This window comes from Haliotis cracherodii, unplaced genomic scaffold (assembly GCF_022045235.1).
Source record: "Haliotis cracherodii isolate W230 unplaced genomic scaffold, xgHalCrac1.p SCAF_21, whole genome shotgun sequence".
NCBI classification, from domain to species: Eukaryota; Metazoa; Mollusca; class Gastropoda; order Lepetellida; family Haliotidae; genus Haliotis; species Haliotis cracherodii.
Window position 1 is genome coordinate 13,645,088 of NW_027266277.1, and position 263,390 is coordinate 13,908,477.

The 263,390-nt window shown below is 40.5% G+C and overlaps 2 protein-coding genes and 1 long non-coding RNA gene across 3 annotated transcripts; 1 reads left to right on the forward strand and 2 right to left on the reverse strand.

Moving 5' to 3' along the window:
• The first annotated feature begins 928 nt into the window (after window positions 1-928).
• Window positions 929-234,631, forward strand: LOC139470730 (nucleolar complex protein 2 homolog). The gene is made up of 18 exons (XM_071253004.1): window positions 929-966; window positions 1,162-1,299; window positions 2,130-2,499; window positions 4,263-4,376; window positions 4,536-4,650; window positions 5,850-6,016; window positions 7,047-7,157; window positions 8,309-8,422; window positions 9,919-10,107; window positions 10,706-10,845; window positions 12,346-12,457; window positions 228,207-228,320; window positions 228,660-228,761; window positions 229,075-229,218; window positions 230,039-230,152; window positions 231,862-231,992; window positions 232,942-233,019; window positions 233,987-234,631. Exons 1-18 carry the CDS (start codon window positions 929-931, stop codon window positions 234,243-234,245), a joined length of 2,550 nt encoding a protein of 849 aa, XP_071109105.1. The 3' UTR covers window positions 234,246-234,631.
• LOC139470704 (uncharacterized) lies at window positions 26,079-27,582 on the reverse strand. The gene is made up of 2 exons (XR_011653780.1): window positions 27,365-27,582; window positions 26,079-26,125 (listed from the first exon to the last, which is right to left on the reverse strand). It is a non-coding gene; the product is annotated as an uncharacterized lncRNA (long non-coding RNA).
• Window positions 108,363-110,834, reverse strand: LOC139470843 (uncharacterized). Its single transcript, XM_071253157.1, has one exon. It carries the CDS (start codon window positions 110,698-110,700, stop codon window positions 110,107-110,109), a length of 594 nt encoding a protein of 197 aa, XP_071109258.1. The 5' UTR covers window positions 110,701-110,834; the 3' UTR covers window positions 108,363-110,106.
• Window positions 234,632-263,390: the final 28,759 nt, after the last annotated feature.

The following is a 263,390-nucleotide window of genomic DNA, read 5'->3' on the forward strand; positions in this document are numbered from 1 at the left end:
ATGTGAGGTATTATCGATGACACAATTTTCATATCGATAATCATTGATATTTCTTCCCGTCGAAGATAATTCCTATTATCGTTCTTTTTTGCCAGCCCCAAACAAAACTGACTCTTGTGAGGAAATATGTAAAAATAATCATAATTGCCTTGCTCAAATACATCTATTGAAAAGACACGCGGGCAGTGTCACGTGACTATTTCATGCGTAAACAAAAATCCAACAACACGATAATGCACATTCAACTCTGTCATTGGTTACTCTCTGTCTGTCATTTCTAAATACAAATTCTAAAACCTAATTGAACTATTTTACAAAAAAGATTATAACCTGAATATCTCGCGAAATCCAGATATATATGGATATAAGACTGTACAAATTTACGTACGAATTTGGGGGATATTGGTTTACGTCAGTTTTCAGACGACAAAGTGACAAAACCATTGCATATTAATTTGAATGAATATACATATTGATTGCGATACCAGTGAAAATTAAAAAAATGTAAATTTGTATAACTGAAGCTGTGCTCGCGATCACGTGGCACGTGGTGTTGAGACGATGTCGGTATATTCCAGTTGGTCGAGGGAAACTTCTGTTTCCGCTGTTTTTATTCCCTACAGTCCCGTTATAACTGAAATCTAGTGAAACTTTTTCAACGGACAGAAATAAGCGCATTTAATCAAAGTTATTGACACAGTCAACTTTGTACACGGAATATTACAGAAGTAACATGAAAAAAATGGCGATAACTGGTCGGTGTTTAGTATGCAAGGTTAGAACTTTGAAGAAGTGTGTGTCAGAATGCTGTTGACTTCTGATCTTAATCAGTGTTATTTTGGAAACCCCGCCATTTGGAAACGAAAGCAAGGGAAATCCCAATCCTGTCAGCGAGCCAATCAAATTTCAGCGGACGTCACTTCCGGTAATGACGACCTCCTCTACAAGCATGGCAACTACGAAAAGGTAAGAATTTTACAGATACTATTACATTACTTGTGAACATTTGTTAAGACCAATTTCTTGCTCATTTATCTATTCCTTATGTTAATGGCCGATCTGAGTAGAAATAAGTGAGCTATCCATTCCATCTTGCCGTGTTGTAGTATTTTCTTGATCGGGCAGTCGATGTCAACATTGACCACGTGGTTTGTTTTTCAGGAAATTGGCAGATTTGAGCGTGGATGAATTCATGTCTGGTGACTTTGACAGCGATGACTCGTCGTCTTTAGAGCCAATATCTGTTCCTGATATTAAAGGAAAGAAGAACAAGAAGAAAAAGAAAGCAAAGACCCCGACGTAAGTTCGCGAACACATCCTGCGTGTCATGGAATGAATTTACAGAACGAAACATGGAGGCCTATGACAGATAGCCTCTGTCACAAATATATGTGTCACTTGTCGTCATGGTCGATAAATACCTTTGGAGACGGAAGGTGATTTTGACATTGACTTGAAAACAGTTTACGTTCCATCCATTTGTGTCGTAAACTTTCTGTTTTTATTAGGCAATGGTCAAATCAAGTGTCAAATCAGGCATTAGAAGTGATACGCATAAGGATATCCAAAAGGGGGTAATTAGCACTGATTGGTAACAGCCCATTGCTATTCCTTTACCTGTCAGTGCTAATTACCCCTGGCATCTTGTTTACCTATCAGTGCTCTTTAATTACCCCTGGCGCCCCAATTGCCCATTGCCAGTTACCTATCAGTGATAATTTAGTCCTGGCTTCCAGTTGTCCATACTATCAGTGCGAATTACTGTAAAGTGTTGGATTCCATTGTCTATTGCTAATTGCCTATCAACGCCAATCATCGGTTGGCTTCCCTCGTTAAGTTTCCACCTTTTGTTATCTTGTTACTTTTGTTCTCCTTACATGTACATATATATGCTCTCTGCCTCATATCATTCATTCACCTGATGAAGGAGTAAGCATATACTCCAAAACATTATATTCCTCATAATAAAGAAGTTGACATCCATAAATTTTCTTCACAAATGTCAAATGTTAATGAATACCATTGAAAATATTCAGCATGAAAATTCAGAGACCATAAAATAAATTTATATGAATGAAAAAAAAAAAGAATCAGTCACTATGAAAACTGAACAGATATTTTGATTACAGAGAAAATACTGCCAGTGTTAAGAAACAGGAGAAACCCTCTGAGAAGAGCATGAAAACTTTAACTCCAAAAAGTAGTGCTCCCAAGTCTGCAAAATCCAAACAGAGTCTGGCCGAAAAGCTCAAGGAAGCAGATCCAGAGTTTTATAAGTTTCTTGAAACTGAGGACAAGAAGTTGCTGGAGTTTGATGAGGATGTTGATGATGAAGATGATGAGGACGACGACGCAGATTTAGAGGAGGATGATAGTGAAGAGGATGATGATGGGAAGGATCTGGAGAAAGTACTTCTCGCGCAGTCAAGCGAGGAAAGTTCCGACGATGATGAAGAAGAGGGTGGAGGAAAGTTTCACAAACTTCCTGATAAACTTGAGGTAGGACATTTTGACTGATTTGATTGATTTGTAATTGACATATGATGGACTGATAGCTGTGTTTTGTTTTTCAGAGATCCAATCAAGCAATAGACACTTAATTAGTATCAATCCTGGCTTCCAGTTGTCCATACTATCAGTGCGAATTACTGTAAAGTGTACAAGCTTGCAACAACATCTTTACATCTTTATCCGGAATCCTTACTGTACATGTGACTTCATCCAATTATCTGTGTGCTATTTAAAAACAACCCAGACCACTTTATGGATAACAAGTTCTGGTTTACTGCATTTAGCAGTGGAGGCATCTGTATCAAAAGATCTGTAAATGCAATAAGCCAGAAGTTGTTATCCATTAAGCTCTATGTTTTCTTATTTACTCACCAATTTCTAGAATGCCGGGGACACGGGTGGCCCAGTCGTCCAAGGTGCCGCCATTCGCTTTCCAGAGTTGCGTCCCTTGGGCACGCCAGAAACCTATGATCGTGGGTTCGAATACCGGTTCGCCTCGATTATGTTTCTAGGTTTGTCAGTGCCATACCCATGCTCATGGGTTTCACCAAAGTGGTAAATGTCTGATACCTGCATCACTTCGGGCTTTCCTCCCACATTAAGCTGACACGCCACGATATAACTGGAATACTCTTAAAACAGCGTTAAACCAAACTCACTCACTCACTCTAGAATGCCAATTGTGTGCAACAGTTGTGTGCTGTTTGCTATCAAGTACCTGTTGGTAATGTTAGTCTGTTGCTTGTCATGTACACATCATTGCTCCCATCAGTTGCTGACTGCCTCTGTGGTCTAGTGGTATAGCGTCTGCCTGGAGAGTGGAAGGTCCAGGGTTTGATTCCCAAAAGACATTAAAAGATGGTACTTGTTGTTACCCTGTCTGGCGCTCAGCATTAAGGGGCTTAAACAAGGACTGGTTGGCTGGGACTCAGTCTACTGTGTCTGAGTTGGGTATTCATGTTAAACTGCGGCATGGTATCTCTGTGTGCTAGCACTGTAAATCGGTATAGTCCGGATTAGTACAAGCAGCTTGAGAACAGTTTAAGAATCTATATCAAACCACTGCTAATGTAAAAAAACAAAAGTTGTTACTCCTAATTGATAAAATTGTTCACTATACAGCAATTGTGGCTGAAAAAGAATAAATACTGCCTAAAATGCTTCTTTTACCTGGAAACCCGGTTTCCAAATCTGGACAGTGAATTTAAATTACGAACTGTGTAGAACATAATCACAAATGTTGCATAAGGAGAATTTCAACCTCAAAAGGTTCATTAATGATAAATATGTTTGTAGATAACATTTTTTACACATGAATGAGTTCAACTAAATATAATTAATATACATAAGCTTTCATCTCACAGAGCTAGACACGGCTATCATTAATGTTAATGTGTGGCAGGTTGTCCTGACCTCTCCGTCACAACTGTATACAACATTTACAAAACAATAAATCCTCCCACTGCCATTCATTTCATATACCTCGGTAGAATTTGGGCAGTGGGGGTAATTCTGATCAGTTAACAAGGGATTCAGATACATGGAAACCCTTTCATCCCGAAAATATTTGAGTAAAGGCAAGTGTCTGGATAAGCGAGGTTGGACTGTTATGTCTTTGAGTGGCATTTCTTGATGAAAGAATATACCACAATTTGGATGACTGCTTTGAAAATCCAGTTGAATCCCTGATAAATGCTCTGACTTCAGTTTTGTTTTTGAAAAGTTTGCATTAACATGCCAATCAATTTCAGGTTGCCAGTGACGACAGCGATGCTGAGGATGACGAAGAGGAAGTGAAGGTCAGCGGTGATAAACAGACCAAGGTCACGATGAAGATGGTGAAGAAATGGTCCGATTCAATTGAGGTGAGATATAAACTGCGTGAGATTGAAACCTAAATATTTCAGTGACAGGTTTAAATGGTACCGATGGTCTTGTGACTCTGTGACTCCGCAAGCCTATCGTTATAACTTTAAGTTAAAATAGGTAAACATCATTCTGAAGAATTTCTTGTCCTGTTTCAGTCAAGCCCAAACATTGCAGTTTTGCGAGAAGCTATCTCGGCCTTCAAAGCTGCGGTAAAGAAAGCCAGTGAGAAGCAAGGGGAGACAATCAAGTACAAGGTCGTAGGAAGCACTGGTGGGTAGAGAATGACAACAACGTAAATGTTGTTTTTTTCCCCTACTTTTTTGTGGTTTAACGTCACACTGAGCAACATGCCAGGACAACGACTGCAGTCTTTGAATCAACAAGTCTGGACCAGACAAACCAGTGGTTGATATTATGAGCACTGGTGGGATTATGTAAGCATGGTATCAACAAGGTCTGACCACCGATTCATTAAGTCTCTCACAGCCTGCATAGGTTGTTGGGGACCTATTCAAACACAGAATCCCTATGGGGTATAGCCTTGTGAATTTGTCCATGTACTCCTGACTACTTAGTGTGACAGGGGGCATGGGTGGCCCAGTCGTCTAAGGCACCGCTATATGCTGTGCAGAGTTGCGTCCCTTGGGCATGCCAGGAACCTATGATTGTGGGTTCGAATCCCGGTTCGCCCCGATTATGTTTCTGGATTTGTCAGCATCATACCAGTGCTCATGGGTTTCACTGAAGTTGTAAACGTCTGACATCTGCATCACTTCGGGCTTTCCTCCCACATTAAGCTGACACGCCACGATATAACTGGAATACTGTTAAAAGAGGCATTAAACTCAACTCACTCACTCACTTAGTGTCACACATTGATGGAATGTTGCTCAATGTGAAGTAACACTCAGCTTGTCCGATTCAGGCAGGCCCCGTGAAGATGCGGGGTAGAATATGTCTTCATGCTTGCTGTAAAAGGCGACAATGCTTATCATAAGAGGCGTTAACAGGATTGGGTGGTCAGGCTCACTGACTTGGTTGATGCATGTCATCGTATCCCACTTGCGTGGATCGATGCCAATCACTGGATTGTCCAGTCCAGACTCAATTATTTGGGGACATTGTTCAGAGTAGGTCCCTAGCACTTTTACTACATTGTGTGTCAGACTCTTGGACTTGATTGAGTAGGTTACCTAGACAACCTTGTTTAACCGGCCCAATCACAAGCTTAACTGGCCCAGACTCAATTATTCATAGATGGGAATTAAATCACTCATATTGGATATCTGTGAAAACTGCGGCATGGTATCTCAGTGAGCTAGCACTATAAATCGGCATCAGTCCGGACTAGTACAAGCAGTCACACACATACATACACGTGCATGCATGTCGCTATATAAGTGCAATAATCTTGGATGCGACATTAAACCCCATTTCACCTCACCTGATGTACACCATGTCTGTTGCAGTGTTCAACGGTGTTGTTCGTCTGTGTCTGATGGAGGTGGTCCCAGCACTGCAGAGCATCCTCAAAGTTCCCGACCTGACTCAACAGCAGACGCCATTCTCGGCCCAGAACGCCAAGTGGAAGAAGCTGCGTGTTGACATGAAGAGCTACATGACCGACCTGCTCACTGTAAGTTTGGACCCATGAAGATCTGGGGTAGAATAGACCGCATCCGTGGTCTAGTGGTAGAGCGTCCGCCCGGAGAGCGGAAGGTCCGGGGTTCGATCCCCGGCCGCGTCATACCAAAAGACGTTAAAAGATGGTACTTGTTGTTACCTTGTCGGGCGCTCGACATTAAGGGTCTAAAACAAGGACTGGTCGGCTCGGAGTCAGTACACTGTGTCTGAGTGGGGTATTCATGTTAAACTGCGGCATGGTATCTTAGTGAGCTAGCACTGTAAATCGGCATCAGTCCGGACTAGTACAAGCAGCCACACAAAAACACACACATACATGCACGTCCCTATATATGTGCAATAATCTTGGACGCGACGTTAAATCCCATTTCACCTCACCTCACCTTGGGTAGAATAGGTTTTCAGCAACCAAAGGTTGCCATAAAAGGCGACTTTACTTATTGTAAGAGGCGATTAACGGGTGGTCAGTCTCGCTGACTTGGTTGATGCATGTCATCGATCCCAATTGCGTGGATCGATGCTCATGATGTCAGTCACTGGATTGTCTGGTCCAGGCTCGATTATTTACAGCGTCATATAGCTGGAATATTGCTGAGTGCGGTGTTAAACAACAAACCAACCAACCCTTGTACAAGTAGGGTTCTGTAGTCTCCGATCTCAAGCCCCCTGTTTTCAGACTTTACAATCCCCTTGGCATATCAAATGGTGTCAGTGCTATCATGAGGATTTATTCACTTTATGACATGAATTGTGTGCACCCCTAATTTTCAAAATACTTGATCTGCCTCTTTGAATATGGCCTTAGAAATTCTTCACTTTCAAAGACTAGTCCAGAAGAATTGGTAAGTCCTCAGAGTTTGTAGCTTGTCATGCTTGAACGAGACCAACATGTTCACATGTTATGTTTTCTGTGAGTTTTATGCAGATCCAATTTGAAGCAAAATTGAAGAATTTACATCTGGTTCAGAATTATAGTCCTCCAGTGCTACCAGTGAATGAATATGACATCTTTTCTGTTGAAGCTGTTGTCTGCCCTCTCGGATGCCGCCATGTTGAATGTGATCCTGAAACACATCCACAAGCTTGTCTCCATGTACGCCACATTCCCCAAAGTGGCCCGGCTATTGCTGAAGGTGGGTAGACAGGACGGGTTGCAGACAGGTATGGTGGCACTCAGCGGGTTTGATGCCCCTGTTCTGGGTGTCTAAAGTATGTTCGTTTCGACTTTGTGGCAGTACACCATTGTCTAAACCTACTGGGCAATGGGTAGCCTATAGGTTAAAGGATGCACTTGTCACCGTGTTCAGTTCCCCACATGGGTAAAATGTGAAGCCCGTTTCTGGTGTCCCCTGCTGTGATGATGCTGGAATGTTGCTAATACCGTTGTAAAACCATACTCGTTCTCTAACTCTCAATACTCTTGAAGGACTGTAACTGTCCTTCACTATTTCAAACTCAGCCATGAGATAACAATTATATGCTTCAGTGTATAGATACATATTGCCCCTGACGATTACTGGTTATAACAGTCCGCAAGCAACCTTTGCTTACTGAAAGAGGTCTATAAATGAACTGGTTGGACAGGTGACATGGTAACTCTGGACTTGGAACAATGCTCATAATATCAACCACTGAATATTTACAGGCTGGTGTGACATAGCTGGAAAATGGCTGACTGAGAAGTAGAAGAAGCAAAACAGAGATGTGTATTGTTTCAGAATTGTTTTAATCATCATCATTGCATGATTCACTGATTTACATTCAAGCTTTGTTATCCCCACAACTCGTTTCGCGGGGGTATTAAAATGAACACAGCCAGTCCATCCATCTGTCCATGCAAGATGTCAAGGAATGTCGTTTCTGATCCTTTGAGAAAAGAAATCTGAGCTAAGGCTAAAAAAAATAAAAGTCTTGGTTCACAGGCACCGCCTGCATCATCATAAAGTCTGCCGCACATTTCGTTTTTATTTCCATTTAAATTTTTTTAAACAAATCCTAATATTTAATAACGATGCGATCCAATTAGCACACAGTTACTTCCCTTTAATGCGCACTGCTTTACTGCACATCTCGCGTAATGGTAATGATGGCAATAAGAGTTTGTATGCTTGTTTATGTAGGGAAGCCCTTCCCCGGGTTGATGGTACACAACTGTTTATTTGGTTATATTCTAGTTTGAACAAGCTAAAAAAAGAAAAACCATGGCCCGCCCGCACTATATTTTCAAAAGTCATTGCCTGTGAACCGATTCTTTTTTTTTAAGCCTAATGTCTTGTTGTTTCAGAAAATGATCCTGTTGTGGAGTACAGGGGAGGAGACGACGAGGGTGTTGGCGTTCCTGTGCATCAACAAGCTGGTGCGGATGTTGCAGGATGCCATGCTGGAGCCGTGCATGAAGGTGAGCGGGACAGAGACTCAAGTGGCTGGTTGTTAACCTCGGTCAATGCTCCACAATTCAGTTGCTTCCCTTAACTGCCTACCAGTTCACTGTGCAGAGTTGCTTCCCTTAACTGCCGAGTTCACAAGCCCCCTCCCATTCGGTGTAGAATAGGTCTTCAGCAACCCATGCTTGTCTCCCCACATGAAGATGCGGGGTAGAATAGGTCTTCAGCAACCCATGCTTGCCGTTAAAGGCGACTATGCTTGTCATAAGAGGCGACTAATGGGATCGGGTGGTCAGTCTCGCTGACTTGGTTGATGCATGTCATCCATCCCAATTATGTGTTATCGATGCTCATGATGTCAATCACTGGATTGTCTGGTCTAGACTCGATTATTTACATACCACCCCTTCCCAGCGTGTGACACCTACGTTACACTCTCGGTATCATCGTTGCCACCAGTGTGGGTGTGGCCATTACAAGAATCTTGAACTTTACCCTCTAACCCCAATTTTAGTAACGTTTATACGTTTGTTTGTCTTTGGGAATGCCATCACAGTTATATTGAAAAAATTTACATCTGACCATATCCTAGATAAATTAACCATTTTGTTTGTTTGATTGGTTTGGTGCGAGATTGCAGACAAATGGAAAACCAACCAATTTCTCCCTTTCATTCATACTATACCAATTCTCTACATAAACAATTATAATTGTGCAGCTATGGTAATGGCGGCAATAGGAGTTGGTATGCTTGTTTATGTAGAGAAGCCCTTTCCCAGGTTGATGGTACACAACTGTTAATTGGTTACATACCAAAAAACAAGCAAAAAAAAAAACAACACTCACTATATTTTCAAAAGTTATTGCCTGAGAACCATTTCTTTTATTTTTTAAGCCTAATATGGAACAAAGGGTGTTATTTCAGTCACTGGTCATTGGTCAGAACATTGTCAAAAATAAAGATATTATGTTTTATTCCTGTAATTAGTCTCCCTTGAAGATATTGTGCTGTACCTTATTTTCTTGATATATATAGAAAATACACATGGTAATCTTAATCCCTGGATATAAAACAATGCCTAGCTTAACAAAAAATACAATTTAAACGGTAAATAAACATGTCTGGGGATTTTTTTTCTTAAATTTTGAATTTGTACTGACGAAGTTTCTCATCACCCGTTCGTTTGCCGGATTTCGCTGAAGGGGTACGGTGTAATTTTTTTCAGCACATAATATTCAAATTTTTTTTTTCCAAGATATTGAACCCACTAGAGGGGGGTGCGCATTATACATGGGTGCGCACTATACTCAAGAAATTACGGTATTCCTGCTAAGTAGGGAAAAACCATATGTTAAGTATGAGCTGGTCATCACAAATAAAAATATCAACATTGTAAACAATATAAATCTGTTTTAAAAATATGGCAGACTACTATAAAGTGAAATGCCGTTTATTTACTTTGTCAAATAAACAAGGTGGAAATCACTGACATCATTAAATGTTTTCCAGCAAATGTACATGGCATATGTGAAGAACGTGAAGTTCACATCCCCGACGACGTTGCCGCTGATCAACTTCATGCAGCGCTCCCTGGTGGAGATTTTCCTGCTTGACTCTGTGCTCGCCTACCAGTACGCCTTCATCTACATTCGTCAGCTCGCCATACATCTCCGTAACGCCATCACCGTCAAGAAGAAGGTGACATTACCAGCTTCTTTGTATTCGATGCAGTTTCTATCCAAAATACTCGAGGCATCGGGGCAATCAGGTAGCCTAGTGGTTACAGCGTTTGCTCGTCATGCCTAAGACCCGGATCGATTTCGGACATGGGTACATTATGTGAAGCCAATGTTCTGGTTTCTGCGCCATGATATTGGCTCACTCATTCACTCACTCACTCAAGGCATACTGTCCATCCTGCACAGTTGCCTCCCTCAGGCTTGCCCACGGCTCCTTTTTTCATCTGTCTCCCAGACCCTTGAGAATAAATTATAAAAGGAGTGCAACTCAAGTCCAGAAGCGAAGGATAAAACACATTCCAAGGTTATGGTTGAAAATTTAAACCTGCCTGGGAGGGAAGATCCTAAGGGCCGAAGTGTTTACTATTCAGTCTAGTAAAAGACTATATGATAACACTGAAATGTATCAAACGTGATGATACAACTCATCTTCATCTTGTTTTTTTGAGTCTGATTAGCAATGATTAGGTTTTGTTTGTCTTTAAAAGTAATACAAGTCACTACAAGCCCAGTGCTGACATTCGATCTCATGTTCTTTCCTCTGATTCTTATTCCAGGATACGTGTCAGGCGGTGTATAACTGGCAGTTTGTCCACTGTGTGGAGCTGTGGGCGTGTCTACTCGGCGCCTCCCAGTCTGACGATGTCCTCCACCCACTCATCTACCCGCTCACCCAGACCATCATCGGCACCATCAAGTGAGTCACAGTTGATTGAAGCTACCATAAAATCTCTTGTACCCCAGTTACACAGGATCACACAGGCTTGGATAATCAAAATGTTCTGTCTCTCCTTTAGTGAGTGAGTGAGTGAGTTGGGTTAAACGCCGCTTTAAAAAGGGTTCCAGCATGTCGGCTTAATGTGGGAGGAAAGCTCGAAGTGATGCAGGTCTCAGACGTTTACCACTTCGGTGAAACCCACGAGCACGGGTATGGTGCTGACAAACCTATGTCTGTCCTTGAAGAGGGCTAAGTTTGAATCTTCCTTGAAAAGGCTTAAAATATATTATACTGTCAAGAAAGGGTCTAACTATAACCACTCCCCCTAAAATACAACTCAATCACACAAAAACAAAACCAACCTGCCTAAAACCCCGAAAACAATTTCTTTCACAAGAAGAAATAAATGATTCAGTTGAAGTGTTTTTTGAGAACCAATGAGGTTTCTGGTGCATGGTTTCACTATAATAGGTGAGGTGAGGTGAGGTGAAATTGGGTTTTACGTCGCATCCAAGATTATTGCACTTATATAGCAACGTATATGCATGTGTGTGTGTGTGTGTGGCTGCTTGTACTAGTCCGGACTGATGCTGATTTTTAGTGCTAGCCCACTGAGATACCATGCCGCAGTTTAACATGAATACCCCACTCAGACACAGTATACTGACTCCGAGCCGACCAGTCCTTGTTTTAGCCCCTTAATGCCGAGCGCCAGACAGGGTAACAACAAGTACCATCTTTTAATTTGGTATGACGCGGCCGGGGATCGAACCCCGGACCTTCTGCGCAAAATAGTGCTTAACGTAATCAATCTCCGTAACCAAATCCCAGATGTTCGACCTGTGTATTGTAAGTGTGATGATGGGTTGTTAAGTAGAAATTATTACACGAGTGTCTGTCAGACACCATTTATGTTACAAATTATTTCCAAACGTCTCTAACAAGCAAAAGCTCTACTTGTTGTACCAGGTGACAAAGTGGATTGGGTGGTTATTCTTGGTGATTTTGTTGACTGCGTGTCATCGGTACCCAGATCACTGGTTCATCAGGCCCAGACTTAGTTATTACAAGGCGCTCATATTAGGGCTGGCTAAAAAAAATGATAGTCGGAATTATCATTGATGAGAAGAATTATTAACAATAATCGATATGAAAATTGTGTCATGGATAAAATCTTACATAAACTATTGTGATGAAATAGGTTGCCAAAGATGGAAACAAGTGATGTTGTTATACCCTTAATGTCCAAAAAGTTATCTATGCATAACTCAGTGACGTGAAATATGCTGTTTTGTCTCTGAGCTTTTTGTATATTTGCTAAAAGTTACGTCCAAAATTTGTCGATAATTGATCAATATTTAGTTCACGATTATGGATCTCTAAGACCTATATTGATAGCCAGCGCTAGCTGATACAGCTGGAATATTGCTGACTGTGGCTTTAAACAAACAAACAAACAATTCTGTAATTTGAATACAGACTGCTCCCCTCACCGAGATATTTCCCGCTGCGGTTCCACTGTGTACGATGTCTGAACACGCTGAGTAAATCTACCGGAACATTCATCCCTGTCTTGCCTTTCCTGCTGGAGGTAAGTGTTATTGTGGTTGCTACAATGACCGATATTTATTTTACAAAAAATGCTTTTACCAGTTTACATCCAAATGAGAACAGGACCAGACACTCCAAACTATGTTTCCCAGGGACGACTAGGTAAATGTTTCATCACAGATTCATAGGTCAAAATAGAGCAGATCACCACAAAGTATTCTATCCCGTTTCTGACATGGGACCTCGCCCTGTGAAGCGCGATGTTTATTTTAAAAATAAAAATTCTCTGCTGCCATTTTTGGAGGGAAGAGGTGGTTTGGAAGTGGCAGGTAAAACGAATTAAGTTGGTCCAGCCTTAATGGGATTCTCACCTGCCCTATAACCAATTGTTTTGTGGGTTGTTTTTTTTCAAATCTAAATTATTGTATCACTTCCATTTCCTGATAAAATATTGAAAATATATTTAGAATAGGCTACAATTCCAATTCTGCATAGTATGGTTGGGTTGTATTTACAGAAAGGGAAGTTAATAAATGCTTTGAAATGACAGAAACTTTGAGAACATACATTGCCATTCCATTCACCCAATTCAGTTTGTTTATTATTGACATGTAGGTCAGTGTGCACTGTGTTGTAAATATGTTGTTAGAGTGTGGATGTATTTACTGGCAGTGTTGTCTTGTTCCTCGTGGTACGGAGAGCGGTACAACTGTGTTGATGGACTTTTGATCATCAACGGTTGAAGTGAACCACATGTAAATATATGAAAACTTAACCATTAGCCATCCATATTCTTTTGTGTGTTTCTCCACCTCTTTTGTGGTCTAGTGGATACAGGGGGCGGTCAGGTAGCCTAGTGGTTAAAGCGTTCTCTCGTCACAACGAAGAACCAGGTTTGATTCACGACATATGGTGCTGATAAACCCAGAAACATAATCGGAGTGAACCGTGATTCGAACCCACAATCATAGGTTTCTGTTCAACAAATTGTCACGCCTAAGACGTCTGGGCCATCCACGGCCTCACATCATGGAAAGAGTCAGTGTTGGTATTGTCAGGTATTGTGACGGGATGGGATTAATGTTTAATGCTCTCTTGACGTGCATGGCTGTTGAAAGAGTTTACAATCAACACAACAGTGGAGTTAGTAAGTATAGAAGTGTCAAAACTGTTTATTTAGGGCAGTTAAGTACTTGGGAGTGCAAGTGTGTCATTACACAATGGAAATTGTAAACATGCTGGCTTCATAATGCACTTCATGCTATCAGGAAAAGACAACTCTGTATTGACTGTAAACAAAGCTGGGTTGGTTGTATGTATTGTATCTAATTACACATATTTCACATGCAGCAGCTTCTACACAAGGTTAGGTATTATTTTCATTGTTGTTTTCATTTTTTCAGAGATTAAACATTCCAGGTGTTCTAGACATTAAAAGTTGAAGTTTGTTTTATAAACATGGTAAGCTGACTCCCTCAATTTTTGGAGAAAAAAACATCATTATGTTTTTATTTATTACAAAACCTGTATTAATTTACATAAAACTTGTGAACCTGCTACAAATGCTGAAATAACAATTTGCAAAGTCCCCTTTAAACATAGGTTTAAATTTTATATTTCTTTTCTTTTCTCAATTTCAGACATGTTAATTTTTGTTTTTCGTTGAGGACGCAACTATATTTTTTAAATGGATTTTATTTGACTCAAAGGCTTGGTATACCAAAAATGTCAATACATGTACAAAGAAGTACTTTATATAATTGAGGACGTCAACACCCATATTGTGATACATGTAAAGAAAATTTCAGATCACTTTGCAGATTGTTTTACTTTAAAAAAAACCCATCCAACCCTATATTTTAATCAGGAATATGTGCAAAATACAAAAATGAAAACTCTTCGACAGTCCTGTCAAATACATAATGAATCAGATTTCAACACGGCCATCAGTCCGTAAGTCCATCACTATTGACAATCTAGAGAACTTGTTTTCTTCTAAACTCTAGTTATTTACATTAACTGCTAGTCTTATGAACTGCACTTGTGAGGTATGTGGCCCCAGTTGTAACCGAAATTACATTAACTGGAAGCTACTTTGAAACTACTAATTTCTTAGATTTGTAGCTTGATGTGGAATACCTGGAATGTTTAATCTCTGGATGTTGTCTTTCAGTGGAACGAAGGTAGGTCATTGAATGAATGTTTGTTTTTGTGGAGTCGCCAAACATCTGCCACACTGAGAAGACACTCGCCACTACAGAAAGAGAACTTAATTATTCTTCGATTCAAGTGACAACGAACAAGAAATGCTTGCTTGAATGTTTGGAAATGTGTTCTTTTCTCAACAAATGGTCAACATATGTTTGCACCACTTAGCATACTTCAATCAGATCTCCTCTTGCATTACAAGATAACCTATGAAGAGTTACCTCCCTTACATCATATGATGCAGAGACACTCAAACTGTTTGAAGCGACCATAAAATATATGCATTAACCTTTTAGTTTGGTCTGCCATGATGAGGCAGATTTTTTATGAATATTATTTATGATTATATTATTAATATTTGCAAACCAAATGATCTAAAATACTGCACACATTAAATGTACATCATTGTTTTTTGGTTCTTTAGATCAAGACTAACTACTCAGCTTAAACTATTTTTCTAAAATCATTTCATGGAAAATGTGTGTATTAATTAATATTGATTATTATGATTATTGGAGGAATGGTGTTTAAGCCTATCTGAGTCAGAGATAATCAGTCAAATGGTTGTAGCAAACCACTAACTTAATCATTCTGTTTCACAGTTATAAAAAACATTTTACTCATTCAGGAAAGAGCTGAATAATTGTTTTGCATCCTTCGTGACATCCAATATTCTACCCAGTTCTGACAAAACATTGAGTCATCTGAGAATAAGATAGTAATTGAGTCATATATACTCCAAGGTTGATCCACGATCAGAGGACTTTGACTCACAGGTGTTTAGTCACAGTGTGTACACTGTTCAGTAGGTAGTTACAGAGTTGTCTCCCTTGGACTGTGCATTGAGAAATGTCGGGGAAGAATTGCATCATCCCCTGTCGAGACAGACATGTTTTTGGCATCTTTCCAGCTTGTATTTCCTTCAGATCCGTTATCCCTATTGTCGCGGGTGTTGTTCCCTTTATTGGATTTGAACCATCACATTTGATTTTTATTTTCTCGTATTTTGAAATATTTAAACTGACATTTTATACCCCGGCCATTGTATATTCAGTTGAGGACCAGAAGGTGTTTTGACCTGAGAGAGTAGATATTGTTTCACTGATTAGCATATATAAGCAGCAATTTTTAAACTGCTACTGGGAGTTGTGTCAATTTATTCATTGCTAAAGTAATAGACACAGTTTCACTTTGTTGGTTCAAAAAACACAGGAATTGAATTATTAATTAGGGAGGAAGGTGATTGATATTTATTATGATTATGTTTGAGTGTTATTATTGTGCTGGTATTCAGTGTTATTCTTGTCTTTTGAAGGGATTGTGAGTGTAGACTGACAAGAGATTTGGTATCAAGCATGGCATGGTTAAATGTTAGCAGTACAATGTTCCCACAGGCTTGAATAGGCCTTAAATTCATCAGTCTGGCCTTGAAAAGGCCATAAGTTTGAATCTGCCTTGTAGTGGCCTTATCATTTGATAGGAGATATTGCCTTGAAAGGCCTTTAGGTTTGGCAGCCATGGTTAACTCATTTGTATAAATTATTTTATCACATAGCGTAAGATTAGTCAGTGACTGCCTTAAAATTCATTAAAACACTCCATTATGGATGTGAATGATTTAAGACTGTGCTTGGATGCATAATGGACACAATATGGTGATTAAATAAAGTAAGAATGTTCTAATCAATATGTTACACACTTGGGTCTTACTATTTTACCTTGCCATACGTGATCATTGCCTTGACAAGATTTTGAACTGGTGACACCACAAAATAGTACATTGTTTTAAAATATTGTTTTTTTGCAGTTTGTTTAACACCCCAATCATCAATGTTCCAACTATATGATGGCACCCTGTCAATTATCAGTCTGAACAAGACGATCCAGTGACTGAAAAAACAATATGAAAAAAAACAACACTCAACCAGCAGAACCATTTTACAAAAATGATATATTCAGCCTAGTCTACATTACAATATGAGTGAGTATAGAATAACGATGGGCAACTGGGATGACACTGATTTAGAAAAATATAAATCTAATTAAATATAAATATAAATTTAATTGCCCAAAGGATGATAGTCTATCCTCTCTATGTGACTTTTACCTGTCTGTCCACAGCAGAGGTTAGACTTGCACAAGTCTTTCAGGCAATAATTTTAAGTTTTGATCATAATTTCTAGAGTATGTAAATTATCAGAACAAGTTGTCCTTATGAGAGACTGGAGTCCTTACTGTCCATATATCTAGACTTGCCTATTGGGAGGATAGTATTACAACACATCCATGCACTTATCGTTCAGTACAGCCTTGGAGCAAGGCTTAGCAGAGACAAAACATCTTGTAAATTCTGGTGAGATGCAAGTGGTCCGATTTCTTGGTTTGGTTGCACCACACATATTTGTCACAAATGTTGTAAAATCTAAGATGTCCGCCCTGTTGGTTTTCCTACCTAATTCACCCGTGAAGATCCGGGGTAGAATAGGTCTTCAACAACCCATGCTTGCCGTAAAAGGCGACTATGCTTGTCATAAGAGGCGACAAACGGGATCGGGTGGTCAGGCTCGCTGACTTGGTTGATGCATGTCATCGTATCCCTATTGCGTGGATCAATGCTCACGATGTCAATCACTGGATTGTCTGGTCCAGACTCGATTATTTACAGCCCGCCGTCATATAGCTGGAATATTGCTGAGTGCGTCGTTAAACAACAAACAGACAATCAACAATCACTCCTACCTAATTATGCTAACTAACTGAAATACTGTTAAAATTGCCCCAAACACAACACACGAACTTGGAGTGGGGATTGGAAGAATTGGGATTTACCTTATAGCACCAAACAGTAATGTGCACTCAGTTCCAGAAACTTCCAATATGAGGTCGTTGTAAAACCCTTTATTCAATTATTGTTTCGATTTGTAAAACATGGGCGTGAAAAGAAACTGGCTGAAAGAGACATATGTATGGTCGATATGTCAAGTACTTCTAATGTTTGGGTGTGGAGTGAGCGTGCGTTAATCAATGAGTTGTGGAATATAACCACGTACAGAGAATGTAGGTGTCTCGGTGTGTGTGAATGAAAGCAGTCATTCAAATGGAGCATGATGAAGCGTCTTATGAGATTTTCGCTATCTTACCACAACATATGTTAGACTTGATCAGGCTCTGTGTTGCCATAATCGATCATTATGTTATGTGCTATAAAGTGATCACTGTAGTTTGGTTGTTGTTTTTAAACTCTGGATTATTTTCGTCTCTGTGTGTGGTGGGAGAGGGGTATTGCCAAATTGTCCACGATGTTTAGAGAGGGGATTTCATTCATTGAGCTGATATTGGGAAGACCCAAATATTGTTAAACCCTACTCACTCACTCACTCACTCACTCACCCTGCTCTCACTCACTCACTCACTCACTCACTCACTCACTCACTCACTCACTCACTCACTCACTCACTCACTCACCCACCCACCCACCCACCCTGCTCTCAATCACTCACCCTGCTCTCACTCACTCACTCACTCACTCACTTACTCACCCACCCACCCACCCACCCTGCTCTCACTCACTCACCCTGCTCTCACTCACTCACTCATTCACTCACTCACTCATTCACTCACTCACCCTGCTCTCACTCACTCATTCACTCTCACCCTGCTCTCACTCACTCACTCACTCATTCACTCACTCACTCACCCTGCTCTCACTCACTCACTCACTCACTCACCCTGCTCTCACTCACTCACCCTGCTCTCACTCACTCACTCACTCACTCACCCTGCTCTCACTCACTCTCACTCACTCACTCTGCTGTCACTCACATTCCAATCATTAATCCAAATCACTGTACATTTTGTCCAAAAAAACACATCAATTACTATACTTCAATTTTATGTTTTTGTAAACATCTAGACGTCAGTATACCATGTCATGTCCCTTGGGTGTGTGACAATTGACTCTTTGACAGAACAGAAAGTAGAGAAAGGTTAAAATTTACATTGAGTTAATCGTAACACGCAATACCCTCTATTCCCAGGACGCACGAAGTCCCTAACTGCATGACAACACCTGAATATCAGCTTTCACTACCTGGAAACATTGCTTTGTATACAATTCATTGTACAGTCTGAACGACCCGGCCACGAGATCCTTGTCCCTTTCATACGGGCGAAATAAGCAGATAAAAATCACTCATATGTTAACACACTTATATCTATTGAACTCATATCGAAATGCAATGCGTGACTAGTGACGTGTCAGGCATTGGGTCACGATGTGTTGTACGTCTTGACGTAAACGTAGGCTGGGGTTACGTGTTTGTGTTCCAAGAAGTCAGGCATTGGGTCACGATGTGTTGTACGTCTTGACGTAAACGTAGGCTGGGGTTACGTGTTTGTCCTTCATAGTGAGGACTTGGCTTTAGTTGCGCCGAGATCCGTACACGTTGATAAGGCTGTTTCTATTTTTTTTCTGTTTTATCTGAAAATAGAATGAAAGAAACACTGCATAACTGGCATTCTGTTGATTAAGTTAGCAGTGTTGGCTTTCAAAGGTTCTTGGTTTATTGACTTGCATCATGAAATATGGATAACCTCTTGTTATGAATCTCATAAAAAGTACTTGTGCACCTAGAGTAATGTTTAGCATGTATTAAGAGGAATGTTGTGTACCAATTCATGGACATGTATCGAGTTACTAGTTGTGCATGTGAATGAGTGTATGCAGGGATGCAACTTGGCGCTGTGGTCAGTTTGTCCAATGTTCAAGGAATCCCGAAGTCTAATGGAATTTCAGGCAATGTGTTATATGTTATCAATACTAGATCAAAATATTTGAAATTGATAATTGTTTTTAATATTATTTCAGACCTAGATACCGTATTTAATCCTGTATAATATACTTTTTTCATAAGTTTAAGACTAAAAAATTTGGATGCATAATATGCACAAGAACAAAATAATACCCCATTTTCCCCAGCCAAGTGGGTTGAAAATTTTAAAAAAAGGAAATGATTTTTTTATCAATTTAATTTAAACTATTCACATCAAGTGTTCATGTTGAACTTCTTTTGGGTGGAAGTTTGTGATAACACTTTCCTGAGGATGGAAACAAACCTCATATTAGTGAACCCAAGCAGCATTATTTTAAGTTTTGTACCCTTAAATCTTCGAATATTTGACAAACAAATTAAGATATAAATGAGAACAGAAGTTGGCTTCACCAGTGCATGAATTGGCTTGACCAATGCATACACTGGCTTGACCAATGCATACACTGGCTTGACCAATGCATACACTGGCTTGACTTGGCTTAATGTCTGAGGGAACCCTGAAGTGATGCAGGTCTTAGACGTTTACCACTTCAGTGAAACCCACGAGCACGGGTATGGTGCTTACAAACCTAGAAACATAATTGGGGTGAACTCGGTTTCGAACCCACACTCATAGGTTTCTGGTGTGCCCAAGGGACACAACTCTTCACAGTGAATCGCAGCGCCTTAGACAGCTGGGCCACCCGTGCCCCCTTGACCAATACATAACTATAGGCACTGTAGAAACAGAAACAAAATATACATATTACTGTAAGAAATACTCCAAATTTCATACTTTAAACAGTATGAATGTATATACGCCCCACTGAACCAACCCGTTCCTAAAATTTGATGCCAAATGAAAAAATTAAAAATGGAGCTATTTTTTTTAAATTTTTATGTTTGATGATCGAAACTAATTTGATAGAAAAAATGTGTCACCGATAAAATAAAAACAGGGGTATGCCAGTGGCAGTTGGCTATGGAGAGTTATGTCCCTTTGCCTCCAGGATCTGCTTTTCATGAGTTTGAATGTTAGATTCAAGCCACTTGTTACCTTTGGTCAGACCATATTCTTGTTCATTGAGGTAGACGACCTTTGACGCAGTTGGCTTCCTCCCAGAGTTAGCCAACATTCTTGGATTTCAAAATGACATTAAACTCTTTATGTAATTCTGTATTGATAGTTGCTTGGACTCCGGCCATTTGTAAGTATCAATCGGTCAAATGAGTCATACCCTGACTTCGCCCAGTGACCTTGAACTGTGTCAGTGACAAGTTTCACGCTATGGTTTTCACGCTGACTGGTTTAACGTGTGTGGGTCAGTAGGTCATGTCTATCTACAGTATCTTCGTCTTGAAAAGATGTAATAAATCTTTCGACTAAACTGTAAATGACGGTTATGTCCGACGTGTATTATGATACAGTGAATGAATGCAAATTTGTACGTGAGAGTTGAATGAACGCTTAACTATACCAAGCCTTTGAGAAAAGTGGAAGACAGATGGTATTGTTCAGATTCTTGAAGTTGTGTAGGAGCCCTCACAGGTCTCAGCGATGGTGATTTAGTGGACTTGCTTTATACCAATACAAGTAACTGTGCAGGAACGTCATTTTGAAAGAATAAAAGTTGACCTCCATAAATCAACTGTGTATTCATTGATCTCTTCAGATAATCTTTGTCCTGTTATGGAAAAACTTGCAAAGTATTTTTTGCAGCTGATTCTATTCTGTTGAGCTTTATGGAATTGTAACTGAAAGTTTTCAGACAGAAATTAATTCATCTTGCAAAAAATAATATTTACCAGTTTTCTCTGGTTAGCCATAGATTTGATTCAAGTTGGTCAAAAAGGTCCTGCCCTTCTGTCATAAGACAAGATCCAGTGATGGTGTCCTTCAAGGCAACATGATGTGTGGAAGGATTAAAGGGGTGGTGGTCACTCTGAATGCCTGGGTTCGATTCTCCACGTGGCTATACAAGTATGAAGCCCATGTCTGGTGTCTCCTGCCATGGTATGAATGGACTCTTACTAAAGTGATGTAAATCCATCCTTAGTACCCTCGTGTTTGGTATAGGCCCGTGGGGAGTACCCTGGTGTGTGGGTATAGGCCCAGGGGGAGTACCCTAGTGTGTGGGTATAGGCCCATGGGGAGTACCCTGGTATGTGGGTATAGGCCCGTGGGGAGTACCCTGGTGTGTGGTTATAGGCCCATGGGGAGTACCCTGGTATGTGGGTATAGGCCCATGGGGAGTACCCTGGTGTGTGGTTATAGGCCCATGGGGAGTACCCTGGTATGTGGGTATAGGCCCATGGGGAGTACCCTGGTGTGTGGTTATAGGCCCATGGGGAGTACCCTAGTGTGTGGTTATAGGCCCATGGGGAGAACCCTGGTGTGTGGTTATCGGCCCATGGGGAGTACCCTTGTGTGTGGTTATAGGCCCATGGGGAGTACCCTAGTGTTTGGTATAGGCCCATGTGGAGTACCCTAGTGTTTAGTATAGGCCCATGGGGAGTACCCTGGTGTGGGGGTATAAGCCCATGGGGAGTACCCTAGTGTTTGGTATAGGCCCATGGGGAGTACCCTAGTGTTTGGTATAGGCCCATGGGGAGTACCCTGGTGTTGGGGTATAGGCCCTTGGGGACTATCTGATGCATATATCACGTTTCAAGTGGGCTGTTTAATTCAAGTGATCCCAGAGTGAAAATACCGGAGGTGTCAACCAGAATCAGAAGGTAAAATACGAGAGGTAATTAAAATTCCGATTGCTATGTTTTGTGCCTGACACTGACATTTTCAATTTAAGTATCTCACGGACCTCCTTATTTCACCACTTCCTCATTTCTCCATGTTAAATCGGGAACTTCTGAATGATTTATTTTCATGTACTTATGTTGATGTAAGCCAAGCCTGGAGGGCTCGTCTGTTCGGAATGTGACACTTCGAGCGTGACACTTCTGTCAAAATGTGCATGAAATGTTACAAGTTTTAAAAACAAATATATACAGGTTGTCAGGGATGGTATCTGTAGGTGACCGGCAAGTCGTTTGTTTCGCACTGTTCAACAATGACTTTTGTAGCATGAGTTTCAGCTGAACTGTGCTTGTTTCATGGTGGGTAGTTCATCGTGCGGTTGTCCATCCGTCGTTACCTTTGTCACCATCCCTGATACTACAAGGTATATAACGTTTAGGCTCATAGCAATAAAATGTGCCATGGCAGACATTTCGTAAATATCATTTTGGCCGCCATCTGCATGTTCCAGTGGGAAGTTAGGCCTACAGTATGTGGTATACCATTACATACAAGTTTTTGGTATATTTTGATCCACAAACTTGAGTTTCACGTACCCTAGAAAAGCATTTTTTTGTCACATTAAAGGTGTGGGTTCAATTCCTCACATGAGTACTGTCTCTGAAGCCCATTGCTCGTGTCTTCACTTCAGAAAAACACCTTCAGGGACTTCTGTCCATTTTTGGTCGCTTGTCATATTCCGACTTTTGCACTAAGCATCAAATTCTTATTTCTTTGTTGTTTTGACGTTACATTTTACAATAAAAATTAAAACTGAACTTCCACATCATACTGTCTGTGAGTATATATATATACCAAACAGTAACTCCATCAGGACATCAGATGGTCGACGCCTAACAAGGGCTGGGACGAGTCCAAATTTACTACCCAGGTACCCGACCCTACACGGGTACCCACTGTAGGTCTCAAGAGTTGGGAACAAGATGCCTGATTGAGACTGTGTTACCACAGCGCTGGCTGAAGCTATCTAGATACATGTATCAAACTCTCAGATCATGCATACCCTTAAGTTGACTGAAGCTTTATCTTTACTCAAACATTTACAAGTCAAAAGAAACGTGTGCAACTTCAGAAAGAAATGCGAACATTAGCGACTAGTAGTGAGCGTTAGTGAATTTTTGTAATTAAACAATACATCACGTGACTAACCACAAGTCTGGGTCGTACTGTGGGTACCCGCGTCCTACTCAGTAACCACCTGTCTTGAGTACTCGAGTACCCGAGTATCCCGAGTATCCCGTCCCAGCCTTACACGTAACCCAATTAAGAAGTTATAATTTCGTATTTGATGTTCACTGGTCTGTGACTTCAGCCCTTTTTTTACCTCTGTAAATAAACATCCATGAGAAACTATTATTCAAGCATTTCAAGTCAGACCAAACAGTCATACTACATCGGCAAGACCTGTGACATTTAATCAGATTTTCGGAAATAAAAACATATGCCATTACGTCAGGCAGCTCTTGGCAAGAAGACAAATATGTCAGACAGACCATAAATTCTGCTTGACATTTCCCCGACCAGCTTGGACCAGGAGTAGCTTACACAGGTTGAGGAATGTAGTCCTTTAATGAAATCTCGGTCTCAAGGTCGTTTTTGTTTATACTCTAATGACCTTCAGTTTGCACAAGGCTTTGTGTTACATAGGTGTTTGATAACAGGTATTGGTTCACAAGGTGCTGAGATTGTTTTGTTAAGCTCGCCCTAAATTATATATTATGTCAATAATAATCTCATTTAGATTTGTAGATTTGTAATGTGTATGCATGATATTGTTCATGTTGTTTTCATATGGCTTTCCTCCATTTTGGAAGTTATTGTTTTGCAATTTGTTTCTTAACATTTGATATAACGTTATATTATTATATATTCCATAATTAAACGGGTTTGTTCGTTGGTGTTTGCTTTTGGGAAATTTTTTTCTCAAATAATCCTTTTTTAATGTATCTGTGGACATCTGTTTTCTTTAACTTCTTTTGAGTAGTATTATACAGTGCTTTTTCATTACAAATTTTCTTAAGAACAAGTCCTGTTACAAAGCCACCATCTTATGATAAATGTTAAGACATCAATTTCCTGTTCATTTTGAAACAATCTGTCTTTAAGAGGGCGGTCGGGTAGCCTAGTGGTTAAAGCGTTCACTCGTCACGCCGAAGACCCGGGTTCTATTCCTGACATGGGTACAATGTGTGAAGCCCGTTTGTGGTGTCCCCCACAGTGATATTGCTGGAATATTGCTAAAAATGGCGTAAAACCTCACTTGCTTACTATGTCTCTAGGTAATAGGGTGCCAATCTGGGGGGTTAAGAAATATTGTCATTATTTACAAAGGCCATGAGATTTTGCAATGGATGAAAGGATCTATACAGTAGGGCATCAGGGTGGTATCAAGTGGGGTAATGTTCGTAATCCCCGATGATGGGGCAATAATCAGTATAATGACACAACAGTGAGCTCTATTGTACGGACTGTAGCTCAGATCTTGTACCTGTAATAGGTGGCTTTGTGGGGCTTTGACTCACTGAACTGTGTCCAATTTATTAAGTTGTTTCCAAATACCTTGTAAAAGGTACAATGAAAAAATACCTCGTTAACTTATCCTTGGTTGGGTTGCAATGAGTTCACTGACTGTGATGAAAAGAACTAGAATCTTGATATCTCATCTGTTGTTTCATGTGATGGATCATGGGATACCATCTCTCGCTTCTGATTGGCTGAAATAGGGGCACACGGTCATTGCACTATTGTTACCGTGGTTACTGGGTGCCACTGACCTGTTCCGGTCTGGAGAACAAGTCCCGTGAGGAGGAAGTCCTATCTCTTGTATGTAATTTTGACATAAGTGCTGGTTTAAAAGTCAGAAGACGCGGAACAATTCATTGACATAAAAATTAAATGTGGCGGAAAATTGTTAACAAGCAGACTTGAGCAACTGACAAAGTTTGACAAGTAAGGTGTCTAATAACAACAACCCAACACACCTAGTTCCCCCTTTTTCCCACCCTCCCCAACACACAGACGCACATGCAGACACCAGACCACACCACACCACACCACACCACACCACAACACAACACAACACAACACAACACAACACAACACAACACACCCAATACACACCACTACCCACCACACCACACCACACCACACCACACCACACCACACCACACCACTACACACCACTACACACCACACCACACCACACCACACCACACCCAATACACACCACTACACACCACTACACTACACACCACACCACACCACACCACACCACACCACACCACACCCAATACACACCAATACACACCACTACACACCACTACACTACACACCACACCACTACACACCACACCACACCACACCACACCCAATACACACCACTACACACCACTACACACCACTACACACCACACCACACCCAATACACACCACTACACACCACACCATCACACCACATCACACCACATCACACCCAACACACACACACACACACAACACACCCAACACACACACACACACATATCACACACACACACATTTACACATTGTTCTCACTGTGTTTTCTGTCCCAAATGTTGATACAATATATGCTCAACTTTTGGCCTCAACCAAAAAAATCACACCTGAAAATTCTGTTCCACTGCTGTTGTTAATGTTTTTTACTTGTCTCCAAAATGTTACTCCTGTGAACATAATGAACAAGAGAAAAGTGCTGTACATTGAGTTACATCACAACGTCCACTATATCTGCCATTAAAGCTCGAGTAGACTCCAGTAGTTTTTATTTGTACATAGAGTATGAACAACAGTCGTGTACTATGGTTTACTTACTTGGATGAATAAACCAGGCTGGTCTCCAGTCTTTGCCGACGGGCTGTAAAAGTGAAAATAATTGATGTGGGTATTTTTGTATTATTCTCGTAAATGTCAGCGCGATCAGACTTGTAAGATATAGCATTGTGGCACGTTGCCATGGTAATGGTGTTCAGATGACGTAAGGGGTTGCCTAATTTAGTCTCATCACCGCTGTCACCACGAGGAGCTGTAGTCTGCAAGACAAGTCCACAGAGATTCGCCTAAATAGATTGACTCCTTTGCTGTTTGTTGAAGTTTAAATTTTCCAGTAATGAAAATGCATAACCGATTAGGGAAAGTGCATTTCGCTAGATTTAGGGACTTTGTAAAGATAACTTTTCAACAAGAACCTTGTTTCCTCTAAACTTCAGATTGATTTAAATACATGTATTCAGTGAGTCTCTATTCATTATGTTCGCGGTAGGATAAAGCTGTGGAAAAGGATGTGAAGTTTTCAATAAGGCTCATTTAGAATTTTTCAGGACTCTTAGAGCCCCAAGCAGTCTGAAAAATTGGCCAGTACATCTTCCTTGTTGCATAAGCTTACCAAACTTGGGATTGCGGGGATGAACGCTCAACTGGCGATGTGAAGTTGTGTTTCCAAATGTGCCTCTATGAATCACATTTTTCTATGCAAACTATCTGAATCTTTTCCTTAACACTGGATGCGTGTTACCTGTTGCTCACTCACTCACTCACTCACTCACTCACTCACTCATTCACTCACACAGTGTTTTGCTTGATTACATCCAATCACATTGACTGTCTGTCACCAAGTCTTTGGCAATTATATTTCCTCATCAATAAGTTTAATTACCCAAATGCAAAAGTAAAAATTCCTCAGCAAAGATGATCTCCTGTCAAGTGCTTTTTTCAGCAATTGGGCGGTCAGTTAGCCCAGTGGTTAAAGCATTCGCTTGTCACGCCGAAGACCTGGGTTTGATTCCCAACATGGGTACAATGTGTGAAGCCCATTTCTGGTTTCCCCCGCCGTGATATTGCTGGAATATTGCTAAAAGCGGCGTAAAACCATACTCGCTCACTCTTTGGGCAATTATTGACACAAGGATTAATTAGGGAGTGGTTTATACAAAGACAATTAATACTTTGTATTTTACATGGTTCTAATAATACCACTTATTTAAATTCTGAGATGCTGTGACAGCTTTTTCAATAAAAGTCCAGACTTTTAGAATTTGTTTGTTGATGGTTAATTAAACACTCAGCAGGAAACTAAGACAGAAAGATTTAAAATGGCCTCAAAGGAAGAGAGGGCATAGTGTTCACAGACTGGCCAGGACACGGTAGTAAATCCATCTACAAGTCACACATTCCGTCACGTCATGACCTGCCGTCGTCATACACGGAAAAGTTTCATTCCATATTCTAACCTACAAACACCAATCGCATTTCAGCAGACATGTACGCTTTGACTTCATCTTCTGTTTTACCCAAACAGCGTCTGCTTACTGACCGACTTTCTCAACCGTCAAACCCCAACATAGCACGCCCAAAGAAGATATGAGAACAGTACGCCATCTCTGCAAATATTTGCTGGTCAGATATCCAGGGACCTTTCTGACCAACCCTTGACCGAGATGCAGCCTCGATTTGAGGCACGAGGTTTTGCGTCCAAGTGGGTGTAGGTAAACATGCCCGTCTGCTCCACATGCATGCGTGGGTCCTTCTGGGGGCAGACGGCTCGATCGAAACCCATCTGCTAGATATTGAGCCATTGTTGTATATTTACACGCCTTACTTTCCGTGCTGAACACTTACGAACAGCTTGATGTGTGTTTATCTTGTATATGTGGATATGGATTTCTAAATGTATGCGTTGGAGAAAAACAAAAAGTTAATTGCGTAGGAAGCTCTTTTCGGCTGTCTCTCTGATGCAATCACCGTGGGAGTATTTGGAAGAAAGTCGGGCAGCGCGTGGCTGATTATTGGGAGCTTTGATGAAAAGATCTGGATCAATGCAAGATTTTCGTGTATTGGTGATGACGTCTGTCACCGTCTTTCCTGTACTTCAAGGACAATGTTTTGTCCTTACAATCATATTATTGTTATATTTAGACCCTGGATGATTGCTACCACTATTTTGGGATAGGCCCTGATACATAAGACCCGCGGAAGCAATGCAATCATTTATTTGCCGCCTTCCATGCCAAATCTTGTTTCCTCTTTTTTGGTAAATTTGTACTGATATTGTTTCTATCGATAAATTTTATTTTATATTTTTTTATATCATCTTTATAAAATACAAATAATAAAAAATAAATCTGCTCTTGATTAAACTTGAGCTGGATAATTTTATATTTCTTTCATTTTATATTATTTTGTGTTTATTTGATCATTTGCAATGTGAAAAACAAGAAAGTAACGTGTTCAATATCCATCAATATAAGCATTCTTTTAGAGTGTAGGTGGAAAAACTACATGAGATAATTTCATTTGCATCTGAAAAATCAACTTGAGTGTTTGTAAACAAAACCATGTGGAAATGGTACGACGCAATATCCAGTTATCGATTCGGAATCAATGACATCGTGGCCGAAGCTGCTTGAGCTGGTTTAAACATCTTTACTGGTTAGCTTGCCACGTCACACAAGTGTTCTTGTTTTGTTTCGACGAGGTTTAAATCGCTTTTTCCATATCATAAATTACACCAGTGCAAGTGCAATCTAGTTTCACCTGTATTGGCAGGATGCCAGTGTTTAAGTTTGTCCTTCAAACCTTCTTCGCTCTTCATTTGTGCCGAAATTACCTAACTCGGCTAGACAGGAATATCAGTCATGCTTAGTGCTTTCTCTTCGAGAAGGCTGATTTGTGTTGGCTGTAGACAAGCTGGTGTGTTCCTGGGGAGATGGTTGGGGTGTAGATCTATCTTGAAAACCAAAGCAGCTTTGTGTACTCAGGGCCCGCTAGGCAGTCAATACTGAGATTTATTTGGAAGGGTGGGGGAACATGAGGAATGCCAAGTTTATGCTGACAAATTTGACTTTGGTATTTAATAAATGACATAAAAACCTGAAAATTTATTAAATGTGTTGAATAAAGAAAATAAAAAAAGAACCTGAAAAGTATATAAGCATATGAAAGGTATGAAATCAGGTATTGAATACAGTAAAACAGTAAAAATAAAAGCATATGAAAGGCATGAAATCAGGTATTGAATACAGTAAATATAAAAGCATATGAAAGGTATGAAATCCGGTATTGAATTAAGTAAAGTCAAAGCATATGAAAGGTATGAAATCCGGTATTGAATTAAGTAAAGTCAAAGCATGTGAAATGTTTGAAATCTGTTATTGAATTAAGTAAAGTCAAAGCATATGAAAGGTATGAAATCCGGTATTGAATTAAGTAAAGTCAAAGCATATGAAAGGTATGAAATCCGGTATTGAATTAAGTAAAGTCAAAAAGAAATAGGGGGCTCTTATTAGAATATAATTTGGGTGAAAGAGTTGAAAGATCATAAATTTTGTGGTTTATGCTGATTGCCTGAAATGATACAAAAGAAATGTCAGTGCGTATTATATACACGACAGATATATTTTTCCAGAATTTAATTGCCATTAATTAAGGGTGCATATAACACACAAGGGTGTATTATACAGGAATAAATAAGTCTTGTGTACATTGATCAAGCAGAAGGGTGCTAATTGGGATTGTTCACTAGCCAGTATATAAGCAAATATCGCCGTGGGCGCTTTTTAGAGCAGGGCGCTTATCACATCAAATATGGTAAGTGGGATTGTTTGGTTGTTTAAATTCTGAAATTTGGTTGTGTAATATCCAACATAACTACTATATATATTGATAGAAATACCTTTGTTACTCCAATATTGCATTCAGGAGAAAATCTGACTGGATTATAATGGCTATTCCAACCTCTCTGAAATGTCAATGCCAATATTAAATAAACAAAACTTTGATACTTTATTAATAGGAATTGAGCAGCATTTTTTAGCTTAGTTTGTAAAGGTTGATGTTTGTGTTGTGTGCCAGACAGTGGCAGACATTGGATGTGCTTTGGATGAACAAGGATGGAAATATCCTCAGTGCCGATGATGATAGGTTGGATGAAAATGTCAAAAGTCGTTCGTCTTCTGAAGTGAGGAGAACCTAGACCTGATCATTGATTAAGGGAGACACATGAATCAGCATTCAGATGTCACTCTTTGTTTCACAAATCACTGGGCAATATGGACAATTTGGTGATGATGATGATGATGATGATGATGATGATGATGATGATGATGCAATTTGAGATGATGATGAAAGTAATGAGATTTGAGATGATGATGATGATGATGATGAAAATGATGAGATTTGAGATGATGATGATGAAAATGATGAGATTTGAGATGATGATGATGAAAATGATGAGATTTGAGATGATGATGAAAACCATGAGATTTGAGATGATGATGATGATGGTGATGCAATTTCAGATGATGAAAATGATGTGATTTGAGATGATAATGAAAGTAATGAGATTTGAGATGATGATGAAAATAATGAGATTTGAGATGATGATGATGATGATGCGATTTGATATGATGAAAACAAGGAGAATTAAGATGATGATGATGATGATGAAAATGATGAGATTTGAGATGATGACTAGGGTGGTGGTGATGATGATGATGATGATGATGATGATGATGATGATGAAAATGATGAGATTTGAGCTGATCATGATTATGCCAATTATGGTGAATGGGGGTTCACTCTTACTCTCTCTGTCACTCACTCACTCTCTCAAGCACAAACACCACACCACACCACACCACACCACACCACACCACACCAAAGGGTTTGGACTTAATTAATTAATTCAGTCAGCTTGTTATTTATTCTGTAAGTCCACCTCCCTGACAACCAATCAGGTCACTGGCACGCATTCCACACTGGCATGTGTATCTTCATATTTGTGAAGGAAAATGTACATACGACATCATGATGTGAAAGAGTGTAACAGCGTTTTTTATCTGTCTGAAGCAAAGATCTATAAGCCTACCTCTATTTGAAATGAAATGTTTCATTGTTCGGTAATTGTAATTAATTTCCATGGTGTCAAGACTTCTGTGCGTGTTGTCAAGAAAGACGCAGTTTGTTTTATCAAGGATGCCTACATAACCTTTCCAGATGCTTTTAGCCTGCAGTGTTTTCAAGCCTTGTTGAGCTTTATCTGATAAGAACTGAGTTAGACTGATAGATGACATTTTGAAAGCCTTGATGGTATTTTTAGCCTTCCCTTAATTAGAATTTTTAATATCCGTTTCATCTGGTGTTTTAAATTCAGTGTGTCAGATGTTTGATAAACGATGCTTACGGCCATGTGTGTTTTACTGTTAGTTTTCATATAGAGTTTGACAGACCTGATTTGACCCGGAGGTCTTCGTTGATGTCGAGTTGATATCAAGTTTGAACATGATTCTTATGTTAAATTCATGTTGGAGTTCTGTACAGACTATGACTGCCTCCGTGGTCTAGTGGTAGAGCGTCCGCCCAGAGAGCGGAAGGTCCTGGGTTCGATCCCTGGCCGCGTCATACCAAAAGACGTTAAAAGATGGTACTTGTTGTTACCCTGTCGGGTGCTCGACATTAAGGGTCGAAAACAAGGACTGGTCGGCTCGGAGTCAGTATACTGTGTCTGAGTAGGGTATTAATGTTAAACTGCAGCATGGTATCTCAGTGAGCTAGCACTGTAAATTGGCATCAGTCCGGACTAGTACAAGCAGCCATACAAACACACACACATACATGCACGTCGCTATATAAGTGCAATAATCTTGGACGCGACGTTAAACCCCATTTCACCTCACCTCACCTCACCTCACCTCACCTCACCTCACCTCACCTCACCTCACCTCACCTCACCTCTACAGACTAGGACCAGTAAATTAAGTTTTTTAACTGTATTTAGTGAGTTGTGATATAGAGAAGCTCACCCAAGTGTGTTTTGATATCAAATATATCAACCCAAGTTTTTTGTGTTTTTTTTTGGTTTTTTTATTCAGTCATATACACAGGATACAGATACAGTAAAAAAACAGTACAGATTCATGTATAAAGGTAGTTCGCAAAAGGATGTGGTACAGAGGAGGCCTAAGGCATAATCCACAGCATAGTACATATACACAGGCCTATTTATGTATACAATTGAGAAGATGCAGTATTTATGGTGCATCAAATTATATTGCAAGCATCAAGTGAATAAGTTATTTTGCAGTTTGAGTAAACAAAGCCCATTTCCTAGCAAAAGCAGAGAAGTAGTTATTTCTACATGCAATATGATATTCATCGTCATAGATACTTCTTATTGTGTTCTTAAAAGCAACAAAGTCAACATTTTCATTCTTAATACACTGGACAAAGATAAATCTTTTCGATATCAACACAAGCTGATAAAAGTGGCAAAACTCCAAGGCTTTTTCACATATGTCAATGAGTGTTGATATATTTAATATCAAAAGACACAAGGGTGAGATTTTATTTATCATCCAACATCAGTCTTCCAACTTTTTCAGTTTGTAGACAGTAATAAACAGTGTCTTAAGTTTAGAAAGTACTTCTAACAGCTTCAGTAGCAGAGCCATTAGTGATGTCATTTGATTGTGACATTGAAACCAATGACGTCTCAATGGTCTGCAAAGCATTGTGAAGCAAAAGCATTGTGATCCAGAACTGGCTCCAACAGGAGTTAGTGCAAGGGTGAGATCAAGCGATATTCTAAGTTGTCTCAGACATTAACCACTTTGGTGAAACCCATGAGCATGGGTATGGTGCTGACAAACCTAGAAACATAATTGGGGCGAACCGGGATCCAAACCCACAATCATAGGTTTCTTGCGTGCCCAAGGGACGTAACTCTGCACAGCGAATCGTGGCCCCTTAGACGTCTGGGCATGTCATCATATCCCAATTGCGTGGATCGATGCTCATGTTTTCAATAACTGGATGGTCTAGTCTAGACTTGCTTATTTACTGACCGCTGTCTTATAGCTGGAATGTTGCTGAGTGCGGGGTTAAACAACAAACAGACAATAACAATAAGACTGATCCTATATGTAGTACAGGATGTCAAAGGTTAATGCTACAAAACAAAATGAGTGAAACTGCATGAATAATCAGATCACATCCTCGGTAACTTTGCCTTAATATGATAATATTATCACGTTCTGTAACAATTTTGTTCCCTTCCTCTTTCTCATTCGCTTTCTCTTCCTCTCCCTCCCTGTTTACCTTTGACCCCATCCCCCACCCCACAGCTCTGCCCCTCCCTCCCCTCTATGGGGACAATAAATGATTGCAGAGCCAACATGTATACATGTATACAGGCACATGCAATCAAACATGGAGCCCGGATTTTAACCTTGTCATTGAAGAAACAGCAAATTATTGGTGCCCCTTGCTGATATATTGCCTGAATAATGCCCCTTGCTGAAACATTGCCCGAATAATGCCCCTTGCTGAAACATTACCCGAATAATGCCTCTTGCTGGAACATTGCCCGAATAATGCCCCTTGCTGATATATTGCTGGAAAAATGCCCCTTGCTGAAATATTGCTGGAATAATGGCCCTTGCTGAAACATTGCCAGAATAATTATCCTTGCTGAAATATTGCCAGAATAATGCCCCTTGCTGAAATATTGCTGGAATAATGGCCCTTGCTGAAACATTGCCAGAATAATGCCCCTTGCTGAAATATTGCTGGAATAATGCCCCTTGCTGATACATTGCTAGAATAATGCTAGTCGTAAGAGGCGACTAACGGGATCGGGTGGTCAGGCTCGCTGACTTGGTTGATGCATGTCATCGTATCCCAATTGGGTAGATGTCAATCACTGGATTGTCTGGTCCAGACTCGATTATTTACAGACCATCATCATACACCTGGAATATCAAAAATAAGCTACAAATTACAAACAACAAAAGTTCAGAAAATGTACGTCAAATTACTCAACCCGTATACAGGGGAGATAAGCTGATTTGTCTCACTGTGCCAGTAGGTGGCGGGATTATCCCTGTATGTGTAATAGCATTAAGGGATTTCTCATTTCGCTTGGCAAATTCGTCATATGATCCCTTGATCAAGGCAAAGTGGTATTAATGTGGTATAGGTCAAGGAAATGTACGTATTTCACAATTATAGATTAACAATGGAATACTTCTTTAGATTCTTCTGGTATGTCTTTGAAGTGTGTCAAATCTCAGATTATTCCATGGAATGGAGGGGAAATATGGTGAGGTGGTAGACAGTCCATATATGGCCTTATACCTTATATGGCAACATTGATGGCCCAATTTTCTCAGAGCGCCTTTTTGATAGCTGTAATAATATTAATATATACTATATAAGCTGCAAGGAAAGATATGTTTGCATCTTTACATTATCTTAGCAATTATGGTAAGCTGAGTCACATCTTCAACAAGAAATATATTTATCGTAAATTTAGAATTTCATGTTGTAATTTTGATGTAAATTTGAAATAATAGCAAGGTGAGTTCGATTTTACGCCGCTTTTAGCAAAATTTCAGCAATATCACGGCGGGGAACACCAGAAATGGGCTTCACATATTGTACCTGTGTTGCGTATCGAACCTGGGTCTTTGGTGTGACAAGCGTACGCTTCAACCAATATTATCTCAAAGTTAACTGACCGAGACGAAAACTTCCCACCTGGGGCAGTCGGGAAGACAGGTCTTTCCAATGCTGCTTTCACATATCAGTGCGACCGCCTCGGTGGTCTTTTGGTAGAGCGTCTGCCCGGAGAGAGGAAGGTCCGGGTTTCGATCCCCGGCTGCGTCATACCAAAAGACGTTAAAAGATGGTACTTGTTTTTACCCTGTCTGGCGCTCGGCATGAAGGGGCTAAAACAAGGACTGGTCGGTTCGGAGTCAGTATACTGTGTCTGAGTAGGGTATTCATGTTAAAACTGCGGCAAGGTATCTCGGTGTGCTAGCACTATGAATCGGCATCAGTCTGGACTAGTACAAGCAGCCACACACACACACACACACACACACACACACGGGTATGCACATCGCTATATAAGTGCAATAATCTTGGACGCAACGTTAAACCAAATTTCACCTCACCTCACCTCACCTCACCTCACTTCACCTCATCTCACATGTCAGTGCAGTTGCTCCAGCTATATAGTATAACTATCCAAAACAGATTAAAATAAAAAAATAAGTGTTTCAAAAGGCCCACAACAGTTTGTTATTTAATCCTGTTCAGAAACATGAAATACTAAATTGAATAAAATACACGTCGGTCCATTTGTAGGGCAGAGCAAGGGCAAGTATGTGAGATAGATTTCTTAAAGTACAAGGTAGTTGTTATCTGGAGACTGCAGTGACTGTAGCTAGTCTGTGGGATATACCTATGTATATAGCTGACGGGTAGAAGCCAGGTCACGCGGGGTCACTAACACATAAGGGGCGTGTGCCCTCTGAGTAAATTTCCACCATGCATAGCATTATTGGCATCAGAGATTGTCTATGGAGAAACCGTATTTAACAAATTTAAAGAGCTGGGGCCCAGTCCCTCAATGCGATCATAGCGATACGACAGTCATAAGTCAATGATAAAATGGGAGTTACAATGACTTCAGCGCGACGATAGCTTGTGGAAAGGATTTTTTAAGTCATTTTTTGTGCCCACTCCACTTATATAGAAGGAGTATTAAGACACTGTCAAGTACAAAGTCATCTTTGGACCAGTTCTTCTCTATCTGAATCACAGATACAGAATCATCAAATTGTTCCTATACATTGGAACGGGTGGTCAATCCCAATTGCGCGGATCGATGCTCATGATGTTAATCACTGGTCCAAACTTGATTATATACAGACGGCCATCATATAGCTGGAATATTGCTGAGTGCGGCATTAAACTACTTGTACTTCTACTAATAATACTAATTGACCACAGTCAATAATAATAATGAATTAAGAGCAGGATACTAAGTTCGTTCACTATGGTATGTATATATGATATATCGCTCAAATGAAACTGGGACACTTGGAAGTGTAATCTGTTTATTCAATAGCTGGGAATATTGGTTTAGTCAGACAAACCACATGGTGTGAAAGACGATTATAGTCATGTCACCCTGACATGCTGCAAGGTTAGAATAACCTTTTGATATTTGATTTTTGTGAAAACAATTCTTTGATCGGTTGTATTTGATGAGTTGGCACAATAAACTGAAGTTTGACCTGAGAATTAAATGATACTGTTTTAAAAGAACAGGTTTTTAAATTTTTTTATGAATTGATTCTTTTGACTGGGGAAAATTGTACATTGCTTATTGACTTTGCAACCATGTGTGATGACTGCAGTTTTAGAACCCAACAAGTCGGCAACGGCCAGCGTTTGATTAAAGTTGACACATGATGTCAATCACTGGATTGTCTGGTCTAACAAACAAACAGGTCCAGACTCAAATGTTTCCAGGCTGCTTTGGAATAGCTGGAATATTGCTGACTGTGGTGTAAACTTCTCACTCACTCACTCACTCACTCACTCACTCACTCACTCACTCACTCCAAGATTATGATCGTCTCAGTCTCGTTTTGGTCCCCCCCAAAAAGCTGACACGTCATATCACTCACTCACTCACTCACTCACTCACTCACTCACTCACTCACTCACTCTCACCCATTTGGGGAATTAAACTCAGGCTTTATCAACTTGGCCACATGACCCCCCTCCCACACACACTGATGATGATGCTGTTTATCCATCCTTCAGAAACAGCTGTCATGATATATCCTGCGTTGACACAGAATCCATAACCTACGGTGTATGAATTTCATTATTTGCATCCCTGCTGTGATAGTGTTGGATTATTGCTGGGATATTGCTGGAATATTGCAGGAATGTTGCTGAAATATTGCTGAAATACTACTAAAATATGACTGGAATATTGCTGGAACATTGCTGGGATATTGCTGAAATATTGCTGGAATATTGCTGGAATAATGCTGGATATTGCTGGAACATTGCTGGAATATTGCTGGATATTGCTGGAATATTGCTGGAATATTGCTGGATATTGCTGGAATATTGCTGGAATATTGCTGGAACATAGCTGAAACATAGCTGGAATATTGCTGCAACATTGCTTAAAGCAACATATAACTCACTAACCATAAAACAGATTTTCAAAAAAAAAATATATGAAAATTTTGTGTCTTTATTCTTTTAAAAGTCTGGGAGTACAGGTGGCCCAGTCGTCTAAGGCGCCCCGATTCGCTGTGCAGAGTTGCGTCCCTTGGGAACGCCAGAAACCTATGATTGTGGGATCGAATCCCGGTTCGCCCCGATTATGTTTCTAGGTTTGTCAGCACCATACCCGTGCTCGTGGGTTTCACCGAAGTGGTAAACATCTGAGACCTGCATCACTTCGGGCTTTCCTCCCACATTAAGCTGACACGCCGTGATACAACTGGAATAGTGTTAAAAGCGGCGTTTAACCAAACTCACTCACTCACTCTTTTAAAAGCCACTAAAACTGAAACACAGATGTTTTGTCCTTCTTATTGAGGTTGTTTAAACACGTCCTGGAGAGTCTACACAATATTTAGTCTGTCAGAGGACAATATGCAGACTGTACATGCGTGTGTTGGAAGATCGGGCTGAGTGTTTGTATAGAATATATTTTGAAGATGCGTGACACTAGAATCCTTGATGAGACGAAGATAGTCTGAGGAGTGTTTACTCGGGGTGGGGATCAGTTTGTTTGACTGATATTACTGCACAGCCTGATCAGAGAAGCCAGAATAAACCCAGACCATGAAGAGCATTGACTACTGTCCTATCACTCTGACACTCTGTGTCCAATGCCCCCTGAAGATCTGGGTTAGAATAAGTCTTCAGCTACCTATGCAGCGGACTAACGGGATTGGCAGGTCATTCTTGGTTGATGCATGTCATTGTATCCCAATTGCTTAGATTGATGCACATGATGTCCATCACTGGATTGTCTGGTCAAGACGTATGTATTTCCAGACTGCCGTCATATAGCTGGAATATTGCTGAGTATGGCCTGAAACAACAAACAAACAAACAAAGTCAGGGATTATGATGTAGCACAGTAGTTAAAGCGTTTTCTTGTCATGCCTAAGACCTGGGTTCAGTTCTCCAATACAGGGGTAGGCTAGTGGTTAAAGTGTTAACTCATTATGCAAAAAGATTGGACGAGAGTTGTGTAAGGAATAATCAGATCGAAATATTGCTGACTTCAGCATTAAACAACAAATGCAAAAACACTGAAGATCATGGTAGATCTGACAATATATATTTGATTATGTCCGATAATGTGGGATTCAAAAGGATGTGTTATCTTTAGAATATTGAATTATTTTATAATTATTTTTTTGTGTTCTTCAAAATCATAATAAAACATTTAAACTATTCATTAACTTCAAACAATATTCATCATCTGTTGAGTGAAAGGATAAACAAAATTATTTTGCCATGAGGACTTTTTAAAATACATTGTTAGCTTTCCATCATAATTTGTATGTTAAGTTTTCAATTATTTACCAAATCAACAGAGATGTGAGGACAGGTGTCCTGGAAACAAAGGACAAGACAGCATGTGTGGAAACATTTAAACAATTCCGCCCGAGGACATGTGTCCTAGAATGGCATAATTTCAAAGCGGTACCCCATCCTTCCTGGCTACGTGCCAGCCATTGGAAGCAGGCTGTTTTTGTGTAGAGTTTATTTTGGAGGCATTCTTGTGTGAACACTCACCTCAATCCTCGTGTTCCTCATACCAGAAATTACGCTGGAGAGGATTCAGCAGCAGCCTCCTCATCACCTATATGGGCTTGGTACTATCTGACTCTCCAGACTGGTTCCTTCTGGCGAATGTTTTGGTTTTGGTTACCGCCACATCAAAACAGATTCTTGTTTGACTGATAAACCTTTGTGACTTTTTTCAAAGTGAAAATATTTAATCTAAACATTCTGTATTTTGTTGAAGCCATCCTTTGTTTGAAATTATTTGTTTTTAATTATTTGAGTTTACAAGTTTTTGTCTTGATAGGAGTTAGCTTGAAATTAATAAGGTTAATTTCAAATAAGCCTGTGCAACATTTTATTCAGTTTTTTTACCCAGAATATGAATAGGCAAAAAATAAAATAGCTCTGTTTAGTGCTCTTCTCTGCTCTGATGTTGCAGTCTCTCGAGGGGTTGAAACGTTACTGCTTCTGTAGGTTGGGTTTGTTTATGTGGGAATATTGTGTTTTGTTGTATTTTGGTTTTCGTCATGGTAACATGGCATCCTAAGAGGAAGTTCTATTAATAGTTTTTGTGGTTTGTGATGAATTTGATGCTTGGGTATAACAGGGATCTTTGTCTTCTATATATGGACTTGTTAGCTCACCTGATCACTGAAAAAATTGTCATGATGATGATAAATATCTGGTGCATTAAGTTCTTGTGGACAGTTGTGAAGTAAATAGGTAGTTTGCTTCTAATTTACATACAAGGTGTGTTTGGAAAATACTGTATGTTTCTGATGTTTAATCAAACTCATTGAAAGATATTAACGGTGTCATTTCAACCGATATTGTTATATACTTTTGTCAATGTGTGTCGAGGGGGCTGGGAATTGAGTTCGGGTGCAAACTGCACAAAGTGCCCTCTTGTGGAAGATTGAAACGCGTATCGTGTGTACCCCGTCAATCCTCTCCGCTTACCCTCAAGTTTAAAAATAGTTTCATAATCCATTGAAAGTTTAGATATTGTTTTTAAATACAGGTTAAAAAAAAGAAAAAGAACATTGTCAAATGTCCCATATTTTCTGCAGGTGCTGTCATATAACTGTCATGGCTACTTTAAGCTACTGAAAAACTGGCACTTGGAGTACCCACAGTTAATGTCCGGGTAGATAACAGGATTTATGAACTGGTGGCTGCATAACTTGTTTATCACCTAGGTCATCATGATCTCATGAAGTTTTTTCTCTGACATAGTGACTGAGTTTTGGCCAACCCGTGTTTCATGTACACTGCTTTGGGTGACAGTAAGATATTAACATGCATAAGACTGGTACTTATTTTCTATGTTACATTTATTCCAAGAATCCAGAAACTAGACTCAAAATAATCCAAAAGATTGAATTAGAACCATGTTTTGCAGGACTTTATAGGATCTTGGAAATCCTTCTGGTTCACTGCTAAATGTTAGAATTTATCTTCTACATGAATATCTTTCTTCTTCCAAAACACACCTTCTGAGCATGACAGGAAGTTGTTAAAACCTAAATGTTTGTTTGTTTGTTTGTTTGTTGTTTAACGCTGCACTCAGCTATATGATGGTGGTCTGTAAATAATCAAGTCTGGACCAGACAATCCAGACATCATGAGCATCAATCCACACAATTTCGGATCGATGACATGCATCAACCAAGTCAGCGAGCCTGACTACCCGATGCCATTAGTCGCCTCTCACGACAAGCATAGTCGCGTTTTTTCGGCAAGCATGAAGACCTATTCTACCCCGGATCTTCACAGGTCTCACATACATGTACACATAACCCTGTGATTATAAATCATTCTGTCCACCACAGCGCATGTGACACACTCACATGTCTCACAGAATACCCACGCCCAGGTCATAACGGATATATTACACACCTACACACTCACACAGACCAAAGGTTGGTTTGATAAAGAAGACATTACTAAGTAATAAACTTAGGTGGAGCCCATTCTTTTAAGATTCCAGATAAGATTTTCAGATTTACATTCCAGGGCCCTGTGCCATTTGCGATTTTAGCGCTAAGGTGAGGGTAGTACCCATACTAGCAATAGACTTGTGATAGTCACAGCGTTAAGATCTGTTCATAGAACGGGCCCCAGAAGAAATCTGAACTTCTTTATCTAGATTTTTTATTCCTGGGTATTTGTCACATAATTTTTGCATGGGTGGTGGGTGGACTGTATAAAGCGCTAGATTTCATTGTAGAGTTGCTTCCCTTAGCTGTTCCAGGATTTGAAGACGTGGATTCAAGTTTCACCTCTTCAGCCTTCATCGCTTCAGCTTTTCCTCCCTAGTTAGTCTGACATTCTGTTAGATAATTTAAGAACCGTTCTGAGTCGAGTTCACCTCAACTCCCTCACTTGTAGATGACATGCGTAATTAGTGAATAAACAAGATATTAACAAGGTTTAGAATAGGTGAAGGAAACAATATTGGTTTAAAAACCAATATATTTGTTGAAATATATCAACTGAAAAAATGCTTGAAATTGCAACATAGGCGAGAGAGACGCTGTAGGTGGCAGGTCAGTTCGACAAGTAGGACAGCTCAATGTCAGGAATATCTAATGGTAGTTAGGTCAGTCCACAAAAAAGTAATGACGTGATTTATTATTTTTGTGCACTTAATATTATGCTTATCTGGTGCAGTAGGACATGGTGTGTCTTGTTTCTAGCTCATAGCGCAGTTGGAAAAGATTTAAATCAATTTGATTTAGTATTGCATGACAACAGTGAACATGAAACACTGGTTTTTACAAATATGCCAAACCATTTTTTTAAAATGGTACTTGTTGTTTCCCTGGCAGGCCCTTAGCATTAGGAGATAAAACACAGAAAGATTTGCATAAAAATGGTATTGCATCACAACAGTGTATGGTCAAACATGAGAGACACTGTTTTTTGCAAACATACCAAACCACGCACGCAGGCAGACATTATTATTTACAGAACGAGACCTCCTCCGTGGTCTAGTGGTAGAGCGTCTGCCCGGAAAGCGGAAAGTCCAGGGTTTCAATCCCCGGCCCCATCATACCAAAAGACGTTAAAAAAGGGTATTTGTTGTTACCCTGTCCCTCATTAAGGGCCTAAAATAAGGACTGGTTTGCTCGGAGTCAGTATACTGTGTCTGAGTGGGGTATTCATGTTAAACTGCGGCATGGTATCTCAGTGGGCTAGCACTATAAAAATTGGCATCAGTCGGGACTAGTACAAGCAGTATCACACACACATCACACATCACACATCACACACACACATTGCATGCACGTCGCTATATAAGTGCAATAATCATGGATGCGACGTTAAACCCCCATTTCACCTCAACATTTACACACTGCTGTCATATAGCTGGATTATTGCTTAAAGAACAAACAGCATGCCCGATGCTATATATTCAATAACCTTAACCCCATTTCACCTCACCTCTATCACAAAGATAGGAAAATATAAAAGAAATATGTTTTTCCGCAGTAATATTGCCAAATAAGTAAAATCTCCATCTCAAATATGAATATTATGAAAGTAAAAAGTTTTGGTATGTCAAGTTGATCACTCAATAAAGTAATCAACTGTCCCTGTCCTGAATTCACACAATTACAAAACACAGCGTGACAATGTCGGAAGCCCATTCACAAATATAAGGGGAAGAAACTTTTAAGTTTAAACATTTTTTAAATGATAGATGAACCAATTACGTTGATGTCACGTGTCTGTATCGTGATTTCACTCAATAAAAAATCTTATCACATAAGAGCATGACCCTCGACATGAGGCCGCCACATCTGGAGGGTCACATGGTATACAACCTTGTGTCAGGCGGTGGGAACATCCAAATATGGGCATTTTCCCTCTGGTCACAAAACATGCAGTTCCAATTTTTTGCATTTTTGTTATTCAGTCTGTCAATTTAACATGTCAGCAAAGTAAAGCTTCGGCAATATTGACATATGATTATTTTAAGACATAACTGTTTTGTTACATTTAATACCAATAGACATTAAAAGATGTTGTAACCCCATCTGGCGCTCGGCATTAAGGGGCCACAACAAGGACTGATCGGATGGAAGTGATATTGTGAACACTGTTTGTCCAAACTGTTCATCTGGAGAAGTAGAGGATGAATATTCCTATCTAAGGTATGAATTTCTCCCCATGTTGCAAGGTACTTTTAAAGACCGTCAGTTAATGATATGATCCATGCTGTTTCTGTATTCTTAAAACATGTCTTTAAAAGGAGGAATGTGTAACTTGATTTTAAATCTAATCATGTACATCACGTGACAATGTTAATATCCAATCTGCTTTGTACTATGGGCCTTGATGCCTGAAATACTGAATAAACTGTCTGTCTGTCAGTATACTGTAATCATGTAAAACTGCAACATGGTATCTCATATGGACTAGCACTTTAAAATCGGCATAAGTCTGGACTTGTAGAAGCCGGGCAGTAGGGTAGTCTTGTGGTTAATGCGTTTGCTCATCATGCCAAAGGTCCGGGTTTGATTCCCCATATGGGTACAGCGTGTGAAGTCCCTGCCCTTATATTGCTGCAATATTGCTAAAATCAGTATCAGACACCACTCACACACTCAGACTGAAAAGATTGAAAATTTGTGAACAATATGTTTTGATATGGTTGTGCTTTGTTTGTTTAACTCAGCAATATTCCATCTATATGACAGTGGTCTGTAAATAATCAATTCTTATTTATACCAGACAATCCAGTTGTTGAAAAAATGAGCATCGATCCACGCAATTCGGATATGATGACATGCATCAACCAAGTCAGAGAGCCTGACCACCCGATCACGTTTGTCGCCTCTTACGACAAGCATATCGTCTTTTACGACAAGCATGGGTTGCTGAAGACCTATTCTACCCCGGATCTTTGCGGTTGAGATCTTGACGAGTATGTTGTGCTTTGGTGTCGATTTTGGTACAACAGAAGATGGTATCACTTTGTCTCTTTTAAAACATGCACATGCTTTGAACTTTCGGAGAAAAATAGGTCATTACGTCAATAATAAACTACATTTGATAAAGACAACATTTGGTGCAGTTCAAGTTCAGTAGGCTGTCACATGTGCTGATAATGAAACACACAATCAGTGACACAATACATATTGATAAAATATCATCACAATTGTATTAAATTGTTGAGTTTGATATGGCCCTGTATTGACGTCAGTTATGATATCACAAAATATGGTAGTCAATCTAAACTTCTCATCAAAACTGTTATCAACGTCCATATTTGGGCATCCACATGTAGCGGAACATGTGACTATAGATTGTGATATGACCTTGACCTCTAGTGTCAAATTTATGGTCCGACATGTTAAGATAAATTCGAAAAGATAATTGAAATATGAGTCATATGTGAAATATTAATTATTGTGTTTGCGTTAATATATTTGGGAGTGAAATTAACGTTGATTAACGTATGCCAAAAAACTATACTTTTCCATACTAGATTCTGACGCCAGTGCCCCAGAGATATTCCTGTATACATGGTGCGAACACGCCAAGTGGGATCCGGCACAATATAAATGGACATATTATAATGTATTATTACTGGATCTGTGGACTTCCTGGAAATGAAAATATCAACATGTCTTTGCAGTTTCTTTTCACATAGAGTACTGCCACCAAAACTGACCTTCTTCGTTCAAATTATAATTATCACATCTTGAAAATATTTTAAGTCGAAAACGTTGACAATATTTTAATTTAGTCGAAAACGTTTATTATTTATTATTATTGTCAACAATGGTGTTAATTAAGCTTAAGCTTTTACTTCAGACAACAGGATTGTTTTAACCTAAGTAATCTAATCGAAAGTGGGGCGCTCGTCACGCCGAAGACCCAGGTTCGATTCACGACATGGGTACAATGTGTGAAGCCCATTTCTGGTGACACCCGCCGTGATATTGCTGGAATATTGCTAAAATCGGCGTAAAACCATACTCACTCACTCACTCACTCACTCACTCACTCACTCACTCACTCACTCTCTCTCATCAAAAGTATTTAAATGCCCCTGAATTCCACCGATTAAACAACCCTTTAATGATTTATATAATTTTTTATATTTTGTTTGAATAAATTGCAAATTCTTCCAGGTTTTCATTGATAGAAGGGAACATATGTTCTGGAAAATTTTCCCAAGAACTAAATATGAAATATGGGTCATTTGTCTTGTCACGTTTTGAGTGACACATTGTTATTTCAGGTTGTCTTTTATTGTGTATATCAAACAGATATCCTACTGAAATAGAAACGTGTAAAATTTTATTATCCCTGGCTTGGGCAAGGAGACCTAGCATGTGTTTGTTCTCAGGGTTTTGAGTGCAGACTTCATTCATAGACCCTTGGGAACGACCCACTCCTTTTTTCTATATAGAGAATCTGTCCACAACTTTTCCTGTCTAGTCAAGGTGTCGTGTCTTATCAATTGGTGTACACAGTGACCTCACAGGGTCATTTTTCTATAAAATTATTTATTATTGAAAAAAAATATATAAACTCAGCAGACATGGTTGGTCTTCCAAGAGGGAGACAATCTCATTAAAATCAGATCTTAGTTCTCGCTACCGCTAAACAAAGATCTGAGGACATCCTATTAGGGGTCACGTCAGAACGACCTTTCATCCGACCAATCACAGCGTGGCTTACCAGATCAAGGAAGTGACAGTCGGAATGTGATTTCTAATCATGCATCCTCAAAAAACTTTACACGGGGTAAACAAACGATAGTTACAGGGATAACGACTGAATCCATACAATCTAAGCCATCTATTAGCCATTCCAGAATGTTCATTTGTTCAGGTTTCAAATTTGTAATCAAGAATTTGTTAAAATATGTTTCGCAGCATAGTCACCAATTTGAAATTAGTGCTGTAAAGCACGAGTAAGCTGCCTTCTGATTAGCTAATGTCGACTTCTTGTCAGACATTCCATTGGTCGATCAAAGTTCGCACAAGGTCATTGTGACATGACCCGTAATGGGATGTCCTCAGATCTTTGTTTAGCGGTAGCGAGAACTTAGATCTGATTTTTATGATATTGATCTTGAAATAAAAGTAAAAATGAAGGTGTTTGGAAAGACATATTTTCTAATTAAATAGCTTTTTTTTTGTAAAAGGATTTAAGGGAAGGTTTGCCCTTAAGACCTGTGGGGTGGTGGGGTAGTGTTGTGGTTAAAGTGTTTGCTGATCATGCCAAAGACACAGGTTCGATTCCCCACATAGGTACAATGTGTGAAGCCCTTTTCTGGTGTCCACTGCCATGATTTTGCAGGAATATGGCTAAAAGTGGTGTCATACTCAAATCATACTCACTCACCAGTTCTGACATGACCTGTAATGGGATGTCCTGAGATCTTAGATTTGTGGTAAATGGTATTAAGATCTGATATGAATGATTGGACCTTTCTTAATGTTATGACTCAATGTATACTTAACCAATACTGTTCATATTTACAAGGTGTGTGTAGTAAGAATATGAGGAAGGCTTAATGATGCACAAGAGTGGGATCTGAATGTCAGGGTGTGTTTGTTGTTTAACGCTACACTCACCAATATTCCAGCTACATGACGGTGGTCTGTAAGTAATAAACTCAGGACCAGACAATCCAGTGATTGACATCATGAGCATCGATCCACACAATTGGAATACGATGATGTGCATCAGCCAAGTCAGCGAGCCTGACCACCCAATCCCGTTAGCCGCCTCTTACGACTAGCATTATTTCAGCAATATTTCAGCAAGGGCCATTATTTCAGCACTATTTCAGCAAGGGCCATTATTTCAGCAATATTCCAGCAAGGGGCATTATTTCAGCAATATATCAGCAAGGGCCATTATTTCAGCAATATTCCAGCAAGGGGCATTATTTCAGCAATATATCAGCAAGGGGCATTATTTCAGCAATATTCCAGCAAGGCCATTATTTCAGCAATATATCAGCAAGGGGCATTATTTCAGCAATATATCAGCAAGGGCCATTATTTCAGCAATATATCAGCAAGGGGCATTATTTCAGCAATATTGCAGCAAGGGGCATTATTTCAGCAATATTCCAGCAAGGGGCATTATTTCAGCAATATTCCAGCAAGGGGCATTATTCGGGCAATGTTCCAGCAAGGGGCATTATTTCAGCAATATATCAGCAAGGGGCATTATTTCAGCAATATATCAGCAAGGGGCATTATTTCAGCAATATTCCAGCAAGGGGCATTATTTCAGCAATATTCCAGCAAGGGGCATTATTTCAGCAATATTCCAGCAAGGGGCATTATTTCAGCAATATTCCAGCAAGGGGCATTATTTCAGCAATATTCCAGCAAGGGGCATTATTCGGGCAATGTTCCAGCAAGGGGCATTATTTCAGCAATATATCAGCAAGGGGCATTATTTCAGCAATATATCAGCAAGGGGCATTATTTCAGCAATATTCCAGCAAGGGGCATTATTTCAGCAATATTCCAGCAAGGGGCATTATTTCAGCAATATATCAGCAAGGGGCATTATTTCAGCAATATTGCAGCAAGGGGCATTATTTCAGCAATATATCAGCAAGGGGCATTATTTCAGCAATATTCCAGCAAGGGGCATTATTTCAGCAATATTCCAGCAAGGGGCATTATTCGGGCAATGTTCCAGCAAGGGGCATTATTTCAGCAATATATCAGCAAGGGGCATTAGTTCAGCAATATATCAGCAAGGGGCATTATTTCAGCAATATTCCAGCAAGGGGCATTATTTCAGCAATATATCAGCAAGGGACACCAATAATTTGCTTCAAATATTCTCCCAACATACTATGGAATACTGATCTTATTTTCTCTCTTTTTCCTATTTTTTTTAATTTAACTATCTTTTAGGTATATAAAATATACAAGTATTTATCTGATCTTTATATATTTCTTTTTTGCTTTTTCTTAAGATTATTCCTCACAAAGTCTTTTCAGATTCCTTATCTCCTGCACCCTGTTAAACCATTGGCCACCTAACTGTCGGAGATACGAGAAATACAGGTGAAGAAAACATGCCTGTGTACATACGGGCCCACGTCATATGACTACGCCTAGACTGGCACAAGTCTCTACAGCAATAATTATTAGTTTTAATGGTAATTTCTAGATTATGTGAAAAAAGAACAAATTGTCCTTCTAAGCAACTGGAGTCCTTGGACTCTATATCTAGACTTGCCTGTCAGGAGGATAGAATTACTACACATCCATGGACTTTTCTTTCTGTGCAGCCTTGCAGCAAGGCTATGCCCCTTATCACTGTTTACCTGGCTCCTTGTGAGGGTAGGAAGGCCATTGTACCTGGTATCCCGCGATTAGCCGATTGCCTCGCCCATGATAACAACCTGCTCAATAACAAAAGCCAGATGTCCACAGCTTGTTTGTCTCATTGATGTCAATTGATTTATTCCCTTTTGTTTATTACTTTGCTTGGTAAACTTTGTCAACAAAGGCGACATTATTAATCCAGGTCACTCCAAACGAAAGGTCACCTTTACCAGTTTGAGGACATTGTTTTGACAATATGACGATGCATGGTCGCGTGTCGAGGTGCCATACTGTTTGTTTTGTGAGTACTTGACTAGATCCCATGGGATTCCGGGTTAGAATATAGGTCCCCACAACCGATGCTTGTTGGACGAGGTGACTTAGTGGATTGGGTGGCCGTGTCAGGTGACTTGGTTGTTTGCGTGTCACTGTACTCTGGGGGGCACAGGTGGCCCAGTCATCTAAGGCGCCGCGATTCGCTGTGCAGAGTTGCGTCCTTTTGGCACGCCAGAAACCTATGATTGTGGGTTCGAATCCCAGTTGCTCTGATTATGTTTCTAGGTTTGTCAGCACCATACCAGTGCTTGTGGGTTTCACCGAAGTGGTAAACGTCCGAGACCTGCATCACTTCGGGCTTTCCTCCCATATTAAGCTGACACGCAGTGATATAACTGGAATAATGTTAAAACCGACGTTAAACTCACTCACTCACTCACTCACTGTACTCTGACGACATTGGACATTGCTCATAATATCAACTGTTTTTTCGTTCATTTAACTCTGACTCAGAAGACTCGTTGTTGAAGCCTTCGCTCGTCACGCTAAAGGCCTGGGTTGGAATTTGACATGGGTACAATGTGTGAAGCCCGTTTCTGGTGTCTGCCGCCATGATGTTGCTGGAATATAGCTGAACACAGTATAAATTACTACTTACTTGTTGTAAATAATCAGGTCAGGATTAGATAGTCGTAAAGTTATCAATTATTCTCTTAGCATAATGAAATTTCCGTATCTTAATTTGTCGTAAGCTATCAATGTCAATGTCATGTCAGTATCGTGAGAGGCGACAAACCAGATGGTCAGGCTGACTTGGTTGATGCATGCCTTCATATTAAAATTGCGTAAAGCAATGCTCATGGTGTTAATCACTGGATTTTCTGCGCCAGACTTGATTATTTATAAGCCGCTGTCAAAAAGCTAGACTCTGAAGGCCGAAAGCGGCGTTAGACAAGCAAAAAAACATACCTTTAATCCTTGCCCTCCTTGATTCTGGTTGTATTCCGAGATTGTTTATTTTAACTCAAATGACCTTCAACTCTGATTATCATGACGTAGATCTGGATAGTTGGGACATATCAGTTTTGATTGCTCAGATAACCTGTTGTAGAGGGTCTGAGTGCAAAAACAATCACACAGTGAACTTTTTTTCTTTGGAGGGATCAGGTCAGAATTCAGGCCCTGGAGGGTAAATCAGACAGACGCGTGTTCTTGATACACAGCGGTGTTCATCAGAAACACACATAGAACGTCATGCACTGGAACACATTGTCTCCAAACAGCCAGCGAGAGAAAATAAAATGGCTGCCGTAAAGTCATTCCCAAGGCCCCATGTTTCTTATTTGAGGGGGGGCATGTTGGCCTAGTCGTCTAAGGCGCTGCGTTTCGCTGTGCAGAGTTGCGTCCCTTGGGCACGCCAGAAACCCTGATTATGTTTCTAGGTTTGTCAGCACCATACCTGTGCTCATGGTAAATTTACATCACTTCGGGCTTTCCTCCCACATTAAGCTGACATGCCGTGATATAACTGGAATACTGTTAAAAGCGGTGTTAAACCCAACTCCCTCACTCACTTACTTATTCGAGGGGGGTTTTGTATCCACATACACCTGATACAGTAAACTACGGCCATAATGAACTCGTTGGGCCCTCTCATTTTAGTTCGTTACGACCATAGTTCGTTTTTCGCATATATTCAGCAAATGTCTGTGACAAAAGAACTGTTTGTTTTATCTGTCTGTTCATTGAAAGCGTGTTCGTTCTAAACGTAGTTTATTATATCAAATATCATGTTCCCAAGGCAAGCGTGTCCACTAGCCTACATCAAAGCCTATTTTCTACCCTTGCCACATCAAGGCCACTTTTCTTGGCTCGACCATGGCGCCATCTGGTGTAATTCATGAGTTGTGCCCCTTGTAATGAAAACGCGATTATCTAATCATATCGCTGTTCTTATCTCGTATAGCTTCACAAAGGTGGCGACTACCATAGGCGACGACCTTGTCGATCAGATAATGAAAACATTTGCGTTTTATTCCCAGACAAAAACATAGGTCAAGTGTTGGGGGTTATAAAAGATGAAAAGGACATATTCGTGTTAACAACGACAGGCAGCCTTAAATCACTTTCATACGAAGGTGTACCAGTCGTGGATGGTTTTGTAAAACATTCTCTGATTGGACTATTGATATGTGTGATAGTCCAATCATATTTAGCACAAGAAAGTGGGCTTGATGTGGAAACAAGACTTTGATAAAAAGGCTTGTGGATGCTCTTGCCTTGGGAGGAGGATTAACGTCATGAAGGCAGTAATTTGAATCCTTTTGGGGAATAGGAACTGAAGTACCTGTTTCTTGTTGTAGAGTGACTGAAGTTGGTTTTGGATGGAAAAATGGTAGTTGGATTCAGAACAAGATCAATGAACCATGAAGTGCAATTGTGTCTGTCATCTTTGACCTTCTGATCCAAGGGGCCATCTAGGGCGCTGCAGTTGTGTCCCTTAGATGTGCCAGGAACCTATGATCCGGAGTCCAAATTCCAGATTTGCCCTGATTATGATTCTTGGTTTGTCAGCACCATTCTCATGCTCAGACGGATCAAGGTCCAGGGGATCCAGAACCCCTTTTGAAAACTAAATGTACTATGTTTTTGGCAGTAAAATTGACTGAGGGAGGATTTTGATATTCAATGCAATAATGTATAACCAAGCATAATGCTTCTTTGAGTGAAACACAAGTCGCCTCTGCTATGCCGCAGCATTAATCATTATTACTATAACAGGAATTTTAAAATTTGAAATTCCAATTGGGGAATTTTAACTGACATTTGCTGCAGACTTGGGTCCAAATGTTGGTCTCCAAGCGTACTAATTATAACCCTGTTCTCTCCATCTTTAGTGGGGGTTTCTCACCCACTCAAGGTCAAAGCATGATAAAGCCATTTCATTCTACAAATACCTACGCCCCGTATAAATTTTAAAAAATCGTCTGACTCAAGGTCAATGTACACGCATCCCCCAGAGCCCCCATTCCGGGGTTGTTGGGCTGTTTCTGTCCCCAAACAAGTCCTGTCACAATGTAGTTCTCTTGGTGGTGTAGGTGACTTGAGATTAGTGGCATCTTGTGAACATCTGGACATTCACCTGTACCAGGTAACAGACCTATTTCAGCTTACTTGACTCGGGAAGGTCAAAAATGGGTGGGGGTGTAGCCTGGTGGTTGAAGTGTTGACTGGTCTTATCTGAGACCTGGGTTTGATTCCCCTCTAGACCCTAAGAAACAAACTGTGTGATGATATGTGAATATGTGTTCAGTATTGAAACTGTAGTCTGGCTCACAGTCCCTGGGCCATATTACAGTAGATTATGTTTTTACAAACACGCTTATAACGAACTGACCGATATAACAAACATATTTTTCAGTCCCGTCCATTTGTTGTATATATGCTATATATGCTTATAACGAACTACGGTTAATACGGACTAAATTTAGTGGTCCCTTTGAGTTTGTTATAACCGTAGTGGTCCCTTTGAGTTTGTTATAACCGTAGTGGTCCCTTTGAGTTCGTTATAACCGTAGTGGTCCCTTTAAGTTCATTATAACCATAGTTGTCTCTTTGAGTTCATTATAACCGTAGTGGTCCCTTTGAGTTCGTTATAACCGTAGTGGTCCCTTTGAGTTCGTTATAACCGTAGTGGTCCCTTTGAGTTCGTTATAACCGTAGTGGTCCCTTTGAGTTCTTATAACTGTAGTGGTCTCTTTGAGTTCATTATAACCGTAGTGGTCCCTTTGAGTTCGTTATAACCGTAGTGGTCCCTTTGAGATCTTCCCTTCCGCCCAGCTATTTCTGGAATGCAAAAGCCGTTAATGAAGCAAGTCTAGATTTTCCTCAAGTTCTGAATCTCCCATCTTGGAGATTCTTTGTTTCTATCAAAATTATATATTTTCAGAGACTAAGCGTTAGTCTGTTGATACTGTAATAACAGCCCTCAAGACCTCATTAGATTACCGTATATCGCTGTGTATAAGGCAGGTTTTTTGTACCGAGAATGAGGGGGCTTGCAAATGTACAGATTGTGTATGCGCTGGTGACGTGCTTCATTCCGATTCGCTTTGAAGACGGTGTATATGAATTAGCAGCGACTTTGAAGGCCGTCTTATACATGGGGTCGCTTTATAGACGGTGATGTACGGTACAAGTGGCTTCGTCTCAGAGAACAGGGGGGCACGGGTGGCCCAGTCGTCTAAGGCGCTGCAATTCGCTATGCAGAATTACGTCCCTGGGGCACGCCAGAAACCTATGATTGTGGGTTCGAATCCTGGTTCGCCCAGTTTATGTTTCTAGGTTTGTCAGCACCATACCCATGCTCGTGGGTTTCACCGAAGTGGTAAACGTCTAAGACCTGCATCACTTCAGGCTTTCCTCCCACTTTACGCTGACACGTCGTGATATGACTGGAATAATGTTAAAAGCGGCGTTAAACACAACTCACTCACTCACTCACTCTCAGAGGACAGGTACAATTTCTGACTGATACTGTTGAACCAAGTTGTGCACAGCTGTGCATGTTACTAGGATTGTTATCAGAAGTAAACAAGGCAGCTTGTCCACATTGTCAACATGTAACAAGGCCAGTGACAGGTCACGAAGATCACTGACTGATTTCTTGGGACCATATTTGATCTCAAAGGAGAATTCGCTCCCTGGCTTGGTGCCAGCCGAAGACCCAACCTTGTATGTATGTGAACCTTTGGTTGGTGGGTTTTATGTTGATATAATATAATAACTCATGAAGGTTTCCACTCTAATCTTGAGAAGTTTTGATGTGGAAGCCATTATTATTTTATCATGACGATCCGGGTGAGAATAGATCTTCAGCAACCCATGCTTCTTATAAGAAGCAACTAACGGGATCGGGTGGTCAGGCTCACTGACTTGGTTTGATGCATGTCATTGTATCCCAATTGCATGGATCGATGCTCATGATATTAATCACTGGATTGTCTGACCCAGACTCTATTATTTCCAAACCACTGTCATATAGCTGGAATATTGCTGAGTGCAGCGTTAAACAACAAACAGACAAACAAAACTTCCCGAGGGGCATTAAAGGTGTGTTATTGACATAATGGCAGACAGTTACATCCGATTGGTAACCAATCTCTTTAAGTTCAGATCTGGTGTTTTTATTTTTATTTAAACATATTTTATTGTGGGAATCAAATGGATTAGGCACAAGTGCCACACTTACGAGGCCTTCTCCTATATACATTTCTTTACAATGTAAATATGTGAGTAATTATAGTGCAGAAAAAATGTACAGTGCATAGGAATTACAAGTAATGAGAAAATATAATAACCCACACATATTCATATATATACAGTATTACACACAAACACATATACCTACATACACTCACACATACATATACATATGATGAATTTACATTTTTGGTATACAACGGTACATGATATATTTATAAATTAACACAGTAGTTATTAAACTAATAGACATTATAAATTTTTGTGAAGGGCGGTAAATATAGAATGTAACTAAGCTGTGATAATTTCATGGAATGCTATTGTTTTACATCAAAATAAAAGTCATATTCAAGATCTGTTACTGGTACTCTGATACAATGTGTCTCTGTGTGAGTGAGTGAGTAAGTGAGTGAGTGAGTGCGTGAGTGGGTGAGTGCGTGAGTGGGTGGGTGAGTGAGTGAGTGAGTGAGTGAGTGAGTGAGTGAGTGGGTGGGTGGGTGGGTGAGTGAGTGAGTGAGTGAGTGAAAAAGGATGAGACAAGTGTTTGCACGTAATATATTTTACATTTGGTCTTCTGTTTTAAAATTTTGACAAGTAACAGACACATTTCTATATTTTTTAACACATCATAGTTTTTTCCTTGCTTAAAGCCTAAGCCTATTCGTATTATGTTTTATGACTTAGGCTGTTTTTGTCCAATTAGTCACATCATTTAGAATTTCTACTGACACATATAAAATACAGAATATATGTTAATATGTTGTATAAAAACACAAACTTTTCTCAGTCGATAAGGTATGTTGAAATCATACTTGTTTACAATCACAAATACAGGCTGCATTACTTGTTTACAATCACAAATATAGGCTACAATACTTGTTTACAATCACAAATTCGGGCTACAGTACTTGTTCACAATCACAAATACAGACTACAATACTTGTTTACAATCACAAATACAGGCTACAGTACTTGTTTACAATCACAAATACAAACAACAATACTTGTTTACAATCACAAATACAGACTACAATATTTGTTTATAATCACAAACAGAAAGAAGACTACAATACTTGTTTACAATCACAAACAGAAAGAAGACTACAATATTTGTTTACAATCACAAACAGAAAGAAGACTACAATATTTGTTTACAATCACAAACAGAAAGAAGACTATAATATTTGTGTACAATCACAAACAGAAAGAAGACTACAATATTTGTTTACAATCACAAACAGAAAGAAGACTACAATACTTGTTTACAATCACAAACAGAAAGAAGACTACAATATTTGTTTACAATCACAAACAGAAAGAAGACTACAATATTTGTTTACAATCACAAACAGAAAGAAGACTACGATATTTGTTTACAATCACAAACAGAAAGAAGACTACGATATTTGTTTACAATCACAAACAGAAAGAAGACTATAATATTTGTTTACAATCACAAACAGAAAGAAGACTACAATACTTGTTTACAATCACAAACAGAAAGAAGACTATAATATTTGTTTACAATCACAAACAGAAAGAAGACTACAATATTTGTTTACAATCACAAACAGAAAGAAGACTACAATATTTGTTTACAATCACAAACAGAAAGAAGACTACAATATTTGTTTACAATCACAAACAGAAAGAAGACTACAGTATTTGTTTACAATCACAAACAGAAAGAAGACTACAATATTTGTTTACAATCACAAACAGAAAGAAGACTACAATATTTGTTTACAATCACAAACAAAAGGAGGCTTCAATATTTGTTTACAATCACAAACAGAAAGAAGACTACAATATTTGTTTACAATCACAAACAGAAAGAAGACTACAATATGTGTTTACAATCACAAACAGAAAGAAGACTACAATATTTGTTTATAATCACAAACAGAAAGAAGACTACAATATTTGTTTACAATCACAAACAGAAAGAAGACTACAATATTTGTTTACAATCACAAACAGAAAGAAGACTACAATATTTGTTTACAATCACAAACAGAAAGAAGACTACAATATTTGTTTACAATCACAAACAGAAAGAAGACTACAATATTTGTTTACAATCACAAACAGAAAGAAGACTACAATATTTGTTTACAATCACAAACAGAAAGAAGACTACAATACTTGTTTACAATCACAAACAGAAAGAAGACTACAATATTTGTTTACAATCACAAACAGAAAGAAGACTACAATACTTGTTTACAATCACAAACAGAAAGAAGACTACAATACTTGTTTACAATCACAAACAGAAAGAAGACTACAATATTTGTTTACAATCACAAACAGAAAGAAGACTACAATATGGTGCATCCTAAAGGAGTTGATCCATCATCGTAAACACATTATTTACAAGTAATTGAGCTAATTCTGCCTCCCAACCGACATTATGGTCAATGGCAAAATGACTTGTCACAATGATATATCATCGAGTTGTTTTAAAGACTGGCCTCGAATTGCTCATTTGTATTGTTAGCAACCAACCAATTAACCAAATATTGTATAACCAGGCAAACATTGTTATGTCATAAAGATCATATTACTTGAAAAAAACCATTTGTTGTAAACAAACATGACCATATAAGGCGTGTTTACAAATAGCAACTGCATATAAGACAGGGTTTTACACAACACAGAAATGTACATTCAGATTGCATAAATGTATAGAATGGATGCCAAACAATTCATATCTTTTCTCAATAATATTTATTGTACCAAATTCTTATTATTCAAATTCTCATTATTACATTTTGCAGTACAGAACACAACACCACTGAATAACTTTACAGGACCCTCATATTTCCTGTACAAACCGGGGGCACATCTCTTTGGCACGCCAGTAACCTATGATTGTGGGTTCGAATCCTGATTGACTCCAATTATGTTTGTAGGTTTTTTAGCACCATACCCATGCTCGTGGGTTTCAACGAAGTTGTAAACATCTGAGACCTGCATCACTTCGGGCTTACCTCCGACATTAAGCTGACATGCCATGATATAACTGGAATACTGTTAAAAGCGGAGTTAAATCCAACTCACCTACTAGTGAAATTAATTATTAGGGGTCAGTTTTTGTAAGTCAGTGTAAAACCCTGTACTAATGAACTTGCGATTTGCATGCTTGTTTTATTCCATCACACAGTAAACTTATCATCTGGCTGCATCATACCAAAAGACGGTACTTGTTGTTGGCCTGCCTGCCGCTTGGCATGATCTGCCCGCACAGCTGGAGGTCGGTGTTTCGATCCCTGGCTGCGTCATGCCAACAGATGGTACTTGTTGTTACCCTGCCTGCCGCTCGGTATTAGGGCATCTTCCCGAGGCAAGAGAGTTAACTGACTATAAAAGTCCAGTTTCCACCCTTGCCGAACTAGGCTGGTATTATGGAGTTACATTTTGGCTGGACTAATGAGTCTATGCAAGAAATCCAAAATCGAAATCTGGTTTGTAAACTGTCGTCCAGATTCGGTCAATTGCAGGATTTGCAAAGCATGTCCACCGCCAACTCGTTGTCAGCAGATATTTCCAAATCGTTTCATGTTTTTAATCAAGGTGCTCATGTGATCTGATGCATTTCGTGATGTAAGACCCGTTTTGTCGCAATATAGATCTTGATTATCTATCCGATCGTCCTGACTGGGTCCACCATTTTGTGTGAAGCAAACACGAGTGATACGAGAGGTGGAATCTGATTGGTCCATAGGAGAGGCTGAGAAGGGACATAGCTGGTAATAACCACTGGTGGCACTACGGTCGAGCCCAGTAATTCCAGCTTAGTTCGTTCGGCAAGGGTGGAAACTGGACTTTTAAAGTCAGTTAACTCTCTTGCCTCGGGAAGATGTATTAGGGGGGAAAATCCAAGACTGGTCAGTTCGGAGTCATCATGCTTTGTCTGAATGGGGTATCCATGTTAAAACTGTTCCATGGTATCTCATTGGGCTGGCTGTATAAAACCGGCATTAGTCTCAACAAGATCATCCAGTGACTGACATCATTAGCGTAAATCATTGCTCATAATATCAATCACTACTTTGTCTGGCCTACAGCTGACTTTTTACAGGCCTCAATCAAATAGCTGGAATATTGCTGTGTGCCTTGTTAAATGACAAACCTATAATCATGTTACACAGGTTAGGTGAGACCAAATAGCTTCAGTTAGGACCCCTGAAGAAAGGTGTGAGGATTGGATGGGCACAATGTCTGACCTAGCTGGTTGTGAGTCACTGTGCCCAGACTGTGTGCATCAATGTTCATGCTATCAACCACTGGTTTGTCTGGTCCAGATTCAATCATATACAGCTGGAATAGTGCATGCTGCAGTGTAAAACGATCACACACTATAATCCAACTAAACAAATTTGATTTCATATAGGAAGGCGATAAAACATGAAGTTTGCAGTTTCCTCAAAAAAACTCATGAAATCAAGTCGCTGTATGGGTTAAATAATGCTGATGCGACTTTAAAGTTTAACTCACTCATGAAATAAAATTACATACTATGTGTTCAAAATCATCATATTTACACTGACATTTGTACTTTAATTTTTATTTTGTGTGCCAAATTTAGGTCAGCAATAAAAATGATGACCCATTCTGAAAAATATGAAACCTCAGACTTTTTTTCTTTTTTTATTTTGACCTGAGCAGCTGACGTCCACCATTTCTTCTCCATATTGGTAACTGATATGGAACCTTTATTACTTTTGTGAATTAAGTTTGCAATATCCATAAAAGGAACAATAATGAACGTTCTTTGCAAATGTCAACAATTTGTTCAAATTTGCTGGACATGTGAAATGATGTGTTAAATTGTAATTATCATGCTGCAATTAATTTGAACAAATATTTTTGTGGCCTGGTCTGCATCAGATGTCTCAGGTTAGTGTGACAGGTCTGTTTATTTCTGATTGTACCTAGCAAGTCAGCCCAATAATTAATGAAATTAATTTTGGTTGAATCTTTGGAAATTTTAGAAGAGGTTGTTGACCCAGTGGCATTGTGGGTATTTCCATAAATATAACAGAATTGAAATAGGATATATTATTACAGACAAACAGCTTTTTTTAAAGTATTGGCTACAGGTGTTCCATTTCCAGCTCACACTATTGAACTGTATTTCTATGTTAATTTCATAATTTATGAGTTATTAATGCCTCTGTCACATTTGCACTACAGCTAGGATATGGCAGCCGTAGTCCCCCGAAATTGGGAGATACCTGCGGCGGCCGCATGGGATCTGCGGTGGCTTCATGGTCGCCCTAGGGCGTACCCCTATCTTTTACTGGCCGTAGGGGACGCTGTGGGATTATAGCAAGGAGTTATAACTTTTTTAATTTCTAGGTTCACCATAGCAATTAGATAATTAGAAACGCTGTAGAGCGGTTCCACAGTGACCATACGTCAGGCGGACGGTGGCCTTGCGTTTGCCGCGTGGATGTCCTGTATGGCGGTAGCGTCAGTCTGGCCACACGTATGGCCCCCTTATGATTGAGTAGCGATAAAGCCAAAGTCAACTTTAGTGTATGCATGATCTGATCGTTTGATACATGTATCTAAATAGTTTTTGCCAGGGCTGCGGTAAAACAATTCTCAATGAGATATTTTGTTCCCAACTCATGAGACCTACAGTAGGGTCGGGTAATAGGGGGTCGGGTACCCGGGTGGTAAATTTGCACTTGTCCCAGCCCTAGTATGTGTTTTTGTTTAGGCGCCTGGAACATATTTAAACTGTGTCGTTATGATTCTACCCATTTGATACTGAAATATTAATTTTTTTATGTGCATAAACTAGGTGTCTCATACCTCATCCTTTGAATATATATAGCCTATATAGCCCACGCAATAAGCTTGTCTCGACCCCTGCTAAAATACCTACCTACCTACCTACTTCACACACACACACTCTTCAGACAGACGGACAGACAATTCAAGGACTTTCCCATGCCAAATATTAATTGTAAGCAATGGGTTCATCCTTGAGGTGTCTTTATCAACCTCCATTTAATACTATTATTTTTTATTGGTGTTGTCTCTGATGATTGGGTTGGCCCAAACTGGTTTGAACCTGTTAACCTATTCCTGCCAAACAAAAATAAGGCACTGGTTTATGTACACGACAAGAGGTTTGACTTTGCACCGAGACATAGATAAACACCCCACGAAAGTCATAAACTGGGAATATGAGATGGGTAGGATTAATGATCACACGTCTGTGTACTTCTGTACTTCCAGATAGGAGAGTCACTGACCCTAGTGACCGCATATCGTTTCTGAATAGTTTGACGTCATACTCGGTCTAATTTATGTACAGTCGTATAAGAACAAAGACTACTTATTCAGAAACATGTAGGCCCTTGGACAAATATGTTGTGTGATGCTTGGAATTGGGGGACCCACGTGGGGATTCTGGTTTAGACCTGATCCCCAGCAGTCTGTGATTGTCATGTGAGGCACATGAATGATTTATAGACTTGGTGACTTGCTAATATGTCATCATAGCCCAGTGGTGTAGATCATTGCTCACAATATTAATCACAACATGTCTGTGTGGAGCTTGTATGTGGATGTGTGGAGCTTGTATGTGGGTGTGTTGTGTGGAGCTTGTATGTGGGTGTGTGGAGCTTGTATGTGGAGCTTGCATGTGGGTGTGTGGAGCTTGTATGTAGCTGTGTGGCGCTTGTATGTGGGTGTGTGGAGCCTGTATGTGGAGCTTGCATGTGGGTGGGTGGAGCTTGTATGTAGGTGTGTGGAGCTTGTATGTGGGTGTGTGGAGCCTGTATGTGGGTAGGTGGAGCTTATATGTGGGTGGATGGAGCTTGTATGTGGGTGTGTGGAGCTTGTATGTGGGTGTGTGGAGCTTGTATGTGGGTGGGTGGAGCCTGTATGTGGGTGGGTGGAGCCTGTATGTGGGTGGGTGGGGCTTGTATGTGGGTGGGTGGAGCCTGTATGTGGGTGGGTGGAGCCTGTATGTAGGTGTGTGGACCCTGTATGTGGGTGTGTGGAGCCTGTATGTGGGTAGGTGGAGCTTATATGTGGGTGGGTGGAGCTTGTATGTGGGTGGGTGGAGCTTTATGTGGGTGGGTGGAGCTTGTATGTGGGTGGTTGGAGCTTGTATGTGGGTGGGTGGAGCTTGTATGTGGGTGGGTGGCAATGTGTAAAGGCCTAATCACTCATCTCTTCCGCAATTACCAACATTCACATTTGTTTGTCATGGTACAATGGTGACGTGAGGTGAATGTAGTTTAACATCACATTCAGGGTAATTGTGTTTATGTAGCAGCATTCATGTGAATATGTCAAAAGTAATATTTGAATCTAGTGCAGTTTGAATAACTGGCAATGTTTTGCTGAGTCAGGAGAATACAGGGCGTGGAATAAATGGAACAGTCACAGGATTGTTTGAGCTCAACAATTGTGTGCTTGATCTTTGATGAGGAGAACCATCCTGCTAAACCCAGCTAATGACACATGTATCTTGTACAAGCACTGATGCACTTTCAAGTGCACTCATTCATGCATTCTTGGGCTGGGACGGGTAACTCAGGTACCTGGGTCGGGTGGGTACTGAGTAGGACCCAGGTACCCAGAGGACTACCGAGACCTGTGGTTAGTCATGTGATATATTGTTTAATGACAAAAATGATCTTGAACTCAATGGTTACCCTACAAGGCACTAATTTTCGAATTTCTTTCTGACTATGCACCCATTACTTCTGTCTTTTCACATGGTTGAATAAAGATATAACCTAAAGTCAACTTCAGTAAAAGGGTGACCAGATTGTTTAATACGTGTATCTAAATATGTTTTACCAGGGCTATGGTAAAAGAATTCCAGTCAGACATTTTGTATCTCTAGAGACCTCCGGGGGCACGGGTGGCACAGTCGTCTAAGGCGCCGTTATTTGCACTGCAGAGTTGCGTTCCTTGGGCACGCCAGAAACCTATGATTGTGGGTTCGAATCCCGGTTTGCCCTGATTATGTTTCTAGGTTTGTCAGCACCATACCCGTGCTCATGGGTTTCACCGAAGTGGTAAACGTCTGAGACCTGCATCACTTCGGGACTTCGTGATTTATATCACGGCTGACACGCCGTGATATAAATGGATGACTGTTAAAAGGGGCGTTAAACCCAATTCACTCACTCACTCTTGAGACCTCCACTGGGTACCCGAGTAGGGTCGGGTCGGGTCGGGTCGGGTCGGGTCGGGTCGGGTAATAGGGTGGTGGATACCCGGGTAGTAAATTTGGACTCGTCCCACCGCTAATGCATTCATACAAAACATTTTTGTTCCCAATACATAGATATCAACGAAACATTGGAATATGATGTACAGATATGATACACTATCCCATGGCTAATACATGTGAAATAACGATGAAAGAAATGTTTGTAACAAGAAGCGAAGGACAATGTACAAAGCATAATTGCCCATTTCGGAACAGACATACAGCTGTGTAAATTTGTAAGTCTTGTACATTTCCATCGCCACTTATTGTTGCGTTATGGACAAGTTATTGAAATACTGTATTGCTGAACACCTGTTCCACAGTGACGGAACTGAATGTCCTGTGAAGCCAGCTTGCACAACGTGGGCGGGAGCATATAAAGGCTGACCCGCCAGTTGGCATTCATAGGGACAATGGTAAATTGGGAATATATTTTTTTGATGATTTTATAATGTAAAAAAAACATTCTGTCTTTTCTAAAATGGAATTGGGTGCAGTGCATGTTTCAACATTAACATCAGATTAATAATGATGATATGCACAGCAGTTAAGGCACATGGCTACCTTTCTTTGATTTATACCGAATATTATATCTGAATGTTTGGCTTTTGTAAACACTGTTGCTATGTCTCTAATTATACATATAAATAAATCGTCATTATTCTGTGTTTAAAATAAATCTTGTTCGTTTGTCCATTTCAATTTGGTTTATGAAGTTCATTGTTTCAGCATGCGGTTCTTGTAAACTTATTTAGACAAATCAGTTTTACATGTACTTATATTAAAGCAAAGATGCAGTCAAAAACATGTGTTATGATTGGTGCTATGACGGTAGTGTCGAGACATCACCGCAACACCGGAAGATGTCGCTGCTGTAGCGAGGCTGACTTGTAGATGCCGCTGCTGTAGCGAGGCTGACTTGTAGATGCCGTATGTTTGTTGTGATGATGCAAGTCCGTCTGTGTCACGGCGCCCTCTGGTGGCTGGCTGTTAGTGGTCTCCTCAATGCTTGACCACAATTGTGTACGCCCATCAGACTAACGTGTTTCAATGCAGAATCATTGTTTTGTGATAAAATTGTACATATGGGCTAATAGTTCAGTATAGACCATCAGCTGAAAGAATATGAACCTTCTGTAATATTAACGAGATAGAAGATGAGGAACACCCTCTGTTGCAGTGCCCCCTCTACGAAGATTTTAGACAGGAACCAATATGACCTGCCTAGCCATCACCCAATATCACTTAAAATACTACTAAATCCACCAGTGCCTTCTGCAAAAAATATCTCATATTTCATTCACAACATGTTCATGCATAGAAAATCTGTAGCTCCCCACTACTCAATATTTGTATTCCATTTTGTTTATTAATGTTTATAACATTTCATTATAATTAGTCATGTGCATGTTTTGTACTCTGCCCCCTGTGGTTGTTTATGTACAAAAATATTCTTTACAAACACTTTTTAGAATATTTTTTGGTCAAAATGCTGATTTGTACAAGAAGTCCCTTCTATCAATTTGCATGATTATTCCAGAATATTGATATCCAAGTAACATTCTAAACAAATATTGTCACTAATTTATCATGCTGAAGGTCATATATTGTTTCAAATTAACAGCTTACAGTAAAATATGTTTTTGACCCCCCCCCAAAAAAATGATTTTTCAAATTTGCATATTACTTTGTATGTAATATTTCTATAAGGAAGACGTTCAAATTTGAAATGGCATTATTGTTGTGGTTATGTAGTCTGTGTGAAATGAATTTAATATTTATTTTACAAGATGAAAATATAACATGGTTATATTAACCCTGGCCAAGGCACGAAAACAGATGGGTTCTAGACACTGAGGCACGCTGAGATAAACACTGCGCAGTAGCGCGGCTTGAGTATTGATTATTGTAACCAGTAGACATCGAGACACATAGCCAAGGTCACCGTGACTCGCGACTGGTGCATACAGCCTCAAAATGACAACCGATTGTTTATGTGTATGAAAATAGAGGAATTTTTAAAAGTCAATACGTATAGTTGATGCTAAAGAAACAACACTGAAAGTGCATTTGTCGTTTAGTGTTGTTTACATTGTGCCAGGTCGCCATGTGACCGCAATGTTGTGATGATGCAAGGCCTGGCCAGCTAGGCTCTTCGTCTCTGCAGAGGCTGCGTGTTTACATTTGAAACAAACTGAGAATGTGGGCTGGACCACCGCCTGGCATTTAGAGTTGAATTATTTGGAGATTGCATTTTAGGAGAATTTGAATAAACACAGAGAAAGTATTTTCAACCCACAGTGTAATGATTGTGCAAGTGTTGTTTTGTGATGGGAGGGACGCAGGTGCTTGTTGTTGTGATGCTGTTAGCTGCAACGCTGGAGCATGATGCTGTAGCTGCTGTTGTTGTTGCAGATAGGTGAAAATGTTAGGTCTTGGAATTATCTAGACCTGTTTAGAGGTCGATATTCAACCCAGCAAATGTCAGTAAATACTCCCAAATTGGAATTTAGTTTTCACAATTCATGTTTGTGACTACTGTAGAGGATTTTCAAACATGACGTATGTTTCACTGATATGTGAACCAGTAAAGAGGACAAATCTTTATTGCTTAGTCTTATTAAAATACAGTGTTAAACATGTTATGATACTTCTGAAAATATCTTTTTAGAAATCCCAATTTTGAAGAAAATATTATTTTTGTTCCCAATATGACTGCCTTAGTTATGAGCTGACGAGGACTGTCTGGTAATGCTGTCAGTACAGGCGACATACACAGGTGTTCTCCTATTGATTCGTGAAATCTATCTGTACCTCGCTATCTGTATTTCCATGTAGGAACTGGATGGTTTTGTGCGAAGCGCTTCTTTACAAAAGGAGGGGTCAGGTTGACTGCAGTTTTCAAACAATATTATCCTGGGTAGAAGGGGCGTGAAAAATAATCTCAACACAAAACTTGAAGTTTTTGTTGGTTTAGAAAATATGCTAACTGTTTGCATCAGTTGATATCATTTTTTATTCCTGATTTAGAAAATAATGCATATTTTATGTAATATGAATAGTGAATATCTGGTAATATCAATCTACCTGGAGATTGCACAGTGTTTAAAATACCAGCCTGACTGACAGTCCGAGATGGTCAATGTTGCTGATAGACGGTCAGTTTTGAAAAGTTGCACGCCCAATGGTAGGGGAATAAAGTTGACAGTCTACAGGTTTGTTGTTATATTCTGAGAACTAACATTAAATGTAGTATGCTTATGTGTAACCTTTTGTTACTATTTTTTGTCAGTCTAGAAAATTCAGGACTGGCAACATTTTATCTGGTCTGGTAACTTTGCAGTGTTGCCAGTCCAGTTGTCTGACTGAAGGTTTGGGGAATTTAATATACAGGTTTTAATGTATTTTGTGACTAAGGTATTGATCAACAATCAAGTGAGTGTGGGTGGGGGAAGAAAGGGAGGGAGGGGTGAATATGAAGGGGGATGGGGGTGGTAGTGGGGGGAAGGGAGGGGTGACTGTGGGGTTCGGGAGTGGTAGTGGGGGGAAGGGAAGAGTGAATATGTGGGGTGGGAGTGGTAGTGGGGGGAAGGTAGGGATGGGGGTGGTAGTGGGGGGAAGGGAAGGGTGACTATGTGGGGTGGGGGTGGTAGTGGGGGGAAGGTAGGGGATGTCTCTAGACTCATGAAGATCCGGGGTAGAATAGGTCTTCAGCAACCCATGCTTGCCATAATAGGCGACTATGCGTGATTTGATTCACAATCAGGAATTGCAATTCACTCTGAAAAGTCAGCCTAACCTCAGTGGTATGTGGTTCACAGCGTGTGTTGAATTGCACCTGTGCAGGACATAGATACTTAGCAGAAAACAGGTTTCACGTTTAACTAAAAGTAGAATCTTCAGTTCAGTCACTGGTTTGCCAGTTAGGATTTGTGTAGCAGCCATTAAAGTTCTGTGATGGGATTCGAACCTCGGGCCTGATCAGAGGTCGGACTCCTTGTCCAGATGACCAAAGAGGTTAAACTGCATCAGCAAGCTGACAGAGTAAGGATGTCATCTGTGGGATGACTCCACGCCCTGCTTCCTACTCCCCCGTCAACAGGAGGCATGTCCCCGGCCTCATAGGAGGCTGAGACTTATTTTGCTCAAATTTAATATGAACATGCTCTGCCCCACGTTGAGCACTAATGTAGCTAATGTAGCGGCCATAAAATGTATGGGATCGGATTCGAACCTCAGACCGTCGGATTTGTGGAAGCACTTGGTTGATGCATGCCATGGTATCCCAATTGCGTGGATCACAGGTGGATCATTGGTGCTCATGATGTCAATCACTGGATGGTCTGGTCCAGAATCGATTATGTACAGACTGCTGTCATATGGTAGAATAGTGCTGAGTGAGGTGTTAAACTACAAACAAAACAAAGCTAGTAATGCCAAGTCAGGTACCAAAACATATGGCAATAGGTCATTTCAGCATGCTGGCCCATTGCTACCAAAATATATATTTAAACTGTATAAAATTCTGTCATCGAAGGACAGTATAATGACTAGTGTATCACAGAGTCAGTCAAACTAAAATAAATCAACATTCTACAACACAATAAAAACGGGCTATAGATCACCACCAACTGAAGGTACATCACCTTACCAGGGACCATCGGGACTTACAGTACTTTTGCTACCCGCATGGACCCCAGCAGGATTTACATCAGCCCTTCTGCTGTTGGCGATGTCTGACAAATTTAGCCAAACATTAAAACAACACATATGTTACGATTTAAAAAACATGGCAGAATTAAATGTACTTTGAAGGATGCAGTCTTGCGTTGATCATTGGAAAAATGCGCTATACAAATTCGTAAATTCGAAAGTATTTTTATTTCAGTATAAAAATCAGTGTCCTTGCTTAAGACATGTTCACTACAAGTGTGATCAACACTGACATTTATCTTCACTTACAAACTGCGAAACACTGTGCGATCGCGGACTTAATCACATTGTGTATCGTCAGGTGAGAGGTGATGATCGTCACACCTCCCTGATTGTGACGTCAAGGATGTGCCAGCTGGTGTACTGTAAAGTTTATAGTTCATAGAGAAGTGAAACTCTCTTGCTTCATGAAACTGTTACATTTCAGCATTAGAAATTAGCACTAGTCCTTGTCTCAAACTGCCTGATAGTCAAGGTATCTTAAGGACGAGTATAAGGATGCCCTTTTTAAGGGTTTCGCTATATGTTATCATTTTAAGGACAAGTGGACTGAAGCTGTTAGTTTCTATGTTGCATTTCAGCATTGACGGCACGAACCATACAGTTTATATGAAATCGTGCTAAGTGCTGCCATTATAAATGGTGGAGTTTGTGTGATCTGCAGTGTATAGATCATGAAATTCAAATATTACTTTTGACATACACACATGAATGTTGCTACATTAATGCAATTACTGTATTTGACGTAATAAGCACCCTGGGTGCTCTCAAAATAAGAAATAAGAGGCTCTTATTAGAATATTATTATGGTGAAAAAAAAGCAGTGTTGAAAGAGCATAAATTTTGTGGTTTATGCTGACAGCCTGAAATGATACAAAAGAAAAGTCTGTGCGTATAATACATGACAGATATATTTTTCCAAAATTTAATTGCCTATAATTAAGGGTGCATTCTGTTATACTAGAATAAATATGGTATTTGCCTGTGCTCTGAGATAGTTTTTTAATACCTTCAACACGCAGTACTGCCCCCCTGTCTAACTTGTGTTGAGGTATATGTAGTTACATAATAACCATGTCGTGATTCGGCCACTCACTCACTCACAAACTCACTTACTCACTCACTCTCAAACTCATTCACTCACAATCTCACTCACAAACTCACTTACTCTCAAACTGACTCAATCACTCACTCAATCACTCACTCACTCACAAACTCACTCATTCACAAACTCACTCTCAAACTCACTCACTCTCAAACTCACTCACTCACTCTCTCACAAACTCACTTCCAAACTCACTCACCCTGTGCAAGTAACCATGTCGTGATTTGGGCGGCTCGATCACTCTCACAAACTGACTCACTCACTCATTCACACACTCACTCACTCACTCACTCACCCACAAACTGACTCACTCACAAACTGACTCACTCTCAAACTCATTCACTCACTCACTCTCTCTCACAAACTCACTCACTCATTCACACTCACTCACTCGCTCTCAAACTCATTCACTCACTCTCTCACAAACTCACTCACAAACTCACTCACTCACTCTCTCACACTCACTCACAAACTCATTCACCCACTCACTCACTCACTCTCTCACAAACTCACTCACAAACTCACAAACTCTGTGCAAGTAGCATTCATAGACAACAGTGATTATCAGTGTTGACCCTGATCTCAAGTTGTTTATTTCCCTTCTGGTGAGAAAAGTGGGTTCATGGGAATTCACCCTGTACTATAATTTCCATTGGAGATGAATGTGATTCCCTTCTTTCAGATAACTCATTTTCCTTCTAGGTAGATCCCCATTAGAAACAGGTTCTAACGGACCCATGCTTCACTCATCATCAGCATATCGAAAGCTTTTGGTTTTAAGCCTCTAACATTAACTATGGTCACTTGAGGCTGCAGATGAAGATCAAGAACCAAGCCTTGTCATCATGATGTCATTATCTTGTCACATTTATTGGTCTACAGGGCTCATTAAATGTTTTTAAAAGTTTAAACATCATATTTACATAATATGCAAGTATAATGAAAAAATATGGGTCTCATGAGACTTTTGAAATATTTGTAAAAAAAATAATAAGTTCAAATTCAGTGCAGAGATATGAAATTTCGTGAGGCAGACAGTGTCACACTTGGGCAAGTAAAAGCGCCTACAGCAGAGCAGTGAATGAGAAGATTTCATGAAAGGAATGTTGGAGATAGAGGTCTGGTGGGGATAAAGCGATCAGTCTATGGCGTAAGTCATGCAGAACAGGATGTTTCGAAAGGACTAAAATAGATCAGGTTTATGAGACCGACATTCTTGTTGAGCTCTTTTGACACACCCTAGTTCATAAATTGTTGTACTTTTGTATCAGCTTCATGTTACCTGTACTATAATTCAATTCAGTGTTGGTTTAGATTCTGAAGGTTACTTGTTTGAAATACAAGTTTGTGTCAGTCCTACCTTGCAGGTACAAGAGCCAAGCAATTTTTTTTTTTTTTCATTTTTATCTTATTTCTGTTAGATATTGGAAAACAAATCCCAAAGTATGACACTTTTTCGCACATTTGTGCAACTATATAAGCCAATGTAAAAGGCTATGCCAAGCACGATCCATGACGATGCCAATAATTATAAACTTGCATGGGCTGTATTGTTTGTTGGTTTGTTGTTTAACGCCTCACTCAGCAATATTCAAGCTGTATGACAGCGGTCTGTAAATAATCGAGTCTGGGCCAGACAGTCCAGTGATTGACATCATGAGCATCGATCCACACAATTGGGATACGATGACATGCATCAACCAAGTCAGCGAGCCTGACCACCCGATCCCATTAGTCACCTCTTACAACAAGCATGGTCGCCTTTTAGAGCAAGCATGGGTTGCTGAAGAGCTATTCTACCCTGGATCTTCACGGGTCACGATCATTGGTACAAAAGTGGTGACAGACAACGTGTCAGTCTGGATGTATGTGTACTCACTGAAAGTGGTCATATGTAACAAATGTTACATTCACCTCTCATCACTTGGTTGTAGTCACTCTAGCTTGATAACGGTGTAAGAATCTACATCGAAACGTCGCTATAAGCAATAAACCAGAAGTTGTTATCCATAAAGCTGTACGTTTTTCTTACTTATTTGCCAACTTCTTTAACGCCAATCAAACAGTTAAAATGGACGAAATTAGCAACTGCGTTGTCATCAACTGAAAGGGCGAACTCTAACAGTCAATTTTTGGGAATGATGCTTCTTCCTTTTCCCATGGGGGCACATGGGTGGCCCAGTCATCAAAGGCGCCGTGGTTCGCTGTGCAGAGATGCGTCCCTTGGGCATGCCAGAAACCTATGATTGTGGGTTCGAATCCTGGTTCGCCCTGATTATGGCATCAAAATGCAAATGGTGATGATGTCATTCTGTGGTGGAGGACTTTCCACATCCCCAGAAGGAAACCTTCTACTCCAGTGACACCCAGTGAGAGGGCATTATGTTGAAAACTCCATCGACACAGTCCAGAGTTAGGCTCAGGACATTTCAGCTACCCCTCATGTATCCATCGGAATATAAATCATGAAAAAAATATTATCTCTCCATAAACTATTTGCAAGCAATGACAGCCATGATCCAGTCTGTACAAGAAGACACCAGTTGCATCCTGGGAATACACTGATTATACACCAAGTTCTGACAATGTATTCGGCCTTCGACCATGAGGCCACACAAATTAAAATAGAGAGTGATTTTGGACACTACTTTTAGCAATGTTCCAGAAACAGGGGTGAGGATTGAAAATAACTTCCCACATTGAACCCATGTTAGGTTCAAACCTGCATCTTTGCCTTGTTGAACAAAGGCATCCTCACAAGGCTACCTAGATATATTTTCTGTGGAACACTATACAGATCACAGCCAATCCTCCCATTGAGGTACTTGTTTTGGAGGCGGGTCGGGTAGCCTGGTGGTTAAAAAAACACTTGTCATTCACTCTAAAGATCTGGTTCGATTCTGTGTTACAATGTGTGAAGCCCATTGGTGTCCTGGGTCATGATATTGCTGGAACATTGCTGGAACATTGCTGGAAGCCACTCACTCACCTCTAACATTGGTCTGAAATGATAAAATCATTTGATTCAATCACACTGGACTTAACATCTAGTCTCTGAAATGAAACTATGTTGCAGAAAAGTCAGCCTGACCACCCTAGTTGCTTCTTAGGACAAGCATAGTCGCCTTTTAGGGAAAGCATGGGTTGCTGGAGACATATTCTACCCAGGGTCGCATGGTCTCTGATGGATATATTTGTTTCAGGGTCATATGATGGACAAGAATTACACATAAATATTACCAACGCCTGGTGACAATGCATGAACACTTAAACAACCGACAGAATAGCACTCATACTGATTTTACCACTTACAGTGAAATGTGTGCTTGAGGGGTAAAACGAAAAGTCCGATTTATGTTTTGTAAACAAAAATAAACGCGTCATTGTTGTTATAGGATAGACCATATATCGCAGTATGGTTTAATGGGTGTTGCTGAAGGAGACATGCTGTATGTATACTGGGTAGTACGACAAAGGAGACCCACCCGCCGTGTTTGTTGGTCACATGGGAAGTGCCCCTCCCCCCACACACAGTGCCGCTCCATCACGCGTCCACCAACACGTGGTGCGGCTCACCTGTCTCAGGTGGAACTCGTCTCCCGTGGATCGGGTTACCATCACGTGCGTCATCAGCACACGGACGCTGCGATAGGAAATATCGCCTCTCCTCGTCCAGAGTAGATCGCACAATACAGGCCCAAATGCTGGCTTCAATAGAGCTATATCCTACTGTGTATTTTTGGTATGGCATGCGTCAGTGTGTGTGCTATGTCTGGGAGAAGTGCGTCGTCTTGGCTTGGAATCAAAGGCGCTGACGAATTCATCCCTGTGAATTTAATCGTGGAATGATGGTTATACTGGACAGTTTGGCCAGCCAGTGACGTAATACAGCACACTTTCACAACACCAGAATACTTGTTTAGCTAGGATCACGAGGAATGTATTTCTAGCCATGGTTAGACGAATGCGTATGTTTGTTATAGGCCGGCGCTGCTGAATTGGATTCTGTAGAGGTAAAAGACGGATGCAAAATGATCTCAAACTGGCTTTAGAAATTCAAAGAGAGAAAGTTTGTTAAAGGACATCTGTACTCCGAAATAATGTTATGTACAAGGGTTTAAAAATATTCTATAAAGGAACACTACAAGCACAGAGCAGACAAAATGATAAGAATAGGTTTCTAGAGCTGGAAGGGGATGGGAATGGGGATGGGGGTGAAGGATTGTCATCTCAAATATAATGTTAGACACGTTAGGATTGAACCTGTCACAATCCAGTCACAATCCAGTGATCAATATCAATATCACGCAATTGGGATCGATGACATGCATCAACCAAGTCTGCGAGCCTGACCACCCGATCCCGTTAGTCGCCTTTTACTACAAGCATAGTCACTTCTGTTAAATGGACTTGAAGTTGGGTGTGAATTGTTTCCCGGTATCTCCATGTGTATTGTGTGCTTGGAATATTATTTGTTTGTTTGTTTTTTAAGGCGGCACTGGTAATGACGTGGTAATAATTTATTTTTTTTGTAGTTGTTTAACGCCGCACTCAGTATTCCAGCTATATTACGACTGTCTGTAAATAATCGAGTCTGGACCAGACAATCCAGTGAGTGGTACCATGGGCAATTGGGATAACATGACATGCATCAACAAAGTCAGCGAGCCTGACCACCCGATCCCGTTAGTCGCCTCTTACAAGCATGTGTTTCGCCATTTACACGCTCATGACATCGGTGTCTGGTCCAGGCACGATCATGTCATATAGATCTAATAGAGTACATGGGTAAACAACAAACACAATCTTAATGCTGCGGCGGTCTGGCCATCCTGTCGCTTCCTGGTGCACGATAAACTCTCTTGCAATGATATGACAGCCCGACATATATACCAAGATTACAGTGTAAATACTAGTACACTGATGGACACGAATAAGGGAACATTGACAAATATAGGTAAATAAGCCTTTCTATCAGTACATTTGACTAAGCGCGCATACAAATTCAACAAGTGTCAGAATCAATTGTTGAGATGTGTTTGTGTGCATTGTTTCAATCTCATTAAAATCCGTTCTTAGTTCTCGCTATCGCTATCGCGAGATCTGAGGACATCCCATTAAGGGTCACTCAGACCGACCTTGCGCGAATTTTGACCGACCAATGGAAGGACCGACAAGAAGTCGACATTAGCCAATCAGAAGGCAGCTCTCTCGTGCTTTACGACACTGATTTCAAATTGGCGACAACGCTTCGAAACATATTTTGACAAATTCTCGACTAAAAATTTGAAATCTGAAAAAAAGAACATTCCGGGATGGCAAATATATGGTCTAGATTGTATGGATTCAGTCGTTAAATCCGTAACTATCGTTCGGAATACCTCGTGTTAAAGTTTACGAGATTGCATGATTAGAAATCACATTCCGACTGTCACTTTGATGACCTGGTAAGCGACGCTCTGATTGGTCAGATGAAAGGTCGTTCTGACGTGACAACTCATGGGATGTCCTCAGATCTTTGTTTAGCGATAGCGAGAACCAAGATCTGATTTTAATGAGATTTGCATTGTTTCCAACGCGTATTTGGTAGAGAAGACTGTGAACCCATGCTAGCATATCATTTTACTGTGTCTAAACTAAGTGTTTCCTTATTCGTTTATATCAGTATACAGTAAACTACGGATATAACGAACTCAAAAGGGACCACTAATATTAGTTCGTTATAACCGTAGTTCGTTATAAGCATATATACAGCATAACAACAGCAAATAGTCGGGACAAAAAAGTAAGTTCGCTATATCCATCAGTTCGTTATAAGCGTGTTCGTTATAAACGTAGTTTACTGTATATGGTTTTGACTGTTTCGGAGGGACATCGTCATTCAGCTTGGATGGATCGGATAGTCAGCGTCGGGGATTTGGTTGATGGCGTGTCATTGAACCCCGATGACGGTGATCGTTGCTCATTATATATATCACCAGTCCAAGGCCCAAGCTCGATTATTAACCGTCATGTACCGCACTTCCTCAATTAGAGGCCCGGCTTCTATTAATACCCCCATTTCACTATGACCACGAATGTCCCGAATCGTCACGAAATGGAAATATTTTGTGTTCGTAGATAGCATCAATTCTCGAAGTCCGTCTATTAGAGGCCCGGCTTCTATTTTTTGCACTGAACAATTGACCCGGTTTCTATAAGAGGCCGGCGTCTATTAGAGTCCCGGCGCCTATTAGAGACCCAGCGTCTAGTAGAGACCCGGCGTCTAATAGAGGAAATACGGTATCTGGAATATGTTATAAAACCAACCATAGTTATCAAACGCACACTGTAGGAAGACGTTTTGTTTTGTTTTCTATGCTTGTCGTAAGAGGCAACTAACGGGATCGGGTGGTCAAGCTCGCAGACTTGGTTGAAGCATGTCATTGATACCTATTACGTGGATCGATGCTCATGATATCAATCACTGGATTGTCTGGTCCAGACTCGATTATTTACAGACCGCCGGCATATAGCTGGAATATTGCTGACTGCGGGGGTAAAACAACAAACCAACCAACTATTGTGAAATTTGGGTTAACAGATTATTAACCAATTAATTAACAAACCCTAACTATTCATATGACAATGACGGAGCTAATTGGTTCATCGTAACGCTTTTGATCCGGGTTCGAATTACACTATTTGGCTGCAACATTGTTGAAACGCCCCAAACGCCATGTGATCTCCGATATATGTGTTGTGATACAGATACATGCTTATGGATCTTTGTATTGCCCCGGTCATGGTCACCCACACATCAGTCAGTCTTCATCAAGCGTGGGTTCATGTGTCCGCGTGACATCGCGTCCCACCCAAACGAACCGAGTCATGCCGATCGGTCATTAAACGGTTGTATTGTAGTCGGCTATTGGCGTTTGCTGTTTGGACAGATATCGCCAGCTTGTACCTGACCAGACAATACAAGATTCGGTTTCTGATTATTTAATGACTTACAAAATGACAAAGATCTCTTTGTATATTGATGACTTGAGATACCGGTGTTGAATTTACGTGAAAAGCTGTTGTCCATTGAACTTTGAACATCCATTCAGAATCTATTAAAAATCCATTGAAAATCTGTGACAAGGCCAACCATAAGGACACTGCATGTGAAATCACGCGAGAGTCTCGTGCACGTGCGTTACCCGTGTTGGGTCACAGACAAAACTTAAAGGGGGGGAGGGGGGGGGGGGGCGTCTGAAAGTATGACAGGAACAGCCTTGATGTGATAGACTTTGACAATGTCGCCTTTATGTGGTTATGTTTCAAATGTTGTATAAGTGGTATTGATAAGGTATATGCATATGTGACGCACAGATACTACCAATCTAATTCTGACCCGTGAAGATCCGGGGTAGAATAGGTCTTCAGCAACCCATACTTGCCGGGAAAGGCGACTAACGGGATCGGGTGGTCAGGCTCGCTGACTTGGTTGATACATGTCGTCGATCCCAATTGCGTGGATCGATGCTCATTATGTCAATCACTGGATTGTCTGGTCCAGACTCGATTATTTTACAGACCACCGTCATATAGCTGGAATATTGCTGAGTGCGGCATTAAACAACAAACAAACAAAAAACAACAACATAGTTTTAATTAAAAAATATCTGTGTTGCTGTCGATGACATAATAGAAACAATATTGCAAACGACCATCCCCACTCACACCCACACCCACACCCACACCCACACCCACACCCACACCCACACCCCGAATATGGAACGAGGGTGTTTCATCATGTAACTTCTCTATGCTGTATGGAAGGGTTATTACCTACCAACATGGTGGTGACCGCCACAAGACCTCTCATCACACCGTGATATGAACCACTCAAGGGTTACAGTGACATTGAAATCATGTGACTGAAGTTACGCTGACCTGAAGTTGAACTTTGGAAAAAGGGCAATAAATCTGAATATTGACAGCTGTGTCAGCTAGGTCCACGAAATATGGTAATTTCAGATCTCTTCATGAAAAAAAGAAAAGGTCTGAGGACAATAACAGACAGAATCCGGTTTTCAATAACAAACAAGATCATGTAGAAGGACAGTAACACCCGAATCAGGTATACAATAACAACAAAAACAGGAAAGAAATGACAAAACAAAACCAAGTCTAAGGACAATATCAAACAAACTCAGGAACGAATAACAAACTAAATCAGGTATACAACAAACAAAATAAGGTGTGAGGACAATAACAAACAAAATAAGGTTTTCAGTAATAAACAAGATCAACTATACAATATCAAACAAACTCAGGAACGAATAACAAACTAAATCAGGTATACAACAAACAAAATAAGGTGTGAGGACAATAACAAACAAAATAAGGTTTTCAGTAATAAACAAGATCAACTATACAATATCAAACAAACTCAGGAACGAATAACAAACTAAATCAGGTATACAACAAACAAAATAAGGTGTGAGGACAATAACAAACAAAATAAGGTTTTCAGTAATAAACAAGATCAACTATACAATATCAAACAAACTCAGGAACGAATAACAAACTAAATCAGGTATACAACAAACAAAATAAGGTGTGAGGACAATAACAAACAAAATAAGGTTTTCAGTAATAAACAAGATCAACTATACAATATCAAACAAACTCAGGAACGAATAACAAACTAAATCAGGTATACAACAAACAAAATAAGGTGTGAGGACAATAACAAACAAAATAAGGTTTTCAGTAATAAACAAGATCAACTATACAATATCAAACAAACTCAGGTACGAATAACAAACTAAATCAGGTATACAACAAACAAAATAAGGTGTGAGGACAATAACAAACAAAATAAGGTTTTCAGTAATAAACAAGATCAACTATACAATAACAAACTAAATCAGGTATGAGGGCAATAACACCCGAATCAGATGTACAATAACACCCGAATCAGATTACAATAACACCCGAATCAGATGTACAATTACACCCGAATCAGGTATACAATAACACCCGAATCAGATGTACAATAACACCCGAATCAGGTATACAATAACACCCGAATCAGATGTACAATAACACCCGAATCAGGTATACAATAACACCCGAATCAGATGAAAAATAACACCCGAATCAGGTATACAATAACACACGAATCTGGTGTATAATAACAAACAAAACAAGGTATGCAATAACACCCGAATCTGGTGTATAATAACAAACAAAACAAGGTATGCAATAACACGCAAATCAGATGTACAATAACAAACAAAACCAGGTATACAATAACACCCGAATCAGGTGTACAATAACAAACAAAACAAGGTATGCAATAACAAGTAAATCATATGTACTATAATAAACAAATCAGGTTTAAGGACAATATCTATCAAACTCAGGTATACAATAACAACCGGAATGAGGTATACAATAAAAAACTCAGGTATAAGGACAATAAGAAATGGAATCATTTATGCCATAACGAAGAAAATCAGATTAAACGGTAATGTCAAAAAATTACTGATTCCCAAACTGAACTGTAGTGTCGAAAATATTACTATTTTCAAGATTGAACGGCAGTGTCAAAGTATTTCTGAGTTTTAGATTGAAGGGTAAAGTTGAAAATATTAATGAGTTTTATTTTGATGTAATAAAGATCACATTTCAAGACCCATGCTGCTATCCAGAAATATCCAGACCATCACGCCAAGTAGATATCATCCAGCCGGTGACATTTCATTGGTGATGTAAATTACCCCTTCACGTTCTGGATATTAATGTTGCACGATTGATCGATGTCATTTTATTTCTCTGGTCAGTGTATTATGACTGCAGAAGAGACGTTTAAACCCATTAGGTGGTATCTCACAACAGACACTCAAAGATTAATCTGAAATGGGTCGCTCTTTGAGGGTCTGTATCCAACGTAATTCATCTTGTAGTGGCGTCTGGGGATTTCGTTGACCATCAGGGGAGGGGGAGGGACGTCCCCCTTCATTAAGACACAGTACATCTGTATTCAGTCATTCCCCCTGATAGTAATCACTTCAGAGAGGAAACCGCCCGCATAACACAGTGTCCGTCATTTGACCTCTAATTACGCTGAAGGTCATTTGTTCATGGCCATTCGAACCCGTATGTCGCATTCAGTTCGTTGTTTTGTTCAACGACCGGAACATTTTATTAGTTCATGATTTGATAGTCCATTCGCTTTGTTATAGACAGATTGTGTTTTGTTTTGTTAACATCCTATTTATTTTAATTAAAAAACAAATTAAAGAAAGTAGTTGTTATTTCCCAGCTATGTGTAAAGGTAACATGCGTTAATCTATAGGAATATTCTAACAAGGCTATGGGCTAAATATAATTCAAGGGAATAAATTGCGAAAAGAATAATGTTTGCACATATTATTTCGAATGGGATAGACAGTATACTTGAATCAGCTCCTAATTTCAAAATAAATGTAATGGGAGCCATATAAATTCACCATGAGCATTTCTTTCCTTGTTGCTGGGGTGGTGCGTGCGTGCGTGCGTGCGTGCGTGCGTGTTGCTAAGTGATTAAAAAATTCGTCACGCCGAAGTCCAAGGTTCGTTTCCCACATGGATACAATGTGTGAAGCTCATTCTAGCGTTCCCGCCATAATGTTCCTGAAATATTGCTGAAAGTCACGTAAAAGACATCTCACTCCTAGTTTCTAGCAGTTCGCAAATAGTCATTTTTTAAACGATCTGGAAACATTGTTTCAATTTGTTTTTGGTGCATTTTTGTCGTTTGAGTGCATAAGGTGATGTCAGACATTAATTACATTTTAACAAAATCGGAACCAGAATCAACCTCCTGTCGAGTCAGTCACAATACAGCTCCATTGTAGCGTCATTCATATACCCGCTCTCGAAGACTAACATCTAGTCTCTGAAATAAACATATTTCACAGTAAAAAAGTTAAATTATAGTTATGAAATAATAAAAAGGAGCCCAGTGACCTTCATTTTCATAGCACTGATAACTGCAGTAATCTAGACTTGCCAAACATTATAAACATGCATGGGCTGTATTAGATATATTTGTTTCATGGTCTGTATGACAGACTACCGCTCTCGGTAAGATATGATGTATCGCTGCGCGGAGAATCTGATACACCACTAATTTGGGGGCGTGGCTCATCGACCGAGGCTAAGTTTCAAAGGGTTGTCGTTTTGTGAGTACTTTCCTGGCCATCAGAGGCAGAGATCAAATGACGTGCAAGGTGCCCTCTGGTGACAGAACGTCTTCACCACCCCTTTCCCTCCAGTAAGCTGACATGCTGCGATGTTACTGGAACACTGCTCAAAGTGGCGCTAAAACATCCTCAGTCGCCATTTGGGAATGAATTTTATGTTTCCGAAGTAATGCGACGGCCGGAAATATATTGGCAAGTTAAATATTAATCCAAATGCCTTAAGAATTCCTTTTAACATTACTCATTCGACGACAGCCTGCTAAATTTGATTGCACACATTCCTGCGCAGCAGAGACATAATATATTATGAACTGAGTCAGTGACTGAAGAAATTTTGAGTGAGTGACCCGGGTTCGATTCCCCACATGGGTTCAATGTGTGAAGCCCGTTTCTGGTGTCCCCGCCGTGATATTGCTGGAATATTCCTAAAAGCGGCGTAAAACCGTACTCACTCACTCACTGAAAATAGCTTCAGTCCTGTACATATGTCTCTGCTGCGCAGGAATGTGTGCGATCAAATTAAGCCAGGTTGTCTCCAATGTATAATGCTGAAGGTAATAATTGTGATTATGCTACCAATGCTGAGCCTTGTTCTTGTCGGTGGGAGGGTCTGCAGTGGGAATTGCGAATCTCAGATCTCAGACTACAGTAATTGTTGAATCGTTTTTGCATTAAGTAATGCTGTTCCATGTACTTTTTAAAGGAGGGAGGGGTCACGGGTGGCCCAGTTGTCTAAGGCGCTGCGATTCGCTGTGCAGAGTTGTGTCCCTTGGGCACGCCAGAAACCTATTATTGTGGGTTCGAATCCCGGTTCGCCCCGATTATATTTCCAGGTTTGCCAGCACCATACCCGTGCTCGTGGGTTTCACCGAAATTGTAAACGTCTGAGACCTGCATCACTTCGGGCTTTTTGACACGCCGTGATATAACTGTAATACTGTTCAAAGCGGCGTTAAACCCAACTCACTCACTCACTGTAAAGGAGGGAATAATTGTCCATATGTTATCTATTCACGTGCAGCTTTGAAGTTGGAGTCTCTTTAATCTTTGACGTCATCTGTCGTCTGCTACCTGGCGGCCGCCATCTGCCGATCACGTGGACACACCTTGCTCCAAACCTTGACAGCTGGCGCAGTTTGTGTGAAGTTGTATCAATATGAATTAAAATATGGGTCTTTTGAGTACGATAACCTTGGACAATACGCTCTGAACGATATGAACAATATCACGCGGCTAGGTGAATAGGCGAGGGTTGACTGCGTGAGAAAGGGGGTAGGGGTGGATGGTTACAGTCGAATCTTGTTACGTCATACAAGTAAGAATTTGTATGGTTTCACAAATGTACATTTAGTTCACTTAATAGATGTTCCTGGTGATCTTTGCTGTCACTCTTCTGGAGACCCGTGAAGATCATGAACCCATGCTTGCCGTAAAAGGCGACTATGCTTGTAAGAGGCGACTAACGGGATGTTGGCCAGGCTCGCTGACTTGTATATCAATCACTGGAATGTCTGGTCCAGACTCGATTATTTACAGACCGCCGTCATATAGCTGGAATATTGCTGAGTGCGGCGTTAAACAACAAACCAACCACGAGCGACAGCCAATCCGTAACTCCGAGTTTCGGGTAGGTTATTCCGTAATTACTCATTTTCCATTTTCAGAGAGAGATGATGTAAAATCAGATGAAATGTCATCTTCGCTGATCACAGATGACGTCATGTAATGCATTTGTGGCGTCATGAACTATGGTTGACGTCCTTTCGTTTCTCTCAACAATGAAGCACTGTGACGTCACAGAACTTCATTTGACGGATCAAAATTGAGAATCGCTAAAATGCACATGTGCAGATATCGGAAAGTTATGACACACGATCATTTTACCCTTCATAAGATTGTAATGAAAACTGCAATCCTTTTGACGTGATTAAAAACTGGTAACGCTGTTGCAAATGCGTCATCAAGCGCAGTAGGATGGTCAGAGAACTGTAGACAGGAATCTAGATCTACTCTTGCAATACATAACATAAGCGTTATGTCTATCTTGAGCCATAACAATGTTAAACAATTCGTTTCACGGCGCTTTAAAGTAAAGTCTCTCTCTCCCCATCCCGTTTCAGTTTCGACTGTTTATGTATGGTCGTCCAAAGATCACGCAGCCTCGTTCTTACATCACATATCTGCGGGGTCAGCGTGACTTCGTCAGAACTAAGTCAGTGTGCCGTCGAGCAAAACCAAGCCTTTCTCTTTCTAGTGTGCCAAATTATATAATGATAATGCGGCTCTATCAGTCATCAGCTAATTCTTGTCCACATTGACTTTGCTTCAGAAGGTCGTGCCGTATCCATCATTCAAACAGCAATCTTAATGTCATGTCCACCATACATCAATATCAAGTACTTGTTTCGCGGAAATTACGATTTTCGTCATATACATTTCTGTAGCTATTTATAAATTTCATAGGCGTATTTTATGGGAAATAATAGGAATCTGCCTTCTCCTTGATTTCAAGATCGATTTGCTGTGACTGGGAATAACATAAAGATTTTCGTCATGCTATTTAGACATATTTCAAGTTCATGTTACGTATTTAAATGGCCCTGAACGTTGTTTGTTTGTTCATAATAAGAATAATAATGCTATATGACGGCGGTCTGTAAATTATCGGAGTCTGGACCAGACAATCCAGTGATTGGCTTCATGAGCATTGATCCACGCAATTGGGATACGATGTCATGCATAAATGAACCAAAATCGGCGAGCCTGACTACCCGATTCTGTCAATCGCCTCTTACGGCAATCATCGGTTGCTGAAGATATGTTATAACCCGGATGTTCACGGCGTTAGGCAACCAATACTTGCCGTAAAAGGTGACTGCTTGTCGTAAAAGGTGACTGCTTGTCGTAAAAGGCGACTGCTTGTCGTTAAAGGCGACTAATGGAATCGGTGGTCAGGTTCGGTGACTTGGTTGATACAATCGAGTGGATCGATGCTCATGATGTAAATCACTGGATTTTCTGGTCCAGACCGATTATTTTACAGACCGCCGTAATATAGTTGGAATATTGCTGAGTGCGGCGTCAAACAACAAACAAGCAAACAAATAGACACACAGATTGGAAATCTGTCCTTTCAGTTGTGATAAAGCTGTGACTGTAGTGTACAGTGTCATGGTTGAAAGGCGCCTTGTTGTTCACCAGACATCACATGCATTTCTCTGATCCGAAATTTGAGGCTCAAATCAGCGTTAGAAATTGGCACTAGTTCTGTTGTTTTTGCCAAACTGCCCAATAGTTAATTCCAGAGTTCCTGAGAACTAGTAGAACTTTGACCTTTTTGGTTTTTTTCTATAAGTTATCATTATAAGGGCTAGTGGGAATCTTTGTTTCCCGGTACTAGACCGGTGAGGGGCGTACTGTAACTTTGGGCGCTGCTCACACGGAACGTCCGGGTTCGAGTCGCCAATGGGGTATAATATACCAAAACCATTTCTGGTGTCCCTTGCCGTGATGTTGCTAATATTGCTAAAAACGTCGTAAAGACGCTTTGTATGGCCGAGGACCGTCTCCATGGTCTAGAGGTAGAACGTCCGCCGGGAGAGAGGAAGGCCCCGGGTTCGATCCCCGGCCGCGTCGTACCAATTACGTTAAAAAATGGTTCTTGTTGTTACCCTGTCTGGCGCCCGGCAGTAAGGAGCTAAACACGCACTGGTCGGCTCGGAGTCAGTATACTGTGTCTGAGTGGGGTACTTATGTTAAACTGCGGCATGGTATCTCATTGAGCAAGCACTATAAATCGGCATTAGTCTGGACTAGTACAAGCAGCCACACACACACACGTGCATGCACGTCGCTATATAAGTGCAATAATCTTGGACGCGACGTTAAACCCCATTTCACCTCACCTTGTATGGCCGAGTAGCCTTCGTTATCAGGCATAGCTTCGTTTCAGCTTCGTTTACAATAAATTCCTATGGGGCTGAGAAGAAGCCGTCGGTCTGACGATTTGCACTTGTGTTCCAAGTTGCTGAGTCGATGGAATTAGTTTCCATGTAAACTGGTCTCGACAGACACAGGCAAAGGAAGTTCTCAATCACAAGTCCTCCTTTCATGCAGGGGTACGTATAGTCGCCATTAGTGTGTGTGTGCGTGTGTGTGTGTGTGTGTGTGTGTGTGGGGGGGGGGGGGGGGGGGGGGGGGGGTTAAGCTCATCCTCGTCACGTGCTTTGTTTGTCACGTGTGTGGAGAGAGCGAGAGAGTTAGTTGTCACCCGGAAACAGAGGAGACCTGGTCACGTGTGCTTAGCCTGTACTGAATGATGATCCATGAGTGTATGGTAATTCTATCCTTATAATCGTCTTCCCGAGGCAAGAGCGTTAACTAGGTATAAAAGTCCAGTTCTCACCCTTTCCGAACTTGGTTGTAATTGCAGAGTTACATTTGGGCTGGACGTACGAGTCTAAGCATTGTCAAATCAAAATCGCGTAACGAACTGAACAACATGGATTTCAACGTGCAGATTTCGGGCGACTGCTGGATTTGCAAAGCATGTGTACCGCCCACTTGGCGTCGACAATGATTTTGCAAATCTATGCATGTTTTTAATCAAGATGCTCAAGTGATTTGATGCACTTCGAGACGTAAGAATCGTTTTATTACAACATAGATCTTGATTATCGGTCAGATCGCCTTGACTGAACGACACCATTTTGCTTGAAGCAAATACAAGTCATATGAGAGATGGAATCTGATTGGTCAATAGGTGGGACATAGAAGGGACATAACTCGTAATAGCCACTGTTCCACAAAGCGATGTTAGCGCAATGACGTGACAGGTCCAAACCTTCGTCAGTCGTAGGACTACTTTCGCTCCGTGAAAACGAGGCCCTGATTAACAAACTGCCTCATATTCTTCATTAAAGGGTTTGAGAAATACACAATCCACTGTACTTGCGACCTTACAAGGCGAAGTGTAGTGCCGAAAGTGTTCGATGTACACAGTGTATTCGAGATGACCTTTACTAGTTCGTGGAAGTTAATACACCCATTTCATCCACGGTAGAATAGGTCTTCAGCAACACATACTTGCCGTAAAAGGCGACTATGCTTGTCGTAAAAGGCGACTAACCGGATCGGGTGGTCAGGTTCGCTGACTTGGTTGATGCATGTCATCGTTTCCCAATTGCGTGGATCGATGTTCATGATGTAAATCACTGGATTGTCTGGTCCAGACTCGATTATTTACAGACCGCCGTCATATAGCTGTAATAATGCAGAGTGCGGCGTTAAACAACAAACAATCAATAATACATGTATTTCAATTAATTTATGAAAAATACAGAACCCATTTCACTCGCGACTTCAAAAGACGAAGTCCGCGTGTGGTACCGAAAGTGTTCGATATACACAGTGTATTCGAGATAACCATTAACTGAATTCTTCAGGGATTGAGAAATACACAACCCACTTGCTCGCGAACAGACGAAGTGTACTTGATTGAGCTTAAGACCACGAGTAGTTTAACCTTATGAAATGTTTTCTTCATTCGTGTGGCTGGTCGTCTGCTTGACCGAGCAACTGGCCCGCCAGACATCTCGACCTACGCCATCTTGACACTTCTTGTTATGGGAGTCTGGTACCTCTGGACGTTGACCGGAAGTTGTCTGTATTGAACAATCAGAAAGGCAGACGATATCGATCTGGAAGTTGCAGACTCGTGATCAATCTCGCCCTGACCAGACGATACTTTAAGCTGGTCGTATTTACAACCAGGGTTAAGGGTACATCTCAAAGCGTAAAAATACTATTTTTTATACAACCTACTGGGGGACTGACGCACGGCGGTTCAGTATCGTTATGGAAACAATTCATAATGAAAATCAATATATGTCGAGTTTCCTAATCAGCCCCCTTTCACACGTTTGTGGTCTCTTCATCAGCATCAGGCAATTTTTGTTGCCAAGCAACTTAACAGATGTTGCATGATAGGAATCGTTGTGATTTTCAAATTTAAAAAATGAAGAACACGTGTATTCCTTCGCCTCCATCACTAATTAATATATACTCACCGACATGAAACGCAAATAACATACAGGTTGGTGAATATATGAAGAAATAATCATATTCAAGAGAAATTAGATTGGTTTAAAGCACAAATGAACATACTGTTATAGCATGACATGCAATAACCAAGTCAGCGACCCGTAAAGATCCGGGGTAGAATAGGTCTTCAGCAACCAAAGCTTGCCGTAACAGGCGACTAACGGAATCGGGTGGTCACGTTCGCTGTCATCGATCCCAATTGCGTGGAACGATGCTCATGATGTCAATCACTGGAGTGTCTGGTCCAGACTCAATTATTTACAGACCGCCGTCGTATAGCTGGAATATTGCTGAGTGCGGCGTTACACAACAAACAAACGAGCCGGACACCCGATCCTGTTAGTCGCCTGTTACAACAAGCATGGGTTGCTACAGACCTACTATAACCGGAATTTTCACGGTCTCACAGCGAGCGTGACGTAGGTAGGACGCTAAGCGTTCAGTATTTTATGGAACAAGAAACACATTATATTTATAAAATACTCCCAAGAAATGGCCAGACTCAAAGTTGGCAGCATATTTGGTTACCCTTGATGTTATTTGCCAAGTCATGCTGCGGGCTGAGGCAATATCTAACAGACCGAGGAATTGTCACTTGGAAATTCTGCCATGTCACAGTGACTGTGTCTTATCCCTTCGGCGTCGTTACCTTGCGGTTATGTCTAGTCATTGAATTACGCGTGTAGCAGACTAAACAGACTCAGTGGTTGCTGTGCTCACATCAAAGTGAGTGAGTGAGGTTTCACGCCGCTTTTCCACGGCGGGGGACATCAGAGATGGACTTCACACGCTTCAAACCACGAGGCTACCCCGCCGCCCCTTGAATTAACCGCCCCTAACCGGTTAAATACCTTGGGAAAAAATATTTGAACCACCAATTCCCCAGATCTATGTTAAAATAAAACGAGTCTTACCTCTCGAAGTACATCAAATCACCTGAGCATCTTGATTAGAAACATGCATAGATTTGCAAAATATCTGTCGACTCCCAGTTGACGGTATATATGCTTTGCAAATCCTGCAGTCCACCGAAATCTGCAGATTGAAATCCATGTTGACCTCCATATTAATAACCAAGAGAAATCAATGATTACACTACGATAACAATAACATAAGTGATCATCTAACACAATCAGGGCCCTTGCTAGTGCATGTGCTTAGAAACATTAACATCACTTAGAAACTGACGTCCGAGAGATTGGTTCCTATACTGATCTGGTCCAGATGTTAGGTTTCTGGTCGGAATTGAGTGAGTGAGTTGGGTTTAACACCGATTTTAACATTATTCCAGTTATATCACTGCGTGTCAGCTTAATGTGGGTCGGAATCGGATCTCGAACACCTATCACGACCGAATCGCGATTATGGGGATGTTAGTTTTGAAGTGTTGCGTTCATAACGTTTCGTGACAAAAATACCCATTGACACCTTTCAAGGGGTTCGTGTTTGAAACAAACAAGACCCAGCCAGTTCTTCCAGGGGGAAACACATTTTGAGGTGTCAAACATTTTTTTTAACCCACAACAAATTCTTTTTTCAGAACATCCAGCTTGGCTAGTGGGTGAATGTTCAGATCATTTTTTAGGTGGTGGATTTCGACTCCAACGTGACAAGCCAAAGGAAGACTTCATATTTAGGGGCCGGTCATTTATTACAGGGTTGGGTGGGTCAGAAGTTTTTGATGCACGAAAGTACCAAAAATTATGACCCTCCTCTAATGCTTGTCATATTTTTGGATAACCCTCCCCATGTCCTTGTACATTCATTATGTCTCGGAAAAGACAAAACATATATGCCCCTCCCTTTGATTGTCTTGTAAATGATCGGTCCCTTAAGGTCGGATTCCGGGGTAGAATAGGTCTTCAACAACCCATGCTTGCCGTAAAAGGTGACTATGCTTGTCGTAAAAGGCGACTAACGGGATCGGGTGGTCAGGCTCGCTGACTTAGTTGATGCATGTCATTGATCCCAAATGTGTGGATCGATGCTCATGATGTCAATCACTGGATTGTCTGGTCCAGACTCGATTATATACAGACCGCTGGAATATTGCTGAGTGCGGCGTTAAACAACAAACCAACCAAATAAGGTTGGTCACGTGGTAAACGTTTTCACCGATTCTCAAGGGTAAAGCTAACCACCTGTTTCGGTCAAACTCCGACGAAGATCAAACTGTCCTTCTGCACGTGATTGCTTGATGTCAGGTGTGTAACCTGATGCATTGGCAACAGAGACATGACGTACGTATGTATGCGTGCCTTGCAGGGTCGGTCAAATATTCAACAGTGAGCAGATTAACCGACATGTCACGGGATTACCACGATCACCCTGCATGTCATTTAGGAGATGGTTACTATCTGGACGCTGGCATCTTGAACGACGTCCTGTGACGGCAGGCAGTGACAGCTTCGTTTTCGCGACCATACTTCACTGCGCATGGCACGCGCGACACCAGGAAGTGGAGCCCGGAAATGATACTGATTGGTCGGCGTGTGTTCGGGCAAGTATGGGATCTGTCATATGTTGGCGGATTTCTGACTGCTTGTCCCCCCGTTCTGAGCTTGTCTAGGCGGGAAGTGGTGATAGCAGCAGCCGGTGTGTTGGCTATTATTGACATTACACCTTTCAGATTGCTATCAAATGGCTGTGTTGTTTTGCTTCATGTTATAAGACTTCGTGAACTCGCAGTATCGTTTATGACGCCAATACATAATACTCATCTACAATGGTCTATGATCGGCAAATTATCGCATCTCGGATGATGGTCAACAGTAAACTACGGATATAACGAACTCAAAGGGACTACTAAATTTAGTTCGTTTTAACCGTAGTTCGTAATAAGCATATATACAGCATAACTACAGCAAATAGTCGGGACCAAAAAAGTAAGTTTGTTATATCAGTTAGTTCGTTATAAGCGTGTTCGTTATAACCGTAGTTTACAGTATTTAGGGTGGGGAGGTTTGCAAAAATGCTGCATTCATTTTAGTGGCTCCCCGTCTACCTTCATTGTTTATCCCTTGGGGGATTCAGGGTTGGAATTGGTCTCCATCAACTTATGCTTGTTATATATGTAGGATCGCTGGGTGACTTGCTCGATGTCGTGTGATCTCTATCTCGACGGCATGTGCAGATCATTGTTCAAAATATCAATCACTGGATTGCCTGGTCCAGACTCTTATTTCAAGACTGCCATCAATCTGAAGAAGAGAGGTATCGTATCAGAGTTAAAGATTTTGATGATATTGAGACCGCCGTCAAATAGCTGGAATATGCACACAGACACGTAATATTGAACCGGGTGTGGTCAGATGTGGTGTGGCTGATGACCTATCAATGTAGCTAGATGGCTGGACTCGTAGTTCATCAAGGACTAGTTTACCATGTTAACACGACCGGAGTGCCGAAGGTCGTACCCAAAGATGTTAAAAGATGGTACTTGTTGTTGTTGGCGATCGGCATTTAGGGGCTCAGACAAGGACTGGTCGGCTCTGGGTAGGATATTCATGTTAATCTGCTATCTCAGTGGGCTAGCACTATAAACTCAACATTAGTCCGGACTAGTACAAGAGCACACACACACACACACACACACACACACACACACACACACACACACACACCCTCCCTCCCTCCCTCCCTCCCTCACCTCACCTCACCTCACCTCACCTCACCTCACCTCACTTATTTACAGGTGATAAAAATAACAGTACTGTATGGGGCGTTAAGCGACACAGTATTATGTTCACAAACTGCTTGCGACATCTAGGCTTGTATTGTATCAGCAAAAAGACTTTCTTTTAATGATTGTTCTTTTTATAGTTGCATTTCACAAATATTTCTTCTAATCAAACCGGATATGTTTATATTTACTACAAATCCGTATCCGCATGTTACCGTTTAAGACGAGTTCCTCCTCGTCTTTGTGTTACTGAGACGGATTTTGAATGACGTCTCTGTCCTGTCATTCTTTACTGTGATTGGTCAACTCTCTGTCATGTTTCCTGCGACCTTGGTTGCGAGGTCAACAAGAGGTTGTTTTGATCGTCAAGAATTCTCGATGTCGTCTTCCGCAAATACGGACCGGTATACGTAGTTGTGTATCGACCTCATTGGTTGCTTACATTGGAAGAGTTTAATCACGGGTGAGGATTTCAATTAGTGTACGCACAAGCGAGACAAACATTTTGTTTTGTTGTGCATCCTGATTCGGTGACATCGTGAAGCTAACTGACATATTTAGAGTAAACGGAGTACCAATGTCACCTGTTTGTGGGGATAGACAATAAGCGTGTGTTTGTTTGTTTAACGCCGCACTCATCAATATTCCAGCTATATGACAGCGGTCTGTAAATAATCGAGTCTGCAACAGACAATCCGGTGATTAACATCATGAGCATCGATAGGGATACGCAATTGGGATACGATGACATTCATCAACCAAGTCAGCGAGCCTGACCACCCGATCCCATTGGTCGCCTCTTAGGATAAGACCCGTGAAGATCCGGGGTAGAATAGGTCTTCAGCAACCTATGCTTGCTGTATAAGGCGACTATGCTTGTCGTAAGACTCTTGCTGAAGATCTATTCTGACCCGAAATCTTCACGGGACTGGGGGCACGGGTGGCCCAGTCGTCAAAGGCGCCGCGATTCTCTGTGCAGAGTTGCGTCCCTTGGGCACGCCAGAAACCTATGATTGTGGGTTCGAATCCCGGTTCGCCCCAATTATGTTTCTAGGTTTGTCAGCACCATACCCGTGCTCGTGGGTTTCTCCTAAGTGGTAAATGTCTGAGACCTGCATCACTTCGGACTTTCCTCCCACATTAAGCTGACACGCCGTGATATAACTGGAATACTGTTAAAAGCGGCTTTAAACACAACTCACTCACTTCACGGGACTGTAATACTGTGTCTTGGGGAGAGAACGTGCCGAGCCAACACTTCCAACTCATCACCGATGTACGTGTAGCTTGTGTAACTCCCTGAAGACTACCCCACCCCCTCTCCACAGGCTGGTGTAGTGTAGATATGCGATATGTCCACACATGAGTGTTGTTCAATATATCGAGCTCTCTGTGTTGCATTAGGTTGTTGAGGCACTCTTTGCGTCTTTGTGGCGTCTGTCGTGAATACACGCGTCCACGCATAGATCAGCAGTGACGCCGCGCGCACACCATGCGTGAGAACACGGACTTTTTCATACAAAGTCAAAACCGTGGCGTCGGAAAACAAGAATGTGGTTTTGTAATCTGCCCTTATTTCTGTCATATTTCGAGGGCATAAAGTATGTCTGAATATAATAACGGTTATGTAAATTAAAATTAGAGGCACTGTTAATCTCACTGCGTGATTATTAATTTGACTTTGGCGATTTAATGCCCATATTCCGATGTAGTGTGTGTTGGGTGTAACTCGTTCAGGAAAATCAGTTTGACGTGTATATATTATGTATTGCCACATTCGAGTAAATATTGATAATCGTACACGAGTGTAATCCAAGATTATATTATTTTTTTCATATCAAGAAGATTTGATAAAAGTTGCAAATACCCGAGGATTGCCGGGGATATTTTCACTCTTATCTACGTGACTTGATATATTTGAGCTGGGAAGACACTAGGATCAGATTCCATTAATTTTATCTTTTGAAATGCATCCGACTTTTTCTGTTTGTAACCAGTCATAACCAGTCATAACCAGTGTCTTGAGTGTAACTAGTTCAAATACCGCTTCTTGTGCAGAGAGATTAGTAATGCCATTTGTTTGTGACCGTGACGTCACAATGGTCTGCAAAGCATTGTGATGCAATTTCATTGTAGCGATATCTCCATGTAGGTATTGCTTGATCTCATCCTGGCTGTATCTCCTGTGGACGCCAGTTTGGGATGATAAGTTAGAGATCAGTTATCTGAACGTATAGTTTTAGTAATGAAATGTGTATCCGTTCAGATCCTGGTTTGAATAGATCCCAGCACTCTAATGTTTATCGTATTGCATCAGATGGTCAGGATGACCAACTGGTGTACTTGATTACGTGTCTTCCGGGATAGAATAGGTCTTCAGCAGCCCGTGATTGCTGTAAAAGACGAGTATGCTAGTCGTAAGAGGCGACCAACGGGATCGGGTGGCTAGGTTCGCTGAATTGGTTGATATATGTCATCGTATCCCAATTGCGCGGATCGATGCTCATGATATCAATCACTGGATTGTCTGTTCCAGACTCGATTATTTACAGACCGACGTCATATTGCTTGAATATTGATGACTGTGCCGCTACACATGGTTTATTTAGTTTTGAAGCAAATGAACAGAAGGCATTGTTTCCCTATAAACAGGCGGCGGCCCAGTGGCCTGGGTTCGAGTCCCCACATGCAGTGTTCGAAATAGACATCGAACACTGCATGTGGGGAGTCGAACCCAGGCAACTGGGCCGCCGCCTGTTTATAGGGAAAAACAATGCCTTCTTTTCATGCTATGACAGATAAACTATCCTAATGTTTATGTGAGAAGTATATTGTATGACCGTTTTCAACACAATCAACCACTTTACAATGACTGTTCAAATGGCCGTTGCATACCAAAGGGTTATGGAGTGTACGTTGAATATTTCTTTTCACACTCATCATGGGATGGCCTTATGGTTAAAGCTTCACGCCGAATACCCGAGTTTGATTGCCCACAATGTACAATGTGTGAAGCCCATTACTGGTCCCCCGCCTCGGTGTAGCTGGATTTAGTGCTTAAAGCGGCGTAAAACCATACTCACTCACTCCTATTCTCCAATGTCGTTCTGCGTAACGTTCAGCTTGGGTTGGTTGATTTGATTAAGTTATGCGTTCGGGAGCAATAGTCCTCCTTTTGATAAAAACAACCCCCAAAACAACAACAAAACAAACAAACCAAACACACATAGACACAAAAAAAAACAAATGAAAAAATGAAATGGCGCCGCATCATGGTAGTCACGACAAAAGCTACCTCAACCTCTAGGTTCTACCTCTGATGTCTATAGTTATATTTATTCCCATATGTAGATAGTTTGCACCCTGCCCTACAAGGGTGTTTTGTACAATAAACATTCTTGACTCTAAGCTAGACTGAGGCTTAAATCAAGGACATATTATATATACGTCTTCGCTTAAATCTATGAAAACATTTCTTCACCTTTTCGCGAACCCCTGGTAATATCACTATTTAATAGTGATCACTAAACACATGATCATGATATAGTAGGGGCGGTCGGGAAGCCTAGTGTTTAAAGCGTTCGCTCATCACGCCGAAGACCCGGGTTCGATTCCCGACAGGGGTACAATGTGTGAAGCCCATTTCTGGTGTCCCCCGCCGTGATATCGCTGGAATATTGCTAAAAGCGGCGTAAAACATACTCACTCACTCACTCATGATATAGTCGGAACCATACAATCGACTCTCTTTTGGATATTGAAAGTGCTTTGTCGCTGTATTTAAAACAATTGTAATTCTTTCTTCTCCTCTTCTGCTGTTTGTGTGGAATCTAGGAAACTGGGCGAGGTGGGGTTTGATTAGACTTGCTTAGGCTTTATATATTTCAGTCATGGCGCAGGACCAGATATAAGCTACTTCGGGAGGAATAAGAGTTTGCGTGCCAAGTATTATTAGCTACTGCTTGTATTTATCTTAAATAAAGAACGATCCCTAATGACCTTCGATTGCATAATCGTTTTAAGCCAGGCTTCCATAACTAATGCCACTAGCGAACATGTCACCTCCGCCTTATTTCGCCCCTTTGTCACTGCGACGTGATTGGCTGTTGCCTGGGAAATGACGTTATGTAATCAGTAACTGGCGTTATTGACGGACGAAATGACATTACGTATGCGCTTTGCTCAGAGAGTGACGTCATCGACTCGAGATCATGTGATAATTGGCTGAAACGTGATAGGTCATGTGTGATGGTAGTACTACGTTGTAGCTAGCTGTACGACCTTGACTGAGTCACGGCCACGAATAGACTGCTGGTCAAGTCGGGGACACGACCTGGCCGTGCGAGTCCAATTAACAAGGAGAAGCTAATTAACCCGACGTTCTTAGTAAAGTAGAGACAATACCCGTGTCACATGTACCAATACAGTCCACAAAGTAGGTTGCAACAACCGGGGGCACGCGTGGCGCAGTCGTCTAAGGCGCAGCGATTCGCTGTGCAGAGTTGCATCCCTTGGGCACGCCAGAAACCTATGATTGTCAGTTCGAATCCCAGTTCGCCCCGATTATGTTTCTAGGTTTGTCAGCACCATACCAGTGCTCGTGGGTTTCACCGAAGTAGTAAACGTCTGGGACCTCCATCACTTGTGGCTTTCCTCCCACATTAAGCTGACACGCCGTGATGAAACTGTAATACTGTTAAAAGCGGCGTTAAATCCAACTCACTCCCACAACAAAGATAGTGCAAAGAGTTGTTTTTTTTAAAATAAAACAGAAAAGAGAGGGATCAATTTAATGTCAAATATTTTAATATCCAAACATCCCCTTCTCTCCTCAACCATGTTTAAACTCTAGTCTAGTCACTCAGCAATATTCCAGCTATATGACGGCGGTCTGTAAATAATCGAGTCTGGACCAGACAATCCAGTGATTAATATCATCAGCATCGATCCACGCAATTGGGATCGATGACATGCATCAACCAAATCAGCGAGCCTGACCACCCGATCCCGTTAGTCGCCTTTTACGACAAGTATGGGTTGCTGAAGACCTATTCCACCCCGGAAACTTCACGGGTCCGCGGCGCCTTAGACGACTGGACCCGTGGCCCCTGTGGGATATCGAACCCAGCCCTCCGTCTGGACGAGCCAGAGCTTCAACCACTGGGCTACATTACATTCTTCTAGTAAGTGCAACTAGAGGTAACCTCCTATGCTGGGTAGACGTGTACTGATTGTAAGTTTCCACTGTCCATGCCCCGAGCGTATTTCGGCGCATAACGTCGCCCCCAGGGGTCTCACGCTGGGCTTCATGTTTCTGCTGAGTGGGACAAAAACATATTCGTGGATGGGGTACATACTTTTGAAAAGACAATTTAGCAGCTGTGATGTGGTTTATTTCTTGTAATCGAGTTCCAACTGGGTAGATCGTGGGTTCGAATCCCAGACTCGCCCAGACCTTTGTTCATTTGCATTGAGCCAACGCTATAACCCCCGCACATCTAAGTGGGTAAAGTAAGTCGTACAAAAACAAAGAAACTCATCTTGGCATGTTGATCTCTCTATCTCCTGTCTATCAACTACAGTCAAACCCCAACACACACTTAATTCCACCCGTCACGGGAGGTGGAGGAATGGCTGTTCTGTGAAGCGAAATCTGGGACTTCATTTATGTTTCAGGTCACGATATGGGACAATTCAGAACGATGTTCCAGTCGTCTGACGCTGGCGTGCGAGAATACGACATGGGCGGCACGCTCCGGTCATATAAAGCTCGTGCACGATGGTTGAATTGTATAGTTTACTGTTCATAGTTCAGAGTACAAGCATAGTACATCTGATACATATTCGGCACAATGCTACATTAGATGTGCGAGCATACGTCTGTTTAGTGTATATATAGACTGACGAAGATTATTAACACTTGAATTTCTCCTCATACAGTAGATATCTTGGTCCAAAGTTGATCCATACGTCTTTAAAAGACGCACTCTACTCAGGTCAGAAAGTTATCAAAAACGCATAGAGTCCGATGTCTCTCTTTTAGGCCCAAGAATATTCATTTTATAAAACATTCACCCTTTTCCATTCTTAACCCTTCTCAACTCTTGCAGCTTGTATTCCTTTCCCATTTTCAGATGAGACGTGACTGTTCATTTTATAAAATATTTTACCTTACACATAACTTTATTTCGGGGACTATATCTTGGTCTAAGTTGACATCGTTTGATCAAACAAGAGGAGGAGTCGCACCCTCTCGGTCTTGGTGACTCCTGAGGTGTTCAGTTATTTCAAAATAACCACGCAGACCGGATGTTAAATTATTTACATCATTAAACACGGGAATATGCACACACACACACACACACACACACACACACACACACACACACACATGCGCGCGTACATTTTCAGGCTAACAATCGGTAATTAGTTCGCTGACATCAATCTGGATCATTATTTTTTCACTAACACTAAGATACGGATAATCTTACGGAAAAAAACAGTATCTGTTGCTGATGGTCTTAATGGGCACTTTTGACTTTGGGTGTCTCAGGTTTCAGAATCCAACACTTTGTAACGGACATGGAATACATTTAACACTTTAGCATCCATTTGCAAATGGAATTATTCACATTCTGGAACATATGCCCCATCAAAGGCAAAAGCTCCCCCAGCATATATGTGAACATCTCCTTCCTGTGGATGTTTTCAAAGATAAAAGGTCACTCCATTGGCGGTATGCTCATCCAAAGTACATCGCCTTCTCATTAGCATAATGGCGGGAATATGATCCCAACATGCCGTCTGCTCTTCTCCATGTCAAGCGCCACGCGTAGGCTGTGAGCAGATGGTTTACTATGTTTCGCTACGTAGTAGGAATTTGGCGGGAAGCTGCAGTCGCCGTATCGATTACCCTCATGCCTTTCCGCGAACGCTAGCGAGCTGGGGGTCTTCGCGAGGAGGATGGGGAGGGGGCGGAGGAGAGGGGGCGTTTGAAGATAGACAGAACGTCGTATTGTTTATACAGCTCGAGGTACAAGATGGCGGCCGCATGCCCTAGTGGCCTTCTTCTGACCTGGTGGGATCGTCCGGCCGCCCTGCCGTGTGAACTAAGGCACGAGCTTTTGCCTCGTTTAGGATGAGTTGGTTGCTGAAACAACTTGTTGCCATCAATCACAATTTGGAGGTTGTTCACCTGTAATGTTGACATGTTGTCGCTCGTTATTGAGTCGCACGGCATGGCAAACACTGTGTAAAGTAAGGTGAATGTGATTAGGAGGAGGGGATATGTGAGGGTGTCCCCCCACCCCAAAACTCTCACCCCCATCCCTGAATCCCAAACACCATCTACTTTTTCGCTCTGAGTATCATTGCTCATCTCTGAATCCCTAATACTACTCAACACAAATCACAACACAACATTGAGAAAGGGGTGCAATATGAAGTTTATATTACTGAAAACAACCCATCGAAATGATATATGTACAGGAAATTTTCACGTAGATATCTACAATTTATCATTGTTTTATATATAATGTTGAATCTGCGTACCAAATACGATTTTTATATGAGTTCCTAGTCTGTCTTACAGACCCTGATACCAATATATATCAAATACAGCCCATGCAAGTCTATAGTGTTTGGCAAGTCTAGATCACTGCAGTATCTGAAAATGAAGAGAGTCACTGGGCTCCTTTTTATTATATTTTTATTAAGATAACTGAGCAACTGTTTTTATGTACGATATGTTCATTTCAGAGACTAGAATTTAGTCTAATGAGTTCCAAATACCTTCCCTTCCGACCCGTGCAGATCCGAGTAAGAATAGGTCTTCAGCAACCCATGCTTGCCGTAAAAGGCGACATTGCTTAACGGGATCTGGTGGTCAGGCTCGCTGACTTGGTAAATGCATGTCATCGATCCCAATTGCGTGGATCGATGCTCATGATATCAGTCACTGGATTTTCTAGTCCAGACTCGATCAATTAAAGGCCGCCGTCATATAGCTTGAATATTGCTGAGTACGGCGTTAAACAAGAAACAAACCAAACGTTGTCAGCCTCCTATATATTTCCCATGCCGGTTACACGTGCACCACCCCATCTGTTCCCCGTTACACGTGTTGTGTCCCGGAATTCCCTGATGGGGCTTAGCAAAGGTTGTACCTTGGACTTAGACCCATGCTTGCCATATATTAACGGGATCGGGTGGTCAGTCTCGATGACTTTGTTGATGCATGTCATCTATCCCAATTGCGTGCTCATGATATCAATCACTGGATTGTCTAGTCCAGACTCGATTTTTTACAGACCGCCGTCATATAGCTGGACTATTGTTGAGTGCGGCGAACAAGCAAACAAACAAACAAACAAACATGAATAGGACTTCGTATATTGTGACTTGCATATTGTAAAATACCAGATAGTACTTTCAGATTCTCAGTTCAGACTTGGTACTTTCTAAATATTAATATTATGCAAAACCAGAGACCATATATATGAATATAATCTCCACCAAAACTATGGTTTTTTTTATTGAACATATCTTGCATCTCCAAAACATTTTGTGTAAATTCAAACGGAAAGCATTGGTGCAGCACATTCCTCCAGTAAAGATCATTTTTAACCCGATAATTTTCTAACACTGATGCAAGGTTGCTCTGAAGGACTCGACATGTTCTCTGTGATCACGTGTCAGCTGTCGTTTCCAAGGTTTCCGTCTTGGAATCGGCCTCAGCTAGAAGGTCGTACACCTACGCATATCCTCGCAACAATGCTGAAGTATTAGCTCGTTCTATATTAAGGTAACCTTTGAGTGAATGTGGACGGTACACGTGGAGCTGCAAGCGGCTCTTGTAATTATTGTACGGAAATAGTGCCTACATTTTCGATCTGATGAAATACCGTTGAAAGAAAAGAGACACTGAACACCACCCAGTCACACTCCTTACGAAAAGGGACTCGTGAAGATCGAGGGTAGAATAGATCTTCAGCAACCCATGCTTGCCGTAAAAGGCGACTAACGGGATCGGGTGGTCAGGCTCGCTGACTTGGTTGATGCATGTCATCGATCCCAATTGCGTGGATCGATGCTCATGATATTAATCACTGGATTGTCTGGTCCAGACTCGATTATATACAGACCGCCGTCATATAGCTTGAATATTGCTGAGTGCGGCGTTAAACAACAAACCTACCAACCAACCTTACGAAAAGGTGTCATCTTGATCCGGATTAGTTGTAAATTGTTTTTTAAACCTTGAACCTGAAGGTAGGTGGTTTGATCCCCGGCCGCGTCATACCAAAAGACGTTGAAATATGGTATTTGTTGTTACTCTGCCTGGCGCTCGGCAGTAAGGGGCTAAAATAAGGACTAGTCGGCTCGGAGTCAGTATACTGTGTCTGATTATAATAGGGTATCAGTATTAATTAATACGCGCCTTCAGTAGGCTAGCACTATAAAACCAGCTTTAGTCTAGAACAAGCAGCCACGCACGCTCACACACGTGCTTCGTTATTTGATGGTAATGATCTTAAACCCCATTTCACCTGACCTGACCTGACCTGACCTGACCTGACCTGACCTGACCTCATCTGACAACGTCACCTCACCTTAAACCTAAAAAAACCAATCATTTAAATAATGAAATATTGGTACTTCGTGTATGTTTTGTTTGTTTGTTGTTTAACGCCGCACTCAACAATATCCCAGTTACATGACGGCGGTCTGTAAATAATCGACTCTTAGCCAGACAATCCAGTGATTGACATCATGAGCATCCATCCACGCAATTGGGATAGATGACATTCATCAAGTCAGCGAGCCTGGCCACACGATCCCAATAGTCTTACGGCAAGCATAGTCGCCATTTACGACAAGAATGGGTTGCTGAAGACCTATTCTACTCGGATCTGCACGGGTCTCTTCGTGTATGCATACATTCAATATGTCCACGGATGGGGCATGACTCGCTATTTAGTTCGTAGCGGTGTGGCTAATCATACCAACAGACGCACGACAATCAGTATCTGACAATCAGTATCTGACAACAGGATTGGAAGCAAAATTAATCATCATAGCATTGGCGTGGACCTATTCTCAGCAGAATGCTAAGCCTCTAATACTACACGCCACATGATCTCAATATAATCACGGTAAAGCATTAATTACTGGATAAGATCATTGGTTTCTATTCCACTCATGTTTATGACGGAAATAGCTTTGACAGGCATCTTTGATCTGAAGAAGCCATGAAATCAAGGTTTGTTAACTATATACTTCCAGTACACGAAACAACTCTAATTCAACACAGCTTCAGATGTTGAGACGTATTGCGGTATAAACTGTGTGAGCTGGGTTTAACGCCGCTTTTAACAGTATTCCAGTTATATCACGGCGTGTCAGCTTGATGTCGGAGGAAAGCCCGAAGTGATGGAGGTCTCATACGTTTACCACTTCGGTGAAACCCACGAGCACGGGTACGGTGCTGACAAACCTAGAAACATAATTGGGGTGAACCGGGATTCGAACCCACAAACATAGGTTTTTGGTGTGTTCAAGGGACGCAACTCTGCACAGCGAATCGCGGCGCCTTAGACGACTTGGCCACCCGTGCCCCCGTATAAACTGTGTCGATCTGCACCATTTATGTTGACCCCAGAGACTGGTCTCCAATACCAATGCCTATCATTGAGATGTCAATATCTTAAACAGGGGAACAGATGGTTGTAGACCCGTGAAGATTTGGTCTCCAGCAACCTATGCTTGCCGTAAGAGGAGACTAACGGGATCGGGTGGTCAGGATTTCTGACTTTGTTGATGCATGGCATCGTATCCCAATTGCGTGGGTCGATGCTCATGATGTCAGTCCCTGGATTGTCTGGTCCAGACTCGATTATTTACAGACCGTCGTCATATAGCTGGAATATTGCTGAGTGCGGCGTTAAACAAGAAATAGTAGAATTAGTTTCAGGTATTATTAGGTAATGGACCTTATCCTTGTTTATTTTTCCACTGTCTTTACAAGAACAAAATGACCAGAATATGACTGCATCCTACAGTGAGAAGTACTCTTGTGAATAAAACACTTATGAGACATAAGGTGACGTGATGGTATGTTTTACTTCTGTTACCAAAAACGTAAACATCGGGTGTATCACTGAATTTATCGATTATGCCACTCAGATATAATCGATATGAGTTATAGCACCACGTTGTTAATGTCCTACGTCATAATCGCGTGCGTAGAAGACATGCGTCGTTTGTCACATGACACGTTCCCAGAGGGCGTTCCGCGAGACTGATCACAAGTCACTGAGATTTAGAAGACAATTGAAGCTACAAGTGATCAATAGTACAGGTGCAATCCAAGTACATTCAGGGGTCAGCCCAGTGTGACCCAGGTGCCGCACGGACAGATGCTTCCTCTCTGCATGAGGCGTTGACACACGGCGTTATCGACCACGTGTTACCGAAGCAGCTTTTCGAGTGATTGCGTCGCAATAAACACGCAGAGTGGTGCCGTTTATGTAGTATGTATGAACTTAAACATAAAACTGTAATACTTCCTACGGTCCTACCAGGTACTGCTGCTACTACTACCACCTCTACTACTACTACTACTACTACTACTACTACTACTACTACTACTACTACTACTACTACTACTACTACTACCACTTCTACTACCACCACCTCCACTACCACTACTACTACCTCTACCACAACTACTACTACTACTACCACTGCTGCTACTACCTCCACTACTACTACTACTACTACTACCACTTGTACTACCACCACCACCACTACCTCCACCACTACTACTACTACCTCTACCACAACTACTACTACTACTACCACTGCTGCTACTACCTCCACTACTACTACTACTACTACTACTACTACTGCTGCTACTACCATTACCACAACTTCTACCACCACCACTACCACTACGACCACGACAGCCACTACTACCCCCACTACTACTACTACTCGCGTGGCTTCTATTAAGTCCCCAGAATGTCGTGCCTGTCAAGTGCCGGTGGAGTGGTCGTTGCTCATGCTATCAACCACTAATCTACTCGTAGGACATCAAATTTAAGCGAGTCTGTACTCATATTCCCGGCATGTCTTTGCCGTGCTTTTGTAGCTCTCTTACACAACTGGTGCTCGCTCACTTGGTTGATGCATGTCATCGACCCCAATTGCGTGGATAGATGCTCATGATGTCAATCAGTGGATTGTCTGGTCCAGTCTCGATTATTTACAGACCGCCGTTATGTAGCTGGAATATTGCTGAGTGCGGCGTTAAACAACAAACAACAAACAAACAAACAAACACAACCGGTACCGGCACGCTCCTGGTTGAAATCAATTTTGAGTTTCTCACAATTATCCGAAAAGTGGAGTGTCCGGATTAGCAAGATTTCGTTGAAGACTGTAATACCAAGGGGGATTTGTAAAGATGGTGATGCAAGAACGAAATGGTGACCCTGAACAGATCAATACGCCTGCATCTCATGAATAATTAAGCGGCAACTGCATAACGCGTACCGTTCAAACGAGGGAGAGTGCACCTGCATTAAGTTCGCAGACTGGCACTAGATGGAAGTGCATGGGACTTTTCCGTTATCACAGACCAGGTCAGCTTGCCTGGGAATTTTCCGCGCTTCTGATAGCGAGAAGCCAGGATACTCAAGTCTAGACAAAAATTGATTTTCTAATAAGACATTCGGAACCATTAATATATAGCGTGTGTGGAATTATTGCAGTACTGGCGTTTGGAACGCTTGCAGGGGACCAATGACCAATGAAGATCAAGTGCAAGTGTAATTAGCATATTAAGATTTAAGAAATTTGGGCCCGTTTGAAATTCTCATTTTGTCTGTTGACATTGACAACATCAGGTTAATGAAAGAACCATTTCAACTGATGCTGTTTAGAATATTTCTGCAGCAGTTTATGCAAATATGCAAATCATAATCCGTCAATACCCGAGCAGACGACATTATAACGCAAGAAGAATAGAAGCCCCCACCCTAACTCAAAATACCCATGGGCGCTAACATGGTTCAACGGTTAAACATGAACCTTCTCATACAGAGGTACCATGCAACCGCCATGAAAATCCGGATTGGAACCCCCAACACTCACCCACCCACCTCACACACACCTTGCCACCCCCTGGGTCCGTCAGTGCACGTGGTGTGTGATGCAGCAGTCAATGAGTGAGCCTTTTCATTTTAGTCACGTCAAGCTCAGACGACTCTTGTTCTGTGTGTATGCCATCTTGTTGGCTGAAGAGCCATCGTGGGAATAATGTCGTCTGCTCGGGTACTTGACTTCTTCTACAACAGGTGCTTACAAAGTCCCCAGTTTGAAGCGGGTGCATTTTAGGTGCATTTTACCGAATGTCTCTTGGTATTGTCGTCTGCTCGGGTGACCTACTTCCACAACAGGTGCTTACAAAGTGCCCAGTATGACGGGGGTGTAGTTTGGGTGCATGCTAAACGAATTTCTCTTGAAATGTCATTGAGGAATGTCGCCCAAAGGACTTTTGATCAATGTACTGCACCGAATGATAGTGAAACGGGTTGCTGATTTCAAAGGGAACCGAGTTCAAACTCCATGAAGAGCGGCGCCGCTTTGCTGTGTACATTTGAATTTAGTCAGTGGATTATTTGACATATTTGACATGTATATGATTGTTGCTTCCATTCAGATATGTATTCGGTTGCATGACCCGTATTATGATAAGACCTTCGTCTGCTTCCGTAATTCCGAAGATAGATAGATAGATAGATAGATAGATAGATAGATAGGTGGTTTGCTCTCCGGTCGCGTCATACGTAAAGGCGTTAAAAGATGGTAATTGTTGTTTCCCTGTCTGGCGCTCGGCATTAAGGGGCTAATATAAGTACTGGACGGCTCGGAATCAGTATACGGTGTCTGAGTGGGGTATTCATGTTAAACTGCTGCATGGTATTCTAGCGGGCTAGCACTTTACGAACGACATTAGTCCGGACTAGCATTTGAGTGAGTGAGTATGGTTTTACGCCGCCTCAAGCAATATTCTAGCAATATCACGGCGGGGTTCACCAAAAATGGGGTTCACACATAGTACCCATGTCGGGAATCGAACCCGGATCTTCGGCGTGACGAGCATGTATGCACGTCGTTATGTAAGTGCAATAATCTTGAACGCGACGTATGATTCAGCATTCAAGCTTCTGATAATCAAGCCTCAGCTCCCCCCCCCCCCCCCCCCCCCCCATAAAACTGGCGGGTCATGATATAACTGGAACCCTGTTAAATGCGGCGTTGAACCCAACTCACTCACTCACTCATAAACGGTAGTTTAATTGTAACCGAAAAATAAGCCTAATTCAAGGCCTGAGCGCCTGTGTCCAGATTATTCCTCTGACAACCTACGCAGTCACCTTTGCTACGAAGGACGTGATCATCGACGACCACCACATCCGCCCTCGGCTTTCAATCAATAGGTATACCAACAGTACAACGTTTGTACTTTTGTTTTGAAGTACAGTCTGCCTAGCCGCCCTGCCCACTAAATGGTACCGTACATATGTAAGACCAAAGGGCGCGTCGCCGTCCAAAGTAATCATATTATGCATGGTATTGACTGCGGTAGGCGAATGACAACGCCAAATTGGATTAGACGTGAGGACGGAAGAGATGAAAGACTCAAGACCTGGCGTGATTTAGTATTATTGACAGTCTTGTACTTTTAGGCCCCTGTTATTGAATCTGGTTGTTCATTAGTGTACTGTGTACTAAGTGAACGCGCCTCTTTAGAACCATGCGGGGTATCAAGTGACTAGTGAAAATCACCACAGGTTGGTTTGTTGTTTAACGCCGCACTATTCCAGCTTTATGACGGCGGTCTGTAAATAATCGAGTTTGGACCAGACAATCCAGGGACTGACATCATGAGCATCGATCCACGCATTTGGGATTGATGACATTCATCAACCAAGTCGGCGAGACTGATCATCCGATCCCGTTATAGTCGCCTCTTATACGACACGCATGGTCGCCGTTTACGGCAAGCATGGGTTGCTGAAGACCTATTCCATCCCCGATCTTCATGGGTCGAGTGCATTTTTCATCCCGTTTTAGCGAAGGGTGGCAACTTAGTCACGTGACCGAGATCTCACGGGATGCCTGAAGGTGTCAGCTGGTCAAATCAGTGGGATGAGTTGTCGGGAGAGTACTGATGTTTGTGGCTATAAATAGATAAGCACGCAGGGTGCAGAGCTCGTGATTTCCAGCACGTAGCAATGTTTTGGGCGTTTGTTTACAAACACGAACATATTTCATCACGCTCCATGTGATCTATTTAATTAAACCAACTCCAAAAAAACAGCTACATGTGATGACATGAAATTTACACACACGTCTACATATTTTTTTTAATAACAGTAATTGTCAACCGGTCTATATAGCTTCAACTCATTCGCTGTGGACACGTGTGGGCTTGTTGACGATGTTAGTGGTTGTTGTATTGTTATTCAATATCTGATGAATAATAACGTTTAGATTCACACATCTTGATGCGGTGGTACCAGTTTTACACACAAGGACACTTAACCATGTCTAAAATAAAACGGTTTCCATTTTCACGCGCATCTTGTCAAGGAATGTGTTTACAAACAGATTGTTGTGGTCAGTTCAGCAAGGGTCACGTGCAAGGTCAGCGAGGTCACACTACGGCCAACAGCGATGAAGTTTCCCGCCACGGATTCAGGAAATTATCTCGACAAGCGAGGCTGGTAGTGACACTTCATGAACACTTGGCTGGTGAGAGTGAAGTCTTACTGCGTTGTTGTGAATGTGTGGGGCGAGATTCAAGGCGTTCCGAGTTAAGCGTTTTCCAAGAATAAAGCTTCAAAATTGTTTTTGTTTACGATACACCCGGATGAAAACAACCCCAAGAATAGCTAAGGGTTGTTTTCATACTGGTGTACTGACGTTGTGCTGAGATGGTATACCTTTGTTTAGGTGGTAATAATTTATTTTTTGTTTGTTTGTTGTTTAACGCCGCACTCAGGAGTATTCCAGCTATATGACGGCGGTCTGTAAATAATTGAGTCTGGACCAGATAATCCAGTGATTGATATCATGAGCATCGATTTACGCAATTGGGATACAATGACAAGCATCAACCAAGTCAGCTGTTACTCCGTAGGTTGAATGTCGTTAGGTGTTGTCAAGTTATGTCTTCATATTGATACAGGGGCGGTCGGGTAGCCTAGTGGTTAAAGTGTTCGCTCGTCACGCTGAAGACCCGGGTTCGATTCCCAACATGGGTACAATGTGTGAAGCCCATTTCTGGTGTCCCCCGACGTGATATTGCTGGAATGTTGCTAAAGGCGGTCTAAAACCCTACTCACTCACTCACTCATATTGATACCCTCATGGAGAATTGGCCCCCCAGCTATTAGATCGTGCTGTCAGTCTCGGTGACGTTGTTGAATGCGTGTCATCGTACCAAGACAACACGGGGCGTTGCTCTTAATATCAACCACTGGTTTTTGGTTCAGACTCGATTATTTGCTGGTCGCTTTCGTGAAGCTGGAATATTGATACGTGCGGCGTCAAACAACAAACAAACAGGTTGATGCGTCACGCTTCCTCGTGACAGACTAACGTATCACTAGAGACCTCTGACCCACTTTCATAACTGATGCTGACTATGTGCTAACAGTATAACCAATGACTAATGTCCCGTTTACCAAGAACATGCATGTACCTTGTACCACGTTACTGCGTGCCTTGTGTTTACCCTACATACAAACAACTCATGTCATCGACACACATATACTGATTGTTTACATACACGTGACCTGGATATCTATATGCAATCATAAACAGTGTATAATACATTGTGTTCGTGAATAGCATCCACATCACCTCATGGTTTGGTTTGGTTTGGTTTGTTGTTTAACGCTGCACTCCGCAATATTCCAGCTTTATGACGGCGGTCTATAAGTAATCGAGTCTGGACCAGACAATCCAGTGATTGAAATCATGAGCATCGATCCACGCAATTGGGATACGATGACATGCTTCAACCAAGTCACCACCTCATGTTGACAAGTTCCTATTGTCTGATTATTCAAGTATTACGTGTTGTTAAATAGGGGTGACGGATTGTTACATTCTACAAGGAAATGTCGATCAACCTTTTCAACAACAAAAAAGAATTCCCCGAGATTTCCGGGGTGTAACATACAACAGCGATTTTGTCACTTATCCTTACATATGAAATGCCTTGGATCCTGGGTCGAAGCCTGCGTCCATTGTCAGCGTGTTTGTTTGTTGTTATACGCCACACATCTGCATAACGGTGCATGGTCTGTAAATAATCGCGTCTGGACCATTCAGTCAATGCTGTTGGCAACGATCAACGCCGTCGGGGGTACGATGACACGCAACAAAACATCACATAACTGGGCAAGCCGAGCTGAACTAGGACTCTACCCCCTTATCTACACAGTATTAATCAAAATAGCAATTTTTTATCACCATGTCTGTTCTTCCAAAAACATAATACTTCAGAACGCTTTTACAGAAAGTACATATTTGGTGAAAAAACGATTAGGATGGGTTTACCAGCTAAATCTATTCTTAGGAAAACACAATTTGAGCATTTCAGCTTTCCTATCACCGATATTTAAAGAGACAATCAAATCTAAATTCAACTCCCTCTTCAAGGAATCTCTCCAAGATGTAAATACAACAAGAGGCACAGGAAACAAACTTAGGACATATAGGATAGTTTAAAATGAAATAAAATTAGAACCTTATCTCAGTCACTGTAAAGTAAAAAAAATATCGAGTTCACTTTTCTAAACTAAGATAGGGTAACCACAAATTAAATATTGAACTTGGAAGACACACAAAGCCACCAACCCCACTACATCAGAGGCTATGCTCTACATGTTCAATCATTGATAACGAAAAACACTACTTACTTCACTGTATTAAACACACTCAAGAAAGAAATATACTCTGAAAAATTATCTAGATAAAATGTAAATGTCCACAGTCATGAAGATAAATTATTTCAATACATCCTGTCAAATAATGAAGCAGTCAATATCAACTGCATTTGTTTCAACATCTATAATTTCAAACAATAAATACCCCTCCATAATCAACCGTTGACATTTTATGTATAAAAAAATATCATCACATATATAATATTGATTATTTTGTTTGTGTCTACAGGAATGTAAATTATGTGTGTCTGTATATATGTTTATATGGATCATAATGTCTTGTCTTTTAAAATTGCATCTGTCCCGTAATGGAACTATTCTGCAATAAATATTATCTTATCTTATCATATCTTATCTTATCTCCCCTAAGTTTAAGGTTAGAAGTTTAAAAAATATAGTGAAAGCTGGACATCGATTTGAGATGAAATATGAGCTCCATATAATGTACCACCTGCATCATAGTAGGTTTACTTTATGTTCGGTGTTTATCGATTTTTTTGTTATTCAATGACTCGGTGTTTACAACCTGTCTTACCCCGGGACATTGACGTAGGATGTCATGAGAATTTCAAATACAACGAAAGTGATCAAGGAAGTGGCAGCGTTTTGATAACGCGATAGTTGGACTTTTAAAGGGGAATTTCGATAGGAAGTTTCTACTGATAATAATAAGTTGTGGGGAAGCCACACCTCACCGAAGAGAGCGAAACAAGTCATGAGTGTAAAAGCACCCTGTCACGTGGTTGAGGTTATTCAATGGCAGGTGAAGACATTTTGTTCTATCAAAGGAAAAACAAGATTTCCGACAGTTTGTGGATAAAGAAACCCATGGGCGTCCCCAATCCCCTACACCCATGAAGATAATATTATATATGAAGTATTTGTTATCAAAATGTGACATGTTTGGATGGGCTTTTCGATACCACTTTCTACTTAATACATTAATGAGTTGTGGGAAAGTGGGGTTTCCTGAAGGACGTTGTTTTTTGGTGAACGGGTTTGGTTTTGGTGATCTACCAATTAATCAGTGGGTTGTGGGAATTGTTAAAAAATGCAAGTCTGGCTGTTAGTGAACCTGTGTTGTAAGCGGGTGTTGCCTGCCATGTTTTTTAATCGGATCCCAGTTGATGTGTACTTGTTTGTTTGTTGTTTAACGCCGCACTCGGCAATAATCCAGCTATATGACGGCGGTCTGTAAAATAATCGAGTCTGGACCAGACAATCCAGTGATTGCCATCATCAGCATCGATCTACGAAATTGGGATCGATGACATGTATCAACCAAGTCAGCGAGCCTGATGTGTATTTGTAAACTCCACGGCTGTGAATACTGCAATATGTTTCAAAATACATCTGAGTTGCCCTTTTAAACAAAAAAAACCCAATGGGGCAAATTAATTTAAATATGTTTTCTGTTTAAATACTTCAGATGTATTTTTCAAACATATTTAGTCCGTCTCCGATGAGATAAATTAGTCCATGGTATGATGAGTTGTCAACAAAAACAAATATTTTTTTTGAGTTTCATAAATTTATTTTTGGTCATTGTCTTTTTTTCGTACAAATCTCTTTTATGAAAGTCAAACATTGCACAAAAAATAACAATTTCATGACAAAATATAACACATTTGCATTGGTTGTGCATTGATAATGCTCAAAGTAGTTTGGTAGCCATACAACATAGGAACGTTGGCAGTCCGCCATTCTCACTGGGTCAGACTTCTACACATGTTTGTTGTCGTACTCATCGCCTTGCCGTGTACGGGAAGAACGCTGCGATTGGTCATTGACTGGTGTACCAACCAATCAACGCAGTGCAAACCTGCCGCCAAATTGACGTAGGCACTATCGATCCCGTGACCCAGCTAAATATAGTCCGCGGTGATGGAAAATTTTCAATGGGCGATTTCGGAACAATAGCGACAAGACTGGACACGTTGGTTGCTCTAGCAACTGATTAGATTCGGAATGTTATCAATCACCACTTAAATCCGATTTGAAAACATTTTAGAAGAACCAAAGTATTTCAATCAGGATAACATGGCAGAATATGGTAAACAGTTGTAGAAGTCTGACCCAGTTATTTGGAACAATATGGAATATTGACTTTGTCAAATTAACACCCACGCCTCCTTTCATACCCGTAAATAATACACACAACAATTGTCACTTGACCATAAAGGCAACTTAACAATGGAACAATGAATTTGAAACAAGACTGAGCAGTGTAATGCATTTCCAATGTATTACAATGTATGCCCAGACGGTCCATGCGCGCCCCGCCCACTCACGCTCTCAATCGGCCACGTTGCCATCTTTCGTCCTCTCCATGTTTACAAACACAAACACACTGATAACTTTGTATTCTGAATACAATGCATTGCTTATTGGTAACAAAATAAATTATTTCTCTGGCAGATAAATAAATATACAGGCACGTTGATATTTCACAAGAAAGTTTAACTTAGGAATAAATTAGCATTTCAAGGCAAATTGGAATATGTGTCTCTCATCTGTGATGAAACACGCTCGGAATACTGGCTACGGGAGACAGGATACAGAACAGTCAGATAATTAAAGATACAGAACTATCAATAACTACAACAGACAATACTTTCACGGACAAACCTGGGCGGACAAAAAAGTCCTTAAAATAACCGATCCTTTATAAGGAAGCACATTGATATATTTCCGTTTTCACATCGTTTTACATAATTTGCATAGTCTTATAAAAGTCCAGGTAAAAAGCACATTTTTAGAGTTCGTTAACCCAGATTCGGGCGGCAGCACAGATAAAGTCTTTGGTGTGAAAAAGCAGGAGGCTATGAAAGTCGTTTGAGGGTCTCAATTCCCTCCAATCAGTTCAGCATTGTCTCCCAGGCAACAACCCTCCCCAGAACACTCTCGGTATGTGGTGGCTCGCGCCGAGAGACCGAGTCCGAAGCGATTCACGTGCTCTCGACCGTACAGTCAGCCCTGTTAACGCAATAGCGTTCAAACTTCAGAAGTGAAGCGTACATCGTTAGTTCAATATCACAATGTGTATTGTCCACAGAATAGTTCACTTTGTCAGCTCACAGGCGTTCCTTTTGGCAAGAAACAGACCTAGTCATATCACGTTTTCTCCTTCACCTCGTGTTCATGACGTACACGCCTTGTGTGACATGCAGCAGGCGATGTTGCTGTCGGCGATGTAGTCCCACGGGAGCCAGTCGCCGCGGTTGAAGCGTTTCCCCTTCACGTGGATGTAGCGTCTCATGGTTCGGGCTCTTCTAGACTGCTTGTGTCGCTGCTTGTGGACACTGAATCGTGACTGTAGGACTCGGCATCCTCTTCACTGTCTTCTTCAGGAGACTCCTGGATGGGATCCAGGTTGGACATTGTTGAGATGGTCCTCTGGCGTTTCCTTTGAACCATAGGTTTCGGCTTCCGTTTTGATTTAGATTTTGAGGAGCTCAACTTCGTCCTTCCCCGAATGTACTGAATCAAGGATGTAAAAAATCCGTTCTTTGACCCTTCTTCTTTAGCCTCCTCTTTGGGCATCTGAAGACGTTTGCCCGTCAAAGCAGCTTCAGCCAGGTTAGGTAGGGAACTAGAGAAACCATTTGGTCCTGTGACTTTGGACTCACACAAAACTGGCAGGGATTTGGTTCCGTCAGCTTGGATAATGTAGGTGTAGGTGAAGCCATTCCTGTCCCTCAGAGTCACTCGGTATGTCTTCGTTTCGGGCCCCGCCTTGGACTTCATTGAAGCGGCATGCTTACAGTGTTTTGAATGCTTCGCACTACGCTTGTTAGCTGGGGTGACGAATGGCATATAACCTCTCGTAGCGTTCGGATACATGGCCATAGAAGTTGTAGAGCACTCTCAGATGTAAATATCAACAAACTAGTTGTGATGTTGTCGCTCTGAAAGTCAGCGTGGTTCTGGTGTGTGCTCGTCGCTAGTCGTGCTTTTACAACCGCTACTCACAAACTGGGCCAATAGACGACCGTTGGCTAAGTTTCAATTGACGTCTGTCTGGTTTACGGGCGAATCCACTTTTTACCGGGATAACAACACGTGACTCAAGCGTTTGTTTACATTCGAAATTACAAGATTGTTAAATTTGAACACACCTATCTTATTCGATACATTTTACATGGGACTTTAGCGTATTTTGACAAGGATTCCTTTCAAAGCTGATTTTTCACAATATAAAACATGTTTTCATGTTTGAGTCTGATCCCCAGGTAATGGGCTCGTCCACTATGATAATAAAGCTGGCAGCTTGCCAGCGCGGGCTACGTTCAGGTCACATGGTTTCGATTCACAGCAGTCATGGGCGAGTCTATTCTGATGTGTTCGGGAACCTACTGGAATGTGTATACCAATAAACAATATGTTTTTCATCTGTTTTGTGTTGACTATTTTCAAACTATCAACGAAATCGGAACGCTACAACGTGATATGAGCAGGTGTATTAATTCTTGACAATATATTCTCAAATCAGTCGAGTACGAAGCAAAACATATTTTATTTCACAACCTTACACCCCTTGGACTTGTTGGTTGGTATTTGGCCATGAATGGCAAGCTGAAACCGCGCCAACAGAGTCAATCGATAGAACTCACTAATGGAATACGAGAACGCAGCGAACGTTACTATGTGTGCCTAAATCGATTTGTTTGATAATAACGTCAAGGGGTGTGACTGGCTTGGAGATTCTGGATCTCTCGGTCCCCTCACAACGATAGCATGATCAATCGAGACGCGCGCACCGCGTGACTTTGTCAAATTTCGTGGTATGTCTGCCCCGTGGGAGATTTTTATGTCTGGGTAACAGGGCGAGTGGGTGAATCGCTGCCGAGGTGACTGTGTCAGGACGAGACACGCCGCACTCACCCCAAAAGAATTCACATTCTTCACGATTCAAATGAAATTTAAGAAAATTTCATATGATTCTATTTTACGCTTTGTGGGACATAATTTCACCGTGTACATAATTTGTTTGCAAATACCGTTAAGACTTGACCAAATAAAATTCGAAATGTATCTTTTTGAAACATGTCTAACTTGTTATATACTTTTTTGAACACGAAGTTATCCATTATCGAAATGTATGTCTGCTTGGCTTGTTTATGCTTCTGTTATCGACGTGCGCAATTTGTAAACATTCAGATACAAAACTGCGCCTGTAACAATGGGTCTCGTCATCACCACGTGGAACCCCATGTGTCCGGTTCAAACAGTCTAGGTTATGAAATATGATCACATGGTGTTTTACATGTCATTAATAATTGAATGTTAATGTGAAAGGGAATATACATTCTGTCGTGAGTGGAAATAATAGCTACATTATTCATTTGGATTTCTTGAAATGAATCAAATCACAATGACTGGCGAAATGTCAACTTCGCGGAAAGGGTGATGCAATTGTATTATAACCCCATGTAGATCTCTTCGTGAGATAAGCCTTGATGTTGTGTTAGAGCGTGTTTATATGATCAATACCCAGAGCCTTATAAACGTATACATTTATCGATTTGAATTAAGATGATGCAATTCTTGTAACCTTGGCAACACCATGCTTCACTTGAAAACAATATTTTTTGTTATTCCTTTGCGGAAAATGTGTGATAAACCCGATGATTGTGTTGACCTTTACTCGAAATCTCTGTATACGTGGCTTGTTGATAAAGTAGCAAGGATGGGAACCAGAAACATGACCTGTCTTTGGTCCAAGCGCGAACTGAGGGACCCCATTTTCCCGCCTTTTGCCCGAGGGTAACGTTCGATACACTGGGGCACTAGGTCATTGCCTTGGGGAAGGCATAATTCCACCCGTCACGGGAGGTGGAGGAATGGCTGTTCTGTGAAGCGAAATCTGGGACTTCATTTATGTTTCAGGTCACGATATGGGACAATTCAGAACGATGTTCCAGTCGTCTGACGCTGGCGTGCGAGAATACGACATGGGCGGCACGCTCCGGTCATATGAAGCTCGTGCACGATGGTTGAATTGTATAGTTTACTGTTCAGAGGTTCCTCATAGTTCAGAGTACAAGCATAGTACATCTGATATATATTTGGCACAATGCTACATTAGATGTGCGAGCATACGTCTGTTTAGTGTATATATAGACTGACGAAGATTATTAACACTTGAATTTCTCCTCATACAGTAGATATTTTGGTCCAAAGTTGATCCATACGTCTTTAAAAGACGCACTCTACTCAGGTCACAAAGTTATCAAAAACGCATAGAGTCCGATGTCTCTCTTTTAGGCCCAAGAATATTCATTTTATAAAACATTCACCCTTTTCCATTCTTAACCCCTCTCAACTCTTGCAGCTTGTATTCCTTTCCCATTTTCAGATGAGACGTGACTGTTCATTCTATGAAATATTTTACCTTACACATAACTTTATTTCGGGGACTATATCTTGGTCTAAGTTGACATCGTTTGATCAAACAAGAGGAGGAGTCGCACCCTCTCGGTCTTGGTGTCTCCTGAGGTGTTCAGTCATTTCAAAATAACCACGCAGACCGGATGTTAAATTATTTACATCATTAAACACGGGAATATGCACACACACACACACACACACACACACACACACACACACACATTTATATCGACCCATGTATCCAACGAGGTCACGTATATATTTTGTTTGTGTACATCTACCTATTCCTGTGCTTCAAATCTAGTTTGATTTTTTAGATATATTACTTTAAATAGTCAAAGATATACTCGACACAATTCACAATATATCAAAAGGAAACTTCGAGGCCTTTAAGACGTTTTGGGATAACTTCATGTTGGTAACAATCAAAACGGATTCACTTATTCAAATATAGATAATTTCAAAATTTATTGATTTGAAAATGATTTATTTCCTAACTCAGATGTAGACAGAAGACAACAAAATGATGAATGATGTGATGAAAGATCCGCTACAATACTTCATATGTTTCTAAGAACAATGGCCATGACAGACTTGCCACGTGGTGGTTTTGAAAACATTACGCACAACATACGTATATCTTAATCTTTGCACAGCTATTTCAGGAATTGTGACGCTATCTGCTTGAGTGCGTGTATAACATTTCCATGGACAAAAATTACCACTCCTGTATCTCTTATCACGATATGTTAAATCTGGCCAGGCGAGCAAAATGAATGGTTTGCTTATCAAGGAAAGGTGTAGCCTAAGGTTATTCTGGAATCATTCATACCCGTTACAAAGCGCCAGTGCATGCAGGTGCCTCGAGGCGCTCAACCATAATATTGACAACGGAAAGTTTGTATACATCCGGCTTTGTTTACCAACAATCGTATCTAGGTAGGCATATACAAAGCCACTCCCCCTAACACCCGTTCCCCGCCATTCCGGGGTTTCACCGTTGACAGTTTGTTTGAATCTGATTGGTCAGTCGGCCAAAGGACTTCCTTGAATGGGCGCTTAATTCCGCGAATCTGAGCTGTTTCCTTTCAGGGTTATGAACCCGGTTGTAAATACGGGTTTGATCGTTAAACCAGGTTATTTATTAAATGGATTTTGGAAAGCCATGACAAGTGATTTGCTTTTATCTGGATACAGGTCGAAATGATGATGTCATGATTGAATTAAAGACCCAAGGGACACGTTACTTAGAACGGTGTGAACACGGATGTTATTTAAACATCAAATGGTTACAAGCTTTGTTTGTAAACATGTACGTTGTAAATAAATGTGGCGAGAAATGTAAGGGATATCATGTACATACGTCTGTATTAGGATGTTTATGAGACTGTGCCATACCTTGTGCTTACTGAACACAACCAGACTTAATTATCGTGACGACTTTAAAGAGATTATGTTTTCACCACAGGGACGTCATAATTGGTTAGTCACGACTCTATTTATACACGAACGAATCGGGATGTCATGCCATACCTTTTTGTGTATATAAGGATACAAATGGTGACACGATTTTGACATCTCCGTCAAATCTATTCAATGAATGTACTAGTTGCACTCATAAGTGTTGACATTTGGTTTTCATCTCAATGTATCATAGAGGGTAGTTTTGATGGAAGAGCGGTTAGGGGTTCATCACTCCGTCAAATCGGGTTCGAATCTCAACATAGGAATAACATGTCTCGCTTTTTTCTGGTATTTTTTAATTAGAAGGTAAAACCACTCACAGTTTAGATTGCTGGCTTAATATACCAGACCAAGAAGTGTTTGTTGGTATCATATTGATTGGTTTTTGTGTCTACAGGAATGTATGTATGTCTGTATATATTTAGAGTAAACTACGGTTATAACGAACACGCTTATAAATAACGAACTGACGGATATAACGAACTTATTTTTTTTGTCCCGACTATTTGCTGTAGTTATGCTGTATATATGCTATAACGAACTGCGGTTATAACGAGCTATAATTAGTAGTCCCCTTGAGTTCGTTATAACCGTTCTTTACTGTATATAGAAGAAGAAGAAGAATATTTTTTGTACATAAACACCCACAGGGGGCAGGGTACAAAACATGAACATGACTAATTAAAACATTGACATACACAACAGAATACAAATGTTGCGATGATTATTTTGTTAGGGAGGAGATGCAGATTTTCTTTGCCTGAACATTTTGTGAATGAAATTAGAGATAATTTATATATGTATATATGAATCATAATATTTTGTCATTTAAAAACATAGCATCGGTCCCGCAATAGAATTTCTCTGCAATAAATATTTTCTCAACTTATTGCAATATTCTTAACATTTCGCTTATGACCGTTATGTAATGCCCTGTCTTGACATCACAATACGGAAATATTCTTATTTTCTAAAATGACATGCGAGGTGTTGGGTTGAGTTATGGCCTCTCTTGTGCATACATAAGGATCCCCAACAATCTGAATCCAATCTATTTTTGTACCGAATCTCATCTAATCTGTGAAAATTCTATCCTTAAGTAATAGGCAAGTCTAGATAAGCGGACAGTAATTATGGACGCCAGTCATTTACTAGTCTTGTCTTACAGACCCTGATACAAATATATATAAAAAATTAGCCCATGCAAGTCTATAATGTTTGGCAAGTCTAGATTACTGCAGTCTGAAAATGAAGAGAGTCACTGGGCTCCCTTTTATTATATTTGTATTAAGATAACAGAACAACTTTTTTTCTGTACGATATGTTCGTTTCAGACACTAGATGTTAGTCTAGTCATTTACAGGAACAGCTTGTTCTTATTATTTCTATCATCTTGGAAGTGTGATTTAAACCAATAGTTATTGCCCTGGAGACTTGTGCAAGTCTATTGACGTATCTACCTAGGACATTATACACGTTTGAAATAAATGCTACTGTTTTAATCTGTAATCGATTGAGGTATTCTCAGCACGAGTAACACAGTATTGTTCCTTTTGTATTCAGATAAGGAATGATGGATGTACACCTGATTGGCCTGGTCATGGCCATTAAATGGGTTGGATACTTTATGGCGCATAAATATTTATGTTGTAGTGGGCCAAAGGAGGATTGTTGGTGATCGATGGACGATACGTTTATGTGACGTTGCATTTATTCTGACGGTGTTGGTCGGTACAGGAAGAACTCAGTTGACCGCGAGACATTTTGGGAAGATACCTTACTCCGAAGTGTTATATAAACATTAAGAAAACTGTGATACTGATTATCATAATAAGTGAGTGAGTATGGTTTTACGCCGCTTTTAGCAATATTCCAGCAATATCACGGCGGAGGACACCAGAAATGGGCTTCACACATTGTACCCATGTCGGGAATGTCACAATAATGTATTTCCAGGAGTGGATGGGTGAGTTTTTCGCCTGCTGCGCGTTACAGTCATGTTAATACATGTAAGTTTAATTTTGAGGATACCCTGATGTGACTTGATGCAGATTTTGACCCAAGGAATCCCACTGACCGGATCGTCACAAAGACACAGAGTGCCTCAACAACCTAATGCCACACAGAGAGCTCGATATATTGAACAACACTCATGTGTGGACATATCGCATATCTACACTACACCAGCCTGTGGAGAGGGGGTGGGGTGTCTTCAGGGAGTTACACAAGCTACACGTACATCGGTGATGAGTTGGAAGTGTTCACTCGCCGCGTTCGCTCAAAACCTCCCAACGACACAGAATTACTGTCCCGTGAAGATTCCGAGTCAGAATAGGTCTTCGGCAACCCAAGAGGCGATTAATGGGATTGGGTGGTCAGACACGCTGATTTGGTTGATGCATGTCATCGTATCCCAATTGCCTAGATCGGGGCTCATGATGTCAATCCCTGATTGTCTGGTCCCTACTCGATTATTTTCACACCGCTGTCATACAGCTTGAATATTGCTGAGTGTGACGTTAAACAACAAACAAATAAACAAACAAACAGATTCATGTCATCCTAGATATATTTCAGCAAGTGACCATATTACTAACCATATAACCAGAGCATCATGGTATCGTGGTAGATTTTGATGAGACACCTCATTCAATTCAATAAAATAAATTTGAAATACATTTGAAACTTATAATACACATGGCAAAGCATATCACCAAATTTTTTTTTAAGTTCTGTTTACAACACATACATTTTATGTTGCGTGACGGGATATACATTGTCTGTGACGTGGCAATGAGTCTATATATTAGGGACATATTTTGAGGCGGTAAACAAGTTGCTACGTAATCTGTGTTTGTGACCTCAAGTTTCAACTGGTACGGGTGTTAAAATGCGTTGTCGCCTAGCCTCCCATATCTGCGTTGACTGGCAGACAGGAACTCGTCTCCTAACCACGTGGGAATGTTCCCAGTTTGTGACATGACGGGTTCAGTTACGTGGCCAGAAGGAATTTGAAAACTTAGCCCGTTGTTGAATGTTTCATAATATAAAGGAGGTATTCTTCTGCGAGTCTAAACAATTACATCAGTCGACGCCCTCAGTGGAGAAGGACTTGTTCATAGGCCTGAGAAAAGAGCTTGTTTTATAAGAAAACGTGTTTAACATGTATCACAAGACGCAAAGTCTTTGCAACATAAGTGACTTAAAAAATGGCATCTGCAATAGTGCAGCCAGATTCCACTGCACAGTTTGAGGCATCCGACTGTATAGACCAGCTAATAATCTTCAACACTGTATTAAATCCCTTTTTACATCACTTGACCTTACTAATGTTTAGGGCCGGTCGGGTAGCCTAGTGGTTAAAGCGTTCGCTCCTCACGCGGAAGACCCGGTTCGATTCTGACATAGGTACAATGTGTGAAGCCAATTTCTGGTGTCTCCCACAGTGATATTGCTGGAATATTGCTAAAAGCTGCATAAAACTATACTCACTCACTCACTACTAATGTTTATATAAATCCAGTTTAGAGAAACAAAAAGATGAAGAGAATGGAATGTGCCATATGGAGGCTCGTCCTGACACTGAATATGCAACTTCAAAAAATATTTTTCTATTTGGCAGATACCAACTTGACAGACACTTATACACAAAGGTGTCAGTTTAAAATAAATATGCCCTTGTTGAAATCCTGTTGACTGACAATATGATATATGCAACCTGTTAGAGGACTAATGTGAGGGACCCAATCTCATTAAAATCAGATCTTAGTTCTCGGCTGTCACTAAACAAAGCTTTAAGATCTGATTTTAATGAGATTGGTGAGGCACCAGTCATTTGGGGGTTGGTCATCAGTAATCAGGGTACCCTCACCAAAACATATGACAGTCGATAGGGAAGGGTCATAAAAAATAATACACATATTTGGTGAGGGTCATGAAAACATGGACATAAATATAATTTTTTTTTGCATTTGGTCTTTTCTGGGAGGGTCATGGAAAACAATGTAAGAGATCATGGGGAGGGTCATCCAAAATATGACACGCATTGGGGGTGGGGGGTGGTCATTATTTTCACTACATGTGTGCATCCAAAACATCTGCCACCCCGCCAAGGTATCCACAGCCCCCTGGTTTGTTCAGACAAGTACTTGACAAGGAGGGAGGATAACCACACTCTGACACACAATTTTTATTTTTGTTCTTTCTTTCTTTTTTCTTTCTTTTTTTGGTACTTTCTGTTTGTGATTTTAAAAATTCTCAGCTACATGTTACTTTCCAGCAGTTAAGAGGACTGATAAACACTCCTTGTCATTTTGTCTCGAAAAGCACAGTCACACGATGTTCCACAGGTATATTTTCAGTACATTCATGCATCAAAAACCTCTGATCTAATGACCAGTCCCCAATAACAGGTCAAAAGGTAGTCTGTTACTAAAAGTAGCCTAATCTGTTAGTTTTTTTGGCTTAAATAATGTATTTATAGAATCGTATTTATAGAATCTGAGATATAGGTTTATGGTTATGTGCATCATATATCATACTGCATGGTGGTTGTAGGTGGACTATGAATCTTGTTGGAGAGAATATGATCATGTTGTGTGTTTGTATTCCATCCAGTGTGAACTGGTTTTAACAGGCTTTAGACATTGAACCTGATTTTTTAAAAGTTACATTTCCCTACCATGAGATCAGTACTTCAGATTAACAGCTGTGCAGACAGCAGTACTTACATAAGATGTTTCAGAATTATTATTTTTTTAAATTTAAATTTTATTTTTTAAATATTAAAAGTATAGAGCTACGAATTTACATTAAGTAGGAGGGACACTCCTGAATGGGGGGATTATTACATGTTTTAAATGAATGAGTGAGAGAAAGAACTTAGAGTGAGTGAGGATGGTTTTATGTTGCCTTTAGCAATATTCCAGCAATAACACTGCGAGGGGGGGACACCAGAAATAGGCTTCACACATTGTGCCCATGTCGGAAACGATCCCGGGTCTTTGGTGTGACGAGTGAACGCTTTAACCGCCGCCCCTGGAAAGAACTTGGAACAGAATGTATAGGTGAAAGGCAAGAGAGAAAGAGGTGAGGGGAAATGGGAATTAATGCTACCTCCAAGATTATTGCACTTATATAGCGACATGCATGCATGGGGGGGGTGGGGCTGCTTGTACAAGTCCCGACTTATACCCATGTAATAGGGCAAGCCCACTGAGATACCATGCAACAGTTTAACATGAATGCCCCACTCAGACACAGTATACTTACTCCAACCGATCAGTCCTTGTATTAGCCCCTTAATGCCAAGCGCCAGGCAGGGTAACAAGAAATACCTTCTTTTAACGTCTTTTGGTATGACGCGGCAGGGTTTGATCCCTGGACCTTCCACTCTCCAGGCAGACGCTCTACCTCTAGACCATGGATGCGGTCAACAGAGAAAAGGCAACAAGAAGAATTTACAGGAGTATTATAAAGGGTGAATAGTAGCCAAGTAGCCAGCCGGCTACCAGTAGGAGAGATGATCCCTCTTAATGTCACATTACAAACATTCCTCAGCAACTGAAATAAGATACACATTTTAGGAAAGATATTTCAAAACTTAGCAGAAATGAAGTGTCATTCCACTCTCAAAGTAGCCAAAAAGAAGTTTTGAAATTCATATTGTTTTACAATAACTCAAACAGGAACCTATTCAAAATCAATGATGTCTGTTAGTTTGTTTGTTGTGTAACGCTGCACTCAGCAATATTCCAGCTATATGACGGTGGCCTGTAGTAAATGATGGAGTCTGGACCAGACAATCTAGTGATTGACATCATGAGCATCAATCCACGCAATGGGGATATGATGACATGCATCAACCAAGTGCGGCATTAAACAACAAACCAACCTACCAACCACTGAAATGTCCCATTTGGGAATAGACAATATTGTACTATTTTGTCCTTATGCAAATGATAGTGTTTCAACAAGCAGAAAATGACAACAATGACAATCAAATGAAATATTGTATACAAATTCCACACACGTTCTTAACCTATTAATCTCATATGTGACATCACATCAACCAGTGAGTTTCAGTGTCGCATACAAGATACTGTATCCAACATCAATCAACTGTTTTGGCTTCCTGATTAAGAGAAATTAGATATGCCATTTCTAGTTCATATTCCACCTCCGCCCACTCTAAGTGGGAATAAATGCTGTTATTAGCATAGTTTTGTAGGTATGATTCATGCTTAATAAGAGTAGTCACTGTGGCATGCAGCAATGTTAATGATACCTTGAGGATATAATGTAAAATGTTTTTTCAGTAATATTTTTCTTACTCTTGTATACAGAATTTAGATTGCTACAATTAGGCTGCAACTAATCATTTATTTATTCTTTGTAATTTCCTTGGAGCAGTCATCTGTGATGCTTGAGTCATTGTTTCTAAATACCATGTTGAATTGTAGCTATGGTAATGAGTTTTCTCGGGTATATAAACAGATTAACTGGTGTTTATTGCACATAGTATTATCCGTCATGTGTGCATGACGTAGGTTGGTTTGTCTTTTAATGTTAATGTTAATGCCACGCTCAACAATATTTCCGCTTATCAGGGCAGTCTGTAAATAATGGAGTCTGGCCCAGAAAATCCAGTGATTGATATTGTGAGCATTTGGGAATGATTCATGTAATCATCCAATTCACTGGGCCTGATCACCTGGGCCCACTTGCACAAAGCGATCTTAGCGCCAAGATGATCGTAACTCCCATACTTTAACATAGGCTTACAATATTCGTAGCGCTAAGATCGCTTTGTGCAAGTGGGCCCTGATGTATTTGGTGGCCTCTTAAGACCAGCATAGGTTGCTGGGGATCTGAATGTGTGTTTTTCATGTGTTGTAGCCATTCATTAGATGTCACTGATTGGTGTGTGTGTGTGTGTGTGTGTGTGTGTGTGTATGGTTCATGTGTTGTAGCCATTCATAAGTGTTACTGATTGGTGTGTGTATGTGTGTGCGTGTGCGTGTGTTTTTCATGTGTTGTAGCCATTCATAAGTGTTGCTGATTGGTGTGTGTGTGTTTGTGTGTGTGTTGTGGCCATTCATAAGATGTCACTGATTGGTGTGTGTGTGTGTGCGCTTGGTGTGTGCGTGTGTGTGTGTGTGTGTTTCATGTGTTGTAGCTATTCATAAGATGTCACTGATTGGTGTGTGTGTGTATGGTTCATGTGTTGTAGCCATTCATTAGATATCACTGATTGGTGTGTGTGTGTATGGTTCGTGTGTTGTAGCCATTCATTAGATATCACTGATTGGTGTATGTGTGTGTTTCATGTGTTGTAGCCATTCATAAGTGTTACTGATTGGTGTGTGTGTGTGCGTGTGTGTGTGTGTTTCATGTGTTGTAGCCATTGATAAGTGTTACTGATTGGTGTGTGTGTGTGTGCGTGTGCGTGTGCGTGTGTGGTTCATGTGTTGTAGCCATTCATAAGTGTTACTGATTGGTGTGTTTGTGTGTGTGTTGTGGCCATTCATAAGATGTCACTGATTGGTGTGTGTGTGTGTGTGTGCGTGTGCGTGTGCGTGTGTGGTTCATGTGTTGTAGCCATTCATAAGTGTTACTGATTGGTGTGTTTGTGTGTGTGTTGTGGCCATTCATAAGATGTCACTGATTGGTGTGTGTGTGCGTGCGTGCGTGCGTGCGTGCGTGCGTGGGTGCGTGCGTGCGTGCGTGCGTGAGTGTGCGCGTGCGTGTGCGTGTGTGCGTGTTTCATGTGTTGTAGCTATTCATAAGATGTCACTGATTGGTGTGCGTGAGTGTGTATGTGTGTGTGTGTGTGTTTCATGTGTTGTAGCTATTCATAAGATGTCACTGATTGGTGTGCATGTGTGTGTGTGTGTGTGTTTCATGTGTTGTAGCTATTCATAAGATGTCACTGATTGGTGTGCATGTGTGTGTGTGTGTGTTGTAGGCATTCATTGGAAGTCAGTGATTGTTTTTTGTTTGTTTCATCAGGTGAGCCTGTTTTTATATTTGTAAAAAGAAATATTAATATTGTTTTTTTGTCAGTCATGTTATTTTAATGTAATGCAAAATGCTGTTATTTGGAAATGTATACAATTACAAACAGTGTTTCTAGGAAACGTGTTGTATCTAGTGTTTATACAATTTTATGAAAAAATCTAAATAAAACGGGTCTTTGACAGGCATTTAGACGTGATATACACAAGGAAGAGAATATATGGATGTCAACTTCTTTATTATGAAGAACACAATATGTCAGAGTATATGCTTACTCCTTTATCAGGTGAATGAAGGAGTAAGGATATACTCCGAAACGTTGTGTTCCTCATAACAAAGAAGTTGACATCCATATATTCTCTTCCTTGTGTATTTCACGTCTAAATGCCTGTCAAAGACCCGTTTTATTTAGATTTTTTCATAAAATTGTATAAACACTAGATACAACATAAATTTTCTTCCTTAATAAAACAGTTGAAAATTGAATGATTGTGCAAAACATCTGTACCAAACGGTTTCAGGAGCGTGTTGTCAATGAAACACAGTATTTTTTGTCATATTTGTTTAAATTTGTATAGGCCCTCCCATGAAATAAGACCTGAATACACTTTGATGTAAGATATTCATTTCATAGACCTGCTAGACAACTTCAGGGAAAGAAAACGTGAAAAAGGGATAGGTGATGTGATGGATTGTTTTCAAGGAGTGTTTACACAGAGGGAGGCCTGCTTTAAGGCTAGCTATTTCCTGCATTCCCCTCCTTCTTGGGAATTAGTCACATGGAAGATAGTAGCAGAGGTGGGTCAGGGACCAGTCATTAATTATAAAGAAGGATTCGGGAGGGTCCCCAAAAATATGACAGCCTCTAGTGGAGGGTCATAAAGAATGACACACATATTTGGTGAGGGTCATGAGAGCATGGACATTTTATAATAAAATATAAAGTATTTTCATAGTTTGTCTTTTCAAAAAGGGTCATTCAAAAATGTACAAGGCGTGGGGAGGGTCATTCAAAAATATGACACGCATTAGGGATGGGGGGGGGGCATTATTTTCAGTACATGTGTGCATCCAAAATGTCTGCCACCCCGCCAAGGTATCCACAGCCCCATGTTTTGTTCAGACAAGTACATGACAAGGAGGGAGGATAACCACACTCTGACAGAATTTTATTTTTTGTCCTTTCTCTATTTTTTCTTCTTTTTTTTTGTACTTTCTGTTTGTGATTTTTAAAATTCTCAGCTACCATGTGACTTTGCAGCAGTTAAGAGGACTGATAAACACTCCTTGTCATTTTATCTCTAAGAGATCACACGATGTTCCACAGGTATATTTTGATGGTCTATGTACGAGGTAAACCACTCATTGTCAGGAGAAATGCAGCAGTTATCATTAAGTTATCAAACATGCCACAGGGGACATCTCAGGCTGATAGTGATGTATGCCATTATCTCCAGTGTTGTTATCTGCCTGGAGAACAATTGGTGTCTTATGTTAAGGGATGGGGCATTTATTGGGGTGGGGGGGATGACGGAGATGAAGAAGACGGAGGAGTTTCATGAAAATATGACACAGCAAAAAGTGGGGGGGCCAAAATGTATGAACTATATTAGTGAGTGAGTTGGGTTTAAACAGCCACTTTTAACATTATTCCAGTTATATCAGCTAATGTGGCAGGAAAGCCTGAAGTGATGTAGGTCTCAGACATTTCAAACCAAACATTTCAGGGATTCAAACCCACAATCATAGGTTTCTGGCGTTCCCAAGGGACACAACTCTGCACAGTGTATCGCAGCGCCTGAGACAACTGGGCCACCTGTTCCCCCTATGAACAATGTTTTTGGGGGGAGGGGGGATTGTGATAACTTGAAACATTTTTTAGGGACTTGTCATTGATTAAAGGGAGTTGGGAATCATGAGGGAGGGAGTATAGGCTTACGCCGCTTTTAGCAATATTCCAGACGTTTCACGGCCGGGGACACCAGAAATAAGCTTCACACATTGTACCCATAGATTCGAACCCAGGTCTTTGGTGTGGCAAGCGAATGCTTTAACCTCTATGTTACCCCAACACCCGGGGTATCATTAAAAAATGTTACATATATGTCGGGGTTGTCAGCAAAATATCACACAGTCCGAAGACCCGTCCCCCCCCATAATAAATGATCGCTCCCTTATGTATATTTATATAGCTATATATGTGCTATTGTTATGATGTTGTTATTGACAATCATGACCACGTGAGTTTATACCAGCATATATGTACATGTGTGTAAACTGATAACACTTGTCAAGTGATCCTGATTGCACCTTGTCTGATAACTGACATATATATTGTGCAATGTCGAGTCACGTTTGTTTACCAACACAGCCATGTGTGGGAGTGGGTGCACATTATTTATATCTGCATCCTCGTTTCACTGAGCCTTGAAATAAAGTTAATCTCACGTTGATCGGAAAAAGATTTGTTGACAATATGATGCTGATTATCATTGTGTTGAACTCGGCCATGTTGAATTCTTGGTTGTGTCAAATTGATGATCCAGTCCCTGTAATTTCAATTCTTACCTCACCTGACTAAAAAGTCAATTAGGCTTATGTTGTGTGTTGTTAATCATCCACCATATTTATGTCTCCCCCAGAATGGAGGGAGACATATTGTTTTTGGCACGGTTCCCGTCGGCGTTCCCACCGTTTCCGGAACATAACTCAGAAACCGTTTAATATTTTTTCGCGAAACTTTGTATACACATTAACCCAGCACTGAAGTGGTGCCTTTTGCTATTTAGAGATTTTTGACATTTTTATTTTTTCTTGTTTCCATGGAGATAACTTGAACATAGGCTCTGAATGGGGGTAAGCTTTGTTTCCGGACCATAACTCAGAAACCGTTTAATATTTTTTCGCGAAACTTTGTATACACATTAACCCAGCACTGAAGTGGTGCCTTTTGCTATTTAGAGATTTTTGACATTTTTATTTTTTCTCGTTTCCATGGAGATAACTTAAACATAGACTCTGAATGGGGGTAAGCTTTGTTTCCGGACCATAACTCAGAAACTGTTCAATATTATTTCATGAAGTTGTAACATATTAACCAAGTCCTGAAGTGGTGCCCATTAGTTGTTTGAAATTTCTAGGAGTTCTATTTTTGTCTCTGTTATTTAGTAATGGAGGGTGGGAATGAAGAGATGGGGTTTAACGTGAAGTAAACGAATGAATGGGGGTTAGGGGAGTGGGGGGAGACATATGTTTTTACAAGTAAAAACACTTTCTAGTTAACATCTCTAAAACTTCAAGGCCCTGAAACTTGGTATGATAAATCCCAGATATGGTGTGTGAAAAATGCACACAGAACTCCAATCCAACTTTATTTTCATTATTTCTTTATAATTCAGGTGAGCTATCATATCTTGTGGCTCTATTTCTGCCATTATTTAATCTCTCGTAAGTGGATTTGGACATGTCAAATTTCGGCTGCCTCAAATTTGGTTGCAAAATCACTTTATAATGTGTAGAAACATTTACTTGTCATTATCCGTTCTAAATTTGTTATATCCAAAAGCCTTATCAGATATTATCTTTGTTTAATGTCCCATGGCTTTATACAGGACAGTTAATAAAAAAAAATCAAATTTGTTTTCCATCTAAAGTCAAAATTTGATATTGAAACTCTGATCTTGTACCATTGGTTGTCCAACTAAACCTGTAACATTCAGAAGCCTCGCCTCCAGAGTGAACCATCACCATTTTGATTTGAACAGTTGGGATTTGACATGTGCTGATAGTTCCAAAAGGATTATCTGATTCTTCGTACTGTTGTCTGGTTAATGGAATCTAGTTGGCGCTATTCGTTCATAGACGTCTTGAGAAGGAAAACAACGTGTTTGGTGTATTTGATTCATCAAAGAACCATTTCCATCCAGTTCTCGGAGGAAGTCATGGCATGCTGCCAAACTAACAATCCAATTGGAATGTCAAGGTCACAGTGATGTTTATGTTGTGTATGTTTGTGTCTGTACGCATTTGAGTGAGTGAGTGAGTTAGTATGGCAATTTTCCAGCAATATCACCGCGGGGGACACCAGAAATGGGCTTCGCACATTGTACCCATGTCGGGAATCGAACCCGGGTCTTCAGCGTAACGAGGGAAAATGTGTAACCACTCAGCTACCCAGCTGCACCCAGTACACATTTGACTGAGCTGATCATGTAATATTGGTTGTAACATATCCAGGAAACATTTTAGTCCTCTGGACATCATTTGGTGCATTTGTCTTGTCAGCTTAAGGGGTGGTGGCGTAGCCTAGTGGTTAAAGTGTTTGCCCGTCATGCCAAGGACCGGGTTCTATTCCCAAAGGGATACACTGTGTGAAGCCCATTTCTGGTGTCCCCTGCCGTGATATTGCTGGAATGTTACGAGAGGCATTAAACCTACCCACTCACTCACTTGTCAGTTTAAACAGAAATACTGTGTGACATAGGAATTAGAATTTCCAATATTAATGTGACATTTGTCTGACATTATGAGTGAAGACTTTTTGACATGCTAGTTTTATAAAGTTCCCACTTACTAGTTAAGCAATGACCACTCTGCAGGGGTATGTACCGTGGGTAATGGTCATGCCATATAAAAATTATTATTTCTGAGTCCTTGATAACACATATATGAAACACTAATACATCTTTATTTTTCATTTCAAAACAAAAATAATAATGTGTTTTTGAAAGTGTTACAAAGCACAATTTGTACAATTTCTCTCAAATGAGGGAAATGAGTTTTTCAAATAATTAAAACCATTGAAACTTATATTGCCTTTTAGAAATTAAATTATTGATATTTTTTTTAAAATGAATGCAATCTTGGATACAAGGTTTTTGTCCAATATATTTGTATTTTGTTTTACATGAATATTTGAAATCTATGCAAGTGAAAATAATCAAATTTTAAACAGTGGTGTGGTGTGCTGTAACGCTATTAACCTGTTTACGAGCTGGTACGATTGTCCTGCTTATAACAAAGGTCGTAGGTTACGTATTTCATCATTTTCTGGCTTGTGACAAGACTCTTTTTTAGGAGATTAGCCCTGATACTATGTAAAGACATGATGAAATGTTACGAAATGCTCTTCCGTTCTGTCTAGCCATGAGGTTTATATACACTACATGCTTACTGTGATGATCTGTAAACAGGTGGTATACATACGTTCATTGCCGTTCATTTAAAAAACATTATAAGTCCTTTGTTATCCACACTTGAGAAGTGTTGAATATCATCAAGGCTTATATTTCGTTCGATGAGTATTGTAACCATAAAGGTATTATGTTGTAAGTAATAGTTATATAATCCCAGAAAAGAAATCGGCGGAATTTCTGTTCTGCAATATTTTGTAATATTTACTTACCATGTGTTTCATTCTGTTGAAACATGTTTCAAGTTGGTGGGGAAAATCTAACATAACAGAAAGATGTTTTTTCAGTAAATGATTTTGAGGGATCAAAGTTCAGTTCAGACAAAACATAAGTCAGTTGTATGCCACTAGAATATAGTCACGAATAGCAACAAGGATATTCTGATATTCTTTGAAGTGGATATTTAAATATTAATTTAAATTTGACTAAAATGTTTCACACAAAATATATGTCTGAAGTTTTAGACATACAGTGTATAGGTATAATGGGTCCAAACAAATTTTTTTCCTTAACATTTTTTTAATGTGAGACATATGTAATACTTGTTTTAAACATATGTTTCATGTCTCTCAATGTGTTTTAGGGCTGTAATTATGATTATATTGCTGAGTGCAGCATTAAATAACAAATAAATAAAAAAATTATTATGATTGTTTTAACTTTTAGAAGTTGGACTCCTAAGTAAGGATAAGATATTAGGATGAACAACTTCTTTATTACTCTTGACCCGTGAAGATTCCGGGGTAGAATAGGTCTTCAGCAACCCATGCTTGCCATAAAAGGCGACTATGCTTGTCGTAAGAGGCAACTAACGGGATCGGGTGGTCAGGCTTGCTAACTTGTTTTGTGTATGTCATCGATCCCAATTTTGTGGATCGAAGCTCATAATATTAATCACTGGATTGTCTGGTCCAGACTTGATTATTTACAGACCGCCGTCATATAGCTGGAATATTGCTGAGTGCGGCGTTAAACAACAAACAAACAAACAAACAGACATAATTGATTTTGAGTTGGTTATTGTTTGAAAATATTTTTTTCCTATTTTTCAGTGTTTTTGTAAAGCAATGTGAATTTCAAGACTTCTTTTTTGCTACTTTAAGAGTTCATCTCATTTAGGTTAAACAACAATAAACAAACTTTATTACTCTTAGAGCAACGCTTTGGTTTCATTACTTGCTTGATAATAGTCTTAGAACCAACAATGAAAGGTAATCGTAATAAAAAAAGTTGTTGGATCTTATCCTTGGATTATTATCTGGGTAAAATCAACATAAATAAACTGATGCTATCAAGTGACAGCCAATAGGGGTAGCCCACGTGATAACGATGTCGGGGAACGTCGCCGTATGTGTCGGAGGGTGGTACATAGGTTATGATAATAGTTACAGGAATGTCGTACAGTGTAACACACACTATCACAAGGTTGAAAGTGCATGGTATGTAATATACGGTAATAAATCCTGGGCCATGTGACCACATCTCACGTGGCATAAGAACCTCTTAGCTCTTTACAGAAGTGCTTGTCATGAACTATAAATAGCTCTTGGACATGTGACCACACTGTACCCAGTTTGTTTTCTGAAAGGGATATTTGTACTTACTTGTGTCATTAGGAAGTCCTGAAAAATTGATACCTTAAAGGCCAGAACTATTTATTTGTTTGTTTCATTGGTTAACACACCTAAATTTAAAAATTCATTTATTTTAAAAAAAATTAAGTGGTGTATTTGCATGAAAGTCTGCTTTGTTATGTAGTCTTTTATGCATATTTTGTTAAAACTGTCATCTCAAGAGATTTTTTTAAAGGAAAATTAACATCAAATTAACTACAGCTATTTAAAATCACTTAGTTCCAAATTAAAATATGAGGTACCTAATCTCCATTGAGGCTAACTCAAATTATAAAACAGAGTCTCCTACTTGGGGGCACGTGTGGCCCAGTCGTCTAAGGTGTCGCAATTTGCTGTGCAGAGTTGTGTCCCTTTGGCATGCCAGAAACCTTTGATTGTGGGTTAGAATCCCGGTTCGCCCCGATTATGTTTCTAGGTTTGTCAGCACCATACCAGTGCTTGTGGGTTTCACCGAAGTGGTAAACGTCTGAGACCTACATCACTTTGGGCTTTCCTCCCACATTAAGCTGACACGCCGCGATGTAACAAGAATACTGTTAAGAGCGGCAATAAACCAAACTCACTCACTCACTCGCTGTCTCCTACTTGGCTTACATGACCCCCCATGATATTAAGTGGAGTTATGGCTATCCATAGTCAATGACACTGTGATATACGGTAACTGGAATATGTTCAAAGCAGCTTAAAACCCAACACACTCCCTCACTCATATTCAATGTCTTTCATTTGTACTTGCCATTCATAAGATAAACATTTGTTGTTTAGATTTTGCATGCCATATTTCTGACTGAATGAGATGTCAGTATTTGTAGTACATGAATTATGTTATCTTGTACTTGCTGCCCTTGAAATCTGATTGGTCACATTCAATCAGGTGACCCAAAATGACCAATCAAAACATAGCTCTCTGAAGACATTCTTATTACATTCATGAACTCCAAGATGTACACTAAAAGAGGGCACAAGACCTTTGACTAGATCAATCATGGTCTAAGCGCATTTGAGCAGTTGTTAATTGGAAAATGTGCTATACAAATTCTTAATTTGATTTAATAGAATTAGTGCCAAGCTTCCTTCCAGCTTGCTTCATTAGCAATGAGTCTGTTCCTTCATCACCTTGTGGGAGTGGGGTTATGGATGTAGTTTCAGGGTACAGTGGTTAAGGTTTCGCTTGTAGTGCCGAAGAACTGGGTTCGAATCCCAAAGCCCATTTTCGGAGTCTGGCCCTACCATGATATATCAGGAATGTTTAAAAGACCTGTATGAAATCTTGAACTCACTTATCACATGGTGTAAAGATTCTTGGCTCAATTGATTCAGAGACCAAAACATGCCTTATCTTTAGTTTGATACACTGTTTGAAAAATTTCATGAAGGTATTTTTAGAGGAACAGATGTAACAGTATTATTTAAACATTTTGTGAGGCAGTGTTGTCAAGAAGAAGAGGAAAATATGTCCATGAAAAGGCTACAATGGCTTATATTGCAGGTGTTTGTTAAGACCTGTTTGTTTGATCACATGACTGGTAGGTCTGAATGACGTCACAATCTGACCCCTGTACCATCTCGTGAAGTCACGCCCTCTAGTGGTGACCTCTACCCGATCCTCCCACATCGTACACTGATGAATGAAAGCATTCCTTGTTTGTTTACTCTCTCTGGGATGGGTAGCACGTTTACCAGGGAGGTCACAGAGAAAGGTCATGGACTAGATCCTGAAGTAAGGGGACCTTTGTGAAGACACAACACACACCCTATGGTAGACATTGCCGTTGATCTCCAGTGTATATTTGTTTAATTGGGTTTTTGTGTAAAGAAGGTGATCTTTGAAAGGATATTGTGTAGTTTCCGGAGTGGAAAGTTTTACACCCTTGTTGGGTGCACTTGTAGACAGTCCACGTGGTCTCATGGGTAGAGCGTCAGCAGGGAGATTGGAAGTTCTGTGTTTCGATCCCCTGCCACGATAGTCTATGAGTTGTTACAAGATGGTACTTGTTGTAACCCTGTCTGGCGCTCGGTTTTGAGGTTATAAAACAAGGACGGGTCCGCTCTGAGTCAGTAGACTATATCATGTTAAACTTTGCATGGCATCCCAGTGGGTAAGCACTAAATTAAAACGGCCTTAGTCGGGACAAATTCAAGCCCATGCATGCACGCAATGCTATATAAGTGCTATAGTGAGTGAGTGAGTGATTTTACACCGCTTTTAGCAATATTTCAGCAATATCACAGCATGGGACACCAGAAATAGGCACACATTGTACCCATGTGGGGAATCGAACCCAGGTCTTCGGCGTGACATGCTCACACATTTACCACTAGGCTACCCGACTGCCCCTGTAAGTACAATCATCTTGAATGCATTTGAGAGAGATATGGTCCAAACAGACTGAGGCACTGGAATTTAGATAAATTCTTAAAACTTATCCATTTCCAGTATTTGATCTTGGATAATCTCAGATTAGCACTGATTAGGATTAGGATTATCGGCATATGCTCCGTGCTGTTTTTACCCGACTTGGTCATCGTCTACGACCTGAGTCACACTGGGTTTCTTCTCAGTTAAAACTGATTCATTGGTTGATGCATTTATCACTGTTATATAGCTGAAATATTGCTGAGTGTGGCATTAAACAACAAACAAACAAACAAACAAACAAAACCTTGATATCATGATCACTATTACCTTAAACCCATTCAGCCATCCTGGAAGAATATTGAAAGAGAAACCTCATGAGCTACAATCAATTAACACCCAGCCCCAAACATCATTCCATCTAAAGTAGCATTTCACCATCAGGAGCAATGATATAAATATTCATTATGCCCTAGGTCAGGTGAGCTGTTGGATAAATGTTTGTTATCAGCTTCAAGTCTCGTGCAGCTTATTCAGTGACACGTGAGAACATCAATTCACATTCCTTATACATCATTCATACAAGTCACATGATCACCTTTTTAATAAACAGACCGCCTCCGTGTTCTAGTGGTAGAGCGTCCGGCCGGAGAGCCGGAAGGTCCGGGGTTGGATCCCTGACCGCGTCAAACCAAAAGACGTTAAAAGATGGTACTTGTTGTTATCCTGTCTGGCGCTCGGCATTAAGGGGCTAAAACAAGGACTGGTCGGCTCGGAGTCAGTATTCTGTGTCTGAGTGGGGTATTCATGTTAAACTGCGGCATGGTATCTCTGTGAGCTAGCACTATAAATCGGCATCAGTCCAGACTAGTACAAGCAGCCACACAAACACACACACGTACATGCACGTCCCTATATAAGTGCAATGATCTTGGACGCGATGTTAAACCCCACCTCACCTCACCTCACCTCACCTCACCTCAACTCAACTCAACTCAACTCAACTCAACTCAACTCAACTCAACTCAACTCAACTCAACTCAACTCAACTCAACTCAACTCAACTCAACTCAACTCAACTCAACTCAACTCAACTCAACTCAACTCAACTCAACTCAACTCACCTCACCTCACCTCACCTCACCTCACCTCACCTCATCTCACCTCAACTCACCTTTTAATTTTCAAAATTGTGTAATTGTTTTGTCTCGGTGCTTCCAGTACAATCTGTGAAACAAACGAGCAAAACATTTTCAGGACTTTTAACTAAAATAAAAATGTTAATCATTATCCTTGCAATATGTAATATGGCTTTTTAATATACTGATGGAAAAAAATTAACGCAACATCGATGAGCAAGAAACTTTTTCTGTCTGGTCAGTTTATGTACGCGTCAACACTTCCGAATAAGTGTGTAATGTTTATATTCGATGTGTTCACTTCAGGGCCACACAATCTGTTATCTTCAGGTCAAACTGTCAGTTGTTACCAGGTCACATGATCACTCTTATTGTGTCCCCTTATTTCTTCCTATCAGTATATATATAATACATATAGCAGTGGGGCTAAAAAAACTTTATTGTTTTCTTTGTTTGTTGTCATGGAAACATATATGAGGTAATACAAATACCATTCAATGCTGCATTACAATTGTTGCATTTTCATCTTTTTTTTTCAGTTTATCGATTAATGCTCAACCATTTCTGTGTCTGTCATACACCAGAACTTTGTATACATCTCCATTATTTCCTGAATTAAATGGGGGCACGACAGCGCCCCGATTAGCTGTGCAGAGTTGCGTCCCTTGGGTGTGCCAGAACCTATGATTGTGGGTTCAAATCCTGGTTCGCCCTGACTATGTTTCTAGGTTTGTCAGCACCATACCCGTGCTTGTGGGTTTCCTCGAAGTGGTAAACGTCTGAGACCTCCATCACTTCGGGATTTCCTCCCACATTAAGCTGACACGCTGTGATATAACTGGAATACTGTTAAAAGCGGCGTTAAACCCAACTCACTCACTCACTCACTCATGAATTAAATCAGATTATTACAACATATTGCCATATCCATTTTTAGTCTTGTGAAAGGGTTATTTTCTATAGTGTATTTACTTACTTTAATTCAAAGCCAAGCAATGTTCTACTGATTTAGTTCTCAATGACGTTATAAGGTCACTATTTGATTGCACGATTATAGTTTTGTGTTGTCATGCTTGGTATTTACACAAGATTACATTGCCTTGCGTAATATCAGTACGACTGCCGTTTAATGCTGACTTTCAATTTTAACACACTCATGACAGACTGAAATAGTTCTTATCCATGAACACAGCTTTTATACTTAGAAGTTAGAGTCAAGTGTCATTTTATAACGTAAATATCCTGTACTAGGAATACAAGTTGTATTGTGCAAGCCTCTGTAGAGTATAATACATATTTTTTATTCCTTATACATATATATGATATTATGATACGGAAACACATGAGTTATGATAATACATATTTTTTATTCCTTATACATATATATATGATATTATGATACGGAAACACATGAGTTATGATAATACATATTTTTTATTCCTTTTACATATATATGATATTATGATATGGAAACACATAAGTATAGTACATATTTTTTATTCCTAATACATTTTTATACATATTTTCATTCACAAAAGAAACTTTAAAATAGCATAGGAATACAATGCCCAAGTAAACAGCCCCATTTAGTATTTAGTGCCAAAGGGGCGGTCGGATAGCCTAATGGTTAAAGCATTTGCTCGTCACGCCAAAGACCCGGGTTCGATTCCCGACATGGGTACAATGTGTGAAGCCCATTTCTGGTGTCCCCCACCGTGATATTGGTGGAATATTGCTAAGCGGCGTAAAACCATAGTCACTCACTATATAGTGCCAAGCAACTTGTAGCCATGATTGTTTTTTAGCTCTCACACATCGGGAAACCTAAACTAACTTTTGTGGAATGTTATGCAAAGGTTTTGAAGCAAGTTCGTATCACAAATATATGTATAGATATATTATAAGTAATTACAGGTTAAAAGGGGGACATGCGTGACCCAGTTGGCACCGAATGTTTCCGTGGACTCATGATTGAAGGGAAGGCAGATTGTTGTCATGGATACATGAGTTATGGAGTCAGAATGTTATCATGGATTCATGAGCATAGGGAGTCAGAATGCTGTCATGGATTCATGAGTTAGGGAGTCATTTGTTGTCATGGATACATGATTTAAGGGAGTCAAATGTTGTCATGGATACGTGATATAAGGCTATCTGATGTTGTCATGGATTCATGAGTTAGGGAGTCAATTGTTGTCATGGATACATGATTTAAGGGAGTCAAATGTTGTCATGGATACGTGATATAAGGGAGTTGAATGTTGTCATGGATACATGATTTAAGGGATGTCAGAATGTTATGGTAACAGAATTATTGCATTTTCACCTTCATTTTTACTTAATCAATAAAAGCTCAACTCCATGCTATCAGCCATTTTTGTGACTTATCTTTAAATTCTGGTACTTCATATACATCTCCATCTCTACTGGATGGCAAGGCACCCCCATTTCAGTTGTGTCTCTTGGGCAAATCATTGTGATTATGTTTATGGGTTTGTCAGCACCATACCCATGCTCGTGGGTTTCTCAAAAGCGTTAAATGTCTAAGACCTGCATCACGTCGGGCTTTCCTCCCACATTAAACTGACATGCCGTGATATAACTGGAATACTGTTAAAAGTTCACTCACTCACATGCTCACCCAAAACACACACTCACTCACTCACTCACTCACTCACTCACTCACTCACTCACTCACTCACTCACTCACTCACTCACTCACTCACTCACTCACACACACACACACCCACCCACCCACTCACTCACTCACTCACTCACTCACTCACTCACTCACTCACTCACACACACACACACACACCCACTCACTCACTCACTCACTCACTCACTATGCAGTGGATACACATAGACTTTGAACATGGAACTAGATCAGTTGTAAACAGGTATCATGTTCAAACATTAAAATATTATCTGTTATTATCAGTTGTCAAGCATGTCTCATCTCACCTTCCTGCTTCAATTCAAACACAGGAACTCTTCCTCATGTCATATCATTGCATGTACAGTATGCCATACTTGGTCTCATGCTTCTACATGCAGATTGTCTATGTGTGTTTCCTCCCACACAAGGCTCCATATCATTTAATGCCTGGGGAATATAATGGTTCTCGTGTGCAGTTTAAATTCATTCCAGGAAACAGGGAGTTCATTGAGTCATTTCCTCATCCATAAATACACTGGGTTACTTATTTTTAGTAAATTAGGAAATCCAGATTTCTATACGATGTGAAATACATGTGCCCTACATTGCTTTTTGTAAAAGGCAAGCTGGTCCAGAAAGATATCCATGTGTTCCCTATGACCTGAAGTAAATGTCCCTGTTGTCTATATGACCTGAAGTAAATGTCCCTGTGTTCTCTAGGACCTGAAGTAAATGTCCCTGTGTTCCCTAGGACCTGAAGTAAATGTCCCTGTGTTTCCAATGACCTGAAATTAAATGTCTCTGTCTTCTCTATGACCTGAAGTAAATGTCCCTGGGTTCTCTAGGACCTGAAGTAAATGCCCCTGTGTTCCCTAGGACCTGAAGTAAATGTCCCTGTGTTCTCTAGGACCTGAAGTAAATGTCCCTGTGTTCTCTAGGACCTGAAGTAAATGTCCTTGTGTTCTCTAGGACCTGAAGTAAATGTCCCTGTGATGTACATAACTGGAATTAAATATGTCATTGTGTTCCATGACCTGAAATAGAGGTCCTTTTCAGAGTAAATGATTAAAAGATAGAAGTTCTCTGGTCTGAGTGAGTGAGCTGGGTTTAACGCCACTTTAAACAGTATTCAAATTATATCACGTTGCATCAGCTTAATGTGGGAGGAAAGCCCGAAATGATGCAGGTCTCAGATGTTTACCACTTTGGTGAAACCCACGAGACAGGTATGGTGCTGAAAAAACAGGTGACATAATCGGGGCGATACGCGATTTAAACCCAGAATCATGGGTATCATGCACAATGAATTTCAACGCCTAAGACGACTTGGCAACCAATGACCCATTCTGCAGTCAGATTAGATCCCTCATGCATACCAAGCTTCATTGTAACTGCTATTCTACTTCATGATAAATATGGCACATATTCGGCGAAGGATTATTTTTGTGTAAGCTTTAATAAACAATGGTCGTTATTTCTGTTGTTTTTTATTCATATTTCTGCCTTTGTTTTCAGTGCTAGCAATTGAGGATCCCCTTCATGTAAAGGAAGAAACTTTCCTAAACCATAAATAAAGGAAGCAAAATAGTGTCACAACTTTAAGGGGAAGTCCCTTGCAATTCTTTCCTTTCTCCGTTACAACACAAATATTTTATGCAGGTAATTATATAACTGCATAAATATGTATTTTCCATTTTGGATGAAAAATGAAAAGACTAAACAGAAGATTTAGTTTCTAATTTTGGAGATTATGAAATATTTCTTGAGAAATTATATGTAATCTCGGCGATTTATTTTTGTGGGCAATTTTTCTTGTAAATACAAGCTCTATGGTTTGCTATGAAACTATGAGTAATACAGTGTTGTCTTGCTACAGAGTTTTATCAATGTTTAGACCATGTGATAACTTCCTTATTTCCGTGCCCATTGTCAATGTCAAGTGGTTACAGGACAACAGCCTTCCTCTAGGATTCCTCGGGAGCCTCATGAAATAAGGGACCATATCAAACTTTTATGAATGATTTTTAAAAAATAAAAAGAACATTAATGCAATATTTTCTAGTGCAGAACCCTGGTTCAAGTTACAGTCATGATTATATCATGTTTGTTTATGGGGCGGTCGGGTAGCCTTGTGGTTAAAGCGGTCGCTCGTCACGCCGAAGACCTAGGTTCGATTCCAGACATGGGTACAATGTTGTAAGCCAATTTCTGGTGTCCCCCGTCGTGATATTGCTGGAATATTGCTAAATGCGGGATAAAACCTCATTCACTCATGTTTGTTTACAATTCTTCTCATCACCAATTCTTGATTACAAAATATTATTTTGGTATTTTGATACGGTCCACCATATCCGTTACTGTGTATTCGTCTGCCGTTTACATTTCCCAAGAAATATTTATTTGAATGGTAAATACTGCATGCATTAGTTATATGTTATCAACAGGAAATTGAGAATGGATTATGTGTCGTCAATAAATTAACCTTTATTCCTGCTGCTTCAGAGTAAGCTATGTATTTGTTGTTCATTATTTGTTTGTTTTTTAATAAGCTATGTATTAACATGTAAATCAGATATTGATTTGTGTGTTTTTCGCTTTGAGCAATAGCTGGCATTATAAATTAAGTTGTGTCCCTAGGGGGTATTATGTTTCTGAAAAGATGCAATCTGTTATCTTCAGTTGAAGTTTGAAGAGTGAGTGAGTGAGTTGGGTTTAATGCTGCTTTTAACAGTATTCCAGTTATATCACAGCGTGTCAGCTTATGCGGGAGGAAAGCCCGAAGTGATGCAGGTCTCAGACATTTACCACTTCGGTCAAACCCACGAGCATGGATATGGTGCTGACAAACCTAGAAACATAATCAGGGCAAACCCGGGATTCGAACCCACAATCATAAGTTTCTGGCGTGCCCTAGGGATGCAACACTGCATATCGAATCGCAGCTTCTTAGACGACTGGGCCATCCGTGCCCCCTGAAGTCTGAAGAAAATAGTTTGATTACATATAGTGTAATTATCAGAATAACTGTAAACTCTATGACTAATACGAGTGATACGAGAGGTTGAATCTGATTGGTCAGTAGGAGAGGCATTGAAAGGACATAACTTGCAATAGCCACTGGTGGCGCTACGATCGAGCCCAGGAATTCCAGCTTAGTTCGGCAAGGGTGGAAACTGGACTTTTAAAGTCAGTTAACTCTCTTGCCTCGGGAAGATGGAGTCTCCACAAAGTACATGTTGATCAATAGCAGAGGCCGGCCGGTTGGCACCAGCATACGTCCATTGATGTTGTTGTAATTGCCAATCTGTACATCTCCCACACAAGTTATTGGTGATAACTGGGCTGCAACAGATGGGTTGCCGACACAAACACCATCATTCTTCTATTGCACCACATGTCTCACCGCATCTTGGACACAAACAACACATGTCACACTGCATGCATCATAGTTGTCGTCTGGTCGGTTAAAGTACCGCAAAAAGAAGCGGCCTTGACCTTGACCTTGAGAGAGGTGCAATGAAGTGTTTGTTTGTGTAATTTTAGACAGAATGTTATTAATTGAAGTGGAGTAGTTATGTTTCTCATACTTATGATGGATCCCTAGGACAGATTCTTCTTTAAACACTTTAGTTAAGCTGCATGGGATTGGGTTAGCCCAGTAGTTCAGGTGCTTGCTCATATTACCACAGACCATGGTTTTAGTCAGACACATGTGCACAATCCGGGAATCACATTCTTCACCTGGGATATTGCTGGGGTATTGTGGACTATTGCTGGGGTATTGTGGACTATTGCTGGGGTATTGTGGACTATTGCTGGGGTATTGCTGGGGTATTGTGGACTATTGCCTGGGTATTGTGGACTATTGCTGGGGTATTGTGGACTTTAGCTGGGGTATTGTTGAGGTATTATGGACTTTTGCTGGGGTATTGTAGACTATTGCGGGTTTTATCTGGGATATTGCTGGGGTATTTTGGGGGTATTGTTGACTTTTGTTGATTTTTGCTGGGATATTGTTGGGGTATTGTGGACTATTGTGGACTTTTGCAGGGGTATTGCTGAATATTTCTTAAATATTGCTTTTAATCATTCTATTGCTTACCCTTGCACTCACTAAAACACTGATGTATTTGAGCATTTAAGTGAGAGTGGTAGTGAGCATATTAATAATCATTGCATAAATATGGTATAAGATCAGAAGTTCATGTTCAAGACATATTTCAGACCTTCTATTTACGGCGATATTGTCATAACAGTATTTTCAGATGTTCAGATGATGTCCTGTATTCTAGTCCTGCCTAACTGATGCCTTTCAGACCTTGTCCTGCCTAACTGATGCCTTTCAGACCTTTTCCTGCCTAACTTATGTCTTTCAGACCCTGTCCTGCCTAACTGATATGGCTTTCAGAGCTTTTCCTGCCTAACTTATATCTTTCAGACCCTGTCCTGCCTAACTGATGCCTTTCAGACCATGTCCTGCCTAACTTATGCCTTTCAGACCCTGTCCTGCCTAACTGATGCCTTTCAGACCCTGTCCTGCCTAACTGATGCCTTTCAGACTTTGTCCTGCCTAACTAATGACCTTGCCCTGTCGAACTGTGTCATGACAGTTCAAGAGATAATCATTGGCTTACCCAGTCAGTCTATCTGGAAACTCCCGTCAGTGACCTTGAGATGCTGTCATTACATAAGTTGTGTAACACCTGTGGCGCCTTTAACCATTTTCCTCCAAATATTGTACTTTTTTGTAAGTTTCACCAACAAGGCTTAATTAGTACTCTATTTGGACCTCAATTCAGAGTCACTCACTCAATGAACAAACTCACAGAAGGATAGTTTACACATTAATGCAAGAGGTGCAGACAGCATCTGTCATGAATTATGGAAATCTTTCAAAGGGTTAATGCAAAGGTAATTGGATGCTGCAACAGCAGAGTGGGCATTACCTGGGGAAAAAAAAGTAATAATTCTATGTCATGGTGTCTCTGAGGTAGTCCTTGACAATACCTGGGCAAGTATTTTGTTACCTCACTGCTTTGCATAATTATCTTCCATAATATTCCAGTAAAAATTCAGAAAAATATGTAATATATATAATTATGTAATATTATGTTGCGGGAGTCATGAAGATCTGGGTTAGAATAGGCCTTCAGCATCCCATGTTTGACGTAGAAGGCGACTATGCTTGTCGTAATAGGCAACTAACGGGATCGGGTGGTCAGGCTCGCTGACTTGGCTGATGCATGTCATCGTATCCGAGTTGTGTGGATGGATGCTCTTGATGTCAATCACTGGATTATCTCGTCCGGATTCGACTATTTACAGACCGCCATCCTATAGCTGCAATATTGCTGAGTTCAGCATTAAGCAACAAACAAACAAACAAACAAACAAACAAACCATATGTGTGAGCGTGATGGCGTAACCCAGTTGTTAAAGTGTTCCGTCATCACGCCAAATGCCAAGGTTCAGTTTCCCACTTTTACAATGGGTTAAGCCATTTCCATAGTCTTACCACTGTGATATTGCTGGAATATTGCAAAAAGCAGTGTAATACCATATTCATTCAGTAATTACCTATGTGTATGACATCTGGTGTATATAACAATTAATAACCAATGGGATTACAAGGACAAGTTTTAGCTGTGGATGTACTTATACTATAATAAAAAAGTTGAATTTATATTTTTATACCATTCATCAATATAATAGTTATTTCCTGTGAGTCTGTTAGGAATTTTGCGAACATCCAACAAATGCTGGACAGTAATATGATGAGGGATGAAGGGTAGGATGATATCATCATATTTCCCTGTTGTATTCATACTCCGTATCCACATGATGCAGAGTTTTTATCCTGATGTGTTGATTGGTGCTTAAATCGCTGGTGTTGCTGGTTACTCTGTGCGGCTGTTATGGAGTCGAAGGCTTCAGATTTGGGATCTAAACCCTAATTAAACTTGGCTTATGTGCAGTTGCATCCCTTTGTCTCTCCAGGATCTAATGATGGGTTTGAATCCCAGATTTGCCACGTTTATGATCCTGATCCTGTTTGTTGGTTTCACTACAGTGGTAGAGGTCTACAACCTTCGTCACGATGGGGTGGCCCAGTCTAAAGCACTGCAAATTGCTCCGCAGAGTTGTGTCCCTTGGGCAAGCCAAAAACCTTTGATCAGGGGTTCGAATCCTGGTTCGCCCCAATCATGTTTCTAGGTTTGTCAGCACCATACCCATGCTTGTGAGTTTCACGTAAGTGGTAAACATCTAAGACCTGCATCACTTGGGTCTTTCCTCCCACAATAAGCTGCCATGCTGAGATAATGGAATAATGTTCAAAACAGCATGAAACCATAGTCACTCACTAACTCAACATGATCAAGCAATTGTAGAGTTTAAAGTATGCATAAGAAAATTGAACTATTACTACGTTGAATTTAAACTTGTTTATACTCACTCCCCGTTAAAGCTACACCAAAGACCATTCGATTTTCCAGGGATATTGAAAACCAATCTCATTAAAATCAGATCTTAGTTTTTGCTACCGCTAAACAAAAATCTGAGGACACCCCATAACGGGTCACATCAGAACGGCCTTTTGCGAATTTTGACCAACCAATGAAATGACTGACAAGAAATCAACATTTGCCAATCAGAAGGCAGCTTTCTCAAGCTTTACGACACTAGTTTCAAACTGGCGACTACGCTTCGAAACATATTTGGACGTATTCGCGATTCAAAATTTTAAAACAGAATAACATTATGGAATGGCTTATAGATGGCACAGATTGTATGGATATGATCATAAAATCTGTAACTGTCGTTAAATATATCGTGGTTACATGATTAGAAAACACATTGTCACTGTCACTTTCATGATCTGGTAAGCGACTCTCTGATTGGTTGGATGAAAGGTCGTTCTGACGTGACCCCTAATGGGATGTCCTCAGATCTTTGTTTAGCGATGGCGAGAACTAAGATCTGATTTAAATGAGATTGTATTGAAAACCAATAACAAAGCTGTGTAAAACCGAACTCACTCACTCACTCACTCACTCACTCACTCACTCACTCGCCATGGGTTAGAATTATCGCCAGCAATCATGCTGGTCGAAAGTGTCAAGTGAAGGGTTCGGGTAGTCTGTTTTGGTGACTTAGATGATAACACATTATCGTACCCCAATGGCATGAATCGTTGCTCACAATATCAATCACTAGAATGTCTGGTCCAGACCAAATCGAAACAAAAACGTTAGACAAAAAAAAAACAATCCACACTGTTGTTGTATGTATCTAGTAATGGATATGTTCAATATTTACAAGCATATGTTGTATCGATCAATGCCAAGGGCATATTTTCTCTGTGTTTGTCTTTAAATTGCTTTGTAATATTGAGGTTAAATCTCCTAATCCATTATGTAAAAAATGTTGCAAAGTCTATTTTCTGTGTCATTCTGATAATGGCAATCTGAATCCCCATAAGTGTTTACATTGGCTGAAGAGTATCAAGGTTGGGTCATGCCACAGTGTTATGTAATAATCCTGTCCGAAGGCCGGCACGGATCAGTATAACAATATAGGCCATGTTGTGGATGTTGCTGTGGCAGCGTTGAGCTATGGTGCTGTTGTACACACATAGTTACAGTGACGCTGTACCAGTATCTAGCATGTTAAGATGACAAGGTCGTGCGCATGCCATGGGAAGGGGGGGAGGGGGGGCTTCAAGTCTAAAGCACCCCCATAAGGATTGCAGGTTAGAATTGGTTCCCAGAACCTTTGTTGGACGTAAGACGAAATGGTTTGGGCGGTCGGGTAGCCTAGTGGTTAAAGCGTTCGCTCGTCATGCCGAAGACCCGTGTTCGAATCCCGACATGGGTACAATGTGTGAAGCCCATTTCTGGTGTCCCCCGCCGTGATATTGCTGGAATATTGCTAAAAGCGGCGTAAAACCAAACTCACTCACTCACTCATGGCATGGATCGATGGTCATAATATCAATCACTGGGTCTCTAGTCCAGGCTTGATTATTTACAGTCTACACTACAGTCAATATTGCAGAGTGTAGCGTTAAACAAACACTCAAGTATAAAGAAACTTCGAGACAGCTAAAGTTTAGCTGTCTCGAAGTTTCTTTATACTTGAGTGTTTGTTTAGCTGCTAAACACATATTTTTTGGTTTCCGTATATTTGACAACCAGGTCTTTTAATTCAACAGCAAGTTGGTTTAATGATAACTATATATTTGCAGGACAAAATGAAAAGGTAATGCTTGGACTATATTTGTATTTATTTTCATCAAACCATCTATGTTTCCAACCATTCATCATCCATACATCCATTCATCCATGTCTCCCTTTATCATTCATCCATCCACCCATCTCCCCATACATTCATTCATCCACCTTCCATTTATCCATCCATCTCCTCATCCATTCATTCATCCATCCATCCATCCATCTCCTCATCAGTTCATTCATCCACCTTCCATTTATCCATCCATCTCCTCATCCATTCATTCATCCACCTTCCATTTATCCATCCATCTCCTCATCCATTCATTCATCCACCTTCCATTTATCCATCCATCTCCTCATCCATTCATTCATCCACCTTCCATTTATCCATCCATCTCCTTCCATTCATTCATCCACCTTCCATTCATCCATCCATCTCCTCATCCATTCATTCATCCACCTTCCATTCATCCATCTTCCCATCCATCTATTCATTCATCTCTCCATCCATGCAACTCTTATCCATCCATCTCCCCATCAATTCATTCATCCACCTTCCATTCATCCATCTATTCATTCATCTCTCCATCCATGCAACTCTTATCCATCCATCTCCCCATCAATTCATTCATCCATCCATCTCTTCATTCATTCATTTACTTACACTTTCATCTAATCACTTTGTTACTTATTCCTTATCACATTCACCTCTGTACTGCTTATATTAAGACCACTATAACTGAATATCATCGCTGCTCCATATTTTCATTTACTTCACAGCAATAGTCACAGCCGTGGCTGTCCACTTGCCCGACTTCTAGCCAATGGGATTGCGCGGTTGTTGTTTTGGTGAATCACAGCCGGTCCACCCTCTGGCTACTCTGGCTGGGATTGTCTGGCCCCAACACAGTGCTGGGAGGGTCACCATGTGTGGCTGGGTGGGGACACGGGGAGGGTGTGGAATACACCGGGGAGTGGAGAAGAACAGATGTGTACGAGAATAACACAGTCACCGTTGCTGTATAACTCTAACATGAAGGTGAACAAGTGTTCCAAATTTTGATAAGCTATTCACTCTGGCATGCCATTCTCACCCCCTTCTGAGATCTAGCATCCTATTGTGGTCACCCCCTTCTGAGATCTAGCATCCCATTGTGGTCACCCCCTTCTGAGATCTAGCATCCCATTGTGGTCACCCCCTTCTGAGATCTAGCATCCTATTGTGGTCACCCCCTTCTCAGCTCTAGCATCCCATTGTGGTCACCCCCTTCTGAGATCTAGCATCCCATTGTGGTCACCCCCTTCTGAGATCTAGCATCCCATTGTGGTCACCCCCTTCTGAGATCTAGCATCCCATTGTGGTCACCCCCTTCTGAGATCTAGCATCCCATTGTGGTCACCCCCTTCTGAGATCTAGCATCCTATTGTGGTCACCCCCTTCTCAGCTCTAGCATCCCATTCTCACCCCTTCTCAGCTCTAGCATCCCATTCTCACCCCTTCTCAGCTCTAGTATCCCATTCTCACCCCTTCTCAGCTCTAGCATCCCATTCTCACCCCTTCCCAGCTCTAGCATCCTATTCTCACCCCTTCCCAGCTCTAGCATCCCATTCTCACCCCTTCTCAGCTCTAGTATCCCATTCTCACCCCTTCTCAGCTCTAGCATCCCATTCTCACCCCTTCCCAGCTCTAGCATCCCATTCTCACCCCTTCTCAGCTCTAGCATCCCATTCTCACCCCTTCTCAGCTCTAGCATCCCATTCTCACCCCTTCTCAGCTCTAGCATCCCATTCTCACCCCTTCCCAGCTCTAGCATCCTATTCTCACCCCTTCCCAGCTCTAGCATCCCATTCTCACCCCTTCTCAGCTCTAGCATCCCATTCTCACCCCTTCCCAGCTCTAGCATCCCATTCTCACCCCTTCCCAGCTCTAGCATCCCATTCTCACCCCCTTCTCATCTCTAGCATCTCATTCTCACCCCTTCCCAGCTCTAGTATCCCATTCTCACCCCCTTCTCATCTCTAGTATCTCATTCTCACTCCTTCTCAGCTCTAGTATCCCATTCTCACCCTTTCTCAGCTCTAGCATCCCATTCTCACCCCTTCTCAGCTCTAGCATCCCATTCTCACCCCTTCTCAGCTCTAGCATCCTATTCTCACCCCCTTCTCAGCTCTAGTATCCCATTCTCACCCCTTATCAGCTCTAGTATCCCATTCTCACCCCCTTCTCAGCTCTAGTATCCCATTCTCACCCCTTCTCAGCTCTAGTATCCCATTCTCACCCCTTCTCAGCTCTAGCATCCCATTCTCACCCCTTCTCAGCTCTAACATCCCATTCTCACCCCCTCCTCAGCTCTAGCATCCCATTCTCACCCCCTTCTGAGATCTAGCATCACTTTCTCACTTCAAGCATTGCATTCTCAGCTCCAGCATCCTATTCTTTTTCCGTTCTAAGTAGAAATAGCATGACAGATTAAACAGGACTGAAAGCCAGCATGGTGAGGTAGGTTTGTGTTGCAGTGAGAGGGTACAACAGCATCTCCAGACAATGAATAAATAGCTCCATATAGACATTTGTTTAAAGTCCTTTCCATTCACAGGGTTAGTGGGGCAGACTAAAGAATCCTCCAAAGTAGGCCGCTCAGTGTCAAAATCCACATTGTGTTGACAAATGCCTCCCAAAAAAGACATTTCCAGTCAAAAAGTCCACAGATATCAGACATTCTAAGGGAGGAATGTGTCGATTTGTTTGTGTCTTGAAAACTTCCGTCAATAAACACTGTGTTAGAAAGATTGATTCGATCAAAGCTGAAGGTCATTCAGAAGGTCATGTATTTTTGTCTGAATAACTGTCTTCATAGAGAACAAAGTTAAACATTTTACTTTAGTAAAAACATAACATCCCTTTTTGTTTGATAGTAGCTAACTTAAAATGAAAGAATATTTGATTTGGAATTGTATAATGGTTAGATGTTTAGAGTTTTGATAGGGATAATGACATAAGCCATTCCATTTTAATATACATGTACTCTTGACATATTATGAGAGTTTTATGTATCAAGGACAGATAGAAATATCCCTATCAAAATAGTTTGGAGTAGTATGAGTGAAGATGGTTGGGTGTTATTATAAGGGTTACGCTATTTTTCAGGGCATTATCATTTGCAGAAGCCTGGTACCTTCTAAAGATCATGCTTTGCAGACCATTGTGATGTGATCAGTTGCCCTGAATCGCTTGTCTCCACTTCAGTTCAAAACATCACCTGAAAAAGTAGAAAGAATGATTTTGGATGATAAATGGATTCTCTGCCTCGTGTCTTCCATTCAAGCTCAGGTATATCCAGACTCTTTGATATTTTAAACCGTATTCCGAAATTCAGATAAGCTTTTGGTGTTGTGGGTATTTTACAGATTCATTTTAAAATCATTGGGTATCAGTAATTCTATCTGGGTATTAAAATTTCTGTTACCCACTAGTTTTTATGCATGTGGGTATTTAAGTTAAATATTTAAAAACACTGGATATTTGTTAATATATTGGCTGGTGAACAATCCCAATTAGCACCTCTTTCGATTGGTCAATGTACACAGGACTTATTTATTCGTGTATAATACGCACTCGTGTGTTATATGCATCCTTGATTATGGGCAATTAAATTCTGGAAATATATATCTGTCGTGTATAATACGCACAGACTTTTCTTTTGTATCATTTCAGGTACATAAACCTAGAAATTTACAATCTTTCAACTCTGTTTTTTTTTCACCAAAATTATATATTCCCCCCTATTTCTAAGTTTGAGAGCGCCCTGGGAACTTATTATGTGTAATACGGTAAGTGAAAATATGCCCAGCATGTCTCAGATATTTGCAAAAATTTATCAACTTGTGTTCATAGATTAGAGTTTGGAAAACACTTCGATTCGTTACTGATATTAATTTTTAAATTTTATTTATAAAGGTTGTGTTGATCTTCAGAAACAGAAGAACTTTTTTGTATTTTGATCAATGAAGAGGTGTGTATAAAAAAAATCACCATAAAAATTCAGAATCTTTAGCCCATCCTAACTTTTGCTGGCCACAGACTAGTGGGCAGGCAGCTATTTCCTACACTGATCTGGAATTTACCCAATCACAGTCTGTCATACACACCCTGAAACAGTGGATTGTCTGGCCCAGACTTGATTATTTACAGACCGCCATCATATAGCTGGAATATTGCTGAGTGCGGCGTTAAACAACAAACAAACAATCACCTTGAAACAAATATATCCAATACAGCCCATGGAAGTCTATAATAGTGGGCAAGTCTAGATTACGGAAGGGCAGTTTTAAATGAAAATGAGAGTCTCTGGGCTCTTATTTTTTATATTTTATTGAGATAATTTAATAACTTCTGTATAATATGTTTATTTCAGAGGCTATGAATACATGACACTTTTTTAGGTATTTAGAAGTCGTGAAAACGTGCCATGTATTCATGTTCTCCGAACTTCTAAATGTAGACTAGATGTTAGTCTACCCGTCACAGTGAGTGGTTGTGTTTTATAGCAATACTCAAAGCTGGAGCTGTGAATGAGTAAAGGTTATGGCTTGTGTTCAACAGGAAGTCAGTTTAAATGACTCTCGGACTGGCCCGTTGAGAAAAACTTTCCCTACCTTTAGGATGTGTGTGTACACACTACCTGACTGGTGGAATGTCAGCCTGTCTGGACAAGTCGGAGAACTCATCGAGTGTACCTTGTGACATAGCAGTTCCGACCTGTTCAAACAGGGTTACGCAATGTGTCTGTTGTCTGTCGGCAGGTTTACCATGTTGTTTTTGTGGTTCTGTTGAGGTCAGCTGGGGCTAGTACTGCCTGTTTATGTAAAGCCGTCTTTATCAACTAAACCTTCCATCTATTACAAGAGATAATACAGTGTTTTAAACATTGATTAGATTTTGGCATGGCATTGCCTTATCGCAGGGAATGATAAAGTGTTGGTGATATGCTGTAGAAAGTCACCCACTTACTTATTGAAAGCCTATTAATTCACCCCTCTGTTTGTGTGCACAACTCCCCCCCCCCCCAACACACAACCATCTATTATATCAACCCCTACCCGCCACACACCCAAACCCCCACCCCCCACACACATACACCAATAATATCTCTCTCTCACACACACACACACGCACGCACGCACGCTCGCTCGCTCACTCACTCACTCACACCCCTATAATATCAACCCACACACACTCAAACCTCCACCCCACACACAAAAACACCTATGATATCACCCCACAAACACACACCCACCCCACCCCCATACACACACAAAAACGCCTATGATATCACCCCACAAACACACACCAACCCCACCCTCATACACACACAAAAATGCCTATGATATCACCCCACAAACACACACCCACCCCACCCCCATACACACACAAAAACACCTATGATATCACCCCACAAACACCCACCCACCCCACCCCCATACACACACAAAAACACCTATGATATCACCCCACAAACACCCACCCACCCCACCCCCATACACACACAAAAACACCTATGATATCACCCCACAAACACACACCCACCCCACCCCCATACACACACAAAAACACCTATGATATCACCCCACAAACACCCACCCACCCCACCCCCATACACACACAAAAACACCTATGATATCAACCCACAAACACCCACCCACCCCACCCCCATACACACACAAAAACACCTATGATATCACCCCACAAACACCCACCCACCCCACCCCCATACACACACAAAAACACCTATGATATCACCCCACAAACACCCACCCACCCCACCCCCATACACACACAAAAACACCTATGATATCACCCCACAAACACACACCCACCCCACCCCCATACACACACAAAAACACCTATGATATCACCCCACAAACACCCACCCACCCCACCCCCATACACACACAAAAACACCTATGATATCACCCCACAAACACCCACCCACCCCACCCCCATACACACACAAAAACACCTATGATATCACCCCACAAACACCCACCCACCCCACCCCCATACACACACAAAAACACCTATGATATCACCCCACAAACACCCACCCACCCCACCCCCATACACACACAAAAACACCTATGATATCACCCCACAAACACCCACCCACCCCACCCCCATACACACACAAAAACACCTATGATATCACCCCACAAACACCCACCCACCCCACCCCCATACACACACAAAAACACCTATGATATCACCCCACAAACACCCACCCACCCCACCCCCATACACACACAAAAACACCTATGATATCACCCCACAAACACCCACCCACCCCACCCCCATACACACACAAAAACACCTATGATATCACCCCACAAACACCCACCCACCCCACCCCCATACACACACAAAAACACCTATGATATCACCCCACAAACACCCACCCATCCCACCCCCATACACACACAAAAACACCTATGATATCACCCCACAAACACCCACCCACCCCACCCCCATACCCACACAAAAACACCTATGATATCAATCAACCCTACACACCCTACCCCACTCCCCATACCCCACCTCAACCCTATCTTAAAATCCTCCAACTGATAAACTAAAACACTTCCCCTAACATAAGCAATGTCCAACTCCCACCCAGGCAGTATCAATCCGTATTCCCCACCCCAAATTCCTGAGGAACCTGTCAAAGTGGGTCAAGTCACATCCTCTTCAATGACCCTACGGCATATTTCTTATTCAACAATCCCCTTTCACCATTCTCACCTGTTCTCACCTGTTCTCACCTCAGCAGCCTTTCAACCCCTTTGAAATTAAGAGACTAAATTTTCCTTTCTTTAAATATTTTATTTCACCTTATAGAGATACAAGGTTTTTGGTAAGGAACAACCTCATAGGACAGAGTACAAACTAGCTCCATTTGGGAGTAAAATAAATTGCAAACATGAAAGGTTAATATACATAAGATAAGATAAGATATATTACTGCAAAAATATTTCATTTCGGAACAGGCTTATACAATATAATGTACATTATACATAACATTTTTTATTTTTTATAAAGACGTTATCTATGAATTGTTTCTACTTTATTACAGTGTATGTAAATCTCATCCCCACCCCTGATTTAAAGACTATATGTAAGTCTAGACTCACCCCTTACCCTTCATGGCCAGAACACTTAGTCTAGACTCAAATCCCCCACCCTACCCAACCCCTCCCCGACAAGCAGCTCTACCAGTTCTCTGACCCGCATATCCCTGCAGAGACCCTGACATGTTGACCCCAGGAAGCCTCCCCCGCCCTGTGTCCCCATGTCCCCTCAGACACCCCTCCCCTCTGACCCCCCTCCCGTGACCTCGTCTGGTATGCAGGAGGGGCCTCATTCATTCACCATGCTGTGACCTCTACTGAGGTCATGTGATCCACTTCTTATCAAAGTTTGCTAGATGAAAGCCTCACACCATGTTTGAACTAGTTTAATGAGCTGTGAAGTTTCATGGGGATATACCCTCAGGTTTGAGGTTGACATTTTAAGATCATGATCATGGCATGTACTGGGTGCTTGAATTGCACTGACGACATGTCTTCTGTCGATATGATTAAATGTCAGCAAGTTTAGGATACTGGTAAAAAATGGCTTTAGATTTCATAGCCAGATGTTGTAATGACACATTTGTATTTGACACATATTGATTGAAAAAGAATAAATGTTTTGTAAATGAAATCAATACATGATCTGTGGTTTATAAGGCATCACATTATGCTTTGCAGAGTTGCATCCCTTAGCCGTGCCAGGATCTGCTCACTGTGGCTTTGGATCCCAGACCTCCGGCTTTCCTGGCTCACTCCCTCACTCACTCATTCACTCACTCCGCTTGTTGTAAAAGGCGACTAACGGGATCGGGTGGTCAGGCTCGCTGACTTGGTTGATGCATGTAATCAATCCCAATTGCGTGGATCGATGCTCATGATATTAATCACTGAATTGTCTGGTCCAGACTCGATTATTTACAGACCACCGTCATATAGCTGGAATATTGCTGAGTGCGGCGTTAAACAATAAACCAACCTATCAAACCATGCATGTGTCACCACCATACATATTTGAAAAACAACCATGGGTGATTGGGTAGACTAACATATAGTCTATGAAATCTTTTATTACACAATACATTTCTCTCCTCTAAAGCTAAAACCAATATTTTGTCCTGATGCTGATTTAATATGTGGAATAGAAGTGGCTAGAGCTGGCTAGACTTGCTTTTATGTATATTTAGATTGGTTTTGTTTTCACAAAATAAATCTATTCCACAGTCTTGAGGTTGGGTTACTTAGCCTTGTGGTTAATGTGTTCACTTGTCATGCCACGGACCTGGGTTTCCGTTCACCACAAGGGGCAGTGGGGTAGCCTAGTGGTTAAAGCGTTCGCTCGTCACACAGAAGATCCGGGTTTGATTCCCGACATGGGTACAATGTGTGAAGCCCATTTCTTGTGTCCTTCGCCGTCATATTGCTGGAATATTGCTAAAAGCGGCGTAAAACCATACTCACTAATTCTATTCACCACACAGATACAGTATGTGACATGCTGTATTCACTATTGTGCTATCGCCTGAATGCTGTTAAAATGGCACTAAACTTTGTAAAAAACACAGTATGATTTTCCATAGGTTTTCTATTTCATATTGCCCAAAGGACGGAAGGCTTGACGTCATGTGAGTTGAGTGAGTTGGGTTTAATGCCACTTTTAACAGTATATTAACCACTTTATCACAGCGTGTCAGCTTAATGTGGGACTCGTCACTATATGGCTGAAATATTGCCGATGTGACGTTAACTTTTAACTCACTCACATAATGTGGGAGTAAAGCCTGAAGTGATGCAGGTCTTAGACGTTTACCACTTCGGTGAAACCCACGAGCACGGGTATGGTGCTGACAAACCTTGAAAAATAATCAGGGGAACCAGGATTTGAACTCACAATCATAGGTTTCTGGCGTGCCCAAGGGATGCAACTCTGCATAGGCGACTGGGCCACCCGTGCCCCCATACCAAAAGAGGTTAAAAGGTGTACTTGTTACCCTGCCTGGTACTCAGTGTTGAGGGTAGCATACAAGGCCTGATCAGCTTGCTGAGCTTGGTATACTGTGTCTGGGTGGGGTATCAATGTCAAAATGTGGCATGGTATGTCAGTGGGGTAGCACTATAAATCAGCATTTGTCCGGAATAGTACATGCAAACACACACACACACACACACATGAATGTCGCTCTATAATTGCAATAATTTTGAATGCAAGATTGAACCCATTTCAACCTGAAAATCAATATAAGTGAACTTTTGGATGAATAGAATCTGTATATCAAAAAGGAATTAAATTTCAATATTTTTTTAGTCATCTCATAGATCACCAATATTGTGGAATTTACATTTGTAATGAGTTCAGTGTTTGGTGCATATCCAGCACCTAGTCACACAGGACAAGGTTTTACTGTCAATTCCGTGCTGCATTAAGAACAAACATTGCCTGTTTCTATACAAAACAACCTGTGAAGATCCGGGTAGACAATTTGTCTTCAGCAACAATGTTTGCCGTAAGAGGTGACTATGCTTGTCGTAAGAGGTGACTATGCTTGTCGTAAGAGGTGACTATGCTTGTCATAAGAGGTGACTATGCTTGTCGTAAGAGGTGACCATGCTTGTCGTAAGAGGTGACTATGCTTGTCATAAGAGGTAACTATGCTTGTCGTAAGAGATGACTATGCTTGTCATAAGAGGTGACTATGCTTGTCATAAGAGGTAACTATGCTTGTCGTAAGAGGTGACTATGCTTGTGTTAAGAGGTGACTATGCTTGTCGTAAGAGGTGACTATGCTTGTCATAAGAGGTGACTATGCTTGTCTTAAGAGGTGACTATGCTTGTCGTAAGAGATGACTATGTTTGTCATAAGAGGTGACTATGCTTGTCATAAGAGGTGACTATGCTTGTCGTAAGAGGTGACTATGCTTGTTATAAGAGGTGACTATGCTTGTCGTAAGAGGTGACTATGCTTGTCTTAAGAGGTGACTATGCTTGTCGTAAGAGATGACTATGTTTGTCATAAGAGGTGACTATGTTTGTCGTAAGAGGTGACTATGCTTGTCGTAAGAGGTGACTATGCTTGTCGTAAGAGGTAACTATGCTTGTCGTAAGAGGTGACTATGCTTGTCGTAAGAGGTGACTATGCTTGTCGTAAGAGGTGACTATGCTTGTCGTAAGAGGTGACTATGCTTGTCGTAAGAGATGACTCTGCTTGTCATAAGACGTGACTATGCTTGTGTTAAGAGGTGACTATGCTTGTCGTAAGAGATGACTGTGCTTATCATAAGAGGTGACTATGCTTGGTGTAAGATCAATGCTCATGATGTTAGTCACTGGATTGTCTGTTCCAGACTCGATTATTTACATACCACCTGGAATATTTCTGAGTGTGGCGTTAAACAACAAACAACAAAATCTATAGGAAACTATTGCCCTTGTGTACAAACATATTGATCCACACCTGCAGTGCATTTGTTTGTGTTACGACATTGTAACAACAGCTGCGGACTGTGGCGTAAACAAGGTTGTTCCTACAGTTGAAGGACTTTCACTATATAAAGCTCTTGAAGGTTATTGACGTTCCTATTTCTATATATGTTGACAAGGACATGTTGCACTTTTATGTAAATATAAGCAACAAAATCCTTTCCATAATCATAAGAAATCTCTGCTAAAAGCAAAATCGGACTATATCATAAGTGTTTATGAATCACTGTCAAATAATGATGACACCAGGTGTTTGTGAAAAGGTGAGCGTTTCTGAGCCAGACACAAGGTTGTTGGTTTCTTAGCCAGACACAAGGTTGTTGGTTTCTTATCCCGACACAAGGTTGTTGGTTTCTAAGCCAGACAGAAGGTTGTTGGTTTCTTATCCAGACACAAGGTTGTTGGTTTCTTATCCAGACACAAGGTTGTTGGTTTCTTATCCAGACACTAGGTTGTTGGTTTCTTATCCAGACACAAGGTTGTTGGTTTCTTAGCCAGTCACAAGGTTGTTGGTTTCTAAGCCAGTCACAAGGTTGTTGGTTTCTGAGCCAGACACAAGGTTGTTGGTTTCTGAGCCAGACACAAGGTTGTTGGTTTCTGAGCCAGTCACAAGGTTGTTGGTTTCTAAGCCAGTCACAAGGTTGTTGGTTTCTGAGCCAGGCACAAGGTTGTTGGTTTCTGAGCCAGACACAAGGTTGTTGGTTTCTAAGCCAGACACAAGGTTGTTGGTTTCTGAGCCAGACACAAGGTTGTTGGTTTCTGAGCCAGACACAAGGTTGTTGGTTTCTAAGCCGGACACAAGGTTGTTGGTTTCTTAGCCAGACACAAGGTTGTTGGTTTCTTAGCCAGTCACAAGGTTGTTGGCTTCTGAGCAAGACACAAGGTTGTTGGTTTCTGAGCCAGACACAAGGTTGTTGGTTTCTGAGCCGGACACAAGGTTGTTGGCTTCTGAGCAAGACACAAGGTTGTTGGTTTCTAAGCCAGACACAAGGTTGTTGGCTTCTGAGCAAGACACAAGGTTGTTGGTTTCTAAGCCAGACACTAGGTTGTTGGTTTCTTATCCAGACACAAGGTTGTTGGTTTCTGAGCCGGACACAAGGTTGTTGGCTTCTGAGCAAGACACAAGGTTGTTGGTTTCTAAGCCAGTCACAAGGTTGTCGGTTTCTAAGCCAGACACAAGGTTGTTGGCTTCTGAGCCAGACACAAGGTTGTTGGCTTCTGAGCCAGACACAAGGTTGTTGGCTTCTGAGCAAGACACAAGGTTGTTGGTTTCTAAGCCAGACACAAGGTTGTTGGCTTCTGAGCAAGACACAAGGTTGTTGGTTTCTAAGCCAGACATGACCCAGTAACTGAGATACTGGTAACGTTGATCTGTTAAACACATTGTACTCATCCAACTTTCCTAATTTGCTCTTCAAGATCAATTGCTTGATAAACGATGGATTGTAAAGGCTTGTCCGTTATCTCTGGAACAAAACACAAAGGTTCTTAGTGGTGACACATCCACGGTCCTCAACGTCCACGGTCATAACGATCTGCTGAAAGGTTAATAGTTCCCCTTTGAACAAATATTTAATTCATTTCCAGCATATATGTAGGGCAGTAGGGTTGCCTAGTTGTTAAAGCTTTCACTTGTCATGATGAAGACCAAGGTTCTATTCCACAAATGGGTGCAATATGTGAAGCCTTTCGTTGGTGTCCTCCGCAGGGATATTGCTGGAATATTGCAAAAAGTGGTGTAAAACCAAACTCACTCACCTTGAGTCTGGCAGAGAAATAAATATATACCCGAACACAGAACTAGGTCATAAAGTTTTTTTATTGCTGGATTTGTTTAAAGATGTACTCTACATTATAAAACTGACTGATGACACTATGTCATCAATGGTTATTTTGAAATATTCAAGATGGCCGACAAGATGGCTGCCAAAACATGAAAATATTGCTACCTATATTTAGGATATATGGACAATGAAGTGAAGATGCATGTAAATAAATATATATAATGTGTATCCCCGAATGTGTTTCCCCTGAAAGATATTTATCAAGCAAATAAAATATTGTGAGTGAGTGATTACAATTTAATAAGGCATGAGTATTAGAAAACACAACATTGAACTTTAAACAAAATCAATAAAGGCAGTATCCTGTCACTGGATGGTCTGGTCAAAATTTGATGTCTACAGGAGTCTGCTGTGTGGCGCTAGGCAACAAACACATACCCTTTTATGCAAATTGTGTGAGTTCTGGGTTCTGCCGGTAGGGCAGGACATGCTTACCCTTTTTGCAAACACCAGGTGGATTTTCAGCGATCCATTCATGTAATAATCACCATTGCTTTACCTTTTGTTCCTAATGGAATGTGTTTTGTCAGGAAATCAGGACTGAATAAAGAATAGATAAAAAGATATTGAAAAATATCAATTTAGAAATATGAATCACGATGTGTGATGTAATTTGTTTGCAGTTAATGAAATCAATTAAGTCACTCCTGCTCTGCTGGTAGCACCTGGCGCTCACACAATTTTCATCAAAATGTATTCCTGTAAAGGATGTAAAATTGTTTTGGATCTTTTAGGATAATTTAATTTTGTTTGTGTTCAAAGAGACTGAACATTTTAAAAACAGTAATTGAAAATTTGAAAAATTAATCACTCCTTTGACATTACTGATATGACAACATATGTCATCATACATGCAGAGACAAGGATTGTCAAGCTTTCAAAAGTGGAAAAAAATTCTGCTTCAGTACCCTCCTTGATCAACCATCATGTTGGCATTGCCGAAACACAGGCCGACGGCGTGGAAATTTCCAGGGATTGGCAAATGTTTCCCCGTTAGAAAGCAAATACTCCCAGAATATCCACAAGTGACAACAATGTCGCCCTGAAAAGAATGGACGACATTCCCATGATCCTGACATTGACCCAAATTGGGACATTCCATCGATGACGACCAGTTTGGGACGCCAGACAACAAATACAACATGGCTACTCCATATTGACATGATTGTGGCTTGATTCTTAGCCTAGTCCAGACTGTCTGAACAGTCAACTGTCTTTAACAACACAGATTTAGACTATTTAAAACTGTATTTTCAAAGGAGAGTGAAATCATGTGTTATTTGGTTTTAAAAACAAACGAAATATACCTTATCGCAGAAGATGATTATTATCATTGTCAGTCTGTTGTTTCAATTTTGTGTTGAAAATATAATGCCTATCACTAGTTTTATATTTCGTAATTTTTTTAATTTCATATTTTATTGAAAGTTTCAATGCTAAAAGTTGTCTTGGTAAAGTTCTGGACTGGCCATTTGATATTCTTGGTGGGCGAGGGGTTGTATGGAGACAAGATATTCTTTCAGCAACGGCTGCAAAACCAGATATTTTTTCAATAAAAACTTGTCTAGATATTTTCTTTCAAAAAACATCTTGCAACAATGTATATTTTGTGCCAGGCAAATGCTTGTTATTTCAACAGCCTGAAGTATAATTATTTCTATATATTTTCTGCGTCAATTTAGTTTTGTCAATAACATCCCACACTCCCCCACCCACGAACTTTGCGTCTGATAGACATAGCCAAATGAGTTCAACGTAAATCAACCTCTTTGTACGATCTAGTATTTATGGAATATGCTACTATAAACAGCTACCAGATGTTCAAACACAGCCATGTTTGAAGATCCTCTGCACAGGTGTGACAAAACTTGTTAATCATTGCAAATATGATGCATAAATATCAATATGATTGTCGTTGTTGTTAGATATTCTATGAAGCATTATCGGATGAGGAATTGTCAGTGGTCATTCCTGAATTCTGCTTGTCTCAGACTCTCAGACTTGTGTTCATTTCAAAATCTCTTTATTCATGTTGCCACTTGTTCCCGAGGAGACTGGAACTAGGTCACTTCCACAGCAAGATTTTCAATGTCTATGTTCTCAGATAATGTGCTCTGATCCTCTAAGGTAATGTGCTTTAGTCTGTGTAGATAATGTGCTCTGGTCTTCTCGGGTAATGTGCTTTAGTCTTCGTAGATAATGTGCTTTAGTCTGTGTAGATAATGTGCTCTGGTCTTCTCGGGTAATGTGCTTTAGTCTTCGTAGATAATGTGCTTTAGTCTCTGTAGATAATGTGCTCTGGTCTTCTCGGGTAATGTGCTTTAGTCTTCGTAGATAATGTAATTTGGTCTTCTAAGGTCTTCGAAGGTGATGTGCTCTAGTCTTAGATGATATGCTAAAGTCTTCCTAGGTAATGTACTTTAGTCTGTGTAGATAATGTGCTTCAGTCTTTTAAGTGATGTGCTTAAGTCTTCTAAGGTAATGTGCTTAAGTCCTCTTAGGTAATGTGCTTTAGTCTTCTTAGGTAATGTCATTTAGTCTTCGGAGGTGATGTGCTTTAGTCTTCTTAGGTAATGTACTTAAACTGAAAACAGAAACACCATTCATTAATGCATCCCCAACATATTGAATTAATTTCTATCCACCTACGTACAGCGGTTGATTGTGATGACAACATTGTCAATATTGTTATTACAAGAGTCATCTGTTGCACACAGTACACTGACAGCTTAAGCGTACCCACGTCAGCGCAGGCGGTGTATATGCACTGTATACCACAGCAGGCAGTAGGTTCACGCCAGCCTAGTTGAAATAATATCGCTGTATGCAATCACCTTTTGGTCACATCTTGCAGCCCTGTAATGCACACACACATGCCTGTAGTGTGGGCGGAAGCTTGTCTGTTACGGCATACACAGTCTAATGGAATTGTTTGTGTATGTCATATAAGCCTGGTATTATTCAAGATGAATGGGGACTTTATCCAAGGTCGAAATTAGTCCCTCAAGGACAAAAATAACCCCCTGTCAACAGATGTCACACATTTAGGATTTGATAATGGTGTGTGTGTGGGCACGTGCGTGCGTGCGTGTTTGTGTGCGTCTGCATCTCTGTGTGTCCGTCTGTGTGTGTGTGTGTCTGCATCTCTGTCTGCATGTGTGTCTGTGTGTGTGTCTGCATCTCTGCATGTCTGTCTGTGTGTTTGTCTGCATGTGTCTGTGTGTGTGTCTGCATCTCAGCGTGTCTGTGTGTGTGTGTCTGCATCTCTGTCTGCATGTGTGTCTGTCTGTGTGTGTGTGTGTTTGTGTGTGTCTGCATCTCTGTCTGCATGTGTGTCTGTGTGTGTGTCTGCATCTCTGTCTGCATGTGTGTCTGTGTGTGTCTGCATCTCTGCGTGTCTGTCTGTGTGTGTGTGTGTGTCTGCATCTCTGCGTGTCTGTGTCTGTCTGTGTGTGTGTCTGCATGTGTGTCTGTGTGTGTCCGCGTCTCAGCATGTCTGTGTCTGTCTGTCTGTGTGTGTCTGCATCTCTGTGTGTCTGTGTCTGTCTGCATGTGTGTCTGTGTGTGTCTGCATCTCACGTGTCTGTGTCTGTCTGTCTGTGTGTCTGCATCTCACGTGTCTGTGTCTGTCTGTCTGTGTGTCTGCATCTCTCTCTGTGTGTCTCTGTCTGTTTGTGTGTGTCTGTGTGTGTGTCTGCATCTCTCTCTGTCTCTGTCTGTTTGTGTGTGTCTGTGTGTGTCTGCATCTCTCTCTGTCTCTGTCTGTGTGTGTCAGTGTGTGTTGTCTGCATCTCCATCTGTGTGTCTGTCTGTCTCTGTCTGTCAGCATCTCTGTCTCTGTCTGTGAGTCAGCATCTCTGTCTGTATCTGTGTGTCTGTGTAGATTTACAATGCATGATGGTGATGACACGTTTTCGAAATTGATGTAACATTAATACCGCCTATTTTGAAATAAATATATTTTAGCACTTTGTGATCCTTTGTATATATTTTATGAAAAATACAGAATTAATTAACTGTATTTGACAAAATATATTGCTTTTGACCAGTGCATCATCAGCTGTTTCATACTGTGGACACGAAGTACAAACTGGACAAACACAGACAGCCTCCATTGTTTTTTACAGGTCAACCTTTACTCATATTAAAATAATCTATCAATTCTCAAATAGCATGGAATGCATATCTGTTCTTTTCTTCCACTTGATGAAAGGAAAAGCTACACTGGCGCCAGATGGTGACTTTTCTTGTTTAATGGGGACCAGGTCAAAAGTTTGTATGATACATTTTTGAAATTTTATGTTTGTTCACTTCAGTCAAATCAGTTCAGTTTAACTGAACATGTATGTTGAAATATGAAGAAGAAAGCCATGTGTTTGCTGACATATGTAAATCTGATGACAAAATCTGGAATCTCTTCCAGTTTGGGATCTCGGGTGTGAAATATCAGAGACATGTTTTTGAGACAGCCCTGAAGAAGACTGTGATGCTTGTTTTGAGTTTCCATTTGCTGCAGGACCACCAGGGGGTCATTGACCTCAACATTGTTGTGTGGTAGCGTAGTGGTTAAAGCGTTTGCCATTTCATGTTGAAGTCCTGGGTTTGATTTCTCAACCTGGCTACGAGGTGTGAAGGTCATATCTGTCCCCCCACCTTAATGTTGCTGGAATGTTGCTGGATTGTTGCTGGATTGTTGCTGGAATGTTGCTGGAATGTTGCTGGATTGTTGCTGGAATGTTGCTGGATTGTTGCTGGAATGTTGCTGGATTGTTGCTGGAATGTTGCTGAATCATGGAACAGGTGCAATATTTAAATAACATTACGGACTCATCGCCAAAACAAACGTGAACCATGGAAACATATAGAGAAAGACATGTGTCCAATGTGTACCACGTATTGACAAAACTAACAATCAGTCAAGTGACTTCCACACTAATCCTGCATGAGAAAAATGGTGCTTCTTGATCTATGACGTCTGGATCTATGACATCACATGTGATACGTTCATGAACATTGGTTCACACAACATACGAGTATGTTCGTTTGTGCATCGAACCAATCTAGTATCTCTTGAATATGAGCACTCTTCATGTATTAACCAACATGTATGTTATTTGCGTTTCTTTTGGTGGTGAGTATATAACTGGTATTACTTACGGCAGCATTTATGTGGATCGTTTTTCACAATATCAACCACTGGATTGTATGGGGTAGACATGGTTGTCTACAAGCTGCCATCATGCAGTGGGAATATAGAGAACAAACAACAAAATCAAACAACACAAATCCCCGGTGCTCAAAAGTTCCACCTTCACCACTGAAGACTAAGCCTTAGTTCCAGCCTTACTTGCTCATTCCCAGAATTGTTGTATCTTATGTCTTCCTCCAAGAATTTCCAGGAAGCGGTCATCAACCTTCACTTCGGTACGGGTGCGCAGCCCTGTCACTAGCTCTGGCGTCACAAAAACAGTTAGCCTTGCTCCAAGGCTGTACTGAAAGATAAGTCCATGGATCTGTAGTAATTCTATCCTCCTAATAGGCAAGTCTAGATATGTGGACAGTCTAAGGTCTCCCCACTTTTTATAAGGACTTGTTCTTATTATTTAGGTAATGTAGAAATTATCATTTAAACTAATAATTATTGCCTTAGAGACTTGTGCAAGTCTACAAACCGGCTTATGGCAGTGGGTCTGGTGCTGTTCTAGCATACCCCCTGTATGTCTGCATCCCTGTGACCGAAGATGTTATCAGCAGGCATGCAACATAAGCCAAGATGATGACAACAGCAGACTCCTGCAGAGAACATCGAAAACAGCTGAAACAGATCGTGACTAGCCCTCAAGGACACATGTTCTGTCATGATTTATTGAGTTCAGCAAATTTTTCTTCAAAGTTTGACTTGCTAAAAATGAACGACTTTGGCGTTTTGGTTTCTGGTTTGGTTCTTGTTAAACCTGTTTCAGGACAATCTGCGACATATGCCATGGGTCGTTGCGAAGCTGCCATAAATCTAAATTCAACAAAGGAGAATGACATACATACATTTTCTGAAACTTAAAGATTACATCTTATATACTACTGAAAAGAAGTTAAAGAACATCCTATACTTTCACATACCGTATTCGATTTAATAAGCGCCCCACTCCAATAAGCATCCACGTCGATATTTGCTAAAATATTGGTGAGTAAACAATCCCGATTAGCATCCCTTCTGATTGATCAATGTACAAAAGACTAATTTATTCGCGTATAATACGCACTCGTGTGTTATATGCTCCTTTAATTATGGGCAATTAAATTCTGGAAAAATATATCTGTTGTATATAAACATTCAGGCTGTCAGCATAAAGCACAAAATGTATCTTTCAACCCTGTTTTTTTCACCAAATAATTATCTAATAAGATCCCTTTATTTCCAATTTTGAGAGTGCCCTAGGCGCTTATTACATCGAATACGGTAACCATAGTTAATCTGTCATGGCATGTCAGATTAACTATTGTCACCTGAATCAGGTGCTCTTTAACTTATTTTGAGTAGCATACATGAACAAATGTAACCTTACAAAGAGTTTTTGTAGGTTGAAGGACTCTTTGTGGGAGAACTGTTATTACCATTGTTATTCTGCACTTGGAAGTCTTCAGAACATGTTTCACCGTTGTCAAGTAACAAATGTAAAATCAACTCTGATCAGTTCCTGTGTGCAATATGACCTTGACCTTTCTTTGAATTTCATTATTGGTATGGAGGACTGTTGTTGTAATTGGCCTACTGTTGTCTCAACGCGTAAAACTTTTGTCAAGGCACAGAATTCAGGGAGAGGCCATCTTGGAACGAGTATACAATGGCTCTGATGAAAGAACTCCATTTCATTTTATTCATCATTGTGTAGACACAACTAATTTGTTTCCCAGCCTGCATCATCCAACCCTTGATTGCAGTGTTTTCAAATCGGAGGAAGATACTCTTTCTTAGCTTTGTAAAATTTGAATTGTTAGCAATTGGGATTTCCAAAATGGAAATATAGGGGACTGGTCGATTATGTTTTTAAGGGGTTGAGGAAGGCGGTACGTTGGGATCGATCTAAGTTTTTGCAACCACCTCGATCACCAGCACCACCAACCAGCCACAGACACACTCAGGCACACAGACACACTCAGGCACACAGACACACTCAGGCAGACACACTCAGGCACATATGCACACGTGTGCATGCACTTCGCTATATAACTGACCGCCTCCGTGGTCTTGTGGTAGAGCGTCCGCCCGGAGAGTGGAAGGTCCGGGGTTCGATCCACGGCCGCGTCATACCAAAAGACGTTAAAAGATGGTACTTGTTGTTATCCTGTCTGGCGCTTGGCATTAAGGGGCTAAAACAAGGACTGGTCGGCTCGGAGTCAGTATACTGTGTCTGAGTGGGGTATTCATGTTAAGCTGCGGCATGGTATCTCAGTGAGCTAGCACTAATCTAGAACGCAAAGTTGGACCCCATGTCGCTCACTTCACCCACTCGGGGGTCAGTGGACCACATCGGATGCTGATTTTGAGCAGTGACTAGATACCTGACCACAAGATTATTCCTTTCTTGTGTTTGTTTGTTTGTTTGTTTCTTTGTTTGCTTGTTTGTTGCTTAGCATCACACCTAGCAATATTCCTGCAACATGACGGCGGTCTGTAAATGATTGAATCTGGACCAGACAATCTAGTGATTAATTTCATGAGGATCGATCCACGCAATTGGGATTGATGACATGCATCAACTAAGTCAGCAAGCCTGACCACCTGATCCTGTTAGTCGCCTCTTACGACAAGCATAGTCGCCTCTTACGACAAGCATAGTCGCCTCTTACGACAAGCATTAGCCTGCAACCTCGGGGTATCGCGGTACTTATCATGTACGCTGAACGGAACAAAATGCACTCACTAACCTTTATGTTTATTCGTGTTCTCTGTATCAGATATCATTCATGTTATCAAACAATGCATATTTTACTGATTAAAGTTCATTATTTACATTAGTAGCTCCGAGTAAAAGCCGGGCCTCGCGCTCTGTTTGACAAGGGAGAGAACTCCATCGTATCGCGGTACAGAGAAAAGTTGTGTATGGAGGTCCGAATTGGACAAAAAGAGGACATAATTCTACCAACCACTTGGTATGATCATGCATGACATCAGTGATTTGTCCAGACAAGTGCAAAGACAGCACAAGTAAAATTCTAAATGAGTTATCAGCAATAGGTATTCAATGCATATTTACCGAAAAGTAAGAGAAAAATATTTTTATAAGTCAACATCAAAATATCAGAAATGATATTTTAAGATTGTTTAAAAAAAATTGGATGACAATAATTTGTCACAAAATGGAAAAATGTTAAAAGTCAACAATAAATATATAAAAAAGCACTCCTAGTATGCCCAAAGTATGTATTTATCTTTTGGTTACTAGTGAAGAACGTATTTCTAAGTTTGGCATTATGGCCCTTATGATCTCCCAATAGATTCTGGGCACCGAGCGGGAAAAAATGTGCGGACTACGTAACTTCCGTTACCTCAATAGTCGCCATGAATATGCAGATGGTCTAGTTCAGGTCGATAGAGAAAGTTTACTTGGGGAACTGCGGGTTATATTGTTGGCCATTGATAGATGGGGGTAAGGCAATATTACAACAGATGCCAGAAATATGTATCAACGGATTAATAACTCCTTACTTACAGCAGACAGAAAATTCCGAGGAAATTGAAATTGTTTACGAAGTGAGCACTTCCTGGTTACTGATTTGCATTAATAGACAGCCGTTAAGAGGCGTGTCCCGCGTGAACCACCGGAAATCACAAATGCCGCGATACGATGAATGCCGCGGTACCATGGGGTCCGAGTATATATAAGTCCCCTTCCCATGCTTGTTGTAAAAGGCGACTATACTTGTTGTAAAAGGCGACTATACTTGTTGTAAAAGGCGACTATACTTGTTGTAAAAGGCGACTATACGTGTTGTAAAAGGCGACTATACTTGTTGTAAAAGGCGACTATACTTGTTGTAAAAGGCGACTATACTTGTTGTAAAAGGTGACTATACTTGTTGTAAAAGGCGACTATACTTGTTGTGAAAGGCGACTAACGGGATCAAGTGGTAAGGCTTGCTGACTTGGTTGATGCATGTCATTGTATCCCAATTGTGTGGATCGATCCTCATGTTGCAATCACTGGATCAAAACTTGATTATGTACAGACCACAGTCATATAGCTGGAATATTGCTGAGTGCGGCGTTAAACAACAAACCAACCAAACCAAACCAAACAAGCATGGGTTGCAGAAGACCAATTCTAACCCAGATCTTCACGGGTATCATTTCTTGTGACCTGGATGTTTATTACTGTACCTTCACAGTGTAAATCACTCATGCTGTCAACCACTGGTTTGTCAGGTGGAACTGGATCACCATGATATAACTAATGTTTTGCTAACAGAGGCCTGAAATGTTATAACTCATAACAGAACAGGACCGACCGCAAACAGAAGTCTTGGTATGCTGTGTCAAAATGGAGTAACGTTGTCAGTTATTTGTGCCATGTCATCAGAACGGGTTGCCCGGATAGATAGATGTGGAAACGTCTCTTGCAAAGACCAGGGCAAACGAGGACAAGAAGAAACATGGATCAACCTTGAGAAGTCACATCTTTGTTAGTGAATGCAGCTGCAGTTAAAAATAAAACCATTGCAAGAAATGAGTCCTGGTGCTGATACATTCCTTTCCAAGCTGGGTCCCTGAGCATCATGGAGTCTGATACTGGGACAGATGCAAAGACAAAGTTGAACACTGTTACTGCCGTGATTGATATATACACAATCATATACTATTAGCCTTAGTATGATTTATACACAATCATATGCTGTTACCACGGTGATTGATATATACACAATCATACACTATTAGCCTTAGTATGATTTATACACAATCATACACTGTTAGCCGCGGAGTGATGTATACACAATCATACACTGTTAGCCGCGGAGTGATGTATACACAATCATACACTATTAGCCTTAGTATGATTTATACACAATCATACACTGTTACCGCGGTGATTGATATATACACAATCATACACTATTAGCCTTAGTATGATTTATACACAATCATACACTGTTAGCCTCGGAGTGATTTATACACAATCATACACTGTTAGCTTTATAGTGATTTATACACAATCATACACTGTTAGCTTTATAGTGATTTATACACAATCATACACTGTTAGCCTAAGTATGATTTATACACAATCACTCTGTGTATACATCACTCTAAGGTTAACAATCATACACTGTTAGCCGCGGAGTGATTTTTACACAATCATACATTGTTAACCTTAGAGTGATTTATACACAATCATACACTGTTAGCCTTAGAGTGATGTATACACAATCATACACTGTTAACCTTAGTATGATTTATACACAATCATACACTGTTAACCTTAGTATGATTTATACACAATCATACACTGTTAACTTCAGAGTGATTTATACACAATCATACACTGTTAAGCTTAGTATGATTTATACACAATCATACACTGTTAAGCTTAGTATGATTTATACACAATCATACACTGTTAACCTTAGTATGATTTATACACAATCATACACTGTTAAGCTTAGTATGATTTATACACAATCATACACTGTTAAGCTTAGTATGATTTATACACAATCATACACTGTTAACCTTAGTATGATTTATACACAATCATACACTGTTAACTTCAGAGTGATTTATACACAATCATACACTGTTACCGCGGTGATTGATATATACACAATCATACACTGTTAGACTTAGTATGATTGATACACAATCATACACTGTTTGCCTCAGAGTGATTTATACACAATCATACACTGTTAGCCTTAGAGTGATGTATACACAATCATACACTGTTAGCCTCGGAGTGATGTATACACAATCATACACTGTTAACTTCAGAGTGATTTATACACAATCATACACTGTTAGCCTTAGAGTGATTTATACACAATCATACACTGTTAACTTCAGAGTGATGTATACACAAGCATACACTGTTAACCTTAGAGTGATTTATACACAATCATACACTGTTAGCCTTAGAGTGATGTATACACAATCATACACTGTTAACTTCAGAGTGATGTATACACAATCATACACTGGTAACTTCAGAGGGATGTATACACAATCATACACTGTTAGTCTTAGAGTGATGTATACACAATCATACACTGTTAACCTTAGTATGATTTATACACAATCATACACTGTTAACTTCAGAGTGATTTATACACAATCATACACTGTTAACCTTAGAGTGATTTATACACAATCATACACTGTTAACCTTAGAGTGATGTATACACAATCATACACTGTTAGTCTTAGAGTGATGTATACACAATCATACACTGTTAGCCTTAGAGTGATTTATACACAATCATACACTGTTAGCCTCGGAGTGATTTATACACAATCATACACTGTTAGCCTCGGAGTGATTTATACACAATCATACACTGCTAGCCTTAGAGTGATTTATACACAATCATACACTGTTAGCCTCGGAGTGATTTATACACAATCATACACTGCTAGCCTTAGAGTGATTTATACACAATCATACACTGTTAGCCTCGGAGTGATTTATACACAATCATACACTGTTAGCCTTAGAGTGATTTATACACAATCATACACTGCTAGCCTTAGAGTGATTTATACACAATCATACACTGTTAGCCTCGGAGTGATTTATACACAATCATACACTGTTAGCCTTAGAGTGATTTATACACAATCATACACTGCTAGCCTTAGAGTGATTTATACACAATCATACACTGTTAGCCTCGGAGTGATTTATACACAATCATACACTGTTAGGCTCGGAGTGATGTATACACAATCATACACTGTTAGGCTCGGAGTGATGTATACACAATCATACACTGTTAGCCTCGGAGTGATGTATACACAATCATACACTGTTAGCCTCAGAGTGATGTATACACAATCATACACTGTTAGCCTCTGAGTGATGTATACACAATCATACACTGTTAGCCTCTGAGTGATGTATACACAATCATACACTGTTAGCCTCGGAGTGATGTATACACAATCATACACTGTTAGCCTCGGAGTGATGTATACACAATCATACACTGTTAACCTTAGAGTGATGTATACACAATCATACACTGTTAGGCTCGGAGTGATGTATACACAATCATACACTGTTAGCCTCGGAGTGATGTATACACAATCATACACTGTTAGCCTCAGAGTGATGTATACACAATCATACACGTTAGCCTCGGAGTGATGTATACACAATCATACACTGTTAGCCTCAGAGTGATGTATACACAATCATACACTGTTAGGCTCGGAGTGATGTATACACAATCATACACTGTTAGCCTCTGAGTGATGTATACACAATCATACACTGTTAGCCTCTGAGTGATGTATACACAATCATACACGTTAGCCTCGGAGTGATGTATACACAATCATACACTGTTAGCCTCGGAGTGATGTATACACAATCATACACTGTTAATCTTAGAGTGATGTATACACAATCATACACTGTTAACCTTAGAGTGATGTATACACAATCATACACTGTTAACCTCGGAGTAATGTATACACAATCATACACTGTTAACCTCTGAGTGATGTATACACAATCATACACTGTTAGCCTCTGAGTGATGTATACACAATCATACACTGTTAGCCTCGGAGTGATGTATACACAATCATACACTGTTAGCCTCTGAGTGATGTATACACAATCATACACTGTTAGCCTCTGAGTGATGTATACACAATCATACACTGTTAGCCTCGGAGTGATTTATACACAATCATACACTGTTAGCCTCTGAGTGATGTATACACAATCATACACTGTTAGCCTCTGAGTGATGTATACACAATCATACACTGTTAACCTCTGAGTGATGTATACACAATCATACACTGTTAACCTTAGAGTGATGTATATACAATCATACACTGTTAGGCTGGAGACAATTAATGAAGCTAACAGGTGACAGACCAGCAGAGTGTGACTGTTCTATGTCCAAGAATTATTATGCACATTTACATTATAAATGGTTTGCCCAACAAAAAAACAGTATAATGTTGTAAGCCCATTATGTACTTGAAGGGTCAGTCTGAGAGTTAGGAATAATGAGTACCGGTGCCCGGAAATAAAAAAAACATCAACACCAAAGAATAACTAGTCTTGATTATATGCCGAACAGACACATTTGGGCATAAAAGTCAAATTGCAATGAAAATTATAAAAGTGGAGTACTGATAATCAGTGATGACACCAGGTGTTTGCAAAAAAGGTAAACAAAATTAGTCACATGAAAGGTATGGAATTCCGGTAATGTTTGTTTGTGTGCGTTTGTTTGTTTGTTGTATGCAATTAGTTTGAGTTAAAAACATTTCATACAGTTTCATACATACCAGTTTATGTATTTTTTCCTGAACCATATTATTTTTCCTTCCCCATCCCATCCCTTTGTTTGTTTGTTTGTTTGTTTGCAATTAGTTTGAGTTAAAAACATTTCATACAGTTTCATACATACCAGTTTATGTATTTTTTCCTGAACCATATTATTTTCCCTTCCACCCACCCCATCCCTTTCTGTAATGCAAAAGCTCAAAATGAAGCAAGTCTAGATTTTCCTCAGGTTCTAACTCTGAATCTCCCATCTTGATGGGGCTCCTTTTCAATTCAAATGGAGCTATCGAAATTAAAATAGTTTCCTAGACTAAGCATTGTGACCTGAAGTACTTACTTATATGCTAATAGAGTATCCTTGCGGAAAATAACTTGTTTTCTACACTGGTAGATAACATGAATTTATTTGCTGCATAAGCAAAAAATTACTTTGCGAGCACAGCAGAGCTGACATCGAATATGCCATGCCACAGCAGTTACATCCCTCACTCAGATTATATTTCCTTCGCCTAAACAAGCCCGACACCAGTGTGTGGCAGAGACAAGGTCATTGTGGCGGAGACAAGGTCATTGTGCGTGGGCAGGGACGGCAATGCAATGCACGGTGCTGGAGCATGATCACCGACGACAACGAGGTGCAGTCACACAGCAGCTGTAAACTCAGCAGGCCCTGCATAGATCTGGTGGGAGTCATGTGACCAGCCTTGTATAATCTGTCTCTGATCGGGACTTCATCAAGTCGTCAATGTGTTCATTTTGGGAAGAAGAAGAAAATATATTACAAAACGACCAATGGGGGCATAGTACAAACTTTACAATGATAACTTCGCACCTATAATGACACTTTATGTATCTGCCATGACAGATTAACTAGAGTAATATGACAGGATTGTTAATTTTGTTGAGTGTTGTAGTAAATGTATATGACATTAAATTGAATTATATAAACATAGCAAATAAATATACAATTGATTGAAAATAAAAATACGCATATGAGAGTAGAATAAATTAGTATGTACGCTGAAACACTTTGAAAATGCATGATCAACTTTATTTCGTAATCAGAAAAGATAAGTTTTTGTGCTAAAGCCCATCTCCAATTAGGTTTGAACCGATGTTGTGTTTGATTACCACATGTCTTAATACCGAGGAACAACTTAATTTTATTTTTGTTGCCATTTGGCCAAATATTACAAAAAATGATTATGTGTTTTGAAAGTGTTCTCATACATTCAGTAGTCAGATACTGTTTTGCACAGCAGGGTTCCTGAAGCTACCAGACTTAAGTGTTCTCTGTCGGGAAACCGCAGCATGTTATAATGAACATAATGAACACAATGAACTCTTGGAGTGAGTGAGTGAGTGAGTGAGTTGTGTTAACGCCGCTTTTAACCATATTCCAGTTATATCACGGTGTGTCAGCTTAATGTGGGAGGAAAGCCCGAAGTGAAGCAGGTCTCAGACGTTTACCACTTCGCTGAAACCCACGAGCACGTGTATGGTGCTGACAAACCTAGAAACATAATCAGGGCGAACCGGAATTCGAACCCACAATCATAGGTTTCTGGCGTGCCTAGGGGACGCAACTCTGCACAGCGAATTGCGGCGCCTTGGACGACTGGCCGACCCGTGCCCCCTGTTTCTAAAAGACCAAGATCAGACTGCAGTTGTAGACATGAATGAAAATGTGGGTGAGCTATGTTCCCCCTTGTTTGTATAGAAGCATGAAACGGTTTTTCAGCAATGCCCTTTCAGTGTGAAATGCTATATTTCTCGGTGAGTAGACGCAATGAAAGGAACTCCCAGCATGCATTAATTACCGTATACACCATGCATGTGGTAACCAGGTTTGAATCCTTAGCCAATGAGGTTATTTCCTCCAACCCAAATTGTTGTTTCTTCATTATAGGAAGTACTGTTCTTTTAGTAGCATTCAGGGTATGGTCGGGTAGCCTGGTGGTTAAAGTGTTCACTCGTCACACCGAAGACATGGGTTCGATTCCCCACATGGATACAATGTCTGAAGCCCATTTCTGGTGTCCCCCGCCGTTATATTGCTGACTGACTGACACTCATCCACACATCCATCCATCCGTCCAGCAAACCCACTCACTCACTCATTCATTCTCACTTACTCACTTGTCGTAAAAGGCGACTAACGGGATCGGGTTGTCAGGCTCGCTGGCTTAGTTTGTTTGGTCCGGACTTGATTATTTACGGACTGCCGTCATATAGCTGGAATATTGCAGAGTGCGGTGTGAAACAATAAACAAATAAACAAACAAACAAACAAGCAAACAACTCACTCACTCACTCACTCACTCACTCACTCACTCACTCACTCACTCACTCACTCACTCACTCACTCACTCACTCACTCACTCACTCACTCACTCACTCACTCACTCACTCACTCACCCACCCACCCACTCACCCACTCACTATGAAAACAAAAGATGGATGACAAAAGATGTAGGAAAGAAACAACGTATAATTTGTTTTCACATTAAAAGTAATCTTGCCCTCCCAAACCCTGAAATAAATGCCTGGTCCCTGACTGCCAACTTTTGGGGTCCAGGGTCTGAAATTCAGTTGTTCCTGCCTGGATTTATTGCGGGATATTCTTCTGCAACATGTGTTAATGCATCGTGGCCGTATGTTGAGACGGCTGTCCTCCCTACCTTACCTGCATTTCGCGTGGAGATGGATTTGTTGAATGCTACGGACAGAAATAGGTGTCCCTAGACACTGGAGCCGTTTATGTGGGGGTGTCTTTGGGTTAATGTCACACTGTCTTGGAACAAATCCAGACCCACTGATTGTGCATGCCAGTTGCTGCGAGAACAATATGGAGAGAATCTGATCGTTCTGTGACAAGAACATATCAGGTTATTCAGTCAAGGTTTACTGGGTAGAAATTTGTTGGCATTAGGTGAGTGAATGTTGTTTTATCGACAATGTTCCTGCCGTGTTATTGGTTAGGGGCTTAGAAAACCTCACCTTCACCCACATCATCTATCCACCTCACCCATCTCACCTACATCAGCTCTGCTCTCTATCTCACCACCTCACCCTGATTCAGTCACACCCCGACTCAAATGTCTAACTCCGTCCTCAGTCTCCCCACCTAACCCACCTCCACCTCACCCACACCCATCTCATCCACATCCACCTCAGTCCTCCATCTCCCCACCTCATCCACACCCATCTCACCCACCTCCACCTCACCCACATCCACCTCACCCACACCCATCTCACCCACCTCCACCTCACCCACATCCATCTCACCCACCTCCACCTCATCCACCATACCCATCTCTACCTCACCCACACCCATCTCACCCACCTCCACCTCACCCACATCCATCTCACCCACCATACCCACCTCCACCTCACCCACATCCATCTCACCCACCTCCACCTCATCCACCATACCCACCTCTACCTCACCCACACCCATCTCACCCACCTCCACCTCACCCACATCCATCTCACCCACCATACCCACATCTACCTCACCCACACCCATCTCACCCACATCCACCTCACCCACACCTACCTCACCCACACCCATGTCATCCACCTCCGCCTCACCCACACCCATCTCGCCCATGTCCCCCAGCCATTCTCATGCTGACATGAAATTAGATACAGATGTTTTAATATCTTTCCTAATGACCTCTAAAATTTGAAAAGCAAATATTTATTAAAATATTTATCATTAAATATTTGTTCAACCTGTAATGAAAACAAACTGCGTACATAGAAGCTGATACTCCGGTTGATAAGTAAATAAAAATAAAAACACACTTGGAAAATGATAAAATATTGACTTTTATGTAGGTGTGATTGAGATGAGAGGACAAATCTCATGATGGTTTGAAATTTGATGAAAGTATTTGAAGTATTTGAGTCGTGCTTTCTATTCTGGGAGCGAGTGGGAGAAGGCGCTTCATATGTGGCTGAAATGGCTGGATGTCCATGCTGTGACCTAGTGACATTTAATGGACTCACATTCAGTTGTAGTAAATATACACCCACACACACACAGGGCAGATATACTTGCCTACACTCCGCATCTCGTTCACATCTGTCAGTCCTCAATTAAATTCTCGTTAATCACTTTTTGTTTTATGGTTAATGAGAAATTGCTTATTATATTGAAAGGAAAAATTTGTAGCTTTCATGGTTAATGAGAAATTGCTTATTATATTGAAAGGAAAAATTTGTAGCTTTTATGTAAAATTTGTTTGATAAATTCTAAATGATTTAGTTTTGGTTCATGTCTATTTGGTATAAAATTTTGTTTCGTGTATATTGAATATTGTGCCTGTTTGACAGCTTGGCTACCTTGAGTTTCTAGGGCTTCGGTCCAGCCCTACACTGAAGCACGTGTAGCACATGTGGTTTCTCCTTTGGTTACTGACTTTGTTTGAAATGTGCCTCTGTTCACCCAGCAGTGCATGGGTACCCGGTAGGATGAAATGGTAATGTGACTGATAACCTTCTAGCGCCTCACAGGCTGCTTGGGTTGTATACTCCCCAGGGAGCTGCGAAGGAAAAATCTTGTGAACACAGGTCCATTGGCTGGTGTAGTAATAGTACACACTTTAAGCTTACACATTACACATGTATGGAGTTAAGTGCTTTATAAATGCCTTATTATTATTATGGTTGTTATTTTTGTTGTGTGTATTTGTGTTTGGCTGCTTGTACTAGTCCTGACTCATGCCGATTTTAGTGCTAGCCCACTGAGATACCATGCTGCAGTTTAACATGAATACCCCATTAAGACAGTGTACTGACTCCGAGCCGACCGGTCCTTGTTTTAGCTCTTTATTATGAGAGCTAGACAGGGTAACAACAAAACCATCTTTTAACGTCTTTTGGTATGATGCAGCTAGGGATCGAACCCTGAAACTTCCGCTCTCCTGGCGGAAGCTCTACCACAAAACCACTGAGGCAGTCTGATGTTTAAATCCTTGTTTTATACTGTAATGTACTGGATCTGTGAAGATCTGGGTTAGAATTGGTCTTTGGCAACCAATGCTTGTCATAAAAGGCGACTGACCAGATTTGGTGACTTGGTTGATGCATATCATCGGATCCCTTTTGAGTAAATTGGTGCTCGTGTTGTCAATCACTGGATTGTTAGAATTGGTCTTTGGCAACCAATGCTTGTCATAAAAGCCGACTGACCAGATTTGGTGACTTGGTTGATGCATATCATCGGATCCCTTTTGAGTAAATCGGTGCTCATGTTGTCAATCACTGGATTGTCCGGTCCGATATTATTTTCAGACCACCGCCATAATCATTGCAGAGTGTGGCTTTAAACAACAAACAAATCATATCCTCCATGTTTAATTGTTTAATGGTTTCAGTGACCTAGGGAAAGGTCACAACCACCTGGTGATCAATTGCAAAGATTCAAATTTAATTAGGAAACCCAATACAGTGCTTCTTATTGCCAAGGGTATCAGGTCAATGACCACATGAAAAAAATGCATGACATTTCATATGTCAGTGATATAGGTCCCAAGGACATAGGCTTCCCGAAACAAGGCCCATGGCGCTAATGGATTGTGGGTAACCTGACCCAGAACTCTCAATATCTGCAGGGACCGAATCAATAATGTGTTTTATGGGAAATGGTGTTTTGAATGGTTACATACAGGAGAGGGAAGAAGCAAGAAAACTAATTTGTTTAAACAATTTAATATTGTAGGTTGCCTACAAAGTCATGACAGTTACACTTGACAAGGTTAGGGGGCATGGGTGGCCCAATCGTCTAAGGCGCCGTGATTCGCTGTGCAGAGTTGTGTCCCTTGGGCACGCCAGAAACCTATGATTGTGGGTTCGAATTCCGGTGCGCCCCGATTATGGTTCTAGGTTTATCTGCACCATACCCGTGCTCGTGGGTTTCACCGAAATGGTAAACGTCTGAGACCTGCGTCACTTCAGGCTTTCCTCCCACATTAAGCTGACACAAATTTTCTAGCAAAACTACCACCAAATACAGGTTTGCATTTTTAGGTTCATAGGAGGAGAAAACAAATAATAGAAAAATGGAATATATGAAGAAACATCACATATGTACATACATATGATATAGGAACAGAGTCCTTCCGTCAGGCCGTCCTTCCGTCTTTCCGTCTGTCTGCTTCCCAATGGGGACAAATTAGCTCAAAAACTTTAGTTGGAGAATGGTGAAAGTGTGTGCTCATTACGCTGAAGACCCAGGTTCCATTCCCCACATGGGAACATTGTTTGAAGCCCATTTACTAGTGATATTTTGGCTAAAAATTGCGTAAAACCAACTCACTCACTATATGGTGTACTCTTGTTACGCGTCTGACACCTGGTGTTCCTGAGAGAGATGTCAGTAGATTCAGTCTGAGACCATATACCTTTCTCTGATTCAGCGTCAGTCTTACCTTGATGATGATATTCTGATCTTAGTAACAAACTGGATACTAACGGCCTGTAATTCGACCCAATTTTTTCAAATAATGATGGATCCCTATAATTAGGACTTGATTAATATTTATGAACTCTTGTATTAATCATATTCAGCTGCTTGTCTGATTTCAGGTTTTTTTAAACCCTCTCACTGAGGATCTGTCTTTTGATCACAAAATCCTCTTGGGTCCAGTCAGACCCTTAAGACCCAAGCAGCCTCATAATGAAAGGCCATTTCAGGTTGAAATACATAACTGTTATAAATTGTTCCGATATTGTATTCAGCCTGCAACCCCCAATAGGATCCAGGCGTTGATATAATGCCTGTGTTGAAGTAGCCTTCCAACGAACCACAATCGGGCCTAGGAGCATTGATGAATGCTGTGGAACCTTTTTCTGATTGGTTGCCGTATTCACTACCATATATGGGCATGAAACGAAGGTCGGAGTGATTGATGGTACTTTCCATGATCAAGCTGTGAATAAAACAATCGTAGGTTTGGTAACAGGATGTAATCATTTGTATACAGCGTTGTAACTAATAGCCGTAGAAAAAGCAGCTTTTACTTGAGAGGACCCTTAAGCAATCCCTTTAACAAGAATTTCTTGCCTTCAGATATTATCAAACATCTATCTGACATGGTATTTCAGTTATGTCTCTCTGACACTTCAGGGTGAGTTATTGGATAATATTATTATTCAAGGGCAGAGGACTTGGGGATTGTTTCACAGGACCTGGAGAAACAGGAACAATATTGGCGTATCTGCTAAGACAACCAGAGCCATTGATTTTTCGGAGCAAACGAGACAACCATTTACATTGGGAGAGGCACAGTGCTTGTAAGACAGCCATATTTAGACAGCCTCCCTGACTTAGTGCACATTCCAGACGGGCACTGGGTCACTGGAGCACCCTGGCTAACTGGAATCAGGGCGGAGCAGACGGTCAAATTATGAAGCAGACGTCACTCACATCTAACTGATACTATGAATCTGTGTCTTCTCACTTGGTGCCAAACTGGCTGTAGACCGAAAAGTAGAGGGTGCATGTTTTTTGTAGCAAAATTGTTGGAGCAGGAATGTGCAATGGTGTCAAAAAAGTCAAAACACAGGGCAGACTTGCTCCTCAGTCATGTCTCTATCTGTCTTTATTCACATGGTGAAATGTTAAATAGTTTTACATATAATGCTATACGGTGGCAACAAAGTAGTGAAGCTACCATGTGGGTAGGATCTGGAAGAGTCGCTAAGAGAGTGGAAATATGGGTGTACTATTTCCATATCTTATAACGAGACGTGTATAAAAAGATATATGCCACAAATTACTGAGTTTTAAAAAACAGCTTTTACTGGCTAATTTCACATGTAGCTAAGCAAATGGCTTTTAGATCTGTGCAACTGTTTTACCTTATCATGATATGTAGAATTACTTACTGTACATCTGTTGGTTCTATAAACATCGAGGTTATATATTTATTGCATGGTTTTGACCAGGGGTCCGGAAACCGTCATATGCGCCGGACATGTCCGATTGGGAATCTCAAATGTCCGTTTTAAAATATTGCTTACCGGACATTTTAAAAAGTATTGTCCGGACATTCTTAAATTTTGACCGGACATGATCAACAGTTAGGACTGAGCAGTTTCTGTCTGCAGTTGCAACACAATGAAGATTAACTACACAAACAAGCTTTGTTTGTTTTGATTGCTGTAAATACATCGTACCTACATGATAGTCCAATCGGTCAATCACTGTAATAGGCAATAAACTGAGTTGACACTGATTAATCGAGGATTAATTACTGAGAACATCTTGTTAATTTGAGTGAAAGGTGTTTACAACTGTACATTAATACCTTGCATCATCGATGTACCTCATTATCCTCACAATGCTACGATACGAAACCTCAGACAAGAAGCGAAAGCGTGACGACAGCCAGTCGACAGATGCAGATCAGTCGAGCGAACTGCCAAACCCTCAAAGTCTGGACGATCATTTTGTAAGTCGTGGCTAACGACTTTCACTTGGTTGACATACAATGAGGATTTGCAGATTTTATTGTTTTCAGTAGCTAGTCGTATATTGAATCTTGTTTGACCGCCATTTTGCTTTCTCGGACGATCGATATTCAATTTTTTTATGGTCAATAATTAAGTACAGATGATAAAAGTATTCAAATAACTATTGCTATCAACGATATTTTAGTATTTATGATTAAATTATCTGTCTTGTTTTTAAAAAAATCTTTAGTTTAAAAAAAAACTTTTCCCGTGAGGTCACGTGATAACCAAATATGGGATAATAGTCTCGATCCAAATGTTACAACGCGTACACTTGAGCAGACTCATGAATATAACTCATGAATATTAATTAGACCGTTCACTACGTTAACAGATCGTTATTATAACAGAAACAAACGTATGTTTTCCATGTAAATCTAAAATGATATTATTTGTTATTAATTATCCGGTGAATTAAACAATTGGTTAAATTGAAACAATTCATAATTCATCATATTATGAATCCGTAAACTTGTAATGTGTGTGAAAAGTCGTACTAAAATACGCTATTTGAAGGGGGCGTGGCCTAAATGCAAATGTCCGATTGGGATTTTAAATTTTCCGGACCCCTGGTTTTGACATATACGTTTCCCCATGCCACGCCAAACTGGATGAAAGTTGTAAAAAAGCGATGTTCCAAAAATGTAAAATAATATTCTTTCACCTTAGGTGAGATTTCAAGGTCATTTTATGTTTCTGTGTAATTTGTAGGTTGAAATTAATCATTACAATGTATATTATCGTCATCCAATCACAGAAATAAACCTCTTATCATCTTTGGAAAAATATAGTTTTTGAAACCCCCTCTTTCATTGTCATTTTTTCATTCCCCTCCCAGCTCTCCCCAACTCCACTTCACCCGCAATCTGTGTTTTCATAAATGTTACACATATCATCACATGTGTGTATTCTGTGTTGGGTTGTACATGTTAATTATCTGTTGCATTCCCATCATGCCTTGCTGGAACATGTGGCAAAATTGCTACAAAATGTCAGGCTGATTTCTGGCACTCTGCCAACTCCTCTTCTTGTTCAAGCCTCACAGTCAAGTCAATGAACTTTGTGAAATATTTGTATCAGTAGTGTCATCGCTTCGTCCTTCAGCTTGCCACAAGTATGGTAGATCTTCATGTTCATATTCTACATAGGCCCTAGTCTGCACCATGTGGAATATATATTTTATGAAAACAAAACTGATCCAGATTTATATAAGATCAAGTCTAGCCAGCTCAATTACAAATCAAGATTTTTTTTTTAAATTTTAGATGATAAAAAGGTATTGTGTGATAAAGATTTCATGGACTATATTTTGACTCAAAATAGAGAATGGCCCCCTCAAAAACATATTTGTAGTTTTCTCAAGTAAACTTTAGATTCTATTTAGATTTATTTGTGTAATGATTTATCAAGGTAATTTGTTTGGAGGATTGGTGGATTGAAGGATTCGAGCTGCAAATAGCCTATCTTGAAATACAAAACTGATTTGTTTCATTTTTATTATTTGAATGTTAGTATTTGTTGTATTACAAAGTCATGATGACTCATTGTCTTGTCTGGAGTGGTGAGGTGGCCTAGTGGTTAAAGTGTTCACTCCTGAATCTGAGAGCCAGGGTTCAAGTCTGAGGGACTGCAATTTGGAGGTCCTTTCTTGGTGTCCCTGCCATGATAATAGTAGAGTGTTGCTTGGAGTGTCATAACTAAAGTGGGACGGTCGGGTAGCCTAGTGGTTAAAGTGTTAGCTCGTCACGCCGAAAACCCGGGTTCAATTCCCGACATGGGTATAATGTGTGAAGCCCATTTCTGGTGTCCCCCGCCGTGATATTGCTGGAATATTGCTAAAAGCGGCGTAAAACCATACTCACTCACTCACTCATAACTGAAGTTTTCACTGTAAAACATAACAAGCCTTGCAAGTTTCTACCCCTCAGTTTAAATGTGATTTCCTTCTATGTTTACACATCATAACTAAAATAGTGCTTAAGCAGCATTCAATTAAACTTATTTGCTCATTTTCTAACCAACCCACCATCCCACCCACTGTCCCACCCAACTTCTCAGACCGTCTTCGTGATCCAGCTGAAGGAATTCATGTTAAACTGCAGCATGGTATCTCAGTGGGCTGGCACTATAAATCCGCAACAGTCCGGACTAGTACAAGTAGCCACACACACACTTTAATGCACAAGGCTACAATAGTGCAATAATCTTGGACGCGACCACCCACCCATTCTCCCACCAACCCATCCACCCACTCTCCCACCAACCCATCCTCCCACTCTCCCACCAATCCATCCACCCACTCTCCCACCAACCCATCCACCCACTCTCCCACCAACCCATCCACCCACTCTCCCACTCTCCTACCAACCCATCCTCCCACTCTCCCACCAATCCATCCACCCACTCTCCCACCAACCCATCCACCCACTCTCCCGCTCTCCTACCAACCCATCCACCCACTCTCCCACCAACCCATCCACCCACTCTCCCACTCTCCTACCAACCCATCCACCCACTCTCCCACCAACCCATCCACCCACTCTCCCACTCTCCTACCAACCCATCCTCCCACTCTCCCACCAATCCATCCACCCACTCTCCCACCAACCCATCCACCCACTCTCCCGCTCTCCTACCAACCCATCCACCCACTCTCCCACCAACCCATCCACCCACTCTCCCACTCTCCTACCAACCCATCCACCCACTCTCCCACCAACCCATCCACCCACTCTCCCGCTCTCCTACCAACCCATCCACCCACTCTCCCACCAACCCATCCACCCACTCTCCCGCTCTCCTACCAACCCATCCACCCACTCTCCCACCAACCCATCCACCCACTCTCCCGCTCTCCCACCAACCCATCCACCCACTCTCCCGCTCTCCTACCAACCCATCCACCCACTCTCCCGCTCTCCTACCAACCCATCCACCCACTCTCCCACCAACCCATCCACCCACTCTCCCGCTCTCCCACCAACCCATCCACCCACTCTCCCACTCTCCTACCAACCCATCCACCCACTCTCCCGCTCTCCTACCAACCCATCCCTCACTCTCCCACCAACCCATCCACCCACTCTCCCGCTCTCCTACCAACCCATCCACCCACTCTCCCGCTCTCCTACCAACCCATCCACCCACTCTCCCACCAATCCATCCACCCACTCTCCCGCTCTCCTACCAATCCATCCACCCACTCTCACAAACAGCAGTTTCGTTCCATTCATTTACAAAATAATCACTTGTTCCACAAGGGCAATATTGATGTTTAATGTGCCTACTCGCATCTAAATGGCTGACAGCAGGGACAGCATAACCTCATATCAAACCATCCAGGAATGAGATACAGCTGATGTTACACATTGTGTCCTACTGCCAGTCTTGAGGATGTGCCAAACAATGTAGCCTTGCTCAAAGTCTCAACTGAATCATAAGTCCTTATAGTAGTTCTATCTTTATGATTGGCAAGTCTAGATAAGTGGACAGTGCTAAGGACGCCAGTCTTTAAAGGGACAACTTGTTATTATTTATATAATTTAGAAATTACGATTTTAATATTTTAATAATTATTGCCTGAGAGACTTCTGCAAGTCTACTAGCAATGCTGTAGATCCATTAAGATCTTGGTAGAATAGGTCTTCAGCCACCCATGCTTGCAGTAAAAAGCAACTGTGCTTGTCGTAAGAGGCGACTAACGAGATCGGGTGGTCTGGCTCGCTGACTTCATTGAAGCATGTAATCGATCCCAATTGCGTGAATCGATGCTCATGATGTCAATTACTGAATTGTCTGGTCAAGACTCGATTAATTACAGTCCGCCGTCATATAGCTAGAATATTGCTGAGTGCGGCGTTAAACAACAAACAAACAAAGCAATGCTGTAGATTGTGTATGCGACTATTCTTTGTATATATATTATCACTGAAGGCATGGATATATTATTTCATACACACTATATTTGATAATTTTATACTTTATATTTTGTATTTAATGTTGGAACTGGTTGAATAACTTACGTAAATAGCAATACACAAAACATCAATGCTTGAATATCAGACAATATATCTGAGGATAATTTGATTTATTTCTTTAAAAAACATGTCTTTCTTTTGTATATTTTTTCTCAGACTGAATGTCTTAATTTTAAATTGTTGACCATTGTAAATGCCCACACACCCCATTTGTTGTTGTCAGGTATTTCCAGTATTTGGTCTAAAGTCAGAATTCGGTCTTTCAGATCTAAGGGATCTCCCCTTCAAGACTTTTCAGTATTTTTTGTCATCCTATATGACATATTTGCTTTATATCATTTCCGGGTTCAAATAGGTCCCAAGCAACTAATGCAGTTGGAACTTGTGGTCAGACTCAATGGTTTGGTTAATTGCGGCATGGATCACAGTATTGATGAGGGCTGGGACGGGTATCTCGGGTACTCGAGCCGGATGGGTACTGAGTTGGACCCGGGTACCCACAAGACTACCCGGACCCGCGGATAGTCACTTGATATATTGTTTTATGACAAAACAAATCACTAACTCTACATGGTTGGTTACACAAGTCACGTATGTTCGCATTTCTTCATGACTTATATATATTTGAACAAAGATAAAACTTCTGTCAGCTTCAGTGTATATGCATGACCAGATCGTTCTTTAAAAACGTGTACATTTTGCCAGGGCCACGGTCAAACCATTCCCAGTCGGACTTTTTGTACCTATCTTTTGAAACCAACAGGGGTACCCGTGTAGGGTCCGGTGATAGGGGTGTGGGTACCCGGTTAGTATATCTGGACTCGTCCCAGCCCTAGTATTGATCACTGTATAGTGGTGTCCAGACTCAATTATCAATATATCTGTGCAGTGTCAAAATAGAACAAACTTCCTGATTGGTCTAGAAGTGTCGGGTTTGTTTTTGGAGCAGTGCACTAAACACAGCAATTACTGTTTGTGTGAATCAGGTGCTGCCTATGTCTACCTGTATATGCATGACATCGAGTTCACTACTCTGTTCAACCTGTCCCACTTGTCCCTGTTCTGTGTCACTCAGAGCACTGACCTACTGACATATGACATGTCTGTGCTCATGGCGCTAACCGATTTGTCTGCCCAGTGTTCACAGAGATCCACACTCAGAATACAGGGTTAATGTGACCTTGGGTAGCGGAATATATACACTATAGCATATTACATGCCTTGGAAATTGATTTATTTGTATTTAAATTGTGTTTCATGGTAGACCTGAGGAGAATAATTCCAAATTTGACGCATTAGTGATGCATTCACTATTTTGACTTGTACCATATGTTTTTAAAGGTGAAGAATTGACTTGCCCTTCTATGTATTTGTGACAGGTGCCACCGTTGGGGCAGCATACGCTCATCTTTGAAGCTAAATGCACAACAGAATGTGATAAAAAAGAAGGTGCATGCACAACAGTATGTGATAGGAAGAAGGTGCATGCACAACAGTATGTGATAAAAAGAAGGTGCATGCACAACAGTATGTGATAGGAAGAAGGTGCATGCACAACAGTATGTGATAAAAAGAAGGTGCTTGCACAACAGTATGTGATAACAAGAGGTGCATGCACAACAGTATGTGATAGGAAGAAGGTGCATGCACAACAGTATGTGATAAAAAGAAGGTGCTTGTACAACAGTATGTGATAACAAGAGGTGCATGCACAACAGTATGTGATAGCAAGTGGTGCATGCACAACAGTATGTGATAGCAAGAAGGTGCATGCACAACAGTATGCGATAAAAAAGAAGGTGCATGCACAACAGTATGTGATAACAAGAAGGTGCATGCACAACAGTATGTGATAAAAAAGAAGGTGCATGCACAACAGTATGTGATAACAAGAAGGTGCATGCACAACAGTTTGTGATAAAAAAGAAGGTGCATGCACAACAGCATGTGATAACAAGAAGGTGCATGCACAACAGTATGTGATAGCAAAGAGCATGAACAATATAAAATTAATTCAGTCATAAGTCCAATCATAAAAATCTTGGCGAAAATATGTATAACATATATTGGCAGAACATAAAGAAGTTTTTAACTGGTTAGCCTAGCATGCTGGTGCCCCTGGCAGTGGTGGGTGGAATGATGGTTTAGGGTGAATAATTAGAAGATGATACTGTTTATTGCATTCATTATTATATGTTAATTAGTCCTTGACATGAAAAGATGTCTGTCTGTGATAAATCATATAATCACAGATGCACTCGGGCGATACGGCCATGAGCATGTGTGATACGAACATCAACATGCGCTGCTTTGCATCGTTATGATCTGTGCAACACAGCCAAGGACACTATACAGCACACAGCAGTGCCATGTGACATTGCTCCGTTGCCACTGACAACACCTCCAGCTTGTTACAATAAATAGTTGTAAGAAAACGTGATAAATGACAGTCAAGGTTGGATGTGTCTTTTTAACTGATTTTTGTGATGTTTCGAATGTCAAGACTGGATGTGCATTTGTTCAGTTACGGAACAGCTTCATGTAGTGATATATTTTAGAATAGCAATTGATCTACAAGAAATTAAATTTATTTGACAGAAAATATAAAGAACTCTTTAACAGTCTTGCTGTTGTAGCATGGGCCCTAGATACTTTAAGCTTTTATTCCAAGGGGTCAGATAACCAAATGCCTTTCTTCAGCACAATCAGGGAACAATTCATTTAGTTTTAGAGGCCTTATTTCATTTGACATTACCCTGGTAAGAGCAGCCTCCAAAACAATGCAGTAGAACGATAGGAGTGTAAGTGCCGATCAATGAAATGGAAAGGAAAGACCATACATTTCCTGGTAGCTATGAATTTATGGTTAATATAATACATAGCTAGCTTTATATGCTTTAATGCACACATGCAATGGGAGGATTAAAACATGTTTTAATCCCAAGTAAACATGAATATGGATCTGATTGTCGTGTTTTTTAACCCACTTACTGTAATAAGCGCCCAGGGCGCTCTCAAAATTAGAAATTAGATTAGCTTATTGGAATACTATTTTGAGTTGAAAGATCGTAAATTTTGTGGTTTATGCTAACAGCCTGAAATGTTTACATTCGACAGATATATTTTTCAAGAATTTAATTGCCCATAATTAAGGGTGATATAACACACGAGTGCGTATTATACACGAATAAATAAGTCTTGTGTACATTAATCAATCGGAAGGGGTGCTGATTGGGATTGTTCACTAGCCAATATATAAGCAAATATCGCATGGGCGTTTATTAGAGCGGGGCACTTATTACGTCGAATACGGTATGAACCTAAGGATTTTTAGAACATTGTCCTGGAAGGTTTAGTAATTAAGGCCCAGACATTGAAGATTAGGAACATTGGGACCAATGCTGTCTTGACAACTATCATGTCTTCCAGATAATTAGGTCCAAGGCCACTTTTATTGCTGCCTTCTTTAGTTTCACATTGGTCAAGGTCGAAACACAGATCATTGTAACTGGTTCAACATGACCAACATTGACAATGCTCCAGGGAGAGGGTGAAATATTCCAGTATAATCCTGCATTTGGATGTAATATGTTTCACTGAAGGCTTGTGATATTCTTTGGTTGGTAAGAGGGGGCTTGAAACTTGAGCAGAATTTCTTTTAGTTTGTGCTTCAAGGCATACAATTGTTTTCTCTGATGAGGAGCCAGACTATTTTTTACTACGTTATATTTTACAAAATTCAGATGTACAATGAACAACTGTTTTATTTGTGTGGGGTACCAAATTTGAGAATATTTTCCAGCATTTTAGCGATCACATTTAAGAGAGCGAGAAAAAGAAAAAAATACCATGCACAATACCAAATTGTTGAACCCAAGACATGTTTTTTTTGAAACCTTTATCAATGGCTGAATTAGAAGCCGGAATAACTGAACCAGCACATGGTAGAGCAGCGTGACCTACAGACACATCACCTACTGATGCTGACAGCCATTCCTTCCGTCTTATCCTCTGTCTGTCTTATCTTGTCTGATCTGAAACCAGTCTGGAGGCAAACTGGGGTCAATCTGTATGATGACTGGCTTAAGAGGCGGCTGTAATAAGGGGAGATAATTGGCCTTCTATGCTCTTGGCATCAAGGGAAGTAACTCTCGTTGACTGCCATGGCCCCAGAGGCTCTGTAAGTGGTAAAGGCAGATAACATTAAAGACTTTTGGATTGAAGGAAGTTGACTGACATTAAATAAATTGGAATATTTAAAAGTGTGTTTGTATAAATTTCATGGCCATTTTTACTAGTAATTGTGTGAACCGATGCTCCTGTACACATCATATGTGACGTCATAGATCCATGACTCAAGGTGCACCATTTGTCTCGTGCAGGATCAGCGTTATAGTTTGGAAATCATGTGTAGTATATCGTAATAAGACTAAAGAAAATCTATGGTAACACTTGACTGATTACTAGTTTTTAGATTTTCTTACAGGTGTCCTGAGTACTTAGAACAATATGGTTGAATTACCGTGTGTTGAATAAATTCATAAAATACCATCTTGAGTGTTGATGCTGTTATGTTTGCATACACAACAGCAGGAACATGTTGTTAATGCGGATGCATAGAAATGTCAACAATGCCCATATTTGTGCATTTGTCAATATTCATGCGCAACCAGATTTGCAACTGGTTTCAGTTTGGTCTGTCGACGAAAGAAACTTTTTATGTATTTAGATGTAAATGCATATTTGAGGTAGGTAATAAATAAAATACCACACTCATTCTTGTCAGATACCATTTTTGCGAAACTCATGAACTTTGTATGGTATAGGACCTCGCTTTCGCTCGTCAGATACCATAGAAAGCCTGCTCGTTTCAGAAAAATTATATCTTATGAGAATGAGTGTAGTATACTCTATATAAGTTCTTTGGTTCACGTAGATTTTGGCGTGAGTATCGAATCAATGTTTTGTTTAAAGATAAATTTATGGAGAAAAATGAAAATAATCCCACATTGTTCTGTGAAGATTAAATATTAAAGGTTTTTCAATAAAATAAATTCATTTAGTACAAAGCAGAATAACAAAAGCAAAAATTTTGCCAATTAAAACATTTTTCGACCTCACATATATAAACAAGTGTTTTATGAAAGATGGAATTGCTGATGTTTTAATGGAATACATCTGTATATACCACTATAACCAAATTAAGGAACGCCCACAATGGCAAGGCTGCGTAATGCAATACCCACCAGCCATGACAGATTAAATATCATGTCATATAAACAATCGGGTGTCCTTGAACTTCATTTGTGTAGTGGGGCGGTCGGGTAGCCTAGTGGTTAAAGCGTTCCCTCGTCACCCTGAAGACCCGGGTTCGATTCCCGACATGGGTACAATGTGTGAAGCCCATTTGTGGTGTACCCCTGCCTTGATATTGCTGGAATATTCCTAAAAGCGACGTAAAAGCTCACTCACTCACTCACTCATTTGAGTACTATACATGAATAACCAAAATCAAATTAATGATTTCATAAAGTATACAAAAAGACAGCTTGATCATGATATAGTTTACATAAATAGAAAAGATGACAAGAATATATAATTTTTTCATAGTAGACTTTGTAAGGCTTTGATACAATGTAATGGCCTCCGTGGTCAAGTGACAGAGCGTCCGCCCGGAGAGTGGAAGGTCTGGGGTTCGATCCCCGGCCGCGTCATACCAAAAGACGTTTAAAGATGGTACTTGCTGAAATGGTGCTAGCGTGTGTGCATGCAGATATTGGATATGGAAAAGGCTTTGTCACTTTATTGTACAGACAAATGCCAGTTATATAGTACTAACCCACTGAGATACCATGTCACATTTTCAAACAGATACCTCACTCAGACACAGAATCCATGCCCACCAGTCCTTGTTTCATCCCAAAAATGCCAAGCATCAGGCAGGGCAACAACAAGTACCATCCTTTTGTATGACACATCCAGGGATCAAACCTCCGACCTTTCTCTCTCCAGGCAGACGCTCTATCCACAAGACCACAAAGACAGTCACATGATCTGAACCCGTATTTTGAAGACTGCCTCTGTGGTCTAATGGTAGAGAATCCGCCCGGAGAGCGGAAGGTCCGGGGTTCGATCCCCAGCCGCGTCATACCATACCTAAAAAATGGTACTTGTTGTTACCCTGTCTGGAGCTCGGCATTAAGGGGTTAAAACAAGGACTGGTCGGCTCGGAGTCAGTATACTGTGTCTGAGTGGGGTATTCATGTTAAACTGCACATGGTATCTCAGTGAGCTAGCACTATAAATCGGCATTAGTCCGGACTAGTACAAGCAGCCACACACACACATACACATCCATGCATGTCGCTATATAAGTGCAATAATCTTGGACGCGACGTTAAACCCCATTTCACCTCACCACCGTATTTTGAAACGTGGAGAATAAACACGGCTTTGTTGAACATTTACCAGATGTTTTCAGAAGCTCTTGTTTGAATCACTGTTGACTTAAGTGTTGAAATTGTTGCTGAGTAATTGCCAGGATGAGGAGATGAGCCCCCTGACGGGGCTCGTGTGAATATCGATCATGTTTAATGTAGGGTGATTGACTACATAGTGACCCAACAGGGGAACTAGGACTCCTACAATTATTCTTGCCGTGACACATATTTCGTCATTAATATGAAGATAGGAATTAACGACTTTTGTTAAGTTGAAAGGGAAGTAGTATGCGTTCAGTGTGATGTATTGCTGTCATGTCCGCCTTTTTTATTATAAGACCCGTGGGGTTCATGAGTTATAATTGTTCCCTAGCAGCATAAGCTGGTTGTTAGAGGCGACCAATTGGATCGGGTGGTCAGGTGTACCAGAGGGTGTTGATCGTCGTTCATAATATCAGTCATTGGATTGTCTGGTGCAGACTCGATTATTTGATATTGCTGAGTACAGTGTAGAACAACAAACACAAACGCATTATTATTATTATTATAAATGTCCTACATGGTTTTCCAGTGTTTAATCAGTGACAACAATAATGTTTGTTTTCAGTTGCCAGGAAATCAGCATTTGATGTCTTGGATGCTTGTCATCTTCAAAGTCTTCTTGATCCTTAGGGGGCACAGGTGGCCCAGTTGTCTAAGGCACATTCAGTGTGGAGTGTTATGTTCCTTGGGCACAGGGAATTCTAAGGCGCCGCGATTCGCAGTGCAGAGTTGCATCCCTTGGGCACTTGGAATTCTATGAAAATGGGTTCGAATCCCATTTTGCCCTGATCAAGTTTCTAGGTGGTCAGGGGGGCACGGGTGGCCCAGTTGTCTAAGGCACCGCGATTTGCTGTGCAGAGTTGCGTCCCTTGGGCACGCCAGAAACCTATGATTGTGGGTTTGAATCCCGGTTCGCCCCGATTATGTTTCTAGGTTTGTCAGCACCATACCCGTGCTTGTGGGTTTCACCGAAGTGGTAAACGTCTTAGACCTGCATCACTTCTGGCTTTCCTCCCACATTAAGCTGACACGCCGTGATATAACTGGAATAATGTTAAAAGCGGCGTTAAACCCAACTCACTCACTCACTCTAGGTGATCAGCACCATACCCTTGATTGTAGATTTCACCAAAGTTGTAACATCTGAGACCTGCATCACTTCGGGATTTCCTCCCATATTAAGCTGACAAGATGTGATATAACTGGAATACTGTTCTAAAGTGGTGTCAAACCCAACTCACTCACTCATTCACAACCATGAGAGTTGCTTTGGAAAATTAATGGTAACTTTTGTTTGTAAGTGTTGATAAACAGCATGTTGTATTTTTTCAGTTTTGCAGGCACTCATTCTATAAACAAATGTTATATTTGGGATAACACTTTCTCAGTAAAGATTCTAGAACTCAACAACCCCAAAAGTACTAGAATCTGTACTTTACTGAGAAAGTGTTATCCCAAATATAACATTTGTTACAGTTGACCACTTTCTAAATGGCATTGTGTGTTAATAGATAATGCTGCTATTCCAAAATTATTCAAGTACTTAATAACGCCGACAAATCCGAAAACCAGTGAAGATCCAGGGTAGGATAGGTCTTCAGCAACCCCTTCTTGCCGTAAGAGGTGACTTTGCTTGCCGTAAGAGGTGACTTTGCTTGCCGTAAGAGGTGACTTTGCTTGCCGTAAGAGGTGACTTTGCTTGTCGTAAGAGGTGACTTTGCTTGCCGTAAGAGGTGACTTTGCTTGTCGTAAGAGGTGACTTTGCTTGTCGTAAGAGGTGACTTTGCTTGTCGTAAGAGGTGACTTTGCTTGTCGTAAGAGGTGACTTTGCTTGCCGTAAGAGGTGACTTTGCTTGTCGTAAGAGGTGACTTTGCTTGCCGTAAGAGGTGACTTTGCTTGCCGTAAGAGGTGACTTTGCTTGTCGTAAGAGATGACTTTGCTTGTCGTAAGAGGTGACTTTGCTTGCCGTAAGAGGCGACTTTGCTTGCCGTAAGAGGCGACTAATGGGATCGAGTGGTCAGACATGTTGACATGGTTGATGCATGTCATCGTATCCCAATCGCGTGGATCAGAGACCATATACGTACATGGTCTCTGCATGGATCGATGCTCATGATGTCAATCACTGGATTGTCTGGTCCAGACTGGATTATTTACAGACTGCTGTCATATAGCTGGAATATTGCTGAGTGTTGCGTTAAACAACAAACAAACAAACAAACAAACAAACATTATGCAATGTACATACGCAGTTACGCTCTCTCACTCACTGTCAGTTGATCTAATCTGCTTGCCGACTACTGATTGTTCATTGTCTCCTCCCCATTAATGGTCAGCACAGCGACCTCCACCAACAGGGGGGATAATGGAGTACACATGTACCGAGAGAGGCAATTCCCCACTGATCTCACGCCAATCGAACAAATTCATGGAGTCTTAGTTTGTGTGTACAGAGAGTGACGGTCACACATTCTACACGCATTCTACACGTCTCGGTCTCACCACTTCGGAAGATGGAGTCCTGCGATGATATCACCTTGATCGCATTGCTTCAGGCCATTGTGTATTGTTATTTCACGGTTTCATAAGGGCGTTAGAATCTACACCAAAATGTCGCTGCTATTGTAAAATGAAGTTGATCTCCTAATATTGTCAGTTAATGTTATTAGATTGTCTTTATTAGATTTTTGCAATCTCAAAATTGACGCCCACCTGATTATTGGTATGAAGGGCAATAACGTAGTTTAATAAGCTGTTGCTCATGCACTGGGTCAGGAGAGTGAGAGAGATTTGAAAGATCTTAAACAACTTATCAACTGTTGTTTTTGTGAACTTAGGGACCGGTCATTTGTTGTTGGGGATGAGGGGGTGGGGTCATAAAAAAATGGTGCTTTTGCATTTAGTCTTTTTAGGAAGAATCTTGAAAAAAAGTATAAGGACATGGGGAGGGTCATCCAAAAATATGCTAAACATAAGGGGGAGGGTCATTATTTGCAGGGAGAGGGAGATAGAGACAGAGAGAGGGAAAAAGAGAGAGAGAGAGAGAGAGAGAAAAAGAGAGAGAGAGAGGGAAGGAGGGAGAAATAAAGAAAGAAAAAGAAGAAGAGAATAGGGAGAGAGAGAGAAATAGAGAGGGGAGAAATAGTGAAAGAGAGAGGGAGAAATAGAGAGAGGGGGAAATAGAGAGGGGAGAAATAGAGAGAGAGGAAGAATAGAGAGGGAGAAATAGAGAGTGAGAGGGAGAATAGAGAGAAGGGAAGAGAGAGAAAGAGAGAGAGGGAAATAAAGAGAGGGAGATGGAGAGAGAAAGGGAGAAATAGAGAGAAAAGGAGAGAGAGGGAGAATAGAGAGAAGGGAAGAGAGAGAAAGAGAGAGAGGGAAATAAAGAGAGGGAGATGGAGAGAGAGAGGGAGAAATAGAGAGAAAAGGATAGAGAGGGAGAATAGAGAGAAGGGAAGAGAGAGAAAGAGAGAGAGGGAAATAAAGAGAGGGAGATGGAGAGAGAGAGGGAGAAATAGAGAGAAAAGGATAGAGAGGGAGAATAGAGAGAATGGGAGAGAGAAAGAGAGAGAGGGAAATAAAGAGAGGGAGGTGGAGAGAGAGGGAGAAATAGAGAGAAAAGGAGAGAGAGAAAGAGAGAGGGAGAATAGAAAGAAAGAGAGAGGGAGAATAGAGAGAGGGGGAAAGAGAAAGAGAGAGGGAAATAAAGTGAGAGAGAAAGGGAGGGAGAGAGGAAGAAATAGAGAGAGAGGGAGAATAGAGAGAAGGGAGAGAGAGAAAGAGAGGGAGATGGAGAGAGCAAGGGAGAAATAGAGAGAGAGGGAGGGAGAAAGGGAGAATAGAGAGAGGGAGGGAGAGAGGGAGAAATAGAGAGAGAGGGAGGGAGAAATAGAGAGAGAGAGGGGAGAGAGAGAAAGAGAGAGAGAGGGAAATAAAGAGAAGGAGATGGAGAGAGAAAGGGAAAAATAGAGAGAGAGGGAGGGAGAGAGGGAGAAATAGAGAGAGAAGGTGAATAGAGAGGGGGAGAGAGAGAAAGAGAGAGAGGGGGAAATTAAGAGAGGGAAATGGAGAGAGAAAGGGAGAAATAGAGAGAGAGGGAGAATAGAGAGGGGGGAGAGAGAGAAAGGGAGAAATAGAGAGAGAGAAAGGGAGAAATAGAGAGAGAGGGAGAATAGAGAGAGGGGAAAGAGAGAGAGGGAGAAATAAAGAGAGGGAGATGGAGAGAGAAAGGGAGAAATAGAGAGAGAGGGAGGGAGAGAGGGAGAAATAGAGAGAGAAGGTGAATAGAGAGGGGGAGAGAGAGAAAGAGAGAGAGGGGGAAATAGAGAGAGGGAGATGGAGAGAGAAAGGGAGAAATAGAGAGAGAGGGAGGGAGAGAGGGAGAAATAGAGAGAGAAGGTGAATAGAGAGGGGGAGAGAGAGAAAGAGAGAGAGGGGGAAATAGAGAGAGGGAGATGGAGAGAGAAAGGGAGAAATAGAGAGAGAGGGAGGGAGAGAGGGAGAAATAGAGAGAGAAGGTGAATAGAGAGGGGGAGAGAGAGAAAGAGAGAGAGGGGGAAATAGAGGGAGATGGAGAGAGAGAGGGAGAAATAGAGAGAGAGGGAGGGAGAGAGGGAGAAATAGAGAGAGAAGGTGAATAGAAAGGGGGGAGAGAGAGAGGGGGAAATATAGAGAGGGAGATGGAGAAAGAGAGGGATAAATAGAGAGGGAAAAATAGAGAGAGGGAGAATAGTAAGAGGGGGAGAGAGAAAAAGAAAGAGAGAGAAGAAATAAAGAGAGGGAGAAATAGAGAGAGGGAGAGAGAGTGAGGGGGAGAGAGAAATAGAGAGAGAGAGTGGGGGAGGCTGCTATGTTATAAGGTTGTGTTGAGTTGTACCTCATGTGGGTCAGTGGCTGCTGGTCAAGAAATGGGTTAAGGGCTAGAGTATCATCTCTGGCCATCTGACCTTTGGATCGCCCCCTCTAGGTCAGCCTGAGGTCATAGGGCGAGGAAAGCATGGTGGCCAATATGCTGCCCTGGTCAATAAGTGCCTGTGCAAATCTTAGGTTTATTTGCTTGTTGTTAATGCTTCACTCAGCAATATTCCAGCTTTTTGACTGCGATCTGTAAATTATCGAGTCTGGAATAGACAATCCACTGATTGATATTGTGGTTTGTCTGGACATCAGTCAAGTCACCCATTCTTGACCACCCGAGCCTTGACCACCCGAGCCTTGACCACCCGACAATCCATTATGACACCTCTGAACCAGACAATCCAGTACACAGTCAAAAACTACATTGTATTGCTTCAGGTGAAAGAACAGGAGCTAACAAACTTGGTCAAGAATGTTATTGTGCAGACACTATAGGGCAGTGTACAAAATAACTTCATTTAGGAGTAAATATGATGATGACGATGATGATAATGATGATGTTGATGATGATGAGGATGATGATGTTGTTGTTGTTGATGTTGATGATGACGACAACAAACAAAGAATGAAATACAGAATGTTAAGTCACAATAGTTCTATTAGAGATTAACTTCGATGTCTGACTTTGTCTAAAAGATAGGTCCATTTGATAAACATGGCAGAGAGCATTTTTGTGACATACTTTTTCAGAGCAAAAAATTAAGACAGTTTAATCAATCTTGAATGAAAATGTGAATTTGGCAATAAAACATCACTAGACATGATGACTGACAATATATGTTGTATTTCCTGTTATGGAGAGCATCAATGTTTTATAAGATGAAATAAATTTGTTGTGCTTATACACCCACCATGTTATACATTATGACAGTCAGAAATACTGGACAGTAACGATAATAATGAAACAATGCCAGAATATTACAGTAATATCGCAAACATGCAGGTGCTTATAGAAAACCAGCGATCTACCTAACTCATTGATATTAACATTGTATTAATACAACACATGGTTATTATAAGGCTATGTAAATAACATGAATACCCTTTCCTCGAACACCTGGTGCCACTTTAAATTTTTCAATGATGCATTCGTATAATTTTCATCACTGTTTTGCCCAATATGCAGATAATCAAACTGGTTATTCCCTAGAGCTGATGTTTTGTATTTACAGACACATAAATGCACTTGTTATCAACGAAGTTGGCGGGGGATATTGAAATGGGTTCTATCCGTCCGTGCATGTGTGCGTGCGTCCCGAAATTGTTTCCAGAGCATAACTCAGAAACCGTTAAATATTTGTCTACGAAACTTTGCATGTCTATCAGACTCATGCTGAACTGGTGCCTTTTGCTATTTAGGAATTTTAGGAAAACATTTTTTTTACATTTCCATGGCAACAAGTTGGACTTAGGTTCTATGGGGTAGAATTTCCGGAGCATAGCTCAAAACCCATTCAATACTTTCTAACAAAACTTTGCATGTTTATTAGACACATACTGAACTGGTGCCTTTTGATATTTAGATCTTTTAGAATTTTTTATTGTTTATGTTTCCATGACAACAAGTTGGATATAAGTTTTAATATAGGGTGGGTTCACTTAAGGAGTATAACAAATAAACTGTTAAATATTTCCTTGCCAAACATTGCATATATAAAGCACATACTGAACTGGTGCCATTTGATATTAGGGAGTTTTAGAAATGTATATTTTAGAATTTCCATTGCAGCTATTTTGACATGGGCGAGGAGAAATGTTGGGTCAGTTACCTGGTTTGGGACCATAACGTGTTAAAATGGGCGGGGGATATAGATGACTTCATCGACTATATGCCTGTGTTTACATGAAAGGACTCTCATGTATATATGGAGGTATAAATCAACATTGCAGATTTAGGCAAAGTGAGTTCACCAGTTTTTACATTGATACTGCTGTGTACACCCAAATATTTGACTTCAATATTATACTGGTAAATAAATATATCAACACTAATAACTTCACAGACTGCTATATTTCATCTTTGACACAAATAAATTGGAGATGAATGATACAATCTTAGTGACGGTGATGCAACACCAGCACCGCCCACTCAGCCGATCAGGTACCACTTGTGGATGTGGCCAAATGTTTTGGATCTTTATAAAAAGACAAAAACAATTGCTTGGCTAGTCCATCAAATGCCATGAAATCACTTGGATTGATTGATTTTTTTTGATTTTTTTAATTTTTTTATTTATTATTTTTTAATATATTTTTTTTTATTGATTGATTGATTGATTGATTGATTGATTGATTGATTGATTGATTGATTGATTGATTGATTGATTTATTTATTTATTTATTTATTTATTTATTTATTTATTTATTTATTTATTTATTTATTTATTTATTTATTTATTTATTTATTTATTTATTTATTTATTTATTTATGACACATTGTATCAAGGAATACTCGAAGTCGTCAGAAAACATTTAATAATCACTACTTAATCATGTATTTGAACATTGTGGAAACAACGAAAGGTCTGTGGCTTGGCAGCAGCTGTTGCTGATTCCTATGTTATTGATATTCTCATTCCTTATCAATATGTTTCGACTGAATGCATTTATTCCATATCCGACACCCATTTGACCGATGGATACCTACACCTGTGTATGCCCTTGAGCACTAGAGGCTATGATTTGATGGTCATATAGTAGGAGTAGAATGGTTTGGGGTTTCAGTTCAGAAGAACTTTCTGTGTAGAAATATTCTTTTACCGCTCTTGCATATATCTCACAGAATAGAATAGAATTTTATTGTACAAAAATGTCCACTTGGAACCTGGTACACAAATAGAGTATTTAAATGTTACAGAAATGAGAACATGATATATATATATATATATATATATATATATATATATATATATATATACACACTCAACATAAATGTATGAAAACATGATGGACATGGAAATACAGGTGATGGAACCCTATCCATGTCATGATTTTTACATGTTTTTAAAGTTATTGGCAACGTTCATCTGGGTATATTTGGGAGATACAGGTATCTGATTGTGCTCTGTGCACAGCTTGTAATGGCGGGCACAGACTTATGTAATTTACAAAATACAGTCCTGGCAACAAAACTTGACAGGTGAGGTGAGGTTTAACGTTGTGTCCAAGATTATTGCACTTATATAGCGACGTGCATGCACGTTTATGTGTGTGTGGCTGCTTGTACTAGCCCGGACTGATGCCGATTGATAGTACTAGCTCACTGAGATACCATGTGCAGTTTAACATGAATACCCCACTCAGACACAGTAGACTGACTCCAAGCCATCAGTCTTTGTTTTAGCCCCTTAATGCCGAGCACTAGACAGGGTAACAACAAGTACCATCTTTTAACGACTCTTGGTATGAGCGGCCGGGGATCGAACCCCGGACCTTCCGCTCTCTGGGCGGACTCTCTACCACTGGACCCACTGGACCACGGAGGCGGTCCTATCTCGCATGTAGCGAAGTGGAGTATGTTTATTCAAAATGTGCAAAAAATTCAAATTCCAAACTCAAATTCAAATTCCATGTTTTACTCCTCCTCCTCCTCTCCCCCCCCCCCCCCCCCCCCCCCCCCCTCTCTTCTCTTCTCTCTCTTTCTCTTCTCCCCCCCCAATTAGAGGTTCCTGATACAGAATAGCGATATCAAATAATGTGGTATTGTCCAAGCCAATACTCTTCTGGGTGCTCATGTCTCTCGTTCCATTTAATGAGCTTCATGGTAATTTAATACATTCAATGCATGGCTAGGTTAGCCTTACCAGGTCAGTCTCCTGGGGTCAATCAGTAAGGTCAGAGGTCATCCTGAAGAAGTCAATGACCGCTGATGACATTGTGCCTCCCTGTGCCTGTCCCATGCCTTGACACCAGATCTGGATAATTTCTTGCGCCTCATAATTCATGGCTTGAGCGATATGCCAGTCTCAGCCAGGGCTCGTCTCAAGGATTCTGGCACCTTTTAACATTTCTCTGTTTACTTTAGACAAATAAATCACAATATTAGTATTTGGGGTTCTATGGTCAAATCACATGTTTTTACTTGTTTCATGGGCACAAAACCATAAATGAAGTGATAAATTTTAAATCAATAAGAAACTCTTGAGACAAGCCCTGAGGATTGTGTGCAATTGATCCAAAGGAGAACTCACATTTGATGAATGGATTGGAATATTTATAGGGAATGGTTTTGTAGATGTCTGCTTTTATTACTATCCAGTTCTTTTCTGGGATATCAGAATTGTTGCCCACAGGGCTTTTTAGCAACATTCATGCATATTCATGGACTAAACCACCAGCTGAAGGGTAGTTTTGGCCTTGAATATGCATGAATTTTGCTGCAACAGCCTAGATGTTGCCACAGAGAGCATCTTTAGACTCAAATCTCGAAGTTGAGATCTCTAAATCTTGATTATTAGTTTTTAAAACATAATTACGAGATATAAATAGTCAGAACAAGTTGTCCCAATAAAAGACTGGAGTCAGCTTATCTAAACGTGCTTATTATAAGGATAGAATTACTATACTTTTTTCAGGCGATAAATACCTGTTGATCTTAATCAACTTATGACTTCAAATCTGTAATATTGATATTTTCTTGAAATGATTTCTTTGTGTTTACAGGTATGTATTTATGTCTGTATATGTATGTAAGAACCAAATGTTTTGTCATTTAGATATTGCATCTGTTCCATAACGGAATGTTTTCTTCAATACCACCAAGGAATTCCATCCGTCCGTCCTTCCGAGGACATTTTTGTGTGTGACCTATAACTTGCAAACTGCTACATAGATTCTTTCCAAACTTGGTGAACACTTTTCATACCTATAGAAGAGGTGCAGTGTGAAGTGCGATTTCAATATTTAGATTTTATTAAAAAATACATATATTTTTTTCATTTTTTTTACTAAGAATTTTTTTACCTAAAGATTTGTGTGACCTATAACTTAAAAACTACTGCATGGATTCTTTTCAAATTTAGGGAACATTTTCCATGCCGATAGAAGAGGTGCAGTACAAAGTTAAATGATATGCGTATTTTCTGATAACAAATAAAATGTTTATGATGTTTTGAACATGGATTATAGAACATGGAACATTTGTGCGACCTATGACTTAAAAAACTGCTGCATGGATTCTTTGCCCAATAGGAGAGGTGCAGTGTAAAAAGTTTGATTTCGATAAGTGGACTTTCTAAGAAAATATTGCTTTTTTCATGTTTTGTACTAGTTGCTCTCTTTATATCACGTCTCGTCCCATCTCGTCTCGTCTCGTCTCGTCTCGTCTCGTCTCGTCTCGTCTCGTCCCGTCCCGTCCCGTCCCGTCCCGTCCCGTCCCGTCCCGTCCCGTCCCGTCCCGTCGCATCGCGTCGCGTCTAACTCGTCTCGTCTCATCCCATCCCGTCCCGTCCCGTGCCTCTGTGGGGATTCTGGAGCTCTGGAACTCTGTGGGGATTTTGTACTAGTTGCTCACTTTATATCACGTCTCGTCCCCTCTCCTCCCGTCCCCTCTCCTCCCGTCCCGTCCCGCTCATGTTGTCATCCACTGGTTTGCCGCGAGAGCCATGATTATTGGCAGGCCACTTGGTGCAGCTGGAGAGAGCTGATTGTGATTATGTGATTATGTGTAGCTACTTGCCTTGTAAACTGCTACGAAACAACTCATGTTCATCTCCATAAATAAAACACGCCCTGATTCTTTTCAGAAGACGAATCAAGGTAAAAATGTCCACCTGCATTATTATTTCAGTGGGTGTGCATAAAACATCGCGTAACAACTCCAGCGTGAAGGAACTCATAAAATATGCACGTGGATGTCATGTGAGTCTGTTGCCAGATCGCTTGTGCCACCCCAGTGACCCAGTGACATAGAACCACTCACAGTGCATACGTCAGTAGGTAATTTGTGTGGGTTCGACAGCTGTGTTTGATAATAGATTAAAACTAGTCAAGTGTTACAAAACATTTTTTCTCTTGTCAATAGCCAGCATCTGTGGGTGGTAGAAATAAACACAGAGATAATTTCATCTGTCTGCTGCAAATGCTATTAACTCTCCACTCAAAACTATCCAAGTGATAGCATTTGTTAGGATGATAGCATCTTTGCTGAAAGTAACTAAAGAAATAAATACGTCTTTGTTATTTTTAAACTCAACAGATGCTCAGTGTTAAAGTTGTATTATTATGATAACGTGACAGAAAAAGACGAGATTTGTGAAGGATTTGCTATTATCAGTGGAGAATTTTCAGACTTCTATTAAGCTACAATGAATAAATTACTTGATTTTAATCCAATTTTTTCAAAAGAATGAATTAATAATGGTTCAAGGTATCTGCAGACATTAATTGTCTGTGAATGTGATTTACATGAAGCGTAAGGCAACACTTTTGAGTTATATATTACACAGATTTATTCCAGCTTTTTCCATACAAGGTCGGTCATAATATAATTAAAAATAAACAGCTATGTCAATCAATTATTTTTTCATATGAAAGCCTTTCTGCAGAGGAGTTAAAATTGCAGCTGTCTTCTTGAATCACAGATAGTGATGTAGACATAGAATTTATATGCACACATGTAACATATTTTTATTGTACAAGAGGGTCTATATTTTATCTTTATTTTTTTTCTTGGACAGACTGCTTTCAGTATGGGGCGGTCAGGTAGCCTAGTGGTTAAAGCGTTCGCTCGTCACGCCGAAGACCCAGGTTCAATTCCCGACATGGGTACAATGTGTGAAGCCCATTTGTGGTGTCCCTCACTTTGATATTGTGGAATATTGCTAAAATCTGTGTGAAATCAAATTCACTCACTCACTCGTCCCCAGTGGAGAATAGAACAGAAACTTCATTTTCCAAATTTAAGTCTCACACCATGTTCGAATTCTCTAATTTCTAAATTAAACCAAGATAGCTGTATATTTAGATCAGGAATTATATGAAACACTTGCTTGTTAATCCTGACAAGAGAGATCTATTTTGGACAAGATAGTTGCTTGATTTTTGTGACATTTAATGATGCCATCGTATTTCCATCCCTGGGTTGTGATTACAAACCCACTGGGAAGTATCACCGAAATAACACAGTCGGACGAGAATAAACCTGCCTTTGTGAATGTGCCTATACTGCGCAGGCAGATATGAAGCGCACATTGTGTTCTCGTAGTATTAATACTGGCTTATTTGAATAATTGATAGGCGTGACCTGGGGATATATTCATCGTAAATTCAGAAATAGAATTGTTTGAATAAAGAATTTTTTGTTCAATTTATATACTTTTTAACTGCATATTGTGCAGATAAGAGGCGCACATTGTGGTGTCATGGTATTAATGCTTGACATTGTGGATAACTGATCACTGTGTGATATTTTCAGTCTGGCGAGAGAAACAGAACTTGTTTGAATTAAAAATGATTTTCAGATTCTTTTAGCAGTTTATCACATTTATTGAGATTGTGTGTTGTTTAACATAATGTGTTCCAGACCACTTCAAACTGGAATATTTTTGTGTCACTACATTGTACTTCTAATTCATATCTGACGCAGTTGTTTTAATATGCTATGGGTATCAGACATTAATCATCCAGCAACTAATTACAAATGTGTATATTATCAGCTGGGCGTAGGTTAATGAAGGTCATTTGTTATTTTTGGTTGGTGTGAGATGCATACGCATATATGAAGCATTTTGACAGACCAGTGAGGATCATGTACAACAACATGATCAAATTAATGTCATATTTTTGTTCATATTTGTTGCTATTTTTCAAATCCATCAATAATGAGGAAATAGGAAAACAGAATAAAAATGATTAAAACAGACTCCTTATTTGAAACCTGGTGCCCATTCTAGAAATCGATTGTAGCGGTAAGGTTGGGTAGGGTAGTGGTTAAAGTGGTGGTTCGTCATGCTAAAGACCTGGGTTTGATTCCCCACATGGGTACAATATGTGAAGCCCATTTTCCCAGTGTCCTCCGCCGTGATATTGCTGGAATATTAGTTGTTTGTTTGTTTGTTGTTTAACCCCACACTCAGCAATAGTCCAGCTATATGACGGTTGTCTGTAAATGATCGAGTGATTGACATCATGAGCATCGATCCACTCAATCGGGATATGATGACATGCATCTACCAAGTCAGTGAGCCTGACTACTGGATCCTGTTAGTTGCCTCTTCATCAAGCATAGTCGCCTTTTACGGCATGCATGGGTTGCTGAAGACCTATTCTACCCCGGATCTGCACGGGTTGCTGGAATATTGCTAAAGCAGAGTAAAACCATACTCACTCGCTCACTCACTCACTCACTCACTCACTCACTCACTCACTCACTCACTCACTCAGTAATATTGAGTTTTACAACTCGTGGTCATCATGTCATATGCTTTTCATTTCATTGTGTAAATGTTCTGCATGCATTGAAATGTATACTCCGCATCATTATTGAAGGGTCACCTAGGTCAAACATGAACATTAGAACATATGATCATATGAACATTTGAACATATGAACATTTGAATGTATGAACATTTGAACATATGAACATTTGAATGTATGAACATTTGAACATATGAACATTTGAATGTATGAACATTTGAACATTTAATGTTGAACGCGATGTTAAATCCCTTTTCACATGTGCTGAGGTTGAGTTGTGACTTGAAACATATTGTGATGCTGGTCATGTGATAACAGCTATGTTCTGAATGATAATCAAGTGATCCGTCCAAAATGAGGTTGGTTGTTCAACTTCGACAAAAGCAAAATGTGCTACATGGCCCTGTGGTCTTGTGATAATTGATTATTAAAATGGGTATTGATTGGGCACAATGGATCCATGATGGATACAAAGTGGATCACACAGGTTGATAGAGGCCTATTCTAACCTGGAATCCCTACTGTAAGACAAACATAGGTTGATAGAGGCCTAATCTGACCTGGAATCCCCACTAGAAGATAAACATAGGTTGATAGAGGCCTCATCTGACCTGGATTCCCTACTGGAAGACAAACATAGGTTGATAGAAGCCTCATCTGACCTGGAATCCCTACTGAAAGACAAACATAGGTTCATAGAGGCCTAATCTAACCCTGAATCCCCACTAGAAAGACAAACATAGGTTGATAGAGGCCTAATCTAACCCTGAATCCCCACTGGAAGACAAACATAGGTTGATAGAGGCCGAATCTAACCCTGAATCCCCACTAGAAAGACAAACATAGGTTGATAGAGGCCTAATCTAACCTTGAATCCCCACTAGAAAGACAAACATAGGTTGATAGAGGCCTAATCTAACCCTGAATCCCCACTAGAAAGACAAACATAGGTTGATAGAGGCCTAATCTAACCTGGAATCCCTACTGAAAGACAGGCATAGGTTGATAGAGGCCTATTCTAACCCTGAATCCCCACTGGAAGACAAACATAGGTTGATAGAGGCCTATTCTAACCCTGAATCCCCACTGGAAGACAAACATAGGTTGATAGAGGCCTATTCTAACCCGGAATCCCTACAGAAACAGTCTCAACATATTCGCTGCGAAGTGTAAACGTGCTGTTGTTGTTAGCCACTAAATGATCACACATGTGTGTCAGTTGCCTATTTTGGAGCAAGTGTTTCTATTTTGCACTATGTTCTATAATAATTATGTAAGATTTAGGATGTAGTGAGAGGATGTAATGACTTAATAGTGTTCTCAGTTGCACCAAGTGTCAGGATTGTAGACTGGCTTTGTCTGGATGGAAGCTGTTTTCAGGTTGTTTTTCTTTGCAAGGAGTACTCAGAGGTCAAGGAAATGCCAAAATCCGTTCCTATAAGGAAAGGAATGTTGACATGTTAAAAGCAAATGTGGCAATAATTCACTTATGGCACTATGCACACCATGGAAATAAACAAAACGTTTATTTTTGGATCATGAATGTGATAAAATTTGGCTGATTTTTTTCAATTACGTTTTATAATTATGTGACATATCTAGACTCTGTATTCTGTATACAGAGTCGTGTCCCTTAGCCGTGTCAGGATCTGCTGATCATGGGTTTGACTATCAGATTCATCCTGATTATGATTGTTGGTCTGTCTGAACCATTTTTGTGCTTGTAAACTGGTACATGCTCACACAAATCACTTTTGGTTTCAACATTAAGCTGTCAGGCTGTGATTTGACTGAAATGAGTGTTCGAAGCTATTTCTAAATGCAATTCACTCACTCACTCATTAGAGGTATAGGGTAGCCTTGTGGTTAATGTGAACTCGAAGGCCCTGGGGTCCGATTCCCCAAATGGGTACAATGTGTGAAGCCCATTTCTGGTGTCCCCCGCCGTGATATTGCTGGAATATTGCTAAAAGCGGCATAAAACCATACTCACTCACTCAATTCCCCAATGTTTTAGGGAATTGTGTAAAGCCATTTCTGGAATTGTATTGATTATGCCGTGATATAGCTGGAATATTGTTAAAAGTGGTGTAAAAAACATACTCAAACTTTAACATTTGTATTCATTATTTAGGCTTGAGTTGGCCAGCTGTTGATGATACACAAGTTTACCCTTGATGTTATGTTACAGCTGTGTAAGCTTAAACTCAACATACAGAGTTGTCTCCCTTAGCCTTGCCAGGATCTGCTGATCATGGGCTTAAATATCAGATTCAGAGTTTTGTATCTCCATTCTATATGATAAATATCCAGGGCCCACTGGCACAAAGCGATCTTAGCGCTAAGATGATTTTAACTCCCATACTTTAACATAGGCTTATGATAGTCTTTGCACAAAGAGTGCTTTGCGCACCTGGGCCCTGGACCCTCTCGTAAACCATACAGCCATATCGGCAGTCAGGTGACCGTCTCCATGTTATCACTGACAGTTTTGTTGTCTGCAAGGGTAAAGTATCTCTGCCACCCATGACTTGTAATGTTGGGGAGCACAAGAGAATCCACAAGGACTTGGGAGGGTCACCTAGAAGTAGGACAAACATAATGAGAGGGTCCTTATTTGCAGTACATAAGTGCATCGAAACACCACACACACCATGCCACGCCACGCCACGCCACGCCACACACAACCACACAATGCCACACCACGTCATGCCTCAGCACATGTCACCCACCACGCCACGCCACGCCACGCCACGCCACGCCACGCCACGCACAACCACACAATGCCACACCACGTCATGCCTCAGCACATGTCACCCACCACGCCACGCCACGCCACGCCACGCCACGCCACGCCACGCCACGCCACACCACGCCACGCCACGCACAACCACACAATGCCACACCACGTCATGCCTCAGCACATGTCACCCACCACGCCATGCCACGCCACACCACGCCACACCACGCCACGCCACGCACAACCACACAATGCCACACCACGTCATGCCTCAGCACATGTCACCCACCACGCCACGCCACGCCACGCCACGCCACACCTCGTCATGTCATGTCATGTCATGTCATGTCACGTCACGTCACGTCACGTCACGTCACGTCACGTCACGTCACGCCACGCCACGCCACGCCACGCCACGCCACGCCACGCCACGCCACGCCACGCCACGCCACGCCACGCCACGCCACGCCACGCCACGCCACGCCACGCCACGCCACGCCACGCCACGCCACGCCACGCCACGCCACGCCACGCCACGCCATCCCACAGATGTGATAAATGACGGGTCCCTTGTTCCACCTTGATCTCAACATGGATGTCCAAGTAGCTGGCCTACATGCTGTTGTGTTGCATCACCACGGTGGAGGTTGCGTGTGATCACTGTTGATGATGGTGCTGTGTACAATGTGGATGCAGACGAAGGCAGGTTCATCATGGTTGTCTGTGATGGGCGCTGGCGCCACCAATGAGGGCAGGAGCACTCAGTGCATATAATAGATACTATAGACTGAATGTGAGGCCTGTTAATAGGTTGACACATAATGCAACTGTAATCCTTGGATCCTTTGTGGCACAGAAATACAATTAGAACAGCATGGCTGGTGGCTTCGGATAAAAACATGGAAATTGGACCTAATTATTGATAGTACTTGGTTTGCTCGCATAGCTACTAAGTATTGATAGTACTGAGTACTGAGATTGGTCACATGGCTACTAAATAGTGATAATACTTGGTTTGCTTGCATGGCTACTTAGTATTGATAGTACTGAGTTGGTCACATGGCTACTATGTATTGATAGTACTGAGTTGGTCACATGGCTACTATGTATTGATAGTACTTAGTTGGAGTACCATGATCCTAACCTGCATGGTCTCAAAAGATCATCACTAAGTATTGATAGTACTGAGTTGGTCACATGGCTACTAAGTATTGATAGTACTGAGTTGGATACATGGCTACTAAGTATTGATAGTACTGAGTTGGTCACATGGCTACGAAGTATTGATAGTACTGAGTTGGTCAAATGGCTGTGAAGTATTGACAGTTCTGAGATTGGTCACATGGCTACTAAATAGTGATAATACTTGGTTTGCTTGCATGACTACTAAGTATTGATAGTACTGAGTTGGTCACATGGCTGTTAAGTATTGACAGTTCTGAGATTGGTCACATGGCTACTAAATAGTGATAATTTTTGGTTTGCTTGCATGGCTACTAAGTATTGATATTACTGAGTTGGTCACTTGGCTACTAAGTATTGATAGTACTGAGTTGGACACATGGCTACTAAGTAGTGATAGTAATCCAGGTCAAGCATTTCCTTCTCTCATTGCATCCTGGGAGACAGCTCTCATTCAGTACAACACCGGGTCAGCGTCTGGAGGATCTGTCAACCACATGTCCCATGGTTTGACCAATCACAGACAAGCACCCAAGACCATGATGTTGGTCAGTGATGGGGAGATAATGTGTAGGCCTTGACCTTGTTTAGTTGCTGTAACATTGGCTACATGGGCGTGGTGTGGATTACATGGAGGCTACAGAATCAGCGGATTCAATTATGAATAAACTCAAATGAAACTAACAGATGGATAGAGTGTTTATTGTTTTATCTGCAACTTGTACGGTAGAAATATCTCTGAAATTTACGAAATTGAAATATTTACCTGATGTCAATACTTTCACCCAATCACTTGCACTTTTCATGTCAGTTACGTGTATTTTAAACGCACTTTGTTTCATGTTTGTTTTTGTTTGTTGTTTTACATCCGAGCAATATTGCATCTATATAATGGCGGCGTGATCGATAGTGTGAGCAATGATCCCGGCCATTGGGGATCGCTCGCTCGCTCCCCAATCACACCCATTTGCCCCTACACTCATACACCCAAAATAGGTACTGTATCTTGCCAGGGGCACGGGTGGCCCAGTCGTCTAAGGCGCCACAGTTCGCTGTGTAGAGTTGATTCCCTTGGGCACGCCAGAAACCTATGATTGTGGGTTCGAATCCCAGTTCGCCCCAATTATGTTTCTAGGTTTGTCAGCACCATACCCGTGCACAAGGGTTTCACCGAAGTGGTTAACGTCTGAGACCTGCATCACTTCGGGCTTTCCTCCCACATTAAGCTGACACGCTGTGATATAACTGGAATACTTTTAAAAGCGGCGTTAAACCCAACTCACTCACTCACTCACTCACTCCTATCCTGCCCGAATTATCTTTTTTTCAAACTACATATAAGTCTTGTCAATCATCTTTCTCATTTTATTTTTTGACATTTTTCAATGTTTCTGACAAAGTCCCAGTGATCACATAGTTTTCACAGTACACCTGGTTTCACCAGATGATACAGGTTTTGTCCAAACCTCGGCCATTATGTCAAAGCTATGGTGATGACGTTGTGCCTGTCATCGTTGTCATTGTGTTTAAAACAACCATTGGGATGTGTATGACAGACGCACAGGTGTACATACGAAGTTTGTGTTGTTAGTTGTCAGGAAAGTAGCATGATCCTAACCTGAATGGTCTCAACAGATCATCACTCTAACCTTCTACCAGTTGTGTGGGAACTAGAACATAAACTGCATTTCTTTTTTGATCATTCAGACATTAAAGCGAACAAACCGATTGTTGATGAACTAGGTTCAAAATTTTATTATTAATCATTATATTATTAACTGATGTTGTAGACCCGTGAAGATCTGGGTTAGAAATGGTTTTCAGCAACCCGTCTTTCCCGTAAGAGGCCACTATGCTTGTCGTAAAAAGCGAATAACAGGATCGGGTGGTCAGGCTCACTGACTTGGTTGATGCATGTCATCGTATCCAAATTGTGTGGATCGATGCTCATGATATCAATCACTGGAGTGATTATTTAAAAAACGCCATCATATAGGTGGAATAATGCTAAGGGCAGCATTAAAAAACAACTAAAAACATTGATTGATTGATTGTTTCTTGTTTGACGCGGCACTCAGCAATATTCCAGCTATATGAAGGTGGTCTGTAAATAATCGAGTCTGGACCAGACAATACTGTGACTGACATCATAAGCATTGATGCACACAATTGGGATATGATGAAATGCATCAACCGAGTCAGCGAGCCTGACCACCCGATCCTGTTAGTCGCTTCTTACAACAAGCATTACATAAGTGGCCTTTTACGGCAAGCATAGTCGCCTTTTACGGCAAGCATAGTCGCCTTTTACGACAAGCATAGTCACCTTTTATGACGAGCAAAGTCACCTTCATTAATTTCATTAATTTTATTCAAAATTCCTTTTAATATTGTTTTTATTAATTTCGGCGAAGATCGCACAACTCACCGTTATTAACAGCAACCACGGTCAGAATACCGCTGTTGACGCCTTGAAATGAACTTTAGTTGACAGAGAATGGATACATATATCATAAATGACATACTTTGACTCGTTTTGTTTGACGATTCTATGTCATCATGAAATTCTCGCGATCACGTGCTCCTGAGCCCTGACGGTGACTGGTCAAACTGGTTCCATGTAAAAAATAATACCCTGGAATAGCGATCAGCTGCTTCACTTAGGGTTATTATTATTTTAAATATGTTTAGTAAAGGCTGCATATAATTAAGAAAATAATGGAATATATTATTCCTGAAAAAAAAAAAATAGTTTCAGATACAATTTTTGCCGATCCTTGCATTATAAATCCTATAAAGTTATATCATTGGGTGTGTCTTGACCGAATCACTGGTTGATTCCAAGAAAACGTGTGTACAGCTGATTGCTGTTTCCGGCTTAGTTTACGAGAAAATACAGAAGGTAATCTTAATCCCTAGATATAAAACAATGCCTAGCAGAACAATAAATACTATTTAAACGGTAAATAAACATGTCTGGTGATTTTTTATCTCAAATTTCGAATATGTACTGACAAAGTTTCTCATCACCCGTTCGTTCGCCGGACTTCGCTGAAAGGGTACGGTGTAATTTATTCCGTGCATAGTATTCAAACTTCTTTTTTTTCAAAAATATTGAACCTGCTAGAGGGGGATGCGCATTATACATGGGTGATGAAAATACGGTATTCCATATTAACCTCGTAGCCAACATTGAAAAAAAAAGAAATTAATATAAAACAGGTTGGATGGTAAAAATGAAAATGTAAAAATGGAAGAAAAAAATTATCTGAATTCAAGTCTGTATGATAAACATGTACTTTTGCATAATTCATATTCTTTACAGAAGAGAACAATAACAACAATATTCCATGACAGCATGTATCTCATTGAAGCTTGGTGTATAGATAACGTATCGTTTTAAACAATGGTTTGGGGAGATGTCAATGTCAGGGTCAACAGATCCAGCCAATACATTGTCAGACTTTGGTTGTTGTGTTGCTTGTTTCTGACCTGCGCTGAAGGTCGTTCTGCCCACCTGTTGCAGGAACACTCAAACAATGGGTGCCATGTGACCAGACACAGGTGCCAGCTGCCCCTGGCTTTAAAACAAACTCATAACAACCAATAATTTTGTCCTTTATGCTGAAACTAATTGTACAAGTACATGGGTTAAAGTGTTGTTGGAGCAGGGAGCTTGAAGTGTCAGGTTTTGATTGGTCAGTCATTTGGGACAAATATTGGCACTGTTTTTGTCTAAAGGGTGAATTTCTGTAACTTTGTTGTCTTTCATGGGTCAATTTCTGTAACTTTGTTGTCTTACATGGGTCAATTTCTGTAACTTTGTTGTCTTTCAAAGGTCAAATTCTGTAACTTTGTTGTCTTTCATAGGTCAATTCAAATCGCTATTCAGAGTTGCATCCCCTAGCAGTGCAAGGATCCACTAGTTGTGGGTTTCAGCCCAATAGCCATGCAAGACAGACTAACAGCCATCATATAGCTGGAATTTCGCTGAGCACAGCATTAAATAAGAAACAAGCAAACAAATTCAGCAAATAGATGACTGTTTTTCATCTTCATGCTGATTTATAATTAGCAGTTAATCTTTGGTCGTATAAATCATATTCCTTTCCACCATTGGGTCCCAAATAAATTGAAATTTTTTCAACATATCAAAACCACATTGTGGACAGGCTATTCAATGCCAGAGAAGTCACGTTTTCCTTAAGTTAAACCACATGCATGTACTTCAGCATTGAGGGGACTGGGACACCCTGGTCTGGAACACTTCCTCCGTGGTAGGCGTAACAGTAAGGAAGTGGAATTGTGGGATTAATGGAGCACAGGAAGGGATTTTATGAATTGAATTCCAGGTCATTTAAACGAGGTCAGGATTTTTCCAGTCAAAACAATGGCTATCAGGTGGGGTTTTGGCGGCAAGTTTTGACCATCTTGTGACCACCTGTGGAACACTTGCCAACGCCCCTTTTAGTCCGATTTGCTGTTGGTTATATTACGCACTTGTATAACCCAGACAGGCAGTATTGTAGCGTTATTGCTCCAGTATGGCTGACATTTGCCGGTGTATATTGTCGGATATGATTGTATTGTGGACACATTGTTTCCCTTGTTAACACAATATGTTTGTGTGGGCTGCGTTAGCTTCTACAGCCCATAACGTAGTGGCCCGCCCTTGTGGCCAATTCAGAACATGTGGGGGTTGAGTGTGCACTGGTTCGTCACAAGCCATCGCTACTTAAATGTCATCAAGAAACTTAATTCTTTTTTACATACCAAAAAAGTACCCCTGTACCCAATGTTGACTCCCTGTGGAGATTCCATGGCTATGATATGGCTATTGTTTTGATAATTGAAGAAACTGACTGTTATGCCATCATGAAAAGATTTCCATGTATATAATGGTGTGATATGGTTGGTTGGTTTGTTGTTTAACGCCGCACTCAGCAATATATCACCTGACCACCTGATCCCATTAGTCGCCTCTTACGACAAGCATAGTCGCCTTTTACGGCAAACATAGGTTGCTGAAGACCTATTCTATCCCCGGGTCTTCATGGTCGTGGTGTGATATGGAATGAGTGAGGATGGTGACTGCTGCTTTTAGCTGTGATCATGATGGATGATGCCAAAAACTGGTTCCATACATTGTAGCCAAGTGGGGACCAGACCTGGTCTGTGATGTGGCCAGCAAGTGCTTTAACCACAAAGATATTATGATAATTTTGTAGATTTTGATATTTTGTTCTCTGGTCCTTTGCACCCCATGCTTGTCTCCTGTTAGAATTCAAGGACAGAGTAGGTCCCCAGTACCCCATGCTTGTCTCTCTGGAATTCAAGGACAGAGTAGGTCCTCAGTACCCCGTGCTTGTCTCCTGTTAGAATTCAAGGACAGAGTAGGTCCTCAGTACCCCGTGCTTGTCTCTCTGGAATTCAAGGACAGAGTAGGTCCCCAGTACTCCATGCTTGTCTCTCTCTGGAATTCAAGGACAGAGTAGGTCCCCAGTACCCCATGCTTGTCTCTCTGGAATTCAAGGACAGAGTAGGTCCTCAGTACCCCATGCTTGTCTCTCTGGAATTCAAGGACAGAGTAGGTCCCCAGTACCCAATGCTTGTCTCTCTGGAATTCAAGGACAGAGTATGTCCCCAGTACCCCATGCTTGTCTCTCTCTGGAATTCAAGGACAGAGTAGGTCCCCATTACCTCAAGCTTGTCTCTCTGGAATTCAAGGACATTACCTCAAGTTTTTCGGGGACACGGGTGGCCCAGTTGTCTAAGGCGCCGCGATTCGCTGTGCAGAGTTGCGTCCCTTGGGCACGCCAAAAACCTATGATTGTGGGTTCGAATCCCGGTTCGCCCCAATTATGTTTCTAGGTTTGTCAGCACCATACCCATGCTCGTGGGTTTCACCGAAGTGGTAAACATCTGAAACCTGCATCACTTCGGGCTTTCCTCCCACATTAAGCTGACACACCGTGATATCACTGGAATACTGTTAAAAGTGGTGTTAAACCCAACTCACTCACTCACTCACTCACTCAAGCTTTTCTCTCTGTTGGAATTCAAGGACAGAACAGTCCCATGTGTGAAACTGCTGATATTAAAAGTCAATCGGGTGTGTCATATATCAGGTAAGGCTTTTCTCCAGCATTCAGATGACAAACCACGCAATATCTGAAACACTGTTGCATTTAGCAGCACTAAAACAGTAGTGCTATTCAGGCTTATCCACCAGACATGGCCTGGCCTGTTAAAAGAATTTCAAAAGTCTATGATTAAACAAATTATTTTAAGCCCTTGACAAACAGAATATGATATGAAATAAAGAGTAAGGGAGACATTCCACGAGAAGGCATTTAGGTGCACACACCATGTCTGGCTGAGTGCGTATCTGAACCCAAGATCTTTGTGTGATAACACACGGTTATGATCCTCCAAAGGAAGCTTATTAACCGAATAATTTATGATTATCGCTGAGTCCGCCCTCATCCAAGATTACTCAGGCATGTGGAATGAATGGAAGCGTGTGGAAGTGTTGAGTTGTGACACGAAATGCTTTTATGCATGCCTGAAAATGGAGAGCTGAGCGGATGCAGTGGGAAGCTGGTGCATAGAGCAGGTCACAGGAACTGACAGCAGCTAAATGAAGATTAATTAAATTTACTTCTCTGCACGGTCGCCTCGAACTACACATATTTGCAACAAAATAACGGATCAAATGCACATCAGTTTCCAGGAACACGATTGAACATCTGGGGTAGAATAGGTCTTCAGCAACCCATTCTTGCTGTAAAAGGCGACTATGCTTGTCGTAAGAGCTGACTAATGGGATCGAGTGGTCAGACTCACTGACTTGGTTGATGCATGTCATCATATCCCAACTGTGTGGATCGATGCTCATGATGTCAATCACTGGATTGTCTGGTCCAGACTTGATTATTTTCAGACCGCTTGAATATTGCTAAATGTGGCGTTAAAAAACAAACGACATCAACCATCCAGAATATTTTTTTTAAAAAGCCTGAAGACAAAGTCTCATTATTACATCATCAGGAACAGATTATTCAATTTTTTAAATAAATACCACATCTCCAGCCCTCTAATGAACATATTGTCAGCCCCTAGGAGAATGTACCTATTGACAGTATGGTGTCTGTGGGATACAGGTCCACATGACCTGTCTGTCTCAGTGCAGTGGTTGGATGCTGTGCATGCTGCTGCCGTCAGAGGGTGGGGGGGGGGGGATTTACATAACGTAATAATGTCAGCATGCATACTGATGCTCTTGGTCTTCATGTTGAGGAATTTTAAATCAAACATATTCAAGTACTTTATGGTGTCAGTGCTGGGTCAGATGCAGGTCATTTCAAGGTGAATGGCATATTAGGAAGGTGAAGGTCGAGCAGGAATAAGCAAATGTAGTTTTACTGTGTCGGATTAATCAGGACATTTGCACAACTTCAAGTAAAGAATATTCAAGGGTTTAGGAATTCTGCCCATATCCCCCACCAAAAGTTATTTTGTCCGTAGTTCCTAACGCTCGATCTTTCTTCAATTACCTTGTCCAATATGGTTATTATTATGTGTTTCTTACTGTTAATTAAGGGAGGATACGGTCGGAAGTCTTACCAGGAAAAGCCCATTTCTCGTGCCCCTCCAGGATGTTGCTGGTATATTGCCAAAAGCGGTACTCACTCACTTTTGAGAAAAATGTACCAGAGAAACATTAATGTTATATAGGTAGTGTCGCCTTTGATATAGCACTGTTGTTAGTCTATCATAAATTGGGGTGATCGGGTAGCTTAGTGGTTAAATTGTTCGCTCATCACGCCAAAGACCAGGGTTCGAATCTCGACATTGGTATGATGTGTGAAGCCCACTTCTAGTATCCCCTGCCGTGATGTCGCTGGAATATTACTCACTATCTGAAAGTATAGAAGTTAGTCACAGCACTTAAACAACTGTTGTAAGCCTGTGTTAAAGAGTAGATGATTATAGCACTACAACTGTTGTCAGTCTATGTGAAAGTGCAGATAATTGTAGCACTACAACTGTTTGTCACTCAAAGCTAAAGTGAAGATGATTGTAGCATTTTGTTTTGTTTGTTTGTTGTTTAACGCCTCACTCAGCAATATTCCAGCTATATGACGACGGTCTGTAAATAATCGATTCTGGACCAGACAATCCAGTGATTGACATCATGAGCATCGATCCACGCAATTGGGATCAATGACATGCATCAACCAAGTCAGCAAGCCTGACCACCCGATCCTGTTAGTTGCCTTTTGCGACAAGCATAGTCGCCTTTTTACGGCAAGTATGGGTTGCTGTAGACATATTTTACCCCGGATCTTCACGGGTCTTAAAACTGTTGTCAGTCTACATAAAGTGCAGATGATTGTAGCACTACAACTGTTGTCAGTCTATGTTAAAGTGTAGATGACTGTAGCACTACAACTGTTGTCAGTCTACGTTAAAGTGTAGATGACTGTAGCACTACAACTGTTGTCAGTCTACATAAAGTGTAGATGACTGTAGCACTACAACTGTTGTCAGTCTACGTTAAAGTGTAGATGATTGTAGCACTACAACTGTTGTCAGTCTACGTTAAAGTGTAGATGATTGTAGCACTACAACTGTTGTCAGTCTACGTTAAAGTGTAGATGAGTGTAGCACTACAACTGTTGTCAGTCTACGTTAAAGTGTAGATGATTGTAGCACTACAACTGTTGTAAGCCTGTGTTAAAGTGTAGATGAGTGTAGCACTACAATCACAGCTTAGAACTATTCAGTACTTATAGTTACAAGTTGACCCAGCATCTCCTCAATGGGAATCTGATGACTAGACTAGACTGGCTGTAGTATCCTTCTCATGTAGTTAATTTGTAATAAACCTCAACTCTGTGCAATTTGATTTTCTATGATCTATTGAGTTTACTGAATCCTTGGTCAATATATACCTAATAAGACCAGGCTGATATGAGGTTATTAACCCTAGGGCTACCTTCTTGCACTCTACAGTTGCAACATCTGCCAACAGTCTTTTGAATGGTAGAAGCACTAAGCTCTTGACAAGGGCGTCTCTACACGTCACTGTTATAAATCATGCGCGTTCGTTATTTTTATTGCCAGTATGAAATGTTTTCAAATTTCTTATGTTTTTTCAAGCATTCTCTGTTACCCGTAAAATAACTTGCTTGAAACTGACTTTGTACTGAGTTGAGTATGTGCCCAGATGCCTTTGTTGGTATTGTTGGTATTTTGGAATTATGGGTATTTTGAAATTTTTGGTATTATTGGTATTTTGGAGAAAACAATAAGGAGTGTTCCTCCTTCTTAAAAAGTCCTATTTTGTCTGAAGTATATTACGTGTGACCTTTCTTCAGTCATCTTGTCCAATATGGTTATTATTATATGTTTCTTACCGTTGAGGGAGGATACAGTCGGAAGTCTTACGAGGAATTGTTTTCTCGAGCATCTACTTAAAGTCCTGCGTGTCAGTAATTTTTATTGCCAATAAAAAATGTTTTTCAAATTTGCAGTCATGCGAATAAGTCTCTGTTACCTGTAGAATGACATGCTTGAAACTGACTAGAGCTTGTTCAGTGTGTGTCCTGGTATGCTGGGTATTCTTGGTATTGAGGGGAAAATATAAAGTGTTTCTCCTTCAAAATCAGTCCTCTCATGTTTGGGAAGGGAGGATAGGGTAGCCTAGTGGATAAAGTGTTTGCTAATCATGCAGACGGACCTGGTTCGATTGCTCACATGGTTACAGTGTGTGAAGTCCATTTGCTGGAATACTGCTAAAAGCAACGTATAACAATACACTCACTTTTGAGGCAAATGTGTCAGAGAAAAACTAAACTTACATCGCTAATGTCACCTTTGATATAACGTTGGTCCTTGGCCCCTTTTCATAAAGCAATGATAGAGCTACGTCTGTTGTAAGTCTGTGTTAAAGTTCCCATAGTCCTTGAACTACGATCGCTTTGTGCAACGGGGTAGAACTGCTCTGGTACAAGTGCACTTGTCAGTGGGGTATGTCTCAAAACTTATGTTTTGTGTCCGACATCAAACTTTTGAACTGGTTGCTTAGCATGATAGACGAAAACTATGGGGGGTTTTGAAATTAAACTTTGCAGGGAGTCACATCAAGTTTGTTTCAATTTACAAGGATATGGACACTCTCAGTGGTTTATTTCAGGCAACAGCAATCAAATACTTGCTTTATGATGCTAATCGTGTGAGTGACAGATGCTACCGGCAGGACAGGGCATGCTTACCCTTATCACAAACACCTGGTGTCATCATTGATTTTCAGTCATCCATTCATATAATGTTCACGCCTATTGTGCCTATTTTCGCCAATTGGAATCTATTTTGACGCATACCGTATTCGATGTAATAAGCGCCCAGGGCGCACTCAAAATTAGAAATAGGGGGCTCTTATTAGAATATTATTTTGAGTTGAAAGATCGTAAATTTCCTGGTTTATGCTGACAGCCTGAAATGTTTATATACGACAGATATATTTTTCCAGGATTTAATTGCCCATAATTAATGGTGCATATAACATACGAGTGCATATTATACACAAATAAATAAGTCTTGTGTACGTAAACCAATTGGAAGGGGTGCCGATTGAGATTGTTCACTAGCCAATATATTGGCAAATATCGCTGTGGGCGCTTATTAGAGCAGAGCGTTTATTACGTCGAATACGGTAATCGAGATTAGTTCACATTTTGTATTCCTTGATAACTGACAAAGATCTGTAAAAAAAATCTGCATTTTTTATTCTGCATCGATGATTACGCCATTCAGTATCATTATGCTTAGCAAGCTGTGGCAGTTTAAATATGGAAGTACTTCATACTTGGTGCATACAAATGTGACAGATCCAGATCACTTATTGAGCTATCGAGTTTTTACTCAAAGGTTTCTATTTTGATTGGGTTATTACATTTTTCTTTGGGTAACCAATATTTATTCACTCATCTATTCATCACTCTATTGGGTTTTTCCCTAAATGAGTAAGTATTTTGACATTTAAAAAAAATGAAATAATGTTTTAGATGTAAATAACGGTTCATAAATATAGGCTTACTAAATTAGCTCGTAAATGTGTTTCGGAAATTAGCTCTGTTGTAAGACGTAAGAGGCTTCATTGGGTATTTACTCGTGTTGTTTTCAAACAATCGAGTTTTGCATTTAATGAAAGGGTTTCTGTATGCAAGTTAATTGAAAGTAATTGGGTTTTGAATGGGTATTTTACGCAAATTCGAGCTAATCTGTAGCTCTGTGAGAGTTAAAATCCTGTTTATTACAGGTGAAATTCAAAATTCAATGATATTTGTATTTTTCTGTATATATATCATGCAGTATCTGTCAACATCTTTTATTCAAATGAAAAGAATAACAGACTTTTTTGAACATGGAAATTATTCTCCACAACTGAAATTATTATTCTGATAACTGCTTACTACTGTTATTTGAAATAATTTCTTCAAACATTGGGATATGGTTTACATGATTTGCATTTTAGCAGTTTAAAATACCCTATTCGACGTAATAAGAGCCCCGCTCTAATAAGCGGCCACAGCGATATTTGCTAATATATTGGCCAGCGAACAATCCTAATTAGCACCCCTTCCGATTGATCAATGTACACAAGACTTATTTATTCGTGTATAATACGCATTCATGTGTGCACATTTAATCATGGGCAATTAAATTCTTGAAAAATATATCTGTTTTTTGTACATAAACATTTCAGGCTGTCAGCATAAATCACAGAATTTATCTTTTAACCCGTTTCTTTCACTAAAATAATACTCGAATAAGAGCCCCCTATTTCTAATTTTGAGAGCGCCCTGGGGGCTTATTACGTCAAATACGGTATTGTTTGAATGAGACCAATGAGACCAATATTATTACTGAGACCATAGTTGTTAGAGCTATCCATCCCTTGTCACGATACGGCTGAAATATTGTTGATGTTACGTTGAATTTCTCTCACTCACTCACTAAAGCTATCCCTCTCAACAAATAAGGTCTCCTGTCATAAGCCAACACTCACGCCCCAAAACCCGCCCACCACGCACCCCCCACCCATCCACCCATCCACCCAACCCCCCCTTCTCTTGCAGCCTACATCTGTCCCCTTATAATGGGGTAGTCGAAATAATACACAATTGTGGAGGGGTATGTGTTAAAATGGACATTTTATAACAAAATATAAAGTGGTTTTGCATTCTGTGTTTTCGGGGAAGGTCATGAAAAAAATGAAATAGGACATGGGGAGGGTCATCCAAAAATATGACAAGTCTAAGGGGGGGTGGTCATTATTTTCTGTACATTAGGGCATCAAAACCCTCTGACCCACCCCCACCACCCCCGTAATAAATGACCGGTCCCTTAAAACAGGTCTGGGTTTGATTCCATGACAGTTTCTTCATCCCTCCAAGCTAGACACAAAATAGTAGCACGAGCCATTGCATAAGGTTTCAATTACAAGGGGAAAAGTATTCTCGTGACTTTGAAGTTGTCGACTGTTATATTTATCAATTCTAAAAGGACCTGCGCCCAGTTGGCCTGATGAACCAGATACCTGTATAGCAGGATGGTGAAACTCGGGAAGGTTATTCTGTCTCCTGCAGTTGGGAACGGCCACATCCTAATGACTTCTGCAGGAACGGCTCTTCTAAGACCCTCAGGACAGCAGAACCAAATGATTTCCTTTGATACGCCATAAATAGCAGTTCCAGACCAGTCCTGTCTCCACCAGCTTCGTATTAATATCGCCAAGGTCTAAATTTAGGTTTCTTGAAGAAGGAATCTATCTCTCACTGCTAAAGATACCTTTTCAGATTATTTCGACCTCATGTTATCGTTGCTGTTGCATTCTGGGAGTATGAATAACGAGAAAAGAATGTTAATATGCTCATAAGATTAGTGGAGATGCATGGGGGTGTTTGTTCGAGTTTGCTGTTCTGACCAACTTCAGGTTGAGTCTGTGTAACACGATGTAAACAGTTTCATAAGGCTATGTACTTACTGTTATCGTGTTCCAGGAGGATTTATTGCCAAACTATTTGCACTTGTTGGAGGCAGGCAGGAAGGGATATTGATTCAGTTCAGTACGTTCAGGGGTTACAGGTGGAACTTGGATCAATGGCAAGTTCGGATCCATGGTAGGCCTCGGGTTCATGGTAGGCCTGGGGTCATGGTTAGTCTCGGATCCATGGTAGGCCTGGGGTTCATGGTAGGCCTGGGGTCCATGGTAGGCCTGGGGTCATGGTTAGTCTCGGATCCATGGTAGGCCTGGGGTTCATGGTAGGCCTGGGGTCCATGGTAGGCCAGGGGTCATGGTTGGCCTCGGGTCATGGTAGGCCTCGGATACATGGTAGGCCTTGGGTCATGGTTGGCCTCGGGTCATGGTAGGCCTCGGATCCATGGTAGACCTCGGGTCATGGTAGGCTTTGAGTTTATGGGAGGCCTCGGGTCAATAGTAGGCCTTGAGTTTATTGGAGGCCTTGGGTCAATGGTAGGCTTTGAGTTTATGGTAGGCATCAGATCAATGGTAGGCATTGGGTTTATGGTAGGCATCAGATCAATGGTAGGCTTTGGGTTTATGGGAGGCCTCAGATCAATGGTAGGCTTTGGGTTTGTGGTAGGCATCAGATCAATGGCAAGCCTTCAGTTTGTGGTAGGCCTCAGATCAATGGTAGGCCTTGAGTTAATGGTAGACTTCAGATCAATGGTAGGTCTTGAGTTTATGGTAGGCCTCAGATCAATGGTAGACTTTAGGTTTGTGGTAGGCCTCAGATCAATGGTAGGCCTCAGATCAATGGTAGGCTTTGGGTTTATGGTAGGCCTTAGATCAATGGTAGGTCTTGAGTTTATGGTAGGCCTCAGATCAATGGTAGGCTTTTCTTTCTTTTTTTATGGTATGCTAAGCAAACAGATCGACACTAAAACAGATGAAGCAAACACATATCACCATACAGGTACACAAATCCAACTTAGTTTATTTCAACTTACACAGTTAGGCTAGCCTGTTGTGAAGTAAATTAGGCACTGATCATGTTATAAAATACAGTTAGTGAGTGAGTTGGGTTTAACGCCGCTTATAACAGTATTCCAGTTATATCACGGCGTGTCAGCTTAATGTGGGAGGAAAGCCCGAAGTGATGCAGGCCTCAGACGTTTACCACTTCGGTGAAACCCACGAGCAAGGGTATGGTGCTTACAGAAACATAATCGTGGCGAACCCACAATCACAGGTTTCTGGCATGCCAAAGGGACGCAACTCTGCACAGCAAATCGTTGCACATTAGACGACTGGGCCACCCGTGCCCCCTTATAAAATATAAAACATAGTGTTTTTATCATAAAGTAGATAGTGATCCTGTTATAAAGTCCCGGGATATTGCCTGATTCTAAAATAAGGACAGGTTGTTATTAATACAAATTAAGTAGCTGTTATATTACCGCCCCCGGTGACGATTACTGCTTGTTTACGGTGACCTTGACAATCCCAGGAATGAACCTGACATCTGTTTGGTTCGGTGGCAATTATATATGGATAAAACTATTATTGTGATAGAATTACATGATTGCATCTGATTCTTATCATTAACATAGTCAGGGATGAGGCTGTGGATGTTGGATGAATTACAAAAGTACTTCTGTTGACAACAGATAACCTGCTTCACTGCTCATGCTGAACGGCCTTGTATATAACTACAACAACATGTTGATACAAAACAATAACATATGATGGAATATGAGCTCGTATTTACCTATTCCGAACTTGTGTGATTGAAGAAGACAAAATGCTGAAATTTAATTTGTATTCTTTTTAAATTTGTGATTATTATCATTTTATTAATATAAACATATTTTTCTCTACGTTATAAAATAAGTGAGATATTTATATGTTTACTGTCAATATGACTTCCTGACATTACTCGGACAGTTATCAGGAACGTTGGGCAAGTGACTTTGTTTGAAATGTGCCTCTATTCACCCAGTAATGAATGGGTACCCAGTTGGATGAGATGGCAATGTGGTTGTTAACAGGCAACTTGGGTAGTATACTCCCCAGGGAGCTGAGAATGATTCTTGAGTGTTTTGTTTGTTTTGTTTGTTGTTTAACGCCACACTCAGCAATATTCCAGCTATATGACGGCGGTCTGTAAAATAATCGAGTCTGGACCAGTCAATCCAGTGATTGACATCATTGGGATCGCAATTGGGATCGATGACATGCATCAACCAAGTCAGCGAGCCTGACCACCCGATCCCGTTAGTCACCTTTTACGACAAGCATAGTCGCCTTTTACGACAAGTATGGGTTGCTGAAGACCTATTCTACCCCGGAATCTTCATGGGTCGATTCTTGAGTGTACACTGACTGGGGTAATAATAGCACTTTGAGCATGCCCTGTGTGGTGTGGAAATATGCGCAATATAAATAGCCTATTATGATAAAATAATGGTTTGAAATACAAGTAGGATTAATTAATTAACACTTGATGGACTGTTACGCCCAAAGGTTTTCTAAGATACCAGTCGTGTTCCTTTCACTAATCCCCAAAACAATGGGGAAATAATTGTCACAGCTATAATATTTCAACTGTTACAAATTATTCAAGCTTGTAGAAGATTATTTGATATAGCTACTTCCTTGTTGAGACATGCCAGAAGTTTTTTTGACACATTTTGACGATTTGACATGTATATGGAGAAAGGACAGGCATGCTGACAGAAAGACGTGCCAGACTTAATTGTCAGACCGAGTCAGGCTGGCATGTCCCACCAAGACACATACATCTTTGTTAGAAGCCATTTTGTTATGATATGCTCAACTCTATAAAAAAGGGAACATGAAAGGGAAGCACTGGTTGGTCATGTCTTGTATGCAGAAGATGGATAATAAATAAATAAATAAATAAATAAATAAAATAATAAAACAGGTTGCACTTTTTTCTCAAAGCCTGTGACATTATTACCCCATTGAACAGGTTACTGTTTATTCCAATTGCATTCTCAGCTCCCTGGGGAGAATACAACCCAAGTTGCCCATAAGGTACAGGATTGCATTCATATTACCTTCTCATCCTACTAGGTACCCATAGCTGCTGGATGTAAAGAACCAAATTTTGAACAAAGCCACTTGGCTGGGTAGACAACACATGTTTTTCAGTGTGAGGAAGACAAGCACTGGTTTGACATTAGGTTATTGTGATGATACAGGGGCGGTTGGGTAGCCCAGTGGTTAAAGCGTTCGCTCGTCACGCCGAAGACCCGGGTTCGATTCCCAACCTGGGTACAATGTGTGAAGTCCATTTCTGGTGTCCCCCGCCGTGATATTGCTGGAATATTGCTAAAAGTGGCGTAAAACCATACTCACTCACTCACTCATTGTGATGATACAATTGTTTTTATATTTAAACTATCAAAATCCTTAACAAGACACATCTGGAAGTTGTTCTGCAGTGGTGGGTCAGCAGGAAGTGTGTTTGCCCTTTATGGAAAAGGATCAGGGTTTGATTCCCTGGACCGGCTCCGTGGTCTAGTGGTAGAGCATCTGCCCGGAGATCGGAAGGTCAGGGTTTGATCCCTAGTTGTGTCATTCCAAGAGAGGTTAAAAGATGGCACTGACGATAACAGGGCCGATTGGTATTGTTATGTTGTTTACACAAACACTTTCAAGTTGTGGGTGCTCAGTGGTTGTATTGAGAGTAGGGGCTTAATTCTTTTGTTTTCGAGAAATTAGTTTAATAAACTGGAGAAGCCTGTATTTAAGTTTATTTAATTCTATTGTATTAACATACAATAGTGGCGGCAATGTTTGATGTTAAATTGAAACAAATTGGTGTGTTACTGCATAGGGGTATAAAAGTTGGTAAAAAAGTTGGTATATTTTTAGTGACTGACATTCTCATCATGAGTTTGAAACAAAAACATCATGCTTATGATGCGGCATTCATACTGCGAGTCGTGGCTCTAGCTGAGACATTTTCTCACGGGTTCATAATTCTATATACACCGATTCACAAAATGGTGCATCATTGTTGATGGCAACATAAAGATCATTATGAGATTAAAAAAACCCAACAGAAACAGGGGAGTGGATGACTCGTTTGTTAAATCTTTATCAACAAAGTTGGCGGGGGATATAGAAACAGGCTCCATCTGTCCGTCACGTTTCGTTTCTGGAGCATAACTCAGAAACTGTTCAATATTTTTTCATCAAACTTTGCAGGTATGTCAGGTACATGCTGAACTGGTGCCTTTTGCTATTTAGAAATTTTAGAAATTTTTATTTTTTTTACAATTTCCATGACAAGTTCCACCTCGGTTAAAAAAGATTAGGGTTTCTTTAGATTTAATTATATCATAAATTCTGCAACAGGGGTGGGGGATATAGCCACATTATTGGCAAACTCTTGTTAGAAATTATAACGACTTTTATAATTACAACATTTTTCATCTTATATTATTGACTATCTGCAAGTACCTGCACAGTCCTGCAGTCGACTTTGCGGTGTGTCTTTGCCTTTCACTTCCTGGTTCGGCTTATCTACGGGTCATATCTTGTTCTTTCATATTTCAATAGTCAAGTTAATACCTCGGGGTCGGCTTATAAGCATGTCGCTGTATAAGTGCATACCTGTGAAGACCCAGGGTAGAATAGGTATTCAGCAACCTGTGCTTGCCGTAAGAGGCGACTAACGGGATCGGGTGATCAGGCTCACTGACTTGGTTGATCCATGTCATCGTATCCCAGTTGCGAGGATCTATGCTCAGGATTTCAATCACTGGATGGTCTGGTCCAGACTTGATTACTTACAGACCGCCGCCATATAGTTGGAATATTGCTGAGTGCGGCGTTAAACAAACAAACAATATAAGTGCAATAATCTTGGACGAGATGCTAAACCCCATTTCACCTCACCTTTGATTCCTTGCATGCTCTTATTGTCCCACTGTAATACTGCAGTCTGTGTCGCATCCTCATCGAATGATTTTTCCAGAAAGTTGAAATAAAGTAATTGACTCAGGTTTAAATTTAAAATCTTTGATGTCCTGAAAACTGTTTGTCTTGAAGCAAAATATTTTGTCCCCGACATACCAGACACTACAACCCAAGAATAAAAAAAGGTCGTCTTTATCATTTTGTTTTATTTTTTAAAGAGATGATTATGTTGTACCTTTGATGATGCTGTAAAAGTGTGATGTATCTTAGCTTTGACATTCTGTTATTCTTAATTTGCACTCGTACTTCCATAAATCATATTTATGGGTGTCAATAAGTCCAACTATTTTTGGAGTAATTTACATCAAAGGATGTAGACTCAAATGTTTTCTGTTATGAAAGACAATGATATATGATTCAAACTGAAGTTGACTTTGTGTCTGGAAATAACTACCTCGGACAAAACAAACAATTCCGGACCAAAGCTAACCCCTATCTGTCTCACTTCTAGAAAAACAACAAACAAGATTAAACACTCTGAACTTGATCTCCCATTGTATTGCGTCATTCATCAAGCTAAATTCAGCCATTCCCAATAAAAGGTTATTGATTCATTAACTGCCTCTTCACCTTATATTCACCTGGTTGCCATGACAACATGTACCCAGGTAACCCGCTGCTTGTCCCAGGGGTCTAAGTCTCACTATGAAATATGCATCATGTTCAGGTTCCCACGGACTTGGTGGTTGTAATCGCTCATCAATGGCGGGATTATAGGTATTGAACCAAGGCATTATTTGTTAATGTCAACGCATTACCCTAAGTGACTCAGTGTCACTCGTGCGTACAGTGGAGTGACAGTTTTCCATTCAATGGGGTACTGTCGTCAAGACATGGGGGAGTGTTTGTTATGAAGTATCTGAACCTTGACCTTTTGTGTTGTGTACATATAACAGAATGTAACACCATGGTTCTTTTATTTGTTTGTTGTTTTGTTGTTGGTTTTTGTTTCCTTGTTGTTTTTTGGGGGTATTTGTTTGTTTTGTTTGGGGGGATTTACAGAATATTTAATGTTCAACTCTTTCTTATTCTTTTTTTAATAAAGATCCATTTTATTTCTCTTCCTTTTTTATCGTTGAAGCAAATTTGTGTTTGTATTAATTAAAAAAATAGAGATAATGTGTTTCTTAATGCGTTTATACCCAAGTACCAGAACCAGAAACATTAATCTGATCACAGATGTTGAGATTTTCTCTGTCAAACAATAAACATTAAATAGATTAATGACTATTCCAATGACATTAGTCTTAGTTCCAGTGAATTAATTCAAACACGGCTCTTTGTTGTTGTCTTTAATTTCCCACCCTTGTAGACCAAAAAAAAATATTTAAAAAAATATTTCTAGAAATACCATCATTCTGAAACATGGGGAATGTTGTCTCTCACAGACCATTTCATAGACTATTTACTTGGACACTGGGTTTTCGGGTTAGAATAGGTCTCAAGCAAGCTATTCTGTCCATTATGGATGAGCTAAATTTGGGTGTTTTGGATCAGAGACTTTGTTGATTGCGTGGTATTGATGACAACATGGATCATTGTTCATAATATCAATCACTGGATTGTCTCGTCACATACATAAATAATTGCTCAATGCCGTGTTAAACAACAAACATTTCCCAAGATAAACCTGGCTTTTTTGGTTTCAAATTTTTTGAAAGTTTTTTTTTTTTCAATAGTATGTTTCCTGAGAGCACATTGGCATATATTGTTTTGATGTTTAGAATTCAGTGTTGTAATAAAAATAAAAATATTGGTATGCGAGGCTATTTTGAAATGTCAAGTACAATGTATGTAAACACAGAAGTTATCCTTAATCAATTCCTGGAAATGGATTCCACAGACTGTTAAACATGTTAAACAAGCCCTGTCCCAATATAGCTCCATAGCTGGGTCTATTCACAAGAAATAACAGTGTGTGCTAACAGCCACATGGTCAGCATGTTACATTGTGTTACATTGTGTTACATTGATCACAGGGTTTGTGTAGGCATGTAATATAATGGTTATAGCCTCGCTCCCATTAGCACACAAAGTTTTTCAAATGTCAGCTTTCCAGAATGGCTGCCGATTGCGTGGGCATTTTGTCAAGGAAAGGCCAGAGCATCAGCACTCCACATCTTCATATTTCCATATTTACTGTCAATCAATAATCTGACAGCTGCTTGCTATTTTAGTCTATTTTAAACTGGTTGACGTGTATAAGTGATTGCGACCACAGATAGTCCCTTGTGTAGAGTTTAATGTTGGTGATTGTCTAGCTGATGGCATAACGCCGACACGTGGAAATTTCTAATGTGATTATGTTTTAATAAACTATGACGGTATCTTTAACTGCATCAATTAGATATGTGGTGGTATGGATATATAGACAGAATAACAAAAATACATGATCACATTTGGAAAATATCAAACACTGTTTATTCAGAGCAATTCACATGATTTGTTTGTTTGTTTGTTGTTTAATGCCACCCTCAGCAATATTCCAGCTATATGACGGAGGTCTGTAAATAATCGAATCTGGACCAGACAATCCAGTGATTAATATCATGAGCATCGATCCACGCAATTGGGATCCATGACATGCATCAACCAAGTCAGCGAGCCTGACCACCCAGTCCCGTTAGTCGCCTTTTACGACAAGCAGAGTCACCTTTTACGGCAAGCATATTTTGCTGAAGACCTATTCTACCCCGGAATCTTCACGGGTCGCAGTTAACATTAACATATTGCCTTTAAGAGTACAGACTTTATGTAGGAATATCATTTGCACTGTGAAAATATAATCTCAATACATATGGCTGAAGATAAATAAAAGTTGATTTCCTTGTTAGTTTGTTTATGCAGTTCTCTTGACAGTAAGGACAGGCTTCCAGACACTTGAGAATAAATTAAAAAATGAATCCGTCTCACGTCTAGAATGTTTTGCTGGTCCTAAAATTAAGCTGGCTCTATTTTGATTTTATGTTTTATTTTGTCGACATATATTTATATAGATAAGATAACTTTATCACTGTGACTAAATGTTAGTCTCTCGTAACTCCATATAGAGTGGCCCTACCTGATGTATGTTGTGTATGTATATTGCTGTATTTTATTTGGGTGAAACTTAAGTAAATTATGTCTGTCTGTCTGTCTCTGTAGATGAAAGCAACAACAAAACATCAACAACACAAAATATTTTTTTAATAGTGCGGGAATTCTTAGGATAGCAGACGTGATGTCATAACAATGTTTGAGGCGCTGGCTGCAAGTGAAATGTTTTGTTCGCCATCATGTTCGTTTTCTCATTGCGTCTTAAAAAGTACAGTATGGTCGAGTCCAGTGCAAACCAGTACAGTGTGGTGGGAACATTAATTATGAATATGCTCTTCAGTAGGCTAGTTGTGTGGTTAAATGCTCTGTCGACTCGTTAGAGCTCGTTAACTCCGCACAAACATGGAGCTGGCACCGAGCCAAGAAATGATGCAACTCCCCAGTCTGCAGTGGCTCAGTGATATAAGGGAGGTAACTCTAGCGAGAACAAAATATACTAATTTTATGCGCCTGAATGCATACATATATACCTGAGCATATGATATTTGAGAATGATACAATACACTACTACTCAATTACTATAGTTAATCTGTCATGGCTGGTGGGTATTACAACACACATGGGGCGGTCGGGTAGCCTAGTGGTTAAAGCGTTCGCTCGTCACGCTGAAGATCCGGGTTTGATTCCCGACATGGGTACAATGTGTGAAGCCCATTTCTGGTGTCCCCCGCCGTGATATTGCTGGAATATTGCTAAAAGCAGTGTAAAACCATACTCACTAACTCTCTGACTACAACACACAGACTTCCAATTGTAGGCATTCTTTAAATTGCTTCAAAAGTATGTAATGAAACTTCCTTTGAAAACAATACATAATAAAATCATTGAAAATGATTTATTTTTTTATATTTCAGGTGAGATTGTTGAAGACAACATGCTGTTTGTTTTATAATTCCATTTCTCATATTTAGTTTCATTTTTAAATTATATTTTTCAGGTGTTTGAGCTGACTGATTTCAACAAAAAGCACAAGTCTGTCAGTTTTAAGCCATTCAACTTTGCCTGCATCCTCAAGTTCTCTAAGAAGCAACAGGAAGAGAAGGTTTTCAAGGTAGCAATCTATCAACTTACAGGACCCGTGAAGATCCGGGGTAGAAAAGGTCTTCAGCAACCCATGCTTGCCATAAAAGGCAACTATGTTTGCCGTAAGAGGCAACTAATGGGATCGGGTGGTCAGGCTCACTGACTTGGTTGATGCATGTCATCGTATCCCAATTGCGTAGATCGATGCTCATGATGTCAATCACTGGATGGTCTGGTTCAGACTCGATTATTTACAGACCGCCGTCATATAGTTGGAATATTGCTGAGTGCGGCGTTAAACAACAAACAATCACTACAAAAAAAAAATATCCCCATAAAATTTTCATCGTGAAATCTGTTTCTCCAGGATGGGCTTGTGGACCAGCTGTACGAGCTACTACTGGAACAATTCAACAATCATGCTAGCTCCATCGGCTTCCCTGAACTCGTGCTGCCCGCCATGTTGCAGGTGAGGAAATGTTCTCGTTTTGTTTTGAAATAAATTATAAGCGATTGCAGTCTAAATAGCTGAGGATTTTACCAAATCCTATTTCTATATATTTTGGCTACTAATCTTGTTATAATAAGTCTGTTGTGATGTTTTTCCCTTTTGAATATCTTAATAATTGTTAGTCAGTCTGTTGAATAAAAGGGACCGATTTTCAGTCAATTTGTAAATTTGACTCACCGCAGCGAGTGAGCCCTAGCAGGCAGGGTTTGACAGCCAGGAAGTAGCCCCTTTAAGTGAAACTCCTCACAGACTCTCTTTCCAATACTTACAGCTGAAGGACTTTTTAAAGAAATGTAAGATCGCCAACTACTGCAAGCAGATTCGTCAGATTGTGGACAAGGTGGAAGATAATGTCAAGTTCATCACACAGCGCAGGAAAGCTGTAACCTTTGCTATCAGCGACTCCAAGGCTGTGGTATGAGCAGCTTCTAGTTACCGTATTTCGACGTAATAAGTGCCCCGCTCTAATAAACGCCCACCGCGATATTTCCTCATATATTGGCTAGTGAACAATCCCAATTAGCAACCCTTCCGATTGATTAATGTACACAAGACTTATTTATTCGCATATAATACGCACTCGTGCGATATATGCACACTTAATTATGGGCAATTAAATTCTGGAAAAATATATCTGTCGTACATAAACATTTCAGGCTGTCAGCATAAACCACGAAATTTATCTTTCAACTTTTTTTTTCACCAAAATAATATTCTAATTTTGAGAGCGCCCTAGGCGCTTATTACGTCGAATACGGTAATTGTGTGTTTCAGGGTTTAGTGTGTCTTGCATTTCAGGCCTGTAATGCAGTATCTATGCATTTTAATTTCAAGTTTATTAAAGAAGAAGGATGAATTTCTTGGGTAAACCTTGTTTAAATGTACAGTTAGACTTTCTGCAACATGCACTCTACCACCAAACTTGTCAGCATCAACACAAACACACATGAGTTATTCCCCTTGAAGTGTTCCTCATGTTGTTATCCAGCTTCTAAAATGGGTATTCAAAATTACAATATAATTGTCCCCTTTGTTTTTTGTTGCAAATTTCACATATTTCTGGAATCTTTTAAAGATTTTGTACAGCTTTATCTGTCAAACATTAGATTACTGGGAAAATATACAGTCCAATGATAATTATGTTACTTCGTAAAGATTAATTCTGTTCCTTTAAATCTAACAAAATATATGCAAATATGAACATTGTAATTTTTGGTATTGATTGATGACTTCAGGAAGCCTGGGAGCGACAGTGTTCAGCAGCATGTGCCCCCCTGACTAAGTACTACACCGGCTGGAGGAAGCTCCGTGACCGGGAGCTACAGCACGAGATCGCCGGAAAGGACAGGGTAGGTGGTTCTTCTACTGTGTAGGATGGACACATACATTAAGTGTTGTGCCAAAAACATTTTTGCCCCATAGCCCAATCTTGTCCTTCAGAGATTTATTGAGCAGAATTTAGTCTTAAGTTACGGATTATTTTTAGCTGAGCTTACAAAACCACAATAAATTTTCACAGACTCAAGCTTCAGACCAAGTCGCAGATTGTAAACAGGATCTGTTTCTGTTCGAGTCCGAGATTTGCACTTATTGTGTGCTTAGGTCAGTGAACACTGTATGTTTGTTAAATTGCAAGGACTTTTTAGTTTTCCTTCCATATTAAAGTGAGAATTTTTTCAATTGGAAAGAGGATTCCACCAAGCATACTCAAAAATGTGGGGGAAAATCATTTGCAAAATACAACAAAATTATTCCTGAATGCTAACTTGCATGTTCACAAACAGAGAATATTATATGAGTGTTCATGTCATGCTATGTTTATGACACTAGTGTCTAAATTCCCGTATTTCCCGAGCGAGGGCCAGAATTTAGGCATACTATCATTAACATAGTATTACATTAACTCAAATATAATGTTCTATTTATTGCTGAAGAAGATGCCTACATTCAGAGACAAATTTTAGTGTTAACCTATAAGAACAGCAAGTTGCAACGATAGCAGAGCTATGACATTCGTTCCTAGTATGAAGTCATTCTGAGTTCACGTCACAATAAGATTCGAATGATGTCAACAATGCGATCCAGATGACGGAGACAAGTTCAAACAACACACTGTTGTTGACGTGATATATGACCCTAGGGCATGTATGATTTTTATGAACCCCGATATGTTTGCCCTTGGAGGTAATTAGAAGAAATATTAGCGTATCTGCAGATCAGTAAACAATTGGTGAAACAGTACAGAGTGAATGAGTGAGTGAGTTAGTAGGGTTTTACGCTGCTTATAGCAATATTCCAACAATATCACGGCTGGGGACACCAGAAATGGGCTTCACAGATTGTACCCATGTCAGGAATCGAACCTTCGCTTGACGAACGAACGCTTTAACCACTAGGCTACCCAACCGCCCCTAGCAATATCATACGACGGGACATGATAAATAGGCTTCACACTTACGCTTGTGAGGAATCAAACCCTGACAAATATCATGATTACATTAATATTCCCATTACATAAATAGCCACATCACACAAAGAATCCTGGGTAGCCTAGCGGTTAAAGCGTTGGCTCGTCACATCGAAGGCCCCAGTTCGATTCCCCACATGGGTACAATGTGTGAAGCCCATTTTCCGGTGTCCATATTGTTAGATCCGTGGTCTAGTGGTAGAGTGTCCGCTCGGAGAGCGGAGGGTCTCGGGTTCGATCTCCGGCCGCGTCATACCAAAAGACGTTAAAAGATGGTTCGGCTCGGAGTCAGTATACTGTGTCTCAGTGGGGTATTCATGTTAAACTGTGGCATGGTACCTTAGTGGGCTAGCACTATAAATCAGCATCAGTCCGGACTAGTACAAGCAGCCACACACACGTGCATGCACGTCGCTATATAAGTGCAATAATCTTGGACGCGATGTTAAACCCAATTTCACCTCACCTCACCATATTGTTAGAATATTGCTAAAAGCGGCATAAAACCATACTCACTCACTCCTCCAGACCTGGATATAAGCCTATGCAGTATTGATGATTAAAGTTAGTTTGCTTGCCTTGTTTCTGCAGATAAGCTTGGACGACAACATCCCGACCATTGAGAGGCCAAAGGTCATCCCTAAAGCCACAGCAGAAGATCGGAAGGAATTCTCGGAGCTGTTTGATTCTGACAGCGATGAGTCCGACGATGATGAAACCAGGTATGGGACTGGGTGTTGTCACTCAGTAGATTGTGTTGTTATATGATAAAGCCTTGAAGTTGGCGGCCTGGACTTGATAGGCCTTGAATTTAGCAATTTTAACTTAAAATGACCTTGCATTTGGCAATATCGACTGGTTAAAGGCAATCAAAACAATCAGACAACAAACAATTTCTATCAATCTTATTAAAAGTAGGTCTACCTCTCTTTATCAAGATCTGACAAACACTCCATCTGACTCATCAAGTGAACTATCTAATCAGCCAATCAGTGCGGAGGCGACATATATGTGTATAGTTTAAAACCCTGTCTCTCTGAGTACCCTGGCATCTACACCCAAAAGGGAGCACAGGTGACCCAGTCGTCTAAGGCGCCGCGGTTCTCTGTGCAGCGTTGCATCCCTTGGGCACGCCAGAAACCTATGATTATGGGTTCGAATCCCGGTTCTTCTCGATTATATTTCTCGGTTTGTCAGCACCATACCCGTGCTCGTGGGTTTTACCAAAGTGGTAAATGTCTGAGACCTGCATCACTTCGGGCTTTCCTCCCACATTAAGCTAACACGCCGCGATATAACTGTAATACTGTTAAAAGCATTAAACCTAACTCACTAACTTACTCTTAACCCAAAAGGGAGCACCATCATAAAAATTAGTTGTATACTCTGTGTGTTTTCTTTCAAAATTCACTATCGACGTAGTAGAGAAATGAACAAGATTCAGCTAAAAATTCTGACATCTGATTGTCTCAAAACCTACGTATCCTACGATTTAGATTAGGAGGTTAAAGTTCACTCAGATTTACATGACATGACTTTTCATGGAGGGTTTGTCAGATCTGGATGTTAAGACTATCAAATTGGACGATCTGAGATTGTGCCAGTAAATTCCCCCTTCCATTATTGCACCTTGTTAAGCAATAATTCAATAAATCTGTCATTCTTCTACAGGTTTCTGCCCCGCAAGGAACGCCCTGCCAAGAAACAGAAGACATCCCCAGGAGACTCTGAGGATAGTCAGGATTACAGGTAAAGTTGTTTACCCAGAAAACAGTTCTACAGCAAATTCTTCTAATTCTGCAGCAAATTCTTCTAATTCTGCAGCAAGTAAAATAAAATTTGCAGCTAAACATCTAAAATTCTGTGAAAGATGACCATGAATTTAATGGTTAGAAAGTGTTTGTGTCAATTTATGTGTTATGTTTGTAACTGTTAATACAGACATGAAGGATTCTATGAAAGATGCCTATGATTTTAATGGTTAGAAAGTGTTTGTGTCAATATTATGTGTTATGTTTGTAACTGTTAATACAGACATGAAGGATTCTGTGAAAGATGCCCATGATTATAATGGTTAGAAAGTGTTTGTGTCAATATTACGTGTAATGTTTATAACTGTTAATACAGACATGAAGGTATATCATCATAATATGATATATCATGATGAGGTCTGGGGAAAGAATACCGGTAGTCTCCCTGTATCCCCTGCTCTTAGAGAGTGAGTGAGTTTGGTTTAATGCTGCTTTTAATAGTATTCCAGTTATATCGTGCATGTCAGCTAAATGTGGGAGGAAAGCCTGAAGTGATGCAGGTCTCAGACGTTTACCACTTTGGCAAAACCCACGAGCACGGGTATGGTGCTGACAAACCTAGAAACATAATCGGGGCGAACCGGGATTCAAAACCACAATCATAGGTTTCTGGCGTGCCCAAGGGACGCAAGTCTGCACAGTGAATCGCAGCGCCTAAGACAACTGGGCCACCCGTGCCCCTGCTCTTAGAGACGACTACCGAGGATCAGGTGGTCTTGTAGACGTGGCTGATAGTGTCATTGTATCTGATGGCTTGGATTGTTTCTAACTATTACTGACTCGATATTTTACAGGCATCTATGAAATAGCTGGAATAAAGTGCTGCATTAAACAAGATTCAGTCAGTTTATGAATGAGCAAGACAGGATTGATTACATCATAGTCTCAACTTTTGAATGTTTCAGTGATTTTGACAGTGATGAGTTGGAACAGCTAGCTCAGTCAGCCAGTGACGACGATGACGATGATGATGATGATGATGATGATGATGATGATGATGAGGAGGAGGAGGAGGAGGAGAAACCTCAGCCAGCACGAGGCAAGCAGAAGAAGGTGCCAAGCAAGCAGCAGAAGCAGACAGCAAAACCCGTGCAAATGGAGGATGACAGTGACCTTGACCTTGATGATGTCGTAGAAGATTTTGAAATGTCAGATTCCGATTGATATGTAAAGCTCTGAATGTGGGAGAGATGATAGATGCTTTTATGTTTCTTCATCACTATATACTAGTATGTGTCAGTGCAGATTAAATTTCTTTCCTCTTGTTTTAGAACTTTATCAAGTCTACAAAATAATATCGGCTTGGATTCTTTTGAGCAAAACTTTTTAAAATGTTTTATTTTTTGGTTTTGTTAACGTTATTGTTTTGAGAGGTCATTAGGCTCTTTAACATTGCCTCTTTTAGTCTGTACAACATTTTAATAATCATTGCAATAGGTCAAATATTATTCCAAAGAATTTGTTACGAATTATAGATATAGATGAAGCAGCAAGATTGTATAAAACCCACATATGCTTGGAAATATTTGTCAAGAATGAAATAAAGGTCATTAAGATGAAATGGTGTTGAAATTAACTAATTTTTTATTTGATTGTCAGTAACAATGGCATCTGCTGCACTTTTTTTTTAAAAATGGGAGATATAGCAATCAGTATGTCATCCGTCTGTACTCCTGTTTTCAGTTCCCAGAGCAGAACTCCCAAACAGTTGAATATTTCTTGATGAAATTTGCTACACAGATTAGTCAAAAGAAGTGTTTATTTGTTTGTTGTTTAACGCCACGCTGGCAATATTCCAACTATATGATGGCGGTCAGTAAATAATCGAGTCTGGACCAGACAATCCAGTGATTGACATCATGACCATCGATCCACGCAATTGGGATCGGTGACATTCATCAACCAAGTCATTGAGCCTGATCACCCAATCCCGTAAGTCGCCTCTTACGACAAGCATAGTTGCCTTTTATGGCAAGTATGGGTTGCAGAAGACCTATTCTACCCCGGATCTTCACGGGTGTTATGAAGTGGTTCATCACAACTGGAGCTGAAAAAATAGAAACTAAATCATTATATGAAGTGGTGTGTCACAACCAGAGCTGAAACATATGAGACCAAATCATTATATGAAGTGGTGTGTCAAAACCAGAGCTGAAACATATGAGACCAAATCATTATATGAAGTGGTGTGTCACAACCAGAGCTGAAACATATGAGACCAACTCATTATGTGAAGTGGTGTGTCACAACCAGAGCTGAAACATATGAGACCAACTCATTATGTGAAGTGGTGCTCACAACTGGAGCTGAAACATTAAAGAGCAGCTAATTAAATGAAGTTGTGCATTACAACTGCAGCTAAAAAACTAGAGACCAAATCATTCCATGAAATGGTGCATCACAACCGGAGCTGAAACATAGGAGACCAAATCATTATATGAAGTGGTGTGTCACCAGAGCTGAAAAATATGAGACCAACTCATTAAAATGAAGTGGCGTGTCACAACCAGAGCTGAAACATAAGCGACCAACTCATTTTCCAGGAAGTGGCGCTTCTCAAATTGATCTGAAACATTGAAAGACCAACTCATTAAAATAGGATTTTGCATGTCTGAACTCGATCTAAAAGATTAAAAACTAAATCATCGTTACTGGAGTTGGTACATTTCAATACAGTCAATAGAGTCTTGATTTTGTTTTCGCAATGATTCTTTGTTAGTGATATGCAAATCGTTATAAACCTCAACAAAAGTTACTTGCCAGAACGGGTACACACCACAGAGGTCCATAACTCCAAATCTTTGCACTGACTATTGTGCTAAAGTAATGGTCAAACGGAGACAGTGAATCTCTTCATTTTAATCTGTAGCGTGGAGCTTTTTAATATGTATCAATATAAGTGCAAAAGAGATGAGACTTCCAGACGACCTCAGCTGACACTACAACTGCCTTTCTACGGTAACTGGGGTATCATTGGGTGTGGACAGCACCCGCAACTCATTCTTACACTTCACCATGAATGCGGAAGGTTATACTTTCCCTACTACTCGGAACATTCGGACCAGCAAAATACACCCCTATATCTACTGACCACATTCTTCACAGGGAAAGTCCAGCATAACATAGCTTTCTCAGAATGGAGCCCACGTGACCACTGACAGTTGCAATGTGTAACCCATGTCCAGGCACCTTGGTCGTCTGGGTATAAAATACAATTGTAGAAAGACATGTTTACATTTAGTCAAATTCACCATGACTGCAGAAACTATATGGAGTTAAAGTAACACCAAGTTTACACCATGATATTGAAAAAATGTTTCTGTCTGGAAAAATAATCTACTTCATCTAAGTGATGCGTCTCAACTGGACCTAAATCATAAAAAACCCAGCTCATACTCGTAGGAAGTGTTACATCACAACTGGATCTGAAACATTAGAGATCACCTCATCATATGAAGTGGCACGTCACAACTGGAGCTGAAACATTAGAGATCACCTCATTATATGATGTGGCACGTCACAACTGGAGCTGAAACATTAGAGATCACCCCATCATAAGAAGTGGCACGTCACAACTGGAGCTGAAACATTAGAGATCACCCCATTATATGAAGTGGCACATCACAACTGGAGCTGAAACATTAGAGATCACCTCATCATATGAAGTGACACGTCACAACTGGAGCTGAAACATTAGAGATCACCTCATTATATGAAGTGGCACGTCACAACTGGAGCTGAAACATTAGAGATCACCCCATCATATGAAGTGGCACGTCACAACTGGAGCTGAAACATTAGAGATCACCTCATTATATGAAGTGGCACGTCACAACTGGAGCTGAAACATTTGACATCACCTCATCATATGAAGTGGTACGTCAGAACTGTATCTGAAACATTTGACATCACCTCATTATATGAAATGGCACGTCACAACTGGAGCTGAAACATTAGAGATCACCTCATCATATGAAGTGGCACGTCACAACTGGACCTGAAACATTAGAGATCACCTCATCATATGAAGTGGCACGTCACAACTGGAGCTGAAACATTAGAGACCAATTGATCATATGAAGTGACACGTCACAACTGGAGCTGAAACATTAGAGATGACCCCATTATATGAAGTGGCACGTCACAACTGCAGCTGAAACATTAGAGATCACCTCATTATATGAAGTGACATATCACAACTGCAGCTGCAATATTTGAGACCAATTTATCATATGAAGTGGCACGTCACAACTGGAGCTGAAACATTAGAGATCACAACCGGAGCTGAAACATAAGAGACCAACTCATTTTCCAGGAAGTGGCGCTTCTCAAATTGATCTGAAACATTGAAAGACCAACTCATTAAAATAGGATTTTGCATGTCTGAACTGGATCTAAAAGATTAAAAGACTAAATCATCGTTACTGGAGTTGGTACATTTCAATACAGTCAATAGAGTCTTGATTTTGTTTTCGCAATGATTCTTTGTTAGTGATATGCAAATCGTTATAAACCTCAACAAAAGTTACTTGCCAGAACGGGTACACACCACAGAGGTCCATCACTCCAAATCTTTGCACTGAATATTGTGCTTAACTAATGGTCAAACGGAGACAGTGTATCTCTTCATTTTAATCTGTAGCGTGGAGCTTTTTAATATGTATCAATATAAGTGCAAAAGAGATGAGACTTCCAGACGACCTCAGCTGACACTACAACTGCCTTTCTACGGTAACTGGGGTATCATTGGGTGTGGACAGCACCCGCAACTCATTCTTACACTTCACCATGAATGCGGAAGGTTATACTTTCCCTACTACTCGGAACATTCGGACCAGCAAAATACACCCCTATATCTACTGACCACATTCTTCACAGGGAAAGTCCAGCATAACATAGCTTTCTCAGAATGGAGCCCACGTGACCACGGACAGTTGCAATGTGTAACCCATGTCCAGGCACCTTGGTCGTCTGGGTATAAACATACAATTGTAGAAAGACATGTTTACATTTAGTCAAAGTCAATATGACTGTAGAAACTATATGGAGTTAAAGTAACACCGAATTTTCACCATGATATTGAAAAAATGATTCTGTGTGGAAAAATAATCTGCTTCATCTAAGTGATGCGTCTCAACTGAACCTAAATCATAAAAAAAAAACAGCTCATACTCGTAGGAAGTGGCACGTCACAACTGGATCTGTAACATTTGACATCACCTCATCATATGAAGTGGCACATCACAACTGGAGCTGAAACATTAGAGATCACCTCATTATATGAAGTGGCACATCACAACTGGAGCTGAAACATTAGAGATCACCTCATTATATGAAGTGACACGTCACAACTGGAGCTGAAACATTAGAGATCACCTCATCATATGAAGTGGAACGTCACAACTGGAGCTGAAACATATGAGACCAACTCATCATATGAAGTGGCACGTCACAACTGGAACTGAAATATTAGAGACCAACTCATCATATGAAGTGGCACGTCACAACTGGAGATGAAACAATCGAGACTAATTCATGAAGTGTCACATCACAATCAGAGCTCAAACATTAGAGACCAACTCTTTATATGAAGTGGTGCATCGCAACTGGAGAAACAAAAGAGAACAACTCATTGTAGGAAGTGGCTTTTCACAATCACAGCTGTAACATTTGAAACCAACACCTTATATGAAGTGTTTGTTTGTTGTTTAACGCCACACTGGCAATATTCCAGCTATATGACTGCGGTCGGTAAATAATCGAGTCTGGACCAGACAATCCAGTGATTGACATCATGACCATCGATCCACGCAATTGGGATCGGTGACATTCATCAACCAAGTCATTGAGCCTGATCACCCAATCCCGTTAGTCGCCTCTTACGACAGGCATAGTTGCCTTTTATGGCAAGTATGGGTTGCAGAAGACCTATTCTACCCCGGATCTTCACGGGTGTTATGAAGTGGTTCATCACAACTGGAGCTGAAACATTAGAGAGCAACTGATTAAATGAAGTGGTGCATGACAACTGCAGCTAAAAAAATAGAAACCAAATCATTATATGAAGTGGTGTGTCACAACCAGAGCTGAAACATATGAGACCAAATCATTATATGAATTGGTGTGTCACAACCAGAGCTGAAACATATGAGACCAAATCATTATATGAAGTGGTGTGTCACAACCAGAGCTGAAACATATGAGACCAAATCATTATATGATGTAGTGTGTCACAACCAGAGCTGAAACATAGGAGACCAAATCATTATATGAAGTGGTGTGTCACAACCAGAGCTGAAACATATGAGACCAACTCATTATGTGAAGTGGTGTGTCACAACCAGAGCTGAAACATATGAGACCAACTCATTATGTGAAGTGGTGTGTCACAACCAGAGCTGAAACATATGAGACCAACTCATTATGTGAAGTGGTGTGTCACAACCAGAGCTGAAACATATGAGACCAACTCATTATGTGAAGTGGTGTGTCACAACCAGAGCTGAAACATATGAGACCAAATCATTATATGAAGTGGTGTGTCACAACCAGAGCTGAAACATATGAGACCAACTCATTATGTGAAGTGGTGTGTCACAACTGGAGCTGAAACATATGAGACCAAATCATTATATGAAGTGGTGTGTCACAACCAGAGCTGAAACATAAGAGACCAACTCATTTTCCAGGAAGTGGTGTGTCACAACCAGAGCTGAAACATAATAGACCAACTCATTAAAATAGGATTTTGCGTGTCTGAACTCGATCTAAAAGATTAAAAGACTAAATCATCGTTACTGGAGTTGGTACATTTCAATACAGTCAATAGAGTCTTGATTTTTTTTTCGCAATGATTCTTTGTTAGTGATATGCAAATCGTTATAAACCTCAACAAAAGTTACTTGCCAGAACGGGTACACACCACAGAGGTCCATCACTCCAAATCTTTGCACTGACTATTGTGCTAAAGTAATGGTCAAACAGAGACAGTGAATCTCTTCATTTTAATCTGTAGCGTGGAGCTTTTTAATATGTATCAATATAAGTGCAAAAGAGATGAGACTTCCAGACGACCTCAGCTGACACTACAACTGCCTTTCTACGGTAACTGGGGTATCATTGGGTGTGGACAGCACCCGCAACTCATTCTTACACTTCACCATGAATGCGGAAGGTTATACTTTCCCTACTACTCGGAACATTCGGACCAGCAAAATACACCCCTATATCTACTGACCACATTCTTCACAGGGAAAGTCCAGCATAACATAGCTTTCTCAGAATGGAGCCCACGTGACCACGGACAGTTGCAATGCGTAACCCATGTCCAGGCACCTTGGTCGTCTGGGTATAAACATACAATTGTAGAAAGACATGTTTACATTTAGTCAAAGTCAATATGACTGTAGAAACTATATGGAGTTAAAGTAACACCCAGTTTTCACCATGATATTGAAAAAATGATTCTGTGTGGAAAAATAATCTGCTTCATCCAAGTGATGCGTCTCAACTGGACCTAATTCATAAAAAAAAACAGCTCATACTCGTAGGAAGTGTTACGTCACAACTGGATCTGAAACATTGGACATCACCTCATTTATATGAAGTGGCACGTCACAACTGGAGCTGAAACATTAGAGATCACCTCATTATATGAAGTGACATGTCACAACTGGAGCTGAAACATTAGAGATCACCTCATTATATGAAGTGGCACATCACAACTGCAGCTGCAACATTAGAGATCACCTCATTATATGAAGTGGCACATCACAACTGCATCTGCAACATTAGAGATCACCTCATTATATTATGTGGCATGTCACAACTGGAGCTGAAACATAAGAGACCAACTCATCATATGAAGTGTCACATCACAACTGGAGCTGAAACATTAGAGATCACCTTATCATATGAAGTGGCAAGTCACAACTGGAGCTGAAACATTAGAGATCACCTCATTATATGAAGTGGCACATCACAACTGGAGCTGAAACATTAGAGATCACCTCATCATATGAAGTGGCACGTCACAACTGGAGCTGAAACATTAGAGATCAACTCATCATATGAAGTGGCACATCACAACTGGAGCTGAAACATTAGAGATCACCTTATCATATGAAGTGGCAAGTCACAACTGGAGCTGAAACATTAGAGATCACCTCATTATATGAAGTGGCACATCACAACTGGAGCTGAAACATTAGAGATCACCTCATCATATGAAGTGGCACGTCACAACTGGAGCTGAAACATTAGAGATCACCTCATCATATGAAGTGGCACGTCACAACTGGAGCTGAAACATTAGAGATCACCTCATCATATGAAGTGGCACATTACAACTGGAGCTGAAACATTAGAGATCTCCTCATCATATGAAGTATTACGTCACAACTGGATCTGAAACATTAGAGATCACCTCATCATATGAAGTGGCACATCACAACTGGAGCTGAAACATTAGAGATCACCTCATCATATGAAGTGGCACGTCACAACTGGATCTGAAACATTTGACGTCACCTCATTATATTAAGTGGCACATCACAACTGGAGCTGAAACATTAGAGATCACCTCATTATATGAAGTGGCACGTCACAACTGGAGCTGAAACATTAGAGATCACCTCATTATATGAAGTGACACGTCACAACTGGAGCTGAAACATTTGACATCACCTCATCATATGAAGTGGCACGTCACAACTGGATCTGAAACATTTGACATCACCTCATTATATGAAATGGCACGTCACAACTGGAGCTGAAACATTAGAGATCACCTCATCATATGAAGTGGCACGTCACAACTGGACCTGAAACATTAGAGATCACCTCATCATATGAAGTGGCACGTCACAACTGGAGCTGAAACATTAGAGATCACCTCATTATATGAAGTGACACATCACAACTGGAGCTGAAACATTAGAGATCACCTCATTATATTATGTGGCATGTCACAACCGGAGCTGAAACATAAGAGACCAACTCATTTTCCAGGAAGTGGCGCTTCTCAAATTGATCTGAAACATTGAAAGACCAACTCATTAAAATAGGATTTTGCATGTCTGAACTCGATCTAAAAGATTAAAAGACTAAATCATCGTTACTGGAGTTGGTACATTTCAATACAGTCTATAGAGTCTTGATTTTGTTTTCGCAATGATTCTTTGTTAGTGATATGCAAATCGTTATAAACCTCAACAAAAGTTACTTGCCAGAACGGGTACACACCACAGAGGTCCATCACTCCAAATCTTTGCACTGACTATTGTGCTAAAGTAATGGTCAAACGGAGACAGTGTATCTCTTCATTTTAATCTGTAGCGTGGAGCTTTTTAATATGTATCAATATAAGTGCAAAAGAGATGAGACTTCCAGACGACCTCAGCTGACACTACAACTGCCTTTCTACGGTAACTGGGGTATCATTGGGTGTGGACAGCACCCGCAACTCATTCTTACACTTCACCATGAATACGGAAGGTTATACTTTCCCTACTACTCGGAACATTCGGACCAGCAAAATACACCCCTATATCTACTGACCACATTCTTCACAGAGAAAGTCCAGCATAACATAGCTTTCTCAGAATGGAGCCCACATGACCACGGACAGTTGCAATGTGTAACCCATGTCCAGGCACCTTGGTCGTCTGGGTATAAACATACAATTGTAGAAAGACATGTTTACATTTAGTCAAAGTCACCATGACTGTAGAAACTATATGGAGTTAAAGTAACACCGAGTTTTCACCATGATATTGAAAAAATGATTCTGTGTGGAAAAATAATCTGCTTCATCTAAGTGATGCGTCTCAACTGGACCTAAATCATAAAAAAAAACCAGCTCATACTCGTAGGAAGTGTTACGTCACAACTGGATCTGAAACATTTGACATCACCTCATTATATGAAGTGGCACGTCACAACTGGAGCTGAAACATTAGAGATCACCTCATTATATGAAGTGGCACGTCACAACTGGAGATGAAACATTAGACATCACCTCATCATATGAAGTGGCACGTCACAACTGGAGCTGAAACATTAGAGATCACCTCTTCAAATGAAGTGGCACGTCACAACTGGATCTGAAACATTAGAGATCACCTCATTATATGAAGTGGCACATCACAACTGGAGCTGAAACATTAGAGATCACCTCATTATATGAAGTGACACGTCACAACTGGAGCTGAAACATTAGAGACCAACTCATCATATGAAGTGGCACGTCACAACTGGAGATGAAACAATCGAGACTAATTCATGAAGTGGCACGTCACAACTGGAGCTGAAACATTAGAGATCACCTCATTATATGAAGTGGCACGTCACAACTGGAGATGAAACATTAGAGATCACCTCATTATATGAAGTGACACGTCACAACTGGAGCTGAAACATTAGAGACCAACTCATCATATGAAGTGGCACGTCACAACTGGAGATGAAACAATCGAGACTAATTCATGAAGTGGCACGTCACAACTGGAGCTGAAACATTAGAGATCACCTCATTATATGAAGTGACACGTCACAACTGGAGATGAAACAATCGAGACTAATTCATGAAGTGTCACATCACAATCAGAGATCAAACAAAAGAGAACAACTCATTGTAGGAAGTGGCTTTTCACAATCACAGCTGTAACATTTGAAACCAACACCTTATATGAAGTGTTTGTTTGTTGTTTAACGCCACACTGGCAATATTCCAGCTATATGACTGCGGTCGGTAAATAATCGAGTCTGGACCAGACAATCCAGTGATTGACATCCTGACCATCGATCCACGCAATTGGGATCGGTGACATTCATCAACCAAGTCATTGAGCCTGATCACCCAATCCCGTTAGTCGCCTCTTACGACAAGCATAGTTGCCTTTTATGGCAAGTATGGGTTGCAGAAGACCTATTCTACCCCGGATCTTCAAGGGTGTTATGAAGTGGTTCATCACAACTGGAGCTGAAACATTAGAGAGCAACTGATTAAATGAAGTGGTGCATGACAACTGCAGCTAAAAAAATAGAAACCAAATCATTATATGAAGTGGTGTGTCACAACCAGAGCTGAAACATATGAGACCAACTCATTATATGAAGTAGTGTGTCACAACCAGAGCTGAAACATATGAGACCAACTCATTATATGAAGTAGTGTGTCACAACCAGAGCTGAAACATATGAGACCAACTCATCATATGAAGTGGTGTGTCACAACCAGAGCTGAAACATATGAGACCAACTCATTATATGAAGTAGTGTGTCACAACCAGAGCTGAAAAATAGGAGACCAACTCATTAAAATGAAGTGGCGTGTCACAACCAGAGCTGAAACATAAGAGACCAACTCATTTTCCAGGAAGTGGCGCTTCTCAAATTGATCTAAAACATTGAAAGACCAACTCATTAAAATAGGATTTTGCATGTCTGAACTCGATCTAAAAGATTAAAAGACTAAATCATCGTTACTGGAGTTGGTACATTTCAATACAGTCAATAGAGTCTTGATTTTGTTTTCGCAATGATTCTTTGTTAGTGATATGCAAATCGTTATAAACCTCAACAAAAGTTACTTGCCAGAACGGGTACACACCACAGAGGTCCATAACTCCAAATCTTTGCACTGACTATTGTGCTAAAGTAATGGTCAAACGGAGACAGTGAATCTCTTCATTTTAATCTGTAGCGTGGAGCTTTTTAATATGTATCAATATAAGTGCAAAAGAGATGAGACTTCCAGACGACCTCAGCTGACACTACAACTGCCTTTCTACGGTAACTGGGGTATCATTGGGTGTGGACAGCACCCGCAACTCATTCTTACACTTCACCATGAATGCGGAAGGTTATACTTTCCCTACTACTCGGAACATTCGGACCAGCAAAATACACCCCTATATCTACTGACCACATTCTTCACAGGGAAAGTCCAGCATAACATAGCTTTCTCAGAATGGAGCCCACATGACCACGGACAGTTGCAATGTGTAACCCATGTCCAGGCACCTTGGTCGTCTGGGTATAAACATACAATTGTAGAAAGACATGTTTACATTTAGTCAAAGTCAATATGACTGTAGAAACTATATGGAGTTAAAGTAACACCGAGTTTTCACCATGATATTGAAAAAATGATTCTGTGTGGAAAAATAATCTGCTTCATCTAAGTGATGCTTCTCAACTGGACCTAAATCATAAAAAACCCAGCTCATACTCGTAGGAAGTGTTACGTCACAACTGGATCTGAAACATTAGAGATCACCTCATTATATGAAGTGGCACATCACAACTGGAGCTGAAACATTAGAGATCACCTCATTATATGAAGTGACACGTCACAACTGGAGCTGAAACATTAGAGATCACCTCATCATATGAAGTGGAACGTCACAACTGGAGCTGAAACATTAGAGATCACCTCATCATATGAAGTGGAACGTCACAACTGGAGCTGAAACATATGAGACCAACTCATCATATGAAGTGGCACGTCACAACTGGAACTGAAATATTAGAGACCAACTCATCATATGAAGTGGCACGTCACAACTGGAGATGAAACAATCGAGACTAATTCATGAAGTGTCACATCACAATCAGAGCTCAAACATTAGAGACCAACTCTTTATATGAAGTGGTGCATCGCAACTGGAGAAACAAAAGAGAACAACTCATTGTAGGAAGTGGCTTTTCACAATCACAGCTGTAACATTTGAAACCAACACCTTATATGAAGTGTTTGTTTGTTGTTTAACGCCACACTGGCAATATTCCAGCTATATGACTGCGGTCGGTAAATAATCGAGTCTGGACCAGACAATCCAGTGATTGACATCATGACCATCGATCCACGCAATTGGGATCGGTGACATTCATCAACCAAGTCATTGAGCCTGATCACCCAATCCCGTTAGTCGCCTCTTACGACAGGCATAGTTGCCTTTTATGGCAAGTATGGGTTGCAGAAGACCTATTCTACCCCGGATCTTCACGGGTGTTATGAAGTGGTTCATCACAACTGGAGCTGAAACATTAGAGAGCAACTGATTAAATGAAGTGGTGCATGACAACTGCAGCTAAAACAATAGAAACCAAATCATTATATGAAGTGGTGTGTCACAACTGGAGCTGAAACATATGAGACCAAATCATTATATGAAGTGGTGTGTCACAACCAGAGCTGAAACATATGAGACCAAATCATTATATGAAGTGGTGTGTCACAACCAGAGCTGAAACATATGAGACCAAATCATTATATGATGTAGTGTGTCACAACCAGAGCTGAAACATAGGAGACCAAATCATTATATGAAGTGGTGTGTCACAACCAGAGCTGAAACATATGAGACCAAATCATTATGTGAAGTGGTGTGTCACAACTGGAGCTGAAACATATGAGACCAACTCATTATGTGAAGTGGTGTGTCACAACCAGAGCTGAAACATAAGAGACCAACTCATTATGTGAAGTGGTGTGTCACAACCAGAGCTGAAACATATGAGACCAACTCATTATGTGAAGTGGTGTGTCACAACCAGAGCTGAAACATATGAGACCAACTCATTATGTGAAGTGGTGTGTCACAACCAGAGCTGAAACATATGAGACCAAATCATTATATGAAGTGGTGTGTCACAACCAGAGCTGAAACATATGAGACCAAATCATTATATGAAGTGGTGTGTCACAACCAGAGCTGAAACATATGAGACCAACTCATTATGTGAAGTGGTGTGTCACAACCAGAGCTGAAACATATGAGACCAAATCATTATATGAAGTGGTGTGTCACAACCAGAGCTGAAACATATGAGACCAAATCATTATATGAAGTGGTGTGTCACAACCAGAGCTGAAACATATGAGACCAAATCATTATATGAAGTGGTGTGTCACAACCAGAGCTGAAACATATGAGACCAAATCATTATATGATGTAGTGTGTCACAACCAGAGCTGAAACATAGGAGACCAAATCATTATATGAAGTGGTGTGTCACAACCAGAGCTGAAACATATGAGACCAAATCATTATGTGAAGTGGTGTGTCACAACCAGAGCTGAAACATATGAGACCAACTCATTATGTGAAGTGGTGTGTCACAACCAGAGCTGAAACATAAGAGACCAACTCATTATGTGAAGTGGTGTGTCACAACCAGAGCTGAAACATATGAGACCAACTCATTATGTGAAGTGGTGTGTCACAACCAGAGCTGAAACATATGAGACCAACTCATTATGTGAAGTGGTGTGTCACAACCAGAGCTGAAACATATGAGACCAAATCATTATATGAAGTGGTGTGTCACAACCAGAGCTGAAACATATGAGACCAACTCATTATGTGAAGTGGTGTGTCACAACTGGAGCTGAAACATATGAGACCAAATCATTATATGAAGTGGTGTGTCACAACCAGAGCTGAAACATAAGAGACCAACTCATTTTCCAGGAAGTGGTGTGTCACAACCAGAGCTGAAACATAAGAGACCAACTCATTAAAATAGGATTTTGCGTGTCTGAACTCGATCTAAAAGATTAAAAGACTAAATCATCGTTACTGGAGTTGGTACATTTCAATACAGTCAATAGAGTCTTGATTTTGTTTTCGCAATGATTCTTTGTTAGTGATATGCAAATCGTTATAAACCTCAACAAAAGTTACTTGCCAGAACGGGTACACACCACAGAGGTCCATAACTCCAAATCTTTGCACTGACCATTGTGCTAAAGTAATGGTCAAACAGAGACAGTGAATCTCTTCATTTTAATCTGTAGCGTGGAGCTTTTTAATATGTATCAATATAAGTGCAAAAGAGATGAGACTTCCAGACGACCTCAGCTGACACTACAACTGCCTTTCTACGGTAACTGGGGTATCATTGGGTGTGGACAGCACCCGCAACTCATTCTTACACTTCACCATGAATGCGGAAGGTTATACTTTCCCTACTACTCGGAACATTCGGACCAGCAAAATACACCCCTATATCTACTGACCACATTCTTCACAGGGAAAGTCCAGCATAACATAGCTTTCTCAGAATGGAGCCCACATGACCACGGACAGTTGCAATGTGTAACCCATGTCCAGGCACCTTGGTCGTCTGGGTATAAACATACAATTGTAGAAAGACATGTTTACATTTAGTCAAAGTCAATATGACTGTAGAAACTATATGGAGTTAAAGTAACACCGAGTTTTCACCATGATATTGAAAAAATGATTCTGTGTGGAAAAATAATCTGCTTCATCTAAGTGATGCGTCTCAACTGGACCTAAATCATAAAAAAAACCCAGCTCATACTCGTAGGAAGTGGCACGTCACAACTGGATCTGAAACATTAGAGATCACCTCATTATATGAAGTGGCACATCACAACTGGAGCTGAAACATTTGACATCACCTCATCATATGAAGTGGCACGTCACAACTGGAGCTGAAACATTAGAGATCACCTCATCATATGAAGTGGCACATCACAACTGGAGCTGAAACATTAGAGATCACCTCATTATATGAAGTGGCACATCACAACTTGAGCTGAAACATTAGAGACCAATTGATCATATGAAGTGACACGTCACAACTGGAGCTGAAACATTAGAGATCACCTCATTATATTATGTGGCACATCACAACTGGAGCTGAAACATTAGAGATCACCTCATTATATGAAGTGGCACATCACAACTGGAGCTGAAACATTTGACATCACCTCATCATATGAAGTGGCACGTCACAACTGGAGCTGAAACATTAGAGATCACCTCATCATATGAAGTGGCACATCACAACTGGAGCTGAAACATTAGAGATCACCTCATTATATGAAGTGGCACATCACAACTTGAGCTGAAACATTAGAGACCAATTGATCATATGAAGTGACACGTCACAACTGGAGCTGAAACATTAGAGATCACCTCATTATATTATGTGGCACATCACAACCGGAGCTGAAACATAAGAGACCAACTCATTTTCCAGGAAGTGGCGCTTCTCAAATTGATCTGAAACATTGAAAGACCAACTCATTAAAATAGGATTTTGCATGTCTGAACTCAAACTAAAAGATTTAAAGACTAAATCATCGTTACTGGAGTTGGTACATTTCAATACAGTCAATAGAGTCTTGATTTTGTTTTCGCAATGATTCTTTGTTAGTGATATGCAAATCGTTATAAACCTCAACAAAAGTTACTTGCCAGAACGGGTACACACCACAGAGGTCCATAACTCCAAATCTTTGCACTGAATATTGTGCTTAACTAATGGTCAAACGGAGACAGTGTATCTCTTCATTTTAATCTGTAGCGTGGAGCTTTTTAATATGTATCAATATAAGTGCAAAAGAGATGAGACTTCCAGACGACCTCAGCTGACACTACAACTGCCTTTCTACGGTAACTGGGGTATCATTGGGTGTGGACAGCACCCGCAACTCATTCTTACGCTTCACCATGAATGCGGAAGGTTATACTTTCCCTACTACTCGGAACATTCGGACCAGCAAAATACACCCCTATATCTACTGACCACATTCTTCACAGGGAAAGTCCAGCATAACATAGCTTTCTCAGAATGGAGCCCACGTGACCACGGACAGTTGCAATGTGTAACCCATGTCCAGGCACCTTGGTCGTCTGGGTATAAACATACAATTGTAGAAAGACATGTTTACATTTAGTCAAAGTCATTATGACTGTAGAAACTATATGGAGTTAAAGTAACACCGAGTTTTCACCATGATATTGAAAAAATGATTCTGTGTGGAAAAATAATCTGCTTCATCTCAGTGATGACAAAACCCAGCTCATACTCGTGGAAGTGGCAGGTCACAACTGGATCTGAAACATTTGACATCACCTCATGATATCAAGTGGCACATCACAACTGGAGCTGAAACATTAGAGATCACCTCATCATATGAAGTGGCACGTCACAACTGGAGCTGAAACATATGAGACCAACTCATCATATGAAGTGGCACGTCACAACTGGAACTGAAATATTAGAGACCAACTTATCATAACAAGTGACATGTCACAACTGGAGCCAAAATATTAGAGATCACCTCATCATATGAAGTGGCACGTCACAACTGGAGCCGAAATATTAGAGATCACCTCATCATATGAAGTGACACGTCACAACTGGAGCTGAACCTGGACTGGACTGGATCTTAGGGGTTTAAAGTCTAGAAGGGGTAGGTGGGGACTGATAAATATGAATATTATTATAAATATAGAGAAATCACCATACCCAAAAAACTATAACTGAAGAGGAAAAAAACTATCTAATAACACCTATAATCTACAACATCTATAATGTTTTCATATGATGTATTTATAATTATATATCATATCTGAAGTTATTATTACAAGAGAGGGTTCAGATGGTTTAATGAACTTGGAAGAGCTGTTAATAATTTAAAACACGAAATTATAATATGACAATGTTATGTCAACTAAAACAGCTCCTACTACCCTAATACCGTATTCGGCGTAATAAGCGCCCCACTCTAATAAGCGCCCACGCCGATATTTGCTAAGACATTGGCTAGTGAACAATCCCAATTAGCACTCCTACCAATTCATCAATGTACACAAGACTTATTTATTCGTGTATAATACACAGTCGTATATGCATTCTTATTTATGGGCAGTTAAATTCTGGAAAAATGTATCTGTCGCATATAAACATTTCAGTGTGTCAGCATAAACCAAGAAATTTATCTTTTAACTCTGTTTTTTCCACCAAAATAATATTCTAATAAGAGCCCCCTATTTCTAATTTTGAGAGAGCCCTGGGCGCTTATTACGTCGAATACGGTATAGTTTTAACGATGTATATGTATATATATATATTGTATAGCATAATGGGTTATAAATGTATTACATATACGCTGTAATTAGATATGGGGCCTACTGAAGAAAGAAAAAATGAATAAGAGCCTAGCCTATCTATAATCGCTGGGATGGGGAGTCGTGGTATTAAAATTGTGGCATTTATAGAAAGGTTTATGAAATATAGTCTTAATCCAGGTATAGTTAGAATTTTGGATAAGATTTTCGAAATTTTGAATTTTGATGGACTGTTTTATTTTAGATTTCAGCTGGGCTTTGGAAGTGTGAAAATCAATGGTTGGGGATGGATGAGTTGTGGCTATTTTAGCTGCTATGTCTGCAATGTTGTTACCAGGTGTGTTGGATTGGCCAGGTACCCTGAGTTGACTTATAGATTTATTTTCTGATTTTAATTCTGAAATGAAATGGATGATGTTGTTTATAAAGTCAGGTCGGGTTTTGGAATATTTGTTTTGAATTATGCTTTAATGAGCCAAGAGAGTCTGAAATAATTAGAAAGTTGTTTTGTTTGAGGGTTTTTACTAGATTGAGGGCTGTAAGTGTGGCTAATAGTTCAGCAGTGTTAGTAATAGTATAAATATGGACAACAGGCACTACACCATCAAAATGGAAACATTCAAAAGAAGTACCAGTCCTGAAACCAGGTAAACCCCAAAATGAGCCCGATTCATATCGCCCCATTTCCCAATTATGTAAAATTATGGGATCAATCATAAATAACAGGCTCAAGCATCATATTTCAGTAAACAGTCTTATTAGCCCAGACCAGAGTGGCTTCATAAACAACAGACAAACTTTACACCACGTTTTACATTTGGCCTCATTCAAAAATTAGAAAATAGAGCCGTTAATGGGAGAATTTTAAATATCATACACTCTTTCCTAACAGACAGAAATATCACAGTTAAGTCCCATAAAACATTATCAGATACCCACCCATAAGAAAATGGCACCCCACAAGGTAGCATATTGTCGACGACAATATTTAATTTCATGATTGATGACATTTAAACAAACACTATTAAAAACAATAATATATCAAAAGCAAAATTTGCAGACCACATTTCCTTCTTGACATCTTCATCTTCATTAAAGGGCAAGTCACACGGAAATAAACCTATTTTTCGTGTTCTTTTTCCACATTAAAAGTGCCCCTTGCAATATGACGTCATTGGTGCCAATTGATAAACATTATGACGTCATCATGCTTTGTTAGAGCCGCTTCACGTGGTGTAAGTACAGGTGTGTGATTCTAGCTTCTCAGATGCCAGCCAGAATTGTGTTATGCTGAGTCACCACTGCGCCGGAGTGTGTCGTAGGCCATGTTGTTTTATCGCAAACTGGTACTTGATATCTTTTGCGTTGAGAATAGACAGGGACCCACTGTGAAAAAAATGAATGTATATTTTCAAACACAGATACTAACTAATTCTAACATTGCGTTTTGTTTAGAAAAAGAAAGAAAGTGATTTTTGCGTGTACACTTCCCCTTTAAACCTAATTAAAACCAAAATACAATCTGCACTTAACAGTATTTAAAAATGGTCTACTAAGTGGGGCTTTCAAATGAACAATGAAGAAATCACATTTCAGAAAGAAGCAAAGTTCAAGGAGTCACATTTGACCAACGCTTCAATTGGACTCCCCATATTTCAAAACTGGTCAACTCTTGCGAAAAAGACTTAAACCTAATGATGGCCATCACAGGCACCGACTGGGGATCAGATACTTCTTAGTATATATAAAACACAAATACAATCAAAAATAGATTATGCCGCTCTGGTCCTAAGTGGCGTTTCAAGTACAAATCATAATAAACTGAAAGCTATATGAAGCCCTAAGAATAGCCACAGGTACCAGGACTGGTACTGCCCACAATACACTATTACTAATGACAGGCACACTCTCAATCACACACCGCAGACATCAATCTAGCTGAAACTACAGGGCTGGGGCCCAACATAACCAAATATACAAAACACTCACACAAAAATATGTCAACATTAAAAAATCTACAACAAAAATAATTCAAAACCCCTCCAGAAAAAGACCCATACCTTACTCACCTATACAAACTATTACATACCCACAATCTCACTAACATTAAACACACTCCCCCATCCCAACATTATATACTTGATCAACCAGCATCAGAAACAGACACCTCACTACACAGTGTAGTCCTGCACTATGACCGTGGAATATATTTATTTTATGAATAAAACATAATCTAGAAATTTATACAAAAGCAAGTCTAGCCAGCTCAAGCTAGCTCTATTCCACAGCATGAAATCAGCATAGGGAATTTTTATTTTATTTTTAGAGTGAAGAAGAATATTGTGTAATATAAGATTTCAGGGACTAAATGTTAGTCTATACACAGTGTACTACATACACAACCTAATATCTCCCCAACAGAAAAACCCATCATTAATACTTAACCACATACATACCAACTGGCCATCCCACACACATATATACTCTGACGCCTCATAAGATAAGAACAATAACACACGTAGACCAGGACAAACCAATAACCCCCAATCATCATTATAAAAATTTGTTGAATAATTGTAAAAGTAAATTTTGACGGGGATTTTATTTAAAATAATGTAGCTAATGTTGTTAAGACCTGTGGCTGAGGCTGTTTTCTTGTTTTGGGGGGCTGTTTGTAATTCATGTATACTGTATTAAGTATTTTGTTGATAGGTAGGTGGGTGTGGTCTGGTCTTTTTGTGTATGTGGGATGTTTGATGGTGTTTTGTAATTTGGGGGAGGTGGGGTAGATGGTGGAGCTGCTGGTTTTGGCGAAATGGCAGCAATATATTGCCAATTTTCAAGGGATTACAAAAAGATTGCCAAGATTTCTAAGATTTCTAAGATTTATGAATAAAAGTAATTTTGAACGGTCCCTCTTTGATTTATTAAGGGCCTTTTTTTCTTAATTGTCTGTTGTTTTTTTAAATTTCAGAGCTCCACCAGGGGACTGGGTTGTGGGTGTAGTTTGAGGAGTTAGTGGGAATGCATTTTAAGGCTATTTCATGTAATTCATTGGTTAGATTTGTGTTAAATGTGTCTATGTTTGTGTGATGTATTTGGTCTATGTCTGTTTGGTTGCATAGTTTTGTAAATATTGTTGCCAGTTAGCTTTTTTAAAATTAAATCTTAATTGCTGGGGAGAGCCTGAGGGGGGTTCAGTTGGGGTGGGTGGGTGTGGTTTATATTTAAGGACATTTTTATGGGGCAGTGGTTGCTGCCCCAGGTGTCATTATGAACTTCCCAGCTATTTTTTTGTAAAAAGATTACAAGTAGTTACTGGTCCACTACTGTTGGATTTTGAAGATGATTTATTGGGTACCAAAAGGGTTGGTTGTCATTTAATGAAATAAGGTTGCTACTACTGTATGTTTATGTGCCCCACAATGGATGGTGTGCATTAAGGTCCCAGAGAATAATGGTATTGGGTTCTATGAAATTTTTTAGAATTTCTAAGTCGTCGTTATTAAAGGTCTTGGTTTTTGAATGGTATATTATTATTACTCTTATCTTAGTATTTTTGATAGTGGTATTCATTGCCAGGTCTTCTAAGTTAGGATATCAATAATATTATAATCAAGGGAGATTTCTATGAAAATAAATAGACCCTAGGCTAGATAATTGATAGGGCGGGGTCTGTCTTTCCGAATGAATTGAAAGCCTGGAATTTTAAAGGCCATTTTAGGGGATATTTGTGTTACCTGTAAAGCTATTAATAGTAGTTGGATTTTATTTTGGGCAATTAGGGCCTCAAGTTCATGCCCATTGGCTCGGAGACCATTGCAGTTCCATTGTATAATCACCATGGCTGATAGGATAAGAAGTGTAGGTAATATAAATTTAACTTAGTTATTTAAGCTTTAAGGAGGCTGTTTGAAGGACTTTTCGTAAACTTTGGACTTGGTGGCCAGATTGTTTAATTTTTTTGGCAGTGGATAGTTTCAAAAGGATTGCAGCAACTATAAACTGAACTATCTTGTTCATGTTGCTGTGTAGTTCTTGTGGGGTGATGTTTGCAGAGGACGCTGTTTTTATGTTTTGTATCTTGTTGGCGAGATAAGTTTTCCTGTTTTTGGTGATGTAGTGGGGGATGGGGTGGGGTTGGGGTATGGTTGGTGTGTTGGTTGTTATTTCGGGGCCTGGGTGGTGTTGAATTGGTTGCCAAGATTAACCATAATATTGAAACTATAGAAACTAACTTATGAAGTGGCACAACACAATTGGAGCTGAAACATTAGAGGCCAAGTCATTTTATTGAAGAAAATGATTCTGTCTGGAAAAATAATCGGCTTCGTCTTAGTGATGCATCTCAACAGGATCATAATAGTTGGAGGTGGCGTGTGGTAAATGAAGCTCAAACATTAAGTGACCAACACATAATAATAATAGTGAGTGAGTGATCGAGTGAGTTGTGTTTAACGCCGCTTTTAACAGTATTCCAGTTATATCGCGGCGTGTCAGCTTAATGTGGGAGGAAAGCCCGAAGTGATGCAGGTATCACATGTTTATCACTTCGGTGAAACCCACGAGCACGGGTATGGTGCTGACAAACCTAGAAACATAATCGGGGCGAACCGTGATTCGAACCCACAATCATAGGTTTCTGGCTCGCCCAAGGGACGCAACTCTCCACACCTGGAGCTAAAGTATTAGAGACCAGCCCATTATATGAACTAGTGTCACACACCTGGAGCTATAAAGTATTAGAGACCAGCCCATTATATGAACTAGTGCCACACACCTGGAGCTAAAGTATTAGAGACCAGCCCATTATATGAACTAGTGTCACACACCTGGAGCTATAAAGTATTAGAGACCAGCCCATCATATGAACTAGTGCCACACACCTGGAGCTATAAAGTATTAGAGACCAGCCCATTACATGAACTAGTGCCACACACCTGGAGCTAAAGTATTAGAGACCAGCCCATTATATGAATTAGTGCCACACACCTGGAGCTAAAGTATTAGAGACCAGCCCATTATATGAACTAGTGCCACACACCTGGAGCTAAAGTATTAGAGACCAGCCTATTATATGAACTAGTGCCACACACCTGGAGCTAAAGTATTAGAGACCAGCCCATTATATGAACAAGTGCCACACACCTGGAGCTAAAGTAGTAGAGACCAGCCCATTATATGAACTAGTGCCACACACCTGGAGCTAAAGTATTAGAGACCCTCGCATTATGACAGGAGATATCTCAATTAGAGCTAAAACATGAGAGAACATCACATAAAAACAGATGTCACAACAGGAGCTGAAACATTAGAGACCACGATCTAGATTTTCGAAGCGATCTTAGATAGTGATATCTTAACTTACGTTCAAAGATAAGATATCTCAAGTTGAAGATCAGATACATTTTCGAAACTATCTTAAATATGTCACAGATTGTATAAAGTTACGATCCCTATCAGAAAATTCATTTGTGTGAGAGATTGATAAAGTGGGGTGTGTTCCAGTGACGTCACGGGTATGTCCCAGCTGCTGACAACAATAACAAGAACACGGAGAAGTGACACAGAATTCATAATCACATTGTCAGGTCACACTGTTTAACATGCAACTTTTTGGGTGACAGTCCGTTCAATGCAACATATATCCAATATGTAGACGTTTTGAACTTGTGATAAAAGATACCATGACTACCCGAACACAAATAGCATTCATGTGCCATGCAAAGTGAGTGAGTGAGTATGGTTTTAAGCCGCTTTTAGCAATATTCCAGCAATATCCCGGCGGGGGACACTAGAAATGGGCTTCACACATTGTACCCATGTCGGTAATCAAACCCGGGTCTTGCGCCTGACGAGCGAACGCTGTGCTATCCAAAGGCATTTTTCAAACCCAATAAATGTTATAATCAATAAGTGTAGTGTTACCACATTATAGTTATTGGAATTGATATAATGTGCCAAAAAGATACTTCTCTATTTTCCCTTCTAATGATCCTTTCGGGAGAGAACAAAGCCTTATGTAAACACATTGCATCAAAGTCAAGGACGAAATTAATTAAGGGACGTTATTCTAAATGACAAGACGACCTAAGTTCGAAAAGCAGGCGTTCAGCATTTAAGATGCGCGTTCAGGTCTGATGTTACGTGATGTATGCTGGGTCAGTTTCACAATACTGCTTGTTTTGGGGTTTACGTAAAAAGTCAAGTTTATAGAGAAATCACCTAGATCTACATTATACTTGGAAACACTCAAAACAAAAATTGTTCAGGAAGCAGCGCACCCACGAGTGAGTTACAATGACAATGTAATTTTTTTCTGTTATTTACATATCGAATATATTTCACGAATAAACAATGGACCCATATACAATATGAAGCTATTTGTATTTAGATGATGTAATTTTTTATAAACCTATTTAGATCTATAATTCCTATCAAGATTTGAAAGTGACACTTGCGTTCACAAAGGGAGATAATTTAGGAATTGTCAAGTTATGTTGTCTCTTTGAACAGGCCACAAGTTAACGTGTCCTTTTAAATTAAGTAGAGCGAATAAACTGATTTGTCTGATTTGATATAAATCTGGCTGAGGAGCGAAATATCTTCATTGTCAATGTGTAAAATCTACTCCAGAACGTAGTTCTATTAAGCTTGGCTTCTCTGACAGCACTGCTGAGGGTCAATTAATACTATTTGTCTTGTGACCCTATCCTTTACAATGATATTATTGTTTGAATGGTCTCAAGTATCTATTTTATGAATATAAAACAGGTAAATGTACACTTTAATTTTAAAAAGACCAACATTAATTATTATTTTAAAAACGTTCCATTGAAGGCAACATTCAAAGATTATTGAAAATGTCTATTCTATATTGATCAGTACATTTCATTCAATAAACATCTTCTGGGAAAATATATTGGAAACATTTTAAACCCAAATGAGCAGAGGAACCCATTTTTTACTTGAATTTTCAAATCGCAATTCTCGAAATTTATTACGAAAGTATATGTGCTTAACTTTAGCTCCCAAAATATCAATAAATTGCTCTATTTAATGGAATACATCTATGTCATTAATCACCTGTTTTTAAAGAATGCAAAAATATTTGTCTATCAGTAAAATAGATAACCTAGGTGTTGTTTTGAAAACGAAACCAAACAATTACTACTGCTAGAAAAACATTAAATATACCCTTTATACAAATTTACTATAAGCATATTTGATCACATGTATTTCCTTGTTAAATCAATAAGATTAGCTGCCCCCTGAATTATCATTAAGGTCACGGTCATTTCTATAGAGCCTGTCGTCACCTTCACTTTTAATCCTTCCCAAATTATCAAAAAGGTACGTTGTTTCACACATAACCTACGATTTCCTTACCATAACTTTACGATAATTTTAGGGCTACGATCATTTCCCAAAAATTCTAGCTCAATATTATAGAAGTAATGCGTCTTAGCTGGAGCTAAAGAAGATACACTCATCTTTAAAAAAAATGGGCCCCCTCAGAGCTGATACTGACACACGAAAAGACCAATTTCAGCTAGGGCTGCATGGGACGAGTCCAAATTTACTACCCGGGTACCCACCCCTCTATTACCCGACCCTACCCGGATACCCGCTAGAGGTCTCAAGAGTTGGATACAAAATGGCCGATTGGGAATAGTGTGACCGTAGCCCTGGTAAAATGTATTTAGATACATGTATAAAATGCTCTGGTCATGCATGCAATGAAGTTGACTGAAGTTATATTTTTATTCAAACCTATATTAAACAATATATCACGTGACTATCCACGGATCCGGGTAGTCCTGTGGGTACCCGGGTCCTACTCAGTACCCACCCGACCCGAGTATCCCAGTTACCCTTCCCAGCCCTACATTTAGCATGCATTGATGATACTACACATTTCATAGCGGAGCTGGACAAGAGAGCTGCAATGATGGTTAAAACGGTCATTTCGCAGCAAATACTCTGTATGTATGCATATTTTGTTTGCCAATGTGTGGAGGCGTTTGACAAAATTTTCCTTGTGAAAATGTATTGAAAAAATAATACGGTCTGTGTGTACGCGCGGGTTCGAATCCCGACATGGGTGTAATGTTTGAAGCCTATTTCTATTTCCTATGTCCCAGCCGTGATATTGCTGGAATATTGCTAAAAGCTGCGTATTATAAAAACCAAACTCATTCATTCATTCGTTCATTCATTCATTCATTCATTCATTCGTTCATTATCTAAAAAAACCCTGATAAATGATATACCACTTGTTCGTACGGGTGGAGTTTAGAAATGGTATTTTAACACTGCATAATTGTGTTGAGCAAGCCGTTATGACGGTAACGAAACTTCTCTCTTGTTTACATCACTGGTGCTGTATGGAGAAACCATGTTAAAACGTTCGCTCCTGTGACGTAATTCCGGGTTGGGTACATGCTGTATTCTTAATTAAATGATATGCTTCATTCATTGACGATATGGGACGATCTCCCCGCCCCCTCCACACGCGCGCACACACACACACACACACACACACACACACACACACACAGAGTGTCAGAGAAAAGCTCTTACCGGCCTGGTGCCCTGGTGCTGTTTTTTATCGAATATAACATCACAGTGGCGAATCGTTACAGCCACAGCGATTATTCGTTTACATAATTATATGTTCACCAACAGATTGTTTAATTACATATTGCTGCACTTACCTTGTCGTTTTGTTCAACGTTCTCTTCAGTGTGAAAACATACGACAGAGCAGGAAATCAAGCTGAAAAATGTTTCTTCCTGAAAAGTCTTCATACTAAAGGTACATGACATACCAAAGTCTTAAAAGCAGCGTTCACCGTAGTGCGCGTGAATAATATAAACATGAGAAATAGGGGTCTAAGCCCCTTGTAATCTCTATTTTAAATGAATTCTGAACAGCCTGTTGAAATGAATTTAACATGCACCGGTCCATTTGATAAAGTAAGCGTCGTCTGCTTCGATCCAAAGAGTCTGGATTACGCGCAGGAAAAACTCGTGCAACGGAAGTGTTTTCCGATTGGCTAAACTCGTAACCATGACATCACGTGACAATTCTGGTGAACACCTGCATGAAATATACAACACTTCTAACCTGATTTGACATTTGTTTATTTAAATAATCTTAACCGACAAAGCCATTGGCGGTGGGGTTTGTGTAGCCTAGTTAAAGCGTTGACTCGTCACACCAATTCACCACAAGGGTACACCATGTAGAACCGATTTTGACGCCCCTCTCCCTAATATGGCTTGGATTTTGTTCCAAATTACGCAAAGGCTTTTGTAATAATAAATGGTAAATTTTAGCGGTATTCATCATGATAGAATGGATGTGCAATACAGTGGGTGGTCGACCATGCGTTGCCAAGCGTCTTAACATATTAATGCATTTTAATCATAATGTGGTAGTTTAAGCGTTTGGTCGTCACACCGAATGCGGGGGTTCTATTACCCACTTGGATACAACCCATGCTGGCTGTAAAGGCGACTATGCTTGTCGTCAGAGGCGACTTTCGGGATCGGGTGGTCAGGTTCGCTGACTTGTTCGGTGCATCGATGCTTATGATGTCAATCACTGGATTGTCTGGTTAAGACTCGATTATTTACAGACCGCCGTCATATACCTGGAGTATTGCTGAGTGCGGCGTTAAACAACAAACCAACCAACCAATTGTGTGGATGGATGCTCATGGCGTTAATCGCTGGCTTGTGTGGTCCAGTTTCGATTATTGACAGACCGCCGTCATTTTGCCGGAAACCGGGTTAGAATAGGTCTTCAGCAACCCATGCTTGTCGTACGAGGTGACTAACGGGATAGGGTGGTCAGGCTCGCTGACTTGGCTGATGCATGTCATTGCATCCCAATTGCGTAGATCGATGCTCATGATGTCAATCACTGGATTGTCTTGTCCAGACTCGATAATTTACAGACCGCCGTCATATAGCTGGAATATTGCTGAGTGCGGCCTTAAAGAAGAACCAATCTTTATCACATACAGGGGCATGAATGGCCCAGTCATCTAAGGCGCCGCAATTAGCTGTGCAGAGTCCCTTAGGCATGCCAGAAACCTATGATTGTTGGTTCGAATCCCGGTTCACACCGATTATGTTTCGATGTTTACCAGTGTGGTAAATGTATGCGACCTGCAACACGTTGGGTTTTCATCCATTAAGCTGACACGCCGTGATATAACCGTAATACTGTTCAAGCGGCGTTAAAACCAACTCCCTCACTTACCTGACACATACAATGTTGTCAGTTAGTCGACCTGAATATTGCTGAGTACAGCGTTAAACATCAAGCAAACAAACAAACAAACCCACATGGGTATTTCTGCTTTCGGGCGCCGTGATATTGCTGGAATATCGCTAAAAGCGGCGTAAAGCCGAACTCACTCAGAAGATATGTCGAAAAGGGGTAACAAGCTGGAGTTACGGAATGGAGCTAGGATTAATAATCAGTTTTAAATTGATACATGCAAAGACATGCAGTTCTGTCGCTCACCTGGTTCTTTTTTTTCTGGAATATTTAAAAAATAATAAAACTATCTATTAACAATATTACCACGAAAATGCAAAACCTATTAACAGAAGTTTCAATACAACAAAACAACTTGCATATTCCAGAGAAACCCATACTGGTATTGTAAGCTAAAGGTCTGAGGTCATGATGATGCATTAAAGAATAAGTAATAAAAAAATCTTAATTAAGTCATAGTAAATAAAGTCATGTTCTGTATGGTTTACATGGCAACGATGTTTAGAATCGGATCAGAATTCTGGTATCCAAATTTGTAGAGACACCAGGGTTTTACCGGGGGCAAAATACTGCGCCTTGTACGCATAACAATTATGAATGGACGCAAATAAAAACCCATTGGACACACAGGGATATGGATGCTGGGGTGATTAAATTGAAACTGTAAGTTCGATTTGTGTGATATTTCTGTATCAATGTTCGGACATTCCATGTCAGATTTCTTTACTCAGTAATTAAATTCCGTGTCAAACAGGAAAATCCCTTTCTGAAAGAAGCAAAAGGACTCACACATATTTTGTATGTTTGTTTGCTGTTGGTACAGTGGTCACTAAGCTGGTACCCGAAAATATTCCCGGGACCCCCAAAATTCATCACCGAGACCCCAGGACTCGCAATTACCCAGGCTTCGGTAAATTCCTGCGACACCATTGCTGGGATGATCGATCAAAGTCACTGTCTTCATGCAGTAAACGTTCATCACGTAGGAGCATTGCTTCATATGGATGTCCGTTCCCGTCCGTTCCAGTTGAACAAATTAACTTGCCTTTGCGTGTGTTTGTTACGGGTGCTACCGGTTGGGCAGGATGCTATTACCTTTTCACGGACACCTGGTATCATTACTATTTGATAGTGATTCATGAACACATGATCATTATATATAGTCGCAATGCCACATGTAAAAGTGATTGGGTAGGGCGGCGGATATTTGATTATTTTAAGGTCCTCGGATTCATCAGTGCACCATCGAAGGCAGGTCGACAAAAGCCTAATATTGGTCTTCTACAAGATCCGACAATGACGGGGGTCCAGGCGTCTTAGGCACTGTGACCCGTGAAGATACGAGGTAGAATAGGTCTTCAGCAACCCATGCTTGCCGTAAAAGGCGACTATGCTTGTCGTAAGAAGCGACTAACGGGATGGGGTGGTCAGGCTCGCTGACTTGGCTGATGCATGCGATTGCATCCCAATTGCGTGGATCGATGCTCATGATGTCAATCACTGGATTGTCTGGTCAAGACTCGATTATTTACAGACCGCCGTCATATAGCTGGAATATTGCTGAGTGTGGCGTTAAACAACAAATAAACAAACAAACAAAACTTTCGGGGTTGCCCTGATTTGGGCTGTCTTTTACATGACGTATCATTCGTGTCCAACTCGTGTTATTCAGGGACAAGCCGATCCTCTTGCAGGTTACGGAAAGGGGCGGGTGGTGACGAATGATGCGTCTGTCGGGGCTATCTAACAAGTCCGCTGATCACAGTATGGTTACAGCCAAGTCGTCCAATAGCTTTGAATGACATTCCTGTGGCATACATGCCGAGCCGTCATATAGCTGGAATGTTGCTTAGTGCAGAGTTAAACAACAAGCAAAGAAGCAAAGAAGCAAAGAAAGAAAGTACCCCTGGCAGCCTTCTCCGTGCCCTGTTCTCAAACGCTGAGATATGACTCGAAAGCTGCCAATTTACTAGTATATAGCCATTCTGGTCGAGATGAGTGCTTTTTCTGAAGGCTGAGGGTAACATGCTACACGTGCGTTTTGGCGACACAATCTGCTTGAAACATGGCAGTTCTTTTGATGGATAGCATTTCTAGGGATAACTACCATCAAACATGGATT

Excerpts from the sequence above, each read along its gene's own strand:
- LOC139470730 (XM_071253004.1), top strand. The coding sequence starts at position 929 with ATGACGACCTCCTCTACAAGCATGGCAACTACGAAAAG. Across the intron at positions 4,651-5,849 it reads CAAGGTCGTAGGAAGCACTG|TGTTCAACGGTGTTGTTCGT; the intron begins GTGGGTAGAGAA and ends TGTCTGTTGCAG. Across the intron at positions 230,153-231,861 it reads AGATCGCCGGAAAGGACAGG|ATAAGCTTGGACGACAACAT; the intron begins GTAGGTGGTTCT and ends TTGTTTCTGCAG.
- LOC139470843 (XM_071253157.1), bottom strand. The coding sequence starts at position 110,700 with ATGGCCATGTATCCGAACGCTACGAGAGGTTATATGCCATTCGTCACC.